Source organism: Sminthopsis crassicaudata, chromosome 1 (assembly GCF_048593235.1).
Source record: "Sminthopsis crassicaudata isolate SCR6 chromosome 1, ASM4859323v1, whole genome shotgun sequence".
NCBI lineage: Eukaryota > Metazoa > Chordata > Mammalia > Dasyuromorphia > Dasyuridae > Sminthopsis > Sminthopsis crassicaudata.
In genome coordinates, this window is record NC_133617.1 from 115,028,362 (window position 1) to 115,316,719 (window position 288,358).

At 35.2% G+C, this 288,358-nt stretch overlaps 1 protein-coding gene, 1 long non-coding RNA gene and 1 pseudogene across 7 annotated transcripts; 1 reads left to right on the forward strand and 2 right to left on the reverse strand.

Annotated features, from left to right (window-relative positions):
- Positions 1 to 14,638: 14,638 nt before the first annotated feature.
- On the reverse strand, positions 14,639 to 37,053 carry LOC141549319 (phosphoglycerate kinase 1-like; annotated as a pseudogene).
- A 9,310-nt stretch (positions 37,054 to 46,363) lies between these two features.
- On the forward strand, positions 46,364 to 220,636 carry ENPP2 (ectonucleotide pyrophosphatase/phosphodiesterase 2). 6 transcript variants are annotated; one of them, XM_074266551.1, is made up of 26 exons: positions 46,364 to 46,674; positions 95,235 to 95,337; positions 106,654 to 106,809; positions 116,429 to 116,554; positions 119,105 to 119,165; positions 122,038 to 122,135; positions 122,502 to 122,581; positions 123,540 to 123,659; positions 142,654 to 142,709; positions 150,521 to 150,586; positions 151,245 to 151,317; positions 158,331 to 158,439; positions 170,047 to 170,172; positions 173,886 to 173,917; positions 175,594 to 175,721; positions 179,665 to 179,752; positions 179,913 to 180,000; positions 181,291 to 181,463; positions 183,354 to 183,405; positions 195,411 to 195,485; positions 201,053 to 201,189; positions 203,026 to 203,161; positions 204,125 to 204,202; positions 208,731 to 208,863; positions 212,956 to 213,112; positions 220,031 to 220,636. In XM_074266551.1, the coding sequence occupies exons 1-26, from the start codon at positions 46,654 to 46,656 to the stop codon at positions 220,199 to 220,201; spliced, it is 2,643 nt and encodes an 880-aa protein (XP_074122652.1). In that variant the 5' UTR covers positions 46,364 to 46,653; the 3' UTR covers positions 220,202 to 220,636. The 6 variants fall into 6 exon arrangements, with proteins under 6 accessions (XP_074122652.1, XP_074122654.1, XP_074122653.1 ...); XM_074266550.1 differs by lacking the exon at positions 46,364 to 46,674 and adding an exon at positions 94,638 to 94,964; XM_074266553.1 differs by lacking the exon at positions 195,411 to 195,485 and having other exon boundaries at positions 46,365 to 46,674.
- LOC141542112 (uncharacterized) lies at positions 207,100 to 210,740 on the reverse strand. The gene is made up of 3 exons (XR_012482118.1): positions 210,655 to 210,740; positions 208,227 to 208,291; positions 207,100 to 207,184 (listed from the first exon to the last, which is right to left on the reverse strand). It is a non-coding gene; the product is annotated as an uncharacterized LOC141542112 (long non-coding RNA).
- Positions 220,637 to 288,358: the final 67,722 nt, after the last annotated feature.

A 288,358-nucleotide genomic window follows, 5' to 3' on the forward strand; every position in this document is an offset into this window, starting at 1 on the left:
ACACTAATACATTGCTGGTGGAGTTGTGAAAGAATCCAGCCATTCTGGAGAGCAATCTGGAATTATGCCCAAAAAGTTATCAAACTGTGCATACCCTTTGACCCAGCAGCGCTACTACTGGGATTATATCCCAAAGAAATACTAAAGAGCGGAAAGAGACATATATGTGCCAAAATGTTTGTGGCAGCTCTTTTTGTTGTAGCTAGAAACTGGAGGATGAATGGATGTCCATCAGTTGGAGAATGGTTGGGTAAATTGTGGTATATGAAGGTTATGGAATATTATTGCTCGGTAAGAAATGACCAGCAGGAGGAATATAGAGAGGCCTGGCGAGACTTAAATCAACTGATGCTGAGTGAAATGAGCAGAACCAGAAGATCACTGTACACTTCAACAACAATGCTGTATGAGGATGTATTCTGATGGAAGTGGAAATCTTCAACATAAAGAAGATCCAACTCACTTCCAGTTGATCAATGATGGACAGAGGTAGCTGCACCCAGAGAAGAAACACTGGGAGGGGAATGAAAATTGTTAGCACTAATATCTGTCTGCCCAGGTTGCATGTACCTTCGGATTCTAATGTTTATTGTGCAACAAGAAAGTGATATTCGCACACATGTATTGTACCTAGACTATATTGTAACACATGTAAAATGTATGGTATTGCCTGTCGTCGGGGGGAGGGAATAGAGGGAAGGGGGGTAAATTGGAAAAATGAATACAAGGGATAATATTATAAAATATATATATATATATATAATAAAAAATAAAAAAAAAAAAAAACTAAAAAAAATAAAAAAAAAAAAAATTGAGTAGGGACACAATGTCTTACTGTTGGGTACAAGAAATCAACCTCAGGAGTACAAGATGAAAGGGCCATAGTTAGATAGCAGTTTTGAAAAAAAAAAAAAAAAAAGAACTGAGAATTTTAGTGGACTACAAGCTCACTTTGAATTGTTGGTAAGTAATGCCATCTTGGGCTTCACTGAGAGAAATAAAGAGATAAATAATTCCATTGTTCTCTGCCTTCATAGAACTCATCTGGAATATTGTGTTCCGTTCATGGCACCACAATTTCAGAAGATTATTAAGTTGGAGAGTGTCCAAGGGAGGGCAAATAGGACGGTGAGGGTGTTAAATTGATAAATAATAAGGATTAGTTAAAAGAACTGGACTTGTTACCCTAGACAAGAGTCAGTGGGTATGACTGCTTGTCTTCAAATAAGTAAAGGGTTGACATGTTCTGTTGTTGCAGGTTTCTGGTAGGAAAACCTTCCTAACCTTTCAAGCCTATTTCAAGGGGTAAAATGTCTCCCAAGGTTCATAAGCAGAGGCTGGATAATCGTTTTTCAGGTCTGTCATGGTGGGGATTCCTAGTGCTGAGCATGGTGCCAGGTATATAGTAGACAATTAATAAATGCTTGTTAACTTGACTTTTGTGTAAGTGTTGGACAAGATGGCAGCTGAAATCCCTTCCAGTTCTCCAATTCTGCAATTCTCTGACTCTGAGATCATCTAATTCAATTTCCTCATTTTGCAAATGAGGAAACTCAGCCATGATAGGTTCTAGATCATTCAATAAATAAGTTGAAGAGGAATACTGTTATACTCTAACTCAGGACTTAGGACTTCCAAATCAGTATTTTCTCCACAACACCAGGGTTTTTGGAGTGCAGGGTCTGTAGAAGTGAAATGGAGAACAGATTGGTTTTGATTGGGTGGGAAAGAGTAATCCCTCCTGAACATGGAGTGCTACCTGGGAGACTAAATTTCACTGTGCACCCAATGTGGGGAGCTATGAGCCAGGAGCTCGTCTTGGGCAAGGGGAAAATTCTAGGCATCACAAAGTGGGAGAGAGGCCCTGAAAGGGAAAACACTACAGACAAACTTCACTTCTAAATGTGCTGCTGCCAGCTCAAGTGAAACATTTCTCTACGGTATGAGAAATGCACACTCCAACTGTCTATGCAGGAGGAGAAATCTGGGGTGGGGGATGGAAGGATGTGTTGAGAGGGAAAAGAGAAAGGGGATAGGAAAAGGGAAGACCCTGCTTCTAATTTTCTTCCTTCTCTCAACACCATCGGTGAAATTCATACATTCTTCTGATTCTGTCTGTATTCAAAACATCCACAATCTGAGCCATCTGACTCATTCTTTTTGGAGGCAGATAGGGTCAAAGGTTATTTAGCAACTTCCTACAAGTGTGAGGCAAAAAGTCATCAATGAGAGAGTTAACATAGTTCCTTTTCACCAAAGAGCTCACGAAATCCCTCTTCAATTTTACAAAACTGCTTTGTGTATGCTCAAGGGTTTGTGGGGATTTGTATTTCTTTGGCATAGCTAAAGGAAAACTACAATGGGGGGTAATTTTCCATAGTTTTACCATAAATTCTTAATTACCAACCAGGAGGGGGAAAATAACCCAGCAGTAAATCCAATGTTCTGCTTGGAAGAAAGACACATGGAGAAAGGAAGGAAACACACAAGGCTTTTAATAATATTTACAAAGAAAGAGCTTAAAACATTATTCACTGGCCAATCTGACCCAGTAGGTGCCTGAAAGTAATAAATTGATTCCTGTTTTTGTATTTGATGGAAAGCTGATAAGAAGTAAGAAATAGCTACTTTTACCTTGACTCCAGGCCCCAGGATTTGGAGACGTAAATACAAGCCTTGGCCTGCTTTCATTGAGTTGAATCCCCTGGTTTTTGCCCCCTATTATTTGGAAGCTTGATGTAATGGAAAAAGCACTGTGTTAGGAGAAAAGAGATGCGGCTTCTGATTCCTTCTCTTTCCCATGTTAGCTGTATGTTTCTGATCTATAGGTTTTAACCTTGGTGGAGCTCAGTTATCTCACTGGTTAAATGAGGATAATACTTCATTATCTAATCATGGATAACATGCTAGATCTGGGGTCAGTAAGATCGCAATTCTGCTTTTGATATTTAATCATGGAACAGTTGTTTACTTTTTTGAACTGTACTTTCCTCATCTGTAAAATGGATCACGATGTCAACAGTACTTACAGAACTTTTTTCAGATTTATTGTTCTTCAAACCTTATGGACCTACATGAAGTTCAACGATCTATCAAAGGCAAGAGGCTGGAGCCAGTTATTCCTTATGGTTCTTTCTAATTCCAAATAGAAGATCAGTGAATCTGGGCATGAAGGAAATCTTTTTTTTTCCTCTTACCCAAAAAAAACCCTAGCCATGTAATAAAGCCAGTTTCAAGGTCTATGAAGATGCATTCATTTTATATATGCTCAAGTTCTTGCCCCAGTGTTCCCAGTGCTAACAATCAACTGTAGACTGAAGAGTTAGGGTTGATCCAACTCAAAATTCTGTGCTTTCCACTTTCTTTATTCACATGGAGGGACTAGACTTATTCTGTTAGGCCACAGTGAACAAAACAGGAAATTTCAGCTAAGAACAAATCAAAAAGTCCCAAGAATTTACAGTACTATAGAATATACTTGTAACCAAGTACTTATGATAAAAACTTTAATAGATTTATTATTTTGTTTACTTAATTATTTATTTATTTAATTCATATGATGTATTTATGGTTCACAAAGCACTTTACAAATGCGATCTCATTTTATCCTCACAACAGCCTTGAAAGGCAGATAGATGCTTGTTCAATCTCCATATTATGAGGAAACTGAGGCAGACAATAATTAAGTGGTTTGTCCAAGATTACACACTTAATAAATGTCTTAGGTCACATTTGATCTCAAGTCTTCTTAACTTCAGGTCCAGTGCATTTATCCATTGCATCACCTTGTTGTCTCTAGTGCTTCAAGCAGTAGCTAAATGACCACTTGTCAAAGTAATAGTAAAGAGTATCTCTACGTAGGTATATAATGTGCCCCTTGGGACCCTTTAAGTTCTGAGAGTCTGGTTTAAAGCTTAGTTTTTACATGTTGCATATAAATTTTCCAAAATCTTTCAAGCTACAAAGAATCAAATGATGATGATGAATAAAATAATAATAACATTCACAAACAATTGAGCACCCCTCTTCTAGGTGCTGTTGATGATATCAGCAATAGGAGTCAAAGATCAATATGGAGCTTTGGAAAGATAAAAAATAACCTTGAAATTTTGATTATCTCATTGACATGGATCTTCCATCCAAGAGTATGGATCCAAGCCATTCATGCATGTGCAGAACTTGTCCATATTCTCCCCTAAATCCACAAGGATCCACTTAATATTCAGGAGCCTTTCTGTAGCACTCTTTCTATTATGTATATACCAGTTGATCTCATAGATTATTCTTTGCTCTCAGCACATGGGCTGCCCTTTACATTTTTCTGTAATGCATTCATTTTAGGCTATTCTTCATGCTACTTTCTCTCCTATGTTGCAACTGACTCATAGCCAATATGCGTGTCTCCATTGCTCTCTGAATGATCATCAGTTTCTTCACTTTGAGATACTATACATTTTGTGACTCCCAATCAAGCAATATTGCTAGAAAACTGTTGATACTAAGAAGATAACATATCATTTAATGAAGAAGATAGTGGCCGTTAAAAGCATAGTGTAGAATATCCCAAGGAATCCTGTTCATATAGTAGAGCGTCCAGTTCCAGAGCCTGTCCAAGTTGTACTAATGTATCTGTTCTGTTGATATTCCTTAAAAATAGGGAAGGAAGGGAGAGAAATTTGGAATACAAGGTTTTGCAAAGGGGAATGTTGAAAATTGTCTTTGCCTGTATTTGGGGGGGGGAAGCTATTATTATAAAAGAAAAAAATTTTAAATTATTTTAATTATGAATTTAACAAACATCAAAAAATGTGAAGACTATAACATATAAAGAATATAGTGAATAAAACAATGAAAGTTTTACATGTATCCATGGGTTTTCTATCCAATTATATAACAATCTGGATAATAGGTTCCTTCATCCATGGTTTTTCCTGCACGAATAGTTAGACTTAAAACCTTTTGAATTATTTTAGAACCAATTACAATTATTTTAGAAGCGTTTGGGAGCATGATACCATCAGTACAATACAATATGCAGCAGAAGTATCTGGAAATCATCAGCTATAGTAAATCACTCTTTGATTGAAATTTACCCCAGAATTTTTCAGCCTTGGTAAACCAACCCCTCCCCATTTTGTCTCAGATATTAACAATTTGAAGACCAAAAATATGACCTCTCATCTTATATTTCTCAATAAATCTTGCATGATTTTGACATGTGAATGTGGGAGACCCTGTTGGAGTAGCTTTCTTGTAGCAGTATTCTTTTGAGTCAAATGCTTTTTTTATAGCTAACAAAAAAGAATGATGGCATCTTGAATTCTCTTAAAAAAACAAAACAAAACAAAACAAAACTCCTACTCTGATCCCCTTCACATTGGTGAAGAGGTGACTGTGGCTTCACAAAGGAAACTTTGACAGCAAAACAGGTTCTACCAAGCTGGAAAGATAAAATCACAACCTATGAAAATTCAAACATAAGATTTATGTAATATCCAAGGCCAAAGAGAAGAAATCTTGAGACTATGAGTGTCTTTCAAATAAATGATAAAGTGTTCTTCTAAAGTTCAAAGGAGGGAGAGGACTTTTCAGGATGAGATGATTGAAGAGAAAAATCACTTGACTAGGAGTCTCAAGGTCTGGGTCTTCATGCTATCTCTGGCTGGTGTCCTTAGACTTAATACACACATAAAAGATTTACCACTGCTATGCAGGATATTCTGCAAAGAGTTCAAGTAGAAAAAAGGATCTTCTATAAAGGGGGAAAATCTCAGAGAATTGGAGGATCATACTTTTAATGCTGGAAGAGACCTTGGAGTCACTGAGTTCAATCTCTTCATTTTATAGAAAAGGAAACTGAGACTGAAGTCCAAGTAAGAATTTTAATTTTCCAAACTTGTGTTTACAAGTAACAATGTGCTGTTTGCATACTTAGTCATTCACTTGGGGTATAAGATATGTTCAGGGAAGATTAATACTTCTGGGGTGAGGTTTGTCAGGCCCTTTTCAGGGCTGCTTTCCACCTTTGGTATTCACTTGCTCTCAGCGGTAGCTCCAAAATGTTATAGTGCCCAATGGCCACATCTCAGTCAACTGGTTCACCAAACAGGCTAAACTAGGTTGAGGGTAACTAAAGGTTTTAAACCGATCTGGTGATTTAGAGAGTTGTCTACTCCAAGCATGTGAAGCCTTTTTCTAGTGGAATAGGTCAATGAAAACAATTTGTTCTAATGTCCATGAAGGCAGCTGAAGCAGGAACTGTGGAACACTTATAGCATGGTTAGATGTCAAAGACACCAAAGTCATCCACTGCATCTTGAGCCATTACCAGTTGTCTTGACTCTATCCTGCCACTGGACAATGATAACTCTGGAATACAGAATGAGGCTGATGATTTGTGTCACTCTACCTCATTTAAATCCAATTGACACACAAATCAAAAGATATCACTACACCATTTTACCATTTGTACCTATTCAAAGCCCTGAGGCAGCAGATGTAGATACAATTGTGCACACAGTTGGGCAGCCCAGGCTATAGTGTCAATCTCAGATAGACAAGAAGCTGGACCCTGAACTGAAAAGAGAAAGAGAAAGACTAGATTACATCTGGGCAATTATTCAAGAATTTTAAGGACCTAAAATTGGCTCCTTTAGGAAAAGTTCATCTTTTTAACACCAACCATCTCCTAATAATGCTATATATGCTTATGAATTGTGTAACTCCATAATATCCTCAACTCTTTACTCTCATACACCTCCATATCCAATCTTGCGAAATGTTGTAATTTTTACCTTCAATTTATCATTTTCTAAGATCCCCTTTTCTCTGTCCATATAACTACTACTCTTCTTCCATTGTGTCCTGTTGCTATTGCATTATTCTCTTGCATTTGGTTTTTCTGCCTCATCTCTTCTTATTCCAATCTGTCCTCCCCACTGCCACCAAAATGACTTTTTCAAAAATCAGAAAGGGACCTGGGGTTCAAAAGTACTGATCTACTCATGGACCTTAGGGGATTGTACTAATATGCTACTGAAATATCTTATTTTTCTAGATCCCCAATTCTGTAACATATTTTATACATCATGTTGTCCCCTCCAGGACAGTGTTTCTATTTGTAAACTCAGTGCCTAGTTTGGTGCTTGATTTGCAATAAGTACTTAAAAATCTGCACTAATTGATTGAGGGATGTCAGAAAAATCACATTTGCAGATGACCCAAAACAGAGGTATACTAAACCAACTTGAACAAACTTGCAAGAGCTGATTGTTAAATGTTCAGTGTGAATATTTATACCTTGAAAATGAGAAAACCACAAAACATGACTTGATTTATTGTTTTGTAAATCATCTTGATATAAGAAAGTATTCATAACTAAGTCTAAACTTAAAAATGTATTTTTTTTCTCCTCTTGGAAACATGGTTGTTAAATATTTTATAGCGTACTTCTGCCTAAAAGGCATAGAGAGCTGCATTAAGTAGGTTCTAACCTATTTCCACCAATGACATGGATACAAAAAAGTGGCCAAAAGACATCTTCCTTGGTATGTGTGGGTATGTAATGAAAAGGATAAAGATGTTGAATAAATGGTTAGCTGAAATCTTTTTCCATCTTGGGCAAAAAGCCTTCTTTAGTCTTTTTAAATTCCTGTTCTTTCCTTTCGTTACTTATATACTACTTATCTTATATATAGTTCCAAGGGCAGGTCTTTTGCCTCTCTTTGTATATGCAACTCTTAGCATAGTGTTTGGCATATAGCAGGTACTAAATAAAAGTTCACTGACTGAAAAAAAGCAGAGGGCTAGTGTAGACAAAATATATATACATATAAGCACATATTGCATCTCCTCAGTAGTTAGTAAGCCCAGTGGGGAGGAATTATTTAATTTGTCCCCAGAGTCTAGAATAGTGCTGTCACAAAATAGGTGCTTAACAAATGTTTGTTGAAATGAATTTGTGGGGGACAGTCAGGATATAGAGTCAGGATTTGAAATCAAATCCCATTTCTTCTATAGTTAACCAGTGTGACCTCTGGTAAATCACATGATCTTCCTAGACTTCAGTTTCATCATGTGTAAAATGAAGGTATTAGATTATTAACATACCTTTAGTCTGAGATGTACTGCTAAATGTTTAACAATTAACTTTATGAGGAAAAAAAGCACTATGGACACATTTTAAAGTTTAATCTACATTGGCACTTGTTTCATCACTTTCAAAAAAATCAAACACTGATTAGTAAAATTGCTGATTTTCAAGGTTTAAATACTCACACTGAAAATGTAATAATCAATTCTCACCAGCCACTACACATTGGCTCCAGAATACTCCTTTTCATTTTACATTTAATTAATTTAATATCTTTTCTTTCCCTTTTACCTTTTTATGCTTCTCTTAAATTCTGTATTTGAAGATCAAATTTTATGTTCAGCTCTGGTCTTTTCATCAGAAATAAATGAAATTTACCTGTTTCATTGAATGTTCATCTTTTCCCCTAAAAGATAATATTTAATTTTGCTGGATAGTTGATTCTTGGCTGAAATCCAAGTTCCTTTGACTTTTGGAATATCAGATTCCAGGCACTTTGATCCTTTAAAGTGGAAGCTGCTACGTCCTGGGTAATTATGATTGAGGTTCCCCTATATATGAATTGTTTCTTTCTGGCTGCTTCCAACATTTTCTCCTTAATCTGATAATTCTGAAATTTAGCTATGATATTTCTTGGAGTTTTCATTTTAAAGTCTCTTTCAGGAAGTAATCAGTGAATTCTTTCACTGGCTACTTTAATGTTCTAGGACATCAGGGCAGTTTTCCTTGATGATTTCCTGAAAGATGATGTCTAGGCTCTTTTTTTCATCATGGTTTTCATGTAGTCCAGTAATTCTTAGATTGTTTCTTCTTGATCCATTTTCCAGGTCAGTTATTTTTCCAACTGTATTTTACATTTTCTTCTATTTTTTTCACTTTTTGGTTTTGTTTGACTGGTTCTTGATGTCTCATCAAGTCATTCATTTCCATTTGTTCAATTCTAATTTTTAGTGACATTTTCTTCAGTTAGCTTTTTAAAAAAATCTCCTTTTGCATTTGGCCAATTGAACTTTTTAAATGAATTATTTTGTTCATTGGATTTTTTTTCCATTTCACAAATTCTGTTTTTTTTAATAAGTTTGTTTCTTTTTCAAATCCATTTTGTAAAGAGTTATATGCTTTTTCCTTTTTGTCAAGTCTATTTTTTAGGGAGTTCAGATAATTCCGTTTTCCTTTTCCAGACTCTCCTGTAAAGTTCTCATTTCCTTTCCCCATTTTTCTGTTAACTCTCTTTTAAAATCCTTTTTGAATTCTTCCTAGAGAGCCTTGTGACATGGGGACCAACTCAAATCACCCTTTAGGGCTTCATCTGGAGATGATTTGCCTTTAGTGTCCTCAGGGTTTAAGGTCTGTTCTTCTCTGTCTCTATAAAAGCTATATATGGTTAGAATTCTTTTTGATTTTTTTTGCTCATTTTTTAAAGATTGAAGTCTGCTCTTAGGGCAAAGAGGAGATTATTCCAAGTTTACTCTACAGGTGACAGCAGGTTTACACTGCCCTGGGACCTTGCTGCTGACTTCTTTCTGGTGCTGGGTGGGTGTGGCTGAGTCCTGCATTATTCTGGGGTTCAGAGGCTCACTATTTGCCTTTTATTTTTGTATTGGATATCTCATAGCTAATCTGCTGATGAACTGGATTCTGAACCAGGTCAGAGTAGTCTATGCTGCTGTATTTTGGCTAAGAGCTCTAATAGATTCCCTGCTATGCAGTCCCTGCCTTGAGCCTGCTCTTGGTCACCTTTCTCTCCCACCCCACCTCACCTGATTGAAATAGACCTTTTCTGAAGTTTTCCCAAAATATTTTCTGCTGGAAATTTGTTATTCCTAAATATTTATGGGTTCTGTTGCTCCAAAACCAGTTCAGATCTAGTGTTGATCTGAGGGATGCCAGGAAGAGGTCACACCTGTCTACTCTCCACTATCTTGGCTCCACCCCCTCCCAATTGAATAACTTTTCAACTCAAACTTCTAAAAATTGTAGAGAATTGAATGAAAATAGGGAACAAATGCTATTTGATATTCTGTAATATTTTCTTTTATTTCCTACTTAACCCTTTGTGGAGAGAATCATTTTATCCCTTACCTCCTTTTATTTTTTAATTTTATTTATTTATTTATTTTTTGAAGCTGGGGTTAAGTGACTTGCACACAGCTAGGTAGTGTTAAGTGTCTGAGACCAGATTTGAACTCTGGTCCTCCTGAATCCAAGGCTGGTGCTCTATCCACTGAGCCACCTAACTGCCCCCCTTACCTCCTTTTAAAAAAAAATCTTCCTAATTACTGATATCTTTGTGGAAATAAAATATCTAAAACTATACATAGGCTCATATAGTTGCCACCAAATTTAGGGAGTTTGAATTGAAAGCACTAGACGGGGATTTGAGAGACCAGGAGTCCAAATAGCTCTGTTAATGTGGCTAAATACTTCCTTATCTGCAAAACAAAAGGATAAGAGTTTATGGTCTCTGAAATCTCTCAACTTTAAATCTTTAAGACACAAAGACTTAATTGGTACATTGTGAGTTATCACACAAAGCAAAGACAACTGGGTTTGTAGTCAGGCTCTGATATTTTACCCTATGCAATCTATGCAATCTCTTTTTCCACCCATAGTTTCTGCATTTGTTGACTGGGGATAAAAATTCATATACTATTTGGCTCACAGAGTTATGAAATGCTCCAGCCATTCTGGAGAGCAAGTTGGAACTATGCCCAAAGGGCAATAAAACTGTGATCCAGCAGTGCTACTACTGGGTCTGTATCCCAAGGAAATCATAAAGGAGAGAAAAGGACCCACATATGCAAAATTGTTTATAGTAGGTCTTTTTGAGTTGGCAAAGAATTGTAAAATAAGTAACTGATGCCCATCAGTTGAGGAATGACTGAATAAATTATGCTATATGAAAGTAATGGAATATTATTGTTCTATAAAAACTGATGAACAAACTGATTTAGGAAAGACGTGAAAAGTTTATACAAACTAATACTGAGAAAAACAATTAGATCCAGGAATACATTGTATACAGTAACAGTAAGATTGTGTGATGATCAACTGTGAAAGACTTCTTTTCAGCATTTCAGTGATCCATGGCAATCGCAATAAACTTTGGATAGAAAATGCATCTGCATCCAGAGAGAGAACTATGGAGAATAAATATAAATCAAAACATGTTATATTCACTTTTTTCCTTTTTATTCTGTTTTTTTTTTTTTTTTTTTTTTTTTTTGTTGTTGTTGTTTTGGTCTGGTTTTTCTCTCCCAACATGATTCATAAAGAAAGAGATTCATAAAGAAGTGTGTATTTAAAAAATTAATGTACATGTGTAACCAGAAAAATAAACAATAAAATTTAAAAAAGGAAATCATGCATAGACTACTACATAATTGATAAACTAAATCCTTTTTGTATTTGAATAGGTATTAGTCTATAAGCTCAACCTCAGTAAGTTCACTGAAAGTATCTTTTGAAAGTTTTTTTTTTTTTTTTTTTTTTTTTCCTGAGGCAAGTGGGGTTAAGTGACTTGCCCAGGTCACACAGTTAGGAAATGTTAAGTGTCTGAGACTGGATTTGAACTGAGATCCTCCTGACTTCAGGGCTGGTGTTCTATCCACTGAGCCACTGCCCCTGAAAGCACCAGTAGTAGATAGGCCAATGAAGACAATATGCAACTTATTGCATTTGAATATGACTTTGATCTCCTCTACTAGATTTCTATATTTTGAAAGCTTTTCATTTCAGACAATTTGGATGTTAAGTATTTTGGATGATGACATTCATTGACATTTTAAAATTTGCATGGATCATGTTATATTCAGGAGATTGTGGGTAACAGTTTGGTTTGTAAAAATTTTCTTGTTCCAAGACTGCATACTGGATAAATTTTCTAGGATATTTAAAAATCTTTATTTATGGTAGATGGATGTATCAAGTGTCATTATAGTAAAGATAGTAAGCTTCTGATGCCTGACTCTAAAAAATCCAAAAGTTTGTTTTACTAGTTATTCAACAGATGTTACCTTTTCACTATCTCCTGTAGCATATAAAGTAGTTTCTATGTTTGCATAAAGCAATAATAATTAGTCATGTTGTTCGTATCTGCATGGTATATTAGACACCCAGAGTGATGGTCTTGGGGTCTGGAAGAATGACGTTCCAATTATACCTTTGGCTTTCAGAATTACCTGTATGACAAAGAAAAATTATGTAGCCTCTCTGAGTCAGATACTCTCCAATACTATAAAATAGAGAGGTGGACTAAGTTCCCATATATATTGGTATAAAGCTTCTAATACCTTCTTCATAGGGGAACTGGAAGGTTCAAATGAGGCATATATCTTTGCAAAAGAGCTACATAAGTATCAATTACTATTCTATAAAAATGTGTGGGTCTTACAATTCAGGTTTGGTTTTAGAAGCAGATAGAGCTGGCTGGATGGCCAAGTTCAAAACATAACTGTGACTGCTTCATTATCAACATCATAGGAGGTCTCCAATGGAGAACCCCAGGTACCTGTGCTGGTTAACATTGTAAGACATAAATTATAATCTCATCAGTTTTGCTCATGACACAAAATAAAGAGGACACCAAATGACTGAGTCAGGATCTCCCAAAAACTTTGAAGGACTGGAGTATTGGAATGAATCTAATTAGATAAAATTCCATAGGAATAAATTTAACATCTTATATTATATGGGTACAAAAAAAATCAACTTAACAAGTACAATATGGGATATATAGTTAGATAGACATTCTGAAAAAGGTCTGGGTGTTTCAGTGTACTGCAAACTCCATGAATCAACAGTGTGATGTGGCAGCCAAAAAAGAAGTGTGATCTGGATCTGAAGCAAGAGAAGTATAAATTAGAAAAATAAAGAGGGGGTAGTCCCATGGCATTCTATCCTCATCAGATCTAATCTCAATTATATTATTGAGTTCAAGGCATCCTGAATTAAGAAGAATGTTGACAAAGGAGAAGGAAAAACAAATATTTATTAGGCACCTACTATGTTCCACATACTGTACTAAGTTCTTTATAAATGTTACAATAACTCTTCTAATTTTTTACTTTGATTTAGAGTAAGGGGCACAGTGTGGGCATAGTTTATTTTATTCTAATCTATTTTTATAACATTTGTGAGCAAAAACTATATCTTGACAATTTGGAAATCAATATTTGTCAGTCAACAAACATTAATTAAGCACTTACTGTGTACCAGACCCTCTATTAAACTCTGGTGACAGAAAGAAAAGTATTTTCCCCTCTGCAAGATTTTTGATCTTTGTTAGAGCCAAAGTCATAGAAAGTTTTCATTGACTCTCCCATTCTGTGAGCTTGATAAAAGAGCGACCTCCAAACCAGATAGTGATTTTTCTCTTCTCTGGCACTATTACTGGGTTAAACAACCCTGAATGTTTTGTTTACTGAGTCCTTAGTTACAGCCGAGAGTTTACGTAGGATGTCTCATTTTGGAAACTGGTACATATTGTACAGGACCTAAAAGAGGAAAAAACATAGCACTCTGTTGGCTGAAGGCTACAGTTTATTATAGAGGGGATTCCAAGGGTGTTAAAGTAGGAAAAAGATGATAACAAACTCCTTTCTTCTAATGGAAATAGATGAGCTGTTTTGACTTTGATAAGAGGAATTTTTTTAAACTTTACTTTGAATCAAGGTTAATAGTTGTGCTTCTCAGCAGGAACCTCTAAGTTTATGGAATCACTCAAAATTCAGTTCCCTCAAGATATGACTTAAATTCTTGCCCTAAGCCTTGGCCTCCAAGATCCTAGTGAAAATGTATATAGCATCACCAGTAATTCACTCCCTGTGCCAACTTTGACCTTTTTGCAATTTAATTTTATTCAGTCCAATAAGCATTTACTAAGTTCTTACTCAGACACTGTGACAAACACTAGAGGCAAAAAGACAAAAATGAGTTTTACTTGGGGGCCACAACATGTACTTAGGTTAAATAAATACATATATCACACCATCACTAGTTTTACACTTTCCCTGTTTGTATTTATAGTCTGTGGCCCCAGAGGATGACTGCTGTTGCTGCTGCTGCTGCTATTACTACTACTGTTACTGCTGCTTCTACTATCACTACTCCTAAGAGTTTTAGTGTTAACTATCATTCTAGTATTGTTGCTATTAAGTCTCTATCAATATGCTCTTCATCAATAAATAGTAGTTAAAAAAACTTCTACATGTGCTTAATTAATATATACCTTAATATAGGTATCTATATATAAAGCTGGTACTTTTATGAAATATTTATTTAACAGTTCAACTCGCTCCCCCCGCCCCCACCCAAACTGGAATTTCTTCAAGTTTTCTTACTGTGTATGGTTAATGACAAAAACAGCTGCTGACAAAGTTGAACAGAACAAACTATTTTGAGAGTATGCTAGCAGTGGCTTTAGATTTTTTCTTTCTAAAGGCAACATATAAAATATATATATATATATATATATATATATATATATATATAATATATATGTATGTATGTATATATTCCAGAAATCACAATAATGGTTTGGATATACTAAATAAATTCAAATGATATCTGACAACAGGCACACTTAGGACACACAAAATTGTATTGAGTCGTCTTGTGGCCAGTGATTGAGTCTTGAGAGAAAAACTTGCCTAGTACCAAGGAAAGGGACAGGAAGCACCACGGTATCATATCTGAAGGGTGATACACAGGAGCCAACAGGACAGAAAACAGCACCCAATAGACATTCCTCAGGGCAGCCACCTCAAGAAGGACTTTACCCTCCAGCAGTTCTAGACTGGCACTATCCCCAGTGTTCACATGGCTGACTTGGTCCTCAGTGTTCCTCTTGGTGTCCTCTACCACATTGTTCAGTAGCTCTTTGGTTCCCCGATCAAAGGCTTCCCATGCAAATACTCCAATAAGTCCATTCCACACAATGTGTTTGGTCTGGGTTGGGGCTACAGTCCAAACTTATCTATCTAGCAGGGATGCCGGAGGCCAATGTGGCTTGGCCAGTCTTGGCATTCTCATCAAACAACCATTGTGATGAAATCAGCAACCAAAGTGATATTGATACCATTCTTCTCAGCCTTGGTTATTAGGTCTTTGATAATCTTAGCCCCCTCTTCATCAAAAAGAGAAGTTCCAATCTCCTTGTTGTTGAAGCACCTTGAGGAAGGTGAAATCCATCCTATCACCAATGATCATGTCATTGACTTTTCTAGCATATTGCTGATCAACTGGATTTCATCAGCAACTTTAGCTTTGCCCAAGATGGCCAAGAAGATCCTCTCTGTACTCTCCAAGGCCTTGGCAAAATAAGTCAGTTTCCTTTTTATGAGGAAACCACATGCCTTCTGGGGCAGATTCATTCTCACCATAGAACTGTGGGCACAGTGAACAATACCAAAAGCATCATTGACAGCATCAAAAGACATCCCCTAGCTCAGAGAGGGATGCTTAGAAGACTTCTATTTTATCTGGATCAGCTTTGATCTAGTTTCCAGAAGCATCCTTGCCTTTTTCCTCTTCTTCAACATGGAAGCAATTCTCCAGCAAAATGATAAAACCATTAGGTGAGGTAGCATAGGCTTTCTCCACTTCTGGACCCACACACTCCTTCAAGAACAAAACTTGCTCAACAAGAATTTGAGTTTTATAGCCATGGGTTCTAAGGAGAATTTATCAGATATGGGGTTGCCATCAGGTTGGCCTAAGTGGTCCATCAGAACAATAGACTTGGCTCCATTATCCAAGTAGTAATTGATGCTAGGAAGAGCATCCTTGATTCTTTGGTTGTTAGTTAACTCCTTGTTCTTCATGGGAACATTAAAATCTGCCCTTGAGTATCCTTGAGCCTTATGATGACCCCTTTCTCCTTCAGTTCCATCTTGTCCAAGGTCACTTTGCTGGAAAGAAATATGCTGGCAGTGAGGACATAATGAGGTGGCTGTGGCTGGAGTTTAGGTGCCTGAGCTAGGGACTGCTCTGAGCAGGTGTAAAAATGTTGTCCTTACAGGAAAATCCCACTAAACAGGAGCACAAGATCTCCTAGCTCAAACCTGGTCCTCTGGAAGAATGGGATAAAAGCTTATAAAGATAACAATGCTAAAGGAAGGAAACAAGCATTTAAATAGATACTATGTACTAGATAACTGTGCTAAGCACTTTGCAAATACTTTATTTGATCCTCACAACAATCCTAAGAGGAAGAAGTTATGACTATCCTGATTTTGCAACTGAGAAAGGGAAGCAGATATTAAGTGATTTGCTCAGAGTCATGTAGCTAATAAATGACTGAGGCCACATTTGAATTCAAGACTTAATGGTTTACACATTGTACCACTAGGTGCTTTACTTAAAATTCTTTAGTTATGATGTATTGTCTCTAGGTAAACTCCTTTGTTTAGTATTTAAAGCTCTCCAAAATATCCAATTTACTTATTTACCTTTCTGATCTCATTTCATATTATTTCCTTTCACACACTTACTCTCTCTCTCTTCTAGTCAAACTGACTTACTATTTCTTATTTTATCCCATTCTATCTTCTTCCAGCACACCTTAGCACAAGCTTGTTCCCATTCCCCCAATATTCTTTCTTGTCATCTCTTCTTCTTAAAATCTAGGATCAGCTAAATGCCCCCTCCTCCATGAGGATTTCTTGATGACAATGTATCGTGCTCTCCCCTTGCCCAAAATATTTTGTATTTACTATATATAGAATGTATACAAATGATGAGTATATGTATATATGCTTACTTCCCTAGAAGAATGAATTAGTTTACATATCTTCTCTAGATGAATGTAAACTCTTTGAGGTCAATAACTATCATTTTATTTTTTTGTGTCTATCATGACTAGCATGTGTTTGATGCATAGTAGGTGTTGGAGAAAATATTCTTATAGTTGAGTTGAACTTAATGGATGTGATATATTTATATAGGAGACCTAGAAAAAGGTACCTGAGGTAACATGAAGGTTGGAGCCCCATATGAATATTAAAAGAGGACCTGAATAAGAGTTGCATAGGTTGAGAAGATGTCACAAACTGCACCATTGGAGAGAGTATCCACATTGATGTCATGCCAAATTGATTAATTTATTGACATATATAACGTCTTGGTGTAATTATTGTGCTTGCCGATCTGGCTCTCCATGCTTCATTTTATATCATTTTGTGTGTATTTCTGTGCTTATTTGTAGCACACAGAAAACATATGCATGGTCATTGTTAGCAGGCTATATTAACAAAGCAAAAAGTGTGGGCAAGGTATTATAAAGTAGAAAGAGAAGATAAACTGGGTCACAGGACAAGAGCAAGAGATGGGAAACCATAGTACTCCATTTGTACTTTTCAGTATTGAGAGAAAACAATGAAGTGGCAAATTTGTATGAGGACCTGGACAAGAATCATTCAGGAAGGGGGGTTAAGAATGGATTATTATCTACATTGGTAAAGGGAACTTCAGAATCCATAAGATGTCAGAGCCATTTGAACATTTGAATACATTTACCATTCTTCATTGCATGATACTTTTTAAAAGAAAAATTACATTGATGTACCATATTTCTTCAAAATTTTGTCACTTAACTACAATTATAAATAATAATAGTATAGACAACTTTTAAATAACAGGGGTAGCTAGATGATACAGTGGATAAGATACTGAAGCTGGATCTTCCTGAGTTCAAATTTGGCCTTAAATACTAGTTGTGTGACCTTGTGCAAATCATTTAGCACTGTACAAGTGCCTCAGTTCTTCATATATAAAATGAACAGGAGAAGGAAATGACAAACCACTTCAGTATGTTTGCCAAGAAAATCCCAAATGGGATAATGAAGAATTGGCTATGACTGAACCATAAATAACTTTGAACAGTTCTTGTTTTCCTCTTTGAAAATGTTCTTAAGGTATATTCCCAATAGTGATACTATTTCCCCCTACAGAATATTGACAAAATAATAGAATGCTGAGACTTTCAAGATCAATTTTTTTTTATTTTTTTAGATGAAGAAATTAGGTCTTGACAAAATAATCAAATGATTTCTCTAAAACCACATGGTAGTTAGTTATAAGTTCAAAGTGACATAAGGCAGAGAAAGATTGTATTCCTGCTAGGAGATTCAGGTTCAAATATGGTCTCTGAGATTTTCTAGTTCTGAGTAAGTAATTTTAACTTTATGAACTTCAGTTTCTGAATCTGTGAAATGGAAAGAATAAGGTTTTCCTGCTTCATTGATTTTTATTGTTGTTGGAGAAATCATTTTATGTACTTTCAAGTCTTGTCTAAATGCATGCTGACAAAAATGATGAAAATAATGATGATAGTTTATCATCTAGGATAAAAACTCCCTGACTCTTAAAATAACTAAACAAATTTAATAAAATAATACTAAATAACTTTCCTAATATATTCTTCAGCAACATACTCAATTTTCTTCTTCTTGGGCCATTTTGAAAGAATTCTTATATTTTCTTTTCTTTTAAAATTTTTTGTTGAAATATCTTGTTTTTATATCAATTTCACTTTTGAATATGTGTCTCCTGCTAGTTCTTCACAGCAATTCATCTTTTGCAATAAAGCTTGAAAAAAAGGGGGAAAAAAAGTTCAGCAAGATTAAAACATCTACTTAATTTTATATCAGTTGAATAAATTTGTCCATGTTTTCTCTGTATTCCTTAGATTCAGATCAAGTTAACAAGCATTTATTAAGTGCTTACTGTATTTTAGACATTGTACTAACTGCTGAGGATATTTAAAAAGGTAAAAAACTGCTCACAAGGAGAGAAAGACAATGAGCTTAGTTTTGGATGTATTGAATATTAATCCATTATTCATTGTTCACTCTGATAATCTATTACATTTGTGTACAATTTGTTTAACCACTCCCCCAACCAATAGATAGTTATTTATTTCCATTTCCAATTGGATTATTTATGGATGCTAATAACTTACAATTCATTTAAGAACTTATTCATAGTTTACCATAGGGCAAAGTTCTAGTTGACTTGCCTTAGTTATAGTTCTTCTCTGACTTCACCAAGCTTGGAGTCTAGTTGAGGAGACCAGATTCAAAACTATTGCATCTTAGAATTCCTAGTTTCATTCAAAATTCAGGTCATATATGTATTTACATGTTTTTCTTGATTGCTTTAGGTCTAATAAATTGTATTTCTTTTTTTAAAATATATTTTGTATAAAATTATATGCATGCACATAGTCTCCATCAATAGAATATAATCTCTTTGAGACCAGGGGCTGTTTCATTTTTGTCTTTGCATTGCCAGCACCTCACACATTTCCTGACACCCAGTTGGCACTTAATACTTGCTTGTCAATTGATTGAAATGGCAATGCAAAAACAATATTCAATGTCCTTCTGAAAGGAGTTTTGATACTTCTGAAATGTATAAATCTCTTGTTCTCACTACTGAGAAAATGCTACTTAAAATGGACCTGGTTAAAAGTATATTATCAATTCAATCATTAAGACACAACATCTCAAAACCACACCTGCAAAAGTGCCAAGTCAAAGAGTTTGTATTTCTGCCCCATTAGGGCTGTTTTGGGAACAGTTGGATCTCCTCTATGGTCTATATTCTGTATCCTAATCCCAGAGCACCCTGTCCAATGCCAGGCTTCTTTGGATGTTCCACGGATATGAAATAAATGGAAATTTCACAGCTTAGGATGCCAGAATCTTGAAATCGATGTGTTTGTACAAACACCTATTTGGCCTACAGATGTAAAGTCAATATTCCCTTTTAGAGGTGAAACTCACAAACACATTTTTATTCTGTACCCAGTAAAAATATAAAGATGCAAAAACTTCGTTCAACTTTTTTCATTACCCAGACTGATAAGTACACATGAAGATTGTCCTCTCATAGCCTTGCTGAACCCCTATGGTTTTCTTCTTTTTCCCCATTGCTGAACCCTCAGAATTTGGCCTGACTTTTCCCTCTATTGGTTTTTTGCTATTGCTACCTCCCAGTCTATGTTCTTCTTCCCAGCTCTCCCTCAGGAAGTAATGCAGATTTCCATATTGTTCTTTGTGTTTCTGTTTTTGAGATCAGCATACAACTCTCCTTCAGACTTTTTATTGTTAACTACTCCAGGGAAATGCACAAAATGTTTAAGAGAAAAAACAATGATAGAATACCTAAAGTTGAATGGTTAAGGAAGTCTTAAAATGAATTTTGGTCTTTCTTTAGATTCAAGGAAGTCAAACTTAAATCTGTCTTCACTTTCACCTTCTTTAAGCCAAAACAGTGAGACTCCAATCTTATCTGAGTCATATACTGGGTTATAAATTTAGATTTAGTTAGCTAAAAGGGCACTTGAGGTCATCTAGTATAATATACACATTTTCCAGGGAAGTGTTTGAGGTGAGATTTGAACTTAGGTCTTCCTGACTCCAGACTGGGCATTCTATTAACTATGCCTCCTACCTGCCCACTGATTCATATAGAGTCCACTAAGATCCTCATAATTTTTTTCAGACAAAATGCTAACTATTTCTTCCCATTTTTAAAATTTATGATTATAAATCATATAAATCATATAAAATTATATGATTAATTTTGGAAGGCAGGTTAGAGGGCATCTAGTTTAATTCAGACATTTTACAGATGAGAATGAGGATTCATGGAGATAAAATTATCCAAGATCACATAGCTAGGCTGGAGTAGAACTCAGTCCTTCTTGATTATAGCCCAGTATACTATCAACTACACCACACTATTATAGAAAAAAATTATTTCTAATCCAAGTGTAAGATCTTAACATTTATCACTATTAAGTTTCATCTTATTAGATTTGGCCCAATGTTCTAGATTATCAAGACTATTTTAAATCCTGACAAATATTTGATAATATTTATAACATCCTTCATCTTTATAATATCTTATAGTTCAATTCAGTTGAAAACCATGTTTTAAATATTTGATATGTCCAAGGAAATGTGCAGCTATTATCTCGCTGAATCCTCATAATTTCCCTATGAGGCTGACAGGGTAACTGGTATTTCCAATTAACAATTAATAAGATGTCAATGCTCAGGGAGACACTCAAGACATTTCAAATCATCTTCTTAAAGTTTAGATCTGACTATTTCATCCTCCTCCCAACTCAGTGACTCCTTATTACCTCCAGAATTAAATGTAAAAACCCTCTGTTTAGCTTCTAAAGCCCTGTCTAATCTGTCTTCTTCCTATCTTTCCAAACTTTTTACACTTGACTCTCCTCTACTTTCTCTACTACTTCTTCTACTTCTCTAGTGATCTACCAGCTGTTACTCTGTATAGGGATTACTCTTTTTGTGTCATGGATTCCTTTGGCACTCTGGGGAGGTCAATAGACACCTTAAGAAAAAATATTTTTAAATGCATAAAATAAAATAAACAGATTACAAAGGAAACAAATTACACTGAAATGAAAGATGTGATTATTTTTCACCCAAATTCACAGACCCCTTGAACTCTATCCACATAGAACCCAAGGTTAAGAATTTCTACTCCATACTCCATATCCCAGCTCCATGTCTTTTCTTTCGCTATACTTCATACCTGGAATGATCTCCCTTCTCATCTCCACATCTTGACTTCCTGCAAGACTAAGTTCAAATCTTACTTATGTGAATGTAAGGCCTTTCCTAGTCCTACCAACTCCCAATGCCCTTACTCTGAAATAAAGTTACATTTATATTGTATATATCATGGACATACAGTTGTTTACATATTGTTTCTTCCTCCAGTGTGAGCTTCTTGAGTTCAGAGACTGCAGTGAATATTATAATATCTGGCATGTAGTAAATGCTTACTAAAAACTTGACTTTAGAGTGGAAGAATAAAATTTGGGATTAATATTCTTTCTATGATGACTCTTAGAATTGGTTTGGATACTAAGGAAGGGAAATATTAGGGTGCTGTCATAATAAGAACCAAGTAATTGTCCTTTAGTATTTTAATCAATAGTAGCTCCAGTGGCTAGTATGATAGCCTTTGGTGACAGAGATTAGTATGACCAGGTAGGTTATGGGAAGAAAAAATATACTCTGCCTTGGTTACACCACAGCTGAAGTATTGTGGTTAATTCTGGGTAGCATATTTTAGGCAAGACTCTTATTAGTTGGAGAGCATTCAGAGAGGGCATTTAGCTGAAGACCTTGAGTTTATGACATGAAAATCCCCTGAAGACCCAGACTTATTTAGCCTGGAAAAGAGAAGACTCAGAAAAAACATGAGAGTCTTCTTCAAGTACTAATTAGTCATTCAATAAGCATTTACCAAGCACTTGGATTTACACAGACAAATTAAAACAGTCACTGCTCTTAATGAGCTTAAAATATACAGCTAAACCTTCATATTGTAGCTTTTCCCATTACAAGTTTCAGTATATGGCAGGTTAGCATAAGAAATTAAATGGGAATTTTTTGGGAGTTTTGCAGAAGCCACAGATGACATACAAAGGCCAGTAGGCAACACAGAGCCTATAACTGAATATTTTAAACCCTCTACAAGAAAAAGAAAAAATGCAGTACAAAGGGAGGGCCAAAAAAATTTTATGCAGATATTTCAGCTAGTGGCTCTGAGCCCCTAATACCTTTGATGTGGAAGGGGTAATTATTTAGAAAAATTTGAAGGCTAGTAATGTAAAAGAATACGAGTAGGCTTGCTATGGCATCAGAACAAGAAGAAACACATAGAAGAATCAGAAGCTCATTTAGATTTGATACAATAACAAACTTCCTAATAATCAGAGTTATTCAGAAGTGGAATGGGGTGGCTTGGTAGGTAGTATGTTCTTCTCACTGGAATTCTCCCATTAGAGAATGAATAATGAATTCCTTGACCAGGATACTACAGAGAAAGTCCCTATTCAGGTATGAGTGGGAATCTGTCGATTGTAACGACAATTTTGGTCTCAAGTGCCAGTGTCTTTTTCCTTTTGGTATTTGCCGCTTCTCTCTCCATGGGAGCTTGGTGGACACACTCCTAACATAGGGCAGGCTGGGTTATTGCATTTCTTAGAATATCATAGGACAGATTATGATTAATACTTGGCAAAACTCAGACTGGGAAATGTGAAACACGTGGCTGATTTGGGGCTCCATTCACATGTTTCTAATCAACCAACCAGATTTCACTTGAATCTTTTATGGCTTCTCTGAAAATTTGTAATGAAATTGGAAGCAAAACATAGCCTGGACCAATTTGTGGTTGTTATAATAACTACTCCTCTCCCCCTTCCTGGCCCCTTCCACCACTTAGGGAAAATTATTTATTATAGCAGTGAAATTTCTTAGTCATACTTTCCAGGGGGGAAATCACGATTTTTAAAAATGTCATATGGATAAACATTATGTTACATTGAAGCAACATGGCTCCATGAGATTTGTATAGACCTTCACAAAGCATACACAATGTTAAGTTGGGGATTTAATAGCTAAACTGCACTGCTCTCAGCTCTCATGCTAAGCTTTCCAACCGTTAGATATTCCATATGACAACCATCTGTCCTGGATTGTTTTGGCATCTACCTGGCTGAATCACCATGCTCTGCTTAGGAAGCACACTGGACAGGAAACTAGAAACATCTAAGAATTATTCCCAATTTTGTTGCTAGCTAGCTATGTGACTTTGGTAATTTGCTCCTTTGCTAGGACTCAGTTTCCTTTTCTAGAAAACAAGGGCTTTGTACTAAATGATCCCCTACAGCTCTTTTCAGCTCTAAAATTCTATGATTTTAATTTTTTCGGATCCCTTTGACCCTATGGTAATACTTTATGCCAGACTAGCAGAGACTGGACAAATATCATATTTGCTGTTACAGCAGTAGTGTCCTGAGCTGGCTCAAGTTGGCTTATGAGAATTGATTGTTAAATTTTCACTGTTAGCATTTACAACTTGGAAAATAACAAATGCTACAAACCAAGATGATTTATTATTTTGTTGATTGTCTAGATTTAGAAAAATGATAGAGGAAATGTTAATAATGAAGATTAAGTTTAAAAGTGCATCGTTAGTACGTTTTATTTTTTCCCAGAGAGCTGGTTGCTAAATATTAGCAGTACATCCCTGAATTGCACCTTAAGGACCATGTCACCTTTCCATCCAACTTGCAACTGAAATCTTCCACTTGTGTAGTCTTCCCTAGAAAAATGAGTCCTCCTTTAGAACCCATTTTCTTCAGCTGTGGCTAGAGAAACAATATAGGGTCTCATAACTGAAGATGGGGGACATGAAATTATGATTTATTATCAGTAACTGTTTGACTTGTATACTTGTTTGATATACCTGTATACTCGGGGACATATAAAAATTTCTCAGGCAAAATGGGGTTGTGAGTAAAAAAAGTTTAAGAAGTCCTGATCTAGAGCAGGGATAATCTTGTATCTCCAGTTATTAGCTTTGCATACTTAATAAACACTTTAATTCTTAATTCATTCCATTTTCTCATTATTCATCTTCTTAATAGTATTTTTTCCACATATATAGTTTTCAACATTAATTTTTTTTAAGGTTTTGAGCTCCAAATTTTTCTTTCTACTTCCCTTTTCCCCCTTTCCTTAAGACAACAAGCAATTTGATGTAGTTTATACATGTACAATCATGTTAAACGTATTTCCACTGTAGTCACGTTGTAAAATAAGACTCAGGACAAAAGGGAAAAAACCACAAGAAAGAAAAGAATTAAAATAGCATGCTTCAATTTGTATTCAAACTCCATAGTTCTTTCTCTGGATATGGATATTTTCTGTGATGAGCCCTTTGTAATTGTCTCAGATGATTGCCTTGCTGAAAATAGCTAAGCCTATCATAGTTGATGATCACACAATGTTGCTGTTACTGTGCACAATGTTCTTCTGATTCTGTTCACTTCACTCAACATTAGTTCATGTTAAGTCTTTCCACATTTTTTCTGAAATCCACCTGTTCATATCATTCATGTCCTTCAGCTAAAATTTTTATAAGTTCTAATTCTGGAAGGTTTGAGAATCATTGAGACAAAAATTGAAAACAAAGAAGAAAGTATTATTCTCTCCTGATTTAGATAACTAATATTGATAAGAGTACTTAAATATTTACAAGTGCTTTTCATATTTTTTCATTTAATCTTATTTAATCCTCATATCATTAGTAGTATTTCATCATTTCCATTTTCATCATCATCATAAGTTGCATTTATATGGTACTTTATAGTTTGTAAGCTTTATAGTGAATTTATTTGATCCTCAGGTGTTATTATTTATACAGATGAATAAACTGAGGCAGACAGAGGATAAGTGACTTGCCCAGCTAGTGAGTGTCCATAACAGGATTTCAGATCTTCCTGACTGCAGGTCCAGTGCTCTTTATACCACCTAGCTGCCTTATATTTCAGAGATGAAGAAAATGAGACGAGAGTTGTTAAATGACTTATCCATGATCACAAGCTAGTAATTAAAGAGATATGATTTGAATTCAATCTCTTTTGAATCTGAATCTAATTTGCTATCCACTATACCACAAATGAGTCTAAATGCAATGTATAACAACATAGTACCCTCTATACAGGTGTGGGCATTCAATTCAAGGAAAAATATATGGGACAGAAAGTGATGTAGAGAGAAATGATCAAGAAGATATTGGAAAGACTTGTTTTTTTCAATTAGAAATGCAGAGAGGGAGATAGAAATAAAGATAGAGTCAGAGAGACAGAGAAAGTCAAAGACAGAGTATTTTAAACTTTTTATTGTGATCCAAGCACTGTGTTAAGAATTAGCTATACAAATTCAAGAAAAAAAATTAAAAATCAAAGAAAAAAAGTCCCTATTTTGGGGAACTTACATTCTAGTACAAAAAGGGGAGTTGTAAAGAGGAGATGGGATATAGTGGGGTACAGTTTAATGTAGTAGTAATGACCAGGAAGCAAAATGGTGACTGGGATCTTGACAAGATAAGCTAAGAAATTTGCCAATTAGAACTTAGCATGTTTTTTCCAGGACTGGAGTCCCAGATTCTAATGGAAGATCTGAATTTAAATACTGAATTTGCTACTCATTATCTGAATTGATTTGGACAAGTTTTTTAATCATTCTGGGCTCTAATTTCTTCATCTGTAAAATGAGCGACTTGGCCACAATGACCTCTAATATGAAGTCTCAAGTCTTGATTCTATTCCTTCTTACCTTTGTGACCATTAGCAAGTCACTCTTTTAAAAGTAGTGGTTTTTAATTTTTTTTTGCATGTCTTGGAAGCCTGTGGACCCTTCCTTAGAACAATGTTTTTAACATATAAAATAAAATATACAGATTAGCAAAGAACATCAATTGTCTTGAAAATTATTTATTAAAGTAGTTATAACACAAATTCATAGGCTGCAGTTTAAGAACCCTTTTATCTTGTAGGGACCTCAGCTTCCTTACCTGTAGAATGAGAAGTTATAAGCCATCTGTAAAAGCAATATGTCCTGTGAGCTTGGGATCACAGTGGGTTACTACGGGAAACATAAAGGAGTATGTCTGAAAGTTTTGAGTATTTTGTAAAGGAAAACCACAATGCTTTCTTGATAAGCTTTCTTGGCTAGTCAGTGCTAGACTGCTGAGTTGATTTAGTGTGGTGATTCTAATCTTCTTAAACTGGATTCTTAAACTCAGATTCTAGAGGATAGATATCATCAAACCCTATCTCTGTCTAAGTTGAATGATTTAGTAGCAGCTTTAGCTTAGCTGTGTGATAAACCAAGAGGGAACCAACTTAGAAAGAATGTCACACTAACGGGTTTCTCTGCTCCATACCTATGTTAATGGATGGTCTGGATCAAATTCAGTCCAGCAGATACTGGCCTCTAAAGAGAGGACTTAGACTTTATTTTTTCACATTCTTTGGCTTCTTAAGCTCCCGCTCCTGTACCTAAAAATTTGCTTATTAAAGGTATTAACTCATGTCTAGGGTCTCTCCTAAGAGGGGAATACAAAAGTATTTAATATACAATGTGAATCAGGTATGGGACAGGTATTTTTTACACATAATAGACATGTTTAACATAAAACACGAAGGTTCATTGACAGAAAGATTTATGGATTTTAATAGTTTAATTTAAATCTACTATTATGCTTTCCTGTCAGAAGATAAGGCCATTTGTAGGACTCTGTCCTGTCCAAACAACTTCTAGTCCATTTCTTTTGATGATGAGGACTAAGGTTGTTGTCATTTTTTCCAATGTAGAAACTTTCTTTCAGGCACAAAGCAGCTCCAAATGTTGAACCCAAATCTTCTACAATATAAGGCTATCTTAAGCCCAGACACATCCATCTTAAAGTCAGTTAGACAGTGAGCAATTAGATTTTTAAAGGGCCTACTTCATATACTGTGAAAATCACTGATAATATAAAGGGAAAAAAATTCTGCTCTCAAGAAGCTCAGAATATTAAAAAAAAGATAGTATGCAATATAACACATATATTATATGTAAGTAATATCAGTCAATCTATCTATCTGTCTTCTGTCTATCTATCTATACAGGAGATAACTAACAGAGGGAAGACACTAACATTAGGGACATCAGGAAAGCTTTCCTAGATTTGAATGAAGTCAAGGAATACAAGGGGTAAAGATGATGGAGAAAAATTGCAAGCATTAAGGACTATCAGAGAAAATGCCTGGAGATAGAATGTCTTATCTGAAGAATAGGAGGGAGATCAGAGTATGTGAGGATAAATAAAATGTAAGATTAGAAAGGGGGCAGTTATGAAGATTTTTGAACTTGAAACAGAGGATCTTATATTTGATCCTGGAGGTTATAGGAAGTCACTGGTGTTTATTGAATTGAAGAGTGAGATGATTAGACCTGTCCTTCAGGAAGATTAATTTGATATTTGAGCAAAAGATTGACTGAAGTTGGGGAAAGACTTGTGGCAGGAAGATCAACCAGAAGGTTATTGCCATAGAATAGGCAGTAGACGATGGAGGCCTGGAACAGAGTGGAGAAGGAGACATATGCATGAGATGCCATGAAAGCTAAAATCAATAGGACTTGGCAATAGGTTGAATATGAGGGAGTGGAAAAAAATAAGGAATCAAGACTGAAACCTAGGTTGTGAGCCTGGGATCTTAGAAAGTGTAGTGTCCTTGATTGTAATAGGAAATTAGAAATAGGGAAAGCTAATGAACTCACTTTGCTATTCAACCATCTACTCAGGAAAGTGAATTCAAAATAGAAAAAGTAGTCAGGAGCCCATGTACAAACTCAATTAATTGAGTTCCTCAATTCAGACTGTCAGATGAGAAGTCATTAGGACTTCTCCCAATTCTCCAGCACTTCATCAAATGAAACAGAAAGCTACTTGCTATAATGGAGTATCAAAAGAAGAGAGTTCCAGATCACTCCTTTAAAGGTCAACCAAGTCATTGACTCTTGCTGTTCAGAGATAATTGTCCATCTTAAAGTATAGGAGTCCTTATGCTGACTCATACATGGACAGAAGCCACCACTTTGTCATCTTCAAAGTACCAAGCAATGAAGATTAGTGAAATGGGCAGATGAGAACAATTTGTTCCTATGGCCATGAAGGCAGCTAAAGCAGGTGAGGTAAAACATTAGAGCTTAGTCAGGCATCAAAAACCCCAAGTTAATCCACTCCATCCTGGACCATTGCCAGTCATCTTGACTTTTGTCCTGCTACTGAACTTTCATAATTCAAGAAGAGAGAGGCTGATGACTTTGTGTGAAAATGCCTTTCTTAAATTAAGTTCTTGCAAAAGTCAAGACAATACCCCAAGATATTAAAAATTATGAACAACAAGCACTGAACTAGTGTATATGATTGGTTGGCATCAGGAAGGGCAACTTTACACATTCCCTGTTCAGCCTCTTATTACACTTGTAAGGTTTTCTGCTTTCCCTCCTGGAAGCATTTCCATCAACTGTAAGAGCCAAAAATGCCCATCTCTTTCTCCAAATAAGCACTTTATTTTTTCAACCTTGTACAGCATCACTCAGTTCAATTAATACAAACCTCTGGTCTTACTAGCTTGCATGAGTTGCATAAATTACTTGTGAGGAGAGGTAGAAGTTGAATGTTTGTATGTGCTGTAATCAGCTCCAAAATGTTGATAATTATTAAAGTTTAATATCTTAGAAAGCAGCAAATGCTACAAATTGGGGCTTAATTTGTAGTTTTGTTGGTTGAAAGTGATGAAGAATATATTAATGAAGATTAGACTTAAAACTATGTTCTATGTTTTCAGAGAGTATGCTATTAAACTTTTATCTGGAATTTGTCAAACTTTTTGAAAGTGGTTTTTTTTTTTGATTGAATGATTGATTTTATGTTCCTCTAATGTCTGCATTTGATCATGTCTCTATTCCTCAAAAACTCTTCAGTGACCTTAGAGATAAAAGCAAACAAACTCTGAAGCCTGACATTAAAGCCCTGTATAGTTTGGCTCCAATTTACTTTTCCATCTTTATTTCACATTATTCTCCCTCATAAATTCTATTTTCCAGCCAAACTATACTTCTAGCTATTACTTGAACTTAACATTGCTGTCTTCTGTCTTCTGCTTCAGTGAATTTGCACAACCTGTACTTTGCCTGAAATTACTCTTTTCATCTTCACAGAATAAACTTTCAAAAACTTTGTCTTCTTTCAAGGTTCAGTTCAGGAGTCACTTCTGATATGAATCTTTCCCCTAAGGCTTTGCCCAGCTGAATTGGGTTGCCCTCTGCCCCCACCCCTTAGATTTTTCCTAGATTGTCTCCCCCCCTTTCTGGACCTTTCTTTTAGCAATAGCAACAGTTACCATTCACATAGTATTTTAAAATTTGTAAAATACTATATAGATATAGGGTATCTCCAAAGTTTAATTCACTTTAAGTTGCCTTAAGTGTAAGCCACTGAAGGTCAAAATTGTACAAAGACTTTTGGGACACCCTGCATATCTTATTCAAGTCTTGCAATGATTTTTTTAAATAGCATTTTATTTTTCAGATACATGCAAAGATAGTTTTCAACATTCATTCTGCAAAATCTTGTGTTCCAAATTTTTCTCCTTCTCTCCCTTTCTTCCCCCTCCCATGCAAAATAAGTTAAACATGTACACTTCTTCTAAACATTTCCACATTTATCATGTTACACAAGAAAAATAAGAGCAAAAAAGGGGGAAAATGAGAATGAAAAAAAAAAAGCCAAGCAAGCAAACAACAAAAAAGTGAAAATATTATGCTTTGATCCACATTCAGTCCCCACAGTCCTCTCTCTCGATGCAGATGACTCTCTTCATCACAAATCTATTGGAATTGGCCTGAATCAACTAATTGTTGAAAAAAGCCAGATTCATCACAACTGATCGTCACATAATCTTGTTGTTACTGTTTACAATCTTCTCTTAGTTCTACTTACTTCACTTAGCAACATTTCATGTAAGTCTCTCCAGGTCTTTCTGAAATCAGGCTGCTCATCATTTCTTATAGAACAATAATATTCCAGTGCATTAATATACCATAACTTATTTAACTATTCCTTGATTGATGGGCATCCACTCAGTTTCCAATTCTTTGACACTACAAAAAAGAGCTGCTAAAGGCATATTTGCACACATAGGTGCTTTTTTATTATTTCTTTGGGATACAGACCTAGGGGAGACACTGCTGGATCAAAGAATATGCACAGTTTGATAATTCTCTGGGTATAATTCCAAATTTCTCTCCAGAATGGTTGGATCAGTTCACAACTCCACCAACAGTGTATTACTGTCCCAGTTTTCCCATATCCCCTCCAAAATTTATCATCATCTTAGTCAATCTGAGAAATGTAAAGTGGTAGCTCAAAGTCATCTTAATTTGCATTTTTCTAATCAATATTGGTTTAGAGCATTTTTTCATATAACTAAAAAAGACTTTAATTTCTTCATCTGGAAATTGTCTACCCATGTCCTTTGACCATTTATCATTTGAGTAATGATTTATATTCTTATAAATTTGAATCAATTCTATATATATTTTAGAAATGAAACCTTTATGAGAAACTCTGGGTGTAAATTCCCCTCCCCCCCAGTTTTCTGCTTCCCTTCTAATCTTGGCTTCATTGGTTTCGTTTGTACAAAACGTTTTCATTTAATATAATCAAAATCATCCATTTTGTATTTCATTTGGCATTTTCTCTAATTCTTATTTGGCTATAAATTGCTTTCTTCTCTCCAGATCTGAGAGATAAGTCTATCTTGTTCTACTAATTTGCTTATAGTATCATCTTTTATCTAAATCATGAACCCATTTTGACCTTATCTTAGTATAGGGAATTAGATGTGAGTCAATGCCTAGTTTCTGGTATACTATTTTTCAATTTTCCCAGAAATTTTTATCAAATAGTGAATTTTTAATACTAGAAGCTAGAGTCTTTGAGTTTATCAAACAGTAGATTATTATAATCATTTTCTATTGTGTCTTGTGAACCTAACATATTCCACTGATCCACCTCTCTTATTTCTTAACCAGTACCAATAATATCAGTACTGGCTTTATAATATAGTTTTAGATCAGGTACAGCTAAGCCACTTTCAATTGCATTTTTCATTAATTCTCTTAAAATTCTTTGCCTTTTGTTCTTGCAGATGAATTTTGTTGTTACTTTTTCTAACTCTATAAGATAATTTCTTGGCAGTTTGATTGATATGGCACTGAATAGATTAATCTAGGTAGAAAAATCCTTTTTCTTATATTAGCTTGGCCTACATATGAGTATTTGATGTTCTTCCAATTGTTTAGATCTAACTTTAGTTATGTGAAAAATGTTTTCTAATTGTGTTCATGTAGTTCCTGGCTTTGTTTTAGCATATAGACTCCAAAATATTTTATAATATCTACAATTATTGTAAATGGGATTTCTCTTTTTGGGAAAGATAAAGGAAGGAAGAAAAAAGAGAGAAAAAAAGGAAAGAAAAAAGGAAGGAAGAAAGAAAAGTAGGAAGGAAGGAAAGAGGTAAGGAGGAAGGGAATAGAGAGGGAGGAGGGAGGACAAGTAAAGGATGGAGGAGGAAGGGAAGGGGAAGGAAAGAAAAAAAGGAAGACGAAGGAAGGAAAGAAGAAAGGAAGGAAGGAGGGAAGAAAGGAGGAACAAACTAGAATTGAGTGGAAGCTAGGCTCAAAGAGTAGTTAATATGGCCAAAGGTACATTAAATTGAAAAAAGATGGAAGGATTTTATTGGAAAAGATGCTCAATATGAGTCAATAGTGTGATATGGCAGACAAAAAAGAAAACAAAATCTTATACTACATTGAGAGATATAGATGCCAGGGAAAAGGAGGTGATGGCTCAGTTGTCTACTACCTCTGGAATGTGGGGTTCAGTTCTGGCTGCCACATTCTATCAAAGTATGTTGTTAATCTGGAAAGTACTCAAAGAAGGGTAGTGAGTATGGGGAAAGGCTTGGATTCATGCCATGGGGATCATTTGAAGAAGCTAGATATTTTTAGCCTAGAGAAGATAAGCATGGAAGTGGGGAGGAGGGACCTGATAACCATCTCCAAATATTTGAAAGGTTATCTATCATAAGGATGACTGAGAGGAAGAACTAGGAACAATGGGTGAAATTTGCAAAAAAACAAATTTCACCTTGAAGTAAGGATAAAGCTTCAGGCTTATCCTGGAATTCCTTCCCTCCTCATTTTCACCTTTTAGGTCCTATCTAAATTTCTACCTTGAATAGGAAGGCTTTTTCAATCCCTTTTCATTTGAGTACTACCCCTCTGATTATCTCCAGTTTATCCCATAGATAGAATATCTTATTTGTACATATTGTTTGAATATCATCTCTCCCATTAGATTGCAAACTCCTTGAGGGCAGGGATTTTGCCTTTCTTTGTATTTCCATCTCTTGGAATAGTGCTTGGCATTTGATAGGAGCTTAATCTGTGTTTATTGATTGATGACTATTGAAGCTATGAGTGTAATGAAAGGAAATTTGCTCCCCCTCATTTGGGACTTTTCAGCAAAGGCTAGATCAGAAAGTAGTGATCCAGTCTTTCTGAAAGGTCCCATAGAGGGGGAATTTATTATCTTTTATTATACTTTTATTTTATTTTTATGTTTTATACATTTTACATTTTATTCATATTATACATTTATTTCTATTATTTTTCAGGAATGAATTACTCTAGCTGATTGCTGAGGTCTCTTACTCTGAAGTTTTGTGATTTTTTAATTGCCTTTACAATAAAGTTAACAGAGCTGCAGCCATTGCTTGAAAAACCTCCATTTTGTTTCCCTCTTTTCTTTAGTTTCTTTCATCAACAAAATAATAATTCAAACATTTGTTTTTATCTGATTTATTAAGCAGTTAATTTCGTAACTTTCTCCCAACAATTCAGTTAAATAAGTATTAAGGGTATTATTACATGGATGAAAAAACAAAAGCTCATAGAGTTTAAGCTGACTATGCTTATATAACTAGCAAGTATTAGAGATGGGATTGAAATCCAGAGTTTGTGGGGAATGAGGATTATATGCAAAACCTATGTTCTTTCTACTATGTCAAATGGAGGGGTTAGAACAAGAATCCCCAGGCCTCTTTCAGCATTAATAATCTCAGATGCTATGAAATGTCTTTATTTTGAGGTAGCCAAGGAGAAGGGTATTTTGAATGCGCTTAACATTTCAGCAAATAATGAATTTTCCTAGCGTTTGAATACTGTTGTAGAGGGTAGAGAAATCAAAGATGGAGATCAAAGAGTCCCCAGTCAATCTGATGAGTTTCTCTAGTCAACCTGATGAAATTAAAGAGTTTGGTTTTTTATTTGGAAGCATCCATGGAGCTGCCTAGACATGGCTACTGAATTCCTGAAAATGGAGACACATCCAAGATGATTTGCTGAATGATGTCCAGAAAATGGATTCTTGTCATAAGAGTTACTCCTTCCATGTTCTATAGAGCTTATAGATTACTCTCTGAATTTCTTTAGGAATCTCTCTTCATCTTTTCTTTTGTCCCTTTCTCTGTAGCATAGCAATGCAGAGGTTTGGATGAATGGAAGGGGATTCTTCCCCTCTAGTACCAAAACAATAATAGTGGTTTGTGGAAGAGGCACTTGGTTTGCTTCAAGTGTTTACTAAAGAGCCTATAAGACCTCAAATTTCTGGCTTCAGTCTTTCTGTCTCCTTTTCAGAGAAGACCAGGAATTGAAGACTGATAAAAATAAATTTCTCAATCTAAGATATGGCAAGAGCCCGAAGAATGAGAGTTTCTATAAAATCAAAGGATAGAAGTGTACACACTTCATCCAAGTTTGAGGGTTTAGCATTGGAACAAAGAGCATCAATTTAGAGAATAAAACTAGGGAGTTATTCTACTAATACAGATCTTATGGGAATACATTGCTTTTTGTCAATACCTCTAAACCACAATGTAGTATTGCTACCCTAATAGCTAACATTTATATAGTGCCTACTATGTGGTAGACACTGTATTAAATGGTTTACAATGATTATCTCATTTGATTTTCACAATAACCATGGAAGGTAGATCCTATTTTCCCTCCATTTTACAGTTGAGGAAACTGAGGCAAATAGCTAAATTGACTTGCTCAATTACACAGCTAGTAAATGTCTGAGGTCAGATTTGAATTTAGGTTTTCCTGATCCCAGGTCCAACACTCTGTCTGACTATACATTGTTTTATCTTACTGCCTAGGGAAATTTTATAAAACCCTCTGGGAAAAGACAAACTCACCAGAATGTCAAAGCATTATCTGCCAAATTTGTTCCCTTTGGGGTAAAGGTGGAGTAGGGGGAAGAATGATGAATTGAATGCTTCATGTTTCTGCAACTCTTTATGGTCTTTTTTTACTTCTTTGCATCATATTAATTTTCTATGAGGTAAAATAAAGGCTGTTCTGTATTCGAGATACACTTGCTACCTTGAGTACTTGTACAGGAACAGGAAATGATTTGATCAACAGTAGGAAAAATCAGACATGAGTTATGTCTGGCATGAATTTACCTTGAATGTAAAAGATTTTTCTGGAGCAACTCCAGGTAGAGAAAATGAACATAATGAGAAACTGACCTTTTTAGGGGCTAGGAACTCACAATATAATCCCAACCATGAGAGCCTAATGTCATAGTAGGGATCCCTTGGCCACAGTTTATACTGTTAAAAAGGTTTTGACTAATTTAAGGAATACTTGAGAAAATTATCAGTGGATTAAATGTTAATAGAACTAGTCAATGTTTGACAGAGAGAAAAAATGGTAATAATCATTAGCTTTGTTAAAATAAGAATCATAGACTACTGTAGGAGTATCTTATTCCTCAGAAAGAACATTATTTACTTATTAAATTCGTTGGATGGATCCTTAAGCCTCTGAGCACATTGAAAAATAAGTAGTCCTATAATTTTGGAAGAAGATCTATTGCTGGTTATCCATAATTAGAAACAGAAAAAATATTAATTCAAACACATACATAACAGAATCCCTATTGAATTGCAGAATTCCAATGTGGGGTGTTTTCCAGAAAAGACTCTTTTTAAAAAAGGCAGAATTTCTATTAGTTAGTTTACATTCTTCAAAAATCCTGAGATCAAGTTTAGAAAGACAAAGGGACATGTACTTTTGACATTAGATCAAGGGTAAACTGGTTTAAGGGAAAGATCAGAGCACTGAATTTGGAAAGATGAAGGATTAGACTTAAAATAAGTTATTTAAGTGCTCCGAATCTTACTTTCCTGATTTACAAAATAGGGCATAACGGCAATTATTCCCCCTGTGCATGAAGTAGCTATGGGGCTGAAATGAGATCATATAGCTGAAAATTATATTAAATTGTAATGACTTGCAATCACATCCAGAGAGAGAACTGTGGAGACTGAATATGGATCAAAACATAGTATTTTCACCTTTTGGTTTCTTTCTTTCTTTGTTTGTTTTCTTTTTTTGTTTCTTTTCTTTTGGTCTGATTTTTCTGGTACATGACAAATATGGAAATGTTTTTAAAAATTGTATTATTTAACCTATATCAGATTGCTTGCTGTCTTTGGGGTAGAGCTAAGGGAGGAAGGGAGAAAAAGTTAGAACACAAAGTTTTGCAAAAATGAATTTTGAAACTATCTTTTAACGTATTTGGAAAAACAAAATACTACTGAAAAATTGTATTGGCTTAAAGCTGCACTAAGACTTTTGGGACATCCTTTATAAGTACATTTAATGAGGAGGGAAAGGAGGATGACCAATTGGAGGAGAAAATAATATTTATATGTTAAGGCATAACAAGAAAAGAAGAAAAAAAAAGATTAAGAAGAAGTAGGGAGAGTAGAAAGGAGGAAAGAAAATTGTTCTTCTATTCATTCCATGAATGTCCAACATTCATTACCCCATTTTAGTTTTTATTGTCAAAGATATTGGAATAGTTTGCCATTTCCTTCTCCAGTTCATTTTACAAATGAGTTAATGAGGTAAACAAGGTTAAGTGACTTATCCAGGGTAACATAGCTAGGAAATATCTGAGGCGGGATTTGAACTAAAGAAGATAGAAGATTTTCCTAACTCCAGGCCTGGTACTCTATTCACTATACTGTATAGTTAATGATTTCCATCGTCAAAATCAGCCAGAATTCTGTTACTGATAGGAGAACCAAAGAGAATTTTGTGGAGAGCTGGCTGACTTCTGTAATTTCAGTTTCAAAAGGATGCCTCTTGAACACCCTGGGTTTATCTAAAAAAGATGTTATGGAGCTTGTACCCATAAATTTAACTAAATCCATCTTAAATGTATTTAATACTTAAGTCTGTACACAGAACAGTAACTAATAAAAATGAATGAAATGCTGGGGTGCTGACATTTTAGGGATATGTATCCTCCCTCAGGAGGGGCTGGATTGCTATTCCAGAACCTTACATCACACTAGTCCACTTACTGGTCTGTATTGTTCTATATAACTGCCCACAGGCCACCAACTCCCTGGGGACCATCATCATGGTAACTCTTTCCCAGGGCCAGCTTTTCACTTTCCCCCAACTTCTGTAAGAACTAGGGACTCTTGGTCATACTATCAAACTATGCTGATGTCATGCCATACTCCCCTCACATCTCAACAAGTTATGTTTCCATCAGAACTTGTGGACCACCTCTGCAAAGCAAATGTTGGAAGAACTGGGTAACGAAAGAAAGGAAAAGATGTAGCTGTTCAGAGTTATTCATAGAAGATTTACTTGCACTAGTAACAAATTGAAAATAGTGTTTATGTCCAGCAGTTGGGAGAGAGGGAAAGGCAAGAAGAGGGAATTAGTAATAAGTGGTTCTTACGTGCAAAATACTGTGCTAAGCATTTTACAAATATCATCTCATTTGATCCTTAAAACAACCTCCTCAGGTAAGTGCTATTATTATTCCCCCCCTCCTCCTTATTTTTTAAACAGATAAGGAAATTGAGCCTGAGAACAATTAATTGATTTGTTTAGGATCACAGACCTACTAAGTTCTGGGGGCAGATTTGAATTCTGGTTTTCCTGAGTGATCTTTTTACTGAGCCACTTAGATTCTGAATAAATGGTTGTATTTTGATATTATTAAATAAAAAATAAAGAACTACAGAAATGATGTAGAGCAAAGAAAGAAGAATGGGGAAAGTTATGAGGGATTAGTGACCTGTGCCTTAAAGGTAGCTTACTGATCTTGATGGAAGTAGACTGAAAAAAAAAAAAAAAAAAAAAAAAGGCAATCAAATTTGAGAAGTATCCAGAGGATATGGAAAGGGAGCATAGAAGATGCTAATACCATTATTTTTTCTTAACTTATGTAGGTGTTTGTAGTCCCTTTTTGCAACCTACAAATTGTTTTGAATTTAAGGAACCATCCAATTTATTGGAGCATTAAGTTAGAGTTGGGAGGGACTGGGTTAGGATTAAGTCACCCAATCCAAAGATTTTACAAAAGATGAAAATGAGGATTTGAGGCAAATGATTTATTCAAACTCAAATGAGATGTGAGGGGCAAGAGACAGAATTTGAACCCAGATCCTCTGTCTCCAGAGCCAAAATATTTCTCCTTTTGTGCTGAGCTACCTCTTTTCTTTATTTTGTTCTATTTTCTTTCTTCTGTATTTTGTTTTCTTGATAATTTATGTTGAGATTGCTTTTGAGTTTATGATAAAATTATTTTTTATAGAAGAGATTCCTTCATTGGTTGAGATATTGAGATAGATGACTTTTCAAATTTATTCTAGAATTCTTTCTTTCGTTCCTTCCTTCCTTCCTTCCTTCCTTCCTTCCTTCCTTCCTTCCTTCCTTCCTTCCTTCCTTCCTTCCTTCCTTCCTTCCTTCCTTCCTTCCTTCCTTCCTTCCTTCCTTCCTTCCTTCCTTCTTTCCTTCTCTCTTAAAATAAATATTATTGGTTTTTATTTTTTCATTGTTGTCATTTCTGAACATACCCCACTCCCATAATTGAACCTCCCTTTGTAGCAAAAAAAATCAGTAAAAATATTATATATGTGTGTGTGTATATATATGTATATATAGGTTATATAAATAACTTATATGCTATCTATATCTCTCTATATATTTACATATAATAGTTTGTCATTTTGCTCTCTTAGTCCTTACCTCCATCTACCCCATCCCACGCCTTTGCAGAGGAAAGGAGACATGTTTCTTTATTTGTTCTCTAGGAACTTTATTGCATTCTCAATTACTCATTTTGGCTGTCTTTTAGCAAACTGTTCATTTATATCTTTGTGGTAGTCATTATGTGTCATTTCATATAAATTTTCTCATATTTCTTTGAATCTGTGATGTTTTATACTTTTTTTTTCTTTTATGTTAACCTTTCATTCCCATTATAGTAAAATTGGTATAGCTATTCCCCAACTGTTACATAAATATTTTGTTTCCAGTTCTTTGCTACTATGAAAAGTCTTGCATTAATGGCCACATTGGTCTTGCTAGGCTCTCCTATGGGCAGATTATAATCACTATTACTTCCAAAAATGAAGGCCCAAATACAAAAAGACATGGGCCCATACTTCTTTTAGTTGATATAGGGTCTCTACAAGCACAGAGAAACTTTATTAGGATCTAAAAGTCTATAAAGCTGATTTGAAGATCTCTTTTGTTGTGAGTTGTAAAAACAAAAATCTGCTAAAATAATTTTTAAAAGACATTATGAAATGAACTCAAGAAATTATATGACTGAAAATTATAGACAGGTTGCTATCCTGCTCTGATAGATAAAATTTCTGTCCTGGGAAAATATGTCCTAACAGAAGGAAGGAGAAAAGAAGGCAGGGAGGGCATGAGGGAGAAAGAAAGAAGGGAAGGAGGAAGAAAGGAACAGAAAGATGAAGAAAGTAAGGAAAGAAAGGAGGGAAACAAGGAGGGAGAAGGAAAGATGGAATTAAGGAAACAAAGGAACAATGGCTAATGAACTTAAGACATGGAAATGTATCAGTAAACTTGGAATTGGGTTCTAATGTTGACTCTATTAGTGAAAATTGGGGGATCTTGGGCAATTTACTTAAACTTTCTGTCTTAATTTCTCATTTATGAAATGAAGGTTCTGGGGTCAGCAAATTGTGATTGTTCTAGGAATAGCATGATTTTCTTTCATGAGCAAATATGGGTCCTTTTAACCTAGAGAAATGGAGAAGTCTATGTGTATCCATGTCTCCTTACTAGCATTAAGAAGGAATGCTGTTGAGCCCTAACTCTTCTTCCCTCATTTCTTGGTCCAAGCATAGGGACCTCATTGATGAGGAGTGGTTTGTGGAGGGAGGGTGAAAGTGAGGTGAGGTGGAGACCTGTCTTTCTTAGAGATAATCTATTTCAGTTATACCTCACTCCCCCGGAAGCTCAGTGATAAACATGTTTTATTCTCTTCTAGTTTAGGCCCTTTTTGCCTTCAAGATGGCAATTAACTAATCTGATAAACTCATTTTTTACCAGTATTCTAGCGTAAGAAGACTGCAAGGGCTCTTTCAAGGGCACTTCCAATTTAATTCAATTAACTGATTCAACAAGTATTCATTAAGAAACCACTAGGTGTTAAACATTGCTAAGTACTTGGGGGTAAAAGACAAAACTGGACAATAGTTTATGATTTTAAAACTTTCAGGATAGGGAATAGGACCCAGAGCATACAAGATAATTAAGTAAATATAATGTGCATCAAAATGAATGTGTGTGTGTGTGTATGTGTGTATGTGTTTAAAGTAATTTCATGAGGAAATGAAAGCTAATAACATGGATGATCTGGGATGGCGTTCTGTGACTCAGGTGGATCTGGAATGGCATTCTGTGGCACTATACCTGTGTTTTGAAAGGAAACTGGATCTAACAAGCCTCTTCTGAAACCACTAAATAATAATCATTAGTTCTTTTTATTGTATAACTCTCCAGCTTCTTACACTGTGGGTCACAGAATCACAACCAAGCAGAGCAGTTGGTTGGAAATGGGAAGTTGGCTGAGCTTCTGGGCCCTCTTTAAAGACAGAGATTGTTATGGCAAGAACTTTTCGTTCTGTCCTACAGCCTTCCAATTAGTGTTACAAATGCAACCTGAAGGTACTAATGAGGTGTGAGCACCAAGGTTGAGGCAATCTCCTGATGAGTTTGCCCAGTGATGAGCTCATGCTGAGGATGGGGTGGGGAGCCGGGATGATGATGATGATGGGGGAAATCAAAACCAAGCAGGGGAACTGGTGGGAACAATAATTTACTCACCAAGAATTATTAAGCACCTTAGTGTGTGCCAGGCACAGTGTTAAGTCCCGAGATAGTTAAAAACCATTTTCTACTCTTAAGAAGCTCACAGTCTAATGAGCAAGACAATTTGCAAACAATTATGTGCAGATAAGATAAATACAGGATGGATTGGAGATAATCACAGCAAGAAGGTAATAGCATTTAGGTGAATCAGGAAAAGCTTCTTGTAGAAGGTGGGATGTAAAGGAATGTAGGAGATAAAGGTTAGATCAGGAATTTTCTAGGAATGGGGGACAGCTAGTGAAAATGGCCAGAATTGGGAAATGAAGTTTGGTATTACAGAATTAGTAAGGAGACCAGTGCCCCGGATTGCAGAGTAATAGAAAGGCATGCTATGTTAAAGTAGGAAGGATCCCTGTTAGGAAGGGCTTTAAAAGAGAAACAGGATTTTGTATTTGATTCCAGAAGAATAGGAAAACCATAGGAATTTTTTAAGTGATGTGGGGAGGAGGTGGTGGTGGTGTGGGTGATACTTTAGGAAGATCACTCTAACAATTGAATGGAGGTCAAAGGGCCATAAGTGTGAGGTGATGAAGATTTGCATCAGGGTGAGAGCAATATCAGAGGGGAAAAGAGAGACATATGAAAAAAAATATTATTAAGCTAGAACTGACAAAACTTGACATCAGATTAGATACAGAAGGTTTGGAAAGAGTGAGATGTCAAAAGATGTTACCTAGGTTGTGAACCCTAATCCTGAAAGAGAGGAGAATATAGCCAGTACAGGGGTGATGGTCTGGAAAGAATGCAGGTGACCAAGCACTAGAGGTGGTAGAGAAGGCGAAGAATAAAGTTAAGGATTCCCAACTTTAATCCTAGGGCAGAACAGGTGGAATGACAACAAATTGTAATCATGTAAGGGAATTTTTGATTTTATAAACACAGAGATCAAAAAATTGTTGGTGATCACAAGATAAAAGTATAGCTATTTTAATAATAGCTAGACTTTGTAGAACGATTTAATGTTTGCAAAGCACTTCACAAATATTAATCTGTTTTATCCTCACATGGATACCACATGGATACCTCACATGTATAACTCACCATGGAAGGCAAGTGCTATTATTATCCCTATTTTACAGATGAGGAAACTTGAATTGAGAATAATTGACAGTAAATTCATAATTTGAACTCCTATCTGACTCCAGATTCAGTGTTCTATTTCCTGCTCTACCTAGCTGCCATCTCTGTGTGTAGTTGAGATAGGCAGAGAAGTAAATCATGGGAAATAATTAAATTGATGAACCGGGATGTAAGTGTATTTGAGGAAACAAAAATATCTTGGTTAAAGTACGCTTCAAGAGTTTGGTGAAGAGAAAGACTGTGAGCTAGGCATTAAACTTATTGAGATATAATATTTTTCATATTTGATCTAAAATAACTTTTTTGTCACTTTAAATCATGCTTCTCCATCCCTGTTCTCTTAGAACTAGAAACTCATATTTGATAAAAATTCACCTTATCTATTCCAAAGTTTAAAAATCGTTGATTTATCTGTATCTATATATTTCTTTTCACTTCTTACCTACATACCACTTGCTTAGTCAGGAATGACTCTGTGACCCTATCAGGACTTGTCTTGGCAGAGACACTGGACTGCTTTGCCATTTCCTTCTCCAGTTTATTTTACAGATAAGAAAACTGAAGTGAACGGGGTTAAATGATTTGCCCAAGATCATATTGCTAGGAAGTGTCTGACACCAGATTTGAAAGCATCAGGCTTGGATTCAGATTCATCTTCCTAAATTAAAATCTGGCTTCAGATATTTACTTGCAGTGTGACCCTGAGCAAGTCACTTATCTCTCTTTCTCTCAGTTTCCTCCTTAGTAAAATGAGCAAGAGAAGGGAATGATAAACCACTCTAGTATGTCTGCAGTCATGAAATGTTGGACAGGACTGAAATGACTGAACAACTAAAAACTTCCCCTTCAGTCCCTCACTCTATCCTAAATGCCCCTATACATACAACTCATTATCATAAAAGCCCCTATACATACATTATACAACAGTCCAAAGACTCTTCTAAAAATAAATTTTCTTCATCTTGATATCACTTTAGCCTCTTGATTTCTTTTCTTTTGAATAATCAGTGGATATATCTTGGGTTTTGAGTCACAGGATCTAGGTTTGAATCCTAGCTCTGTTACTATTGTATGTAGAACCTCAGATATGTTAATTATTGTCTTTGGGCCTTTTTCCTCATTGATAAAATGTGAGAGTTGGACCAGATGACTTCTTAACGGCCCCCTGCTCAGAATCTCTAATCTCTAATCCTAGGAATCTTTCCCCCACCTCTTGCTCTGGGTGGCAACCGGAACTACAAAATCAGGTTGAAATGCAGAATGACTCTGTGGAACAGAGAAGATTGTTTGCCCCTGGCTTCCAGTGACTGTTCCTGATTATGTTTAGCACCTTGTAGATTTCTGAGGATGTAGCAGTATATTCAACTACAGAACTTGTATAATGACTCTTAAATTCTTTACCTGATCCTAATTAATAAACCAACTTATTATTGTGTAAATACAATGAGTATTCCTCACCATTACATTTGCCTATGTTTTAAAAGTTAACTTTGCCAATTTAGAATTCCTTCCTTCCTTTTTCCTCCCTTCCCTTCTCTTCCCTTTTTCCTTTCTTCTTTCCTTCCTCCCTTCCTTCCTTTCTTTCAAATCAACAAGCATTTATTAAGTGCTTACTACATGCTAGGCATTGTACTAAATTCTGGGAATAAAAACACAAGGATTATCCTTGAGGTACCTCTCACTTTGCAAAGGAGAAAGACCACACAAAGCTGAAGGCAGGGGAGGGAAACCACTCTGTCAAGAGAAAGAACATTTATTGGGGAATAGTAGAGCAAGTTTAAAGTAAGGCTTCTTAAATTGTTTTACTGGCAACCTCATCACCAGAGAAATTTTTTTCACGTATATAGATATATATAGGCATATAAAATAGGTATATAAAATAGATATACAAATCAAACATTCACTGATAACAAATCATAATTTCATGACCCCCCCAATTCAGTTATATGAGCCCATTTTGGAGTTATGACCCATAGTTTAGGAACCTTTGGTCTAGAGATTCAGGAGTGGAGCTGGGAAAGGGATAAAGACTCAGTTGGTATTTGGAGGAAGCTGCCAATCATAGAAGGACACTATGGGCAGCATGTTCTTCCATTGGGAGAAAAAGGCAAAGGCAATCCCTGACTTCAAGAAGAAAACTTTTAATGAGGGAGAACACATGTGGTAATAAATAAATTAGTTAATTAAAATGGAGAAATACTATCAATTGTATAGTTGGTGCTTTCTGCTTAGAAAACCTCTGGGGCATACTGACTGGAGCCTACGAAGGAATTCCAACTTTCTATTTTTTAGTGTGATTTGAGGTGAACTATTTACTGGCCTTTAGCCTCAGTTTCTTCCTCCTTGAAAGAAAGAGAGGAGTGGGACTGCATGATCTCTAAAGTCCTTTCCATCTCAATCCTTTGTTGGCAATCAATAGAGGGAAAAGTATAATACACTTGAAAAAATGCTGGTTTGGAGGCAGAAAACCTGAGTTTAAGTCCCAGGTTAGCCACAAAGTATCATGTGAAATTATTTGGTTAAGTTATTTAATATTGGCATCCTACACTACATTAAAGGTTTTTAACCTGGATCCCCGAATTTGTTTTTGTTTTTGTTGAGTAGTTTTTTTTTGGGGGGGTGTAATGTGAAAAATCAGAATTATTGTGATTTATTCTTTTAATAGTAGTGATTTGGAAATTTTTCCATATGACTTTTGATAGTTTTTACTTCATCTCCTGAAAACTGCCTCTTCATAGCCTTTGGCCACATTTAAAAATCTTCTAATAGTATTTTATTTTTCCAAATGCATGTAAGATAGTTTGCAATGAGTAGTTTCAACTGTATCTGACTCTTCATGACCCAATTTGGAGTTTTATTGGCAAAGACACTGGAGTGGTTTGCCATTTCTTTCTTCAATTTATCTTACAGATGAAGAAACTGAGGCAAACAGGCAAACAGTGACTTGGCCAGATTACACAGCTAGAATAGTTCTAAGTCTGGATTTGAACTCAGGTCCTTCTGACTTCAGGACCTACCAGGTTCTATCCATTGAGCCACTAGATGCCCCTAAACTTGTTTTTAAAATATCTTTATAAGAATATTTCAATATAATTGTTTTCCTTTGAAGTCCTATGTTTATTTTATACATGTTTATATTTTACAATGTGCATTACATTATTCTGAGAAAGAACCTACAGATTTCACCAGACTGTCAAAGTGGTCAAAATTAGGTAGATCCCTGCTTTAGATAATTTTCTAAGGCAGTTGAAGATGAATTCTGGGTCTGGAGTCAGGAAAACCTGAAGTGAGACCCTCCCCCTCAGACATTTACTAGATGTGTGACCCTGGGCAAGTAACTTAACCTGTTTGCCTCAGTTTTTTCAGCTAGGGATAATAATAGCACATATTTCCCAGGGTTGTTTCGAGGATCCAATGAGATGATATTTGCAAAAAAAAAAAAATGCTAATCTCAGTGCCTGGTACATAGCAGGTGCTGTATAAATGCTTATTCCCTCTCTCCAGTAAGGTTTCTTCGATATAATTTGTTTTCATTTAAATATTGGCAAAAACTTAAGGAGACAATTACTGAATTTAAATATGATTTCTTTCCAACACTCATTTAGTGTCCACTTGAATTGTCCTCAGCTGCTGTTTCTTTGTATTAGGACATTAAGACAGTGTGTTTGTATATTGTATTCTTTAGTATTACATTCTAAAGAATCTTTGGGCACTTATATAAAGCCTAGGTACACTTAATTCGATAAGCATTTATTGTTGTGTTTTTCAGCCGGGCCTGACTCTGTGAACCCATTTGGGTATTTCTTGGCAAAAATATTAGGGTGGTTTGCTATTTCTTTCCCCAACTCCATTTTACAGATGCAGATGCTGGGATAAACAGGGTTAAATGATTTGCCCAAGCTCACTTAACTTGTGGCTGGGGCCAGATTCGAACTCTGTAAGATATTTTTCTACTTCCAAGCTTACTGCTTTATTAACATAAGCATCTAACTGCCCAGGCATTTATTAGGCACTTACTATATGCCAGGCATCGGGCTGGGGGCTTGGAATACAATGAACAAACTCGAAAAATTGCAGCTTCTTTAGGAGTTTACATTCCACAGGGGAAACAACGTGTACAGAGATTAGCAAATGCAAAATATATACAAAGTAAAAATCTTTGGTGAACCTTTGATTATCACGAATATGAGCTGGTGGAAGGACGGTTTTAACAACACACCAGGTCTATCCTACAAAAATCCTCTGGGAAACAAGGGAAAAATAATCTGAAAGCCGGGAATGAGGGGGGTAGTAGGGGAAATGGCAGAGATCACAGAGATCTTCCTTAAGAGATTATATGGTGAAAAATTAACTTGATCCTGTTTGAGGGTGGTGGTGGTGCAGATGATTTAGACGACAGGCCCGTCTTTGGTGATCTGACACTTTCCTTCCATCCAGCCCTTGTAGTCAAAGGTCATGTGTATGCCTGTAAAACACTATCTGGTAAAAGCAGCTCCTTTGTTCAAAGGCCATCTTCCAATTGAATCATTGTCCCCAAGGACAGCTGCCCCCTGACTTCATCTGCATTGGAGAAATCTCAAAAGCAAACGACATAGTGCAAACAAGACCAGCCGGCTCTTCGCACTTGGGGCACAACTCCATCAGCGTCCTGGGCCCTCAGAGAGAAGATCTCTCCCAGCTGCTCCCACTGATTCTCCCAAATTCTCCGGAAAAAAGGAAGAAAGCATCGGTGGCAACATGAGCTCCAAAGACCAACCGGTACGGTAGGAGACAGCCTCTCCCTCCCCTCCTTCTGTTGTGCAAGCGGCATTTGTGAACTGCTCTTAGGTCAGGAAGGAAAGTTGGAGGGGAAGCAAAGTTACAATTTCCCCCAAATACCCTCTCTATTAAGATCGGGTCTGTGGACAGTAATCTGGGAAACTCAGAGTAGCCCCAAAAGCAGAGCCCAGCTCCTTGCAAGTTATATTTGCCAAACAGCATTTTGGTTTGGAAATTGAGTGTTTCATTTCTTGAAAAGGAGAAGATAATCTATCCACAGATTGTGTAATGTGCAGCTGAGTGGCGTGTTCTTCTTTGGAAGGCTGTTTGCCTTTTGAGTTAGTAGGAAAAGGGAGAGCAGGCTGGTTTCTAGGCATTCACATCCTGAATTTTGTTATTCATTGTGTCATTCAAAGGACAGGCTTCGCTTTACATTTATTAACTGTTGAATCTATGTGCAGATGGTGGGCAGTCTTGGAGCATTCTATTTCAGGGATGAGTTCTTGGAACACAAGTGTGTTAATTTCCTGTGCGTTTCAGACAGTCCTGCTCCCTTTCCTTGCTTCTGAGATTAAAGAGCAATTATCTAATTATCTAATACAGAAGGGGTTCTTAATCCTTCTCTTTTTTTGAAACATGGATCCTTTTGATAGTCCGGATCCCTTCTCAGAATAATATTTTTTAAAAATGCATAAAAGACATAGATTTACAATGAAAACTACTTCTGTGGAAATAAAGATGCTTCCTCCCCTCCCCCTCCCTTATTCAAGTTCATGAATCCCTTGAAATCTCTCTCTGGGTATGGACTTCAGATTAAGAATATTTGATCTATAAATAAGGAGCAAATTTCTAATTCTTTTAGCTCATTTTGTTTATCAATTATATGCCCTTCTCTGCAACACTGCTCCCTTGACTTTTGTATTAAAGTGCCTTGTAGCCCTAGAGAGAAACCTTGCTACTTCACTTGGTCTCTAAACAGATTATCTGTCCTTTTGATCTTTAATTGCTCATTACTACTACAAACAGGCCTATTTGGGGAATACTGCAAGGAAAGATCATTGCCTTTGAGTTGGAAGTTTCCTGCAGTGCTCTCACTGTTTTCCTAATTACCTTGCTTGGAAATGGTGTTCCTTTTAGCAGGAAGTAGAATAGTTTCAATTTTAAGACAATCAGAGGAGGGGAAAATGAAAACCTATGTATTTATGGATTGTCAGCTGAAGAATAGAAGAGCCATCTACTCATGCTCAACGTAGCTGTTTTTGTTTGTTTGCTTGTTTGTTTTTTTGTTTTTGTTTTTGTTTTGTTTTTTTTTTTAAATATGATGAAGCCCAAAAAGATTTCATTTAAAAAAAAAAGAAGTAAGATCTATTAAAAAACTGTGCACCTAGAAGTCACCATTTCTGGGAATCTGAGATGATAAGAAAAACACCTTTTTCAAGTCTGTAGATTTCTTTTGCAGCCCATGCACAGGCTTTGACACTTCAGAAAATTTTGATTACTTCTGTTCTGGGCTTCTGTGAGTTGTGGCATTTCCTTATATGTTGTCTTTGGGAAAGAAAAGAGGTTTTGAGTTTCTTTGCCCTTCAGACTTTGCACATACTCAATACCCATCACTCATGTATGACTCAGACTCTCTAGCTCCCTCTTGCTATGTAAATCCATAGGAGAAGAGGCTTCCTTGAAATCCTTGATCTTCAATGGAGTGAATGTAGAGGAGAAAGATTTTCCTCTCATCTACTCAGAGAGGAAAGATGAAGGATGAAGAAGACAAATAGGAAGAGGTAGAAAGGTAGGCAGTTTGTCATGAATAAATGAGTCAGTTAGTTGGTGAAGATAAATAGAAAACAATGGTATCAAGGGATTTTGAAAGTTGATTTTAGTCTCCTTTGCTTTGTCTTTGGTGACTTGTGGTGTGAGTTAACATTATTGTCATTTTCTTTTTAAAAAGTTAGTGGATATCCAACATTTTAAAAGAGAATAACCATCCAGGTCTTTTATAATGATTGTAATAGAATTTGATTTTTTTTTTGTTATTTGTATTTAGAAGATGAAAGTGAGTAAAGATGTGTCTAAAAAAGACAAATGCATGAAATGTAAAAATAGAGAATATTTGATCCACAAAGAAACTTAGAGATTGTCTTGTCCAATCTAGTTTTCCTTGGCTTCAGAGGGCAGGACTAGGAGCAATAGTTGGCCAGAAGTAAAGAGGTTTGATATAAGGAAAAATTGGCTTCGCTATTGTTGTTTTGTTGAACATATGATTTTGTTAAATTAAGAAACTATTGATGGGAAAATTCCTCCACCACTGTAAATAGATATTTTCTCTGCAATTTAGAGCCTTAAAAAATTGTCAGGAGCTTCTAGTAGTTCTATGACTTGCTCAAGGTCATAGGGTCAGTATTAGGCAAGATATGGGTCTTGAACCTTAATCTTCCTAAATCATCTCTCTATTGTAATTAAGCTTTGCCTGCGAATAAAAGGATCATCATCCTTTGGAGGTTGAGGTTTTCCTTGCATTGGAGATCTTTGAACAGAAGCTAAACAACTATTTATCAAGGATATTGTAGAACAGTTGAATAAAGGGTGGTTAGTCTAAATGACCTCTTAGCTTCTAGCTCTGAAATAATATGAAAACCATTATTTTATGGCTGAACTAAGACCAAAAGATTTTAGTTAACTTGCTCAAACACCCATATAATTATCAAGTTATCAAATCCAAACTAGAACTCAAGTCCAAGAATCCAAGGTTCCTCCACATAACCTTCTTTCCATGTGTATATGCTTTTAATCATTTGTAATACAAATATAACAGTGAAATAATCCCTACCTTTAAGTGTGAGCATGCTAACAGGGAGCGACAACACTTCCAAGAGAATGAATGGTGGACAGGCAAAGGAATTAGGATTTTTGATGGCTAATCATAGGCATGGGAGGTTAAAAAGCATTGGCAAAGAAAGATGATAAGACCAACAAGTTATCTTGGAGAAGATGGCTAGGTAGGATATGAAACATGGTTTGGTCTGGGGCTGGAGATATGTTGTGAGCTGGATTAGTTTTTACATATTTACTAATTAGGACAGTTCAGTCCTAAAGTGTGTTTCAAAGCTGGGAGACTGGAGACATGGTTGAACCTTGGAGACAGATCCAAACTGGAAGATACTGTTCTATATAAAGAAACAGGGCAAGAGTAAAACAGATGGCAAAATGGCCTGGGGTGGGTGGCCACATCTTATGGAAAGTATTCTTGGAAGTCTTCTTCTGCACCTACTTCTGCAAAAGTAATCTCTTCTTCTTCTGAATTCATTCTTTATTAGTAGCAACACCTAAGCTAGACAAAGCTTGTTTTTTTTGTTTGTGGCTTCTCTACCTGTGACTAGAATTTATTTTCCTACATCTTCACCTCTAAAGTTGACTCTACAATGGTCAGAAAAATTCATTGCCTAGTGCTCAATCTTCTATAGATTAACATCACATGGGAAGGGAAAGGTGGAGAGTTGGCTAGCTGTGTGGAAAAATGATTAATTTTTTTGAATTTGATTTCATGTCAGACTAAGGTATTTAACTCTACTAAATAATTGTGGTATCTGAGTTTGGTGACCTCTGCCTGGGTACATCTGAGGGAATAAGGAAGGGCTTAAAGGTGTTCTCAAGAACACAATCATTAATGACCTTGTGAAAAGCTCGCTACTGTTCAGCCATTGATATTTGCAATGGTTTAAGAATTTCATCAGCATGAAGTCCCTGGAAGAGATTTTTTTCCAGGGACATACAGAACACTGGGCAACACTGGGAAGTCTAGCTTACTCCCCCACATACTCTATGATTCAGCAATACCAGCATTTTTTTGCTATTCTGGGCACATGACATTCTGCCTTTCTCCCTTTTCCCTGGTTATCCCCCATTCTTGGGAATGCTCTTTCTTCACCTCCACCACTGGGTTTTGCTGATATTTTTCCAGATGCAGCTCTAATCCCATTTCTGCAAGGGACCTTTTCCATCTTTCTCCTTCCCACACCACTCCTAGTCATTTCTCTCTGAAGATTACCTTCTATTTATCCTGCATATCTCTTCTGTGTACACAGTTATTTGCATGTTGTCTCCCCTATTAGAATGTGAACCCCTTAAGGGCAGTGACTGTATTTGTTGTTCTCTTTGTATCTTTGGTGCTTAGCACTGTGTCTAGCACATAGTTAGAGCTCAATAAAACTTGTTGATTGAATGAAACAACTATCCTCCTACACAGTTGCCCTTCTCTGCTTCTAATCTCTCTTATGTTCCCTACAGCAAATATAGTCAGGAGTCCTGTAGCTCTAGGGCTAATTTAGAGACACTGACTCAAAGACCTATACTACTTCAGCTTTTATAGGCTCAAACTTATAGAAAGCCCGAGAGGGAGAAAATGTGGTAGGTACTCTTATTAAGATTATTGACAACAGTTACTGCTTTATTATTCCACAGAGCAGTTGTTTGTGTTTGAGGGAACCTATTTTTGGAGAAGATTACACATTTTGTATGCAACTGATATAATGCTGTGGTGGACAGCAGCAAATGTAAGGGATGAGAGAATCCAAATGCTATTGGCTATTTTTCATTTTTATAAAATTAAGGATTTGGATTCAGGAATAATTGAAGGAAAGAAGAATGATAGAACATGTATATAGTAGAGGGAACTATGACAATCTTTCTTTTTTATTGCTTTTCAGCATTACTTTTTATCTCATTTTTTACACTCAAACTCCAAGAAGTAAAAGAGATTTTTTTCAATATTATATTTTTATGAAATATTTAGGACTATTTCAGTTCTAGTCAATAAACACGTCTGTTCTTAATAGGCATGGTATTGGTATTACAAAAGATAGGTGATAGGAGTTAGACCCTTGATTTCATTGGAGAACTCTCAGATATGAAAACTTCTCCAATATAGGTTGACACTGTCTGCAACTTATAGTGTTGCAGATTACAGTGCTACCAAAACACTTGAAAGTTAAGTAGCCTGCCCATAGTTATACACCCAGAATGTATCAGAAAGGACTTAAATCTAGGTTTTCCTGGGTTTTGAGAACATCTCAGAGTTGTATACAACTGCTTGACTGAACAACAACAAAGTAACTGCTACACTAGATTGCATCTCAACTCTCTCTGCTTTGAGATGAAATCATAGATTGAGGCAACAGACAATATATATTAGACACTTGTAAATATTCAAACACTATCTAAACCTCACTTTAAAAAAAGTGTTTAAAAATGTTATTTGGGAAATAACCTCAAGCTTTAAAAAAAATTTAGAAAAAATTTTGAGCCATGGAATGTAGTCACTGGGAATTATAACGATCAGAATAATAGTAATAAAGGTTGTTTTGTCCGATGAGCATTGCCAGTATGCTTCTGAGAAGCACTGGGTGAAAGATTTCACTATTTCATAATGAGTCATTCTGAAGATTAACTGAGGCTTGCCAATAGGACTAAGAGGCATGTGGGCAAACAAAGGACATCTCTTCTAAAGAGGCAGGAAATACATTTAGTTATGTAATCTTAGGCAAATCACTGAATCTTTAAATACTGTGGATTTAGTTTAGGTAGATTTTAACCAAGCTTTTGATAAAGTATCTCATTCTATTTTTTGTAAGAATATGGAAGGATGTGAATTAGATGATAACACTATCAGATTGATTCAGGATTGTCTAGCTGGTTGACCTCAAAGAATAATTGTTAATAGTTCCATGTCATTGAAGTACTCCAGACATTTGTTTGATCCTTCGCTATTTAACATTTTTATCAATGGTACCATAGATGGCATTCTTATCAAATTTGTGGACAATAGAAAGATGGGAAAGAAGGCCTTAGATGGTATCCTTATCAAATTTGTGGACAATACCAAGATACGCCATGTCCATGCTTATCACTTTTGTAGATGGAATCATGGTGGAACAGTTTCTACACTACTTCAAGTCTCTCCCTACTTTTTCAACTATATAAATATATAAATGTATGTGTGTATATGTACACACATACACACACACATATATAAACTGTTGCTTCTAGACTCAACTATGAATATCTCTGTTTAGTATTTAAACCTCTTTAGAACTTGACTCTAACCTGTCTTTCTAGTTTTTTATATTCTATAATGCAGTCAAACAGGTATTTTTTCTTCTTTTCACTCAAGGACACCCTATCTCTCATCTTCATATTTTATAGGTGCCATGCCACATGGCTGGAATAAACTCACTCCTCACTTCCACCTAACAAAATCCTCTTCTTTGTTCAAATGTATCTTAAACATCACTTCCTATATGAAATCTTTCCTGATTTCCCACTAAATGTTGGTGCTCTCCCTCTTAAAACCACCTTAATTTAATTACTTTGTATTTATTCTGAGAATATAATGATTATATTGATTTTGTTTCTTCATACATACAAACATAGACTTATAATCAAAAATATATGTATACACATGCTTGTATATGTGTGTGTGTGTGTTCTTAGAATACAATTATTACATTCATTACATTTGTATTGGCATCTACATAATGCTGGGTATGTGTTAGGTGCCTAATAATGCTTGTTGACCAATTGCTTAATTGGATGACAGAATCAAGATTTAAGAACCTCTTGAATAGAGCACTGGGCTAAATCAAATAAGGTGACATTTAGTAAAGATAAATGTAAAAATTTGCTTAGATGCAAAAAAGTCAAGTTTATAAGCATAATAAGATGGAATATAGATGTCTTTTGAAAAAAAATATCTGAATTGTTTGGATTGTAAGGTCAGGGTGAATCAACAATGTGAAGTTAAGTCATCCCTGTGGTATGGGAACAAAACTGGAGTCAGGAAGACCTGAGTTCAAATCTAGATTCAGACTCTTAGTAGCAGTGTGACCTTGAGGAAGACATTTTACTATTGTTTTTCTCATTTTCCTCATTTATAACGTGGGGATAATAAAACTACTGCTTCCCAAAGTTATTGGGAGGACAAAATGGGGTAATATTTGTGAATTGTTTGGAAACCTAAAAGTATTTTTATAAATATTAGCTATTATTAGGGACAGCTAAGTGGTGGTAAAGCAGACAGAGTGGTATACCTGGAATCAGGAAAACCTGAGTTCAAATCTAGACTTAAACATTTACTAGTTTTGTGTCCCTCAGAAAGCCACTTAACTATTGTTTGCCTCAGTTTTCTTTTCTGTAAAATGGGGAGGATAATTCCAGATTTGTCATAAGAATAAAATGAGATTTTTTCCCCAAATCTCTTTGATAACTTTTAAAAGTTATATGTGTTATATATGATATATGTGTTAGTAATTATTCTAAATCAAAGGCTTTTTAGAGAAGCACAGCTTCCAGGAAGGGGGAGGGGAGAAGGTGCTGGCTACACAGTACCCTCCTAAGTAATATCTTAACTTGAGTCTTTTGTTCAATTCTGTTTAAGAAAAATACTGATAAGCTAGAGGGTGTCCAGAGGTAGGTGAGCAGAATGGTGATGGACCTTGAGTGAATGACATACAAATGTTGATCAAAGGAATTAGGAATAGTTAGCTTGGAGAAGAGGTCTTGATAGGACCTAAGAAGTGTCTTGTGGAGAAGAGATTTTTCTTGTTTTGCTTGATTGGAGAAAGCAGTTTCCGAAGCAATGAGTAAAAGTTGCAAAAGGCCAATTTATGCTGAAGGAAATCTTTAAGAAATCATGTGTCAAGTATGTTAGCATGGGGATTCCATTTGTGCAGGGCTTGGACTGGTTGACTGCTGAATTTCCTTCTAGTACTCAAATTCTGTGAAGCTGTGGGACTCAGTTTCCTCATCTGGTAAATAGGGGAGGTGGATTGGATCATCTCTAAGGACTCTTCAGATCTAACATTCTCATATTGTCTGATCTGAGGTCCTGTTGTTTGATACCCCAGGCTTTTTTCTCCTCTGATTAACATGGTGTTACTGCTATTCTTATGTCTGATGGTTTAGGGAATGCTTAATACTAAGCTTAACACCACACAAACAACATTTTGTCCTTTGAAGGAAAACAGGCATTCTTATGGATTTACCCCCTGGTTTCAAAACTAATAACTCCCCTGGGTGAAAGTTCTTATGACATTGTGAAAAGTGCCAGAGCTACTGCATATGGTAGGTGCCAAAAAACAAGCTTAGGAGGGAAATGTAGAATAATCTTGTATTTGTTCCTTTTGGCTAATTCAAGTTAGCAATATGGAAAAAAGGTTATTACCCCCAACCCTCCATGTAACTATGATGCATTAATGTCTGGGAAGTATTAATGATGGAAAAACTCAATTGTGTCCAACATATTCAAAGTTTTGTAGTTGGATTTGTCAACAAGCAGATTGTGTGTTGAGAAAGCCCATTTGGTCAGTAAACAAAGCCTTTCAGTAGAGAAAATAGCCTGCATTTATAAACATAGTGGCCTAGATCAGGGCTTCTCTATAAACATTTGATAGCAATGTGGCTGGGGTAGTTGTTTTCATGTACCAGATAGTTTCGGGGGGCCACTTCCTCTAAGTGTTCCCACAAATGAGCTTCAGGGAAGGCAGAAGAAACAATAAATGGCCTAAAGGAAATTCAGCTGTACTTAGATTCATGTCTTTTCAAACCTGTAAAGGAGAAGATAGGTGATAATGATTTACTACTTAGTAATCACTACTCATGTCATGTCATGGGAGAGACCTCTTAGTCAAATTTATTTTATTGAGGCAGAGACCAAGGACTACAGAATTTCATGGACAAGATCACTGAGGTGACGTATCAAAGTTTGTAATCAATAAATAATTATTTTGGACAAGGGACTGAAGTGATAATCAGAGGCCTGCTGTGTCTTTTTTAAGTATCCATGAAAAAGGATCGAGTCTTTGTTCAAACAGCACAACAGAAGGGGCATTGACAAAATGGGATGGTCTGTGTCACAGACTGAAGACTATTCTTTCATAAGAGAACAAAGGATAGGAACTAAAGTGAATTAATTACTTGTCTTGGAACCTTATTTTACCTCTTTTTATTTTGTGGCCCTCTTTTCAAGGCTGATGAAGCCCCTGAATATTCAGGAGAATATTTTAAATACACAAAATAAGATACCAAGGAAACCAATTATGTTGAAATATAATTATATACAATATATATATTTTATATCCTATATCTATATATCTCACCATGTCTAAGGAACTCAGTTAAAAAATTATTTTAGAGAAAATTAGAAGGTAATTACTTCAGGCAGCCTAAAGAGTAAAACTAAGAAAAAGATGTAGTGGAGAGAGCACTTACTAATTGTGGAGTCAGAGGATCTGAGTTCAAATACTGCCTCTGATGCTTATTACCTATATGATTTTGGGTGAATCACTTGATCACTGGCTTTCAGTTTCACAGAGTAAAATAACAGAGTTCAATTAAATGGCCTCTGAGGACTCTAGATCTTTGACAGTAACCTGAGACTTGTAATTGTTATTCACCTGTGTTTGACTCTTCATGACCCCATTTGGGGTTCTCTTGGCAAAGGTATTTGAGTAGTTTGCCATTTTATTCTCCAGTTCATTTTATAGATGAGAAAACTGAGGCAAACAACATTAAGTGACTTGTCCAGGTGTAAGTATCTGAGGTCACATTTGAACTCAGGAAGATGCCTTCCAACTTCAGGCCCACCCTATGCACTATGGAGCAACCTAGCTGCCTACCTCAATGTACATTATTAGTAAGTTAGTTGACTCTCAGATTCCCTGTGGACAGAGTACTGGACCTGGAGTTCAGAAGATCTGAGTTCAACGTAACCTCAGAGATTTGCTAGTTAGAAAGCCATATAACTTTTTTTATTCCAGTTTCTTGAATTGCAAAATGGGGATCATATGAGCACCTATTTTCTAGGGTTATTATGAGGATAAAAAATAATATTTGTTAAATACTTCAAAAATCTTGAAGTGCCACTATAATTTCTATTCATTAACATTATTATCATGGAACTCTAGAGCTGGAAGGGACCTTCACCATTATCAGTGGAGAACTAAGGTTCAGAAAAGATGAACTTTTCTGAGATTGCTCAATGGAAGCTGGGATTAAAACCCAGACATCCTGGTTGATGAATAGTGAACTTTTATTAGAACATGGCCTCATTACTTCTAAGCACAGGATTAAAACATATTTATATGTGAGCCTATATATGTACATGTATGCATACATATAAACATATACAAATATACTTATTATATATATTATATACCTACATGTGCATATGTGTTTATAGATACCATATATATATATATCTTTTAAAAACTATGTTTATCTTTTAAATAAATTGTTAATTTCTAGGAATGATAAAATGTTGGGATTTTAGATTTTTGTTCTCAATGCAGAAATACAATAGAGACTCAAAACCAACAAATTATACTTTCGTCCTTATATAAATTGAATTTGACATTCCATTTCTTCTTTCCAATTTTGCTTCAATTCAAATTCAATTTGCTTCAATGACTAACCTCTAAGTAGAACAATAATTTTCTTTTGAGTTGGCAATTGATTGGACTTCTACCCCAAGATATCATTGTAATGGTGATATCCCCTTTACTCAGCATGTCAAACCTAGGAAAAGCTATCTCAGATCTGAGACATTTTATGAGTTACTATCTTCTTTTAAGAAAATTCCTGATTTGCAAGCTCCTACTTAGACATTTACTACCAGAGGATGTATTAGTTCCAAATAAAAGATACTTATCAAACAACCTAGCAAAATATATGGGAAAAAATATTCCCTTTCACCCCACTCCCACTCCACTAAATTCAACTCCACTCACATAGGAGTGTATTATTTTATGAGTTACTGTACCATCAGTGGTGCGATATATCCATTCCTTGTGCAATGTACATAGGTAATGCACATGACTAAAGAACATACATGGAGGGGAACAGATATATGGCATATGTGTGAAGGATTATACATGGGATTAGGCTAATTGATACTTTCAAAGTTACCATTGTCCTCTTAAAATTGAATGATTTGGGGAAGCTAGGTGGGGCAGTGGATAGAGCACTGGCCCTGAAGTCAGGATGATTTGAGTTCAAATTTGGCCTCAGACACTTAACACTTTTTATCTGTGTGACTCTGGGTAAGTCACTTAATCCCAATTGCATCAGGAAAAACAAATTGAAAGATCTGATTTCTTCACTGAGCTGGAGCCTTTAGTTAATTTCTTTTTGCTGCTATTCTGCTAAAATTCTCCATAGAGAAGAGGTTTGCCAACTAAGTTAATTGTTTAGAAGCATGAGTTTCCTTCAAATCATCCCAGGGGCTCCATTTACCAGTATTGTAAAGGATTGGGTAGAGATGGGTTGAGAAGATTTTTGACAATTCCTTTAAAGTCCTTGACTGTCTTGTCAATTAACCTGAAGATAGGGGGAATCCAATTGAAAATATTTAATGAGTCTCTACTCTGTACCACAGACTGTTCTAGGTTCTAGGAATACAAAGATCAAATTGTTCCTTTCCTTAAGGACAGTTGTAACTATCATGTACAATTTATATTCTATGGGAAGAAATGGTATGTAGAGAGAAATGTATACAATATTCAGTGTCTATCAATCTATCAATCTATCTAATCTATCTTATGTACATAAAGCAATAATAGCACTCTAACCACTATGCTACCTAACTCCCCTAAAACACTTCTCACCTAAGCAGGTGTTTGTTTGATCCCAAAGGACACACCCAGGAGCAATTGGTGGAAAGTGCAAACAGGCAAATGTGGGCTTTATTTGCAGAAAAACATACTAGCAATTAAAGCTCTTCAGAATGGCAATGGAATGCCTTGGACAAGGATGGATTTTCCTTCTTTGGAGGTCATCAAACAGAGTCTAGGTGGCTACTTGTTGAGTATATTATTGTCAGGATTCATTTTGCTTCTAAGACTAGATGGCCAGGGAGTTCCCTACTCTCTCTCAAATCTTGTGATTTGTCATTCTATGAGCTAATACTTTTAATGTAATTAGTACAGAGCTAGGTACATAGTAGGTAATAAAGAAATACATATTCCTTTCCTCGTCTCCTTCTATGAACCTTTTCCTGATTCCATTCATGTTTAATGTACTGTTTATATAAACCCTTGCTTAGGTTGGAGGCACAATTTGAAGGGGGCTAGGGAGCTAAATGCCATAGTGGATAAATTGCTGATCCTGGGGTCAGAAGAGTTGAGTTCAAATTTGGCCTCTGATATGTATTAGCTGTATGAGCAATTACTTATATTCTGTCTCATTCTCCTCATCTGTAAAATGGAGATAGTAATAGCATCTATGTCTCAACTATTAGGGTTGAGGTGAGGATCAAATGAAATAGCAATTGTTAGGTATTTAACACAGTACCTGGCACATGGTCAGCTCTATAAATATTGTGGTTGGTAGTAGCAGTGGTGGTTGTTGTTATTATTGTTATTATAATTATTTGTTATCATTATTAATATTTCGAGAGGCAGAGGTGAAGAGAAAGAGTATTTTAGACACTGGAGACAGCTTATGCAAGTGCATGGAAGTGAAGAATGGAAAGTTGTAAAGATGAATAAACTGGTTGAATGCAGATTGCATGATAGTAATGTAAAATTAGTTGATATAGTCTGGAGCCATGTTATAAAGGACTTTAAATGCCAAACAGAAGAATTGGCCTTTTATCCTAAAAATAACAGGGATCCGCTGAAGTGTCATCAACAGGGAAGTGTTATAGCTAGACTTATATTTTAAGAATGTCAATTTTGTGACTGTATGGAGGAGGATAGTTTGGGCAGGGAGTAACTGGAGGTAGAAAGAATGATTAAGAAACAGGCAAGGCCAGTGGGGCCTTGATTGTCCTTTAACTGTTTCCCTCTTGTAGCCAAAATGATCATGTTCCCTTTTCTTTCAATTATATAGCATTTTGAAGTTTTGCCAAATGCTTTGTGCAAAACAATCCTAGGGGGCAGGAGTTCAAACAACAGTATTCTGTTTTATAGATAACTAAACTAAGATTCAGAGAAGTTAAATAATCCATTTATGGTTATACAACTAATCCTGACCTGGGCCTTGAACTCAGGTCTTAGTAGACACATCTATCCCTCTGTTCATTATCTATTAGTGCTGCCTCCCATGCTTCTTTGAGTTTGAAAGACTTATTCAGAAGAAATTATAGAATTAATTGCTTTATAGAAGTTGCTATTTAATTCAAAACACTTTCCAAATAATTGAGATTTTTTTTGTGATCCAGTAGCAAACATCTGTCATCTCTAGTGAGCAAGATTGCTATGTCACCAATCTGGTTTGCTCTGGGAAATAATCCAAAGGTAGTAAGCTTGTGTGTGCACATACATATTCTTGCATGTAATAGAGGATCAGAAATAGAGGATCAGATTTGAGATTTGTCTCAACCAGCTATCATTAGCCACTTTCCTGTTGTCTCTCTGACACAGGCCATATGTTTGTCCTGCACACAGAAAGCATTTGACAATTTAAAAAATTCAATTGTATCTTATTTTTCTGATTATGTGTAAAGATGGTTTTCAACATTCATTTTTGTAAGACCTTGTTCCAATTTTTTCACTCTCCCTTCCTTACCTTCGAAGCCCCTCTCCAAGACAGCAAGCAATCTGATATAAGCTATACATGTACAATAATTTTAAACATATTTCCATATTAGTCACATAAATATTTGTTGAATTAACAAATGAATGCAGATTTTTTGTTAGCTCTTCCTAAGCTCCTAAACTTTCCCAAAGTTTAAGCACTAGGTTCTGGGTTTATTTTGCTTTCTCTATACTTAATATTGTATTACTCTCATTTTTTCTGACTTCTATTTGTGTTGATGCTAACTTTTATCTCTGGGTCATTAGTGATCTTAGTCCCCTAGTCCATCCTGAAATGCCTTTTGCTGAAAATGCCATCCTAAATCTCTGCCTTTTATCCTAATCCTATCTATTTTTTTAAATTCAAGGCTCAACTCTCATTTCACATCCTATTCTAATTATAATCTGCTCCTCATCATTTACAGAAACTATACAATCTAGCTATGTAATTGGATGCTAATTGTACATCGCCTTGCACAATTTCTCTGGTTGTTTTAAGTATATCAAGTTTTATTTTCCCAATTATATTATGAACTCCTTGAGGGCATGAACTGAATTTTGTACTGACATCCCCCTCTCCCTTTTTTCTCAATGCCATGGGCTAGGAAGATAGTCAAGTATGTTTGCTTATTATACTCTCCTCAGTGGACCTGTTGAGATTGAGCAGCTCAACTAATCAATGACTGTTCATAAGAACTCTGGAGGATGGTGAGATCTATTCCTCACTCCACTGATTGATTCAACACAAGGAGAGGGCTTAGGTAAGCAGATGGTGCAAACTATTTTTTGCCTTTTTTAGTAAAGCTTTTTATTTTCAAAACATATAAATGGATAATTTTCAACATTCACTTGTAAAACCTTGTGCTCCAAATTTTTTCTCCTCCTTTCCCCCAATCTCTCCCTTAGATTTATCTTTATTTATTTATTTTTTTTAAATACGAGATCCATGGTTCATGCTACACAGGCTTAAAATTTACACACTTTCTCTCTCTTAGCTTTGGTACCTCACAAAATCTCTAGGTTCCCATTGCTCCTCTCTACTCTACTTATGAGTTTAGGCCCTCATTACCTGTCACTCTGATTATTTCAATAGTCTTCTTTTTTTTATTAATTTTATTATTATAACATTTTTTGACAGTACATATGCATAGGTAATTTTTTTTTTACAACATTATCCCTTGTACTCCCTTCTGTTCCGAATTTTTCCCTTCCTTCCCTCCACCCCCTGCCCTAGATGACAGGCATTCCCATACATATTAAATATCTTATAATATATCCTAGGTACAATATATATATATATGCAGAACTGAATTTTGTTGTTGTTGTTGCGAAGGAAGAATTGTATTCGGAAGGTAAAAATAATCTGGGAAGAAAAAAAAATGATCACAGTTTACACTCATTTCCCAGTGTTCCTTTTCTGGGTGTAGCTGATTCTGTCCATCATTGATCAATTGGAATTGGATTAGATCTTCTCTATGTTGAAGATATGCACTTCCATCAGAATATATCCTCATACAGTATCATTGTTGAAGTGTATAATGATCTCCTAGTTCTGCTCGTTTCACTCAGCATCAGTTGATATAAGTCTCTCCAAGCCTCTTTGTATTCCTCCTGTTGGTCATTTCTTACAGAACAATAATATTCCATAACATTCATATACCATAATTTACCCAACCATTCTCAATTGATGGACATCCATTCATCTTCCAGTTTCTAGCTACAACAAAAAGAGCTGCCACAAACATTTTGGCACATACAGGTCCCTTTCCCTTCTTTAATATTTCCTTGGGATATAAGCTCAGTAGTAGCACTGCTGTGTCAAAGGGTATGCACATTTTGATAACTTTTTGGGCATAATTCCAGATTGCTCTCCAGAATGGTTGGATTCTTTCACAACTCCACCAACAATGCATCAGTGTCCCAGTTTTCCCACAGCCCCTCCAACATTCATCATTATTTGTTCCTGTCATCTTAGCCAATCTGACAGGTGTGTAATGATATCTCAGAGTTGTCTTAATTTGCATTTCTCTGATCAATAGTGATTTGGAACACTCTTTCATATGAGTGGAAATAGTTTTAATTTCATCATCTGAAAATTGTCTGTTCATATCCTTTAATCAATAGTCTTCTAATTGATTTCCCTAGTTCCAATCTCTCACTTTTAAAATACATTCTTTATACACATGGCTGACAAAGCAATTTTCTGTAAACAAAGATTCAGCCCCAAGACTCCACTGTCCCATAAACTCCAGGGATTTCCTGTTTCCTCTATAATAGATCAAATACAAACTTCTCTGATTAGCTTTTAAATCTTTTCACAACTTGTACCCAACCTATCTTTCCAGGCTCATTGCACACTGTTTCCCTTCCTATTCTTTATAATCCAGACAAATTTTCCTTCCTTTTCTGTTTGTCCTACAAGACAATCCATTTGTAATTCCTGTGCCTTTGTATTAGTTGTCTCCCATGATGGGAATGAATGCCTTCCTTACTTTTTTCTTATGGAATTGCTCTCTTAAGATGCTGCTCAAGCCACAAAGCCTTTCCTGATAGCCCACTCCCCAACCCATTAGTGCCTTCCTCCTGAACTGTAGTGTGTGTGTTTACACACATTATATTTATTTAGGGAAGCTAGGTGATTGCCAGGCTAGGAGTTAGGAAGAGCTACTTTCAAATATGAAATTTTAAGAGCTACTTTCAAACAGATATGTACTAGCTGAGTGACCCTGGGCAAATCACTTAATCCTATTCGTCTCAGTTCTCTTATCAGTAAAATAATTTGGAGAAGGAATTGGCAAACCATTCTAGCATCTCTGCCAAGAAAACCCCAAAGGGGGTCACAGAGAATTGGATATAACTTAATATTTATTCTTTATATGTTTTAATATGCATTTGTCTCTATTGTTAAATTGAAAGCTCATAGAAAATAAGGATTGTTTAATTCCTTGTACTTATATTCCTGATGTCTGGTACATAGCAGAGTTTAATAAATACTTGTTGATTGATTGATTTATAAAATGAGATAATTGGTTTAGATCAGGGCTTCTTAAACTTTTTCCACTCATAATCCTTTTCTTCTGAGAAATCTTTGTGAGTCTGAGTATATAAGTATATAAAATAGGTTACACAAATCAAACATTTATTGAAAATCATAATTTTATTACCCTCATATTCAGTTATGAGATCCTATATGGGATAGCAAATCACTGTTTAAGAAGCTGGGGAGCTATATGAACTTTGTGGTTTCTTTTTAGCTTGAAATCTACATTTACTTGGTTAAGAAGCATTAAAAAACAAAAACAAAAACACCTACTGTGCTCCAGGTACTATACTTAGCACTAGGTATGTAAAAGTAAAAGATAGTCTTTGCCCCTTAAGAGATCAAAATCCACAGGGAATTATGTTCCTAGTATATTCCTTTTCATTTTACAATAACTTCTGGAGGCAGAGGAAAAGAACTTCCAACTGGAGCTTTGACATCCTTCAAAGCCCCAGGAGCCTCAGAAATCTGAAATGATCAATTAGCAATTTTGAATTACTTTTAAAAAATGATATATTGTTTTTCCAAATACATGCAAAGATAGTTTTTATCATTCATTTTTGTAAAACCTTGTGTTCCAAAGTGTTCTTTCTCTCTTCCTCCCTCTCTCCTCTCCAAGACAGCAAGGAATGGGATATAGATTAAACATATGCAATTGAATTACTTTCTTTAAAAAATCTACATTAAGCATTATTAGAAAACCAAAGTAGCCATCCCTACTCTCATAAATATTTAATCCATTTTAAAAGTCAAAACTTTCTCAGTAAGCAACCTGAGGATAGAGACCAAAGGAAAAACCAATGCACGATAGCCTAGGATGGCCTGAAGCCATAATGCTGAAGAGTGGTTTGAGTAAAAGCAGAATCAGACTGGGGGTGGGTTAGAGCAGAATGAGTAGCCTACTCATCCCCTCCTCTGTACATCATCACAATGGACCCTTTTCTCTGTGGGTTCAGCCTCTTCATTGAAATTCTGTGCATGGGAGTTCCTTTTGTTTGTTCTTACCCTGCCCAGGCAAATACTGACACCAATAAATAAGCAAACCTGCCTAGTGAGGTCGTAAGTCCAGTTCACTGTTATACTTTAGTGAGGTGAGGTTAGGCCCAGCAAGAATCTATTTTTATTAGGAATTCCAAAAATCATGGAGAAATCTGTGCTTATGGATGAAATATCAACTGTAGGGATGATCACTCTAACATGATGGGGTCAAGTTTCTAGGACCTTGAAAAATAATAAATTTGACTGGGGTATTTGCTTCTTTCTACTTGAGGATTGGATCAACTGATCTTTTGTAATAGGTGGAAGTGAAACGGATAGAGTGCCAGGTGTGGAATTAGGAAGCCTCACTCATCTTTGAGAGTTCAAATTCAGCCTCAGATAAATGGGGTCATGAAGAATCAGATGAGATAAGAAACAACTGAATCACAACAACAAAAGGATAGGGAGGGGAAAGAACACTGGTAATAAGAATCACAGAATTTAAGATTTACAAGGGATCTCAAAAGACAATGAGTCCAAAGTGTATTTGAGTCAGTTAGTCAATCAATAAGTACTAGAAATAATAAAACAAGCAAAAGACAATTCTTATTCTCAAGGAGTTCACAGTAGAAAGGGTGAAACAACTTACTTATACAAATTACTTATATGTATATATATATATATATACATACACATATATATACTTATGAATATAGCTATATAAAATTATATTTATATAAAATATAAATGTAAAATATTTTATATACATTTATATATTTATGTAAGTATATAGATATACATACAGATATTTGTAAATATATTTATATATAAATACATCTCTCTATATTTATATATGTATACAAATATATATATAAATAAATGCAAAATTTATTTATATATAAATCTAGTTATATGATTTATACATACATTTATATAAATGTATGCAGATATATATGTAAATAGATTTATATAAAAATATATCTATGTACATATATTTATAAATGTATATATAAGTATCATATAGATTTAATTGGAGCTAATTGGCTGAGGGAAAGCACTAGCATTAAGGGGAAATCAGGAGAGGTTTCATGTAGAAGATGAGATTTTAGCTGAAACTTAAAGGAAACTAGGAAAACCAGGAGGCACACATGAAGAGGGAGAGAATTTCAGGCATGAAGAAAGCTAGCCAGTGAAAATGCCTAGAGTCTAGAGGTGGAGCATCTCCTCTGCTTAAAGACTTTAGTGAGGGGCAATGACTTCACTTTGGGGTTATTTCCATTTTAACTTTGAAGAGAGAAGTCTTGAGGGATAACTGTCTTTTTGAAGAGTTGTCTCCCAGAAGAGTAATTAGCCTTGTTCTCCTTGATCTCCATAGCAGAAATAGGTGCAATCGGTAAAACTTACAGAGTGGGCAAATTTAGGATTGATTTCATGAAAAAAACTTTCTAACAATCAGATTTAAAAAGGAATAAAATTCCTCAGGAAGGGAGTAGGTTCCCCATTAAGAAAAGATCATATGTCAGGTATGTCATAGTGAGGATTATTTTTAGGCATGGGTTATTTGGATTGGATATCTTCTGAGGTCCCAGCACTGAATTTCTGTGTTGCCCTGTTTTTTTTATTTACTATGAAGCCAAATTCATCCCAAATCTCCCTCTTTTGAAACGTTTACACTTTGCTCCTAATTCTGGGTTCTGCAGCCAAGCAAATCTAATCTCTCTTCCATGTGACAGCCTTACAAATACTTGAAGACAGCAGTTATATTCCTCTGCAGTCTTTTCTTCTCTGAGCTAAGCATTCTCAGTTCCTTGAACAGATTCTCAGATGGTCTGATTTCCACTTCAGGCTTAGTCACTTATTGGTTGTGTAACTTTGGGCAAGTTACTTTAAGCCACAGTTTCCTCATCTTTAAAATGAGGATAACATTATTTGCATTATTGTCTTTCAGGGCTGCTGTGTAAAAGCCTTAATAAATGTTAAAACACCATATAAATTGATATCTTATTTGAACAGGTTGAGTTGTGATTACATGTTATGTGATAATATTATTCAAGTATTTCATGCATGTGTCCCATCTCTGATGCAAAGTGGCTTTGTGACCTAGGTCATTTTCCATGCCTGATATTTTCTATGCCAGTCTCTAAGATATTGAGTTGCAGAGAAGGTGCTAATTTGTATCAGCAGAGGGAATTTCATTGCCTGGGAGTTCCCTATAACCGAAAAAATCACAAACCAGTCTAAGTCAGTCACCAATAAACATGTATCAGGCATCTACTATATATCAGATACTGTATTAAGTTCTGGGGATACAAAGAAAGGGATACAAAAGGGGATACAAAAGACAATTTCTGGTCTCAAAGGAGCCCTAAAGCCAAGGACTGTCTTTTGCCTCTTATTTTGCATACCATCAGTCCTTAACACTGTGCCTGGAACACAGCAGACACTTAATAATCATTTATTGATTTATTATGGATTGAAAGAGTTCACAATATAATGGGGGAGATAACATACAAACTATTATATACAAAAATAGAAGGAGTTCTGTGGTTAAGGAATTCTAGTGTTAAGGGGGATCGGGAAAGATTTCTCATAGAGGATGGAATTTTAGTTGGGACTTGGCAGAAAGACAGAAGTAGAGGTGAAAAGAAAAGGAATTCTAGGCATGAGTGACAGCAGTTAAAATGATTAGACTTGTGAGATGGAATTGTCTTAGACTTATATATTATTAGGCTCATATATATATTTTATAATATATTGTAATTATCTTATTATTCCACTCTTTCTAGCACTATGATTCTATGATTTTGTTCTAGGATTAATGTATTATGAATGAGGGACTCAACTGAGCCATTGCCACATGAAATTCTATCTGCTTCAGAGTTTCAAATTATTGTAAATGCTGAAGATGAGTCACAGAATCATAGACAGTTGGAATTGAAGGAAAAACAGCTGTGTAAATGGAAGGAGGCTTATTATCATATAAGATGATTGGGCCGCAAGCCTGTGACTGACTTAAGAACAGACTTGGCCTTCCAAGCCAGTTGCCAATCAGATGGCGTCAGGGGAAGAGTGGAATAACGATTCTATCTACCATAAGTGGTGAAATGAGAAATTGTGCCAAGCCAGAATCTGCCCCCTTTCTGAGGAGTTACAGCTTCTTGTGATAGCTGGAGAAGTGCTCTCAGGGTCCTTCTGAGGTTGGAGCACTTTCTATGAACAATAATTATGAGAACTGTCACTACTACTTTTTCTCTTCTCAAAAGAACAACGAAAACCTAATGAGATTATCTGAGAAATCTGTATTACTTCAGTTGTCAAGTCTTCTAGTTATGTCCTCTAATCCTTCCCCAGAGCCACTGATCTAATTCAGAATTTTATTCCTTTTGCTTGATCTTGTTTATAACCTACTAACAAGACTGGGATTCAATTCTTGAGTCCAGTGATATTTCTGTCTTTCAGTGCAGCTTATATACCTTTTATTTTTTCATAGCTGTTTATCAATATATCACATCCTCATTTCCTACATAATAACCCTTTCCCTTGTAGCTATAATTAAACAAGAAAGAGGGGAAAAGTAGTTCATGAAAACAGCAACCAATATTATATTTTGTAGCAAATCTGACATTCCACCCCTATAGAATTTTCACCTATGCAATGAAGGAAGGGGGAATTGCATTTTCATAACTTTTCTCTGCATTAAAATTTGGTCATTATATATGCATAGCCTTCAACTTTGTTTAATATTGGCTCTATTTATGTTGTTTATTCATGTCTATTGTTTTCCTAGTTCTGCTTATTTTACTCTGGATCAGTTGATATATGTCTTCCCATGCTTATCTTAATTATGTTATTTATCACAATATAGTCATATCATGTCACATTCAGGTATCACAATTTATTTGGCCTCTATTGATGGACATCTTTGTTTCTAGTGCTTTGCTACCACAAACATTTGATTTTTGAACATTAGATCTATTTGAAACCTTTCTTTTTTTATCTTTTGTCTCTAACATATATATGCTCAACATCTAATCCTCTGGATTAAAGAAAATGGAAATCTTAAATCACTTTTAAAATATACATAATCCATTTAAATAATACAAAATATTCTGAAGTTAATAAACATATAAGGAACATTTTCACATATAGCATAAAAGAAAAAAACAATATTATAGCATGAATCTCCATTTAGTATGACTTACTTTTAAAAAGTAATAAATTCAATATGTTACTTTCAAAGCTATCTTGTTTATGTTTCCTTCTGAACTTTTTCTGTTCTTTTCTGTGCATTTTCAAAAGTTTTATTGAATTGTTTTGTTTTTATATTACAAGCATTTACAGACTACTCACATTTCCTGAAAAGTCTCTTGTAGCAAAGAGTAACACATGAGCAAAACTAATAATATGATGATTTCATCTGAAAGTGCATGCAACATTCCACACCTGTAGAACTACCTCTAGTCCTCTATTAAAAAAAAAAAAAAAAAAACTAGACAGAAATTTATTTTTCCCCTTCTCCCTTCCTATCCAATTGGAAAAAAGAAAAGAAAAGAAAAGAAAATTCCTTGTAAGGAATATATGCAACCAAAATCAAATTCCCATTGTATACACAAATATTATATGTCTCATTCTGTACCCCATATCCATCACTTTTATGCCATATTTTTTCATTATTCCACTGGAATCATGAAGGGTTATTATATTGATTATAATTCGTACAGCTTGAGAAGTTATTGGTTTTTTAGGTATTATTATTATTATACAAATTGTTTTCCTGATCCCACCCATTTCATTCTTTATCACTTTATATGAGAAAAGGGGAAAAGATTTTATTTGTAGATCTGTGGTCACAAAGAATTGGAAATTGAGGGGATGCCCATGAATAGTGAAATAGCTGAACACGTTGTGGTGGAGTGTGGTGGAATTTTATTTTGCTATAGGAAATGACAAACAGGATGTTTTTAGAAAAACCTGGAAAGACTTATGTGATGAACTCCTGCAAAGTGAATAAGCAGAACTAGGAGAATGTTATGCACAGTAACAACAACATTATAAGGATAAACAACTGTGAAAAACTTTGGTACTCTAATCAAGACAATGACCCAAGACAATTTTACATGGTCCAGAGAAATAATTAATGAACTTTGGATACAGACTGAAGAATATATATTATATATATATATATATATATATATATATATATATATATATATATATATATGTGTGTGTGTGTGTGTGCAATGTATGCATGTGTATATATACACACATATATAGTATGTACATTTTTCTGTATTTGTATGTTTTCTTTTGCAATATAGCTAATATGGAAATGTGTTTGGCATGATGTCAAATATATTTATTTGTTGTTGTTATTTTTCAATCGTGTCTGACTCTTCAGAACCTAATTTGAGGTTTTATTGACAAAGTTACTAGAACAGTTTTCCATTTCCTTCTCTAGCTCATTTTGCAGATGAGGAATTAAGGCAAACAGGAATAAATGACTAGCCTAGATTCACAGAGGTAGTAATTGTCCAAGGTCAGATTTGAATTCAGGGAGTTTCACCAGATGTTTAATCAATATCAAATCATTTGCTTTTTCAAGGATGGGAGAGGAGTAGGAGAAAGGGAAAGAATTAGGACTCAAAATGATAAAAAAATGAATGTTGAAAAATCTTACATGTAATTGGGAAATATTTGATGAAATAAAAATAATTTTTAAAATAATATATTCATTATCAACGAAGATCTTGGAAAAGATAATAAATAGCCATTGTTAGAGGAAGTTATTAAGGGAATAATTCTTTCATATATGTTTTGCACCTACACTTGTGGCTAAAAAATTCAAAACTATATGCTATGACTCTTGATTCTATGCTATAACCTATTTTTCCTGTTATTCTGAAAACCCCATGAGGACAGGAACTGTGCTATTTTTCTTTGTATCCACAATAGTTCCTGACATCTACTATTCACTAAATATTTGTGGAATTATTTATCTAGAGAATGCAAAAAAGACTAACCTTCCACTCCTCCAGGTGGAAGCCAAAATGCAATGCCATCTGATCATTTAAAGTAGAGAAAACAAATTGGCAGAATAATGGATATACAAATAATAGCACTCTCACATTTTTTTGAAAAGAAGGAGAGCTAGATACCCAACTAAATGATCTGGGGAATGTTTCAAAATTCTCTAGAGCAAATTCAAACAAATTGAATGAAGGTCATCTATGGTAGTGTTATGGTAGTATATAAGGTTATCTGTGACTGAAACAGTAAACAGAAACTAGGAAGAGAAGGAATTCAGGAAATGACTTTCCTGTGTAGTCTATCAATTCAACCACTCCAGGAAAACACCATTCTACAGAACCCAACACTCTCAACTAGATGGAGATGATCAACCTTACTACTTCCTCAGTAATTATCGGTAAGAATGCCTATGTCTATATCAATTGAACAAAACATTCTGAAAAACAACTTTGTAAGACACACAGTAAGAGAAAGCATTATTATTCCAATTTTTATAGATGATGACAAGGCTCTGTGACTAAGTGACCTAAACATGGTTACATAGCTATTCCAATTTACAGAATACTTGACTTGATTTCTTTATCTTTTTTCTAGGGGAAAAATTAATATAAAACAAGTAACTATGGATGAGTTCATACTTATCAGAAGGGTCATTTATTATGTGTTTGTTTTTATTTGGGAAATTAAGTTTAAGTGACTTATACAGGGTAACAAAGTCAGTAAATGTTTGAGATCATATTTGAATTCAGGTTCTCCTGATTCCAAGGCCAGTGCTTTATCCACTGTGCCATTATCTGCCCTAATTTATCATTTATAATTTATCTATAAAGCAAAGGTTCTAAAGTTCCATCCAACTCTAAATCTATGAATTCACATTTAAATAGGTTACTATTTACAAAATGTTTAGTCAAAACAACCTGGTAAGGGAGAATGGAGAAGAAGACATATACCCACTTCTCAGATTAATAAACGGAGACTCATAAAGCATCCCATGGACACAGAGCCATAAAATCTTTAAACCAAGATTGAAACCAAGTTCCCTGATTCTAATTCCAGCACTGTTGTACAGCTTCTACTAAGAAGATTAGTAACAGGTAAAAATAAATAAATAAGATTTTAAAAGGAAATTACATTTTAATATACTTAGGAATATAGATAGGAAATTATATGCTGTTGGTACAAATTAGCAGTATGACTATCTGTCACCAAGCCTAAATATCTTTAGCTCAGACACTATCTTTGGCTACTTTTTGTATCCTAGTGTTTTACTAGGATACATAATGCCCTATACAGAGTAGATATTTAATAAATAATGTATTAATTTTTGTTAGTAATTATATTAACATATCAATAAATATTTGTTAATTATATTAATATGTGAATATAATTAGTTAATGGTATATTAATAATAAATAAATAAAGTTTAATAAATATTTAGTGATTGTTTAAGAAAGTGCTTTCTATGTGCAAGACACTACACTAGCGACAGAATCTCAAAGCTAGGAATTAAATGTCCACTTACTAAAACTTGGACCTTGACAAGCAACACATCCAACAAGTGAAGATATTCTGGGAGGAAGGCTTTTGAGGTAGTCCATTCTCTTTCTATCCCTTCAGATTATATAAATTTTATAATCTATTTAATTGAAAATTTCCAGATTTTCTTTTGTCTGCAACACTAAATCCAAATTCTTCTCCTAGATTTCAAAACTTGTAATGATTGATCTTGTCCTGTGTTACCTGTCTGACCAAATCTCTCCCCCCAACCCAATATCTCCACTAGTTAAGGAAATTCACTCACTGTGCCCCACAGATTGATTCCTAGGACATTCGATTTGGACAGGACTCTGGTCAAGTTTATTCATTTTACAGTTGAGAAACATAAGTCCCCAAAAAACCAAAATGAGTCACTTGAGGTATCCAGTGAGGATGTGGTAGAATTAGGAGTAAAATTCAGGAATCCTGAATCCTTGACTAGTGTTCCTCATTTATGTATTCTTACCTAACTTTAGTGCCTTCTCTCTGTGGATTTTTTCCTTTAATTTATTCTGTTTATAGTTTACCCTATATGTGGATATTTGCATATTATCTTCCCCATTAGATTATAAGCTCCTCAAGAGCATAGCCTCTATTTTGTTTTTTATTCTGTCACCAGCCTTTAACATTTCAGACCACACATAATAGGTACTTATTAAATGCTTATTGACTTTTGTTTTGACAGAGTAGGTACTTAATAAATGTTTCTTGGTTAACGGACTGACTCCTGCCAAGAAAGTGGTCCTTCTTTCCTTATGCTTATACAAATTCTAACCATCCTTTGAGGTGAATCACATAGTATCATGGGATAATAAATTTAGAATTTGAGGGGAATTTAAAATGCCATCTAGTTGAACACCATCATTTTACAAATCATGAAAATGGGATCTAGAGAAGTTAAATGACTTGGTCAATAAAACAAGGTTATTAAGTGTGGGAAGCAGGATTTGAACACTGGGTTTCTGACTACTGAGAGTTTTTTCTAGTATTATACTTATAGTCAGTCCAACAAAGTTTGGTTCTTATATATTTTTGCTATTGTTTAACTTTGTTTTTTTTTTTCTCTCCTACAAAAACTTGAGAATTCTTGCAAAGCAAGAGATACATTTAAACCCCAGTAAGATTGATGTGTGTGTGTGTGTGTGTGTGTGTAAACTTATAGATGTGTAGATATCTATATATAGGGAGAGAGAGAGAAAAAAAAACAGATGGAGACAGAGAAACAGAGAGAGAAAAAGAGAGGAGGAGGAGGAGGGGAGAGAGAAAGAGAGAGAGAGAGAGAGAGAGAGAGAGAGAGAGAGAGAGAGAGAGAAAGAGAGAGAGAGAGAGAGAGACAGAGAGAGAGAGAGAGAGAGACAGAGAGAGAGAGAGAGACAGAGAGACAGAGAGAGACAGAGAGAGACAGAGAGAGAGAGAGACCAGAGAGAGAGAGAGAGAGAGAGAGAGAGAGAGAGAGAGAGAGAGAGAGCTCTTCTGAAAAAATTCTTTAAAACCTTATTCCTAAAAGCTGTTGGAAGGTTGTAGCATATGTTCATGATGGAATGCTATTGTGCTATAAGAAATGACAAACAGGATACTTTCAGAAAAACCTGGAGAGATTTACATGAACTGATGCAAAGTAAAGTGAGCAGAACCAAGAGAACAGTAACAGCAATATTGCACAATGATCAATTATAAATGACTTAGCTATTCTCAGTAATACAGCATACTATTTTTCACTTTTTTTTTCATTTAGCAGGGAGATCTGTCTTCTTTCACAACATGAGTAATATGGAAATATATTTTGCATGATTACATATATATAATCTATATTAATTTGTTTGCCATATCAGGAAGGGGAGATGTTGAGGAAAGGATGAAGAGAAAGAATTCGAACTCAAATTTTAAAAAAAATGAATGTTCAAGATTGTTTTTTCATGTAATTGGAGAGTAATAAACTATTATTCAAAAAAGCTTCAGAATATTTACAATAAAAAAAACCCATCGTTTTGGCCTAATTTTTTTTTTTTAGAAAAAGAGTGATATTAGGAAGAAAAATGCTTCCATGTCAATTCTAGAGCCCAAGAAATAAGGACTTTTTTTAGTTGCCCTTTCTTAATTTCTCAGTTTGCAGATTGACATGATTCTACTTGCTAACTTCCTTCATGGATAGACTTGAAAGTATGACAATTAAGCATTGCTATAAATGTCTATTTAGAGACTTCCATTTCATGCTCATTGAAACAGAACAGAACATTGGTGTATATTCTGCTTATTACTTTTTAAAACTTCTTTTTATTGGAGCTTATTTTTAGGTTGTCTCTTGGTGAAGAGCTTATAGTGAATTCAGTGTAGTATAAAAAGTAGAACATATTCTCTGCAGAAAGGATTTACAATCTGAGTTGAACTAAAATTTGTGATTGCTTAAATTTGAAGAAGTTGGCACCAGGAACACTGTCAAAATGAGTTGTAGAAATGTAACCCCATGCAATTCAGTCCTGCAGCTGTGGCTTTGGAGCGTCAGGGTACTCAAGATTCCAAACTACTAGAGCACATTTACATGAATAATCTCTATGTCAGGGGGTTCTCCAGAGGAAAAATAGCATGAGCCAATACAAACGCAAACATCCTCAGTAATGTTTATTGTAATATCACTAAAGAAAGAAATTGATATCATTATGCTTTTCAGTGACATAATTCCTATTATCCACTACCTACCATGCCTTGTCCACTACACCAGAAAAATGGGAGTAAAAAACAAGACCACAGTTCTGTAGGCTATAGGAATTTCATAAATCTTTGGTGATGTTGATTATTACTTTGGTAAATTCACTGTCTGAATGAAAAACAAAGGCTGCATGTATGATTGTTAAAACACCTTTAATCTACAAGTAAATTATATCAAAGTATTAAAGTTTTGAAAATAAAATCAGAGCAATTGATTTTAAATAATGTTATATTGAACTTGTTTTGGTATGTTGAAAATAAATGTATTCATTATTGAGGTTTTGAAAATCATTCTCAGGAAACCATTGAGAATAATAATTGCTTTGCAATCATCTCTTTACCCTGCCATTTATGTCTGACCAACATCTTCATCTCTCTCTCATTATAATCTTAGATGCCCCTTCTCAGTTATCTGGTTCTAATAAGTGACCTTTCACTTTTTTCTTGACCTAAAAAACCAAACTACCATGCTCCTTTCTTTTCTCTGCTTATACAAATCCCGCTCGTTCTTCATTAAAAAAAAAAAAAAAAGAAAAAAGAAATTATGCTCATTCTTCACAGCCCAGTCCCAAGCTATTCCTCCTTGACCAAGGCTTCATAACTATTTCAGATGACAATGATCTCTCCATTCAGAAAGGAATGTCAGAAGCCTTTCATTTTCCAAATGAAAAAAAAAAAAAAAAAAAACTGAGGCTGTGCATCTCTGCATCACACTGAGCACTTACCCAGTTTGCCTCCACCTTCTCACCTTTCCCCCTCTCTTTGATGTATTTGCCTATCTGAATATCAGCTCTTTGAGAACAGGAACTATCTTAACTAATCATGTTTATACCCAGGTGCATAATACAGAGTCTAGCACACAGTAAGTGTTTAATAAATGTTTTATTTATCTATTATCTACGTATGTATGTATGTGTATATATCATCTATGTATGTGTTTATATATCCTCTCTATCTATTATGTGGGTAAACATCCTATCTATATCTATGTATTTATTTATCTATCCTATTTATCCATTCAAACATCTATCATTTACTTACCCATTTAACAATTTACTCTCAATATTCGTTTACCTCTTAGCTATATGTCATGTAGCATAGGCAAATCATCTAACATCTCATCAGAAAAATTTCCTAACTTACTTCACTATAGTAGCTATTCCAAACTTTTTTCCTCAGTCCTTCCAGATATCCCTCTCCATCTCAGAATTTTGTCTCTTATTTATTTGAATAAAGAGCATTCACCATGAGTTCCCTATTCTCCCATATCCTCATCTCAAAATCCTTGACATCAGCTTCACTCTTCTTTTCCCCCAATCTCAATAAAGAGGATGCTTTATTTCTTCTACAAGGTCAATCAATTCTCTACAAGAGAGGTATCAAACATGCAACTATATTGAGGCCAGTAACAAACCCAAGTGCAGCTGGACTCCAGATTAAAAAAAAATTGGTAAACATTTAAGAAAATGAATAAAAATACAATATGGCATAAATAATATTAATATGTGTTCTTTACTAAGTCAATATACTGCTAAAGAGGCTTCTTATATATGGCTTAGTCACCCTACTTTTATTCAGATTTGATATGTCCCAATCTCTTTTATCTTCTCCTTCAAATTGCAACCTCAATTTTCCTCTCTCACAACTGGATTGGGAGTATAAATACAAGCAAAACAAATACAAGCTCTCAAGAAATTAACACACAAACATATACAATGTCTACTAAAAAAACAACCATAGTTGGGAAAGAGTGTATTAATAGGGGAGTCAGAGAAGAAAAAAAATACTAAATAAGCTAGTATGTTTGGATCACAGAGTGGGAAGAGGGGAGTAATACATAAGACTGAAATAGTAGCAAGGGAACAGTTTGAAATCCAGGAATTTAATTTACTTAGAGGCAATCCAATTTTGAATTATTATAGAGGTAAGTTCATACAAAAATTATATAAAGATTAAAAAAAGGTTTTAGTCCAATATCAAATCAATATGAATCATCAACGTGGTGGGGCAGGCAAAAAAGCTAACAAGACCTCAGGCTTTCTAAAATAAAGGAGATGATAATTCTATCATACTTTCTTTTGGTTAGAGAACACCTGAAATGCTATATTTAGGTTGAAGTGACATCATTTTTGGAAAGACATAGACAAGGTTAAGCGTAAACATGTGCTTGTAATCTTTGAAGCTGGGAAATCTGAGGCTAAAGCAGATCAGGTATCCTTACTAAGTCCCCAATGTGGTGAGCCCTGGGAATTGGAGGGCTACCAAGCAAAATAAGGAAATACAAACAAACCCAGTTTGAAAAAATGGGATAGATAAACATTTACTTCTGATCAGAATTGGCATCAGACCTGGGCAAGGTCAGGGGAGCTAGTTTCAAAAAAATAAAAAGATATTGACAAGCTGATGGGAAAATTGGAAAACATTCAATGCATGGATCAATTGAAGGAAATGAGACTGGTTAATCTGAAAACCTGAAGGGCAAATTTACAGGCAATATAATAGCTATCTTTGATACTGGCAGTATCATCTTATAATTCTATGATTTTACAGATCTATTATAACATATATAATTTATAAAACATTGTTTTGCACTTAAGTATCTGCTAACATTAAGTATTTCATTTCATTTAATATGCTTCCTTATCACAAATTCCTTGATCTCATTAAAGCACTTTTTCATTTTTCCTTAACACAATATTAAGAAAATAGTAAATACTCATTTGAACCATAGAATCTTTGAAGTCCTCTAGACCAAGAACTTCATGTTCATCTTATGCTTCTCTTCTTTCCTGATCTATGTAGGCATCAATGTACTCCATGCTCCTGAATGTTCTGTTCTCTTATCTATATCACATCATGGCTGTTTCATAACAGCACCAATATATGTAGATGGTCAAGCAGTTCCTGAGATTCTCTTCTCCACTCAATTCTTCTATTACCAACTTATGAATTTTTATCAAGGAAGGTTCCTTATTACTACTATCACTGAGAATCTTTTACTTCACAATTTTGGGGATGAAAAATGTACAAATAAGCAAGTTCATAAGGTTTAGTCCATTCTCACACAGAGATATAATTGGGAAAGGAAGGAATATTTTAATAGACAATGTCTTAAAATTATTAGGAAAATAATTTTAACCCTGGAGACCCACTGAAAGAGTACTAAGGACCCCTGGAAAATCTGGAATGACACTTTGAGAACTGCTGCTCTAACTCATCAAGATCTTTTTTTTTTTTTTTTTTTTTTTTTAATTCTATCTCATTTATCCAGTGTGTCATTTGTCCTTTTCTGCCTTGTGTTATCTGTAAACTTGTTAAGCATGCCCTTTATGCTTCCATTTGACAAAACATTGAATCAAATAGGATCAAGGGCAGATGTTCAAATCATTTTTCCCCCCCTGAGGCTGGAGTTAAGTGACTTGCCCAGGGTCACACAGCTAGGAAGTGTTAAGTGTCTGAGACCAGATTTGAACTCAGGTCTTCCTGAATTCAAGGCTGGTGCTCTATCCACTGCACCACCTAGTTGCCCTGCCATTTCCTTTTTCAGATCATTTTACAGATGGGAAAACTGAGTCAAACCTAGCTGCCCCCAAATCATTTAATTAGAGACCTTCTTCCAGGAAGAGTAAGATGGTAGCATCTGGGTTCAAATCCTGCCACTAATACTTATTAACTGTGTGACCATGGATGATAGATTGAGAGTTGGATGGGGCCCTATGGGCCATATAAAGAAATCCATTCATCTTATTTATGAGAAAACTGAGTCCCAGAGAAGTTAAATGACTGTTATTAACAAGGCTGAGATTTAAATCCAGGTCCTTTAACCCTAAATTCATAACTTTCCTCCTACATGAAACTACCTTCAGACATTTAAGCTCCCTGAACCTATTTCATGTTTACAAAATGAGAGTACTGAATTAAATAATTCTCAGATTCCTTCAACTTCTGTTAGATTCTATGAAGTACCTTCCTCACAGAGTTTTTGTGTAGATCAAGTAATATAATATGTGTAAAATACTCTTTAAACTTTAAAGTGTCTATTATTAATGTAGGGTCTGGTCATTTAACCAGTGCTCTAAATCCACCTAACAACACAATCATGTAACCCTGATCCTTCCATCTTGTGTATAAGGATATCACAAGAGACTTTGTCAAATATGAGGCTAAAATATAGGTATAGTGGGTCTATGGCATTTCCTTAAGAGTAATCCTATCATTACGTACATCTTAGAAAGATAATGTGAGAATCTAGTAGATTGAATTTCTCAGTTCTTTTAATGACTTTCAAGCAGGAAAGTTAAGAGACTCTTCCAAAAATCATACAATTGTATGACAGAGCCAGGATTAGAATTCAATTAAATCAGCTCTGAGACTACTACATTCCTCAAATTGAATGATTTTCTTTTTAAAAAGTATCCCTCATTTTTCTAGGCTCCATAAACCAGAGATAATTATTAGAAATGTTATGAGGCATCCCTTACACAGTCTATCTGAACTCAACTATAACCAACAGTTTTTGAATGGGTAAAAGCATCTTTGTCTTTGGAGTGATTTAGCAAACAAAACAAAATTCACTGGTAGCAAAGAGAGTTTCTGTGCATTTGAACCTCACTAATTAAAATCTTTTTTTTTTTCCCCATTATTACGGACAAACTTCAGGAAGTTAGAATTCAACTAAAAGAGCTGAGCAGAGCCTCTAACCGAAAGTGCTTATTATACTTTGCCATGGGAATCTCCCAATTGCCAGAACAATGGGACTCCCACTAGGGAGGAAGCCACAAAGAATATGCATGTGATTCCCCTTGTAACCATGGAAGGATTGTCAAGGATGTGAAGGAGAATGGGATTGTAGAGGATCTGAACTCAACAAAAAGGAAATTTAAGACTCATATGTCTCTGTCTTAAAAGATGTACTGTTTCCTTTATCACTACAGTTTCCCTCTTGGCTTGTAAAGCTGCCAAGATTTCAGAGTACAGGCCACACAGTAAGCTACTCCAGGCAAGTACTAAGAGACAGTTTACTATAAAGTTAAGATGTTTCATATGAAAAAATATAGATTGCAACACTTTTGTTGATCTTTAATCTCATCCATGTGGGTTTTGCCTCTAGCAATGCAGCTCTCAGCTCACCCATGACTTCTCATTTTGTGTGGTTTTGTCAACCTTCATGTAATAGCACCTGGGACAACACACACACACACACACACACACACACACACACACACACACACACACACACACACATTTTTAAGTGCAACCTGCAGAAAGGCTAATCCAAGATCAAGGTACTTTATGGATCACTATGCAGCTAAAAAATCATATTTCATGAGCCCCCACTGATAAGTTTGAACTTTCTGCTTAGCCAGATAATAGGGATACTTAAAATTAAAGGCATTAAATTAAATAGCATATAACATTGTCTCCATAGTCATGGGGCACACTTTCTTGGAAATATATGTACTCCTCAGTGAGAAGAGTGAACATATCAAGGGAACATTTGAGGGAGTATAAACATTAGGAACAATAGAGGGTTAGACATGTGTGAGAATTCAAGAGAGCAATATCTTTTGCTAATAACAGTAATAACAGTACAGTAAATAAATGATTAATATTTTGCATGACTTCACATGTATAATTGCTATCATATTGTTTGCCTTCTCAGTGGGTGGGGTAGAAGAGGAAGGGAGGGTGAGAATTTGGAATGCAACATTTTTAGAATGGATGTTTAAGATAATTTTTTTAAAAAGGTAACAGTGCTATTGCCCAATGGATATATCATATCTATTTCCTATTTCTATTTATTCCTCTCCTCTCTCCCTATGCTTGATCTGGAGTCCTAAATTGAGGTGCGGCCTCTTCCATATAAGTGCCATCTCTCCCTTCAGGTTAATGATCAGACTCCTCTGGCTTCTTATGTCTTAAATGGCAGTTTCACAAGCATCAGTGCTTTTAGAAAGTTAGGGCTTTCATATAGCAATCATCAAAAGAGAAAAGAAAATCTTAGCTCCATTCTTTCCAGAAAGAGAGGGATGTCCTCTCTGAAGGCAGCCACCTAGTTAATAAAGCCTATAAGCACATAAATTATTTTCCTCCTACTAACAGAATGAATGTCTCTATTCTGAGTCTACATCTAATATCTGATTGTATAAAAGGAGGTTGAAAGATGCTAGATCTCCTAAGATAAAGTCACTCATATGAGAGGCTCTGGGAACCTGCTTCTAGGAGAAAAAAAAAAAAAAGATCTAATGCATGTAAGGTTATTCTGTATTGGCATACCATAGGTTGAAAACATCCTCTTTCCATTGGTTATTTAGCTGGAACTATATGTCTTTAAATCTACTTAAAAGACAGTTGTAGGGTCTGATGACCAATTCCCTCTTCCCTTAGGCCATTTGGTCCTAAAAAAAAAAAAATTAAGACTTGAGATTTGAGTTTTTTCCTTCCATTTGTTCTTTTAAATTCTAGGTACAGGGACTTTTTCCAATATAGGGACTTTTTTCTTTTAACATAGCCCCCAGGACCCCAAATGGTTTAATTGGAAGGACTGATCAGAGGACAAAAGGAGGAGGGACACATAAAATGAGGTGACTTATGAACAGTGGATTCCAGCCTGAGGACTCTAAGAGGTTGAGTTTGAGGCCTCCAAGCTTTCATAGGAGTGCTAAGAGCCTGAGGAACAAGGTTTTAGATCCTAGGATTTCCAGGCTGGATGTAGAAGAAAGCCAGGGCTCCTGAATCCTGGAGTATAGATAGTAGAAGTCTTTAAATTTGAACTTGGTAGAATTAATGCTATACAGCAGTGGAGTTAAGCTAGAACCCTAATCCCCCTCTCTCCTTCAGAGACTGAGGTGATAAAAGTATTGGGGAGAAATGCCTGTATGGTTCTATTTCTGTGAACCTTTCCTCCAGTCAGAGGAGAACTTATCTTTCTGAATTCAAATCTGAACTCAGAGACTTCCTGAAGCGGTGTAAAAGTTGGGAAGTCATTAATCTGTTTATCTCAGTGTCCTCATTTGTTAAGTAAGACTAAAGATAGCACCTACCTTCCAGGATTGTTGTGAAGATTAAATGAGATAAAAATTATAAAACCCTTATAAGGCACAGTGCCTGAAGCAGTCGTCCTTTATCCACCTTACCACTAGCAATCTGAGAAAGGTAATTACCAACTGAGAATGTTAGAGTAAGCATTATGGAGAATGTGGTATTGGGGTGGGGAGGGGGAAGAAATTCTAGGTGAAATTCTAGGCAGAATTTCTAAATGTCTTTGTGCCAACAAAAGGCCACAGATTTCAGCAGACTAAAATTGAATATATTTATAGGGTGCCTCAGAGCCTGGGAAGGTTTTATAAAGTAATATTTACTTTGAAGTTAAAGTAAGTACAACCAGGCTCACACAACTAATAAATATCTGAAGATTAGTCTTCCTGATCCAGGATCTTAATGTACTGTGCCACCTATAGTTGCCACTATATATATATATATATATATATATATATATATATATATATATATATATATATATATATATACACACACATGTATATATACATATATACATGCATGTATATGTACACATATATGTATATAAGTGTGTTTATGTGTATGTACATATATACACACACATGAGTATGTATATAGATATCTATATATCTGTGTGTGTGTCATAGGGAAAAAAGAAAGAAGCTAGAATAATGCCTTGGTTTATATATACAGTTGGGAAATATGATATATATATATATATATATATATATATATAAATTAGCAAAATATATTAGAAAGGAACAGTCAATCATATGGGAGTAAAATTAAGAGAATGGTGTCATAAAAACTCAGAGGAGAAAAAATGTGCAGGAGAAAGTCTAGTAAACAGTATCAATTGTCAAATCCAAGTCAAGAAGGAGGAGGAGGAAGTGAAGAATCAGATTTGGCATTTAAGAAATTATTGGTAACTTTAGAAAGGAATTTCATTTGAGTGACAAGAGGGGAAAAAAAGGAAAGTAAACAAGCATTTATTAAGTATGTACGTTGTGTCAGGCACTATGCTAATCACTTTACAAATTTTATCTCATTTATTCCTCACAACAACCTTGGGAGGTAGCCACTACTATTATCCACATTTTTTGATTTAGAAAACAGAAAGAGACAGAGCTTAAGTTATTTGCCCAGAGACACACATCTACAAAGTATCTTAATAAAATACTTCTTAAACTTTTTCCATTCATTATTCCTTTTTTGCCCGAGAAATTTTTACATGAACCTGGGTAATATAAGTACACAAAATAAGTATGCAAATCAAACATTTACTGGTAATAATTCATAATTGTGCAGACCTCATATTCAATTACAAGGTCATGAGCCACAGTTTAAGAAGCTGGATCTTATATCTCATTTGAATTCAGGTCTTTCTGACTCTTCAGAGCTCTATCTACTGCTTTCTGATTACGTCAGAAGTCAAATTGTTAAGGAATAAATAAAAAAAGAATTAGACCAAAGTATATTAATAGGTTTTTTTTTTTTATTTTGCCTAAGAAAATAAGAAAAACTAATGTAGCTAGTGGCGATGGGGATGAAAAATTAGCTTTTGGAGGTACAAGACACAGGGAGTTATGGAATGATTGAAGGTTAAGCCTAGAAAGAAAAATATTAGAGTATTTTTAATCAGTCAAGTCCAGCGTAGAATAACCTAGAAACACCCTTTGTACCAGAGACTGAGCTAGACCAGCACTCAATTGGAAGTGACTCAGACCACAACAAAGGCAAGATCACACGTCAGGCTAACATTTAATCAGAAATTTTGTAGGTGGTGGCAAGATCTAGGGTGGGACCATTATTATGTATGGCTGAAGAACAGTGGAGGAGTAGATTATGGGATCTGAGAAGACAAAGAACTGCAAAATTAAGGTTTTTGAGGAGGTTGAAGTCTGCCAGCATAAGAGCTAAGGAGCAGAGGAAAACAGTAAGCCAGATGCTGAAACCGTTGAGAAAGCAGAAGTAATGGCATAGGAGCCAGTAAATGGGAACCACTATCTAGACTGAGTGATAAACTCTGATAGAGTAAAATTCAAATGAGGGAAATTTGGGGATTATTGGCAGCTTGGGGAGAATCTGGATGTGAGTGTGAGGATCAACAAGGCACAGTGGAATAATAAAAAGAGCATGGAATTGAGTGTCGAAGAATCTGAAAGATCTAGAGGAGCCTATATCTTTCAAAATCCAGTAAGTCTCTAAAAAGGCACCATAAAGATGCTGTAAACTCCTCCATCTCATCTAGGATTACACAAAAAGATTGCTAGAGCCATGTAGGAGTGTAGATCTGAGACAAATTAGGATATAAGAAAAAGTGAAATATGAAGCAGTCCAGTCCCATAGCAGAAAAGAAGGCCAGAATATCTACTCCTGCTGGCCACCCAGGGATCTTGTCCCTTTAGGAGAGAGACTCAGACTGGCGCTAAAGAAGGGCAACCTGGAATTAAAACACAGCAAGAGAGAGCACCCAGGACAAGACAACCTAAAGGTTTAATCCATAGCAAGAGATAGGGTCAGGTCCAGTATGGAGTAACCTAGAAGCACCCTTTGTACTGGAGACTGAGCTAGATCAGCACCCAATTGGAAGTGACTCAGACCACAACAAAGGCAAGATCCCAGGTCAGGCTAGCATCCATGCAACTACACCCAAACTAGGATTTCTTATAAATTAGAGTCAATTCTCTATATATTTTGGAAATGAGTCCTTTTTCAGAATCTTTGACTATAAAAATGTTTTCCCAGTTTATTGCTTCCCTTCTAATCTTATCTGCATTAGTTTTGTTTGTATAAAAACTTTTCAATTTGATATAATCAAAATTTTATATTTTGTGATCAATAATGATCTCTAGTTCTTCTTTGGTCACAAATTCCTTCCTCTTCCACAGGTCTGAGAGGTAAACTATCCTATGTTCCACTAATTTATTTATAATCTCATTCTTTATGCCTAGATCATGAACCCTTTTGACCTTATCTTGGTATATGGTGTTAAGTGTGGGTCAATGCCTAGTTTCTGCCATACTAATTTCCAATTTTCTCAGCAATTTTTGTCAAACATTGAGTTCATATCCCAAAAGCTGGGGTCTTTGGGTTTGGCAAACACTAGATTATTAAAATTATTGACTGAAACCAACTCATTTTTAATAGTTCCACTGACTTCAGATCAGGGAAATGCCACAAACTTAATACATCTGGGTTTCAACATGGCATTTGCCAAATTTTTTGCTGATATCTTCACAAAAAAATATAAAGAAATGAAAGCCAAATAATAATCCATTTGGAAGAGGCACAGTTGGTTAAATAATTTACCCAGGGAGAGAAAGAAGAATGCATGGGGAATGTGAAATGATATAAAAACAAAAAACATAGCAATGAAATTTTATTCTTAAAATAAGAATAATCTACTCAAATGATTCATATTAATGGATAGATTTCAAATTATGTCATTTTTGTAGGGCTCTCTCTGTACTTGATCCTGTGTTAACTATAATTTTCACTAGTTGGTTAGATACAAAAAGGAAGCAATAGATAAAGCACTGGGCTAGAACTAAGAAAGAACTAGATTCAAATCCCCCCTCAGATACATATTGGCTATGCAACCCTGGTCCCTCAGAGTTTCCAGAGTATTCTCTAAAGTTGGAAGTTTTAAAAGAAGGTACTGACCTACATTCATGTAGGGAATTTCTTATCCCCAATACTTCCCTACTTAAGTAAAAGCATACATGTATGACAAAAAAAAAAATACCCATTTTGTCTTAAGGCATAACTTGAGGTCTGATGCTGACCAGAGTTTGCCAGGTCATGCTTCCTGGGTCAGAAATAAAGCAATAGTTAATAAAGGCAGGAGGTCCTGGTAGAGATGAAGGCAAGCTTAGAAAAACAGGCTGATACCAAATAAGCAAAACAGGAAGCCTCATTCAATTAGTCAACAAACATATATTGAGTGATTACTACAAGTCAGGCACTGTGCTAAGCACTGGGGATTACAAAGAAAGGCAAAAGTACAAATGGAAGTCAGCACCACAAATGACTCTAAACAAGCTTGCTGGCTTGATGCCCTCAAGCCTGTGTTCACTGAAAATAGCTTTCATCTTTTTAAATGGGCTGTGGCCTAGCATGGAATTAGGCTGAACTACTAAAAGTACTATGGCTTGATTAAGGACTTTAATACTATTGCTATCTTCTGCACGAGTAAAACCACATCTGGGACAGTGACTTCAGTTTATAGGATCACAGATTTAGTACTAAAAGAGACTTTAAAAATCATCAAACAAAATTGGGTTGATCTAAGTCACCCTAGAGATTTCTTTGAGTGACAGGGTTCTGCAAAATTATTGTTATATGTATGGCAATGGATCTTAGAAATAAGGTGGCTCTAAATTGGTGTATTTGAGATATTTTATTAAGCACTCTTTCTGCCTGATACATCCTACTATTGGGAATTTGGCATAATGTCTAGACCACCTAAAAAGACACCATCTACACTGACCTTCTAGGTGACAGGAGAAATGATGCATATGCAGACATTCTGCATTGACATACCATGAACAATTTTTCTATTTTTTCTATTGGCTATGCTTTTAAAAATCATTGCCTGAAAAGAATTGGAAACAAGTGGTTGCCCATCAACGGGGGAATGACTGAATAAGTTATGACATATGAAAGAGATGAAATATTAGTGTTCTACACAAATGATGAACAAGTGAACTGATGCTGATTAAAACAATAGAACCAGGAATACAGTGTACACAGTAACAGCAAGATTGCATGATGATCAACTATAAAAGATTTGGTTCTTCTTAGCATTTCAATGATCCAAAGCAATCCCAATAAATTTTAAATAGAAAATGCCATCTGCATCCAGAGAAAGAACTGTGGATAATGAATGTAAATCAATACATGCTATGTTCACTTTTTTTTCTTTTTCTTGTTTTCCCTCTAGTGTTTTTTTCCTTATGTTCTGATTTTTATTTCCCAACATTCATAAATAAATGTGTATTTATGTATATATATACATATAACCAGAAAAATAAAGAAAACAATAAAAGGAATATTATGAGTCATGGAGGAGATAGAAAAATAATTGTTACAACAAGGTTATTACTGACATAAAAAAAATCATTGCCTGAGTGATCACAAAATTTGTGTGTCAGAGTGAAAGGCATTCACAGTAGCAGGTAACCACAGGTGGCAAAGGTCATGTGGCCCCCAAACTGGGCAAAGGGTGCTAGTTTTTTTTTTTTTTTTGTTGTTGTTCTTTTCAATTTTAGTTGAGAGAAGTAGAATCTTTGACCTAGGACAGGTTGATCCTCAGGGATTTTGGAAATGAAGAATGCAGGTTGGTCTTATGGGAAGTCAGCAAGAAGCATTGAGGAAAAATGGCCACAAGATGCTAACACAGTAGGACTTTAGACTTGAATTTGGTGGAACTCATGCTATAAAGAAATTGAGTGAAACTGTGAGATGGGAGTAAAATAGAGATCAGAAGAAAATAACAATAAATAATAACAATATTAATAGTGGCAATGGTTGGAATTTACTTCATGCTTTAAAGTTTACAACGTACTTTATATATACTGCTTCAGTCATATAAGAATAAGTATGGCTTCTTCAGATTTGAGATAGCTGTGCAATTTGGCAGATATTTACGTCAACCAAAGGATAATGTGAGAAAATTTAATTAAAAAAAAAAAAGAAAAACAGGATTGTCTATGTATTTTTAAATATCTTCATTAATACTATTGCTGCTAGGTTACAAAAGAGATAAAGAAAGATAGAACAAAGAAAAATGTTTATATCAATTCTTTTTGTGGTGGCCAAAAAAAAATAATAATCTGGAATCCAAGGGGATGACCCTTCAATTGAGGAAAGGATGAATAAATTATGGTTTGTGAATGTGATGGAATACTATTGTGTTGTAAGAAATGAAACAAGAGGTCATTTTAAATAGGTAGAGAAAAACACAGAATGAAAAGGACAGAACCTGAAGAACAATTTACACTATTATTATAAAAATTTACACTATTATTATAAAAATTAACAATTTCTTCCTTCCTTTTTCTTCCTTTCTCTCTCCTTTCTTCTTCCCTCCCTTTCTCTCTCCCTCCCTCCCATCCTTCACTTTCTATCTTCTTCTTCTTCTTCTTCTTCTTCTTCTTCTTCTTCTTCTTCTTCTTCTTCTTCTTCTTCTTCTTCTTCTTCTTCTTCTTCTTCTTTCTTCTTCTCCTTCTCCTTCTCCTTCTCCTTCTCCTCCTTCTCCTTCTCCTTCTCCTTCTCCTCCTTCTCCTTCTCCTTCTCCTTCTCCTCCTTCTTCTTTCTTTTCTTTCCAACATCTCTTTCATCTGGAGAATGAAATGGCAAACTATTCTAGTACCTTTGATAAGAAAACTGGATAAACTATTGGTGTATTATGGCCCACTGGGTCATAAAGAGTTGGACATGACTGATCATGACTCTACTCTTCCTTCTCTCTCTTCGTCCTCCAAATAAATAGAGAGAAAAAGAAAAAGAATGCCTTTACAACAAATATGCAAAATCAAGCAAGATAAATTCTCATGTTGGCTTGTCAGAGAATATACATTTCATTTTGCAATTTGAGTCTATCACCTTTTTGTCAGAGTTGCCAATCCTTTAAAGACAAAGAGACTGAGATTCAGAGAAATGAGGTGATTTGACCTTATCAAGTAGAAAGGACATTGGATTTGTAGGCAGAGGAACTGTGATCAAGTCTGACTTCTATCACTTGATACCTGTGAGACCTTGGGTGAGTTGGTTCTTACTAAATGCTGCTGTTTAGCTGCACTGTTGACCAACAGTTTATCAGTTTGACTTTAGATTTACTTCAAATCTGTTGAGAGATTTCTGGGACTTAGTTTCTCCATTTGTAAAGTGATGAGTTGGATTAGGTAGCTTCATAAGTTGCAGAACTAGTTAGAACCATGATCAGATGCCTTTTAGTTCTCAGGACTATTTTTTTTTCACTCTACTATGGTTCTCCAAACACTAGGATTCTATTAATTTTTAACAGAGTCCTCATCAGGATTCATCAGGATAGACCAAGTTAGGTCTATGTACAAAATCAAACATCAACTAAGGTTAAATGTGAGAAACTATAAAGGAAAGGGGAATCCAGCTTTACATAGGGCTGTACTAGCTGACCTCCAAGCTCTCTTTTTAAGCTGTGAGACCCTAAGGTCAAGACTGTAATATATCCTTGTGAAATGGGGATATGGTACACTCACTGAAGCCATCAAGCTCCTTTATTATTTGCAGCCTTTCTAGATGGAAGATACTAAGGGAGCTTGCTTTTTGGAGAATCATGATGGTGAAACTAGGTGGCACATTGGATAGGATACTTGAACTCAGAAAGATCTGAATTCAAATCTAGCTGCAGATATTTACTAGCTATGTAAACCTGGGCCAGTCACTTAATCAGTCTGCCTCAATTTCCTCATTCTTTATATATTCTTTATATGAGTAATAGCACTGACCTTCCAGGGTTGTTGTGAGGATTAAAGGACATAGTAATTATAAAACCTTTAATACTATGCTGGACACATAGTAAGCACTACATGAATGTGATAATGATTATATGTAAGGGAGGTGCCCTAGACAGACTGTGGGGCATTCATAGATATTCCCCTTTTGGTTCTGGTCCACCAACTGTGTAGTGAAGGGGAGCACATTGATTGACTTACAAAGGCATTCAAAAAGATTAATTACCTCTTCTTTTCCCTCACTTACTCTGAAGAATTTGGTGACTCCTTAATTCTATGGACATAAATGCTCCAATGAGATGCCAGCACATATTGCTTATGGCTTTTCAAATTCATTTAGTCATGAGACACTATTCTCTTCACCAAGGACACAAAAGAACAAATTAGAAGGTCAAGGATTGAGACCTGTTTCTAGGCCAAAAGAGAGGAAGAGATCCTTTCCCTTTATAGCATGGTCTCTTGCTAGACTCTATGTGTAGAGTGACCATATGGTTAGCTGACCAGAATAAGTCACAGAATATCTACACCTGCTGCATAGTCTCTTTGAGGCTCTGTCTTTTTCTGATTTTGTGATTGTCCTAGAAGCAAATTCCCTACTATCTCCTTTCCTCCCCTGTGAGGAGATTGCATCAGTTAAATAAACTGTTGGGTCTGGGCAAGCACTAGACTCCCAAAACACTTAGAAATTCTCTGTAAGTATTGAGAACATGCAGGACAATGAGGCATATATGAAGACAGAAAATGTCCATAAAGCCTTTTGCAAAATGTAAACATTAAACAATTGTCAGCTATTATTATTTTTATTGATATGTCTTTGTAGCCTCCTCAGTTCCCAAGGGATTAACACTGTCATATTAATGAAGACGATTTAGAGATCTTAATAACTAGTCCTAGGCTCTCCTCTGAAGCTTCTTTCAGTCTCTTTTCTTTCAGTCTTATATCACCAATTGTCTATTGGATGCTTCAAACTTGATATCAGGGAGATATCCTAAACTTATATCTAGAATTGGATGTTTCCCCTGAAAGTCTCTATTCTCCCAAACTCTTCTATTTCTGTGGAAGTTACTTTTATCTTTCTAATATTTCAGAGTTTTGGCTTTATCTTGAATCTTCCTTAAAGTGTTATATTAACCTATCAGTAAACAATTTTTAAAAAATTTCTACCTTCATAATGCTCATATTCAAGCCCTCCTTTCTACTTATACAACTACCACCTTGGTTCAGGTATTTATCTTCCACCTAGATTAATTATTGCAGCAGCCTCCAACTGGCCTCCCCTGCATGTCTGGCCCTCTCTCACTTATTCTACAAAATGTAGCCAGAGTAATTTTCCTTAAGTGCAGATCTGACCATGTAACCTTTCTACTGACCCTATCGAGTGCTGAACCATTGCCTTTAGTATACAACATACATTTTCTTTTTAGTTGTTAAAGATCTACCCAATCCAAATTATTCTTCTATCACTCATTTCCATACTTCCATACCATTCCTGGTATATTTTCCTTCCTTGTCTCCATTTCATAGGGACATTCTCTTCCTACGATGCAGTGCCGGTTCTATTATTTTTCTTCCTTTTTTAATAAATGAAAAAGAATGTTTTATTAATGTATAAACCAAAGCTTAACAAAAATAAAAATAGCATAAATAAATATGTTCAGCACAAAATCATATTAATATTAATATGTTGGATGAGCTTGCTTTTGATGTATTTTCTCTTTTACTATTCATCAATTTTTCCAACTACTTAGCTTTTATTTTTTCTTGTATAATAATAGGTCCTTCCCACTGGCCTCCATCCCTCACACTGAGCAAATAAAAAAAAATCGAACCCGCTCTCTCTGTGTACACACACACCCACACTCACCCACACCCACACACGTGTACATACTGGCTGACAAAAATTCTCACATTGGTCATGTTGGAAAATGTATGTCTCTTTCTGCATGATCATTACTCTCTGTTTGCCTCAATTTCCTCATCTGTAAAATGATCTGGAGAAGGAAATGACAAATTATTTCAATATCTTTGTTAAGAAAACCTCAAATGGGTTCACAAAGAGTCTGACATGATTGAAGTGACTCAACAACCAACAATTGTTCATATACCACAATTTGCTTAGCTGTTTCCTGATAGGAGGATACCTCCTTAGTTTAAAATTTTTGTCTACCACAAAAAAACAAATTATACATTTATTTTGTATATGTAGGTCCTTTCTTTCTTCTTTGGTTTCTTTTAGGGTATATAGTGATGCATTTTCTTCTGCTTGAAGCCTCTCCTATTTACTATATTCCAGAGCTAGTATCTTCTTTCCAATGCATTTATTTATCTTGTATTTAATGATTTTACATTTATATTTGTGCTTTAAATATTTTCATGTATACTTGTTGTCTTCCCCATTAGAATATAGACTTTTAGACTGGATTGTTTAATTTTTTTGTACTTATATCTTTAGTACCTAGCACAGTACCTGCTATTTTTTTGTTAACTGTTCAGCTGTGTCTAACTCTTTGTGACTTCATTGTGGGGTTTTCTTGGCAAAGATATTAGAATGCTTTGTTATTTTCTTCTCCAGTGGATAAGAAAAATAGAGGTTAAGTCACTCACTCAGAATCACATACTCTACTGAATATGTGAGGTTGAATTTGAACTCAGTTCTTCCTGATTCCAGGTTCAGGGCTCTATCTACAGAGCTATCTAGCTGCCATCTGACACATAGTAGGCTCCTAATGAATATTTCTTGGTTGCAAAGAAAAGCTCATAAATCTTTATGAGTATAGTAATGAGTTTTACATCATCCTCCATTGTTTTCTGTTAGTATTTTGGATTGTCTGTAATGATAACTTGCCAGATGAGTCCTTGTGTTGTGGATAAGTAGTGGACCTTGAAAATTAAGAAGCCTTAGTAAGTCATTCAACTTCTTTAAACATCAAATACACAGCCTGTGTGTCAGACACACAGGCTTATGGATTAAGAAAAATACATAATTGGGAAATACTTACAAAATAAATAAAAATACAATAAAACACAGATAACATTACACTTTTAAACTAAATCAATATGTGGACTGTAGGAATCCCTATGTTAGATTAGTAGCTCAGGAATTAGGGTCTATTATTACTGCTTTAGGTGACCAGAGCTTTGACTTCAGGTTGTAGATATGATGGTGATCAGTATTGAAAAAAGAGTTTCTGTACCTGGGAATTCCACATACCAATGGAATCATAAGGCCACCCTTTATTTACAATGATAACCTTAGGTTTTAAACACAAATGGTAGAGAATTCCAGCATATTTCATAAGGTTTTCTAAAACCTTAACCAAATCTCCTCAAATTGAAAGTCACACAATGAAATTTTACCAGCTCTATAACCAGGGGCAATTCCCTTAACCATTTTGAACCTCAATTTCCTCAAGTGTAAAATGAAAGTATTAATAGCTAAAGTATCAACTTCATAGGGTTGTTGAATTGATCAATTGATATCATGTTCAGAATTAATTATGAAGGACATCTGAAGTAAGCCACTATCTGTATCCAGAGAAAGAACTGATAAATAGAAATACATATAAAATAATTTTATATGTATGTATATGAAAATATACACACATATATTTTGTTTCTAATGGTAGCCATCTGTAGTGTGGGGGAAAGGTAGAGAAAAATGAGGGGAAAAAAGAAATTTACCTGATAACTTTGTTGTATATTTGATAGAAATAGCAAATTGTGTATGGTAGATTTGTAGTTCATATAAAATTATCTTTTTATTGTACAATGTTATAAAATTGCTTGTTTTATCCCATCAATATTTGTTAATGTAATAAAAAAGGAAAAAAGAAACCACATTCTTAAAGTTCTATACAAATATTAACTTATTATTTTTCTATCAATGCTTGTCCTAAAGTGAACTTTGCGATAGTGTGAATTCTTAAATGCTTGAAAATATATTCTAGTTTCTAATAAGCCACTACCAGATTTTCAAATATTTAATGAAACTATGGTCATCAAGATTGCCATTTTTTGTCAAAAGAGTGGTAGTTCCTTTGGGCTACTCCAATCTGTTTGAACATAATCAGAGCTCAGTGAGTCATTTGTTGAATGGCAGATCTGAGATTTATTTACACATGCACACATACATTTATTCCTTTAGTAATGATTGTTTGAAAGAAGCAATAAAAAAAATTAAGAAGTCCCAATTCTCTGATTTTTTAAGATAATTTTTAGATCTGGAAGGGACTTTATGCATTAAAGCCTTTAGAATTGACTAAGGATTTTAGAGTTCAGCTCTCTCATTCAACAAATAGGGAAACCAAAGTTCATAGATGTAAAATCAGTTGTACCCCTTCATCTGGGACTTTTTCTATCATGTCATGCCTCATTATCTCTCTAGTCTGACTCCCTTGTCTAAAATAGTGGGAGAGGACATTTTAGGAGCCCTTAGAATTCTGAATCTTTTAATTTAAACATTTGAATGTATGCACCTTGAGGGTAGGGACTGTTTCATTTTAGTCTTTATAGCCTCAGCTTCTAGATCAGCTCTCAGCTCATAGTTCTGGTGCTTAATAAAAGTCTCTTGATTGCTCCTCTGATCCTGTTTTAACCACTAATCTGAACCTCTGACAAACATTTCAGTAAATTTTAAGATTAAGTTTAAACACTGTTCCTTTAAATATACTGGTTGGTAAAAAGCTCAGTGAAAGAAACTTCTTTATCCCTGAGGGGCTGGGTTGCTTTGCCTTGAATGATAATTTACCCCCACGAATAACTGGCAAACCAATACTTTGAATCATAATTCTATCCATCTCTAGTTTCCTTCCTAAATGAAACTGCTTATGAAGCTGTTTTTTTTTTTTTTTTTCCAAGCTGGTAGTTTCTTTTGAGAAAGGAGAGAGAGAGAGAGAGAGAGAGAGAGAGAGAGAGAGAGAGAGAGAGAGAGAGAGAGAGAGAGAGAGAGAGAGAGAGAGAGAGAAAGAGAGAGAGAGAGAGAGACAGAGACAGAGACAGAGAGAGACAGAGAGACAGAGACAGAGAGACAGAGACAGAGAGACAGAGAGAGAAACTGTCTTTATGCCCTTTCTGATAGGCAAGGAGGACTTGGTGTAGCTTGGCTGGCATTCTTGGTAATTTGATAAAGCTCCTCCTCTGAACCATAACAACAATATGAGGAAAACTAATGCTATCTCTAAGGCTGGTTACAGTCCCAAGAGATTTCATAGTGAGAAATATTTGGAAAATCATGAGGAACAAAAAAGGGGGGGTTTGCAGTTGAGACTTGGACATTAAAATTGAATTCCTCCAATCAAATAAATGGTAAAATCAGCAAGTTATTAGTCATAAATTATAAAAGCTTCCTTGTTTGTTTGTTTTTTTTAAATAAAGTTGCAAGATTAATGCCATTGAATAACTACATTGTAAATCTCCAAAGCTTGAAACTGGTACCAAACCTCTCTCTCCTTTCTCCAGCCCTGTTTCACTTTTATCGGATAAAATACATTTGGTTTCTTTTTTACTCGTGTTTTTGTGAGGAAAGTAAGATGAACATGAACTGTTATTGGCCACAGCAACATTAGAAAACCTCTTGTTGCCAGAGGAAACCACATAAAAGAGTGTGTGTCTGTGTGTGTGTCTGTGTGTGTATGTGTATGGGGGGGAAGGGCAAGGGGGAGGGGAAAAGAAGGATGATGCTGGAAGCCTCTTGTACTCAGAGCTGGGATTTGTGAGTGAACCATGATGAAATCAGGCCCTTGGCAAATCAAATGAGGCTGTCAACCTCCCCAGGTGGGATTAGTTGTAGCTAATAGACTGGACTCAGAGAGCAAAGAGCCCGGCATTCAGTGTAGAGAAAAAAGAGAACAACATACAGCAAAAAAGGCTTTCCAAGAATTCTCTACCATGGCAAAGAGAAACGTTCTCCAGGCACACCAGGTATGGGGCAAGAAAAGGCATTTCTGTGGGAAGGAGACCCTTCCACTGCCTCCTGAAGGACATGCTATCAAATGAAATGCTTTCTTCTCATTTGCTTAATTAAACAATCCTTGCAGAGTTGTGAATGTGTGAAACAGAGAATGGCATTTGATGATGTGTTTGAAAAAGCTATAGGAATTGAGCTGTGATGTTCTGACCCTTAAATGCTATAAGACTTGACTTCTATCCAGCTATAAGAGTGTTTGACACTTTGGTCTTTTACTTCCCCAGGTAATCTCCTTGTTCATTTTTGCCATCGGAATATATGCCTGTGTAGGATTTGCCACAAACCGAATTAAGAGAGCTGAAGAATGGGAGGAGGGTCCTCTCTCAGGTAAATGACCTATAATAGCAACTCTTCAAATTCTCCATCTCTTTTTGTCAATGATTTTCTTGGTGCAAAGTTATCCTCTTTGAAAGAAAATCTCATGCTGCAAAATACTCAGCTTTGACCTAGATTTCAGCATGAAACAGATGGGAAAAGTGACAGGTTACAGGTATTTAGTTATTGTTGGGTGAAGACTAAAAAGAATAAGCAAAATTATGTCTATAAAATTCCTGGTGATGTGATATTTAAGGCCACAATGTTTTTGAATGTTATGGATGAACCAAAAGACAGCTGGCTGACGGTTCCTCCAAACTACCATAGCCTGTGGATGGTGAGAGCAGGTGATCCTTTAAGATTGGAGGTACCTGGTCTCCATAGGCTATTATGCAGTTCTGTGCTGGCTGATTGATTCCCTCACCCCCTCCAACTTTTCTTCTGTAAGAGTTTTCTGATGTAGGGAGAAGAGACAGTAAATGATTAATATACAAGTGATCTCTTTTTACCAAGTTTGAGATATATGGGGTTTCATGAAATCAAGATTTATTTAGAATAGAAAAAGAACTTAAATACAGAAGGGATTCAAAAGAGTTTCCAGGGATAAACTTGTCTCCATTTTCTTTTCTGTGGCATAAGGAAGGGAGGCTATAAATGTGTCCCTTGACTTAATTACTAGAACTGAAGAGAGGGGAAAAGTTTCCTTTTACAATATGCTGGTCCACAGACAGTTTGAGAGCTGCGATAAAGGAGCTCCTTGTGTATGGTGAGGGGCTTAGCTGACCAGGTCTTAAGTAATGAGTTGGTTAATTTCCTGGAAATTGGAGCTGCTGATGGTTTTATAAATAAAAATTACATTTTAAGTAATGGGTACCCTAGGGGGCAATATTTTCTGGACTTTACCTGACATTTTAGCATGTTTTTCTCTTTTTCTGGTAATTCTATGCATAATGTACCTATGTTTCTTGACAGTTCTAACCTTTAAGACCACCACCTGTCTTGATTTGGCTGGGCTCTAAGTTTGATTATTAATCTGTTTATGGTGAATAGGATAAGGGAATACACAGACTTCTTTTACATCAACTAAGTTTCTTCTGAGTCATGCCAGAGGGTTGAAAGAATAATATTAGGTTGGGAGTGGGGGGTAGGGGTGGAGAGGGTTGAGTAGGAAAGCTGAGATCATAAAAATTGTGTGGCCAGTGAGGCAAATGGACAAAATGAATTGTCTACTGTTAGAGAGAGCAGGGGAGGGGAGAGGAGAAGAAGGTACAATGCTGGGCTAGGGGACCTTGTTTTTATTGGTAACAAATGTTCTGTTTAGACATGTATGACTCCCATTAACACTCACAGTAGCTGTAGAGGAAAGGGAACCTTACCTTCACAAGGTTGAAGGGTTCTACAGAAGCTGCTGCAATAATATTCTAGGGTGGGTTTTTTTGTTTTGTTTTTATTTTTTGCTTTTATTTTCTTCAAAGGACTTTACTTATATAAGTGGTGAGATGAATTTTAAAGGGAATAAATGCAATGCTTTTTTAACTAATGTGCAAAACCAACTAGTTTGGCTCATTTCAACATGACTGACCCTTGAGGAAGTATTATGAGAAGTAGCAGTGGAAAACAAATTGGACTAGGAGTCATAGGCTCACAAATTTAAGGGATCTTAGAAGTCACCAAGTTCAGACCCCCTCATTTTACAAATGAGGAAACTGAGGCTCAGGAAGGTTAAGTGATTTGGCCAGCTAGGAATTATCTGAAACAATATTCAAACCCAAATCTGATTGACTCACAGATCAGTGCTCTGTCCATTACATCATGAGAAGCACTGGGTCTCAATCCCTACTATGTGACTTTAGACAGGCCATTGAACCATTCTAGGCCTTAATTTCCTCATCTTAGGAAGTTGGTTAAACAATATCAAAAGCCTGAAATTTTTACCTTCTTATTCATATTGCTTTATCCTGAGTTTCTGTATATCGTGCCAAAATATCCTCTATTTCCCCCTTCTCCCCCAGTCCCCATTTCTCCTTTTTTTTTGCCATAAATATTAAGGCAGAGCAATATAGGGTACCAGCTTTGGAGTTATAAAGACCTGAGTTCAGGTCCTGCTTCTGACACACTGGTTATAGGATTTAATTTATTAGTGCCTTATGTTAATCTCTAAGACTGTTATAGATGAATTATTGATCCTAGACAAGTTTCCCTGGGGACCCCAGTTTCCCCTCTAGCGGACTCAGAGGAATGGTCTCTGTCTCTTGTATTTTAAAATAGTTATATGAATAGCAATGAGCATTATATTTATAAAAAATGCCTCTGAGGCTAGAAAGATTTTTTTTAAGTACTTCTTAAACCTAACATCCATTGCTTAAAAGTATATACCACAAGGGTTTGAAAAGATTCTATTTCATTTAAGATATAGGCCAGCAGTACTAATCCTTGTAAACATTTAGTTTTCAAGCAACTATTTTCCTATGTGTTACAAAGAAACAGTTAACAGAATTATGGAATTGATATTACTATTGGCCCTGTCATTTCTGGGAAAATCAACATTCAATGAGGAGTTGTTATGGCAGCCTTCAAGGGAGGGGCTGAAACCTATCCAGGAAAACAAAGAAACTAAGATTTCTTTTTTGATTTACCAATTTATTAAATTAAATTAGTTAAATTTGTTATTCTAGAGCAGAAGTCCTCAACCCTATTTATATGATGGACTCTTTACGTAGTTTGGTGAAGCCTAATAACACCTTTTCAGAGTGATGTTATTAAATGCATAAAATAAAATACTTAGGACTACAAACCAATTATTTTGAAATAGTTATGCAAATATACATATATATATGTATATATATATATACATATATATATATATATATATATATATATATATATATATTTTAGAAGTTCTTGGGTCCTAGTTTAAGAACACTCCTCCAGCTCTTATGCTAGACTCTTAAGGAGTTTAAAACATTGCTTAGCTATACACAAGAAGATAAACTAAAGATAGGTTACTTTTGAGTTCCATGCTTTCTTTTTCAGTTTTGCCTACCTTTTTTTTAAGCAGCTTTTTTTCTGCTGCTGCTGTTGCTACTTAAAGACAAGAGTTTATTTCTCTAGGTTTTGCATCACTTTGGTAATTCAGTAAAAGGATAGAGCTTTAGGAGACATGAAGACTCTTAGTGCCACAAGGTCTGGAAAGAACTTTCTATAAATAATCTCTATAAATAATAATATCTGAACCACTAGCCAAGCCTTAGCATCAGAAAACATGACTGTCTGAATATTCACATTAGGCCTAGATTACTTAGGCAGAGAGGTAGATGTCCTTATTTTCCTTGGAAACCAACAGCTTCTAGGACATCACAGCAAATATGAGGATGGAGGACATTTGCCCCTTACCAACTTTAGACTGACTCAAGTAGGATAGTCCATTCAAAACTGTCCAACCTCTTCTTTAGCAAATGGGCAGATCCTTGCAAAAACAAAACAAAACAAAAACAAAAAACAAAATCCCCCCAAAACTTTGCCAGTTGCTAAGAATGTTTGGCATTTGCTATGCTCTGGCTAGTAATACTCTAATTTAAAGACTAGGGCAGTGCAAACAAGCAGTATTTATAATTAATTAACTAGCAAATTTGTAGATTAGACTTATTGTTGCTATACTGTGAACCATTAGAAGTGACAATTGAATAATAATTTTAGAAGAAACAGACTTTGTATGACAAAAAAGATGATAAGCTGAAAATTTAGTAAATTTACAAGAGTGGTCTATTGTAAAGTGAGCAAGTCTTAATGAAAAATCATGTAATCTCAACTAGGGGAGGTGACCTGAAATAGATTCCTGAAATCCTTGTAGGCAGAGACTGTTTTGACAGTGAGAGCAGGAAGATGGGACTCAAGCAGTGAGATTTTTGCCTTTTTTTCCCCCTCACTCAAGAATGAGATTTGGTTCTTTTGTTCTTCAGGCTCAAATTGGTTATGTTGTTTCATAGATAGATTGTTAATTTTGGGTAGTAAATAGTAATTTATCCACCAGTGGGCAGATATTTAAGGGAATCTTGAAAGAGTAGGCTGATCCATTCATCATCTTTAGCAGTCTTATAGGAAGTGTAAATAAATTTATGAGTGAAATTTAGGGATATAATTAAAAATAATGTGCTGCAGAAAGTAATGTGGATGAAAAGGTGGTCTACATCTGAATTCAGAATCAAAGGACATGATTTCAAATCCCAGATCAGAGATCTACCTTTTAGTAGGAGAGGTTATCTAAGGTGTCTAAAGTCACTTTCCAGCTAGAGGTAGCATTTTAGAGGCCATCTAGTCTGACATTTTTTGATAGAAGGGAAAACTGAGGCCTACAGGGGCCATTTAACTTTTTGAAGATCACAAAGATAGTAAACAGAAGAGTTAGGATTCAAATTCAGGTCCCTGACTCCAGTGCATTGATTTTCATGCTTTCTGTCAGTCAGCAAACATTTATTAAGTGCCTCCCATGTGTTAGTAACTATGCTAAGCATTAGGGATACAAAGAAAGGCAAGATCATCCTTGCTCTCAAGGAACTCACAGTCTACTGGGAGAGTTAACATTTGGATAACTTTATGTTTGTATTTTATGATCATTGAGTTTTAGTATGTACAACTCTCTGTGATCCCATTTGTCTTTTGTTTTTTTTTGGAGGGTGGGCAAAGATAGTAGAGTAGTTTCCCATTTCCTTCTCTAGCTCACTTTTACCGATGAGGAACTAAGGCAAACAGGATTAAATGATTTGCCTAGTGTCACCTACTAGTAAACATCTGAGGCTGCATTTGAATTCAGGTATTACTGAATTCTTACAATTTATGCTAGCGTGTTATTTACTACACCAGTTGGTTGTCTCAAATAACTATGTACAAACAAATCATATGCAAGATAGATTTCATATCTTGGAAAAAACATTAGATAATGGAAGGCTTGCAGTAGAGGGGAGGATTTTATCTGGAACTTAAAAGAAAGCAGAGATGGTCTAACCCTCCTGTATATATTCAGATATTTCAGCTATCTAAAGATAAATCTTTAGACCATTTTTGGTATAAATGCTGGATTTCAACCAATCAATCAACAAACATTTATTTTAAAAAAACATTTATTAAATGACTGTTATGACCCAAACACTATGTTAGATGTTGGAAATATAGAATCAATCTGCCTCTCCTCAAAGAACTTGTATTCTATCAGGGGAAATAACATGAACATAATTATATACAGAGAAAATATATATTAAAAAAGCAGATTAGTGTGGGGAGCAATAATAGATGGGGATGAGGATCATAAAAGGTGTATTTGAACTAAGTCTTGAAGAGAATAAGGGATTCTAAGGTGAGAAGGTGAGTTCTAGGTATGGGAAATAGGCAGTACAGACACAGAAATGGCAGATGGACTATAATACAGGATGAATAATTGTAAGAAGACCAGGTTGGCCAGATTATAGAATGGAAAGGGAAGTAATATAGAATAAGACTAGAAGCATAACTGAGGGTCAGCCAAAAAAGAGAAGTTTAGATTTTTACTCTAGGGGTTATAGAGAATCAGCCAGTGGAGCTTATTGATTAGGGGAATTGGACATGACTGAAATGACTCCACAACAGCAACAATAGTGATGTGTTTAACTGGAAAGTTCTTTGAAAAAAGAAGTTTTGTTAAAATTATGGTTTAGGAGAAAGAACATTGTAAGGAGATTCATAGGAACTGGGTTCAAGGCTCATCTGTACCACTCATTTCCTGTATAATCTTGGCCACTCTTTCTCCTCTCTGAGACTTACTTTTCTCATCTATAAATGAGGGAATTTGATTCAATAACCTCACAGGTCTCTTCCAGTCCACCAATTCTGATACTATGATGGACATTTTAATAGAAGAAGATTGGATGTGGGTTTAAATCTTTCTTTCTTTTCTTATTAAGTAAAATAGAGACCATAATATCCATGGTATTAATTTCATAGGGTTGTTGTGATGAGGTTACATGTATATATGTATGTATGGAGTATAATATCCCTGTCCTGCAATCTGGATGGCTGGGAAATAGAATTTAAAATTTTATTTTATGTCTACTATTTAAAATTATAAAATGTAGCTTTATAATTTATGAGGTCATTTCTGCAATGACTATTTTAGATTGATGGAAGATGCGTGTGGAGTCTTTCTAAGAGGTCCCTTCATTGTGGAGTCAGCCGTTTCCAAAATGCTGAATTAAACAAACAAAAAAACCAAAAAGACTTGACATGGACTTATTCTGACTGCTGGTAGGGGGAAAATGATATTGTTGAGAGTTTAGAGAAGATAAAAAAAAATAGTGTCCACGAAGATGATTAGAGACTTGATGCAGACAACTCAATAGCTGGGTTGTATTCATGTTATTTTGCTAAATGTAATGTTGGAAGTAGCAAGAAAAAAGGAGAATTCTTATCTTGTTACAAGAAGGTATGACTGAAATGAAACTATCATTATAATCCCTTAAGGTTGGAGAGGATGTTGAAAGATTATTTATACCTTTCCCTTGTCTTCTCCCCCTCCCCCCCAGATCACATTAAAACCAACCCCAAATCTATCCTGTTCTTAACAGCTCTCTAGGAAGGAGACCATACAACTTCAGTTTATAACCCATTTCAATCCTTATTTCTTAATGTCAGGAAATACTTGGCTTAAAAACCAAGAAGAATGGGAGGCACAGGTTGGGAGCACTATCCCAAACACTGGAAATGGGAATGAACAAAACTGGAAAGAAAGAACATTCCTGCAGTAGGTTGGGCTGGATGGCATGCTGGGTGTTTTTAAGCTTAAATGTTGCCTCCTGGATCTGCCATCACTCAAATCTGAAATTTTACTTTTTTTAAGGATGCCTTTGTTGGATAAGGGCAAAGATAAGAGGGTATTCTAGTTGAATATTGTTTGGATCATCTCTTCCCTCTTGCTTCAGGTTGTCTCATAGCCAGCCTCATTTCTGTGACTCAGGTGTATTAACATCTAATTCCCATAAACAGTAAATGCTCTGAATAAGGTTAATTTAAAGTTTGATCTTTAGTCTTTAGGAGCAACTTGGTAGGTTTTGTGACACTGGGCAAGTCAATTAACTTCTCAGTGACAATCCTCTAGATTTATAAATTGCAGAGGAAAGAATAAACAGAATTAAGGAGGAAGTTTCCTTGTCTGGGAGTTCCCTATATCAATGAAATCACAACAAACAAGAACCATGGTAATGGGATTACTTTAGAATTTCTTTTAACAGATTAGATTTGTGATTGTGATTTCCTTACATAGTTTAGTGTGTGGTCTCTTATGACTACAATGCCCCTAAGTGCTGCTTGAATCAGATTATAATTAGAAAATATTTAGCTAAAATAATAAAAATATTGTTGAACATAGATAATGTTAATATATGGATTTCTAAGTTTGTATGTGCTTACAAGGATTTTTATGTGCATTTAATGGCCCCATTAATGCCGTATCTTGATACTATTGGGACTGGCACCCCTAGTAAAGAAATTTCCCTTTACTGACTCTGATTGGTATTTGTTTTGTAATTTACCATCTAAGGCTGGGGCATTGAAAAGTTAAGATATAATCACAAAGGGCTCTAACTTAAGTCTTTCTGATTTTGAAGCCTGTTTTTATATATTATCCTCTATTGCCTTTTTAGGAATAAAGCTCTATTTAACTATTTTAGAGAGTATTTGTCACCCATATATAAGGTGATATATTTTCTATGAATAGACTGAAAACAAAAATAAGTCTTATAAGTTTTTATCCAGTCTTAGTTTTTGTTTTTTTGTTTTGTTTTGTTTTTTTTAACAGCCAAATTGTGACTCCATGAAAAAATACGGAGTTGTTGTTTCTATTGTTTTCACAAACCTGTGTGGGAGTGAAGATTTGTAGCATTTGTTTTTTTCAATAACACTAAAAATGACTTTCCTCTGATAGATAACAACCTGTCCTTTAAAAAATATGTGAGATCATTAAAATTTGAATGAGTCTATTTGATACAAAGACTTTTGCCAGGTCTTCATGAATAATCCTATTGTTGCATCACTCATTTCTGATCTGTTTTCTAAACATTATCTTTTGCCATATCACTAAGAGGTGATTCTGGGGTTAAATAACAGACTGAAATGATCCCATCAAATATAAACTTGAGATAACATGAAATTCCTAAGCATTCATCATATATCATGTTAGTTTATAGAATTCAGTGTCTACATGAGTCAAAAGCAGGATGACATTTAAAAATTAGAAGATTCAGAATGAAGATAGATTTCCCCAATTGCCCATAAAAGTAGGATATAGGATAAAAATTGGACAGTCATGCTCTGGGTCCAATCTGAGAGTAATTATATGAGGCCAGAAGTAGAACAATCAAGCAATTGCTGAAGATTCCCTGAAGATGTGAGATAGGACAAGAATAGGTATTTGGGAAGTGGAAAAGGTTTGTGGATGCGGCTCCTTTCTGGTATCACTTCTTGATTCTTGAATGGGTAACAACTCAAACTACTTAAATCTGATAGATATAGCATAAAGATGGTAGAAGTACTTGAAAAGAAGCTTACAAAGATACTGGGCAATTATATTCATCTCTTCCCTCCCTTACTCTTCACCTTGGTCAGCTGAATGTGAGCCAGTTTTATAAGGCAAGTTTCAGAATAGCTTCATTATAATAGGAGATAGTATCTTTGACTCTTATCAAGCCTGATCCTAGTTTAATTATTTAATTAATTAATTATTTAATTGCTTATTTCTGTGAGTTGTTGAAATTTAGATTTTTTTTCTTTTTAAATAAAGTTGCAGTAATCATACAAGTTAGAATAGAGGAAAATAGTTGATAAAGTAGCAGTGATCAATCATTTGAAAGTTTCAAAGTTGTTTGGAAGATTATCTTAAGGTAACAATCAAAAGGGAGCGATGGAATTTTGGGACATGGTTAATGTGGAAATTTGTTTTTATTGAATATATATATATATATATATATATATATATATATATATATATATATATATATATATATATATATATATATATATAAAAAATGAAGATTTCTTTTCTGGAGCATGGGAATAGAATTGGGAAAGAGAAAATAAACACTTGTTAATTTTAAAAAAATTAATGAAAGAAAAAAATAAGATGATAGGAATGGGGATTATTTTAGGATACATGTATATTTTAGAATGGACCAAGACCTGTTTTGAAATTTCTTTGAAGCTGGGAACTTCCAATGAGGAAATTCCCTTTATCAGTTCTAATCAGCAACTATTATGCAATTCAAAGTCTTAGAGAGTTGTGAGGGGCACAGTCAGGGTAAGTGATATCTGGAATAAAAGAAAACAAAAAAGGGACAGATGTGCTAATAAAGCTAAGCTCCCATTAGTGTGAACAATGAAGTGAATTTGTACTATTCAAAGTTATAATTATATAAAATATGGTCATTGATTACAGCTCAATAGAAATATGCAGTAAAATTTGAATAAAGTGATCACTTCAGGGATTTTATTATTTGCACTACTCAGCCACCTACTTGTGAAATGGTTTAAGAATGTAAAGTGGTTTAAGAATTTAAAGAAATTTTACATTTTTCTCTCTCTACATTTGTAAAGGAAGAGGACAAATATGCTTCAACAACTTAGGTGAGTCTAGATCCTGTATGATTAGTTATTGAATATATATATTTGTATCTAAGTGTTTTTATGGATTTGGTTCAATAGCCTGGGTAATAAGAAATATTTGTTGAAGGAATATAAGAACAACACTACTTGATATATTCTATCAGAAGTAGATTATTGATGGTTTTCTCTGGGGAAAAAGTAGTTCTTAAAAAATAGTGTTAAATTTCATCTCTTGCTTTGTTCCATTGCGTTATCTTTCTTTTCAATTCATTATTTTCTTCTTTCTTGTGGTTTATTACAATTGAGTCTGTCATATCAATAGATGGCTCAAAGTATAAATAATTGTAGGTCAGATATATTTTTGTTTGTCCTTCCTTCTTGAAGAATACCTTGACTTCAGGAAGGTGATGACATGACTTACAAATGAATTGGATTTAAGTAAGGGAGGGATATGCAAAGCAACCAGCTTCACTTTCTCTTTCAGAGTCAGGTGGGTTCAGGGGCAATTTATAGATCAGAATGACTGGAGATGGTTCTGGATACAGTGGGAAACCTTGGCCTTTCAAAGTTAAGGTCTTTCCCAAGTCTAAGTTTGACTGAAGCAGTAGCCCTTCAATGCTAGCTCATATATATCTTGACACTGGAGATCTGATATTTTCCTCCTTTAATAGGTGCTTTTATACATGTATGTTAGCACTTCACAGCAAATCAGGCATCTGTCTTTTTATTCCTTATCATCCAGTGAATTTCTTTAATCCAATAGAACTGGTTGTGTTTATTAGCAAGAGCCAGAGTGGGTGTCTCCAGGCACAGGATCCAGGGCAGGTAGTAGAACTATTTGATGGAACCTAGAAGATGAAAAACTCCCCTCAGTCTTCTTATCCACAAAAATGTCATTTGTTACATTCATGATTTTTCAAGTTGGTATTTTGTCTAGCTCTATGTATAGCTTTTCACAGAAATTTTTTTCTACTACCAGTGATTAAATTTTTAAAAATTTAATTTAAAAAGTCAATTAAAATTTAAAAAGAATGATTTCTATTCTAGCATTTCTAAGATTTGTTCTTTGCCAAATCAGATCTCTAGTATTTCAATCTTCAGCCACAGCATATCATGATGAAAAATCTTTTACTGTGACTGGTTCCTGCTTCTGTTCTAGATATAGACATAGAATATTTAATATATAAGATCTGGAAGGAGCCTCAGGGGGCTTCTAGTTCAACTCTCTCTTTCCAGATGTTTCCTGTTTTCTGTTTCAACTTTGCCTTCCCTCCCTTTTCCTATTTCCCCCTCCCCCATTAAAAACTTTCCAATGAAATCAGGGACTTAATTGGCTCAGTTTGGCATTTCTCATTTTGATTTGTTTTGTATATATTAGTATATGCTTATCTTGCTCTATTTCACATGTGAAAATAGTGTTATTTACCTCGAACTACTAATTGATGATAATGAAAAGGTACTAGTGGCTTATATTTATTATCTTTTCTGGTCCCTATTTTGTTAACCAGTGCTCATTTAAGACTGCTAGTTGAGATTCTGGATTTTCTCTATGGTAATGGAAAGGAATAAAATAAATTGGTCCATATGGGCATTGGAAGAATGATGTCCATATTATGATCATGGAGCATTAAACAACTACAGGTTCATTATGAATTAGCACTTGCTGGTCAGTGGTAACATGATACCAACCACCTTTATTTTATACAGTACTTTCAGATGCTCCCAGGACCAACACTTCTAATTCCTGCAAGGGCAGATGCTTTGAACTCCAAGAACGTGAGGACATGGACTGTCAGTGTGACAACCTGTGCAAAAGTTATGGTAGTTGCTGCTATGATTTTGATGATCACTGTTTAAAGACAGGTATAGTAGCCATTGTTTTCTTTCTTACTTTTACCAATAATGAATGAGTTATAACTTGCTGTTCTCCCTTCCACTCTCTTGTTTTGGCCTAATTAAACTAGGAATCTGGGTGATTCCATGTATTATTGTCCTTTAAATTATGCTCTGATGATGATTATTATCTGTGTGTTTCAATTTGGCTAAAAAGAAAAACCTCAAAACAAAAACTAGACAATAATTTGTCCTTCCCATATTGTGCAAATGTTGCTTCCTTGGCTAGGTTTTGAGGACACTGGTGACCCACCTTTTAGATTCAATCTCCTTTTATACCTTTGCTTAAAGAGAGGAAAACTGATTTCTGATTGCTGGCATACTTATTTCTTCATCTTCAATCTTAACATACAGCTAAATCAAATTATTTAAGATATTTTATTTTTCTTGTCTCTTTAGCTTGCCTTTGTTCCATTATTTCCATTTAAATATAAGCTTGTTGAGAGTAGATATTCTTTTGTTTCTGTCTTTAAACCCTTAGCACCTAGCACAGACTTTGGTACATAATTAATAATAACAACTACTTAATTAGCGCTTGTTGGCTGACTTATTCCAACTTATCATATATACAGCAATGATATGTTTATCTTATCAACATCTAGTCTGTATAGAGTTGACAGTTACTCCAAAATCTACTATTCATGGGCAGCCTAATCTGGGCTGTAAATGAGTGTTTTCAATTGAATGGGTTGTTTCTCTAGGACAAAAGATAAGAAAGACTTCAGTATTTTTCATTGCTATCATGTTCCAGATTATCATTCCAAAGTATTCCTCTGTAAAATTATTCTTACTTTTTAAAAATAATTTCTCACTTCTGGGAGCTAAGATGACAAAGTAAGCAGTAAATAGTCATAACTGTTCTATATCCACTTCCAAACAACTATAAAACAACACCCTAAAACAAATCCTGAAACTAGCAAAAATATGGACTGAAAAAATTTTTAGTCCAAAAACCTGGAAGATCTGTTAGAAGGGTCTATCTTGCTTGAGTAAAAGGGGGACTTAATACAGAATAGGAAACATTCAGCAAGCCAGCAGAAAGCTTTACCTCAGCAAACCAGTGGGAGATCTTGAGCCTCAGTGTGGTGGAGCAGGCAAACACCAACACTGGGACTCCCCATGTGCCTTAGCATAGCCACATTCTTCTATGTAGCTTTGGGCAAACAGACAACCTCTAGTGGCCAGACCTTCATGTACTTTCAGCATAGTCTGGGGGAAACAAGCAGCCTCCAGTGGCTGGACAGACACTTGTGCTGGGAAAATGCAGAAACATCTCACTGGTCAAAGTCTATGCCAGACACTATCACTAGTGAGGAGCTGTACTAAAGATTACACAAGACTTAGCAGCAACAGCATTAAAGGATTGGAGGTCATGGAGCATGATATGCTAGAAGACAAAGAGTAAGACAAGAATCACCTACCCAGTGAAGTTAAAACATAATATTTTAAGTTAAAAAAAAAAAATTTGGTCATTCAATAAATTTCAAGCTTTCATAAGATTAAACAAAATTTTAAAAAATGATTTCAGTATCAAGACCCCAGGAGAAGCTTAAAAAGGGAAAAAAAATATAAAGAGTTGTCATTTGTAGTGACAAAATATTGGAAACTAAGGGGATGCCCATCAATTAGGGAATGGCTGAACAAGCTATGCTATATAAATGTAATACTATTATGCAATAAGAAATGATGAACCAGCAGATTTCAGAAAATCCTGGAAAGACTAAGGCAAAGTGAAATGAGAAGAAACAGGAAAACATTGAAAACAGTATTAGCAACATTCTGTTACAATCAACTACAAATGACTCACTCTTCTCAGCAACACAATCATCTAAGATAAACACAAAAGACTCATGAAGGAAATGCTGTCCACACCCAGATAAAGATACTGATGGTCTGGTTCCATTAAGGAGCATTAAGGGGTAGTCTCCCTCTCAGATCTGTGGAGAAGGAAGGAATTTATAACCAAAAAAGAACTATGAAATGCAAAGTGGATAATTTTGATTATATTAATTAATAATTAATTAATTAAATAATTAATAATAAATAATAATTCGATTATATTAAATTTAAAAGGTTTTGCACAAGCAAAACCAATGTAGCCAAAATTAGAAGGAAAGTAGAAACTGATGTTTCTGATAAAGGCCTAACTTCTAAATTATATAAAGAATCGATTCAAATTTATAAGAATACAAGCCATTTACTAATTGATAAATGGTCAAAGGATATGAACAGATGATTGTCACATGCATTAAAGCCATTTCTAGTCATAGGAAAATATACTCTAAATCACTATTGATTAAAGAAATTCAAATTAAAACAATCCAGAGGTTCCTCTTAGATTGGCTAACATGACAGTAAAAATAATGATAAATACTGCAGGGTATGTGGGGAAACTGGGACACTAATACATTTTTTAGTGGAGTTGTAAACTGATCCAACAATTTTGGAGAGCAATTTGGAACTATATCCAAAGAGCTTTCAAATTATGCATATCCTTTGATCCAGCAATGCCTCTATAGGGCTTATATCCCAAAGAGATCATAAAAAAGGGGAAAGAACCCACATGTGCAAAAATGTAGTAGTCCTTCTTGTGGCAAGGAACTGGAAATTGAGTGGATGCTTATCAGTTGAGGAATGGTTGAATAAGCTATGGTATATAATGTAATACAATCATATTATTCCATAAAAAATGATCAGTAGATTGATTTCAGCAAAGTCTGGAAAGACTTACAAGAACTAATGCTAAGTGAAGTGAGTAGAACCAAGAGAATGTTGTACACAGCAGCATCAAGATTACATGGTGATCAGCTGTGATGGACTTAGCTCTTTTCAACAATGAAGTGATTCAAAACAATTCCAGTAGACTTGATGGACAGAGCCATCTGCATCCAGAGAGAGGACTATGGAGACTGAATATTGATCACAGCATAGTATTTTTTACTTTTTTCATTGTTATTGATATTGTAAGTTTGCTTGTTTTTTTTCCTCATTTTTTTTCCCCCTTTTGATCTGATTTTTCTTGCACATCATGATAAATGTGGAAATATGTTTAGAAGAATTGCACAAGTTTAACCTATAAGGGATTACTTGCTGTTTGGGGGAAGAGAGAGGTAGGAAGGTAGGAAAGAAAATTTTGGAACACAAGGTTTTGTAAGGGCGAATGTTGAAACTCCTATCTTTGCATGTATTTCGAAAAATAAAAAGCTATTATAAATAAAAATATATTGAAGTGTTTTAAAAGAATTAATATAGATTAATATTCTATTATTATAGAATATTATTATTTATAATAATATTATTAATGTAGAGTAATATATTATTATTATTATTATTATTCATTATATAGCCCTGAATATAGATTGAAGCATACTTTTTCCTTTTATTCTTTCTCATATTTTTTTTTCTTTTACTCTGTTTCTTCTTTCATGATGGATTAATATGGAAATATGTTACATCAAACTGCCTATCATCTTCAAAAAAGAGTAGGGAAGGGAGGGAGGCAGAAAAATTTGGAACACAAAATCTTGTGAAAATAAATGCTAAAGATTGTTTTCATGTGTAATTGGGGGAAACTAAAATGCTATTAATAAAAATTTAAAAATTCTCATGTTTTGAAGCAGCACAAACAAAATTTAGAAGTTTCTGAATGACATCCCTGAGAATGGAAAGACAACACTTTAGTGGATGAAGTCCCTCATATTTTCCCTGGTACAATTCCAACATGTTGATTTATTTTGTGGTTCTTTCTGCTCCTGCCCCCACATTTACTGTCCTATAATCAAGAGCTGGACAAGGACTTTGGAGAGAGCATCTAGTCAATATTCTCTGTCCTTAGGCAAAACTTTTTCTAAGTATTTAAGAAAGGTAGTTCTCTATCCCATTCTAAAAAACACCAGAAAAGGAGATTTCACAGTCTTTGTAACTGGAATGGGGAACAAAACTGTGGAACAAATTAGAAAATTTTCTCATATACTCAACTTCATATTGTTATTATTCCTTCTAGGTCTATTATCACTAGAAACAGAAGACCTGCTTCCCATAGCCAATCCTGTTTTTTTGGATGACTCATTTTCTTCTCTACCACCTCTGCTTTCTTTTCTCTAACCTACAGCAATGTGATTTGGTAGTTTTCTTAGGATTTCCTTACAGGATAGATTTCCCAAACCTATTTAACATAATTATTGTTTTTCTAGGGGGCCTTCTCTGAAATTCCTTAGCTATGATACTACATAATGAATATGCTAAAAATTGAATGTAGCAATGTAGGACATCATTGAATATCTGCCAAGAACCTATGGCTCCTGGGAGTTGTAGTCTACTACTCCTTTGTATTGGGGAACCAGGTAGCATAGTGGATGGAGTGCTGGGGCTGGAGTCAGGAGGAAATGAGTTAAATATGACCACAGACACTTACAAGCTTTGTGACCCTAAGCAAGTCACTTAACTCTATTTGCCTCAGTTTCCTCATCTCTAAAATGAGCTGGAGAAGGGAATGACTACCTACTCCAGTACCTTTTTTCAAGAAAATCCCAAATATGTTCATTAAGAGTTCAATATGACTGAATAGCAACACCCATAACAATTCCTTTATATCTTTAGTCACCTGCTGATACTTGTAAGCTAAAACTTTTCTGTTTTCCTATCTATAGAAATTTTTTCCATGCTTGGAAAAATCCCTAATTTTGTGATTTTGGCTTTTGTCAATAAACATTTATGAATCACCTATTATGTGTTAGGTACCATACTAAGCTCTGGAAACACACACACAAAAAGGCTAAAAACAACTGTCCTCAAGGTACTCAGAATCTGAGAGAGAAAAAGCAAGGAAAATTGTATATTCAAAGAAATTAAGATTAATAGGAAATAATTAACAGAGGGAAGACATTGGAATTAGGAGGATTTTTTTTTTTTTTGAGAAGCTTCCCATAGAAGGTGGAATTTTAGCTGAAATTTGAAGAAAGTCAATGGATAGAAATGAGGAGGGGGAGCAGTCTAGGCATGAAGAATAGCTAGAAACAATATCTGGAGCCAAGATTATAGGATGTCTTGTTAAAAAAAAAACAGCAAGGAGGCCATTATCAATAGGTCAAAGAGTATATGGCAGAAAGTAAGTTATAAAAGAACTGGAAAAGTGGGAGGGGAAACAAGTTGTGAAAAAGCTTTGAATGTCAGAGTATTTTGTATTTGATCATGGAGGTGACAGGGAGCCACTGAATTGTACAGAATATGGGGATGATATAGCAGGACCAATGTTTTAGGAAAATCACTTTTGCTGCTGAATGGAAGATAGACATTGGTGGGAAGAGATTTGTGGCAGGCAGACCAAGTAGAGGGGTATTGTCACATACAACAATATGAGCTTTGAGTTGGAGATATGTGCAAGTGGTTACCATTGTGGATTAGGCTCAGCCTTTGGATTCCAGGTCCTAGAAGAAAAAATTCCATCTGCTAGAAGTGGTTAGGAAGAGACAGGATGAAGAGGAAGGGAAGTTATGAATAAAAAGAATAGTATGGATCTTAGGCCTAGTTAAACTAAAAATGTTGGCCAAGTTTTTCTTATAGACAATGATGAATCTTATAGTCACATGGAAGATAGAGGATGTAGCATTAGGAGGAGGGTACATGTATCTGGAATCATTGCTTCTATCTCTGATGATGCCTGAATAATTGAGAATACAGAAAAATCATTTGCCAGTGACCTAGGAATACTCTTATTGTATAATCTGAGACAACTTTGCATTTATTTTTTCTATTTGGGGAACATAAAATTAAAAGGCTTGAAATTAAATCACACTCTAACATAATTTTATTATATGTATATCTTTTATTACTTGTTTGTTATTTATATTATGTTTATAATATAATTTTCCTAGAATGGAACATTAATTCTTATTTTTGTTTTCTTGAACACAACCTCTAGATAAAGTTGAACTTGGGTACTCAGCCAGCTATTCTTATATGCTTTGGTAGTATTTTTGTCACACTACTAGGAAATATAGATCTGGAATTTTCATCATAAAAATAATAAAATTTCAGTGAAATGAACAGGGATTTAGGTGTTTGCTGCTACTTTTATATTTCTAAGAATGCTATTGTTTGTCCCTCATGTTTGAAGAAGACCAATGACAATTTGGGTGATATCTTAATTTGTTAGTGAATTGGATTTAAGTGAGGCAGATTTGCCCAAAGTTATCATCTTCACTCTTTCTTGAGCCAGGATAGTCTAGAGTCAAGAAAGTCAAGAAGATCCAGGATGCAGTGGTATGACTGCAGTCTTCAATGCTTGATCAAAATTTAAACACTCCACACTGCCTGATTTAGCTGACTCCGTGGTCAACGGAACAAATCATTCCCATCTGCCCATTCAGTCAGAGGAAATCTTTACACGCTTGATGTAAACTTATTTTTAACTCAAGGACAGGCTTTTTGTTGGTTGCCTCAACCTGGTTTAGTCTACCTGAGAGACAGTTTTACTGTGATGTGGCCCAGTGTGCATGCTAGGGCTTCTCAGAACCACAGGTGAGATTTGGGTAAGAGGTGGACACCAAAGGGAGATGAATGAGCAGCTCTGAAAAGGGCTCAGCAAACCCTCATATAAGTGTTAGTCCTCTCTGAGCAATTAGAATTGTAACCACTAGCATTTATATAGTGTTTTTAGAGATGATTAAGTAGCGTTGTAGATAGAATCCTAGGCCTGAAGTTAGGATAACCTGAGTTCAAATGCAAACTGAGACACTTACTAGCTGTGTAGGACAAGACACTTATCTATTGTCTGTCTCCGTTCCCAAGGATCTTAATAGCACCCAATTCATAGGACTGTTGTGAGGAAAAAAATGAAATGATTTTAAAGCAGTTAGAATAGTGCCTGACACATAGTAGGTGCTTAATAAATGCTTCTTCCTTTCTTTCTTCTTTCATCTTGTCTTCTTATCTTCCTTCTTCCATTTTCCTCTCCCTTCTTTCCTTCACTTTCCACTTTCCCTCCCTCCCTCCTGTTACAAAACACTTTCACATATGTCTCTCATTTGAAGCAGTATAGAACAATGGAAAGTACATTGGATTTGAGGTCAGATGGCCTGTTTTCAAAGTTGAGCTCTTCTATTTGTTGCATTGTTTCCTGGGCATTCATTCAACCTTTCTGGCCTTTAATTTCCCTATCTCTAAAATGAGGGGATAGGAGTAGGTGACCACCATTATCCCTTCTAGCTCTGAGTCTATTCCTATTTTATATATGAGGAATCTGAGACTCAGAGAGGTTAATTGATTTATACAGAATTATATCTCGTAAAATGCTGGTAAATGTTTAACAAGTGGCTTCCCCCCTCAAAAAAATGTATTCAGGACAACAATTTCCAATTTAATCTGAATAATTAATTAACATTCTCTCTAACAATTTCTTATGGATAGAGAGTCAATAAAACAATAAATCACACTCCGATTTGTAGAATTTGGTGATTTCTGATGTGTCAGTATTCACACTGAAAATTTAACAATCGGCTTTCCCCCAAGTTGATTGAAGCTGGCTTGTGCTGGCTTTAGTACAGTCCTGATGATACCTTTTAAGTGTGGAGTCTTGACCCATATCTGTTTTTTTTTTTTTTTTTTTTTTTTTTTTCTGATTCCTAATTCTTGTACATTTTCTTTGATATCTTACCTAATCATAGCATTTGAGAGGCTGTCTAAAGTGAACCCAGGCAAGAAAGAATTCCTTCTTCAATCTTCCCCATTAGCAGTCATTCAGCTTTTGCTTAGAAATCTTTAGCTAGGGGCCTCACTCTTTCTAGAGGTATCTCATTCCACTTTTGGCTAGCTCTCGTTGTTTAAAATTTTTCCTCCTATTGAGCCAAGATCTGTGTCTGCAGGCTTTTATCCACTGCTCCTTATTTTGCCTTCTGGGGCAAACTGGAACAAGTCTAGTCTCTCTTTGCCATGACAGCCCTTCAGAGACTTGAAAACAACTATCATTTACTTCCCCTTTTTCTCTTTTCCAGATTAAACATTCTTATTTCATTCAGCTTGTCTTCAATAGTAGCCACTTGTCATTCTGGTCACCTTCTTCTGGATGACATTGGACTATACATAAATTTTAAAATTTAAAGAATATATAGAGTTCAGACAGAATAGAAATTGACCTTGGAATCAGCTGGACCTGAGTTCAAATTTTCCTTCTGACCTGGCTATATGCCCTGGGAAAGTCAAACAAACAAGATTTAAGTACCTACTATGTGCCAGATACTGTACTAAGTTCTGAGGATACAAAACCAAACTAAACCAAACCAAAAAAGCAAACGATAGTTCCTGCTCACTGAGAAGCCCACAATTAAAGGGAGGAAACCTCATGCAAACAACTATAGAAAACAAAATTGAGATAATCATGGATTATGGATAATCAGGAGAGGGAAGTCATTAGTATGAAGGGGAATCAGAAGAGGTTTTCTGTGGAAGGTGAAATTTTGGCTGGGACTTAGAGGAAGCTAGAAAAGCCAGGAGGGAGAGAGATGAAGAGGGAGAGCTTTACTGATGTGGGGAAGAAATGGTGAAAATGCTTAAAGTTTGGTGGTGGAGTCCCTAGGTGAGGGCCAACAACTACTTGTAGAGAAGATCCCAACTTCATTGGTACAAGGAGTTTCCTTATGGGGCCTACACCAATGAAATCACAGAATGAATCCCTGTTGAATTGCTTCAGACAGTAGATGCTAGTAACAAAGAGTCAAAAACACAACTATTTCCAACTTCTAGGAGCTTGTATTTTTTAGAAGTAGTTAGGACAGGGCAGCGGGATGACTTAGTGCATAGAATGCCGGACCTGGAGTCAAGAAGAGTCATCAAATCTGGTCTCAGACACTAATTGTGTGACTCTGAGAAAGTCACTTAACTCCATTTGCCTCGGGTTCCTCATCTGTACAATGAACTGGATGGAATGGCAAACTATTCCAGTAGTTTTGCCGTGAAAAGCCCAAAAGGTGTTATGAAGAATCACATGACTGAAAACAAGAAGGGCATATGTACAGAAAAGTCAATATGAGGCCATTTGAACAGGAAGAGAGGAGCTTGCTAATGAATTTGCTAAAATTTAGGATATTAAAACTTTTTCTGTTCTTTTTAGAGAAGGTCTTAGGAATCACCTCATATTTTGTATGTAAATCAAGCTCATTAAGTTTCAATAGGTATGCACATGAAAATGGATAAATCAAGATAAACATATTATCTATACCATGACACCATGACCTTTTCACTACCAATTATTTTCCATATGTTCACTGCTTTACCTTTCCATTTGCTACTTTAGAGCCACTCAAGAAAGGATAAGATATTTTCACCAATAATTATCTACTTTTTCAAATGAGTCTCACTTCATTCTGATAGATTTTTGTTTTAGAAAAATTATAAATCTGATTAAGAAGTTCTCTTAAAATCACATGGGCAGAAACCCACCCCAAACATCAAGAATGGGCAAAATTATGTGATGTTTTCACTGATTTCTCTAAATGTCTTGAGTTCCTTTGGCTATCTCTGCACACCATTAGTGTTCTCTCTTCACCTGATTCAAAAGAAGTTTTGAAAAAAATCCTTATTTTGTCTCTTTCAGCCCGGGGCTGGGAATGCACTAAGGACAGATGTGGAGAAGTAAGAAATGAAGACAATGCTTGTCATTGCTCAGAGGACTGCTTGGCCAGAGGAGACTGTTGTACCAATTACCAAGTCATTTGTAAAGGTATGCACTTTTCTTTCTCTGGGACATCTTCAGATTGGAGAAAACATAAGCTGGATATAATCCAAAAGTTAATGAATTTTATTGCCTTGGATGCAAGTTTGGGAATTTGAAGAGAAATAACCACTTCTCTCTATTTTGCCAGTATGGAATGAAGGGGATATAAAATAGAATCTAATAATTATGTATCCATAAACACAAGACAGGAGGATTGAGTGGAAAAAAAAATCTAGACTTAAAAGAAACCAAGACCTGGATGAATTACACTTCAAATGCTTAATAGCTGTATGATCAAGGGCAAGTCATTTGAATTTTTGGAGCATTGATCTTCTCATTTGTAAAAGGGGATAATAATAATATTTGTGTTCCATATCTCACAGCTTCTTATAAGGACCATTAATATGTAAAGCACTTTTGTAAATTTGAAGGTGCTAAAGAAATGCCAATTAATATTGTTAAGTGCTCTTTTGGCAACACATTGAAAAACAGCAAGCATCCATCCCTCCCTTCTCTTCCTATTCCAAGTGAACTAATTTTGTAGTTTTCTTGGAGGAGATGACTAGGGTATGTGAGACCCTCTTTCTAAGTCCAGCTCTACTTCTCTGTTACTTCTTTGCCTCTATGAATATTTACTCTCATCCTCCTTCAGAGTTTGAGCTTAGATACTAACTGGGAAGACTTCAAGGATGGGGATGGGAATGCTGTCACCTGAGACCAGTTCAGATAAACTAGAGAGGCCCATCACCAGGATGAGCTGACTGCCATGTGACAATTTCTTTTTTTTTTTTTTTTCCCTTTTGGACATCCAGTTGATGAAAACTGTCTCCTGAAGGGATGTAGGATTTAGCAGAATCTGTATCTGTGGGGACTATACTCTTGCCAACAGTCATGGATATTCTGAATATCACATTGAGTGCCTTCTTTGAGAGCAGGAAGAGTGCTCCATTAATATTAGATGTGTTTTAAAGGTCTACCTTATTTCAAGGTACACAATCTTCAGACCTGTCGTCAATAGCTAAGTTCTCACTGACCCTGGCAGGTTTACAAGGAAACTCTTTACATAGGAACAGTTTTTCTCAAAGGTTGGTCACAAACTTTTCCTTCAGCACTGGACATGTGATTTTGTTTGCCCTTAGAAAAGTGGTATAAGACAGACAGCTTTTGATACATTTTGTTTTCTGCAGAGAAAAATATCTGTTCATCTGAGTCCTTCCCTGGATAGTCAGTGGGGGTGGGATCTAGAGTTAAAGGGAAATTTTTTTTTTTTTTTTTTTTTTTAGATTTCTGCTCCCAGATTTAGGCAACAGGCCTGGTATAGCACAGAGAAGAGAGCACTAGGGTTAGAGTGAGAAGGCTGTGTGACTTTGAAAGAGGCACTTCTCTGTGAAGGGTGCTTAATCCCTCACAGGACTTATGTTGTGAGAATCAGCTGTACCTGTAACAGGTACAAATATAACAATAATAATATTAATTCCATTTTCTGATCCAGACCATGCTTTCATTGGATTATAAAATTTAGTTCAATATCCTCATGTTATAGACAAGGAAACTGAGACTTGGAGGGGGGGGCCTTAGGTGCCTAAGTAATAGGATAGGGCTGGGATTTGAATCTAGGTTTCTGATTCCAAATGAAGACAGTGGCTGTATTGATTTTGTATCTGTGTACCTGGTGCCTAACCTTTATAAAATAACCATAGCATCTTTATAATTAATGCATTTTTGCTATTGTTGTTCAGTCACTTCAATCATTTCTGATTGTTTGCAACCCCATTTGGAGTTTTCTTGGCAGAGCTCATGGAGTGATTTCTATTTCCTTCTCTAGATCATTTTACAAATGAAAAAACTGAGACAGATAGGGTTAAGTGACTTACTCATATTCTTACAACTACTAAGTGTCTGAGGCTGGATTTGAATGAACTTAGGTCTTCCAGACTCCAGGCTTGGGATGCCATGCATCGTCCCACATTCCTGCTTATAACAGCATGCACAGTTGCAGAAAAGAGGGAAATCATGGCAACAACAACAGATTTTTAAAAATCTTTTCTTTTTCTCCTGAGGGAATGGAAAACTATTATCCCTAGATATTAGCAGCTTATTCATCATTGATATAAGTCGCATTATCATAAAAAGAGCTGGGGCCTGAAATCAGAGGCTCTAGAAGTTATGAATTAGGTGCATAATCATGGCCACCTTCTCTTGGTCTCAATTTCCTTATCTATAGCATGAGTGATTTGTACTGGAGCTCCCATGTCTTTTCTAGCTTTAAATCTGTGATCCACCTTTCCTTTGATTCCATAACTTTCTTAAATGCTTATTCATGTATCATTCAGGACTGAGAGGAGCTCTTAGATTCACATCTCCTGGGACATTCTATATCATGTCTATACTCTGACATCCTCAAACTCAGGCACTGGCTAGGTATCATGGACATTTTTAGATGAGTTACACCTGTCTAATAGCAAAATAGATTATAGGTTTTGGAATTGCTCATTTTAGACTCTGGATGGAATGGTTATCTAGGTTCACCATAAAGTACTCCATTTCTCCTTATAGGAGAGTCCCACTGGGTGGATGATGATTGTGAAGAAATAAAGGCACCAGAATGCCCTGCAGGGTAAGTGCAATTTAAGAATATGTTTAGGATATGTTTGAAGTACCTGTTAAAAATATTGATAAAGCAAATAGATGGATTAATAGAGATTGTGAAGCTCAAGGTAAATGGTTAGGGGTATACAAATAAAGAACACACCTCTTTTGGATTCTTGAGATCTGGTTTGGAATTTTGACTCTATATGACTTTGGAGAATTCCCTTTACCACTCTGGGTCTTAATTTTGTCTTTGGTAAAATGAAGAATTTGGACTCAATAACCTGTAATATCCTATTCAACTCTAAAGACTTTGAATTTATGAAATACCCTTGAGTTTGACTACAGGAGAATAATAATGAACTACTCAAAGGTTAAAATCTATGCTCATTTTATGAAATTATTAGTTTTCTTGCTGTCTTCTGAAAATATTAATAACAGTGATAATGTTGATGCTTTTAGGTTTGCAAAGCACTTTACATATATATATATATATATTTTTTTTTTTCTTCACAACTTACATATGCTTGATCTTTACAGCAATTCTTCATTTTACAGATGAGGAAACTGAGGCTGACAGATGCTAGGAAAGTGAGGCTGACAGACTTGTTATCCAAGGTCACCCATTTAGTAAATATTTGCAACAGGATTTTAACTTTGGTTTTCATTAACTTTTAATCCGTCTTTCCACCATATCACCTATATCTACCATGTTCCATGTTAACTAATTTTATAGGAGATCTTTGGGCAACAATACTTCAGTATTTTTTTCTTGGTGGTGATTTTGCAGTGATCCCCTTTGAAGAGTTGAAGCTCTACTTACAAGAGGAGAGTTGCAATTAGGTACATTCAGTTCTCCCTGGACTACTGAGGCATTATTGTCTCTGAACTTCCAGATTTTGATTATCCACTTTGCTTGAATATGATTAGCATAGCACTATTACTGCTTCTCTAAATGAACACCATGGCAATTGTACAGGCACTGTAATAATATCATACCTTAGCATATTGCCTTATATGTTATAAGGTGGTTAATAAATAGAGGCAACATGGAAAAGTTAAAAGGATGTTGGGCATAAAGTTGGGAGACCTGGAATTCAAATTCCAGCTTGAATACCTACTAGCTGTAGGACCAGGGACAAATCATTTAATTCCAGTCTTAATTTCCTCATCTGTAAAATGTGGGATAATAACATGCACATTAGTCACCTCACAGAATAATTATTATGAAAGTCTTTTTGCAGATTTTAAAACTTCTAGATAACCGGGTATTATGATTTTGTTTCCATCTGTGATTTCAGGCATATAGAAAACTCTATGCAAGGAAATGCATACAAGTCAATAATTATCCTGTAGCTCATACTCCTAGATAATGTCATGGATCACTAAGACCCTAAGTGACTTGCACAGGGCCACACAGCTGGTAAAACAGGGCCTGATCACAGGTTTCCCTAACTCCATAAAAGCCTTTTTTGTTTATTCATTATTCTCATTACTATTATCTCATTACTCATTATTATTAATGATAACATTGTTTATTGATGGGCTAACTTTGGAAACTTGTGACAATTTTTCTAAATGTATTTTAGGCCCAGAGCCCACAGTTGAGAAACTTGGTTGCTATGTTTATTTTATGAACATTAGGGAATGATGTGTACTTCGTTGTGGGATTTTGGGGGGAGTTCTTGAAATATGATTGTGACCTTGGGTTCTTGAATGCTAAGCTAGTGAAACAAAAGTTCTGGCTAATACCATGGAGGAATAATGACTTTGTGTACTGGCCTAACAATGTCCTGTGTATGCTTGTTGTCCAAGAACCAATCTAGCTAACTTGGAGAGAGTTAGCACTTGTTTGGCTATCTATGGTAAGGAGGTTTAAAAAAAATTTTTTTTTTTGCTTTGTTTTGTTCAGAATAATTCTTGAAGACCATCTAACAATTAAATGAGCACTTTATAAACCTTAAAGCAAATAGCTATATGACCCTGAGCAAATCACTTAATTCTATTTGCCTCAGTTTCTTCATCTGTTAAATGAGTAGAAAAAAGAAATGGCAAACTACTCCAGTATCTTTATCAAGAAAAACTCAAAAGGAGTTGCAGAGAGTCAGAAATGATTGAAAAACTAAAGAACAATAACTGCAAGATTAGATGACTGGCCCAACATCATACAGTCAGTATGTATGAGAGGCTGGACTTAAATTTAGACCTTCCTGACTCTGAAGCCAGCTTGTTCCTGTAATCTTTTGCATGGCAGTACAAATGTACTTTTTTCTTTTTTGTTTTTGAAGGAGTCTGGGTATTCTTTGGAATTCCCCCATTGGGATGGTTTGCTTTTTTGGCAGTCCTGACCCATCCATGTAAACACCCCAGTTATTTTTAAGGTAGTCTTCAATTCATCTAAAATTTAAAATTATTTAAATATTAGGTTTTCTCTTGGGTCATTGTTATGGTTTCCTGAGATAAAATAGCTTGTTTGTTATTGTCATTATAGTTCTTGTAAAGACATAATTTATGGGCAATTAAGACCCTTTTCCAGTTAGATGTAAGGGAAAGAGCAAAACTCTTAATTTCTTTGAGAATGAATGCTTCATGTGTGAAATATAGGTCATAGATTTGGAAAGGACTTTTGAAGTCCTCTGATCCAAGCCCTTTTGAGGCTCAGAGAAGTCTTGTCCAGCATCCCAGAGACAGTACATAACAGTCCCTGGATTCAAGGCCAGTTCCTCTAAATGCAGCCTTTCTCCTTGTACTGCCTTAAAATAAGGAGTTAGGGTATAAATGATCTCTTGAAGTCCCTTCTTGGTTTTCTATCTCAGCCTCTCTTGTAATGTACATTTCTTGTACGTAATGAAAAAAGATGGAGATCAGTTTACTAACACAAACTGTTTTGTTCTTGAAAGGTTTACTCGCCCTCCGTTAATTATCTTCTCCGTGGATGGCTTCCGTGCATCCTACATGAAGAAAGGGAGCAAGGTCATGCCTAACATTGAAAAACTACGTAAGAAATTTCCCTATATCTTCACACTTGCCACCTGTGGCCTATGTGTTAATTTAATTTCCTACTGACCCTTTAGGTGTATGGATAGAATTCTTCTTGATCTGTATTTGTACAATACAGATATCTTGACTTTGATATCTTGTGATATGAGTAACTATAAAAGAAATGAAAATTCACAAAAATGTGATAAAGTAGAAATAGCACATGCTAATTCTTAGTAGTTCCATAAGACAGTTTGTAAAAAAAAAAAAAAAAAAAAAAAAAAAAAAAAAAAAAAGCCTTTTTAGAGAATATGCAAATGAGAATTGTCCCCATGTTCTTATTGAATGCTTTTTCCATTTTTAACATCTTCACTTGTATTTTCAGGATCTTGTGGCACACATTCTCCTTACATGAGACCTGTCTACCCTACAAAAACTTTCCCAAACTTATATACCTTGGCAACTGTAAGTTTTTTTCAAAGATATATTTAATATATTCAAAGGAAGGAATCACACTGAGATAATTTAAAGAAAAAATGTTTTTAAAGAATTGCTAAATAGTGTCAAAAGAGAAGCTAGTATGTTTTCAAACCTTATTATTCCATCTGATTCACAAGAATGAGGTAGTTTAAAAACTAAAAAAAAGTCTTAACAAAAGACATTTACTTTGACTTTAAATGATAAAATCCTTAAATATATTCCTTACTAAACAAATGTGTTGCTTTGTTAAAAAGAAAAAGGTTGCTAGTGAAAAGTCATTTGAATTAGGATTAATACAATATTCAGTTTTTCAAACTTAGCTCTGTTGCTTGATCTCTGACTTTGAAGTTTAATTATATTTTGTTAGTCAATAGTTAGAGGGGAGAAGATACTATTAAAGGAAGTAAAAGAATAGTTAACTAAGCTCCAAAGTTTAAGAACTAACTAAAAATCAAAATGCTTATGTTCGTCCACTGGTTTCACATTGTTTATAATTAATACCCTCTTCAATAAAGACTATGGATAGTGCATTACCATTGCATTCTTAAATTTATAATATAGTTTAAAATAACTATTCTACAAGTGGGAATGAATATTTTCCCATGTACAATAAGTAGGTAATTTGAGACATTTATATACATATATATATTATATAGATATATCTCCATAAATATGGATATATAAATATATACATATATGTATGGGTGTGTATATATACATATACTAATATGTAAGTATATACAGCTATATACATATACACATGTATATGTGTATAGATGTGTATTATATGTACATATGTATATGAATATATTTGACTGTATAAATATAAACACCCACATACACACAATACAATTTTATAAAATAGTAACCCTTGGACTAGAATTGTTCCTGACTTTTTTGCATATTGATGAAATTGTATTAATAAATTTTCTTTTTTTCATAGGGGCTTTACCCTGAATCACATGGAATTGTTGGCAATTCAATGTATGATCCTGTATTTGATGCTACTTTCCACCTTCGAGGACGAGAGAAATTTAATCACAGATGGTGGGGAGGCCAACCAGTAAGTTTGAGTTTTTTTGTGCTTTAGAAATTTTGATTTTCTTTGGCTCACACCAGTGTTTTTCATAATTTTGAGAAATCCCACTGAAACATCCTCTCGGGATTGGCAACCCATCTGTAATTTATGGTCTTAGAGGTACTAAGTATGAGGTATTGAGTGGCTAATCAACCAACTGATAAGTAATTATTAAGCTCCTACACAGTGGCACTATGTGAAGCATTAGTAAAGTTACTTATTCTTGATTATGCCAAAGTGTAGGTCAGAGATAGAATTTGATTAATCCTAGATCTCCCTCTTCCACTGCTCCATGTTCCTTTGGAGTAATAAACACCCAGATGTTACTCTGTGAGTACTTTTTTCTGTTTGTTTAGGCCTTTGCTTCTTGTAAATCATTGAGTTAATATTTATTTTTTTGTTCAGTTAAATTAGGAAGCATAAAGTAATCACTAAAAGGTTAGATTGACATAATTAAATTCTGATTTAGCCAAGCATTTATTTAACAAACATTTATGGAACAGACCTGTTTGATCAAATTATTATTATTATTATTATTATTATTTTTGAAAACAAAGTCACTTTATTATAAATTTTTTTGACAGTATATATGCATGAGTAATTTTTTTTATAACATTATCCCTTGTAATCATTTTTCCAAATTTTCCCCTCCCTCCCTTTACTCCCTCCCCTAGATGACAGGCAATCCCATACATTTTACATGTGTTACAGTATAATCTAGATACAATATATGTGTGTAAATACAATTTTCTTGTTGCATGTTAAGTATTAGATTCTGAAGGTATAAGTAACCTGGGTAGATAGACAGTAGTGCTAACAATTTACATTCACTTCCCAGTGTTCCTTCTCTGGGTGTAGTTGTTTCTGTCCATCATTTTGATCAAATGATTATGTCTTTATTTAGTTCTATAATATGCAAGAGAGATAGATATTAAAAAATGATATTCTCTACTCTCAAAGGGCTTATATAATAATGGAATAGACAAATTTAGACAGAAATTCTGTGTACCACTGTAATAAATCAGGGTTGAGTTGGGACTGAATTATGGTAATAGCTGTGGAATGATAAGGTTAAGGGAGATAGAAAAAGATTTAATAGACATTTTGAAGAAAATTTCAAAACACTTAGGATCATAGATTTACAACTGGAAAGGATGTTAGAGGTCACCTAATTCAATTATAATTTATAGATGAGGAAAGTGAGACTCAAAGAGGCTAAATAAATTGGCTAGAGTCCTTCAGGTAGCCATTGGCAGGACTGAGATTTAAACCAAGATCCTCCTATTCTAAATTCAGCTGGGTGGTGCAGTGATTAGAGGATTGTGGGCTTAGAGTCAGCAGGCGTTCAAAGTCAGCCTCAGATACTTACTAGCTATATGAATCTAGGCAATTCATTTATCTTTGCCTCAGTTTAGAGAACTGAAAAATGGGGATAATAATAGCACTTATCAAGATTCTTGTGAGCATCAAATGAAATGATATTTGCAAAGCACTTAGTATAGTGCCAGGCACATGTTTTGTTGTTGTTATTGTTGTTGTTTAGTTGTTTTAAGTCATATCCAACTCTTCATGATCCCTTTTGGGAATTTTCTTGGCAAAGATACTAGAATGGTTTGCCACTTCCTTTTCTGGCTCATTTTATAGATGAGAAAATTAAGGTAAATAAAATCAAGTGAATTGCCCAGGGTCACACAACTAGTAAACATCTAAACCTGGCACCTAGTGGGTGTTTGTGTTTATTCTTTTTCCTTCCTCTCTCTCCTACCCATTCCCATTGAATCATACTACCTCAATAGTTGTCTTTATGTATTTAAAAAGATTTAGAATTGCTATACTTGTCTTCAAAGAAAGCAGTAAATATAAGTTGCCAAAGTGGATAACTTGATGCGAGGAAATTTGCCACCAAGTAGAGTTGTTCCAAAGTAGAATAAGTTTCTCCAGAAGGTAGTGGGTTTCCACTCTTTAGAAGTCTTTGAACTATGGCTTAATGATCACTTGTTAGCTATGTTGTGTAGGGGATTCTTGGTTGGGTATATATAAGTTGGAGTAGCTGACTTTTGATTTCCCTTCTAACTCCAATAGATTCTGTGATTCTTCAGTTGATGCCATGCACAGGAATTGGGTGATTGGGAAAATAGTGATATCATTAACAAAAATAAGTGTATCCTACAAAAGGGACATATCCATAGAATATTCTGAGATACATAATTTCAAGGTTTTTCTATTAAAATACCTCTCTTAGAGTGAAAGAGTTCTTCATAAAGTTTAAATGTTATAAAGAGGTCCCTAACTTGATTTTAGATTAGGAAAATATTATTTCTCCCCTGTATCCAGATTTTTTTTTTAATTAACAAAATGGAAAGTAAAAATAGAAGTTGTTGTTACTGCTGCTGCTGCTGTGTCTAACTCTTCATGACTCCATTTGGGTTTTCTTGGTAAAGATACTGGAGTAGTTGTATCATTGTGCTACCTAGCTGCTTGAAATTGAAGTACAGGGTGTCTATTTGGCTTTTGATAAATTCTTTTCTCATTGCTTTGGGATACATGTAACTATTTTAATGAGAAACAATTTATCACACATCTACATGGCATCTATTGAATTTATCCCATTTTCTTCACTCAAACAGCCACCATCCTGCTTCTGGCCTTTTAATATCACATCTAGTCTATTGCAATGCCCTCCTAAATTAGTTCCTATCTTCTATTTTCTGCCTTCTCCAATCAATCTTCCACATAACTGCCAAAGTACTTTTCCTAAAACTAAAGTCATGTGATCTGCTCTCTCATTCATTAAGCACTGATCATCATGGATTCACTCCTGCCTCTGGGATAATCTTAATAATTTGCCTCCAATTTTCCTTTTCAGAATTATTTTATTTCATTCATCTTCACACCCTTTACCTTTTGGCCCAAACTAGTCCATTTAAATATTCCTTGACATTCACTTCTAACATTTACACAGGTTCTACTTCATATCTAGAATGCATTTAAGATTACGGAGTCACAGATTTCAAACTGAAAAGAATTTTCTTGGTCATATAGTCTGGCCCTATCATTTTTCATATGAGAAAATGAAAGCCAGGGAAGTTAAGGGGTTGTTTAAGGTCAGATCAGTCATTTTTCGGTCATGTTTGACTCCTCATGACCCCATCTGGAGTTTTCTTGGCAAAGATAGTGAAATGCTCTGTTTGTTTAAGGTCATAAGGGAGTCTTTGAGAATTGAGATTTAAACTAAGGCTCTCTGACTCCAAATTCAGTGGACAATCTCCTTTATCATTCTATACTCCTTATTCATAGAATCAGTCCTGATCTTCCTTCAAGGTTCAATTTAGGCACCACTTCTCACAGGAAGCATCTTCTGATCCCTCTTTGTTGTAGGTGCTTAACAAATGCTTGTTAGATTATATTAGATTAAGTAGATATTGTATTGCTAATAGAGAGTAGAATTCAAATACTTGACATCAGGGACTAGAAACATGGTTTTCATAAGTGTCACTCTTATAGAGTTACAAGAAGATACATGTGGCCTGATGTCCATAATTGCTTGTCATGTCTTCATAGGTATCTAATAGAGAATAAAGGGCAAATATAACTTTTCCTTTAAAGCAACAGTCTGAAAAATGGGGCAACTAGGCAGAACGGTAAATAAGAGCACTGGGCCTAGAGTTAGGGAGATGAGTTCAAATTTGGCCCCAGACATTAAGTAATTGTGTGGCCCTGTTTGCATCTATTTCCTCATCTATAAAATGAGCTAGAGAAAGAAATGGCAAACCTGCAGTATCTTTGCCAAGAAAGACCCCAAAAGGGGTCATGAAGAATCAGACATGGCTGAAATGACAGCAACCTCTTTGAAAAAAGATCATTTCAACCTGAAATAGTGAGATTTCCAAAAAGAATGTCAGTGGGTAAATGTAAAATCTAGATTTTCCCATTAAAAAAAAGGCAGTAGAAGATCTCCTTGTTCACTCAAATTCAATTGCTTCTTTTCAATGACTTTGTGATTCTGTTGTCTTTCCAAATGCTAGATTCTCATGGGACTTTGATGGCTCCAGACAGAGTCCCAGGGAAATTTTGTATATGGGTTGGAGTTTTATAAACAAGGTTCATGTAAGAGTAACATTTAAAAGTCAATTAAAAACTCAATCTAAATAAATATTCTGTTAAAACAACTACCTAATTTCTTTTCTGATTTCATTGTGGAATCTAGACTTATTTTGGGATAAAACAAAGCTACAGATAAAAGGTAGTTTTATCAAGTTGGGTTTGGTTGCCTTATCATTGATATTGTTTCCTTTGGTTTAGCATGATTCAAAAAGAAGAGAAATCATACTAAAAATTTCTGTAGCTGTGACTATCAGACAGGAGATGTTTTATTAACTGAGAGAACAAAATGAGGTCACTTTCAACTTGACTACTCAATATTTCTTGTTTGTGTGTTTTTGAAATATTTTTCAGAAGACAACAATGGGTTTTAATCAAACATATATTCCTAAAGAAATTAAGATCTACCTAATATCTGATTTGTTATTTTTGTCATCATCTTGAATCAAAATGGCTGCTAAACATGTTTTCAAGTGGATTTATCTTAAAGCACATTGTACATAATACATTTGCAATTTCATGTGGAATCATCTTTTTTATGATACAATGTTATAGAGATACTTGTGTTATTCTATAAATGAAAAATAAAATAAAATTTAAAAAAACTTATTTTTTCATAATAACAAAACAAATATTCATTGAATATTGATAAGTTGCAAGACACATGGCCAGGTGCTGGGGAATACTGAGAGAAAAAAAAAATAACAGCATCCCTTCACTCAAATTGCTTACAGACTAATAGATTTGACATGTATGTAAAAACTCCAAGTGGAGTCACTAAGGTTGGATAAAGCTCCATGGCAACAAAATAAGATAGAATTTGAAAAGGAAAAGAAGAGGTCAAAAAATAATTCAGCAAGGATTTATCAAGCATCTACTATGTCTAAGGTCTATCCTATCAGGTGGAGATACAAAAGCAAAAATGAAAGAGTCCCTGCCCTTAAAAAATTTAGTAGATCACTTTTCACTGGTAGCATCACATGTCAGAGATAAAAAATAATGTCCCCTGCCTGCTATCTCAGCATAAAATGGGCATATTGTCCATAACCATTTCCTATAGACAAATTCTGCTACTTCTGAAGCTGTTGCTTGAGGAAATACTATCTCCACCTTCACTAATTATTTAGCTATGAGTCTTGTCATTAGATAATTTTTCCTAAAATAATTTTAGGTTTTGATTTAGCTCATTAGCTCAACTTCCCTTTTGCCAATTTTGAGAAGTCTTGCTTTTTTCATTTTGCCAATCTACAGATGGTTGACCCCATTCTTCTAGTAGCCAGAAATGGTAAAGCAATGGATTAAAGGATGCTTCCAATTATGGCTCAACAGTTGGGAAAAAAATCCCCAAAGAGGAGAAATATTCAAGAAGGAGACAGAAAAGAAGAGCAGACAAAGGTTAAAGTAGATATTGCTTTAGGGAGAACGGATGTTAAACTGTCTTGGAACAGCAAATTTTCCCCTAGTTAAACCAAAATTATAACCATATGGGATTAAGTGGATGAATTTTAGAGAGAGATCTCACAGGCACGACACTTGAAGGGCTACCAGGAGAAATTGTTTCTTCTGTACTCTTTACTACTGATCTCTGCCTCTTTGCTAAAGAGAATGAATTTCTGATAAATAATCCAAATTTTTAAGAGTTTGAGGATCCTTAGGGATTTTTACTGGCTCTTACAATTCCTTTTCCTTTGTATAGGAAAGTATTTTGAATTGAAAAAGAAAATGAAGATATTTAAAAGCTGTATGCCTTGCTCAAAGTGAAAGCCAAATATCAGAGATGTCAAATTAAAGTTAATCACTTAAAAATCATTTATTTAGAGCCTACTGTGTGCCAGGTGCTATACAAAGCATTGGGAACACACACACAAAAAGGCAAAAGACAGTCACTGACTTCATAGAACCTATGGTCTAATGGGGAAGACAATATGCAGACAAATATATACAAAGCAAGCTATATATATAATAAATATGAGATAATTGACAGAGGAAGGGTATTGGAATTAAGAGAGGAATTCTATAAAGGATGGGGTTTTAGTTGGGACTTAAAGGAAACCAGAGAAACCTATGGTATTAAAATAATGGTATTATATTCAAATCTACTTGGACAAATTGTATTTCATATGTTTGCAGTTAAGTCAACAAGTGCTTATGCTTTGATGTAGTTTTGATGAGATTCAGAGGACTAGAAGTCCAATCCTCCTCTAAAAGCTGATACTTGAGACCTTGTGTGTGTTTACAAATGAATAATTATCTCCTTGAACCTCAGTTTCCTTATCTGTAAAGTAAGGTAATTGCCCTGGGAGAGGTGCCTACCATCTAGAATTCAGTGAGCCTACAATTGTATTTCATAGGGTTATGGAGTACTTGAAGATAAAAGAAATTGTGTGGTCCCTCCCTTTAAGGAGATATACTCTAGCTGGGGGAAGGAGAAGTAATGCCAGAAAAATTAAAACGCCACATGTTGGCAAGTATTGAATAAATAGTCCTTAGGTAATAAAGAAGGGGGAGAGGGAGGGTAAAGTAAAGAGGACTTCCTGGATGATATGACTTATTCATTACAAGATCTCTCTGAGATAGGGCTTTATTAATCCTATTTAAGTTCAGATGTAGATTTTTGAGCAAGGAAAACCCTGACTGTAGGTAGATAAGATAGAGAGGAAAAAGTATTAGGATTAACACTAGAAAACAAAAGTTTGTGCATCCCTAACCTTCAGGTTTCAGTCTACTCTTTCAGATGATCCTATCTTTGCCTGGGCTGTCCTTCAGATCTGAAATGTTCTCTCTTCTCACCTTCAACTTTTACTTTTTTTATTCTGTCAAGATTCAACTCAAATCCCACCATCTGAAAGAGGTTGTTTTAAATCTCTTCAAGGTTTCCAGGGGGTACAAAGATAGGCAAATCATTCCTATCATCATGAATCTTACATCTTAGATAGGAAGATGGGACTGAAGAAACATGTTCGCAAACACACATATATACACACCTGGGGGTGTGTGTGTGTGTGTGTGTGTGTCTCCAAAGCTATTAAAACTTAAAAGTGCATTAACCCTTTTGGTATACTCTGTACATTCTCTCTTTATCTGTCTGTCTGTTTGTCTATGATAGTGCATAGGAATATGTGAAAAGACACAGGCCAGCAGTATTACTTGTGAACAGTGGCTAGGATCAAGGAAAATTTCATTGAGGAGGTAACATTGGCTTGACCTCAAAAGAGAGACAATTATAATATTGTGGGAAAAATGTATACTTTCAAGTCAAAAATCTGGATTTAAATCTCAACTCTTCTGCATGCTATCTATATTCTTGGATCATCTCCAATTTATAGAACTCACTTACTTACTTATGATGAACATAACAGATTAGAAGATTTCCAAGATTCTTTGCTGTTGGAGGCAGCAGAATGTATAGAATATTGGACCTGGAGTTTGGAAGACAAATTGAAATCTAGCCTCAGACACTTTTTAGCTGTGTGACTGAGGGCAAGTGAGTTGAATTTGTCTGTCTTAGTATCTTCATCTATAAAATGAGGATGAAGTCAGCACCTACCTCATAATATTGTTCTAAGGATAAACTGAGATCATATTTATAAAGCACTTTTAAAGCACTATATAGATACTGATTTTTTAAACTTAATTTCAACAGTATTTTATTTTTCCAAATATATGCAAATAGTTTTCAGCATTCACTTTTGCAAAACTTTGTGTTCCAAATTTTTCTTTCTCTCTCTCCCTCCAACTCCTTTCCCAAGAAAGCAAGCAATATGATATAGTTAAACATATGATGCTATTAATATTAATGTTGTGATTGTTCTAGTATTAGATCCTTTGCTCCTGGGATAGCAAGGATTTGAACTGTTATAAAAAATATACGAGCATAAGAAGGAACATGCACTAGAGAATGGAAGGCTGGGTTTGGCATGAAGATAAACCTGAGTTCAAATCCGGCTTCTGATGCATATTGGCTTTATGACCCTGAGGACCCCTTAACTTTTCAATATTCAGTAGAACTCTTCAGGGCTAAAATATGTAGAAAAATTGCCTATCTGTATGGTTAGAAGGAAATTCATTAGGGAGCTTTTTATACCAATGAAATCATTTGTTGTTATTTAGTCATTTTGATTGTATTTGGCTCTTCCAGGCCATATGAATTTCTGTCCCTGGGATTTTCTTGGCAAATTTACTGGAGTGATTTGCCATTTACTTTTTCAGTGGCAAATAGAGCTTAATTGACTCATCCCAACTCATATAGCTAGGAAGTGTCTGAAGCTGGATTTGAACTCAGGTTTTCCTGACTCCACAGACAGCTCCCTACCATTTTCAGCTGCTTTATACTGATTAAGCCTTTAGTGAGCCTATAGATGATCTTTTATACTTTTTTTCAACTACAGAAAATTGTAGTTTTTCCTATTTGTGAAATAGTTCACAGAATATAAAAAAAAACCCTAAATAAGGACATCTCTCCAGTTTCTGTCTGAACTCTTTTGAAGGAAATATAATATATGACACATAATAATACACAATAACAAAATATAATATTATAATAACATAATAGTAACAAATATAACAATATGCCCTGCCCTATAATTATGACAATAGCTAACATTTAAATCATGCTTGAAAGTTTACAAAACTTTTTTTTCAAAACATACTTTTTTTTTTTTTTTTTTTACAAAACACTGTTTTTGTTATAAAAAGAAATGCCCCATTTGACTTTACAACAAAACTGTGAAGTAGGTACTACAAATATTATTTTCTCTATTTTACTGATGGCATAAGTAAGATTCAAAGAAATTAAATAAATGCCAATTATTAGAGGCAGGGCTTGACACATGTGTTTCTGTCTCACTTTCCAGTGCTTTAAATACCAAATTGCCTCTCAGACTCAGGCAATCTTGAAGAAGTAGTAATAGCCTTGAATTTAGATCCTATGTATGACCTACTCTTTCCATATGCCACATCTGCCTCCCTCAGAGTTAATTTATTTTGATTTGACTGGAGCATAGCGTATGTGAAGGGGTGTAGCATGAAATAAAGCTAAGAAATGGATGTTGGAGCTAGCTTGTGAAGAGTCTTGTAAGAAGAATAACCCTTTGGATTGATATTGTCAAAGCCTTAGATGGTTTGCTCTTTGCCTCTGAAGCTTGTCGTGATTTTGCTTTGGTGTAATCTTCTGGAATGAAGCTTTGCATGTCCACTAGAATGTTTGATGTCTGTGATATATGACCTGTGTTTGTGGCCAAGAGGCTAACCAGCATCAAAAGAACGAGGACATTTACTTCTATTGAAGCTGTCATGTGGAATCAATTTAGAGTCTCACTGTTCAGGAGTAGTTGCAACATCATTGAATCCTTGATACTTCTGTAATGATTATGACAATAATAATCAATATATATAATATACAATTTAAATGTTTATGAATAACCACATTATTTTATGCCTGAAATGATTACAATATATAAACCCTAATATAATAATGGTTAATATTAAAAATATGATATAACACGCTATATAATTATATACATTGTAATATGATATGATTATATATAATTTATTATTATTATTATTATTAAGCTTTAAGTTTTGGAAAGTACATTACATATATTGTTTCATTTGATCCTCAGGGCAGTCCTGGAAGATAGGTACTATTATCAGGCTTATTTTACAGCATGGCAAACTGAGTTTGATACAGACAAAGTGTCTGGGGCAGAATTCAAATTCAGATCTTCCTGACTTCAAATCTTGTCACTCTTATTGTCTGGTTTACTTAAAGACATCATGATATAATGTAATAAGCATCAGAATAATGGCTCTAGGAGATCTTAGGTTTAGCTTTAGCCTTTGCCAACTGTCAATATGACAAGTAATTTACTTTCCCCGATTCAGCCTCAGCCTTCTCAGCTGTCAAATGGGTATAATAATGATACACGCCCCATTATATCTTAGGGATCATAGATCTGGAACTGGAAGTGACTGACCTTTAAGGCCTTCTAGTCCTGGAAAAAGGGGGAGAACAAAGACCCATAGAGGATAAATTCACACGGATAGTGCATATAAGAGGTAGGCTTTGAAGCTAGGTTTTCTGAGTTTAGAGCCATTATTCTTTCTACAAAAACAATGGTAGATTATTGCTACAAATACTTTTTTCTTGAGGGCAGATGATAGGAATTAGCTCCTGGAATTGGACTCATAGCTATAGAGATCAAAGGAAATCTTAAGATCTTAGGGATCATTCAGTCCAATCCTCTTATTTTACAAATGGGAAAGGGACTGTTGTAAGAATGTTTTCAGGAGCTGGGGATGAGAATGCACTCCTGAAATCCCTCTACTGTCGTGTCTGAGGCTGGTGGAATTCTTGAGCTTGAAATATCTAACTCTACAGGAGGACTAAAGCTGGCTTAGTCTAGCATCCATAGAGTGAGCTTCCAGATATGAAGACTTGACTCCAGGCTGCCTGAGAAAGGGTGAACTGGTCTATGAAAGAAATGAAGCAAATCAAAGTTCTTGTGCCAATCATGAGTAGTTTTCTAGAACCTAGGTGAGACAGAAAGAGAATCTTTTGAAAAAAAAAAAAAAGGAGATTGCATGTAAAGAATTTGGCAGAGTATTATTGATTGAGTACTTCAGTGAGTGGTGATTTCCCTGTTAAGGCACATTTATAGCTTAGGAAATGATCTTCAAAAGTGGTGGCCAAAACAAGAACAAAAAAATGTTATTCTTTAGCAAAGCTAAAAAAGAAGCTCTATGAGTACAGCTATATTGGTCCTCAGATAGTAATCAATAATAATAATGATAATGATGATGATAGTTATATCACTCAGTCAATTTTATTAAATGCCTGCCTATTGTGTCCCAGGGAGTAGTTAGGTAGTGTAGTGGATAAAGTGCAGGGCCTGAAGTCAAATCCAGCCTTAGATACTGACAAGCTGTGTGACTCAGGGGAAATCACTTAACCCTGTTTTCCTCACTTTCCTCATCTATAAAATTATCTGGAGAAGGAAATGGCAAACCACTCCAGTATCTTTGCCAAGAAAACCCCAAATGGGGTCATGGAAAGTTAGTTGTACATGACTGAAAAATGACTGAACAATAATAACAACATTGTATTCTAGGCCCTATGCTAATCTCTGAGGTTACAAAGAAAGGCAAAAGATAGTACCTGTCTTCAAGAAGCTCCAACTTAAGAGATTTCTTCCCTTATGTACTAACAAGGTAGGCTAGATTAGAAATAATCAATGGAAGAAAGTACTAGAATGAAGGAGAATTGGGAAAACCTTCTACTAAATAATAGGATTCAGCTGGCATTCGAAGGATGTGTTTTAGAGTTTGCAAAGTAATTTGCATATATGTCATTTGAGTCTCATAACAATTCTGTGTTATTTGGTGCCATGATTATCCCTACTTTGAGACCCAGAGAGATTCAGCATCTTGTCCAAGTGTCTGAAGCAGAATTTGAATGTAGTTCTTGCTGACGTTAAGTACAATTATCTATCCACTAGATCATCTTACTGCCACAGATACATTGTCTGTTGGACTTATAGTCAGACTTTTCAGCTGTTAAAGAACTGTCTGAGTTTGTAATCTGTTGGCATTGCCTTTGTGAAGAAGGGTTCTCTACATGGCATGCTAAGTAATGCATGACTCTTAGTGGTGGCTAAGAAAGTATAAAGCACTTATAGTATACATGAAAGTGAGGTGGTCTGATAATGGTAGTTGTAAAATTGCAGAGTTGGATAGTTTCCACCAAACATGCTGGGTAAATTTCCATGATGCCAGGCCACTGGGCATTGCTCCAGGGGGAGTGGCTGCCTGCTTGCCTACTGCTTTTTTTCTCTCCCCCACCCCTCTACAAATGCATGATTGCCTTCTTGGCTCCTTCAAAGCCACGTGATCCTGCCTCACTCCTTCCTATTCCTAGGCATCACGTTTACCTTAATCATGGATAGCCTTCCTCTAATTCTTTCAATGGTTTAGCCATAAAAGGATGGATCAGAGACAAACTTGACCATTGCACCTATTACCTAGAGAAGAGTTTGAAGTTCACTCTCTCCAGCTGTTAACTTTGGGTATCATCCGACTTGTTCGAATGGTTGCATTTTGGGATAGAGGCTTTGGCATGGCACTCATGTAGTTACTTTTTGGTGTGTGTGCACACATGTGCATGTGCTTATGTTCAAGACTCAGGTCCAGTACTATTTTCCACCAGATGTGTTTCCTGGTCTACCCTCCCAACTCCCTTGCCCTCCCCTCTTCTATGACTTTCCATTTACTCTCATCTTGTATGTAACTACTCACTTAATTCTTGTCTCCCTATTGCAATAGATACTGAATATTAGAAATATTAAGATACTAGAATATTAGAAAAAGTGGAATCAGGAAGATCAGAGTTCAATTCTAGCTCAGACTCTCCTTAGTGGAATGACCATGAGCAAGGCACTTACTATTGCCTCAGTTTCTTTATCTGTAAAAATGAGGATAATAATAGCACCCACATAAAAGGGTTGTTGTAAGGATCAAATTAACATATGTAAAGTGTACTGGGGACTGCTAGATGGTACAGTAGATAGAATGCTAGGCTTGGAATCAGGAGGACCTGAGTTCAAATGTGACCTTAGACACTTACTAGCTATGTGACCTTGGGCAAATCACTTAACCCCTATTTGTCTTGATCATTAAGCTGTAAAATGGGGACACTCTGGAGAAGGAAATGACAAATTACTCAAGTATGTTTGCTAAGAAGATTCCATGGACAAATCCATAGGGACTACAAATAAACGACTGAATAACAAAAAATATATTGTATCCTTAAAGCAACATGAATGTTATCATTGTTTTAATAACAGGGTTTGAGGGCAGGAACTTATTTTTCTTTGGGGGGGAGCTACTCCTTTGTATCCTTAATACTCAGTGTAGTCATTGGTGCATTATAAAAATATAATGCATATATTTGCTTACTGACCGTGTGTTTCTATAAATAAAATTCTAGCATTGTATTCATTATTAGAATGGTACTCATTTTCAGCAGAATATACTTCAGTCTTTCTCTAACTTACTAGATGTATTTATGAGTTGCTGTGACTAGGAAGATCACTCTATAGGCAATGTAGTGATAAGCTCTTGTGAATCCAGCATTCTATCACTGTGAAAACAAAAAAAAAATTATTTCTGTACCTATTATATGCATATAAATGTAATACAATAATATAATCATCTACCCTGTGTATTTTATGTGAGTATACATATATACACACTTCTCTATTTCATATTTTATATGTGTGTATCTTAAACATACACATACACAGCACAAGTTATGGATGTATAGGTATGCACATCTAAGTATGTTAAACCTCCAGGCTGAGGAATCTTCTCCTCTGGGTTCTGTGTTTTTTCACTCCAAGTCAGTGCATATAGTATCCTGGCCACTAGCATGAAATTCAGTCTTTGGTCAGTTAACTGGGGGAGTGTTTGCTTAGCCCTCCCACAGGATCCCAAGTCTAGGATGTTTACTGGATGTTGTCCTTGGCCTGAGTTCCTCTCTCTCTGGTTCTCTTTTAGAATGTAACAAATATTGGGGAGGCTTTCTAGAGAGATTGGAATAAACTTTGACTAAGAATCGTGGTGTGTGTATGTGTGTGTATTCTGTAATATATAATATATAATGTAACATATACTATAAAAAATCATGTCCAATAATATTTTTGATTATGATCTACAGAGACATATACATTTAGATTGAGAAAGGACTCTAAATTTTAAAAAAGTCCTCCTCTAACTTTTCCAAAGTGATTGGGAAAAATATATGCATTCACACAAGCATGTATATGTACATGCTTGTGTGCATACATATAAATATATAAAAATACATAAAAATATAAATATATATTTAACACATATGGGCATATAGTTATGCATGCAAATATATACACACATTTTTTATTTGTGCATTGTATGTACAACTATATATATACACACACACATGCACACACACAATCAATATGTTCTGAATGTTTGAATTTGGGATCTTGAGAGGAGTCATTCAAAATCAATTCCCTGTGTAGGCTTGATCTTTTGTAAGGACGAAGAGAAGGTATAATAAGTAGGATAGGAGATAATCAAATAGTAACTGAGGTTTATCCAATATGCATTGTTAGCCCATTAAGCTAGGCATTTTTTTCTACTTTCTTTTTAGAAGATCAATATTCATGAATTGTTTAGCAGTTATTTTTAAGTGGCCACTACATGTTTAGTCAGGGATGATAGAGTAGTCTATTTTGAGCAAGTACAGATTCAGTGTTTTAATTTAATTTGTGTTTAAAATCTAATTTGCAGTTTCATATGCAATCATCTTTTTTCATTGTACTAGTTTATGGAAACACTTGTTTTGTTCTCTGAACTGAAAATAAAATACATTAAAGTGAATAAAGAGGAAAAAAATTAACAAATTGAATTGAGCCTCCAAAATTATAACTTTTCTAGTATCTAGTTATTAACATGTAAACTTGGTTCTCTTTTTTGGAAAATAGAAAACCCAGATGATAGCTATATTTTATCTATGGGAACAATCTACAGATATTGTAGAATATTTAGATGCTCAGAAAGATCCTGGGTATCCTTGGAAATATCAATGCTTATTTGAAATAGGAGATAAATAACATTAGGAAAATTATACAGGCATAGAGATAAAAACATATTTTAGAAGATTAATGATTTTTTTTGATTTAAAAGTATTAGGAAGACTTTCACCATATATAAATCAAAATACTAGTCATCGGTACCTGTGGGGAAGGAAAGATAAGATATAAGCAACATTTACTAATTTTGGAACCTTGGACAAATTAGTAAAATTATATGAATCTCAATCTTTTCATTTGTAAAATGGAACCAAAAAGGGAAGATCCAAATAACTGAATATAAGTATCTAAGCTTATATCATGACTTTCATCCATCATGCTGCTGCCATGCTCAAAAAGTTAGAGTGACTGTGTACTGACTATTTCATTAAGCATATTCTCTTTTCTTTGGCTTTCAAGGTCTCCAATAATCTTGCTTCATGTTAATTCTACATCTATTTCCTACAACTCAAGTCATTCTGGATGTCCTTTAATCCAGCATATATTTCTTAAGCACTTCCTACATGCAACGCACCATGCTGGAGAATAGGGATCCAAAGACAAGACCCTTCAAAATATTAGTTCATGTTTTACATTTTGCCGAGAAATAAGACATGTGAATAATTAGCAAATATAAGATAATTTGAGGAAGGAGAAAGTACTGATAATGATGGGAGTCCAGAAAAGCTTCCTTGAAAGAAGCTGAGGATCCTATGAAATAGAGGTGAAGAGGAAGCACATTCCAAGTGGGAGGGCTCCCAGTTGAGAGATGACAAATTGAATTGAGGAATATCGAGTAAGCCTATGTGACTTGAATGTGCTTCTGGGAATAATTTTGTCAAGGTAGTCTGGAACCAGGTTGTGATGCCATTGATAGGAGCTTATATTTTATCCTAGGGATAGTAATGTCACTGAAGATTCTTAAAGAGGAAAGTAATTTTTATTTTAGAAAGGTTCTTTACTTTAGGAAAATTATTTTGACAGCTCTTTAAAGAAAGAATTGGAGAGGTGAGTAACTATAGGTAGGTATTCTAATTAGGAGGCTAATGAGATAATCTAAGGCAAGAAGAGATAAGCCTAAACTGAGGTGGTAGCTTTATGAGTAGAGAGAAGGAAATAAATGAAGGCATATTGCAGAGATAGAATTGACAAGACTTAGCAGTTGATTAAATATTATACTTAGATTTTAGATTATATTCAGGTCAAATGAAATCATATTTGTAAAAAAAAAAAAAAAAAAAAAAAAAAGCATTTTGCACAGTGCCTAACACACATTAGGTGTTTGTTAATAAATTAGTTATAGACATGTATACATATTTATATACTCAATGTAATTAATATAACTGCACATGCAAATATACATATACTACATGTGTTCTGAATATTTTAAATTGAGTTGGAGGCAAACCAGAGTAAATGTCCATGGGAAATTATGATGTGTGAATGGATCTCAGGATATAAGAGTAGTGTTGAACAAAAAGGTATGTAAATCTGTATAAGAAATACAGTAACTTCTCCAACTTGCTAAGTCATGATGGCTCTAAAGAAATATACAAACAAACAAACAAAATTTTTTGAGTTACACTGTCAGAATAAGACCAGCAGTAATAGCCCAAAGGCTACTCGCTGGAGGGAAATTTGAATATAAACAAGATGCCAATTATCCAGGAGTCTCTCCTCACTCTACCTAGCATGAATCAGCACCATGTCTGTCCCAGATTCATACTCCTAGCTCCCTTATCCCAATGCCTAGTTCTAGTATACACAGATAAGAACCTATAAACCCACTAAACTTTATTAGTTTGGGAAGATGTTCCATTTTCCCTGATGTTCCAATAGCGTGCTTTGAACCATTTTCTCTTACTAACTTTTATATTGTTGGGATGTTCCCTCAATAAATCTGCAAAATTAGTTGGTTGCAAAGGGGCTGATTTAAGATTGATGTCAAGAAAAACTTTCTATTAGAATTGTCCTAAGGTGGAATGGGCTGTCTTCAAGACAGGTAGTGAGATCCTTGTCTTTGGAGGTCTTTAAGCAAAGGCTAGACAACCAATTGTTGGGTATGTTATAGTTGGGATTCTTTCATGTATGAATCAAAAAAGTTGGACTCAGCATTACCTTTCATCTCTCAAATCCTGTCATTCCTAAAGATAAATGACAATTTTTCAAAAGAGTCTGCAAAGGGAGAATCAGAAAGATAGATATAGAATGTAGAACTGAGAAAGAAATGTATCTGATGCAGGAGGCATAGTGGTCAAGTGTTAATAGAGAGATGTGATGAAGGATGGGATGTGAGAAAAACTTAACACAGTGCCTGACATATAGTAAGCACCTTCTCCTTCTCCTCCTTCTTCCTTCCTCCTTCCTCCCTCCTCTTTCCTCCTTCCTCCCTCCTCCTTCCTTCCTCCTCCCTCCTCCCTCCTCCCTCCTCCTTCCTCCTTCTTCCTTCCTCCTTCTTCCTCCCTCCTCCTTCCTTCCTCCTTCTTCCTTCCTCCTTCCTCCCTCCTCCCTCCTCCTTCCTCCCTCCTCCTTCCTCCCTCCTCCCTCCTCCTTCCTTCCTCCTCCCTCCTCCCTCCTTCTTCCTCCCTCCTCCTTCCTTCCTCCTTCTTCCTTCCTCCTTCTTCCTTCCTCCTTCTTCCTCCCTCCTCCTTCCTTCCTCCTTCTTCCTTCCTCCTTCCTCCCTCCTCCCTCCTCCTTCCTCCCTCCTCCTTCCTTCCTCCTTCTTCCTTCCTCCTTCCTCCCTCCTCCCTCCTCCTTCCTCCCTCCTCCTTCCTCCCTCCTCCCTCCTCCTTCCTTCCTCCTCCCTCCTCCTTCCTCCCTCCTCCCTCCTCCCTCCTTCCTTTTTTCCTTTCTTCCTTTCTTCCTTTCTTCCTTCTTCCTCCTTCCTCCTTCCTCCTTCCTTCTTCCTCCTTCTTTCTTCCTCCCTTCTTCCTCCTTCCTTCTTCCTTCTTCTTTCTTCCTCTTCTCTTCCTTTTCCTTCTCTCTTTTTCTTCTTCTTCTTCCTCTTTCTTTTCCTTTTCTTTTTCTTCCCTCTCTCTCTCCATCTCTCTTTCATTCTCTTTTTTTCCCCCCTGAAGCTGGGGTTAAGTGACTTGCCCAAGGTCACACAGCTAGGAAGTATTAAGTGTCTGAGACTACACTTGAACTCGGGTCCTCCTGAATTCAAGGTGGTGCTCTATCATTCTCTTTCTTATTCTCACTATAACTTTGGTCTTATTCTTATCCTCTTTCCCCCACTTAATATTTTCCTACCTTCTTGCTTTCTAAAACCTATTATCTTCAAGGCTCAAATCAAATCTGGCTTCCTCAAAGTGACCCTTATCATTAATTTACGCTCACTATGGAGTTCTCTTCTTTAGCCTACTGTTATACAGCTGTTGCAAAAATCTTAGTACATTTTTAAGGCACTAAGGTCTTTAAAAATCAGCTTTTTTTTTGGGAAAACCTGCACATGATCACTTAGAGTAATTGTTCTGAGACTGTTTCCTTTATATGGGCTTCTGTTTCCTTCTTTAAATTTTGTGATTTTAAGAGCAGTAGATGTTATATTGCATATTTATATTCTTGAATAGACATCTTTTCAACTTGTTACATCTAACACTGTTGGATATACAACCAGTATTTGTAGCCAAATGATTGTGAAGAGTCAGACATGATTGAAATGAAGCCAACAAATGAAAATTGAGGCCCAGAAGGTTAAACTGTAGGAGCTAGATGATGTAGTGGATAGATCACTGGCCCTAGAGTCAAGAGAACTTGAGTTCAAATCAGGCCTCAGACACTTCTTAGCTGTGTGACATTGAGCAAGTCACTTAACACATCTATACTGAACTGGAAAAGGAAATGACAAACCACTCCAGTATCTATGCCAAGAAAATACCAAATAGTCATGAAAGATTAGACATGACTGAAAATGACTGAACAATAAGAACAATAGTAGCAACATATATGTGCTACATACAACATCATATGTGCTAGAAGTTATAGAAACAAAAATAGATATGGCACAGATTTCATTTTCAAGATACTTATATTCTAACAGATAAAAAATAAATCAAGCTCTAAAATAGTAATTATATAAAAGCCTCAACAAAAAATGTTAATAGTATTTATGGAAATGAATATGAAATCTATTTGCAATGGCTGCAAATTAATGGAGGGGAATGTTGTATTGGTGGGGATAAGAGAGATGACATGTTGCATCTTAATGCCTTGGGGGGAACAAAAGTCAGAATGTATTATATTTAAGCCTCTTATGTTTTCCTCATTAGATATGGATTACTGCCACCAAGCAAGGGGTGAAAGCTGGGACATTCTTCTGGTCTGTGTAAGTGACCTTTATTTGTGACTAACTGTAGAATTAAATTTTGAATTCAATTTCTTGGTAATAATAATAATTGTTATTTATGTAGCCTACCATCATAGTATAAAAAGTGCTTTCCCAAAATTAACTTTCTTGATTGTTATGACTTCATTTGGTGATGTTCATTTTGAATAATATAAAAAAGTATCAGGAACTTTTCATTCATATGTTCCAATGAACCACTAAAGAGGATTTAGGGGTTTCTTTTATTTATTCATTTACTCATTCTTTAAAGGTAAAGTAAGTTACAAGCAAGGAGAAGGCTTTCTTTTTCAACATATCATTTTCAAAGCTTTTTTTCTTCTTTTTACTACTTACAGAATTTTAGCAATTTCCCACCTAAGAAATGTATATTTCTCTTCCTCTCTCTTTTTTATTGTGGTTTGCATTATCACTTTCTACAAATATATTACAACATGCTTTATTTATTTTGGTCTGCAACTTCAAAACGTTTGTGTGGTCTTGGGCTGCTAGGAATTTAATGTAGTGGTCTAGTGGTGGTGAAGGCAATACAGGAGACCCGGAAGACCTCTGTTCCAGCCCCATTTTGTCCACTGCACTGAGTTTGGGTTTCCTTAATGAGAAAATGGAGCTAAGTCCCTTCCCCACAGAGGTGTTGGGGGAGGATTAGTAGTTAATGTTTATGAAACGATGCTAAGATGAAACATACCTAATAAAAGTGTCAACATGTTGATTTTTTAAAGAAGGCTCCTCAGTAAGAAAAGGAATCTGTTTCAGCTTTCATTGGGATTTTGTTCCCACTGAGATGTTCTTTCCATTTTTTTTTTTTTTTATAAACCACCTTTGCCGTTTATGCCTTAACAAAAATCTGCCTATTCTGCAATAGTAGTGTGCTGAAAGCAATCACAAATTCAAGTTAATCCAGAGTGGCACCACCTATATTCTCTAACTGCAGAAATAAAAGTTGCTTTTTAAGTTTTGAAGAGTCAAATTGAAATTGGGTTTGGTGATGTGAATCTAAGACAGAAGTTCTCTTTAAAAGTCCTCCTCCCCAAGTGTTTTTGAGTTGAGGAATGAGTGTGGGTATATTAGAAATGACAACGCTTAACTTAACTGGCATGTTGATCTACCAATTTAATCTTATGAACTATATATTTTTTTTAACCCTTGGCTGTAATGGATCCCTATAGGAGCCCCTTCTTCCTCTACCCTGTGCATTTGCCTGGCAAAGTGGAGTGATGCCAGTAACATAATTAATACAGAGAGTTGCCCTCACCCCCACCTCCAGAAAATGTGCAAGGGTGAGTTGAAAAGGCACAGTGTTTGGATTTTGAATCTCAATGTTCTCCACCCACCCTCTTCTGGCACCTTTCAAGAAGGTAGCTGTTGTGCTCCAAAGATACCTATGATTTTGTCTCTTTTGCTTTCCATATTATTTTTCCTTTCCATTCTATGTGCTGGAAATTCTTAGAAATTTTTTTCTAAAGCAAAGGATTATACTTCATTTTAGAGATGGGGTTCTTCTAAGTACAAATAAGAATTTAACAACATCTATTAAGCAGGGTGGTGGTATAGATAATGTGCTGGGACTTAGGCAAGGAAACCTCACTTAGATTCAAATCCTACCTCAGGGACTTATTAACTATATGTCTTTGAAAGAAATATCATTATCTAGACCAGGGATGGGGACTGTCTGGGCCTCAGACTATATATATTGAATTATTTGGTCTGGCCCTGACAAGGCAATCCTAGGCAATAATGAGGTGAAACCTAGGTACAACACCCTCACTGCTTGACTTCTATAAGTTGATGATTTGGTATGGCTGGTGAATGATATTATAAATATTCAAATGGCCCTCAAATAAAAGAAGTTTTCCATCCCTGATGTAGATTGACTTTTACCTCTAGGCAGAATGGTACTAATACCATGTTTAAAGAGTTTTCTGTAGGAAAGGAGGGAAATTTTTTTCTCCCATAGCTTATTTTACTTTCTCATGTCAGGAAGTTATGTCTGCTGTTCATTCATGCATGCATGCATTCATTCATTCAACAAGCTTGAATACACAGGCTAAGAAAAAAAGCTGTTCCTTCAGTACAACTGTAATACAGATGATGATAACTCTCCATAAGTCATAAGCTGTTTAAATTAACATCAGCATCATACCTCTCATTTACATTTGTTATCTTAGTTGTCCCACAAGCTAACAGGGAGCTACAGGTAGGTGATACAATGGATAGAACCCTCATCTTTGTGAGTTCAGATCCAGCCTCAGATAATTAATAGTTGTGTTACCCTGAACCACTCACTTAACCCTATTTGCCTCAGTTTCCTCAGCTGCAAAATGAGCTGGACAAGGAAATAGTAAACCACTCCAGCATCTTTACTAAGAAAATCCCAAATGGGGTCATGAAGAGTCAGACATGACTGAATAACCACCACCACCACCACCACCATCACTACGGGACTGGTTAGAAAGACCTGAGTTTGAATCTTGCCTCAGAATCTTACTATCTATGTGACCTTGAGCAAGTCAATTAACTTCACTCATTCCAGTCTCTTCATCTGAAAAAAAAATGGTATAATAATAGCACATGCCTCACAGGGTTGTTGAGGATCAGTTAAATCACAGTTTAAAATAACATTAGAAATATTATTAATCATTAAATCATATTAATAATAACAGCACAGGTAAGGAAACTAGAGATCAGTTAAGATGAAATACTCATTCAAAATCAGAAAACTACTAAATGGCAGAACTAGTATTTTAATTTAGGTCCTTTCAATTCCAAACCCAATGGTTTCATAATACTCTTCTCCAGGTTGATCAAAATCATGGAGCTTTAGAGCTAGGAAAGGCTTTAGAGAATAATTAAGTCAGCTTCTGCATTTTTACAGATGAGAAACTGATACTACTGGAATTCAAGGAGGACCACCAAATTTTGGAATTCCAGAATGGTGTTGCAGTGTATCTTAAAAGAATTTGCAGGTTTGGAGCCATCTTCAAGTGAAAGGATAGAATTTATTATAATTGTAATGCCAATTAAAGCAAACTAAATTCCAAAAGAAGTTAACAAAGAGCCAGGAGCAGGAAGGTAAATTTATACAAAAAAGTAAAGTGATATGTTAATTTTATGGCTTAGAGGTGGGGTCAAGGGCAGTCTAGTTTTGACTTTGAATTCAGGTGCAGTATCCATTGTTCCCTGGGCAGAGCTCACAAGGAACCTTTTAGAGGTAAGGTTTTAGGCCTGAGATATCACAAAGTCAAGGGGCAGGCACCCAATGTTTTTCTGTCTGCCTTAACTTCAAGCACCTCATTATTGTTGCTCATTAATCTCAGAAACTCTGTTTTTATTGACCTGTAACAGGCTGTTATCTGACAACCAGCAGTCTTTTAAATTTTTAACAATAGATTTTTATTTTCAAAATACATGCGAAGATAGTTTTCAACATTCATCTTTGTAGTGGATAGAGCACCAGCCCTGGAGTCAAGAGGACCTGAGTTCAAATCCTGCTTAGACACTTAACATGTTTTAGCTATGTGACTGTGGGCAAGTTACAACCTCAATGTCTAGTGCACACACACACACACAGAGCGAGCATTCACCTTTGCAAAACCTTGTGTTCCAATTTTTTCTCCCTCTCTTCCCCCAACTCCTTCCCTAGACAGCAAGTAGTCCAGTATAGGTTAAACAAGTGCAGTTCTTCTAAACATATGTCCACACTTATCATGCTGCACAAGAAAAATCAGATAAAAAGGAAAAAAAAATTAGAAAGAAAAAAAGCAAGAAAGAAAGCGACAATAACAAAAATATGAAAATGCTATGTTGTGATCCACATTTAGTCCATGTAGTCCTCCCTCTGGATGCTGATGGTTCTCTCCATCACAAGAACTGCCCTGAATCACCTTATTGTAGAGGAGAGCCAAGTCTATCACAGTTGATCAACACATAATATTGTTGTTGCTGTATGCAATGTTCTCTTGGTTCTACTCACTTCATTTGGCAGCAGTTCATGTAACTGTCTCTGCTGAACATTTCTCATAGAATAATAATATTCCATTATATTCATATACCATAGCTTCTTCGGTCATTCCTCAAGTGATGCGCATCCATTCAATTTCTAGTTCCTTGCTACTACAAAGAGGGCTTCTACAAACATTTTTGCACATGGGATCCTTTCCCCCCTCTTTATGATCTCTTTGGAATACAGATCCAGTAGAGATACTGCTAGATTGAAGGGTATGCACCAACCAGCAATCTTTTGGACTTAGCATCCTGGCCTTATAAAGTAAACTAAGATAAGATAACTTAAGGGAAGAAATGCATCATTCCTAACTACATCATTTCCAAGGCCAGGTGGCCTCTCTCACTCTTTGGGTGAGCCTCAATTTTTTTAACTGTAAAATGACAGAGGTTAGATTAAATATCTTGTGATTTTCCTTGCAGCTATGGATCCCAGTTTAGTTCTCTCTCCTTAGAATTTCTATATAGTTGATATTCATCTATTTGTGACTAAATCACAAGATCACAAGAAAATGTTTTTTCTTGCCTATAAGTACTTACCTTCTACTCTTTTTAAAAATTTCAATAGTATTTTATTTTTTCAAATACACATAAAGATAGTTTTCAATATTCATTTTTGTAAGACTTTGGGTTCCTCATTTTTCTCCCTCCTCCGTTATCGTTTCCCCTCCCCAAGACAGTAAGTAATCTGATACGAGTTAAATGTGTTCAGTTCTTTTCCATATTTCCATATTTGTCATGTTGTGAAAAAAGTCATACCAAAAATGAAAACACCATGAGAAAGACAAAAACAAACAAAAAAGTGAAAATACTATGTTTTGATCCACATTCAATCTCCATAGTTCTTTCTCTGAATGGGGATGGCATTTTCTCCAATTTTATTGGAATGTCCTTGAATCACCACATTATTGAGAAGAGCCAAGTTCATCATAGTTGATCTGCACACAAAACTCTTGGTTCTACTCACTTCACTTAGCATTAGTTTATGTAAGTTTTTTAAAGTTTTTAAAAAATCAACTTGCTCATCCCTTCTTATGGAACAATAGTATTTAATTACATTCATATATCATAACTTATTCAGACATTCCCTAACTGATGGGCATCCACTCAATTCCCAGTTCCTTGCCACTTAAAAAGAGCTGTTATGAACACTTTTGCACATGTTTTACTCTTGTGTGTAGTTCTTGGACAAACAGACCACATACATTTATTGACAGGCAATATGATGTAGTGGAAAGAACATTGGTTCGGGTGGAAGGACCCCTGAGTTGAATCTGTTTTTTGACTTTGATTTTTGTTAGCTATGTTCCCCATGGAAATCCACTGAGCCAAAGTCTAATCATTTGTAATATAATCCTGAAACTACTTATTCACATGTTTGATGGGAGAAAAATAATTTGTAAACTTTAAAGTTATATGAATATGAATTATTTCTATATATTAGCTATTCTTATTTTATATCTCACAAGAATGAGTCATGTCCAAATATCAATGCCCTTCTGCTCATCAAAATAGATTCTTGTCATCATAAAAATGATGACATCTTGATTTCTTTAACATCCAATACTTCTCTACTATAAATTCTAAATTCTTTCATTAAACTGGACATGATACTGTAATAAATGACTGGTCAGCATCATCTTTTCTTGTATTCTCTATGTTATTATTGGGTTCTTCCCTGATATTAATATAATACAATTTAATTTAATTAAACTTTGCCCTTCTATAGTGATTGATATTTTCTAAAACCCCATCATATCCATGATCTTATTTGATTCCCAAAAATCCTGCAACTTCATAAAGTTAACACAGTGCCTGGTATACAGTAGACTTATAAGTACTTATCGATGACTATTGACCATGTAGGTAACTCATTCTCATCTTACATACAGTACCATTTTTTACTATTGGACCTCTGATATCATGAATATAGGAAGCTCCTAGTGATGAGCTTCCCCTACTAATATAGATGAGTACTTTTTCTTCTTTTAGTCTTGAAGAGTTGTTTGTAGGCACTGAGGACTTGATGATGCTTGACCAGATAACTAATATGTATCAGAGGCAAAAGTTGAAATAAGTCTTCTTGAGTCCACTACATCATACTGCCTTAATCTAGTATGATTCTTGCCTTTTAAACAAGTTTTTTTTTTGACTGGGCTAGTGCCTATGTTTCTCATCATGATATTGTATCTTAAAAGATAAGTGCAGATAAGACTGAAGCTTAACTAAAGGAGATGTTTTTGTTCTTCAGTAGTGCTGAATCTAAGGCCATAGGACATGAGCTTGAAAATTAGCTCTTCTATGTTACCTTGTAAAAGTGATTCAGTATCTCTCTTGGTCTCAGTTTCCTCTTTGTGTCATGCGGGGACTAAATTAAATCTGTTCTTGCTCAAAATTTATGAATTTATCTTATTTCCTTATTCTCAACTTCTAAAGTTTTATCCTACTCTTGCCACTCCACCATATGGTGGCCATCACAGGCACCTATGTGGGCATATAGCATAGAATGCCACACTCTATAGAAGAGAATCAGAGTGTATTTGAAGTTGGAGCTAAGTAATCTGCCCACATAGATGCCTGTGATAGTAACAACAAGGAAGAGTTTAAGGAATTAAATAATCAAAAATTCAAGTTTCGAGAGACATTAGAGATTATTTAATTCAATACTGTCACTTAGATAAAAAGGTTGAAATCTAAAAGATTTCAGTTTTCTTTTTAAAGCAAATGCAATTAAACCTTTCTTTGTTTCTTTCCTCCCTCCTTTCTTCCTTCTCCTCCTCTTCTTCCTCTTCTTCCTTCTCCTCCTCCTCTTTCTCTCTGTCTTTCTGTGTGTATATGTGTGTATCTGTCTCTTTTTATCTGTCTCTGTCTATCTCTTTCTTTTTTTCTATCTCTGTCTGTGTCTATCTTTTTCTGTCTGTCTCTTTCTTCCTTAGCTTATATGCCTCTATAGCTGCTTTTCCTCTTGAATGGAACAATCAGAAAGAAATATCAGCTCCTAATACACTGGAATATTTTATGGTATTTCTTTATAGAATAAAGTAATATCATCTTAATGAAGTTCTATTCAACTATTCTATGCCTGTGAGCTTCTTGACAGCAGGGAATGTCTTTTACCTTTGTATCTCCAGAACTTAGAACAGTGCTTGATATATATAAGGCACTTAAATCTTTATTGGTTATATGCATAAACATTAGGGATATATGGACAAGAAATAGATCATTCTTTGCCCTTTAGTTATTTACATTCTTTTTCAGACTCTTAAAGATATGTTTCAATAAAGGATCCCAGTTTGAGCAAGGTAGTTTCCTTATTTATATAGAGAGCATTCCTGAAGGCATCTTCAAAATCTCACTTTGGAGATGAGGAAATTGAGGTCCAGAAAAGCCAAGTGTTTTGTCTAAAGACGCAGAAATAGTTAATGATAGACATGGAGCTATTGCCCAGATCTGCTTACTCCTAAACCATTGCCATCCTTTCTACTATATATTGCTAGTCATCTAGCCTACATGTTGATCAAGAAAGTTTCTCACTTTGACCATGAATCATATTTTCCAACCTTGATGTTCTGTAGCAGAAGTTGAGCAATGTAGAATGTGACAAATGGAAAGATGAATTTAAATACTAATATGAAAGAGGAGTTTTACTGAAGCCAAGTAAAAACAGATTGTGACAAACAAGATCAGCTTGGTCCATTGGCAACATAAAATCTTAACAGATTTCAAGTTTTCCTTTCTCCTTCTGCAATTCAACATTAATTATGTGTATCGTGTATGTCTTTTCACCCTAGTGTCATCCCTCATGAGCGAAGAATTTTAACAATACTGCAGTGGCTTACCCTTCCTGATAATGAAAGGTAATTTTTTCATCCTTTTCCATTTTTCTCTCTTTCTTGTAAATTTCCATTTTAGATGTGAATTACATGGAACACTAGATGGAACATTAAGCCAGGATTCCAGCCAATGTTTGGTATTATTAATGTTGTGTGGCTCTTAGTCTTAACTATGTCACAGGTTCCTTAAGAGGGATAGAATGGGCTTTGATTATCAAAGAACATTTAATTTCATGGATTAAGACCAACTATTTATCCTATTAATTGTAACCCAGCTTAAATAAATCAGGAGCTTTGGGAAATGTACAAACAGCACCCTAAGGGTTGAGATAATGTCAAGATTTAATTGTGACTTTAATAAAGAATTCTTAAATGATACAGCTTCCATAGTCCTTGTGAGTTTTCCTAGGGCCATGTACTCTCTTGGCTGTTGCCTGGTGCCCTTCACCACATGTATTCTGATAACTTAATAAAGTTACGGAGTGACTAATTGCTAAATTGTGTTGTGGGGACAGGGAGGAATGGGAACTGATGAAAGTAAAACTCATGAGTTTTCCATAATAGAAACCATGGTTGGGAGGTTAATTAACTTCATTTGAAGGGATATTTTGCTGGGTCATGAGAGGACATTTGTTATGTTTGGGGTTTGGAGAGATATTCTGACGCCCACTCTTTCTTGTAGGCCTTCTGTCTATGCCTTCTATTCTGAACAGCCAGATGCAGCTGGACACAAATATGGCCCATTTGGCCCTGAGGTTAGTATATTCATAATCTGCCTAACAGGGACAGAGGTATCACTAAACTACACTCTGTTCTTCCTCTGTAATACCCAATTCAGTTTTTAGGCAAAGCAACATGGTAGATTTATAGGAGTAGTGTTATCTATGTTGTTGGTTTATAACCAAAAATGTTTTAAAATCAAGCTCACTTGACTTGATTTTTAAGTTGTATGTCTCTCATGAAGAGGTTTAGGTCAGATTGTGTTTAAAAAAAAAGTCTTAAAATTAGTATTGTAAAAAGTGGGGAATAATCTAGTTCTGATACTTGGAGTGATGTATATAGCTAAATATGTAAAAGCTCCATGATTTCTTTACATTGTGGGGTAATTCCCAGTGTAGGGGCTCCTTGTATCTGCAATTCAGCTATTATAGTTGAACTTACCCAGATGATATAGATAATGTCAGAGACAGAATTGGAACCTATCTTCCTGGTTCTGTGCTCAGACTTTATCTAAAACACTATGTTGCCTCTGTACTATCAAGTATATGATTTGAAAATGAGTGCTTTTAATCCTTAGATTTAAGGTGCAAAGGAATGTGAAGATGAAAAAGACACTTGAAAAATACTTTGTAGGAATTTAAACTTTCAAAGATTGAATCTGATAACAAAAATGTAATAATCACAGTTACATAATTAGAGGAATTTGTAATGTATTGGATAGAGAGCTGGCCTAAGGAGCTAGGAAGGCCTAGCTCAAATTCAACTTTGTTTATGACCTTGGGCAATTTTGTTTAATGTCTCAGTGACCCAGACCACTCTCTAAAACTATAAGTTTCAGAAAAGCTGCTTTACTTGCGTTGGCAAGAGGAAGCTGCTTCACCACAGAGTTCCCTAATCTAGCAAAATCATAGGTTTAGTCCCTATCCCCTTAAAATTAAAAAGTACTTTATATACACAATTTCATTTGATCTTCACAACAGCCCTGTGAGGTAGATAAGTACATATTGGCCTTGTATTATGAATGAAGAAATTGAAGTGTGGAAAAGTTCAATGATTTCTCAATGGCCAAATGGTTCATTTGTGGCAAAGCTGGGATTCCAACCTAGTTCTTCTGATGCGAAGTCTGGTATTTCCACTACATTGTAGCTTTCAATGGGACTCAATAAATATTTGTTAAAATAGTATATACTTCCATACTTATTGAATAGCTGGAATAAACTGATTTGGATCGAAAGTTAGAGGGTAGAGAAGGGAGGCATTGATAAAGAATGGTTATAGTTGGGTAACCAAAACTGTTTTTAAGACGAATAAAATACTCTTAAACTAAAGACAGTTTTAAATTGGAATTAATCTATCTGAGAGCTGTGTCAATCCTCTCTTTTTAGGTACCCAGGAATTTTGATTGTAGACTTTCTCTTTTTTACAAGGCCTATCAATATAACTTATAAGAGGAGGCTGTGAGGTATTTTTGGGTGGCACTTGGGTGTCAAATAATGCTTTACACTGGTATTTCAGTATATACATTTTCTAAAATCTGTGAATTTTTGCAAATTTAACCATTTTGATGTATTTGTGGTTTTCTACTCCTCTACCTTCATTTAGGGTTGTGAGTTTTTTTGTTTGTTTTTCTGAGAATCTAATATTTTATTTACATTGCAGACTCTTTGAAAATGTTTGTTTTTGGAGAATGGTAGATTCTCTGATATTCCACAAAAAATGCTATGAATAAAACCATGCTCACATCATTTAGAATAGGAATGGATTAGCAGTGTATTAATGATGGCAAGAAAATATATTATTATTCTCATTTTACAGATGTGGAAATGTCAGAGTGCTTAATTGAATTGTGCAAGATTACAAACTAAAAGGCATTCAGACTTCATGAATGCAAGATAGGTGGCTGTCTCATTCTTAAGAAGCCTAGATAACAAATGATTAAGATTGTCATCAACATGCATAAAGTTTGTTTGACCTCCCAGTATTTAACTGGGTAAGACTGTTCAAATATTAGTTCTACATTTTAAGAGATAGTTCAATAAGTGAAGGAATTGACAAAGACTTTTATAAGAATTTTACCCATGTGATATGAAAAACTAAAATAATTTAGCAAAATTTGTCTTCTGTTGACTATGTGCTTTGGATTCAAGATAATAGCAAATGAATGTTGTCTTCTCGTAATATACTTTTAAAAGTATTTTGTGGTTCATCTAAGGAATTGATGAAGTGAAGGATCTTTATGAGGTAAAGTATGATTTTGTACTTTCAAATAGAAGAATGATTATGGAAAATGAATTTGAAGTTAGATCTGGCCAAAACCACCCTGGAATGCAATTCTGAAATTCAAGTAGGCACTTTGACTACAAGTTATCAAGGTTTCCATGAAAAAGATAATTACTCTGTCAAACTTTGTACTCTTGCAGTAAGATTTTGTTCCTGGTTTCACAGTGTACTAGTGAATGTTCAAAAATGTGCTTGCTTTTGGAATCCCGCGATCTCTCTTTTATCTTCTGTGCTTCCTCAGTGACACTCTGGTAGGTTGCCCTTCCAGGTCGAGAGGCAGAGCTTTGGCTGACTAGTTACTACTATCTTCCTCAGTGGCCTAGCATACTTTTGAAAGCAGGGTCAATAGCCCTCTTTTGTCTCCATCCTCAATAACCTTAGGCTAATTCTTTTCAAGTCAGGCTAGAGAATGGCTGGTTAATGAGAATTTAGCTTTCTTCTCCCTCTAACTTTGGAAGGAAGAAACTTATGCAACATAATCATTGGACAAAAACTTGTTCCAACTAAAACCTATTCTTGCTGCTCCTCTAACATGCTATCTTGGAATGACTCTTGGGAGTCTTCAGAATGTTTAGGTCTCTTGCAAATGGCCTGGAGTCTGATGGGCAGATTGAGCTCTTGCTGAATGTGTTTGGGAACCATGAAATGAGAAACTCCTATTTTTCCTTCTTGCTACTCTTCTCATTGGGACTTGCCTGAAAGCTTGAAGCATTTTAAAAACCAAAGTCTGTGGGGCTGTGCCTTCCAAAATCTCCAATCATAAGAGGGATGAGTGGCAAACAGAATCTCCTTTTGCAACTGCTTTTCCTGAAAATGATAAATTAGCATGGCAGATTCTCCCTGCCTCCCTAGATACACTAACATAATTCTTCTCCCCTCTTGCATTCAAATGTCTCTGTGACCAGCCCAACCAAGACAAATCAGTCAGTCAGCCCTAAAATAAATGGAATTTTAAATTCACTTTTGTAGCACCAATAAAATAGGAGTCCCACTTTTCTCTAGTGATTAGGAGTCCCTAAAGATCGGTTAACTACTATTATTCTCTCAATTATCAGAAACAAATTTCCATAGCTATTCTCCACTGATGTCTGACTCCTGACCCCCAATTCCCCAAAGAAGATAGTTTTTGGTAGAAAATATTTAAGTAGATTATTTTATCCAGAGATCATCAGAAATTAAAAGTGTTTAATGATTTTTGTCTTATAATGCCCCCAATTTGAAAACAGACGTTTTGATATATTAAAAATGTTTTATTAATTCCCTCTGACCTTCTAAGGATAAGATACAGAGGCTATAATAACAGCCACATATGCTTTATTCTGTAGTTCTTATATACTATATTTAGCTTACCTCAATACTTCTTTAAGACTAAAAATAAGTTTTTTGCCTCTATGGCTAATTTCACCCTTTGGATGTTTTTTGTTGATATTTGTCAATAAGGGTGACTATTATCATAAAAGGTACCTACTAGATTTTAGATTGGGTCCCACCCTATGTGAATCTTAGATTATGTATAGATTATAGATTTAGTTAGAATGGACCCTAAAGGTCATTTAGTCCCACCCTCTTAATTATATGAGTTGAGATTTGAAGGGAGATCCTCCATCTCCAAATCCAGTATTCTTTCCATTTTGCCATAATGCTTTCCACATAGCAATGACCATTGACTTCTTTAAAGAAGATGGTTCTTGGTAATTGAGCTGATATCTAGGAGATATCAGAAGTCAAAAGGGGTTAATGAATAATTTCTCTGATAATTTTCCTAATTTCAAAAGAAAAAATTTGGAACTTAAAAAACCCAGCATTCAGATGAACCAGTTATCCAGAGATGGGACTTTTTTTTTTTTTTTTTTTTTTTAATAACTTAGGGAATCCTTCACAGACTCTGAAAATATTAGCTAATTGATATGACCAGTTGAGGATTTTTTTTTTTCTCTAACTTCCCCTATAATTTCCTCTGTAAAGTTGGCATCCTTTGCTAACATAAACCCATATGGGTATTCATAAAATGGGCTCCTGAAGTTCATTTCAATTACAGATTCCCTTTATACTCATGCTCTTAGTGCAAAAGCTGCTACCCTGCCAGCAAGAACAATTTAGGGTTCCTCTCTGCAAGAGATCCTTAAATTGTCCCTTGTACCAATTTCCTTATCATCTATGAAGCCTTTCTTTCTTCCACCAAATGGCAAAGGGTTGTACGCTCTGCCCCTGGGGGATGACAGGCTTCTTCTGAGTCCAGACATCTCTCTCCGCCAGTACAGGAGAGTAGTTTTGGCTCCCCTCTTACTCCGGCTAAGAGACCTAAGAGGAAGCTAACTCCTAAGAGGAGACAGGAAAGACCAGTTGCTTCTCCAAAGAAACGAAGAGGAAAATTACATAGGATGACCCATTATGCTGCGGAAGCCCGTCGGGATAAAGTAAGTTGATCTGTTGTTCCAAAGCTTTATGTCAGGAAGACCAGAGTTAAAGCTCTCCTTGTTACCTTAGAATTTTAGAATGGTAGTACTACTTCCTGGTTGGGGAGTAAGCCCAAAAGTTTTATTTATTTTCAGGGTCCATTTGGCTTTCAGAGTCCAAAGAATCTGGTACATAAAGCTGTCTTCCTGCTTTTGAGAGTTACCATGAAAAGCTTACTTGAAGGACCTTTTTGAATTCCAATCAAGTTAGAAAAGCACGTTTCTCACCTTGCTTCTACCAAAAAAAAAGAATCAGCATCTGACTTCGAAAAACATATTCAGAAAACCATTGCTTTGAGTTGAAGCATTTCACAATTGCTCCAATTTAAAGCCTCTGACAAAAGGGACTTTCCAAGTTTTCTTCCCAGAGGAAATTATTACTTGCTCAATCTTAAATAATGACATCCTTCTAACAGGGAGGGAAGGAGGAAGACACCAAGAATAGTTTGATTTCAAAAGGGAAAAACTCCTTAAAACAGTTGACTTAAATAATTTGGCAACTTTTTAACTCAACAGACTTTCAGGTTAGAATCTGAAGGATAGAGACAATAATAAAGGATAAAGACAATAATAAAGGATAAATAAGAGAGAGTATTTTTGGTATAATCTTGCATTGATGGGTAATATCTACATTGCAGGACATCTGAAGTAGCCCAAAGATTTAGATTTTTTTGTTTGTCCATGAAACCTCAAACTTTTTTGAGTTAATGCATCATAAACAGCAAAGTCCAAACTTAATTTTATTTATCTATATCTGTATTCTTGGCACTCTTTGGAGGGAAGAAGAATTCTTTACTGCCACTGATGGCAGCAACAATGACTTGGCAAACTCTCCATATTTAGTTCCTTTTTCTTTAGATAACTGTTTCAGGCAGGGTTTTCTCAGAAGGACATTATCAGTCAGCACATCTGGGAGTATCTGGAGTTCTTTCCTCAGGTTTCAGGGTGAAACATTCAGTGACATGTGTTTTGGAACAGAATTTCAGATACCGAATCCCATCTTGAAAAACTAAATCTTGTCAGTACAGCTGGTTTAGGAAAAGTCTTACTTAATCTAAGGAGATACTACTAGAATATAGTTTTTAGATAGTATGAAATAAGTATATTATTTGAATGAAAATGATATCCATATAATATCTTGTGATATTTCAAAAGTTGTATAAGTTTATCTAAGTAATAAAATTGGTAAAACATATTATCATGTATATGTTTGAGAACTTGTCTGAAAAACATAATGTTAAATAATTGAAGTTGAAAGAAGCCAGACCCACATGCAAATAGATTAAAAGTTTGAAAGGAAGAATAGGGTAAGAGATCAAATTGGGATCCTTTCCCTTAGAAAACATCCTTTGGAGAAGTAGGCATTGAATCTCCTTTTAAATAGGATAAGCAAAAACCCATATAAAAATTCCAAACATTTACTTTTATTTAAAACTACTGATAAGGTCATGGTTTAAAGCTGAAAGATACTTTTTAAAGTCATTTAGTCTAATACCTTCATTTTATAGTCATCTAAATGGTAACCCAGAAAGCCAAAAAAGAAACCCTGAAACCCAATTCAGAGTTGGCTTTTCTTGACTCCTACGTCCAATCAGCATCATGGCTCTTAAGGAATACATTATATTTTGAAAATAAAGCAGAAAGAATTTTCATGTCAAAATGATTATACTACATATTTTTAGAAAATCTTCCACTGTTAGCATTCCCTTCTTTTCATGAAAATCATATTGAAGCTCTTTGGAAAGTTGTATGGATATCATTGTTAATAATGTCCTGGTTCCTATGTCATGATAACTTAGATGCTGTAGTAAACACCTGCCATTCTTAGAATACCTTCACTTCAATAAGCATTAAGTACCTACCATACACCATATTCTTTCTTTGGTGCTGAGATTTTTTTAAAAAATAACTTTGCTCTACTCTTTTGTTGATCTTATTCCTGGTTTCTATCTCTCATGGTCCCTTGGGAGCTTTAAATGTTTAGCTATTTCTGTTCATCTCTAAAAGAATATATTTTAAAAAACTCTTCTTTGAAAAATAAGAATCAGTTTATCTTTAAAAACAAAAATTGCTTCCTTATAATTAATTCATGTGTATGTATTTTTATGCACACAGTATATATGTGTATGAAGTAATGAAGTAAATTAATCCTAATTTCTCTAAAAATTATTGGGAAAATTTTCCTAGCCAAAGCTCTGCCTCTTGATAATGAAGGTTACCCTCCAGAATTTTCTAAGGAAGGAGATCAGTGAGAAAAAAGGAAAGCAGAGAAACAAGATTTGACTTGGTTGTTCTTCAAAATTTCTTTACAGATGACAAATCCTCTGAGGGAAATTGACAAAACTGTGGGACAGTTAATGGATGGACTGAAACAACTGAAACTGCATCGTTGTGTTAATGTCATCTTTGTTGGAGATCATGGTAAAGTCTTTCCTCCCATATGTTATATTTTTAAAGAGGACATCTTAGTTAATTAGTCAAACCCAGAAAATATGTGATAATTATTTCTATATGCTGCTCTTAAATATGGACTATAATTCTAATATGAGAGAAGGATCTTTAAAGGGAATCCTCCCCACAAAACCTTCCAGTATTTAAATGTATTCTTCATGTAATTATAATTGACATTTTTTCCCATCTTCTCATCTTTTTGTGTTTTCCCATCACATATAGTTTTTGCCCATTAAAAAATCTGTCATAGAGGCATAACCAATTATATTCAAGGAATTTTCTTTGCTTCTTTTAATTTTTCATGGATACCACTGCAGAACTTGGTCTATCTGTTATTTTATACTCTGTTTACATAACTGTTCCCCCCACCTTCTCTGGTTATACAGGTCCACACAATAAAATCTTCTAGGATATTTCTTATAGATTCTAAATAATTATGCAAAATCACCACATGTATACCATTTTACTATATGAAAGAGTTTTTATATTTCTTCCAGCTCAAAGATGTTTCATTTATTTTTATTCCTAATCTTCAGCTTCATCATGTTTGTTGTTATTCTTTTACTGACAGAAGATTTAGACTATATTTAGTTTTTGCATGAACCATTTTTGGGGAAATGATGCATTATCTTTCCTTTTATCATGTACTAAGTAGGTACTATATTCATTTTAATCTAAAACATAGTCTTGTTTTTATTTTTATAACATGTTAAGTACTATTCTAAAAATCTCAATTCATCTCTGAAAATGTGCTATATATGTGTGTGTGTATTATGTATATATATGTATATATATATGTATAAATATACATATAATATATATGTATAAATATATATATATTGAGAGAGAGAGAGAGAGAGAGAGAGAGAGAGAGAGAGAGAGAGAGAGAGAGAGAGAGCGAGAGCGCGTGTGCATGCAATAGGATGGTGAGAAAGTGCTTTCCCATTATAGGCAAGTATGTCAATAATAACCTCATGTAGAAAAGGGATTTGACTAGTATTATTTGGTCCAAAAAGGAGGACTGGGTAAAAATTGTATGTATAAATTTAAGCTTGCTGTCAGGAAAAACTATCTAAAAATTAATTCTATGCAAAAGTCTGGGGAGGTTATCTCTTACTTTTAAATAGAGTCTACACTACCATTTGTTGGGGATGTTGTAGAAAGAATTCATGTTCAGAGCCAGATCGAATTAAATGACATCTGAGGCTTCTTCCAATTCTGATATTCTATGATTCTATAAAGATCCTGGTACAATAAAGATGACTATAGAAGTAAGAAGACAAAATGGCTATTCTCACTCAGTCCTTGAGGGAGGTAGTATAAATGGAAATAGAAATGAAAAATTCTGTACCTTACCAACCTATGATCTCTAATAGACTTTCTATGAAATCTATGATGGCCTGAATAATAGTATAATGCAGAGTTGTATTATTTAAAATTTTAATCAACAATTTGGATAAAGACATAGTATATTTATCAAAACTACAAATAACAGTAACTCTTCTTCTTGCTGTGTACAATGTTCTCTTGGTTCTACTCACTTCACTCAGCATCAGTTCATGTAGGTCTCTCCAGGCCTGAAATCATCCTGCTGATCATTTCTTATAGAATCATAATATTCCATCACTTTCATATATCATGAAACTTATTCAGCCATTCCCCAACTGAGGGACCTCCACTCAATTCCCAGTTCCTTGCCACTACAAAAAGAGCTGTTATGAGTATTTTTGCATATGTGAGTCCTCTTCTCCTTTTTATGATCTCTTTGGGACACAGGCCCAGTAGAGACATAGCTATATCAAAGAGTATATACACAGTTTGATAGTCCTTTGGGCATAGTTCCAAATTGCTCTACACAATGGTTGGATCAGTTCACAACTTCACTACCAACGTATAGTATCCCAGTTTTCCCACATCCCCTTCAGCATTTATCATGATCTTTTCCTGTCATCTTAGCCAATCTGAGAGATATAAAGTAGTACCTCAGAGTTATCTTAATTTACATGAGTTATCTTAATTTACATTTCTCTAATCAATAGAAATTTAGAGCATTTTTGCATATAACTAGAAATGACTTTAATTTTTTCATCTGGAAATTGTTCATATCTTTTGACCATTTATTAATTGAGGAATGGATTGTTTATAAATCTGTTAATTATTTCATTTAGTTTTTTTTAAAGTTAACTTTTTAGGATCTTCTAGATAAAGCATCATGTCATCTGCAAACGCTGATAATTTTATTTTCTCATTCCCAATGCTTATTTCAATTTTTTTTCTTGTGATATTGCTATAGCAAGCATTTCTAATAAAACATTAGTGTTGATGATAATGCACAACCTTGTTTCACCACTCATTTTCAATAATAGTTTCTCTTGATTTTAGATAATACTATTTATCATTTTTAAGGAAAAATCTATTATTTCTCTGCTTTGTAGTACTTATTTATTTTTATAAGAATGGGTATTATATTTTGTCAAAAGTATTTCCTGGATTTATTGAAAGAATAATTTGATTTTTGTTATTGATATAGCCATTTTTTATCTTTACAATTTTCTTTGTATTGAACCGGACCTACAATCCTAATATAAACTCAGACTGGTCATAGTGTATAATTTTTTGTGATATATTGCTGTATATCTCTGCTAATATTTTGTTTAAATTATTTGCATCTATATTCATTAGAGAAATTAGACTATAGTTTTCTTTCTCTGATTTGACTCTCCCTGAGTTATGTATCAAGACCATTTTTGCCTTATAGAAGGATTTTGGAAAGACTTCTTTACCCTTCCTCTCAATATTTTATTGGTAATAATCTTAATTAAATGTTTTATAGAATTTACTTGTAAATCATTTGCTCCTAGTTTTTCTAAGGAAAAGAAAATAAGAGAGCAAATGATTTACAAGTAAATTCTATAAAACATTTAATTTTTCCTTAAATTTATTGTTGTAAATTGATTCTTCAACATAGGTATGCTATTTCCTTTTCTTTCTTTCTTTCTTTCTTCTTTCTTTCTTTCTTTCTTTCTTTCTTTCTTTCTTTCTTTCTTTCTTTCTTTCTTTCTTTCTTTCTTCCTTTCTTTCTTTCTTTCTTTCTCCTTTCTTTCTTCCTTTCTTTCTTTCTTTCTTTCCTTCTTTCTTTCTTTCTTTCCTTCTTTCTTTCCTTCTTTCTTTCTTTCTTTCTTTCCTTCTTTCTTTCTTTCTTTCCTTCTTTCTTTCCTTCTTTCTTTCCTTCTTTCTTTCTTTCTTTTCCTTCTTTTTCTTTCTTTCTTTCTTTCTTTCTTTCTTTCTTTCTTTCTTTCTTTCTTTCTTTCTTTCTTTCTTTCTTTCTCTCTTTCTTTCTTTCTTTCTCTCTTTCTTTCTCTCTTTCTTTCTTTCTCTCTCTCTCTCTTTCTTTCTTTCTTTCTCTCTCTCTCTTTCTTTGTTTCTCTCTTTCTTTCTCTCTTTCTCTCTCTCTTTTTTCTTTCCTTCCTTCCTTCCTTCCTTCCTTCCTTCCTTCCTTCCTTCCTTCCTTCCTTCCTTCCTTCCTTCCTTCCTTCCTTCCTTCCTTCCTTCCTTCCTTCCTTCCTTCCTTCCTTCCTTCCTTCCTTCCTTCCTTCCTTCCTTCCTTCCTTTCTTTTTCTCCATCTCTTGTTGAAGAGTCCATTTTTCTTCTGATTACTGCTTCCTTTAATCTATTCTTTCTTTTATTCCCTCTTCATTTTCTCTTATCCCTTTTCCCTCCTATTTCTCTCTTGGGTAAGATGAATTCCTGTACCCATGCATTGTGAATATATATTGAACCATATATTCTTCTTTGAATCAGTTCAGGTGACCATGAGGTTCAAGCAATTCTCATACTCTGCCCCCACACTATCCTCTCTTATTATATAAATTCTTCCTTGTATGCCCATTTATTTGAGCCAATTTTCCCCAATCTTCCTCTCGCTACTCTCTTTCCCAGTTCATTTATTTCCTTTACCAGTCAATTTTCCTTTTAAGATCATCTTAGATTAGTAGAATCATATCCAGGGCCTCTGTCCAATTACACACCCCTCTGAGAGCCCCAGTAATGTTAAAGTTCTGAGAAGTTACATGTCCTTTCCTTGTACAAAAAATGTAAACAGTTTAACCTTAATTAGTCCACTTATGGTTTCTTATTCATGTTTACCTTTTTTATGCTTCTTTTGAACTCCATGTTTGGTGTACAATTTCAGACCTGATCTTCAATCTCAGCACTCTTCATTGTACCATCCCTGGACACTACCACTCTTTACCACTGCTTCTTCTGTTTTGGCCAGCCCCAAACCCAGTGTTGGCATATTTATCTATCTATCTTTCTAAGCTTCTCTGAGCTGGAAGAATGATTCACTATGACCTTTTCTTGGTTTTCCAGATCAGAATTCAGTTTGGCATATTTTCTGGATGGTAGAGAAAGTATGTTGGGTGAACTAAGCAAAAATGCTGACTCATTCTACCATCTTCACTCCAAAGAGATTCTCACACACATAGACACACACATTATCCACCCCCCCACTCCAAGCAAGCTACAGTTAAAAAAAGATATATTTATATATACATATGAAGATATATACATACACACACACACACACACACACACAAACCCCACATATACATGTCTTTCCTATCCCTGCTGACTCTTTCATTAAATTCTGCTACATAATTTAATCCCCCCCACACTTGTCTCCTTCCCTCATCCTTTGCTTCCTCATCCACCTATCCCTCTCCTCCTTATTTCTTTATAGATTTTCAAGGGTGCTAAATTCTTCATGGTATATATGTAGTGTAGCCTGTTAAACTCATGCCTGATGTGAATAGGTTTTCAGAACTATGAGCCTTCCTCTCCTCTCTAATGCTTCTGTATAAGATGATTACAATTTTTACCTTTACTCTGCCAATCTTTCTTTTGAGCTTATCCTATTGTTGATGTAAATCTTAAACATAAAGTATACATTTCCCATATAAAAAAATTTGTCCATGTTTACACAGTTTGTTCATGTTTAATTCCCTAGAATTCCTCTTTGCTATTGATTCTTATATGTTAAAATTTCTGTTAATTTTGGGTTTGGTTGACAGAAAGTCCTGAAAATCTGCAAATTTTTAAAATTAATTTTATAATTATACATTTTTGACAGTATATATGCATGAGTAATTTTTTTTTATAACATTATTCCTTGTATTCATTTTTCCAGATTTTCCCCTCCCTCTCTCTACTCCCTACCCTAGATGACAGGCAATCTCATACATTTTACATGTGTTACAGTATAACCTAGATATAATATATGTGTGTAAATCCAATTTTCTTGTTGCACGTTAAGTATTGGATACCAAAGGTATAAGTAACCTGGGTAGATAGACAGTAGTGCTAATATTTTACATTCAATTCCCAGTGTTTCTTCTCTGGGTATAGTTGTTTCTGTCCATCATTGATCAACTGCTAGTGAGTTGGATCTTCTTTATATTGAAGATATCCACTTCCATCAGAATACATCTTCATACAATATTGTTGTTGAAGTGTACAGTGATCTTCAGGTACTGCTCATTTCACTCAGCATCAGTTCATGCAAGTCTCTCCAAGCCTTTCTGAATTCATCCTACTGGTCATTTCTTACAGAGCAATATTATTCCATAGCCTTCATATACCATAATTTACCCAACCATTCTCCAATTGATGGACATCCATTCATCTTCCAGTTTCTAGCCACTACGAAAAGAGCTGCTACAAACATTTTGGCACACACAGGTCCCTTTCCCCTCTTTAGTATTTCTTTGGGATATAAGCCCAGTAAGTAGTAGCGCTGCTGGATCAAAGGGTATGCACAGTTTGATAACTTTTTGGGCATAATTCCAGATTGCTCTCCAGAATGGCTGGATTCTTTCGCAACTCCACCAGCAATGTATTAGTGTCCCAGTTTTCCCACATCCCCTCCAACATTTATCATTATTTGTTCCTGTCATCTTAGCCAATCTGACAGGTGTGTAGTGATATCTCAGAGTTGTCTTAATTTGCATTTCTCTGATCAATAGTGATTTGGAACACTTTCATAGGAGTGGATATAGTTTCAATTTCATTATCTGAGAATTATCTGTTCATATCCTTTGACCATTTATCAATTGGAGAATGGTTTGATTTCTTATAAATTAGGATCAATTCTTTATATACTTTGGAAATGAGACCTTTATCAGAACCTTTAACTGTAAAAATATTTTCCCAATTTGTTACTTCCCTTCTAATCTTGTTTGAATTAGTATCGTTTGTACAGAAACTTTTTAGTTTGATGTAATCAAAATCTTCTATTTTGTGATCAATAATGATCTCTAGTTCTTCTCTAGTTATAAATTCCTTCCTCCTCCACAGGTCTGAGAGGTAGACTATCCTCTGTTCCTCTAATCTATTTATGATCTCATTTTTTATGCCTAAATCATGGACCCATTTTGATCTTATTTTGGTATATGGTGTTAAGTGTAGATCCATATCTAATTTCTGGCATACTAATTTCCAGTTTTCCCAACAGTTTTTTTCAAATAATGAATTTTTTTATCCTTAATGTTGGTATCTTTGGGTTTATCAAACACTAGATTGCTATAGTTGTACCCTTTTTTGTCCTTTGTACCTAATCTGTTCCACTGATCAACGGGTTTATTTCTTAGCCAATACCAAATGGTTTTGGTGACTGCTGCTATATAATATAGCTTTAGATCAGGTATACCTAGACCACCTTCATCTGACCTTTTTTTTAATTAATTCTCTTGAAATTCTTGACCTTTTATTCTTCCATATGAACTTTGTTGTTATTTTTTCTAGGTCACTAAAATAGTTTCTTGGGAGTCTGATTGGTATAGCACTAAATAGATTAGTTTGGGGAGTATTGTTATCTTTATTATATTCGCTTGGCCTATCCCTGAGCACTGGATGTCTTTCCAATTATTTAAATCTGACTTTATTTTTGTGGCAAGTGTTTTGTAATTTTGCTCATATAATTCCTGACTTTTCTTTGGTAGATGGATTCCCAAATATTTTATAGTCTCCACATTTGTTTGGAATGGAATTTCTCTTTGTATCTCTTGCTGTTGCATTTTGTTTGTGATATATAAAAATGCTGAGGATTTATGTGGATTTAGAAAATCTGCAAATTTGATTGAATTGTCTGTGTTTTCTCATTCAAAATTATAGATAATTTTGCTGGGTATGATGTTTTTGGCCACAGGCATAGTTCTTTTGCTTGTCTGTAGATATGATCCCAAGATCTGCAGTCTTTTATTGAAGCTGCTGTATTTGAATTGCTTTTTCTTGTTTCTTGCAAAATTTTCTCTTATTTTGGGGGTTTCAAAAGTTGGCAGTGATATTCCTATGTGTTTTCTACAAAGGATTTTTTTGAAATGGTAATTGGTGGATTTTTTTCTATTTCTACTTTCCCCTCATGTTCAATCATTCTAGGACAATTTTCTAGGATTATTTCCTGAATTATTGTGTTAAGGTTCTCTTTTTGGTCACAACTTTCTGTCAGTCCAATTATTCTTATATTTTCTCTTCTTGATCTGTTCTCTAGATCTATTGTTTTCTTATGAAATGTTTCACATTCCATTTTATTTTCTCATTCTTTATAATGTTTTGTTATTTTTTAATCTCTCATAGTTCCACTGGCTTCCCCTTGCCCAATTCTAATTTTCAAAGAGTTATTTTCATCTTTGAAATTCAACTTTCTTTTTAAATTGATTAACTTTTAAAAAATTATAATCTTCTTGTTTTTCTTGGATGATTCTGATTTCTTTCTTTAGTTTTTCCTCAAAGTTTCTCATTTAATTTTTGAATTCTTTTTTGAGTTCTATAAATTCTCTCTGGGCAGGGAGCCATTTCACATTACTCTTTGGAGTAGAAGCTTTTTTTTTTTTTTTTTTTTTTAACTAAAATGTCCTCCTCTGAAGATGAATCCAGATCTTTCCCCGTTCCCATATTATGTTTCAAAGGTGGGTTCTTTCTTCCTAGCTGGTTTGTGTTTTTTTAAACAGAGTATTAATGCAAGCACCTCTAATCATGGAGTGGGAGGATGGTGCCTGAAGTTTCTCTTCAGATCTCCCTTCTAACCAGAAATTGCAAACCAGGAGCTCCACCCTTTTGCAAGTGCGCATAGCCGCCAATGCCCCTACTTTCACTAGGTGCTGTTCCCTTCTTGCCCTGGGCTGTGTCTCAGCAGCACAGCTGGGCCTACTTCCCACATCAGCCAAGGTTTGCTCAATCTTCCTAGAGACTCAAACCCCCACAGGACAAACAGTCCAGGAGGTGAAAGTCTCTGGGATTCCCGCTGAGGCTCCAGCCACAGCCAAATAGCTCGAGGGATCCCCACTTGATGTTTATAAGGCGTTAGCCTAGGGATGTTTGCATTGCAGACAGCTTCATCCCAGTTTTGTGTCTTTCTTCAGATGTTGTAGGTTTGTATCAGAAGGATCCCTGTCCTGCCCAAAATCTTGGTTTTTCACGAGACCTGTTTGCCCCGAAGTATAATTTTTTGGGGGAGAAATTGAGAGAGCTTGAAATTTACCAACCTACTCTGAAATTTTCCCAGTATCTTCTCCCCAGAGCAATTCTCTTAATCGTAAATGGTATAAGATTACAATAAAGCTAGTGATTTGAATAGATCTTGGGGAATAGGAAAGGGCTGAAGGACTGGAGAAGAACAAATGTTTCAGTTTTCAAAAAGGGAAGAGATTGGTTTCTATAAACTATAAGCTAATAATCTTGAGTTTGATTCTTGGCCAAATTCTTATTTTTAAAAGGAATGGTTTGTGAACATCTAGAAAAGGAAGCAGTAATCACAAAGATAACTTCATCAAAACATAGTGTTAGATTAATCTTAATTCGTCTGTAAAGTAACTGATTTAGACTGATATTTCATGAGATTATAGAGATAGTTTATCTAGACTTTACTGAGGCATCTAAATAAGTCTTTCATGCTATCTTTATGTAAAATACTAAAATGTAAGCTAAGCAGTTGTACAGCTAGGTTAGTTTGGAATTATTTAAATGTTGGATCATAAAAAATGGTCAATATTGACTATGTCAGTTTGGAAGGAAATCTCCAGTGAAGCACAATAAGGGAATATGCTAGATCCTGGGTTATTATTATTATTATTATTTTTTAAACCAGTGACTTACTTGAAGTGTAATATACTTGTCAAATCTGCAAATTATAAAAGACGTGGAGTTACAGCTATCATATTTGAATGTGTGGCCAAATATAAAATACAATTATATAAATTATAAAATATAACATCTTACATAAATTATATTATATAACATATTGCACAAATTATATTAAATTAAATTAAATGGGAACCTATGTAGGACAATGGATAGAATTCCAGGCCTCAAGTCAAGAGGACCCAAATTTAAATTTGACCTCAGACTATAGTTGTCTGTCTCTGGACAAGTGACCTAATGCTGTTTGCCTCAGTTTCCTCATATGTAAAATGAGCTGGAGAAGTAAATGACAAACCATACCAATGTCTTTGCCAATAAAACCCAAATGGGATCATGAAGAGTCAGACAAAATTAAATAATTAAACAGGAATAGCAAAACTAAATAAGAATTATACTTGGGTTCATCAAATGACCTGGTTCCTTAGTTATAGTTATCTATTTTTTCAGTTCCTTGAATGAAGTTTTGTTCAATCATGAATTTAATTCATCAAAGTAAACTACACGTCCTTTTATTATGTCCTTTATATCAATTTCATGTTTATGGCTTATGGAAGATAATTATGGAGTCAGACTAAAAATGAAGCTTAGAAATAATCTAGTCCAGTCCTTACCTGAACAAGAATTCCCTCAACCAACAACCATGGAAATAGTTTTTCTCTTTCTGCTTGATCTCAAATGATGGGGAAACTATTACCTCCTGAGTCTGCACATTTCAGTTTTAGACAGCTCTAATCAGGGGAAACAATTCTTTATTTGATTAGGGAAGAAAACAAGCATCTATATAGTCTTCACTATGTGCCAGATACTTTGCTAAACACTTTTTCCAAGTCTTATCTCATTCTAACTCTGCTATCCAGCTCTTTCCAAACCTACTTCTTGGTCTTTCCTCTAATCAATTGCAACAAAGTGAATCCCTCTTCCATATGATTGTTCTTCAGATACTTAAATAGTTCAGAGTTGTGTAATGTTTTTATGTTTGCAAATTGCCTTACATATATTATTTCATTTAACCATCACTGGGAAATAGGTGCTGTTATTAATTTCAGTTTAAGATGCAGAAACTGAGGCAGACAGAGACTAAATTACTTGTCCCAAGGTCAACCAACTTGTGATTGTCTTAGGCTGGATTTGAACTAAGGTCTTCTTGACCCTATATTCAGTGCTCTATCCATTATAATTTTCTTAAGTTATCATTTCTTAGGATAAGCATGCATAGTTTTTTTCCAACTATGGCACACTTTCTAGTTCTTCTACTAGCCTACTTACAGGTTGTCTTCTTCTGGCCACATTTAAGTTTATATCTCAATGTTATGATCTATGTCTGTCTGTCTGTCTGTCTGTCTCTCTCTCTCTCTATATATATATATATAACTATATCTATATCTAGATATCTACATATCTACATATGAATATGTGCATCAATTTCCTGTTCTTCCTCTGGGGAGAATTCACTTGACTGTTATCAGTATGTACACATATACATATGTACCATTACATATGTGTATACCTGTGTATGATGACAACAGTTAAGAGTTCCGCCCATGAAGGGCAGAACATGAAATAAGTATTATAAGTTTTGTCTCCTCTCCTATCAGTAAATTTACCTTCTCTCTTAACTACAATTGCCAGTTCTCTGTTCTTATTACAGTGTTTACAACCTTGCTGGAACAGTTACTCTGTTCTACAATTAGAGAAGCAGCTCTCAGCTCATTTGGTCTGGAGTAGGCATTTTTTTTTCTGTTTTGTTCTGTCAACATTATTCTGTCAGTAATATCCAAGGCCACCTACTGAGACACTTAGTTGTTTGGTGATTATATATACTCAAAGCAGGAGTTATGTTTGAGAGATAATTTAAAAGGGACATTTTGTAAAAGACACACAGAACTATGTCTTCTAGTTATTTCTCTCCCTGCCCCTCTTTTCTGATTCCTCCCCCATTCCCCTTGCTGCCTCAATATCAGGAAATCTTTATGGTAATTTGGATTAAAAAATAGGTCTTTCTTAGACAACAGAAGTAGCATCAGTGTCAGCTGGTTTTTATCATGGGATTGGAATACTTATTTCTTTCTGTCTCTCTCCCCCCCTTCACTTGGTTTTTTGACCTGTAATGATGATTGTAATGATGATTCTTTTTAAACATTCAAATATGAGTAAAGAGATTGTTTCTTAAGAAAATCTGATTCTATGGAACAGAAATCAGTATTTTTAAATTAAGGAACTATTTTGTCAAATACCCTCTGCTTCCCTTTCCCCTCCTTCCCAATAAGTGGTTTGGAAAGAACTCTTAAGATTCTTGAATAAGCTTTGCTTATAAGTTCATAGTACAATTTAAATTTGCATCTTACTTGTCTCCCTGACATTTTTTTCCTTTCTTTCTGCAGGAATGGAGGATGTCACATGTGAAAGGACAGAGTTTTTGAGCTCCTATCTGACTAATGTAGATGATATTATATTGGTGCCTGGAGCCCTGGGAAGGATTCGTCCTAAGTCTACTAATAATGCAAAATGTGAGTTGGCATTTAAGACATGGTTATCTTGTAGCTAATATTCTGGAGAACCCTTGTCTTCTGAGCAACTATAATTAATTACATTTCAAATTTTATAAATTGCTATCTTGTATTTTTACAACATCATTATTTCCAAATACATTGTATCTTTCTCCTTTAGGTGGGTAGTGGATAGAATGCTAGGCTAGGAATTAGGAAACCCTAGCTTTTTTCAATCATATTTTAATTTTTCAGCTATATTTAAAGATAATTTTCAGCATTCATTTTTTGCAAAATTTTGAGTTCCGAATTTTTTCTCCTTCTTTCCCTTACCTCCTCTCTCCCCAAGACAGCAAGCAATCAGATAATAGGTTATATATTCAATCATTTTAAACAGATTTCCATATTTGTCTTAAGACCTGAGTTCTAATCCTTCTTTAAACACTTATAACTATATCATGCTGAGCATGTCAATTAACTGCCTTGTTTTCCTTATCTTTAAAATTAGAGGATTCGATTCAGTTACTTCTAAGTTTCTTTCCAGCTTTCAGGTTTTAATTCGTTATCCCTCTCTCATGTCCTCACCAGATAACCATTCTCTGTAGCAAAAGAATTAATTACTTATTGATAAAGCTTGCTCCTCCCTGACTTTCCCACCAAAGTGAGTCCAAAGCACTTTATAGACTTAATAGACCCTTCTGCTGAAATTTTAGATCCCTCCAGTCTGGTCAGAAATCAGCTTCTGACCTATGTAAAACTGGTTGGCAAAGGCCAGAAGGAAAACCCATTAATGCCTGGGGAAGTGGTGGCTGTTTTGAAGATGAGGAGTAACGGGAAAATGATCATGACTCACCATGCCACTTAAGTTACAGCTTTCAGGATGGGAAATGCTACAGTCAGACAAAACTTTTAAACTTGTAGGCTCCAGGGGATTTTGGATGATTCCTCCCTAACTGAAGACTTTTAAAGTTGGCATTTTGTTTATTTGTAGAAATGGTCCTTTTAGAAAAGATATACATTTAAAAAATAATAAGAAGTTAGAAAGGGGCAGCTAAATGATGCAGTGGATAGAGCACTAGCTGTGGAGTCAGGAGGATCTGAATTCAAATCCATCCTCAGACACTTAACACTTACTAGCTGTGTGACTCTAAGCAAGTAACTTAATCCCAACTGCCTCACAAAAAAAAGAACCTATAAAAGGTAAACATTGAGATCTTTGTAGACTTTAGAGAAGATTCTCTCCCAACAACAACAAAACACACATCTATCAAGAAACAGCAAATGAATGGAGTAGGAATAGATTCTGGGAAGGAGGAGGAGGAAGTGATATGAAGTGGAAAGAACTTTTGATTGGGAGTCATAAGGCCTGGGTTCAAATATCGATTCTAGTACTTAACTACCTGTGCCATATTGGGCTAGTCAGGTACCCTCTTTGGGTCTTTCTGTTAATTTTTCTTATCTGTAAGATAAGGGAGTCAGATAAGGTGACCTCCAAAGTCTTTTTAAATTCTAGTTCCATGATTCTGAAAAGGGAGTTAGTTCATCATGTAACAGGGAACAGGGACTAAGACTGAGCACTAAAAAAGTTGTCGATCTTCTGCCTCCACTTTTTGTCCCTCTTCCTAGCTTCCTTAAAAACATTTCAGGTATTCAGTGTGCTCCTCTCTCTCATTTTTCTGAAAGAATAGTTTGAAACTAAATTTTTGTCTAATGTCTCCCAGAGAGAAGAACATACATGGGTAATCTTTTCTGTCATAGGTATTCTTATCTTATTTTAGCATGAAAGATTTTCCTCTAAGGTTGAATAGCTGGGGAGATGTGTTTTATAAGAATGAACTTTTATAAATTGGTGTCCCAGAGATCACATATGGTAGCTTATTTCATTCATATATAGATCAGCCATTCTAAAGGAGTCCTTGGTCTTTTGTTTCATAGAATTTCAGGAGTTTTAATTCTGAACAATTGCATTACTTTTGGTTTTTAGTCTCCTTTAGCCATTAGAAGATAGAATCTGGTATATTGAGGTCACACAAATTAACACTATTAAGGCTTTAAATTTTCCCTTTAAAAAAAGAAGACAGGAGTATCTCAGAAGAACAATTGAAAGTTAAAGGAAACTTTTTTTTTCATAATCTAGTGTCAATTAAAAGTGGCATGAATATTATCCTGTGAAATTTGTACTTTAGCATCTCATAATGGGGCTCAAGGCTTACAGAGTAATCCTGAGTATATAGAAATTGACAAATGGAGGACATTTTTTGCCCCAAATATCTCAGTTTTCTGTACTTGTTTCTTGTACTGAGAATGTAATTTAGTGGGTTAAGCACTGGATTTAGACTCTGGAAGATGACTTCAGATCTTGCTTGAGACTTAATATTTGTGCTGTTCTGGGCAAATCATTTAGCCAAAATGATGCCTTAGTTTTCTTATCTGTAAAATAAGAAGGTTGGACTTTATGACCTCCAAAGTACCTTCTAGTTTTTATGTGTATTATCCTAAGACCCTAAGTCATTTTAAAGGGGGGGGAAAGCCAAAGTACAAGGAGAATTCTAAAACCCCAAACTCTTTGTTCACTTTATAAACAACCTTTATTACATCATTGAGTGTTTTCCAGGATAAGTTTATGGTCTTGGCTAGCATCATCCTTTGTTTAATGATAGTGAAAATAAAAGAGGATGGTGTATGTGTATGAAATCTATAATTAGATCTAGTGTTATTGAAAAAACAAACAAACTTTGTTTTCAACATTAACTTTAATGGATTAAAGAACCCTCACCTTTGAGATGAACAAAGTGTATCTGTTATAAAAAAATACAAATCATTATGAAATCATATTTTAAAAGTTCTTTCAGATTTACTTTATAATATGAAATGAGTTGTGTATGACTCCTTAAGCATATAGAAGAGCTCCCATTTAGAAGATATTGTATATTCTGCAAAGTCCTTTCTTCTCTTTAAGGTGGATAATTCAAAGTATCATTTCCCCCAGTTGCCAAAAAAATGAAACTAAGATTCAGATATGTGATTTCTCCAGAGTATCAGAGTTTGTAAGATTTCCTTCTCAGTTCCAGTTTGGGGGAAGTGAGTTTGTTGTTGTGTATCAGCATTGAGAAGGTGTTAATTTGTGTACCAACAATGAGATACTTGCCTCTAGGGAATTTTTTTTTTTTTTAATTTCTTACTTTAGAATTTGCCTTATTTCTTCACCTTAACTTCCTTTTGATTTACTATATTTATCCCTTCCACATTGAGACTTTCCACATCCCCACTGTGATATATTGTGGGTCAGTGTAAGAAATTAAATGGTAATTCTGGGGGAGTTTTGTAGAATCCTAGATGACACGTGAAGGACAGCAGATGGCACAGAAAAAGCTTAGGAACTCAGAAATGCATAAAATATATGTAGAATATTGTAGAATATCAATACAATAATAATTCAGGCTTCTTCTCTGATATGAAGAGAAGGCCAAACATTTTCACATGGATTTTCCAGATCAGGGAGGGTGGAGTTGATGCTCCTCCCCTAACTCTGAAAATGTAAAAGGGATAACATTATAAACAGAGGAAGTTGTTTTCTTGAAGAGATTAATGAATGCGTGTACATATATATACACATAATATTTTATTTCTGCTTCACTATAGCATCAAAGGGAAAAAAAATTTTCTGGAGAGAAGAGGAGAGTAGTAATTATGTGATATTTTAAAGATATTTCTTTCTTTTTCCTCTTAAACAGATGATCCCCGAACTATTATCGCCAATCTCACTGTGAGTATCTATGATTTGTAGACTTCTGTTCTCTAGGTGGATTTCTTATGTTCATTTCATGTGCTGGGGCAGACATTTCTCATAGCTTTCCATGCCATTCAGTGTTTGTTGATCTGAAAGGTTTTATGACCTTCTGGACCATGGGCAGCTGGAGGCTCTACAAGAGTCTTGGCAACAGCCTGAACCAAGTAAATTTATTTGCTTCATCCATTAGAAATATAAAGTAATCATTCACAATAAAACAAATATTTGCTTCTACTCCAAAATATGCCCTTTTCCATCTTTTCTTAATCCAGTAAATGAATAAAAAAAATGAACATACATACATATATCTACATATATACATGTAATAATAAGTATTTACTCCAAAGCAGAGGTTTCAAACATGAAGCCATGACCCATCACTCTCCCAAGTATAGTCAAAATCAGATTAGAAAGTAATTGGGAAATATTTAGCAAAAAAAAAAAAACCCCACAGAGAATATTATATTTTAAGACTAAATCAAGGAAAATCCATAGATTGTTGCCCTTCTATTTCTACTTGAGTTTGACTTGAAAAAAAGTTTATTATTTCTTTTCTTGTGAAACAACTTTTAAAATTAAGACTTTTTTTTCCTTTGGGAAATATTCTTTAGTCTAAATATTGAAGGTTTTTTATTTTCCTGAAATCATGTCATCTTTGCATATGAGCCAGACAGATTGTAATAGCAAATGAATAAAAATGAAATTGGCCATTTTTTATCTTTCTATGACAACTAATTATTTTAGTAAAGATCTGAATAATTTTCCCCTAATAGCATTATATTAAGCTAATGGTCAAAGAAATTTCAAATGTAGCTTTAATGTAGATTTCAGTGGCACCCTCCAGCTGCCCATGGTCCAGAAGGTCATAAAACCTTTCAGATAAACAAACACTGAATGGCATGGAAAGCTATGAGAAATATCTGTCCCAACATGGAATTTATAATTGAGTTTTTTAATGCCAATATTATCTGGCTTATAATAGAAAGGTATAAGCTAAGGGAGATGCATTTGTTGCACAGTGGGCACAAAGCTGGGTCTTGAAAACAAAAAGCTATACTGGATGCATGATTCTGAATGAGTGTCCACCTCACCAGCCTCGTATCTACCACTCATACTAGCTCTGTAAGAGTTGATGCTTTCAAGAGAAGATAGTTTGAGTCTTAGAGAATTGCCTAAATTATTGAAATTATTAAATATGAAGTGGGTTAGATTATTTTTTTCAGTCACATAGACGATATATAGCAGAAGTCACACTTGAATCCAGATCTTTCTGCTTGTGAAGGTGGCTTTTTAGATATCATGCCAAAGTTGCCTTCAGGTTTGCTCAAGAAATAATTGTTGGAAGGAGATGGTTGTCATCAAACCTTCCTCATCCTCCTGTCAAATTGTAAGAGATATTTTATCTGCCATTTGTATCAATGGGTGCTTCTGATGCTTTTTAACCCCCAAGTGTTCCAGTGCCAAAATTATTTGAGAAACACTCAGAATACTTTTTGAACTTGTTTGTTTTGGGGTGGTTTAAAATCTGATTGGGGTAAATGAGTCCATAGATTTCTTACTCATCCATGGCATGCTCTAAGTAAAGTTTCAGTTCAACTAAGGTTCCTGTAACTTATACCATGAAATCCACATCTCCCTCACTTGCATTTCAGTGTAAAAAGCAAGACCAGCATTTTAAACCTTACTTGAAACAGAACCTTCCCAAACGTCTGCACTATGCTAATAACAGAAGAATTGAGGACATCCACCTGCTGGTGGATAGAAGATGGCATGTTGCAAGGTAACCTAGTTATTATTCCCCCTTCTTCCTTTCTTATTGACTTTTGGGCAATTGAAGCTCTTGAAAGTTACTAACTAGAGAAAGGAGCTAGATTAGGAAAACAAAATTTTACTTAGAAGGAATTCTATTCCAAATATGCTAGATTGGCAGTTGAAATGCTCTCCTTTTCCTCATTTTCATTCCCTTTTTTTCTGCCTTCTCTGTCTTTTCTATTCCTTTCCCTTACTTTTTTCTTTCCCACTTTTCCTCTCCCTTTATACCCTCTCTTCTCCTCGCCCTCTCTTTCTTTACCTCATCTCCTTTCCGCATTTTCTCTCCTTTCTGTTCTCTTCCTCTCTCCATCTTCATCCTTCCATCTCTTTCTTACCCTCTCTCCATCTCTTCTCTCAATCTCCCATCTCTCTTTATCATATTCTCCTTATCTTCATTGACTTTTTAGACTTTACATCTTTCTGAGATTTTTTCTAATCAAAAGAAGTGCCAGAAACTTGCCCTAAGAAATTGGGTTGATTCAGTCTGAGTTGAAAGCAAGACAAAACTTTGATCTATGGTAGTATTTATAGAGGACTTTGGCACTTTTTGTTAATGCTTTGCATCTCTCTTTTTGGTCACCATTTAAAAAAATGGGTCTGAGATATTTTACCCATAGAACTTCTTTGGCAAAAGAAAATATTTTTACACAATAGAAAAAAAAGGAATCTGAATTTTTTTTTTTATTTTGGGGGGATTTGTTAATAGTTGGCCACTGTTGGTATTTGATATCAAATAAATTATCTATTGATTTTGGCTCAAACAGCCTCCAAAGAGTTAATCATTTGAGAGAGTTATCCATCTACACACAAACCTGCCAGCAGCATCTTCTGCTGAGACAGATATGGATTTTTCCACTCCTCCCAGTTCCAACTTTCTATGGTATTTTAAAACATCTGTTGCTGTTTTTGCAGAGCTTTGGCCTCCTTAAAAAAAAGAAACACACACACACACACACACACACACACACACACACACACACACACACACACAATGCTTCAATGAATAAGTCAACATTTATTGAACACCCATTGTGTATGTAGAGCCCTCTGCCATTGATAGCAACAAAGGAAGGAGATAAATTTCCTGCCTTTGAGAAGCTTACAATCTCATGGGTGAGAGTGGGATTACAAATGGCAGAATCGTATTAACATATAATTATAACTGTGCAGAGATGTACATGAATGTTAAGTGTGTAGAGGTTGTTAGTGGGGGATGGATGACGGCCAGGCACTATGGGAGGGATAGAGGCTCAGTAAGAATACTCTAGGGAATTTTTATGGACGAGTTACCAAAGAAATGAGGAACAAGTGTTGGCTGAGAGGATCTGGGAGACTGTTCTTGGGGAGGGTGGGGAGAGGAAATATTATGTTGTAAATGAAAGCTTGGAGGGGAGAGAAATTACCAGATGTTTGAGGCAAGTAAATTTGCCTGAATGCAAGCATAAGAAAAGAAGTGAAGAGGGTTACTGGAACAGGCAGGAAAGATGGTGAACAACCTGCCAATTATAATCAAAAGTTTTAATTTGATGGTGAAATTTTTTACTTTTTATCTCCTCAACTAAAACGAAGTTCCCTGAAGGATAAAACTATATATTCATTGTCATTTTTGAAGCATCTAGTTCATCGCTATACCTGTAGGAACAGACCTTGAAATTTCATTGGTATAGGAAGCTCCCTGGTGAGGAAAACACATTACTACTATAGTTCAGCACCTTATAGTCTTAGTGAGTTGCCTATATTATTGAAATTGTTAAATATTAGATGGACTGTTATTTTTTTTCATTCATATAGATTATGTGTAGCAGAAGTCAGACTTGAATCCAGATCTTTCTGGCTGTGAAATTGGTTTTCTGGGATTACTCATGAAATAATTATTGGGTAGATAAAGAAAAATGTTTGAGCAAAGTGATTCTTATTGCCACAGGAAAGGTAGATTGAGGGATATTACTGCATGTAGCACTTCCTATTTCTTATGTGGAATTAGGGATTTTGCTTTCTTGACAATGAAGCCTTTGTTTCATTCAGTATGTTATCATTTTATCTCTTTGGTCCCTTGTGAAGGTGTCATAAGAGACTAGATGATACCCCTCCTCCCCCTCCAACTCCCAGCTCTGGCCCCAGCATATCTCATGAAGTATGCTAGAAGGTGGCATGGAATTTTAAATTGTATATATTTCCTGATCAATAGATGTCATATTTATAGTTCTGAAATGGCAGGTTAAACACATATACCTGGAAATGGTGTTGAATATCACCCAAAGGTGACCTGATGATTTTACTTAGTTTTTTCTTTTTTTCCCTCTCTTGCTCTCTTTCCTCTTCTACCCATTTCTTCTCCAAATAATATATACTTATTCTGGAGCTCTATAGATAGCAGCAGTCTATGGCTTAAAAGCAAGCTTCTGTGGAACCATTCCTACTTTATATCTTTCCTCCTAAAGCCTAGCGCATCCACATTGTACCACTTATATTGGCTCTAGGCTTTGACATTTTCTCATTCTTATTTAAGAAAGAGCCAAGTAGATATGTGACAATGGTGGATGTGGAATCTTAGGTGATGGCATCAGTTCTACCACAGGGCACAGGGCTCGTGCTAGAAGTTTTAATGTTATCTTCTTGGTACCTCTTAAAATACTTAGACATCTATAATAGGAGGCAAGCCACAACTGAGTAAGCATTTTAAGAACCTACTATGTGTACATCTGGGCCAGATGTTGAGGTAATAAAAGTAGACCAAAACAAACAAACAACAGCCCCTATTCTCTAAGAACATAGGTTCTACCAGGAGATACAAAATATAAACATATAAGCAAATGCAATACAAAATAATGTGAGGAGGAAGAATACATCAAGGGGAATAAGAAGACTTTCCTTAAAAAGAGTTACATGTGTTGACTTTTGAACAAACTTAGATAATCTGAAAAGGATGAGGTAAAGAGGGAAGCATAAGACAACTTGCACAAAGATTTGGAAGTAGGGAACTACTAGTTTCATTTACTAGGTTGATCCTAGGTGAGGAATTCTTAACCTTAAATCACAGACCCCAGATAGTCCATATACTTGCATGAGAAAATTACATTTGGTTTTTTAGTTCATTTATAATATTATGTGTTTTTAAAGTAAAATAATTGCCCTTTGAATGGGTGCAAGTTTCACCAGACTGCAAAATGGGTATATGACATAAAAAAGGTTTTATTAACCTCTGTCTAGAGTCTAGGCAGAATGGTCTCTTGAATGAAACCCTGGATAGGAAGAAAAAAAGTCTTAGATTTAATTTTATTTCCTGAGATATGATATAATAAAGTCAGCACTATATTTCTTCATCTAAAATGGGATAAAATTTGATGCTTTGAAATCACAACTGAAAGTTTTTTGGAAAACTTGATATCTTGGAAAAATACCAGTGGTTGCATAATTTAGGATATAGCAAAACACTAAAAATCCAATGTAAACTAAAAAAGCATTTATTACATGTCTAAACATAAGAAGCAAAACACAATTCCTACCCTCATGGTGTTTATGCTCTGATAGAGATGTAGAGAGGTGGAAATAACATGTAAACAGATGTAATCTGTGGTCCCAAAAGAACAATTGGTTCAAAGATTTTTTTTTCTCTAATTTTCCTAGTTCTTCTATTCTTATCCTAAGTGAATGAGTTTGTGTTTCCTTTCAATATCTTTTTAGACAGTTGCTGTGCCATATTTTAGAGGTAGGTATGGGTATTTAGCAATGCTTTATGGGATTCACAGTGGTTGACAGCAGTATATAAGTAGAAAATGATTTATTTTCCCTCGAAAAAAATTCATTTCCCCTTCTTCCCCCCATATCCCTTCGTATACTAAACTTGCATTTTGAATAATAATCTCATAATTCCATGAGAATTCCTGACTGATAAGATTGTTTTAATGTAGGAAATCCGTGGATGTCTATAAGAAACAAACAGGAAAATGCTTTTTCCAGGGAGATCATGGATTTGACAACAAGGTCAATAGCATGCAGGTATGAGCCAGAACCAACATTATCACACCATGCTTTACTTGTTTTCTGGGTGGAAGTGAAATTTCTAGGTCATGGTGAGAATGGTAGGAAAAGCTTTAGCTCATTCATTTCCAAATAGCAATTATTCTTAATTGTTTTTCTTCTCCTTTTCTTCTGGAAGACTGTTTTTGTAGGTTACGGTCCAACATTTAAGTACAAGACCAAAGTGCCTCCATTTGAAAACATTGAACTTTACAATGTCATGTGTGGTAAGTTGTTACTAAAGTTCTTCCTTTGATAATTTGCCTCCCCTACCATCAGTGCCATTTCTTCCCTCTCTCCCATGCCACGAATGCCACAGGCTTTCTCCTTGGCTTGAGGTACAAAATACTCATCTTCCTCTAAGACTTCTTTGTTTTTTCCCAGCAGTTGACTAATGGTGACCATTCATAGTGTTACTCTTGGCAGCCTCCTGGGGATGAAACATAGCATTACAGTTTGACACACCCAGTCTCTCTGACCTTGTGAAGTAAGGGTCCACATAGAGATGCGCCCCCTACCCCCCAGTGCCACCCTGACAGCTCAGTTATAATTGTGCCAACTCCCTGAGCCAGTCCAGCTATTTATGTGTTCCGTTTTTACCCCCATCAAGCTTTTAGTTACTGCTTGAGGACAACTTTTCTTTCCTGAGGGGGAGAGGGCAATGAGGAATTGCCAGTCTGGTGGTTAGAGGAGGAGCCCACAAGTCGGGACTCCTAGGTACTCTTCCCAACTCTGTCTCTCACCTTAGGGGAGTCACTGTGTGCCACTTGGCAAAGATTCTCTCACGATGAAATTGGGCTTGTTTATCATGCTAGTGGGCATGAAGCCAGCACCCCTGCAGAGTCGATCAGAGCAGAGGACTCCCAAGGACTTTACAGTTATTTATTAATCATGGATCTCTTTTAAGAACTTTGGATGAAAGGCCCCATACATGTGCAAAATGTTTGCAAACTGACAGTTCCATTTAGCTTCTTGAATTTTCACTTTGATAGCCACAGGCAGGAACTGAATTGAGCTCAGGTTAACACCAGGCATAGTCCTTTATGCAGTACCATCTTTTATAACTATGCTACTAAGTTTGGCTATTCCAAACTACTCATGCTAGGTATTTTCATAGCTTGTGATGATGGAGAAGAAACAATTGTATTTCTTGTTTTATTAAATTCAGAAGAATCAGAGCCAAGTAAGGAGCATCTTGTTTCTTGTATTTTTATTTCTTCATTTGGCACAATTTTTGACTTTCGGTAAGGACTTAATACATGTTTATCCATTCAACAAAATTCCATCCTGCAAGGGTGGAGATGAACCCACTTTCTACTGAATTTCTCTTCCCAGCAAAAGATGCTCAGAGTTAATTATTTCCTTTAAATGGAGTTAAAAATATGCATATGTATAGGTATACATATACACACATATATTTGTATGTATATGTGTGTGTCTGCCTTTCAGTGCAGATTAAAATGAATATCATTTTGATGCATTTGTTAAACAACTGATCCTATTCTCCTTTTCATCAGATCTCCTGGGACTAAGACCAGCTCCTAATAATGGGACACATGGAAGTTTGAATCATCTCCTGCGCACTAATACATACAGGCCAACCATGCCTGATGAAGTTACAAGACCCCTCTATCCTGGGGCTCTGTATCTTCACTCTGATTTTGACTTGGGATGTACATGTGATGATAAGGTATTGTCAAAGAGAGAATGAATAGTTATGCTAATAATGAATGAATGGAAAAGTGTTTATTAAGTATGTGCAAACCCCATGGAAAAATAAAGTTCTTGCTTTCAAGAAGCTCACATTCCTTTTTAAAAATTTTTATTAATTTTATAATTATAATTTTTTTTGACAGTATACATATGCATGGGCAATTTTTTTACATTATCCCTTGTACTCACTTCTTTTACGAATTTTCCCTTCCCTCCCTCTACCCCTTTCCCTAGATGACAGGCAATACCAAACATGTCAAATGTGTTACAGTATATCCTAGATACAATATATGTGTGTAAAACTGAATTTCTTGTTGCACAGTAAGAATTGGATTCAGAAGGTAAAATTAACTTGGGTAGAAAGACAATAGTGCAAACAGTTTACACTCAATTCCCAGTGTTCCTTCTCTGGGTGTAGTTATTTCTGTCCATCATTGATCAACTAGAACTGAATTAGATCTTCTCTATGTTGAAGATATCCACTTCAATCAGACTACATCTTCATACAGTATCGTTGTTGAAGTGTATAATGATCTCCTGGTTCTGCTCATTTCACTCAGCATCAGTTCATGTAAGTCTCGCCAAGCCTCTCTGTATTCATCCTGCTGGTCATTTCTTACAGAGCAATAATATTCCATAACATTCATATACCATAATTTACCCAACCATTCTCCAATTGATGGACATCCGTTCATTTTCCAGTTTCTAGCCACTACAAAAAGGGCTGCCACAAACATTTTGGCACATACAGGTCCCTTTCCCTTCTTTAGTATTTCTTTGGGATATAAGCCCAGTAGTGAAGCTCATATTTCTAAAAGGGAGAGGCAACACATATAGAAGTTTATTAGACAGAGTTTTGCTTAAAACAAAGGATGGTGGGAAATCTTAATTCTCATTATAGAATCTTTTGCTGATTTCAATAGAAAGTAGGTTCATTTCAGAACCTGCCCTGAGAGATGGAACTTTATTGAATGGATTTATTAAGGGCTAACTGTAGGCCACAGATTGTGCTAAGTGAAAGAATACAAGAAAATAAGATGTTCCTTACTTTCAAAGGGCTTACAGTCTAATGGGGAAGACCAAATACATAGAGGAGATAGAAAGTAGAGTAGTTGGAGGAAGTTAACTAATTTTTGAAATGCAAAACATGATCCATTATAAGGCCATTTCCTGATATCACCCCTCTCATCCCTCCTGTTCCTCTTTCCCTAAAAAAGCATTTAGAGGTTTCACTTATTGAAAATTGTTTTGGTTCTCTGAATTAACTCTTGGTCCCTTCAAGGGAACAGAGAAGTCTTTTCTACTTCTTAGCCAAAACTATTGGTTAAATGTATTCATGTGCTTGCATTACTCCAAGAGACACTATTATTATTATCACTGTTATTGATTATCAAAAACGTAACCCTTTTCCACTCATTCCTATGACAATCAGTTACGTCAGTTAGGTTGAAAGTGGACATTGAATTTAACATGTATGAAACTGCCTACCCTCTAGGGGAGGAGGTGGAGGGAAGGAAGGGAAAAGTTGCAAGGGTCAATGTTGAAAAATTACCCATGCATATTAAAATGGTATAATAAAAAATAGACATTGAAATGTAGTACATATTTTTAAGGGGGAAGAAAAAATCTATGTATTCTCTTAGGTTTTTTGGTGGATTTTTTTTTTTTTTTACAATTTAATGCAGTTTTTGAATTTAGTCTCTAAAGTATAGCTTTACAAAAGTGGGAAATTAGTGGTGTTTTTCCACCTTATTCCATCTTTTCTTGTTACTAAGATCTTAATGTGGGGGTGGGGTACAAATAAGAGGGCTTCTGACTTTGTGATTTTTTTTTGTTTTTGTTTTTTTCTCTGGTTTTTGCTCTGAAGAACAAACTAGAAGAACTCAATAAACGTCTTCACCCCAAAGGAACAACAGAAGGTAAGAGTTATGGTGAGAAAACTGATAAAAGATATATATATATATATATATATATATATATATATGTGTGTGTGTGTGTGTGTGTGTGTGTGTGTATGTATGTGTATGTATGTATGTATGTTCTTGCCAAAAAGAAAGAGAAGAGAGAGAATGAGAGAGAATGTGTGTGTGTGTGTGTATGTATGTGTATGTATGTATGTATGTTCTTGCCAAAAAGAAAGAGAAGAGAGAGAATGAGAGAGAATGTGTGTGTGTGTGTGTGTATGTATGTGTATGTATGTATGTATGTTCTTGCCAAAAAGAAAGAGAAGAGAGAGAATGAGAGAGAATGTGTGTGTGTGTGTGTGTGTGTGTGTGTGTGTGTGTGTGTGTGTGTGTGAGAGAGAGAGAGAGAGAGAGAGAGAGAGAGAGAGAGAGAGAGAGAGAGAGAGAGAGAAGAGAGAAGAGAAGAGAGTAGAGATTGAGAGAGATTGAGAGAGATTGAAAGAGAGATTGAGAGAAGGTGGGGCAGTGGAGATTTTCATCCATCTGGCAAATGGCAGTTTTCTTACGTGTACAAGATGCATTTATGTTATATTTGGTCAACAAAATACCACTCACTGTTAATCTTCCTGAAGAACAGTCAGTCCATTCTCTACATAACAGGTCATAGATTGAAACAAAGAGAGTTCTTCAGTAAGGAGGTTTAGTGACACACTTACTTTTACAGTGACACCCCTCCAAAATAGGAAGCCAATTCTTCAGAGAAAGCTGAGGCTATGTAAGTAAGGAAAAAAGACCCCATCCATAGCTAAAACAGACGTTGCAAAGTCCATGCATTAAAGTTCACGTTCTTCACTCCAAAGAGAGACCCTCGGACCCTGACTTAGAGATTGTTTCTTTTCCTTTATACCTAGTTCTAAAAAGTCTGGTTATTTGGTTCCTAATTCCATCAAAGATTAAATGTAGGCAAACATAGAAAGTGATGGTAAGAGATTTTAAAAATACCATTCAAAATAGACATGAATTAAAAATTCAATTTAAGGCTACCTTGGTCTGGCCTAGGGAAAGAGTGCGGTAGCATACTTCATTTAGCTGTAGATATCATTTAGTTACAGAACAGTAGAATAATTGCTATTCATGTCATAGATTTAGGTTTGGGAGAAATGTCAGAGGTCATCCTAATCCAGTTTAGAAAATCCACTTTTATACTTGACAAATGATCAATTAACCTTGGTTTGAAAACTTTCAGTGAAGGGAAACTCATTACTTCTGGAAGAAGCCCAATTCACTTTTGGATAACTATAATTGTTAGGTGTTTAAAAAAATTAAATCAACATACTTTATTTTTGTTACTATTTTGCCTCTCTTTAAGCATTCTATATTACCTCTCTCTACATCCTCTAATTTGATGATTTTGCCTCACACTTCACTGAACAAATTGAGGCCATTTGCTTAGAATTCCCTCTTCCCCCCCTCATCCCTATCTTATGTCATTCAGTCATCTTCCCCTCCCCCCATATTCTTCTTCTCTTTCCTGTAGCAGACATCTTTACTTGTACCATGATCCCATCCCATCCCATCTTGTTTCTCTAGGAGATTGTCTCCCTTATCACCTTCACTCTCTCATCTTCAATATTTCCACATCTTCTGACTCTTCCCTGTTATTGCCAATGTGTCCATAATCTATTCTCTCATTAAAAAATTCCTTATTTGATTCAAACATTCCTACTAGTTGTCATTCCATATTTTTCTTTTCCTTCTCAACTCAAAGTATTAAAAAATCTGACTACACTCTTCTCATTTCTTCTCGTCTTAATTTTTTTATCCTGACTTCCAACCATCATCACCCACTCTTCAAAGTTAATAATGAACTAAATTGTCAAATATAATTGTTTTTTTCTCAATCCCCATCTTTTTATCCTTTCTTCTGCTGGGTGCTCTCTTTCTCTAGGGTTTCATGACATTGCTTTCAACTATTTTTCTTCCTACTTGCCTAATTAATACTTAGTATCCTTAGTTGTATCTTTAATTGAGTCATGTCCAATAACTGTAGCTGCTCCAAAGGTTCAGTCCTGGGGCTACTACCCTTTTGTAGGCTCTCATCATCTAGACTATGGCAATAGTCTTCTGGTTGTTCTCTGCTTCAAGTCTCTCTCCACTCCAATGTATTCTCCACTTAACAACCAAAGCAATTTTCCTAAAGTATTGGCCTTAATATATTACCCCCTTACTCATAAACTTCAGTGGTTACCTGTTACCTCCAGGATTAAATATAAAGTTCTCTGTTTGCTATTTAAAGCTCTTTACCACTTGGTCCCCTCATACATTTCCAGGCTTCTTATATTTTACTCCCTGCTATATACTCTATAATCCAGCACTACTGTTGTTGTTTATTTTATTTTTTTTTGTACCTAATACTCAATATTCAAACTCCTTGCCTTTGAATGGACTGTTGACCATACCCAGAATGTACTCTTCTGTTATCTCTGCCTCTTAGTTTACCTAAGTTCCTTTAAGATGAAATCTTACCTTTTGAAGGAAGCCTATCTTGGTTCTCTTTCTTGTCCTTTTACCTTCCATTTATCCTATATAATTTTTTTATGTACCCAATTATTGACATGTTGTTGTGTCATCAGACTGTAAGAGTCTTGAAGGCGGGGACTTGCCTTTCTTTGTATTCCTAACACTTACCAAAGTCCCACATAGTAAATGCTAAATAAATCCTCATGGACTGACTCACTGACTCTTTGAGACTTGTAAATTGCCCCTGATTCTATATTTTAAGGCCAAGTAGAATAAACCCATTCCCTCTGTTATATGACAACCTTCTGATAATGAAGATAGCTCTTATTTCTCAGTCTTCTCTTCTCCATGTTAAATAATCTTCATTTCCTTCTATTGATCCCTTTATGATATGAATGTGAGGACCTTCACCATCCTGATTTACCCTTTCTGGATATTCTTATTAATTATTAATTGATTATTTCCATTAATTATTAACATAAAACAAGGTACCCAGAACTGAATAAAATGCTATGGAAGTGCTGAAAAGATTAAACTATGCTTAATATCCTCTGTTTAAAAGAGTAGGGAAAAGTGTGATTCATTTTCAAAAGATTTCTGTCCAAAATTATTAACCAAAAAAAAACTTGATTTGGTGCTAAAAGAGGCTAAATTCTGAGCTAATGGAAAACTGAATGTTACTTTCTGAAAGTATCAGATAGCTAAGGTATTATTCTACTTGATTTATTTATGCCTCATTTCTATGAGGATTATAGTTTTCTTTTTATTTGGCTTCAGGACTGTCACTACTCCTCCCCCTCAGTTTCACAAACCAATAATAGGGTGTGTTGTGTGTGTGTTTTTCGTTTTTACTGTTCCGTTGCTAAATCTATTAGCTTGCATATGATTCCTATTAGTCTGTGCATGGCTTCCCATCTGATTAGGGGAAGCTGAAGAAATTAGTTCAAGGATTTTGTTTTTCTTTGACCTCTTTGATTTTCTCCTTTTTATAAGATCTTCATCTCTCCCACCCCATTTTTCTTAGCTCCCCTTTGATCATGGGATATGCAGGATATTTGGGAGCTTCTTAGATGAAGACAGCTTGGATAGTAGTCTAAAGATAGTGGACAGCTAAATAAAATGTTGCCAAACTATACTGGGGACATAGAGTGCTTTAGTCTGACTCTTCATTGGGGATCCAGTGAGCATCTTCATCATGAGAAGATTTGGATCCTTCCTTGGAAAAAAATTGGATGGTTTGAGTTCCCCAGATATGGAATCATCAGGACACAAAGAAAAGCTTGAGCTTGTTTTCCCTCAGTAGATAGCTATGAAACAGTTAATGGTATTGCTGTTAATGCCATAGTGTCTTTTCTGTAGCCGTAGGCCAGTCTCAGTGATGCCAGGAAACCACTTTGGCTGAGAATAAATAAGTGCCTTTGGTAGTCAGTGGTAATGCATTCATGTGATGGTACCTATTCTCACCCTCCCCTCCCCTCCTCTCCTCCTCAACTCTCTCTCCACCCCTCCCATTCAGTAGAAACTGTAGACTCAACTTAGGGAGAACAGGATTTAAGGTACTCTTGCTTTGAGTGAATCACCCCAGTGGGTTGATTCAAAAGGAATCAGCAGCAGAAGGCTTGGGTTTTTCTCAAGAGACCCTTCGAATAACATTTCAGCCCTAACCTCCCTCATTTTCTTGTGATGGAACCTGGTAAAAAGTCACTGTTCAGAAGGGTGCTATCCTTAAAGACTACAACACTTATAATCCTCTGAATTAGACCCTCAAAAGAGGATCTCCTCAAAAACTATTTACCAGAAGTTCTCAGATCCTTATATAATCTTCTTTCTTGTCCTTCTTTGTATTAAAATGGTTATTGATTAAGTTTACAATTTAAAAACAAGGAACAAAAAAAGCAAACAATGAAGAATAACTAAAACAAAATCTCAAGGTTAGCCCATTCCAGTTTTTTTGATCTTCTAAAAGAGTATAGGAGAAAGAGGACAGAAATTGCAGTAATATATTTTGGCCAAAAGAGAGACTAAGACTGATTAAGCTTCAGCCCTATGGACATATCTTTAGTTATGTAAAGGACAGAGAATTCTTAAAATAATAAAAATTTTTTATGACTCTGGTCAAGTCATTTAATATCACAGTACCTCAAGAAACTCTCTAATAATAATAACTTATGGGGAAGGTGGCAATCTGAATTGGTAGAGGGAGTTTTCCTTATCTGGGAATTTTTTATAGCTCAGCTTCTTAAACTGTTGTTTGTAACCCCATATGGGGTCTTATAATTGAATGTAGGGGTTGCAAAATTTTGTTTTATTATAAGTAAATGTTTGATTTTTATGCCTATTTTATATATTGGAGTCATGTAAAAATTTCTCTGGAGAAAAAGGGGTATGAGTAGAAAAAAATATTAATATCCATGTCTACAGATGCATGGTTTCTGAAAAAAAGTGGAGAGACAAGAAGGAAGTGGTGATTACTTTCTCATATCTCTTCTTCAGAGGCAAACTTGGTCATTGTAATTTCATAAGTAATCATTTTGATTATTTTGTTATTGTTCTTATTTACATTATTGTAGTTTTTGTGTATGTTGCTTTCCTAGTTCTGCTTCCTTTAATTTGCCCCATTTCTCAGAAAACTTTCAAAGCTTCTTCAGAGGAGCACTTTAAAAACTATTAGAATGTAAGAGTTGAAAGGGACTTTAGGACTCATTGAGTCCAACTCACATGTGAAAAAGGAGTTCTTTTATCTGGGACAATATTACAAGTGGGTTGTCCAACTTTTACTTGGAGGACTTTAGTGAAAGAGAACTTCCTATTTCCTAAGACATACTGATCCACTTTTAGACAATTGTGAGATTTCTTTTTTTTTGTTTGTTTTTTGTTTTGTTTTGTTTTGTTTTGCTCTTACATCAAACAAATCACTCACTTCTGAATTTCCACCTATCACTTTTAGTACCAGCGTATGGAGCAAAAAAGAACTTCATTAAAAGAAAATAATAATCTTATTTATGAGGGTCCCAAGAGCTTCCCATCTCCCAAATATTTAATATTTCTACTAGGATGGAAGTGGACTGATACTATGTGTGTGTGTGTGTGTATGTGTGTGTGTATGTGTGTGTGCACATGCGTGTGTGCATGCAAGCATTTGCACATGGTGATTTATTCAGAGAAATCTTTTTTTTTTCTCTTCAAGGACATCTTACACTTTGATTGCTCTTCTTTTTATGGATAACTTTCTAACAAAACCTTTAATTTTCTGGAATAATCAATATAAGATAGATAAAGCTGTAAGAAACAGCTTTTTATCATCATTTAATGTAGTTAAACTGTCCTGACATGTTTTGGTAGAAAAGAATCAGCCATATGTAAAAATACAACTCAGTGGATCTTTCATTATATGTTTTAATTTGTAATTCAGTTTTTTCATCAAAAGTAATGGAAAATACAAGAAGATGAAATATGACAGTTATTTCACTCAAAAAGCTTATGATAAATGGGGGCAGGGTATGTGCAGTGATAAATTGTATCTACAAATAAGAATGATTCAGATTAAAAAGTGATAAGTGTAGAGAAATGACACAGCAAAGTTACTCTAGGAAAAATTGTTGTAAAGGAAATTCCTGTTAAATTACTCAATGACTTCTGGGGTCCCTTATAATGATGATATTCTGTGAATCTTGGTAGGTATAAAGCAAGAGGATGAAGTTGGGGTTGATACATGGCCTAAGATGGCTCCCCCCACTTTCTAAAATTTGTCATCATTTTGTGTTCCACTGTAAGTGGTATTGGATGTATTAATGAAAGAAGTAGAGATCCATATGTAAATTTCAGGAAAGAAAGACACTTGCATAAGTGACATAAGAATCTAATTTTTGGAAAAAGTCCTCTAATTGAAATTCTCTACAATATACTCCCAAAGTAGTTGCTTGATTTCCGGTGAAGGGAAACTTCCTTTTAGCATATCACCTCTAGTCAATCTAGTTCATTTACAGTTTTAATTACTAAGTAACATCTCACTCACAAAATGTAACTTTTTTTCTCTCTACTGGAATAGAAAGCAAAAGGAGTTGGGCAATATCTCTCGTCTTATCAGGAAGAATAAATTACTCCTTAAAATAATGGAAAATTTTCCTTCTAAAGAAAATGTAAAGGAGAAAAAAATTCAAAGAAAACCAAAATCTTAACTTGTTATGATGAACAAGATAAAAGAATATACATTTTCTCTCATCCTTGGGCTCTTTCAAACCTTTCCAAAATAAGAATTATGTGTAAGAGATAAAGAAATTTCAGCTGTCTCTATGGTCTAGGACACCAAAATCGCAATAAGGTAAAAAACAACAACAGCAAAGAACTAAAAACATAGAAAAATACTTACCCTTAGGGTGGCCATTTAACAGCCTTTTCTCTTGTGACAACTTGGCTCCAAACCTTTGGTTCTTGTAGAACTTGAATCTATCCTCTGATTGTAGGTCTTCCTTTCTTATAGTGCCTTAGAGATCTAAATGGCAGAAATTTTCTTAGACTGTATTAGCAGCTCAGCAGCACTCTGAACCACAATATAATTGGGCTAAAGAAGAATGTAGGAATGGAAGGAGAGGGGACAAGGCATTGTGTGTGTGTGTGTGTGTGTGTGTGTGTGTGTGTGTGTGTGAGAGAGAGAGAGAGAGAGAGAGAGAGAGAGAGAGAGAGAGAGAGAGAGAGAGAGAGAAAGAGAGAAGCAGAGAGAGAGACAGAGAGAGACAGAGAGAGACAGAGACAGAGACAGAGACAGAGACAGAGACAGAAACAGACACACAAAGAGACAGGGAGACACACAGACACACAGAACAGGGAGAAAAAGAGTTTGTGGCTGTGAGGTACTCAACTAAACCTGAAAAAAGAGTTCACTATCTAAGTAGGTCAGTTCTATTCTTTTGGAATTTATTTGGAATAGGAATTAAAGCTGTTAAAATATGAATTGATCAGTGTAGGAAGAAGCAAGTCCCCAAGTAAAGCATCATCAAGGAAAGGGAGTCAGAAAATGAGCAATAGGAGAAGATAATAAACAAAAGACTAAAGCTACCAAATATTTTAGGAGTAATAAACTCATTTAAATACTTTGAGTTTAAGAAGATAAACTAAAATAAAAGATATTAATAGTTTCCAGAACAGTTGAGTTTAGCAATTTCTGAATAAATATTGTAAGATGAAAGAAGAAAAAATCAACATCTGATGAGACAAAGCACACTATATTCCCAATAGATCATGGAACCACAACAGTATGTTCTTGAATGATTTAAAAGAGAGATACAATTTGTTAAAGCAGAATGTGCAGCCTATATGCTAGAGATACTTGGCTGTAGAAAAAGATTCATCACCAAAGGAAAATCTTAACTTAAATCCTTGTATCATAAATGAAGAAGAACATGATACAAAAGAGGAGGGGATAGGAAGGATCACTAAATATTTGAAATTATGTTTATTATAGAGACATATGTCTCTATACATGACATATGTGACATAGTGTGACATATATGTAGAAAGCATGCCTGGGACTCAAGATCTGAATTCAAACCCTGCTTCTGACATATATTGTCTTATGTGACTCTGGGAAAGTGATTTAACTTCTCAGTGTCACAAGAAATTCTCCAAAACTATGTTTCAGAGAAAGTACCAATCTACATCAATGAAAGGGGATATTAGATATTATATATACATACATATATATATATATATATATACATATATATCACTATGACTCATATTGTAACATTTCTATAGAGATGAATCCCTTATTTCAAAGGAACAGGCTAACTAAAAATGATGGAAGAGAAGCACCAAATCAAGAAAATCAACTCATGCAAGGAAATTCATGAACTGAATGGGGAAGCATGGTGTTGAACATTTGGGGAGGGAGATACACAAATAATAATGTAAATAAAATATCCTAGAGATGAGGAGGACAGAAGGAGGAAGTAGATGATAAATTCAATAAACAGATTACAAATCTAGTAGAGGTCATGATAAAGTGGACTGACTCTGCATTTTCCACCTCTTTTTTCCTTTCTTCTGCTTTCCCTAACCAGTTCTTATTTGAGAATCTTTCCTATAATATTCCCAATAAGTAATTATAGCATAGATACTTGTCCACTTACACCTATATACCACAAAACCCCTTATAAGATGAAATTTAGTAGTAACAAAAAGTGTTACTTTTTGTAGCCAGTCTTTTTAAGTGTTGTGGTCCAATTCTTTTTTAAAGACTTCCAAAGTCTGGTCATCCAAATTTGAATTCTATTTCTTGTAGATAGATTTCTTAAAAAAAAATCCAATTCTTTTAAGTACAGGATATGAGGAAGCATGGCTAACACAGTAGTTTTAATGACAAAGACCTGGGGGTTTTAGTGGTGTATGAGTTCAATAGATCAACACTGACATAGTAACCAAAACAATTGTCATTTTAGACTGTATTAATATAATCATTGCATCTAGTTTGAAGAAAATGCAGCCATTGTACATTGTACATATTCAGATCATATCTGGAACATAATGGTAAGTATTGAGTAGCACATTTTAGGGGAGTTATTGATAAACTGTGGCTTATGCAGAAAGGACCATCAGAATGGTTAGAGACATGGAAACTATGCCATAAAGGAATCAGTTGATATACATGGGGATGCTTAGGCTTGGAGAAGAGAAACAACTAGGTATAGATATCTTCACTATGTTAGGGTTAATTTTCTTTCAGTACTTAAAGGAGTCTCCTGCAGAAATAAGATTAGATGATTTTCTTTCCAACAGCTACAAGCAATGAGTGAAAGTTGGAGAGAAGCAAATTAGATTTGATTTAAGGAAAAAATATCCCAACCATTAAAACTGCCCCAAAGTGGAATAGATTGTTTTCAAAGGTAGTAAGTTCTCTGTTCCTTGAGGTCTGCAAACAAAGGCTGTATTACTACTTGTGTAGCATCTTGTAAAGGGAATTCTTGTTTACATATGGGTGGAACTAGATTGCCTCCAAGTCTGAAATTTTGTGAAGGGTACTCTTACAAATAGAAAGTATTAAAAAAAAAGTTTTTTTTTTTTTCTAGATAAAAGTTTGATTTGTCTGAAAGAAACTGGACAGAAAGAATCAGTGTGCAAATGGGAATACATGAGGGAAAGCAAGAGAAATTTAGTTTATAATACAGTGGGTTCTCCAGTTAAGATTCTATTAAGAGTTTTCAAGGACATCTTATTGTGAGAGCAAAGACTTAAGGAAAAGGGAAAGAGGAAAGATTTTCTTGTGGTTGAAAAGTCGGCCAGCTAATCCGTGGGAATCTGAATCAGGAAACTGAGGAGGGAAAAGAAATAGAATTCAAATTTGGATGACCAGACTTTGGAAGTCTTTAAAAAAGAATTGGACCACAACACTTAAAAAGACTGGCTACAAATGTCCTGCCAAGTGTGGCATATGGAGGAGAACCCTGGCTTACATCAGAGAGTCCAAAAAGCCACTGTAAACACTGACCTGGGAAGTGGAGGAAAGCCTCTGTCTGGTATTCTAATGGGTGGTAACAGACTGGGAAGAGAAGAAAAGGATAATTTGAAGAAGAAATAAGGCCATAGCACACTGAAAAAGTAGTGACACCATCATCTCTAGCTTTAACCATTGTGAAACAAAAGCTTCTATGCCAAAATACTGTGATCTATAATACAGAGGCTTATATGACTTCTTTAGGACAGAAGGCAGTGTTTCCTACACAGAAATAAAATTGTGTGGCTTTCACATAGTTTTGTAAGGAAGTTAGGCTGAGTTTCTGAGACCTTGCTATGCTTTCAATCCAGATCTTTCTATCTCAGCAAAGACTTCAGGTGAATGTTTTTACAAGGAAAAAATGAACAATTGAAATTTATGAGCCAAACCATCATGATTCAGGCAGATCTACCTTGTACTGTGGATCTGTGTCTATTTAGGTAGGGAAATTGCTTTCAAAAGTTGGATATCCCTGATGCTTTGAGAATCTGTTGGAGACTATGCTCCTTGTTGATTGGATTCCACTTGACACTGTGAAGTGTGAGACACTGTGTTTAGGGATAAAAAGACAAAAATGGAAGAAATGTCTGTATATAGCTTCTATGAGGGGAGGGGAAAAGAGAGGGGGGGGAGAGGGAGAGAGGGAGAGGGAGAGGTGTGGGAGAGAAGAGGGGAGAAGAGGGATGGGGAGGAAGAGAGGAAGGAAGGGAGGAAAAAACACAGAGACACACAGAGAGAAACAGAAACACGCAGAGAGAACATCAATAGTGTACAGTGGAATAAGGATTGGGTTTAGAGACAGAAAGCCTATGTTTAAATCCAGCATCTCATTTGCTACCAATATGACCTTTACAAAATCACAGCCCCCCTTCCCTAATCTGAAAAAAGGAAGGATTAAGTTAGATGGGCCTTTACAATTCCAAGTCTATGATCCCATTAACCTTAGAAGTTAAGGGAAAAATTTGTGAATTGGGAAATACTTGATTTGAGCCTTGATGGAAGATGAGGATTTTGAGAGGTAGAGAAAAAGAATTCTATTTCAAACCTAGTGATGGATTGTGTAAATGCAGACAGGTGGAAAATGAAATTTAGATTAAATGGGAAATGTAGATAAGACTTATCCCAATAAATGTCTGTACCCCCTCTCTTCCCTTCCCCCATTGGCCCCATTTCTTGAATAATCTCTGGATAGATATAAAACACAATGAAATAGGATTTGGGTCTTTCTGAAGAGTTTAAAATCTAGTTAGGGAGACTACATATGCAATCTACTAGATTGTAAACTCCTAGAAAGCAGGGACTAGTTCTTGTGTATTACCCCACAGGCTAGCATAATGCCTTGCAAATATTTATTGTTCAAACAAATACTAGTTAAATAAATGTTATTTGAAACAGAACAAAATTTAAGACATTAAGACTAAGAGAAATGAGCAGAGAAAGTGGCTTTAATCTGTGAAGGCTGTCTAGAGGAGGAAAATGTTGAATAAGATTTTGAAAGAGGGCAGTTGGGGGGGGGGGGAGAGAGAGAGAGAGAGAGAGTGAGTGTGAGTGTGAGTGTGAGTGTGAGTGTGTGTGTGTGTGTGTGTGTGTGTGTGTGTGTGTGTGTGTGTGTGTGTGTGGGGATGTGTGTGTTAAAGGTTGGAACAAACCAGTAATGAATTTGGGGCAGCCATCAAATTTCCCTGCCTTGGAGTGAAAGAAAGAAGGTTCCTATTTAGGAATAGTCAGAACTGAGATGGAGATGGGGGTAGGGGGGAGTAGAGGGGGAAAGGAAATATTCCAACTGTATAATCAATAAACACTCTAAATTGATAGTTAAATGTTTGCTGTAATGAGTGCAGGATTAGGATTTACAATGAGAAACAGCTGCTAATCCTTTGCTTCCCCAGTGGAATAGATTCGGAATAATGGGTTTGTATTCAAATTTCTGAGGAATGTGTTTGGTAAGCACTTAAAGTTGAACAAATAATGAGAATAGCCTCTCATAGAATTTTGATGCTTCTGCTTCCAGCTGAAACCAGAAAATTCAGAGGCAGCAAAAATGAAAACAAGGAAAACGTTAATGGAATTTTTGAGCCTAGAAAAGGTTTGGTTTGAGTTTTGAAGGAAGGTCTGGGTTGGCTCGCCTGTTCCCCAAGTATGACGGCTCTGATTTGGTGGCTTCTTCTCCCCCTCCCCCCAATGATATCTCCCTTGGCTACAAATCCTTCTTTGATCTCCCAAGTGTAATGCATGAAATGAGGCTTATGCCTCTTATTATGACTTAGAGAGCCCCAAAATATCCATGGGAAATTTGTGACAGCAGGGTGGGTCCTTTTGCCTCAAATCATGGTTCTACTTGGGGGGATCTTCCAAAGTATATTCCAAAGGGTCTTCTTGGTTATTTGCATAGAATGGTAACACTCCAATTAAAACAACATGTATAAAGAATTGAATAAGTGGTTGCCAATATTTTTTTTTCCTTAACAAAATAAAGATAATTTGATTATCATTTGGGTGACCTTTAATTATCCAAGCTTCAGGCGCAAAATATTTTGCCTTCAGGTTACCAAGTGCCATTTTTCTAGAAGACAGCTCAGTCTTTGGATTTTCCAAAATAAGTCTATAAAGTTCCTGCCACTTCTGATAACTGCCTGAGAAAGTTTTAAGAACTGAAGTTCTCTTCTTTTTATTTAATGTGAAAGATCTTGAGCTTCTTCCCCAGGAAAATGGTACTCCCTATATTTGTCTTGAGGCAACATTTGGGAACCTTGATATAAATTCTTAAAAATTGAAATTCAAAATGTCATCCTTCCCTCCTTCCCCCATCACTGGAAGGAATGACCCTTTAAAGTTTCACTTATTTTATTTATACATGTTTGTTTAATGTCTTACCTGAGGAGATTTCTTTTCTTCATGTGATAAAGCTGCTTACTTTAAATTCTCATCACTACTTTCTTTAATGCTCAAATAATGCATATTGGAATTGCAATTTGCAAATAATGATCAACAGAGAGCCTTCCACTTGATTAAATCATTGGTTCATTTGATCACTTCATTTGATTAATTTCATATGGGGCCCAATTTAAATAAGTAAATTCAAATCAACAAGCATCTATGAAGCACCTACTAGGTCTAAGGCATTATAATAGGTGCCTCACATACAAACATGAAAAATGACAATACCTGCCTTGATGAGCTTATAGTTTAATAGAGGGAGATATGATACAATAATAACAATAACAAAGCTGGCATCCATACGGCTTTTTAAGATCTACAAAGTGCTTTTCATATATTATCTTATTTGATTGTTAAGTAATATAAAAATTAAATAGCTCATATTTACATTTGCATAACATTTTAAGGTTTGCAAAGTCTGTTCCAAATATTTTCTATTTTAAATTCATAGGATACAAGGTAGAATGAAATGTTTTGAAGGTAAGATCTAAGTAAAGTATACAAAAGAAATTTGAGAAAGGATAGATCACTTATAGCAAAGGGAATTAGAGAAATCTTTGAGGAGTTGGAATCTTATCTAAGTCTTAAAGGATGAGAGGGCTTTCAAGAATCAGAAATATGGAGGAGAATGTGTTGTCGTGAAGAGAAGGTGAATGAACAAAGGACAGTCTGTGTAAGACTCAAGGATCAGCTAATTATTGAATGGAATATAGAATGGGAGGAAGGAATGGGAAATTAGGTTGGAAAGGTAGGTTACTGGGAATTGTTCTACTGCTGTGGGAGGACCTTGACTACAAGGTAAGGAATTTAGTTTTTCTTACACTTACTAGGGAGCCAGTAAAGATTTGGAGCAGGGACTAACATAATTAGACCTTTGCTTTGATGCATTATTTTATTAATGGTATGAAGTATGAATTAGAAAAGGTAAGTTAAGACCTATCAATTAATACTGCAATGATTTAAGTGAATAGTGATGAGTTGATAGGCTTATAAATATAGAGGAGGAGGAATATTTGAGAAAAATTGTTCAGGTAGCCTGAGCAGGATTTATCCACTGGTTATATGTGGAGCTTGAAGAAGATGGAAGAGGAAGAATGACTCTTTTGTTTAGAGTCTGGTTGACTACGAAGATATTCATACTAGCAAAAGAAAGGAGGAAAGCATAAGTTTTTTGAGGTTGGGGATGTGTGGGTGGGGAATGAATTCAGTTTTTAACATATTAAGACAAATACTAGTGGAACATTAAGGGGAAGTGCCCAAAGGTAGTTGAAGAAGTAAAATTTGAGTTTTGGGGAAAAGTCAGACATGGAAATAAAAAATTTGCAATTATTTTCAGACAGATAATATTTTAAACTTTAGGAATAGATGAGGTCTTTAGAGAGAGTAATAAAAGGACCTTGGGGAGATGTAGGTCCAAAGAGGAAGAAGCTGTATTGAAGAATATCCAGAAGGAACAATAAAAAAATAAGGAGAACTAGGAGAGCACAGTGCCATAGAAGAGCCCATCTAGAAAGTACAGGTGATCAGAACCATCAAATTGCTGTAAAAAAGGTTAAGGACTTGACCTTAGATTTAACATTTTAGAGACATAGCTAGTTTGAAAACAGTGTCAGTGGAATGTTAGTTACAGAACCCATATTAAAGGTGCTTAAGAATTAAAAGGCTAGAGGAGGTAGGGGTAGGTAGTATAGACTACTTATCCTAAAAATTTAGAAATGGAGAGGCCCTTTAAACCAGTCATTTAACAGGAATGTATTGATCACTTAATAATATTTTGTTTCTGTTGTTTTGCTGTGCCCAATTTTTTATGATCCATTTGGGCTCTGCTTGGCAAAGATATTGGAGTAGTTTGCCATTTCCTTCTCCAGCTTGTTTTACAGATAAGGAAATTTAGGCAAATGGGGTTAAGTGACTTGCCTACAGTCACACAGTTAATATTGAAGACTAATTTGAATTCATTTGTAGTCTTCCTGATTCCAAGCCTAGTATTCTATCCACTGTACCACATAGTGTCTAATATGTGCTATATACATAATGATATGTATATAATACATACATACATAAAATGAATTAGTTTGAGGAAAGAGGGTGCTAGCTATTCATGTAGAATAAAGTTGTCAACACAGGAAGGCTGCATTATAATTCTACTCCTCAGTATAGCTCAAACCAAAACAAAACCAATATTTAACAAAATAAAAAATACAAGATAATATAGAAAATGTTAATATGTGATTTTATGAATGACTTAGTGGCCTTGATTTCTATTTGAGTTCACTGTCACTAATGTAGAAAATTGTATTTGAGCCTATTCTTGAAGGAAAGAGAGAGAATTTGGAGAAATGGAGGTTAAGATGACAAAGGAAAAGGCACTTTTTGAGAGGGCCATGAGGGAAAAAAAAGGAAAATGAATGAATGATAAAGCAAGGTTCATGGAAGGGAATGGAGTAGCCTTGATAAGAAAGAGGCTTATTTCATCTTTTTCAGGAGAGAGATTTTTGAAGGTAGATAGTGCTATTAATAGAGCATTGTGACTACCTTAGTTAAAATCTGACTTTAGAAACTTAGTAACTGTATGACCCTGGTCAATTAATATCTACCTTCTTTCAGGGTTATTATGAAGATCAAATGAATTAATAATTGCACTTAGTAAGTACTATATAAATGTTAGTTATTATTAGAGAGATGAAGAGTAGACCTAAGGAGGCTTTGAAGTTGGAGGAGGGGAGCTGAAAAGAAATCCTAGTGGATATTTTAAAATACACAATATGTGTATAAAATATATTCTGATAGATATGGGGATTAGTTTTAGGGCTTAAGGACAAGATAAAGTTTAGAACTGCTATAGGACAGGAAGACTATCAGAGATGATTAAAGAACTGATATTTAAGAATGAAAACCTGGTTGAATTTTTATTGGAATAAATCATCCTGGTGGTTTTCTCCAGAATTGCTGAGTCTGTTAGGAATAGGAATGGAATTGTTCTATAAGAAATGACCAACAGGAGAAATATAGAGAGGCTTGGAGAGACTTACATCAACTGATGCTGAGTGAAACGAGCAGAACCAGAAGATCATTATACACTTCAACAATGATACTGTACGAGGATGTATGCTGATGGAAGTGGATTTCTTCAACATAGAGAAGAGCTAATCCAATTCCAATTGATTAATGATGGAAAGAACCAGCTACATCCAGAAAAGGAACAATGGGAAATGAATGTAAACTGTTATTTTTACCTTCTGAATCCAATTCTTCCTGTGCAACAAAAAATTCGGTTCTACACACATATATTGTATCTAAATTATACTGTAATATATTTAACATATATAAGACTGCTTGCCATCTGGGGGAGGGGCTTGGGGGAGGAAGGGAAAAAATCTGAATAGAAGTAAGTGCAAGGGATAATGTTGTAAAAAATTACCCATGCATATGTACTGTCAAAAAATGTTATAATTATAAAATAAAATAAAAATAAATAAATAAATAAATTTAAAAAAAAAAAAAAAAAAAAAAGGAATAGGAATGGAAAAGCAATATGTTAGATATAAGCTATTTGTTAGAGGGTTAGGAGTAGCATTATGAGGAGATAAACTATGTGTATTGTTGCCTCACCCATTCTAAAGGAAGCTTCTTGAGAATAGCCGATGTTTTATTATTGTCTTTAACCCTTATCTTTTGGCACAGTATTTGGCATATAGGAAGCACTTAATAAGGTAAATGGATTGCTTAAAAAAGAAAAAAAAAAAACCCAAACCTTTCCTTTTCTCTATTATCCCTTTCAAGATAAGGGGCAAAGAGATTTGAGGGTTTAGTGTTGTGACTTAGAGTGCATACAAAGGAAGTTTGAATAGAGAAAACTGTGATCAAACTACAGGTTATAAATTGGGTGAATTGGATTGTACCAAGAATTCATTGAGTTGGCTGAGGAGGAGGGAAGAAACAGGAAAAGTAGAAAAATAGAAGACTGTGACCCAGAGAGAGGAGAGTTCAGAGCTCATAATCTTGGAGATAAAATAGTTTCATGTGTTGATAAAGTCTTAGTATGATAACTCTTATGGAATGGAGACAACCCTTGAGAGTTAAAGTGGTCCAGGGTGTGTGAAAAATAATTATTGTGAATATTGCAGGGGTTTAGAATGAGAGCATGGGTTTGGATAGATGGAAGAATATGGCCTTTGTACTATAATTACTGAGGAAGTGGTTAGAAAGTTTTAGAGGACATTAGATGGCAGTAATAAAGGTTTGGATAAAGTGACATCAAAATAGGACTATTATTTATCTCTTGTCTAGTCATCATTCCAGAAATGGCTACAGGGCTTTTTCACCCTTGATATCAGCTTTAAAATTTAAGATTAAAAGATCCAAAATTAAAATAACAACATAAAGAAATTATTAAAATTGTAAAAACACTTATTTTGATTTTTGGAGAAGACTTGAATCAAATAAGACAATGTATGTGAAAAAGCTTTGCACATAAAAAAGCTCAATGTTAATATAACTTTTTGTTGAAAAATAAAAAACACTATTCTTCCAAGGTGATCAGATAAACCACAAAGAGGATTAGATACTAACTTGATTAAATTAAGGGGAAGGCGCTATATTATTACTAAAGTGAGAAAATTTTGGACAACTTGGCCCTCTTCCAATATCTTTTCCAAATCACCTATACAATCTAAACTGTCTTTAATGAAGTTCATTCTTTTTTTCCTTTCCTAGAGAGACATCTCCTTTATGGTCGACCTGCAGTACTTTATCGGACTAGATATAATATCTTGTATCACCATGATTTCGAAAGCGGCTATAGTGAAACACTCCTAATGCCTTTGTGGACATCCTACACTGTTTCCAAACAGGTCATTAAGAGAAATTGGGTTCTCCAGTATTTATTATTATATCATATTCTTTGTATTAATAGAAAGATAAATACTGTGGCTTACTTAAATTGTGTTTAGATAAGACTTTAACTTTTCTCAATGAGAAAAATCCCACTCCTGGAAGTTAACTAGGTATAAAGTGATGAGGACCATGAATAGGAAATTTGTTATTCATAGGATCTTTGTCATCACAAAAGATAGCAGAAGCTTGCTAGAGTAGAAGATGAGTGCCCCAAGAAATAGGGGTAAGGAACTTTTTTTTGTGCCAAGTGTTATTTGAATATTTATAACATCATTCAGAAGCTATACAAAATAATCAGTTTATAGAACTCAAGCAATGGGAAGATTGTTGTACCTAGCTTTCAGATCATCATCATCTATGGTTACCTTAGCAAATGGTTTCATGGACCTCATGTGACCCACAGGCTGGACATTTTCCACCCCTAAATTACACAGGGCAACTCTCTTTGTCTTCAGTGTCTGGAGAAGGGACCTGAGGAACAGAGAGAGGGAATAGTAATATTACATGTAAAGCTGGAAAGACCTCAGATATCATCAGGTCTAACCTTCTAATTTTACAATTAAGGAAACTGAAGACCAGGAAGAAGAAGTAATATAGGGACTATATATAAATATCAAAGGTGAGATTTAAAAACAGTTTCCCTAGCTTTAAAGCCGGTTCTTTTTCTATTATAGTATATTGCCTATAGTCATGAGATTTAGAACTGGGTGAACACCAACTATGAAATCAAAGGTGTGGATTCAAATTTTACTTCTGATGCTTAATTGCTTAATCTTCCTGGGTCTCAGGTTCCTTACTTGTAAAATGAGTCTTCTACCAGATGACTCTGAAGTCCCTTCCATCTCTAGACTTATAATATTAATGATATTAGTAATAGCTAATATTTATGTGATGTTTTACTTTTTTTTTGCAAATTGCTTTATACTTTATCCCATTTGATTCTTATGACAACTCTATGAGGCAGGTATTATTATTACTCCTATTTAAAGGTAAGGAAATGAAGACTTAGAGAGTCAAAGTGCCAGGATTATACAGGTAAGTATCTGAGGAAGTCCTTGAAACCAAGTATTCCTTGCTACCTTGCTTAACCCATTGTTTTTACATATCAGAAAACTAAGGAAGGCCCCAAAATGCTTACAGATCTTCTAGTTAGGATTACCTGTATATTCTTGTAATGACTCAAAAAGCAATTTTTCCCCACTGCTAGAAACTCAATTTTTAAGTTCACCTATAATGCATGTTCATGTACAAAATATTTGCTACCATTGCTAGAATCATGTCCCTTTTAGGAAACCGGTGAGGTAAGGTAAGAGCCTTTCTTCCTATTTTCTTTTCTTTGATTATGAACAAAGACAATCATAGCATCTTTTTTCTTTTTTATTATTAAAGCTTTTTATTTTCAAAACATATGCATAGATAATTTTCAGTATTCACCCTTGCAAAATTTTGTGTTCCAAATTTTTTTGCCTTTCTTCCCTCCATCCCTCCCCTAGACAACAAGTAATCCAATATATGTTAAATATGTATAATTCTTCTATATATATTTCCATAATTATCATGCTGAACAGGAAAAATCAGATCAAAATGGAAAAAAATGATAAAGAAAATAAAATGCAAGCAAACAACAACAAAAAGATTGAAAATACTATGTTATGATCCACATTCAGTCCCTACAGTCCTCTCTCTAGGTTCAGAAGGTTCAGATGGCATAGCCTCTTTTTCATGCTAATGTCAATGTCTTTTTTTTTTTTTTTTTACTTTGAATCATGGTGTTCATTTATCTTTTGCTGCAGGCTGAAGTCTCTAGCATTCCTGAGCACTTGACCAATTGTGTACGACCAGATGTTCGCATTTCTCCAAGTTACAGTCAGAACTGCTTGGCTTACAAAAATGATAAACAGATCTCCTATGGATTTCTCTTCCCTCCCTGTAAGTTGTTTGGTCATCAGATGGCTGGATAATGTTGGGTCCTAGATTTTTGATGTGTCAAAGCTAGCAGTTCTTGATTAACTGTAGATTCAACTAGAAGGGCCCTTAGAGGTTACCTAGTCCAACCTCCTCACAGGATAGGTGAGGAAACTGAGGCTTCGAGTGGGCCAGTGACTCACCAGCTTTCACAGATAACCTGTAAGAAGCTGAGGCAATATTTGAATTTAGTTCTTCAGACTCCAAAAGTAGGAATGACATAGGCATGTTGTAATTACATTTCAGCAAAGCTCTTGACAGAGTATCTTGTGATATTTCCATGAAAGAAATAGAGAAACATGATTAGAGAAAGGGAATCTGGAGGTAGATGAACAGATAGTATGACTCAGATTTTTCTAGCAATCAAGGACTTGAACATGGAGAAGCCTCTAGTGAAAGGAAATGAATAATATTAGCAAGAACTCTCATATACTGTATCTATATCTATGTCTATCTGTCTGTCTGCCTAAGTATCTATCTACCTACCTACCTACCTACTTACCTATTTATGTATTGACTTATCTATCTATCTATCATCTATCTATCTATCTATCTATCTATCTATCTATCTATCTATCTGTTTGTCTGTCTGTCTGTCTATCTATCTTTATTTCTCTTTAGACTATTTACTATTTTCCATAAAACATGAAGGGAGAGAAGAAGGAAGAAGGGGGATATATATGTGTATGTCTATGCCTGTACATGTGAATGTTTATAGACACATTCATGTACTTGTAGTTGAGGGAGTAAGAGAAAGGAGGAATATGAATATGAGAGGAAGAGGTAATGGGAAGAGGGGAAAAATGGATTTGCTCAAGTAATCTTTAGGAGTAGTCATTTACAAGACCTGTCAGAGAATCTGACACAATTGACAATTGATAAGGTCTAAGTAATTAACACTACATTGTTTTCATTTATAATTTTTAGATCTGAGCTCTTCTACAGAATCTAAATATGATGCCTTCCTCGTAACTAACATGATCCCAATGTATCCTGCCTTCCAGAGTAAGTATATATAGCCTAAGCAGTTGTGAAGATAAACTTATGCATTTACTATTTGCTTTTTTAACATTCTTATTTAATTTTGATGACATTGACAATGCTTTATAGATTTCAAATTATTTGAAGTAATCTCCTTGTCTCAATCTTTATAACAATCTACCAGAGTAGGTAGGCAGCCATAATGATTTTTATTTTATTGATGAAGAAACTGAAGTTTAGAGCAGTTAAGTACCTTACCTTAGGCTGCCTAACTGCCAAGTGACAGAGTAGGGACAAATCTCCTTTTAAAATAAAATGTTTTAATGTCTTCTTCCCTTTTTCCACTCCATTAATTTCCATTGTGAACTTCAAAAACCCTTCCTTGTAACAAAGAAGTACAGTTAAACAAAACATATGGACACATTGACCATGTCAAATAAGTATGTTTTATTTTGCACATGTAGTCCATTGCCTTTCTACCAAGAGAAAGTATATTTCATCAGTCTTGTAGAAAGAACATTGATCATGACATTGATCCAAGTTCTGACATCTCATGTTTTCCTTAACTTAGAGTCATTGTGGATGTTATTCTCTTGGTTCTGCTTGATACACTACATCCATTCATACAAATCTTCCCATGCTCTATTGTTTTTCTCATTTATTATTTCTTAGGATGCAATAATGGTCTGCTTATATTTATATGCAACAACTTATGCAGTCTTTCCTGTACTGATGAGCTCCCATTTTGTTTCTTGGGTTTTGTTTGTTTTTAGTTTAGTTTGGTTTAGTTTTGCTACAAAAAGCCCTGTAGCTGTATATAACCAGTAGTAGTTTTGCTGAGTTGAAGTATATGAACAGTTTAGTTACTTTTTCTAGAATTGTTTTAAATTCTCTTGCACAGCAATTGGAGCCATTTATAGCTCTTTAAACAGTCTATTAGTATGTCTATCTTTCCAACATTGGCTATTAATATCTTTTATGCTCTTTCCTCATTTGCCAAGTGTGAGATGAAACTTCAGAATTGTTTTATTTTTCTTGTCTCTTATGTTTAGTCATTTGTGTCATCTTCATATAGCTGTTTGTTTGCATTATTTCTTTTAATGACCACTTGTTCATATATTTTGACCTCTTATCTGTAAGAAAAGGCAGCATGACAAAATATAGATCTGACTTCAGAGTCAGGAACAAGTTCTGTGCTGACACATAATAACTGTGTGATCTAGACCAAGTCATTTAATTTCCTAATTCTTAGGCAACTCCCTAAGAAAGTTATAAATTTGCATTGAGAGAGGGAATTTTCTTAGAGCTCCAGTGTCAATGGAATCTTAGGTCTAGATTCCCTGCCCCTCTCTTATATTCCTTACTCTCAAAAAGCTTTTGTTCTGGACCTCTTTCTATAAGCCTTCATATTTATCAATGTCTTTTATATACAATAGGAAAATAGATATATAGTAATATATATATATGTATAGATATAGTATACACATCTATGTATACACAAATACATATAAATCTCTCTATATTTAATGCTTGCCTTTTTTCTGTTTGGACATATTGCCAAGAGTGGTTGTCCAGGGTTCTGATAATCAGCACTTTTGTGCTTTACCAGTCCAATGATAAATGGTATTCAACAACAAAATATAATTCATCAATAATTTACTAAGAACCTCTTATGTGTTATTTTTAGCATGTTGTTTGTCTTCCAAACCACTAAAAGATGATTAATTTATTTTCAGTACAGTTTTAGTAGCATATATCTGATTGTTTATTGATAATTTAAAAATTAGTAATCCATGTATGTTATGGTTCCATGATCAACTAGAACACTCTTTTCCATAATTATGCTAAATTTATTTGTAAATCAATTCATTTAATAAATATCTATTGAGTCCAAATGATATTCAAAGCATTGTTACTGTTCTGAGGTGAGATCAGAGGTGAATAGAATGTAGTATCAGAGTTCAATGACTGTACAATTTGATGATTGGGTTTAAGGAAGTGAGCAAATCAACTTCTGCTATAATTAAGTGCCCCAAGAGAGGCATGAACAAAGCCTTTATGGAGTTTGAATGAGGGACAATTTTATAATCTGTTTTGGATCTTTGCAAAAACTTTTTAAGGGCAAATAGCATCTGAGCCAGGCACTGGAAAATGGAGAGATTTTTAAAACACAGTGACGATTATGAGAGCATTTTTAACTAGAGGGAATGTTGTGAATAAAGCCCTGGAAGCAGGGAGGCTCAGTGTGTATTTCCAGAATAGTATAGCTAAATTGGAACATAATTGTATAGGAAGGAGAAATATTTGGAAAGGGTAACATATCTGGAAAGGATATTAGATAATCCCTTTTTTTTTTTTTTTTTTAGAAATGAGAAATGGAAGGTCATCTCAATATAAGAAAAGTGTCTTATTCACTTTGGCACTGGGAGAATGATATATAAAAGTTCAAAGAGATCTTTATACATGCATATGAGAAGTTCATATATACATATATATACATGTATATACAAATTCACATGTGTATGATGAATTAGCATTTGTATTATACATATACATATACATATGTATATACATACATACAAAAAAACTAGGTTCCTGGGTCATTCTCAGCTACAATTTGAGCATTCCAGGAGGCCATATCAATATAGTCTTTGCAAATTTTATTTTATTGTGTGACTTTATTTGATTTCCTTATATCAGGGTTTGCTAGAGATCTTTGTTCTTTATTGACACATTTTTGTCTAAGCAGTAATAAAGGAAACACACAGTACCATCCTGATGTTGGCATTGCAACAGACCTCGGACAGAGGTCTCACTGTTCCTCCCCCAGAAGTGGAATGGTCTGTTCACATGCCACATTGCTGTGGTCTTTGGCCTTTTGAGTGTTCTCATTGTGTTGGTTTTCCTTGTTCCTCTCCACCCCGCCACACTCACTGCCTTCTGCTTAGATTAGCATTTGGTCTTCCTCTTCCCATCTTCTTTTTCTTTATATGAGGATTGCATTCTCTTAAATGATAGAAAGTATATGGTAAATATAACCTTAGGCTGATTTCTCCTGGTTCTCTGGTTACTGCTCTTATAACTTAGAGAATGTTTTCTCTTTTGGAGGACTATTATGTCTATTCCATTTGCAGTGGAGCCTTTGAAGGTATAAAGAGCAGATAGAGAGCTCTGACTAATGGTTAACCAACTAATTAGTTTTTCAAAGGAATATAAATGAGACAAATGAGAAATGAAACCCATTTCTTCATTGAATGGGAAAGTAGAAACTAGTTTTTTGCCTAAAACTTCAGAATCTATTGACACCTCCCTTTCTTTACACCTGCCTCTCTTTTTCTTTCCTTCTGCCTCTTTCTTTTCTTTTTTTTCTCACCTCTTCTCTTGACTGAAGAATGAGTACATTGTATTAAATAATTTTCTCTTTCCTGCTCTTAATTTTTAAAACAATGATTTTAACCTCTTTATTTGTATCTGTCTCTCTTCCAAAAGAGAAATTAAAAATGTTTATCTTCCTTCCCATCACAGTTTTTGTTGGTCCTTTGATAGGAAAAAGAGATTCATGAGTTGTTGTTAAAGTATACAACAATCTCCTGGATGGACTCCTTTCTACTTTCATTCATTCCTCTCTCCCTTCTTTTAATCCAAGAGCAAATTTACCTTATAAGGATGTATATATAATGGCCCACTTATATAAAATGAGAACTATCTATGTATACAGATAAGGAAATACAAAATATTTATAACTTGGGGCTCAGTAACCCAGGCACACATGAGTTAGTCATTCTTGGCAGCTCCTTAAATCCTATTTCTTTGATTATTTTGCACTCATCCCTCCAGTTTTTTCTAAAATTTTTAAATTATGATTCAGGTGGCTCATGTGTAGGTCTCCACATATGTGAGTAAAAGTGTTCTAAGATCCTGTACAAGAACTCAGATTCACCTTATGTGTTGGATCCAGGACAATATTTTCTCCTTTCACCAATGAAAATGTATATATAAAACATATAAAACCAAAGGAATTATAGTAGTTCATAAACAAATGATATACCTCTTTTCCTCTTATACATGCTATTCGTCCTCTGTTCTCAAAGCTCCATCCTGTGGTTTAGATTTCTGTTGAAAGCAAATAAATAAAGTTGGGAAGGAGTAAAACCTCTTTCCAGTGAACCTGCATCATCTAAATAGTTCATAAGGATAGTGGAAGATAGTCATGTCTTCTCCTTCATAATATAGCTCAATGTCTTATTTCTCCTCTTGTCCCAAATGATCTCCTCTGGGGTCCTAAAGAAAGAGACTATGAACAACTGGAGTACAGGGAGGAAGTCAGGAAAAACATCATGCAGAAATTACATGGGCTCTTATTTAAAGAAAGCAATTCTAACAAGTAGAATTAAAGAGATAGTGAGTTTCAGATATGGTAAATTCTGAGCTATTGAAAGAAAATGAATTTGAGCTAGAATTTTAAGTCAGTGATCTTGAGCTCAGAGAAATATATTTTCAGCATTCAGTTAAAGTAGAAGTTTTGCTTATTCAAGATTGTTTCTTTGTACAGGAATCTGGAATTATTTCCAAAGGGTTTTGGTGAAAAGATATGCAACTGAAAGGAATGGAGTCAATGTCATCAGTGGACCCATTTTTGACTATGACTATGATGGTTTACATGATACACAAGATAAAATCAAACAGTAAGTCAAATTTTAGCATTAAATTTATGTTAATTCATTATTAAACTTATTAACAAGTTTTATTGTAATTATTTGGCTAATTTTAATACTCACTTTTAATTTTTAAATTTTATTTACATTATACTTAATTATTCAAATTAATTTACATTAACATTTGACTCAAAACATTTTAAAATTAAATTTCCATAGAGTTATTAAAGGTTATCTCTCAAATATTTGGGTAATAAGAAGAGAAGTGTTCTTAAAATCCTTCCCTCTGGGATCTTTTGCTTATTAGTTTACAGCTTTTAATTTCCTTTGATTCAAATATTGGTTCAACAAACATATAAAGACATGCTTGTTCAACAAGCATATAAAGACATATAATATAGTAGGCTAATGTGTTAGGAAAGACATAACGATGGACAAAATAAGATCCTGCTTTCAAGAAGTTTATGATCTAGTAAAAGAAATGAGAAGTAGATATGCTACAAATTGAAACATAAATGCATAGTTATTAATAAACATATATTACTTATAGGTTATGTTAATTATAAATAATAAGTGATAATGGAACAGATGGGATAGACTACTATTTACAGAGGTGTAGAAAGGAAGGCTGTATGGAAAAGGTAGCAGGTGAGTGGGTCTTTAAAGAATAAGTGTTAATTAAGCTGAGACAACACCAACAGGCAGAGATGGATAGAAAAAGTGTTCTAAGTTCTAGAGTATAATATGACAGAAGTTCATGATGTATTCTATCAGTAATACAACCTGATCATGTAAAGAGAGTCAAGGGTGGACGGCCTGAGTGCTACCCAAATAGATATGAAATACTAAAGGCCTGAAGAAAAAAAGGCTTTCAGTTTTGACTAGGCTTTTATGAAGGACCTTATGTAAAACAGAAACAAGAATTTTATAGTATGAGAAAGCAGGCCTGGGTTACAGTTTGTGCATTGTCCACAGCTCTGAGAGTAACTCCACTGAAGTATTGGCTTGGTCCAAAGAGTAGGACTTGAGTAATAAATTGAATTTATACAAAGGAAGTCTTATAAAAGACAATATAAGAAAAAAAAATTTCCTGACATATGTATCTAAAAGTAAAATAGAAAGTACTGGGAAAAGTAGTAGATTCTCACTCAATAGAAATCTTATGCAAAGAATTAGATGACCACTTGCCTTTCAGTATAGTTTGGACTAGAAGTCCTTTCTAACTTAGAGATTCCTAAGTTCTACCAACATTAAGTTCTGAACTATAATTAAGGTAATGAGAGGGTGGTATTGTGGAAAGAACACTGGATTTGGAGTCAGAGGACATTAGATACAAGTTCTCACACAGCTTTTTGCTACTTGTGTGACTTTGGGTGAATTATTCAGACTCTCCCGGCCTCAGTTTCCTCATGTGTCAGATAAGAGGACTGATTTAGTTGATCTCCATAATCTCTTTCAACTCCCAATCATTATCACTGATTTAATTTAAAGTCAATCATTTATCTCATAAAAAAGACTTGTGAAATTTGAAAAGCTGTTCTTTTTTTTCTTTGACCTTATTGCTATCCTTTTTGTATTAGTTATTTTTTAAATAGCAAAATTGGGGAAATTGACAATTTGGGAAGACGGGTCCCTATCCTACCTGAATTTCAAGTTCAGCAGCCCCTGAACCTGATCCTTTTATTGATTGACATGAGAGCTCTAACCTGCTTTGTGGCTGACCTAGTTTGGTTTGGCCCTCTTTAGGCAGCCTGGCGTCTGCCTATCCCCAGATGCTTCCATATAGATGTCAGACTTGGTATGAATATCCAATCTACTTACCCTGTTGCATGAATGAAGATTAGTACTCCTCAGCTCAAGCAATCTATCAATCAGAGCCTCTCCAGTAGCAAGGACTATTTATGGATGTGCACCATTATGCCTAGTAGAATAGACAGTTTTATAAAGATTTATATACCATCATAGTATAGTTTAGTATACTAGTTACTTTGTAGCAAGTAAGGAAGTATGGAGCAAGAAAAAAAAGAAAAAAATGGGGTAAGGCATGGGGCCCAGGCTTTATATGAGTTATGTGAACCTTTTTAACTAGAGATTTAGTGCCCAGTTTCTTATATTAGTTAAATCCCTGGACCACAGTTAAGATAATAAGATAACTGATAAGGAATTGTTAATTTATGCAAGTGTTTCTCTTACAAGATTTTAATCAAACAATTAATAAATATAATATAATAATATAGTATAAATATACTATAATAATAAAGATAATATATCTACTATATGATAGACACTGTGCTAAGCATTGGGGATACAAAAAGATGCAAAAGAGCTTACAACTAATCTAATGGGAATAAGGAGGGAAGGTGACAGCATATCCAAATATAAACAAAGCAAAACAAATAAAATATAAATAGAAAATAATTACAGGAGAAAGGCATTAGAATTAAGATGATTCAGAAAAGGATTCAAGTGAAAGATGATATTTTGATTAGGATTTAAAGGAAACTGGGGACTTTTATCATAGGATGCTCAGGTCTAGAGCAGAAAGGAACTTCAGAAGCTATTTAATTCAACCCCCTTTTGTAATAGTTGAGAAAACTGAGGTTCATAGAGATCGAGACTTATCCAAATCCACATAGGTAGTCAGTGGTGGAGGAAGGAGTTGAACACAGATCTTCTTGATTCCAGAGTCTGTGTTCTTTCCACAGAAAACCACATGCTGTCCTTTATTTCTTGATTTGAGAACCAATGAATTGCTCAAACCAGAAGCCAGTAGTAACCCAGGTCCTGAGAATCTATATTTAATGTTTTCACTATTATAGAACATTGTAGTGCAAATCAATTAGATCCAGTTTTGAGGACATTTGGATTGTTTTAGGACTTTCAAAGAGAACACATGAATCCATGTATCACAGGTTCTGCCAATGCAATATGTTTGTCCATTTCTTTTGAAAGGAAGGGGGTGAACATATGTTTTCTCCAGTAAGTCAGTAAATACACAGTAGACCATAAAGGAAATCATGCAAATGAGTAAGCTAACTAACTAATAAAAATACCTACCTCATTGGGCTATCAAATGAAAATATTTGTAAAGTACTTAGCACAATGATTGACCCATTTTGAAAGCTATATAAATGCTTATCACCTTCCCCTCCCTCCCTAACTACCATAGGTTTCAGCTAGCATCAACCTAAGGGATTTGTTCTTTCCTTCCCTCTCTATTTAACATACCTCTTGTCCCTTTTCTCTTCCATTCTCTGGATAATTTAATTAATCAAACATTTTTTAAAGGACTAGACAATAACAAATCGACTCTCAAGGAAGGCAATTCTGCTTTGGGGGAATTTGATATGAGTACAGGGAATTATGTATAAGATAATTTGAGGAGAGAGAGAGAATAGCTGGAAGATCAAAGAGGTGATTCCTGAGTTGAACCTTCAAAGCTGATCAAGATTCTGAGAGGTGGAGATGAGGACCCTTCTAATGTGTTTTAATCGTGGGACACAACTTAGACAAGTGTGCAGAGTAAGGAAATGGAACAGGGAGTTTGGAGAAAAGCGAGTTGTTTAGTTTCCCTAGAATGTAGAGTAGGGGATGGGGGTGTGTGTGATGAGAAATAAGGCAAGAGAGAGACGTTAGTGCAAGCTACCAGAGAGTTTTAAAGCAATCATTTAGACAACTAACATTTTTTAAATACCTACAATATGCAGACATGGTTCCAAGTGCTGGAGATAGAAAGGCAAATGATTCTTTTTTTTTTTTTTTTTTTTTTTTTTTAAGGAATTAACAGTCTAATAGGGACTTCATATTCAAGCAATTATGTACAAATAAATTATAGACAATACAAATTGGCCATAATAAACAGAGGCAAGGTATTAGCATTAAGTAGAATTAAGAAAAGCTTTTTGTAAAAGGTAGGATTATTAGCTGAAACTTGAATCTAGGAGGCAGAAGAGGAGGAACAGAGCCCTAGGCTTGTGGGACAACCAGATGAGTATATTTTAACCAGCTCTCTTGTCAGCAAATGAGAAATTATTTTGCCATGTATGGGAGTCAATCTTAATGTCTAGGCTGTTGTTAAAGAAGGAAGACTACATGTCATTAATTTTTTTCTTCTTCTACCAGACATGTTGAAGGAAGCTCCATTCCAATTCCCACTCATTACTACAGCATCATTACAAGCTGCCTTGATTTCACTCAACCTGCTGACAAGTGTGATGGCCCCCTGTCAGTGTTCTCCTTCATTCTTCCTCACCGGTCTGACAATGAGGAGAGCTGCAATGTGAGTACAAAAGCATGTTGGGGCAGTGGGTGTGGATCTTTGACTAACATAAATGCCACCTCATAACTCTGCAAAAGACAACTTGCCATCCATGAAAGATTCTTTAGGTTTTATATAGCTTTTAATTATTTTCAGATGTCTTTTGCCTAAGCTACCTCATTGAATCAACTCTGAATATTACCTGCATTGTACAGGAGAGGAAATGGAGGCTCTGAGAGGTTGAGAGATGTATTTCATCTATTCTGTGCAGATCTTTTATGTACCTAGTTACATATATGTCTCTTCCATTAGATTGGGAACCCTTCTGGGGTTGAAATTGTTTTGGCCTCTCCTTCCCCTTTTTATACCCAACACTTAGCCCAGTGTCTGGCTCTGGAAAACACTTAATAAGTGGTTACTAACTAACCCAATATTATATATCTAGTAAGTGGAAAGTAGGACTTCAATCTATATCCTTTGCTATCTTTTAACAAATTTTTTTATATCTTTTTGATTTTGACTCAAGTCCAGTCTTTTAGGATTGTCTCTCAGAATGATGGTAATGATTTTCATGGTGATGGTGATGGTGGGAAAAGCGTCATTTTTATACTGCTTTGTAGTTTGTGAGTCATTTAATATACTTTATCCCATTTGATCTTGCATCACACAATGCAATCTCTTAACACATGATTGCAATATCAGCCCTCTGAATTGGTTCTTTGTTATCCTTTGTTTTCAAAGAGGACCAAAATGACATCACTATGTTAAAGTGAAATTACTATATCTGATTGGCTGATCAGGAGCTCCGAATGTTCTGCCACAGATCAGTCACAAATAGTTCCTATTAATATTTGGGGTGGATTCTCTAACTTGGCACATCTCATGTTTCTTCTGAGCTAATTCATTTCTCCTTTGCTCCTAGTCCACATCACCTTCTCTGATGAAGGCATGCCATGTGTGAAGTCTTGTGCCAGTATTCCCCATGTCATACAATTAATTCTAAAATTTTTAAGAGAGACTTTGATAGTGATATTATTATCCCTACTTTGCAGATGAAATAACTAAGTCTCAGAGAAATTAAGTCATAATGCCTAGAATCTTATCAGAATTACTCAATGTAGTATCAGAATCTCAGTCTTCCTAACTCCAAGTCCAGCATTCTACTTACTGTGACAAATTGCTTCTCTAAACATTAGGAAAGAATGACTGAATTATAGCAAATGTCCACAACATAAAAAGCTTGGTTTGTGCTTCCATTTGTACTCCCCAAATGAATTATTCAAGAACTGTATTTAAACAAACAAACTCCGCCATTAATAAATGGAGCTATATATTTTAAGTTTCCGAAGTTTTGCATTTTGTACACCCAAAGGATCAGGCTCGGTAAACACTCTCATGAGCTCATAGCCCTAATCAGCATAGGTTAGTTTTCATTTGTGAGGTTTCCAGCACTAGCTGAATTGCTAGTCTGAACCCAAAAATTACAGTATGAGAACCCAAAGGAAAACCATTGAAATGAAGCTGACCTGACATCTCAGCTCTCCTAAAGAGAGAAAAAAAAAATGAAACCAGAAAAACAGCTTGAGAAAATGAATTGGATTTGTCCTGAACTGCCGTGATCACAAATGGCAGTCTTATGAGAAAGGAAATGCCTTTTTACCTTGTGGCTACCCATTCAAATGTTTGCATTTACAAAAATTAAACCCAATGAAAATGAAACTCTAAGAACTGGATTGAGAACCCTCTCCCTACCCCAATGAGGGGGTCTATTCTATGGGCATGTCTATTCTAAGGGAAATCTCAGTTAACTTGACATTCTTTTTTTGAAAATGGCATGATTCCCTGAGCATCAGATGTAACCTTCTTGGGAGAACTATATTTAGCTTTGTCCTTCCCCATGAACCTCAATACTCTACAAGGAAGATAGTAGGGGGAGAAGAGAGAGCCCTTAATTTCCCCAGACTGCAAAAATATTCTGCATTTTTATGCTTTTTGGCGTGGCGCTACCCAGTGCCAGTTTCCTGAATCAACACCCTCATACTACATATTTAGCACTGGCACCAGTGAGCCCTCATTCCCAATCCAGGTTTGTGTGGGCTGAATCTTTCCGAGAAATTCAAGTTCCCAGGCTTCAGTTCAGAGTTCAATAAAGCCACTGAGGGGGAAAAAAGTGTGAACATTTGAAGTTTTAAGCCCTGGAACATGTAGGACTTCATCTCTTTTGAGCCATCTTTTAAGAAGCTTTTGTGGGTTTTCTTCTATAATAATCCAGGATCCTTATAGTGTTCTTCTTTCCCATTATATGAGAGGAAAAGAGGAGAGGAAAAGAGAGGGGAGGAGAATACAGGAAAGGAGAGGAGGAGAGGGGAGAGGAGAGAAAGACTGAAGGGAGGAGAGAGACAGTGAAGGGGGAAAGAGAGAGAGAGAGAGACAGACAGAGACACAAAGAGGGGGAGAGAGTGAGTGAAGGAGGAAGAGAGAGAATGCTATTGTTTTCTATTTTCTAATTAGTCATGATGCTGATTGTTCCTTTTGGGACATTTGAATCTCTTCTGATAGCAAAACTTGTGCCAAACCCCAATTACTGTGAAGCAGCTGGTACAGAAGAGAATTCATGTCTTTCCTTGACTGTTTCTGACCAAATATCTACTCCATCAGTGGATTGGGGGCCAAGTTCTCCATAAGCCTCTGAGAATCTGCTTTAAATGGGAGCCATGCAAATAAGCACAATCCTTCAAGTTGAGGTCAAGGAAGAAACAGATGGGGAGTGGTGGTGCAAGAAAATTCACTTTGACTGCCAGCAATGATGAATTATTAATAAAAAATTATGAATTAAATAAACCTAACCAGGTCATTATACACTTATTCATATTGAGAGGTTTTCTTAAAAACCAACTTCCTGATTCTTCCTGACTTTTAATATTTGAACTCTTTGGTCATAGGGAAGCATTCAATAAGCATTTATTAAACACCTACTATGTGCCAGGCTTGGTGTTAAGCTCTAGGTATAATATAATGAAGAACAACAGATAGTCTCTGTTTTAAAGGAGCTCAAAGTCTAATGGAAGAGACAACATGTAAACAACTATATACAAACTGTCTACCAAATAAATAGGAAATAACCAACAGAAAAGTAATGATAATTACAATGATGATGATGAAATGCAATTTATAGACTCACCTTGTAGTTAGAACAGGGTTCTATTCCTTTTGTGATACATACTGACTGAGTGCTCAAGGCATCAAAGACTAGAGATTATAAAGCAATTGCCAAGTGATGTGTATTGGTAAGGAGGTGGTAATGAGGGGTGGGATGGGATTCCTCTCTGGCACTTCCATAATTTAGTCTGATCAGGGATGTGACCAAAGATAATAGTGATAAATAGTTACAATAATATATCATTCAGTTAGTCCATAAGCATTATTAAGCCTAAGGTCCTAAACTAAATGCAGTGTTCAGCATCATCAAGGGAGAGATTTAGGTGAGTTGAGGAGCTCACAGTCTTGTGAGATATAGCCTTACCAATCTTAGTAACTATTAGAGGACTTACTGCAATTAATCTAGAAATATAGCCCATTTCACTTCGGTAATCATAATCTTGACATTTTATGATTTGCACCACAGTAATAATTTAGGAACACCAGTCCCTTTTTGCCTTTATAGAAAATTGAATGTATATGTGTATGTATGTGTATGAAGGGGGTGGGAAATAAGAATTCTGTGAAAGATTCCATCTAATTTGTAATAAGCCATGAGCATGCCCCAAAGCAGAAAGCCACAAGACACATACTATGTTTAAGATAAATATAAACAGTGTTTAGTGTTTTCTTCAGATAAAATTTACAAGGTTAATTTGAATCATATCTTCTGATACCTATAAGAGTTATTATGTTGCTGGATCTTCTTCTAAGTCATACACACTAACCTTGGATATCTCCCAAGCATTTGTCCTAGGCCCTCTTCTTTTTCCCTTTCATTTCTTGGTGATTTTTATCAGCTTCCATAGGTTCTGTTATCATCTCTATGTAGATTATTCTTAGATCTACCAAACCAGCCCTAGCCTTAATCCTGAATTTTGTATCATCAATTAGCATTGTACAACTAGAAGAGACATCTTAAATTCAACATGTTTGAAACAGAACTCATTATCTTTTCTACAAAGCCTTCCTTCTCTATTATTGTAAAGGATACCATCTCTCCAAACTCACAAATTCAATTTCTTCATGTTCCACATTGCCAAATCATGTTGTTTCTATCTTCACAAGATCTCTTATATAAGCCCCCTTCTCTCTGCTCACACAGCAATTCTCTTAATGCAAGCCCTTATCACCTCACATTTCAACTATTGCAATTGCCTTCTGGGTTGATCTCCCAGACTCTAGTCTCTTCCTGCTCTAATATTTTCTCTATTCAATTGCTAAAGTGAATTCCATAAAGTAGAAGTGTGACCATGCTTCCATGCTTTTTTCCTTTTTGTTTCCAGAATTAAATATAAAGTTCTCTGACATTAAAATTCCTTTGTTGCATGATCCTTTCTTACTTTTCTAGTTTTTTTCCTTGTTGTTCAGTCAAGTGTGATTTTTTTGTGATCCAAGATATTAGAATGATTTGCTATTTCCTTCTCCAGTGGGTTAACTGACTTGCCCAGCTAGTAAGTGTCTGAGGCCAAATTTGAGCTCAAATCTTTTTTTAATGGCAACTTCAAATGGTAAGTTTTAAAAGACAGTTTTCATATTTCATTTTTGTAAAGCTTTGTGCTCCAAATTTTCCCTCTCCCTCCTTATCTCCCTCATTTCCAAGACAGCATGTAATCTGATGTAGGTTAAATATGTGCTATTGTTTTAAAGGAGCTCAAAGTCTAATGGAAGAGACAACATGTAAACAACTACATACAAACTGTCTACCAAATAAATAGGAAATAATCAACAAAAAAGTAATGATAATTACAATGATGATGAAATGCAATCAGACCAAAGGAAAACAAATATGAAAAAGAAAGGAAAAAAAAATCCAATGAACCAAAAAAAAAAAAAAAAGGTGGAAATACTATGCTTCAATTTACAATCTCCATAGTTCTCTTTCTGGATGTAATTGCCATTTTTTAATTCCATGCCTTGAATCACTGCATTGTTGAGAAGAACCAAGTCTATCACAAGTGATTATCATAAAATCTTGCTGTTATTGTGTATAATGTTTTCTTGGTTCTGCTCACGTCACTCAACATCAGTTCATGTAAGCCTCTCCAGCTCTTTCTGAATCATCCTGCTGATCCTGTCTTATAGAACAATAATGTACCATTACATTCATATGCCATAACTTATTCAGCCATTCCCCAACTGATAGGCATCCACTCAATTTCCAGTTAGGACTCAGTTTTTAGAAATCAAATCCTTAGTCATAAGTTTAAGGTCAACCCCAAAGGAAATACCCAGAGGAGTATCCTGCAGTTCTGTGTTTGCACTGTGCTGTTTGACAATTTTATCAATTCAGAATAAAGGCAGAGATAGCACAAATCCTATTTGCAAATGAGCCAAAACTGAAAAGTACAGCAAATGTACCAGATGAAAAAGTCAGGATTTAAATGACCTTGACAAAGTAGAACACTGGTAACAAATCTGGTAAAAGTTAATAGTGACAGATGCAAATTCTTATACCTAAGTCCAGAAAAATCATCATGTGAGTATGAGGTGGGGGAGGTGTTGCTGTATAATAGTTCATCTGAAAAAGAACTAGGAATTGATTTATTAGGGACTTGTTAGGAATCCAAAGTAATCCAAGGCAATGTGGACTCTCAGACTACAATGAGAGAAGTATAGTATTAAGACTAGGAAAATGATAGACCTGTTGGCCCACTAAGAGTACTCCATTAAGTTCTGGGTGACATATTTTAGGAAGAACATTGTTAAGCTATCAGGGTCCAGAAGAGAACAATTATGACAGTCAAGGGCCTTAAGACCATACCCAAGTAGGCCAGCTCCAATGTTTGGGAGATGCTTAGTCTAGATGAGAGAAGATAGGAAAGGACATAATTAATATTTGAAGAACTGTCACTTGGAAGGTAGACTAGATTTGTTCTATTGTAGCAGTTAAATTTGGAGGAATGGATAAAAGGACCAAAGAATCAGATTTTTATGTGGAGGAAACTTCCTAAAATTAGTTTATGAAAAATTGGAATGTGATACCTATGATACAATTCTTAAGATGTAGTTAAGATGATTGTCCCTCATCAGAAGTACTTCATTCATGGGTCAAGTGACTATTTCTTGGGTACATTTTAGAAAGAGTGCTTATTCAAATATATATTGGATCAGATGGTTTCTGATACCATTGCGCAAATGGCTTCCTCTGTCTCTTCCAATTCTGTGATTCTTGTGATGAATTAATATACATATTAGTTCATTCTGTTCATTTTCTTATGAAAAGGATGATGCTTAATCAATTCTTCTGAAAGATATACAATATACATTTGATTTTCCATGTGTTGGTCGAGTCTCCTTAATTCTCTCTATGAAATAGAAGAACTTTTCAGATTACTTATGTATGTGCTGAACTATTCTAATCTGACAGTGTCTAAGGATGAAAAATGTGGGATACTTTAGGGGCATTTGGGTTTTCTAATTTTGATTTATGTCCTGAGCATTCATTAAGTTGAATACCCACACACACCACATGTCTCATTTATATGGTACAACTAATTGCTGTTGAAAATGTTTACAGTTGAGGGTAGGTATTTGTGGGGCCTTTCTGACAGGACTGTGGTAGAGAGAGGGAATGTGTGTGTGTGTGTGTGTGTGTGCTACAAAAGAAATGGAGGGAATTTGTTGGTTGTGATCCTAGAAGTGTGTGAAGGTCATTTGTGGAGAACCATAAAGGAATATTTGCTTTGGAAAATTTAGAATTCAGAACGTGGCTCAAAAAAAATTGCATTTCTTTTATAGAGCTCAGAAGATGAATCCCGGTGGGTTGAAGATCTTTTGAAGATGCATACAGCTCGAGTGAGAGACATTGAGCAGCTCACCAGTCTGGACTTCTTCCGAAAGACCAGCCGGAGCTACCCTGAAATCTTGTCTCTAAAGACATATCTGCATACATTTGAAAGCGAGATTTAACTTTCTTCATCTTTCTCAGTGTAGCCCTTTATCAACTGGTGTATATTTTTATATTGTTTGTATTTATTAATTTGAAACCAGGACATTAAAAATGTTAGTTATTTTGATCCTGTACCAAATCTGACATATTAAGCCCAAGTTGTCACCACTGTTTTTCTCTAATACTTAATTTAGATAGACTTATGTTTTGAGTAGAGTTTGTGATACTGCAGTTTGAGTTTTTAGTGGAAGCTTCTGAATGGTCCTGCAGATTGATATTTGCATCGAGGAAATATTAATTTTCTAGTGCACAGTTGCCGCATTTATAGTTCTGTACTGTATCGAAATACTGAACTTGTAAAGTTACATTCATTTACTGTTAATGACAGACATATTTAAGCCTTATAGACCAATCTTAAATATAATAAATCACACATTCAGTTTTTTAATGCTTTACATGGCTTTGATTTCATTCTTGAATTGAGTTATAAATTAGAGGGTTCTTTAAATGGCCATATATATATAACTTGCTTCTAGTTCTTGGGCCTTGTCCTTATTGAGTGCAATCCACATGGTTAATATTTCTTCCATTCAAACACAGTTGTCATCATGGAATAATTTAAATATAAATTGCCCAGGAAGCAATTTATTGAATTAGAGGATCTCTAAAGATTAAACAAAGTCCAGGACTTTACTACCATTAGTGAATTAGACACCTTAGCTCAATTATACAATCAAACAATAACCAAAAACAAACAAACAAACAAACAAAAAAACAACAGCCTGATGGGGAAGACCGAAAAGCCCAAATTTATATTAATTTTGCTTTTTAGAGTTTATTTATAAAAAACATATGAATGGCTCATGATTATGCTTTTGTTAGAGAAAAAGATTCTCTAACAATAGGTGACAAGAGGGTGGTAATGGGATTGGGGATCCCAGCACTGTACTAGGAAAAAAATCACTTCTCTCTCCATGTTTGCCCTAGAGTTGCTTCTGCCCTTGAATTTTCTCACTGTAAATCAATGAATGTAAGAAAATACACGTCTAGATCAACCATAGATATTTATGAGATGCCAGATTAAGTCAGTAAATTTGTATTTTAGCAGAGTGAATGAATTATCTCAAATTAGCTGAAATAGGCAAAGGGGAAGGTCAATAAAGACCATAAATTACCTCCACATTTGTTACAACATCTCTCTCTCTCTCTCTCTCTCTCTCTCTCTCTCTCTCTCTCTCTCTCTCTCTCTCTCTCTCTCTCTCTCTCTCTCTCTCTCTCTTCTTTTTCAACTGAGTTATCCCAATAAAAAGTAATCTATACTTTTCTGATTGCCCTTTAGCTCATAGTTTTCCCTTTTGGATTTGAGTTATGAAATAGTAGTAGACTTCTGAGGGAAGGCTTCCTTTTGCTTCCATTAGATGTTTTTTCCCTACCTTTTCCATTCCATCCCCAACCCATTTATTGGGAGATGAGCAAAACTTCAAAATTTCAGTGATCTAAATGGGTATCAACCACTTCTTGGAGAGGAAGCATTACATTTTCCCCCAGGGTTTGAAATTTTGCAGTCTCTTAAAAAATTAGCTTCAGTAGATGGCATCCACAATTATATAAATTAAGATCAAATATACATCACTCTATAATCGAACAGTTAATTAAACTAGTATCTGAGAAAAGTCACTTTAGGTTATCAAGAACAGCACATAAATAGCAGTAATTGGATCAGATGGTTTCTGATATCTTAGCACAAATGGCTTCCTCTGTCTCTTCCAACTCTGTGATTAGACATAGATACAATAGACATAGCACCATACAGGGGGCATCATTTGATAAATTACTTCCAAGATTGTGTGAAATTCCCAATAGTACATACATATCCAAAAACAAAAGCAAATTAATATAATAATAAGCTCACTGAATTACAAAATGGGGTAAATAACAAAAGTATAAATAGTTAACAATGAACCAAGCAAGTTTAACAAATGATGTTACAAAACAGGCATGATAATACAAATTAATAAGAATAATGTGCAAAGGATAATAATGTAGAAATATTCTTCAGAAACTTATGCATCTATGAATATATGTAATCACATTCAAGACATAGTACACAAATAAACATCAGAATTACCATCAATCCACATGAACAAACAATTCCATTCCATCAAGGACATCATACATTAGTCTGGTCATGGATTAGATAGTACTTCTGTGACCTCCATACCTATCTTCTTTTATGCATATGCATATCAATGATATGGGATAATCATACTCATCATCAGTTTTGTCTATCCTAAATCTGATCCTATATAATGTGCTCAATCTGCTTAGCAGGATTACTCTGTTTTGAGGAATGTGTCTGTAACTTAAAAGTCCTTATGGCTGTGGTCCTAGACAGAAGAGGATTTAGCACATTCCTATCATTTAAATTTATCAGATTATAGAACATTTCTGAATTCTAAATTCCTATCATTGTCTGAATAGGATGATTACATCACTTTTCAGTAATCTCATTTGCTTACAATTTACTATGTTCAATTATTATCAGTTATTATTTGTCTACTACCAATGTGTTATAAGTAAGTGATTGTGATGAGGTGTCCTTATGGGACCTTTATAGGTCTCAGAGGCTATTTTTAAAAATTTTATTTTAATAGTTTTCATTTACCAGATATATGCATGGGTAAATTTTACAACAGTGACAATTGCCAAACCTTTTGTTCTAATTTTTCCCCTCCTTCCCCCCCCCCCCTCCAGATGGCTGGTTGACCAATACATGTTAAATATGATAAGAGTATAAATTAAATACAATATATGTATACTTGACCAAACAGTTGTTTTGCTGTACAAAAAGAATCGGACTCCGAAATAGTGTGCAATTAGCCTATGAAGGAAATCCAAAATTCAGGCGGACAAAATCAGAGGGACTGGAAATTCTATGTAGTGGTTCATAATCATCTCCCAGAGTTCTTTCGCTGGGTGTAGCCGGTTCAGTTCATTACTGTTAGAGACTATTTTATAAGCAGTGAAGTTGCTCAGGCTTTCCACAATTAGGCATGTTATAATCTGTTAATTTATGAATCTCATGAACTCTAAGATTATTCAAAAGGATTGCTACTTTTTTGAATGTCTGAATAGTGAAGACAGACATATCATCATTTCTTTCTTTGTTTCAGCTTTCTTCTGCATTGAAGATATAGCTAGGTGGTCAACTTCGTTTGGGTTCTCTCTCAACCCAGAGGTACACTAGTTATTAGAATCTGCAGTCACTGCATCTTCAGGGACTTCTAAACATGAGTTATTAGGTAGACGTGGCTTTTGTTCAAACATCAGCATGTAGGATGTAAATGACATCATCCCAACAGAATTGTCTGAATGTACAAAAAATCCACATGCTGTATTCAATAAGATTCTTATTGCAATCTCAGCATCTTTAACATGTTCATCAAAATTTGGTTGTAGCATTCAGGTTGTGGGTTCCCCTGGGGATAGCAAATTATTATCCTAGATTTCTTGATGTCTGCCAAAGATAACATCCCTTTGATCAATGTATTTTCTAATTGTCTTCCTTATGTCTCTATGTATTCTGGAAGGAAATCCATCTGCTGAGAAATATATTTCCAACTATGTAGGCTTTCTAGTTTCTGTTTTGTAATACATCTACCTAGTGAAATGGTCTATGACTATTAGATAACATGTTCTTGCTATGTCTTTCTAAATACAGGATGTTAATGCAAACAGTACCATTTTTTTTTTTTTTTTAGTATGTATGTTCTTTAAATATACAACATAAATTGGTTGTATTTTCTTTGCAAATAAATAGGCATAAACAAATCTCACACTTCTTAGTGTCATCTGCAGCCATATTGGGCCAGTATAATCTTTTATAAGTTCTAGGGTTCTCTTTTGATCTCACATAACCTCATGTGTGAGTTCATAGCCACAATACAATATGCCTTGGGTAATAGCAAATGCTTCCAGGTACCATGTCTGGGATTGGTGTGTGTTACAGTATTCTGTTGCACAATTCTAACTTTTACCATTGCCTTAATGGTAAAGTACTTTCAGAAAACTAGTAATTGAGTCCTTAAACATTTTCTCCTCCTCATTGGTTTATGTCACCTCATACAGACCTTCATCAGCTATCCGTTCTCTTTGCCAAAACATTCAGCTGCACTGCCATTGGCTTGTCACACAGTGAGTTTATTTTTTTTAAGTATTACCAGAGTTTTTGTGCCATATGATTTTCTAGACAGTGCATCAGAATATACATTAATCTTACTGGTGAGAAGTAAATGTTGAATTCATAGTTATCTAGTGTTGATCCCCATTTCTAGAAAACATTTGTCCCTTGGTATAAGACTTCTCTCAAGACCTCAAAGCTGGAAGCTATTATTCCATACTTAGTTGTGGAGAGACTGAGCAGCTTATCTGTGTTGGTATAAAACAATGACTGCTTGGGATAGCATAAGCTGACACTACTAGCTCATGTGTGAGAGTTGGCCAAGTCTTTGAAAGATTGTTCACATCTGTCTGTCTAATGATCCACAAAAGGCTTTGTTGTTTGCAAAACAACTTTGTGTTTTTTATTTTTGTACTTTTTTCATTCAAACATGTCTGATTCTTTGCAACCCCATTTGTTTTTGTTTTTTCTTTTTGTTTTTGGCAGAAATTCTGGTATGGTTTGCAATTTCCTTCTCCAGCTAATTTTACAGATGAGGAAACTGAGGTTTTTAGATTCAAGTTGAACTCCTGATTGCTATTCCTTACCAGGAAGGAAAAGTCTAAACTAAGTCTGAGACTTGAATTCCTTCCCCAAACCCCATGCCAGTTTCCTGATGAACAAAAATAATAAACAGCAAATAAGTCCATTTATCCAAGCCAATATCAAGTAGAAATCAAAGAAGGTATAAAGATAAGAATGTATACTAAACAATACACAGAGTAATTGAACTCTTCCATTGAGACCAAGAAATCTCAGTTAAATCAAGTGAGAGGGTCTCAGATTTCACCAAAAGAGAAATTCACCAAAGTGTCTAAAGAGAGAAAGACAGGGCAAGAAGGAGAGGGAGAGGCAGAGGGAAAGGGAGAGGGAGAGGCAGAGGGAAAGGGAGAGGGAGAGGCAGAGGGAAAGGGAGAGGGAGAGGGAGACACACAGAGAGAAACAGAGAGATAGAGACAGAGCAGAGACAGAGACAGACAGACACACACACACACATACACAGAAAGAGAGAGAGACAGAGAGCGAGAGAGATACACACAGACAGAGGCAGACAGAGACACAGAAAAACAGAGGCAGAGAGACAGGGAAAGATAGAGAAACAGTAAGATAGGGACAGAGAAACTGGAAAAGAGCGAGACAGAGAGAAAGAGAGATACAGATAGAGACAGATTCAATTTGACTCTGGGTGTGAATGGTCAGGGAAGGAGTTGTAGAAGGGATAGAACTTAAGGTTCGAGTTTTATTTTGAAGGATGTAGATTTACAACATAGATTCGGAGCTGGAAGCACTTTTAGAGGCCAAATAGTCTGACCTCATTTTCTAGATGAGAAAACTGAGACCCAGAGAGGTTAAGTGACTAACCGAAAATTACACAGGTAGTGATTGTCAAAGGCTGGGTTTAAACTTAAGTTCTCTAACTCTAGAACCAGTGCTCTAATGTTATATAATTTTTAAAAGTGTGGATTCCCATTATAGTATAACATGTTAAAAATTGGCCCAAATATTGCACAGGACAAACCATATACCAAAATATATCCCACAGGGCTGCTCTCTCAAGGGTCATATCCTATAATACAAAAGGTATGTTATTTCTATTTCTATCTAGCAGAATTCTAAAGGGGGTTCATTCTTCTTCTACCCTTTGTTTATAGAAGTGACTCCCAGCCCACTGCTAACTTTAACTTCTCAAACCCCTCAGACTGGACCCCTAGACAGGCTATAATTAGGGCCATAGGTAAGGGGAGGATAAATTTAGTTGAAGAATATTGGTTTATGTTTATCCTTGGCTTCACTTACTCTTTCATATATTACCCCAGTTGAAGATATTTGTTTATAACAAAGACACTCACCCTTGAGATACCCTGAGAACAGAGTTTATATTGAATTTGCAATGACTCCATTAACAATGATGTCTTGCATTCTATTTTTATTATTTTTTTTAAATGGAGAAGTTGGTCCATTTATTGAGCAAGTTGCAAACCACTTGTTAGGTTGGTGGTCCTTTGCCAGTGGATGAATTTACTGACTCTGTAAAACAGGCTTAGTATGATGGGGTAAACCAGAGATGTGACCACATTGGTTAATAAGGGCCATAGCATTCCAAACCTTTTTTTTAAGAGGTTGACCTCATTTCTTCCTGAACAAAAATAGCAATTCATGCCAAAACCTTTTTCATAAGTCACCACTGGACCCATAGCACCAATTTTTTTTAACCCTCATGGTATGTGTTCCCACCCTTCCACTCTCTGTTATTTGTCTTGGTGGTTACAAGTGGAAGGGAACAACTCAGAGGCAACCCAAAGGCCTCTCCTCTTTCCTTTTCCTACTTCAACTTTCCCTTTTCATTATCCTTGTAGAAGCAGGCCCATGCCCTTGCTGGGTGATGGGAACAATGGGCTGTGGGGTGTAATTGGCTATAGGATCAATGGGACTGAATTAGAATACCACCTGTTTAATTTTGAGGAAGACATTTAATATCCCTGGCCCTCACTTACTTCATCTGTAATATTGAAGGGGATAAGGAGGTGTGCTAGATTGCCCTTGAGATATTACAATATATGGTCCCATGATCTGATTTTTCTACCCCTGCTCTGCCACTAATTTTCTTTGTAGACTGACACTGTCTATATCCTAAATCTGCTTATTTTTGGAAGCTAAGCAGGATTCAATTAGATTAAGGGAAGTCAAGTCAATAAGTATTTTCTTAGCCCTTACTATGTAACAGGTACTGTAGATTATTATTGTAAAGGGACATCATCTGAAACTACCAGGTGCTTTAGGATTTTTCTTCAGAAGGCAACATTAAGTGGATAGAGGGCTACATTTGGAATCAGAGGGGCTGGATTCAAATTTTGGCTTTGCTACTTAATGTATGACCTCACAGGAAAGTCATTTAAATTTCCTAGGCAGCAGTTATTCATCAGTAAAATATGGGGCTTAAACTAGATGACCTTTGAGGATACTCCCAATTATAAATCTACGATCCTATGACCTAAAATTTTTTTTTAGCCTTCAAATCTGTGATTTTATGATCCTAAGACCAATGGACAAAAAAAGACAACGAAGATCGTAAAGCATTGTGGGGAAGAGAGCAAGAAAGATAAAACTTTGAAATGTTTGCTTATTGGAGAGGATGGATGAAATGAATACATTTATGGGGAATAAGAGGATGACAATCATCTCTGGTCAGATTATATTCTAAGTCTTCCTCACCACTCACTACTTTTTGTACTGTGAAACATGCTTTCACCCCAAATTTTTATTTTTAGAATTTTTGGAACACTAAATAACAGAATGCCCATTAATTTGAAAAGAAAGTATAAATACCTGCACATGTTGCCCCCTGGAATGATCCAAAGCTAACTAGAAAATTATTTATAGCACATTATTAATTTACTTATCTTATCAAAATGCAATGAAACTTAACAGTTTAAGATCTCAGTGAATAACCTATACACACATTAAACCCTTATCCCCTGTATTCATTTCCTACTCTTAGAGATAAAGACATGATCCAATAGTCTGGCTGTGAAGGCGCAGTGGGATAAATGAAAACAATCTGATGGAGGAAGAAGGGGGAGGAATTTTCATTGGACTGAAATATGAAAACTCAACAGTAGGAAGAAATTAAATGGCTGAAGTTCCTTTAGTGGAAGTGTAGGTCAGCCAGTCATTAAATCAAATTATGAACTTCTACTATATACAGGTCACTGTGCCAAGGACTGTATTTTAGTACTTCTGATACTGTAATAATGTGGGTACTAGGGACAGTGGATAGATGTAACAGTGGATAGAGCACTAGTGCTGGAGCCAGGAGGACCTGAGTTCAAATATGGTTTTAGACACTTACTAATTGTGACCCTGGGCAAATCACAACAAGAGTTCACACACACACACACACACACACACACACACACACACACACACACACACACCCACACGGATACTGCTTTCAATAGTGCAGATCCAAATCCATTTATATATATTTTTTATCATGTGAAGTTTAGTTCTCTTGTTAGCAATGGATAGAGAATTAGGTTTGGAGTCAGGAATATCTGAGTTCAAAGCCTGCCTCAGAAAATTTTCTAGTGGATGCTGATCCAAGGACAAGGGACACCTTCAAGAACAATATATTTTTATTTTTTAAAATTTTTTCAATAGTCTTCTATTTTTCCAAATACATATAAAGATAGTTTTAAACATTCATTTTTACATGACTGAGCATTCCAATTTTTTCTCTCCCTCCCTTCTCTCCCCTTTCCCCACCATAACACCTAATCTAATAGAAGTTAAAACTTTGTGATTCTTTTAAACATATTTTGACATTTGTAATGTTGTGTAAGGAAAATCAGACCAAAAGGGGAAAAATATGAGAAAGAAAAACAAATAAAGAGATGAAAATACTATGATTTAATCCATATTCAGTCTTAATAATTCTCTCTCAGGATGAAGATGGCATTTTCCCAAGTTTGATGGAATTGCCTTGAATTACTGCATTGTTAAGAATAACTAAGTTATTTTTTTTTTAACAATAACCAAGTTCATCATAATTGATTGTCGTATAATCTTGTTGTACTGTGTGCAATTTTCTTTTGGTTCTGTTCACTTCACTCAGCATCACTTCCAGACTTTTCTGAAATCAGACTGCTCATCATTTCTTACAGAACAATGATACTCCATGACATTTATGTATCATAACATTCCCCAGCTGATGACCATCCACCCAGTTTCTGGTTACTTGCCACTACAAAGAGGGCTGCTACAAACATTTTGGCACATGTGGGTCCTTTTTCTTTTTTTGTGATCTCTTTGGGATATAGGACCAGTAGTGACACTAGTGGATAAAGGGGCATGCATAATTTTATAGCCTTTTTAATGAACACATTTCCAAATACATTTAACTGAAAGAATTCCAACAAGGGAAAAAAGAGTTTCTAAAGTTACCAGTATGAGAATTTAAGAATATTGTTGGCTAACTTAGAGTTTATTTTATTTATTTAATTTTATTTTTGCTGAGGCAATTGAGGTTAAGTGACTTGCTCAGGGTCACACAGCTAGGAAATGTTAAGTGTCTGAGGTCAGATTTGAACCCAGATCTTCCTGACTTCAGGGCTGGTGCTCTATCTACTGCACCACCTAGCTGCCCTGGCTAACTTAGATTTTAGAAAAGTTCTGGATGAAAGTTGAGGGCAATTACAAATAAATATAGTAGCATGGTATAGCTCTGGGAATAAATACAGTATCTTGAATGTCATAGCTCAGAAAGACCCTGAGACTAGCAGTATATGATTTCCTCAAGGCATTTATACTATTATGAAATATTTATATATACACAAACATGCACATATATGTATATACATAAGTGTATTGTATATATATATATGTAATATATAAATATATGCAAATAGAAAAATATATCTTTAAAAACATACACATAAAATGCCATATTTGCATCTAAATATTACATATGTATTACATATGATACTTATTCATATAATAGTTCAGCATACAAATATATATTTCTATATAACTTATAGATGTATAATAGATGTATGCATATATATAAGCATATAAAAATTTAAATATATAAAATAGAATGTTTGGATTTTTATGCATATATTATTTATTATATATGATGTATATTTATAGATATAGATATGTTTGACAATGTATAAATATATAAGTATACATATATAAACATATATAAATAGTATAAATGTGTAATTTTGTAGAAGTGTGTATTTGTAGGTTGTTTAGTCATTTTTCAGTCATCTCTCATTCTTCATAACCCATTTGGGGTTTTCTTGGCAAAGATACTGGAGTAGCTTGCTATTTCCTTCTCCAGCTCATTTGACAGATGAGAAAACTGAGGCAAACAAGGTTAAATAACTTGTGTAGGGTCACATAGCTAGTAAGTATCTGAGGCCAGATTCAAAATTAGGAAGATGAGATTTCTTGACTCTAAGCCTAGCACTCTATGGACTATGTCACCTAGCTGCATACTGGTGACATAGCAAACATTAATTAGAATATAGTTCTAGGATTTGAAAGGACAATAGAGCTTATCTTATTCAGCCCTCTCATAGTAGGTGTCTCCTCTACTATTTCATTTCAGTGCTACAAACTTTGATGCTTCTATTTAGTTACTTTAAATTAATCTGTCATTTGGAGGCTCACTGAAATCAGATCTTAGAGCTGTAAATTTAAGCAGTTGATGACCCAAAATAGAATATCAAAATTGGGAAGAATTATTATGTAGGGATCCATACCACATATGTAAAATTAAAGCAGTCCGTTAGACCACAAGTATTTATTAAGCACTGGTTAGGTACATTGCTGAAAATATTTTTAAAAAAGGAAAAAAATAAACAGTCCCTACCCTCAAAGAGTTATATTTTAAGAGGAGATATGGAAATAACTGGGGATATGTAAGTACACTGGATCAAGCTTACTAATCCATTCTGGAAGAATTGAACTGGGTGATGGCAATTCAGCACTAGGCCATTACTACCATAAAGTACAGAAGGATTTTTTTGAAGGAGCCTAGACTTGTTAATAAATGCAGATAATGCAAGGAGATGATAGCAATCAAGCAAAATCTTCACAGGATATAAAAGTAGCTACAATTATACTTCAGAAGCTTGCTATCTTTCAAGGACTAATGGATGATAAATCCCAATTCTACAAATATTAATCTCAAAATAACCCAGAGAAATTCAACCAGTTAACTGTAATGGATTGAGGATATGGTCCTAAAAAAGAGATTATTGTCTTAAACTTAAATATTGCCCATAATTACCCACAAAACTTAGGCATACATATACTACTGTATATTCCTAATGTACAATTACATTGATTCAAAGGCTTCTTAAATATAAAGACCTAAGCAGATGAGAAGAGAATGAGATTTATACCATCCCTATCATTCATATTATTAGATTTGTACCAAGGAAGTGTTCAGTAAATTTCCATGGGATGAAATTACATTTTGACATTTTTATTCAACTATAAAAAGCCATATTTACTTGTGCATTATTTTGTCCATTAGTCCATTAATCTACAAAACATCAAATGTAAGATAATTAGAGCAGGATAATCACTTAGGTAGCTTGATGGCATAGTGATCAGAATCTCAAAATTAGAGTCATAAAAACAAGTTTAAATCCTGTTTCAATTTTTCACTGATAGTATTATCTCAGCAAGTCACTCTAACCTCTTTTGGCCTCAGTTTTCTCAGTCATAAATGTTTAATTTTTAATTTTACATTTAATCTGTCAAATATTACTATTTTAATATATAAGCTATTAAGTTTTAATATCTTACAACTATACTAAGACCAAAGGTATGGAAATACCTTTTATCTGTAAAGTACTTTGCAAATCTAAAATACCATACAAATATTAGCTATTATTAGTAGTATTGTTATTAATTTCAAAAATCATTTCTATCTGGATTCCACAGAACAAGAAAATAATTATTATTTTTCTATAGCAATAATATTTCAATATGAATGCCAGCACAATGATGAGAAAGATGAGATCATGATAATAATCATTATTACATTTGTCTAAGGGTTGCTTTTCAAGAGTATTTCAGTAGTTTTATTGAATTATACAAAAAGCTATTGTCCTTAATGTTCATCAGATGATGAAATATTAAAGAATAAAGGAAAATGACGTGGTTTCTATCTCAACATCAAAAAAGATCATAGATATGAGATTTTAGATGTTATTCAATTAGTATTTATTAAATTACTCTTAAATGCCAGCCACTATACTAAATTATGAGATACAAAGAAAGGCAAAAGATAGCTTTCTATTCTCAGGGAGCTTCACAACCTAATGGGAGAAACGGTAATACATATAATTATGTACAGTCAATATATAAGCAGGATAAATTGGAGTGTAATTTGAGAAGGAAGATGCTAAGATAAAAGAAGACTATTGAAGAAGGTGGCTATTTAGCTGAGACTTGGAGGAAATCAGAAAACTTAAGAAGAAGGCATGAGAAAAAATAATATTCCAGCCATGAGGGACAGTAAGTGAAGGTTGTTGGAGTTAGGAGAGGGAATATTTTAAAGGAACAATAAGGCCAGAGTCATCAAATTGGAGTGCATGCAAGTGAATAATCATTATGAAGGGCTTTGAAAGTCAAAAAGATGCTTTTATATAGCATGCTAATATTATTATTTTTACTATCCAGAGAAGAAAATTAAGGGCAAAAGAGAGGGAAGACTAGTTCTTCTAACTCTAAACCCAAAGTTTTCTCCCTGAAGCCACACTAAGAAACTAATATTTATATATTTTGTGATGCTCATTTTTAGACTGGATTCCAAAGGGTTTACCTCACAACAGCCCTGGAAGGTTATTTAATAAGTATTTTTAAGTACTTACTATGTGCCAAGGAAAGGAGGAAGTACAAATATTATCAAAAGAAGAAAGAAAAAGTGATTTGTTTGGGGCTATTTTTACTAGTTCTTAAGTCTACCTTCTTTCATTCAGTGGTCAACAATCATTACTGGAGTGTTTGCAGAGTCCTGTTTTAAGTGACGGGGATACACTAAAAGAAATAAATAGAAGATATAAGAAGTTTCTGAAAGCTCTCAATTCTGCTTTCCTATATCTCACTGACCAGGGCAGGTTTCTTCAGCTCAAAGGAAGGACAACATTGGTTAGGAGAAGGCTTACCTAATTAAAAGTCCTTTGAGGTATTAGGAAGAAGGGAGGAAGCATGATTTAGGAGAGAGAACCTTGGACTACAAGATTAAAGGAATGTTTAACACTTGGGCAAGAACAGACAGTGGGAACATGATACCTATCTTTGAATATTTGAAGGAGTGTTGCACAGAATAGATATGAAGCAATCTGTTTGGCCATGTAAATATCTGTATAATAATGAATTCATAATTTAGCTCTCCTCTGGAAAAAAAAAAGTTAATACCTATAGTTCCTCTCTTAGGAGGATAGCCTCCTGGTTATCCTTGCCTCAAGTATCTTCCCAATTCCAATTTATTTTCCATTCAGTTGTCAAGGATATTTTCCTAGGGAATAGGTCACACATTCCTCCCTCCCCCTCCTCTTCAGATTTCGGTGGCTCCCTATTACCTCGAGGATCAAAGTCCTTTCTAACCTGCCCCCTTCCTATCTTTACAGTCTTCTTACAATCTCCTATCATTTAAGTACTTTATCGAATATTTACATTTTTTTGCATGTTGCCTCCCCTATTAGAGGTCAGGGACTTATTTCCTCAGTGCTCACCATAATATCTGGCACATAGTGAGTACTTAATGAATTCTTGTTGACTTACTGGCTGACTGCAAGTCTGGCTTTCTATCCACTAAAGCCATATTCTTATCTCCATTTTATAAAGGAGGAAGCTGAGGCCCAGAGAAGTTAAATGTCTTGTCCAGGGAAATACATCTAGTAATGATCAAAACTTTATTTCAAATCCAGATCTGTTGGCACTGAATCAAATGATCTTTCAACTATGAATGCTTTTTAATCCAATGCAATACATGACTCAGCTCTTAAACTTTAATCTCACACACAGATAAGGTCCAATTTGAAGATTTCATTCTAATAAATCTCTTCAGTTCATTCACCATACACATTTTTTGGAAATACTAAAATTTGGCTCAATTTTCCCTTGATGAAGGATCGTCCTGAAAATATCAGAATTTGACTCAGGCTTTTAAGGACCAGCAGGGACATGCCTGAGCGTGATATTACAGAAATATTATATTATAAAATACCTATCTATTACCAGAGCACTTTATTAGGTACTGGATGAGAAACAAATTTAGAAAATATATAATCCCTACCTTCATGGAAGTTAGAGCATGTAATTAATAGGGTGGGAGGGTAGGTTAACATGTACTGATCAGATCAGATATGGACTATGAAGTTCATTTCTGGGCACCACTTTAAAGGAAGGAGATAGATAAGCAAGAGAGCATTGAGATGAGAACTCTAAGATAATGAAGGCTCTCAACGTTACACTATATGAAAATCTTTCATGGGGATTAGGGATGTTTAGTTTAGCCCGGGGAACAGAAGACTCACTGGGGACTTCATGGCTATGTTTAATTATTTTAAAGGCTGCCAACTGAAAAAGAGATTGGATTTTTTTTTGATCCCAGAGTCAGAACCAGTAGCAGTGAGTAGAAAATTGTAATCAAACATAAGACTTAAGACCGAAGAGGATATTTATATATTTAAAATTTTATATGCTTATATATATGCATACATCTATTATACATCTATAAGTTATATAGAAATATATATTTGAATGCTGAACTATTATATGAATAAGTATCATATGTAATGCATATATAATATTTAGATACAAATATGGCATTTTATGTGTATGTATTTAAAGATATATTTTTCTATTTACATATATTTACATATTACATATGTATATACATAATACACTTATGTATATACATATATGTGTGTGTTTGTGTATATATAAATATTTCATAATAGTATAAATGCCTTGAGCAAAATTTTATAATGTGTCTCTACTGAACCCCTGGAAGATTAGCTCTTCCCATTTTCTAAAGAATAAAGAATAGAACTCTTTCTTTAGCCTCAATAAAAGCAAGAATGTCAGAAGACCTTGTAAGTTCTAAGAGAAGACATTAATTCATGTCCTTCTATAACTTTAGACTCACCTATTCTAAGAAATCTACTTTGACTCCTTCCATTCTACCTTCATTGGAATCCTTAAGTACTTTTGTACATCCACTTATGCTTTTTTCATCTCATGCTCCTTGACATCTTTCTAGTATTTGATACTTGCCTTCCCCTTCTTTCTATATATACACTCTGTCTCCTCTTGGTTTCAGGAATAAGTCTTTTTTTCCCTCTTCCTACACCTCTAGCCTCTCTTTCAACATCTCCTTTTCTATTTCTTTATCCTTCTAGCAAACCCATTAGTTACCTGTTGTCCAAGGTCTTATCTTGACCCATATAATCTCTCCAACTTTTATGTCAGTCAACTTTCTGTGATCCTATTTTGAATTTTCTCAGTGGAGTGGTTTGCCTTTTCCTTCTCCAGCTCATTTTATATATGAAAAAATCTGAGGCAAACAATTAAGTGACTTGGCCAGGATCACACAACTGTGAAATGTCAGAGGGCTCATGAATATACAATATCTCATTGTTGAAAGGGTCTTTGGCAGCCAATTGGCCAGTCTGTAACTAAAACTGAATTTTTTCTATTATATACCCAAGAAGCAGATATCCAGTTTTTGTCCAAAAACTTTCAATCAGGAAGAATACATTACTTTCCAATGCAACCCATTCCAGATTTCAATAATCTTAATTATTAGGAAGTCTCTTGTTGGGGCTTTTTTTTCTTTTCTTTTCTTTTTTTTTTTTTTTTTTTTTCTTTTTTTATCTCTTAAAGAAAGAGATCACGTTAACTTTTTTTTTTTTTCCCTGAGGCAAATGGGGTTAAGTGACTTGCCCAGGTTCACACAACTAGGAAGTAAGTGTTAAGTGTCTGAGAGCAGATTTGAACTCAGGTCCTCCTGATTTCAGGCCTGGTGCTCTTATCTACTGTGCCGATCGCATTAACTTTTATGTCTTTTATATCATACTTTTGACTCATATTAAGCTTTCAGTTCATTAAAACTTCCAGTTTTTTTCCCAGCCAAATGGCTATCACCCCCATTTTTTGTACTCATAAAATTTACTTCGTGACTGTTTCAGATTTTGTGTTCATTTCCATTAAATTTAATTTATTCAAATCTGTCTGATGTTCTGGTTTATCATGACCTTTTGGGATTCTGTCATTCTGCGATTTGGTTATCACTCTCAGCTGTGTCATTGGCAAATGGCTTTTATTCAAGTGAGGGGTAAAAATGTTAAAGGAGTCTAAGTTAGGTCACAGATCCATGTGACATTTCATTGATGATCTTTCAAGATAATGTGAACTCAGGTATTCAACATTCTCAGTCCACCTACCTGTACTGTTTTCTGGCTAGAATCTCTCTGCCTTTTACACAATTATCCAATAAATGTTTTGCTAAAATTACATTTATGACATTTTCCTAACCTACCAGTTTAGCAAAACCATCAAAAGAAAAAAGAACATTGGTCTGTCAAATTGTGATCTTGCCACAGTTATGAAGATTCTTTGTATTCATCATTTCCTTTTCTAGAAACTCCTCACCCATCTCTTTAATTATACATTCTTATATTTTGCCAGGAATCAAGTTGAGCTCCATATCCCATAATTTGCTGAAACTATTCTCTTCCCTTTTTGGTAAAGTCTAACATTTGTCCTATGGTCCTGTTGCACCTCTCATTTTGTCCACATTCTTTCAATTATCCCTGATAGTGACTCAGCAATCATACTTTAATGTTCTTCAATACCCCATTAAGTAATTCATCTGAGCCATGCGACTGGAATTCATCAAGGAAAGTTAAGTGCTCCACTATCTATTTTTATTGTTAACAACTCTCCCTCCTATCCATTTTTCTTCTTTCCATTCTAATCCAAAGGTCAGGGTTTTTTTTGTTTTTGTTTTTTTTTTGCAAAAGAAAACAAAAGCAAAAAGATTTGAGCAGCTTTATCTTTTCTCTGTTATCATTTATTCTTGCTTGTCTCATTTATCCTTACTCTTCTTTTCTTTGATCTTTCTTTTCCCCTTAACATAACTATAAACCTTCTTTTGTGTTTTCCTTTGCTTCTTTATTAGATTTACCTTATCCTGAGGTTTAGCATTCTTGCAGGATTTTTCTTACAAAACTGTTATGTATTTGTCTTTTTCCTTTGTTACCTACTCATCTTTCTATTTTTTGTACTCAAAGAAAAAAAGAGAAAAGAACTGAAAAAGAAGAAAATCGTTTCCGTTTCTCTTTCCACTGATTTTTGCCCAAATGTTCTCCACCAAACATTTCCCCTTAATCTTCTGAAATTCTTCCCATGTGATTACCTTCAAACATATGGTGCTATTCTTCTTTTCTCTCTCTTTTTAATAAGGTAAGTAAGCTTGTCCAGAGTCATATTGCAATCATGAGTCTCATCCCATCAGTTTTTGGTGCTATTTACAATGTCAAATTTACCTCCTAATTTTAGGTCTTGCAATTCATCTTTGTGCATTTGTGCACATAGCATATATATATATATATATATATATATATATATATATATATATATATATATATATATATGTATATATGTATTCAGGCTATGGGTCTATTAACACCTTTCTTGGATTTTGTCTCCAGGAAGATTGTGTCTCAAATGATAGTCTTCTTTCACTGTGACTAATTATACATCTTTCTCATCTCCCTTCTTTTCTTCTCACCATTTATATAGCAACTTAAGGTTTACAAAGCATTTTATATATTTTACCTCATTTGATCCATATAACCCTGTGAAGTAGGTACTGTTATTATTCTAATTTTACAGGTGAGAAAACAGGTTGAGAGAGATTAAATAACTAATTCAGGGTAACATAGTTAGTAAGTGAACCAGGCAAGATTTGAATTTGGATCTTCCTGTCTCTAAGTCTGACATGTCAGACACTATGCCGCGTAATTGCTTGAAAGTTAACTTGGGAGATAGTTAAAGGCACTGTTTCCCCAACTTAATGATTGACGAGAAGTGGAATAATTATTATACTGGTAAGATGTTTGAAGCTGGGGATACAGTTGGGGATAAATTCCAGAAGAGTTGGGACCATATTGGACTAGGCCCTTGGGATCTATTGCCAATGGTAGCAAAGTTCCTAGGTCAGATTAATGTGAACAAAACCCACAAAGCTTCCCTGGAATTCAAACAATCAACCAATAAGCCTCAGAAACTTGGCTCCATCACCCTACCATTTAGAAAATGAGACCTGCTCTTCTGTCCTAGCTTGAGTGCCTCATGTCCCAGCAACGAATGGCTTAAGCTGTTTCAGGGGTGCAGTTTGTACTGAGAAGTAAAACCACCAGGATCATGTGTAGGATCATTACTAATCTGGCCACAATCATTGGATATGTGTTTAGGACAGGTATCTCTGGGGTCTTTTAATGTGTTTGGGTTGATTTGCCATCTTTGCTCAATTAAGCAAAATCAAACAAAAACACTGACGTTATAAAGCACTCAAGGTTCCATAATATATTACAATGTATTGGAAAGAACAAAGGATTTGGACTACTGATCAGAGAAATGCAAATTAAGACAACTCTGAGATACCACTACACACCTGTCAGATTGGCTAAGATGACAGGAACAAATAATGATGAATGTTGAAGGGGATGTGGGAAAACTGGGACACTGATGCATTGTTGGTGGAGTTGTGAAAGAATTCGACCATTCTGGAGAGCAATCTGGAATTATGCCCAAAAAGTTATCAAACTGTGCATACCCTTTGATCCAGCAGTGCTATTACTGGGCTTATATCCCAAAGAAATACTAAAGAGGGGAAAGGGACCTGTGTGTGCCAAAATGTTTGTAGCAGCTCTTTTCGTAGTGGCTAGAAACTGGAAGATGAATGGATGCCCATCAATTGGAGAATGGTTGGGTAAATTATGGTATATGAAGGTTATGGAATATTATTGCTCTGTAAGAAATGACCAGCAGGATGAATTCAGAGAGGCTTGGAGAGACTTACATGAACTGATGCTGAGTGAAATGAGCAGAACCAGAAGATCACTATACACTTCAACAACAATGCTGTATGAGGATGTATTCTGATGGAAGTGGATATCTTCAAAATAAAGAAGATCCAACTCACTTCCAGTTGATCAATGATGGACAGAAATAACTACACCCAGAGAAGGAACACTGGGAAGTGAATGTAAATTGTTAGCACTACTATCTTTCTACCCAGGTTACTTATACCTTCGGAAGCTAATACTTAATGTGCAACAAGAAAATTGGATTTACACACATATATTGTATCTAGATTATACTGTAACACATGTAAAATGTATGGGATTGCCTGTCATCTAGGGGAGGGAGTAGAGGGAGAGAGGGGAAAATCTGGAAAAATGAATACAAGGGATAATGTTATAAAAAAATTACTCATGCATATATACTGTCAAAAAATTTATAATTATAAAATTAATTTTAAAAAAGAGAAAAAAAAAAAAGAACAAAGGATTTGGGTTTGAATTTTGTTGCTTCTGCTTGCTATTAGCCTGATCTTCATTAAGAATATTATTTCGAACTTCCGGCCAAGATGGCGGCGTAGAGGCAGACAGCTGCTTGAGCTCCTCGTTTTCTCTCAGAACTTACTTCATGACAAGCCTCTGAGTTAATGCTTGACCCAGAAAGAAATCCACAAATTATCACCAAGAGAAGACATCCTTGAAAGTCGCCAGAAAAGGTCTGTGTTTGCTCGGGGGAGGGTCAATCAGACTGGGCGCAGACTGAGGGCAGACAGCCAGAGCAAGACAGGCAGCTCACACAGCTCAGACCTGAGGGGGAGGGGTGTGATCTCTGCCGTTTCTGTGAAAGGGCTTTTGCCCCAGTGTGGATGCTCCGTCTTGGCAGCAAGCCAGGAGCGGTGGAGAGGGTATAAACACCGGAGGTGAAGATTAAAACCCCAGAAAGCCAGCGTCTCTCAGAGCCCGGCCACCCCCAACCCCCACCTGGACTGACTCGGTGCGTTCTCAGAGCCTCAGAGCGCAGACTCAGTACAGTCATCGCTGTTCTGTTAGTGCCTCTCTGCTGCCCTACCCGCAGTCTGTAGAGGAAGCCCATTAATACCATCCAGCCCCATCCCCCGCAAAACAGACCAATTGTTTCTCTTGTCAGTTTGTTTTCTTTGATTCCTGCTCTGACAAAATGAACAAAAAATTCAAAAGGGCTCTAACCATTGACAGCTTCTGTGTGGAGAGGGAGCAGACTTCAAATGCTGAGGAGACTAGGAACAGACTGTCCCCAGATGTATCCCCTGGGAGGGATATAAGCTGCTCCTCAATACAAAAGAACCTCATAGAGGAAATCAAAAAGGCTCTCACAAGAGAGCTGGAAGAGAAATGGGAAAAGGAAAGGGAAGCTTGGCAAGAGAGCCTGGAGAAGTCATCCCATGCATTCAAAGACAGAGTAGATAAAGAAATCAAATCATTGAGAAACAAGATTAGTGAGCTGGAAAAGGTAAACAACTCTAAGGAAAACAGGATTAGTGAGCTGGAAAAAGAAATCAGCTCTCTAAAAAATAAAATGGATAAAATGGAAAAAAATTCCATAGAAGATAAAAACTCAATTGGACAATTACAAAGAGATATAAAAAAAGTGAGTGAAGAAAATACATCATTGAAAATTAGACTGGAACAAGTGGAAATGAATGACTCAAGGAGAAACCAAGAGGGAGTCAAGCAAAACCAGAGAAATGAAACAATTGAAAAGACTGTCAAGTACCTTATCAGAAAGACAACAGACCTGGAAAACAGATCCAGGAGAGACAATTTGAGAATAATCGGACTCCCTGAAAAATGGGAGGAAAAAAAGAGCTTGGACACCATTTTCGAGGAAATTATCAAAGAGAACTGCCCAGACGTTTTGGAAACAGAGGGTAAAATAGACATTGAAAAAATTCATCGATCACCTACTGAAAGGGACCCTAAAATCAAAACGCCAAGAAATATAGTGGCCAAGTTCAAGAACCATCAGACAAAGGAAAAGATATTGGAAGCTGCTAGAAAAAAACAATTCAGATATGGAGGATCCACAATAAGGATAACCCAGGATCTAGCAGCGTCCACATTAAAAGAACGCAAGGCCTGGAACATGATATTCCGAAAGGCTAAGGAACTTGGTATGCAGCCAAGAATAACTTACCCAGCAAGAATGAGCATCGTTTTCCAGGGAAGAAGATGGACATTTAACGAAATAAATGAATTCCATCTATTTTTGATGAAAAAACCAGACCTACATAAAAGGTTTGATCTTCAAATACAGAACTCAAGAGATTTCTAAAAAGGTAAAAAGAAATCTTGAGAACTATACTTCTGTCAAAAAAATATGTAAAGAACATATGTACAATTTGTCTTAGAAACTAGTGGTGGAAAGGAGATTATATCATAAAAAAGTGTAAAGTGGTGGCACTACATCTCATGAAGAGGCAAAGGTAACCTATTATATCTGAGAGAAAGGAAGGAGGGAGATGAACATAGTGTGTATCAATAGACATATTCGATTTATGGTGAAACTTCTTCCACTTCATTGAAAAGTGAAAGGGAAGGAGTAAGCTAAGGGGAAGGGAATACAGTAATTTCGAGGAAAAGGGGTAAAATAAGGGGCAAACTGCCTCATAAAGAGGAAGCAGTTAGCAGACTGGATTAAAAGTCAGAATCCTACTATATGTTGTTTACATGAAACACACCTGAAACAGGATGAGACATTCAAACTAAAAGTAAAAGGGTGGAGCAGAATCTATTATGCTTCAGGCAAAACCAAAAAAGCAGGAGTAGCCATCCTCATCTCAGATCAAGCAAAAACAAAAATTGATCTAATTAAAAGAGATAAGGAAGGGCATTATATCCTGCTAAAGGGAAGCATCAATAGTAAAGCAGTATCAATATTAACCAAGTGGTGCAGCATCTAAATTCTTAAAAGAGAAATTAAGAGAGCTGCAAGAGGAAATAGATAGCAAAACTATAATAGCGGGAGATCTCAACCTTGCACTCTCAGAATTAGATAAATCAAACCACAAAATAAATAAGAAAGAAGTCAAAGAGGTAAATAGAATACTAGAAAAGTTTGATATGATAGATCTTTGGTGAAAGCTAAATGGAGACAGAAAGGAATATACTTTCTTCTCAGCAGTTCATGGAACCTATACAAAAATTGATCATATACTAGGGCATAAAAACCTCAAAATCAAATGCAGTAAGGCAGAAATAGTAAATGCATCCTTTTCAGACCATAATGCAATCAAAATAACATTTAATAAAAAGCCAGGGGAAAATAGACCAAAAAATAATTTGAAACTAAATAATCTTATACTAAAGAATGATTGGGTAAAACAGCAAATCATAGACATAATTAATAACTTCACCCAAGAAAATGACAATAATGAGACATCATACCAAAATGTGTGGGATACAGCCAAAGCAGTAATAAGGGGAAGTTTTATATCTCTACAGGCCTACTTGCATAAAATAGAGAAAGAGAGGGCCAACGAATTGGGCTTACAACTAAAATTGCTAGAAAAGGAACAAATTAAAAACCCCCAGACAAACACAAAACTTGAAATTCAAAAAATAAAAGGTGAGATTAATAAAATTGAAAGTAAAAAAAACTATTGAATTAATTAAAAAAACTAAGAGTTGGTTTTATGAAAAAACCAACAAAATAGACAAACCCTTAGTAAACCTGATTAAAAAAAGGAAAGAGAAAAAGCAAATTGATAGTCTTGAAAATGAAAAGGGTGAACTCACCACTAATGAAGAGGAAATTAGAACAATAGTTAGGAGCTACTTTGCTCAACTTTATGCCGATAAATTCGATAACTTAAATGAAATGGAAGAATACCTTCAAAAATATAGCTTGCCCAGATTAACAGAGGAAGAAGTAAGTAGTCTAAATAGTCCCATCTCAGAAAAAGAAATAGACCAAGCTATTAACCAACTTCCTAAGAAAAAGTCCCCAGGACCAGATGGATTTACAGGTGAATTCTACCAAACATTTAAAGAACAACTAATTCCAATGCTATGTAAACTATTTGAAAAAATAGGGATTGAAGGAGTCCTACCAAATTCCTTCTATGACACAGACATGGTACTGATACCTAAACCAGGTAGATCGAAAACTGAGAAAGAAAACTATAGACCAATTTCCTTAATGAATATTGATGCTAGAATCTTAAATAAGATATTAGCAAATAGACTTCAGAAAATCATCCCCAGGATAATACACTATGACCAAGTGGGATTTATACCAGGAATGCAGGGCTGGTTTAATATTAGGAAAACTATTAGTATAATTGACCATATTAATAATCAAATTAATAAAAACCATATGATCATCTCAATAGATGCAGAAAAGGCATTTGATAAAATCCAACATCCATTCCTACTAAAAACGCTTGAGAGTATAGGAATAAATGGACTATTCCTTAAAATAATAAGGAGCATATATTTAAAACCTTCAGTAAACATCATATGTAATGGTGATAAACTAGAACCTTTCCCTGTAAGATCAGGAGTGAAACAAGGTTGCCCACTAACACCATTACTATTCAATATAGTACTAGAAACTCTAGCCTTGCAATAAGAGCCGAGAAAGAGATCCAAGGAATTAGAGTAGGAAATGAAGAAATCAAATTGTCACTTTTCACAGATGACATGATGGTATACTTAGAGAACCCCAAAGACTCTGCTAAAAAGCTATTAGAAATAATTCAGAATTTTAGCAAAGTCGCAGGATACAAAATAAATCCACATAAATCCTCAGGATTTTTATACATTACCAACACAATCCAACAGCAAGAGATACAAAGAGAAATTCCATTCAAAATAACAGTCGATAGTATAAAATATTTGGGAATATATCTACCAAAGGAGAGTCAGGAATTATATGAGCAAAATTACAAAACACTTGCCACAAAAATAAAGTCAGATTTAAATAATTGGAAAGACATTCAGTGTTCTTGGATAGGCCGAGCGAATATAATAAAGATGACAATACTCCCCAAACTAATCTATTTATTTAATGCTATACCAATCATACTCCCAAGAAACTATTTTAATGACCTAGAAAAAATAACAACAAAATTCATATGGAAGAATAAAAGGTCGAGAATTGCAAGGGAACTAATGAAAAAAAAGTCAGAGGAAGGTGGTCTAAGTGTACCTGATTTAAAGCTATATTATAAAGCAACAGTCACCAAAACCATTTGGTATTGGCTAAGAAATAGACTAGTTGATCAGTGGCATAGGTTAGGTTCACAGGACAAGATAGTGAATAAAAATAGCAATCTAATCTTTGACAAACCCAAAGATCCCAAATTTTGGGATAAGAATTCATTGTTTGACAAAAACTGCTGGGAAAACTGGAAATTAGTATGGCAGAAACTAGGCATGGACCCACATTTAACACCACATACTAAGATTAGATCAAAATGGGTCCAAGATTTAGGCATAAAGAACGAAATCATAAATAAATTGGAGGAACATGGGATGGTTTACCTCTCAGACTTGTGGAGGAGGAAGGAATTTGTGTCCAAGGGAGAACTAGAGACCATTATTGATCACAAAATAGAACATTTTGATTACACCAAATTAAAAAGTTTCTGCACAAACAAAACTAATGCAAACAAGATTAGAAGGAAAGTAACAAATTGGGAAAAAATTTTTACAGTTAAAGGTTCTGATAAAGGCCTCATCTCCAAAATATACAGAGAATTGACTTTAATTTATAAGAAATCAAGCCATTCTCCAATTGATAAATGGTCAAAGGATATGAACAGACAATTTTCAGATGATGAAATTAAAACTATTTCCACTCATATGAAAGAGTGTTCCAAATCACTATTGATCAGAGAAATGCAAATTAAGACAACTCTGTGGTATCATTACACACCTGTCAGATTGGCTAAGATGACAGGAACAAATAACGATGAATGTTGGAGGGGCTGTGGGAAAACTGGGACACTGATGCATTGTTGGTGGAGTTGTGAAAGAATCCAACCATTCTGGAGAGCAATTTGGAATTATGCCCCAGAAGTTATCAAAATGTGCATACCCTTTGACCCAGCCATACTACTACTGGGCTTATACCCCAAGGAACTACTAAAGAAGGGAAAGGGTCCTGTATGTGCCAAAATGTTTGTGGCAGCCCTTTTCATAGTGGCTAGAAGCTGGAAGATGAATGGATGTCCATCAATTGGAGAATGGTTGGGTAAACTATGGTATATGAATGTTATGGAATATTATTGTTCTATAAGAAATGACCAACAGGAGAAATACAGAGAGGCTTGGAGAGACTTACATCAACTGATGCTGAGTGAAACGAGCAGAACCAGAAGATCATTATACACTTCAACAATGATACTGTACGAGGATGTATGCTGATGGAAGTGGATTTCTTCAACATAGAGAAGAGCTAATCCAATTCCAATTGATTAATGATGGACAGAACCAGCTACATCCAGAAAAGGAACACTGGGAAATGAGCGTAAACTGTTATTTTTACCTTCTGAATCCAATTCTTCCTGTGCAACAAAAAATTCGGTTCTACACACATATATTGTATCTAGAATATACTGTAATATATTTAACATATATAAGACTGCTTGCCATCTGGGGGAGGGGGTTGGGGGAGGAAGGGAATAAATCTGGATAGAAGTAAGTGCAAGGGATAATGTTTCTAAAAAATTACCCATGCATATGTACTGTCAAAAAAATGTTATAATTATAAAATAAAATAAAAATTAAAAAAAAATTACTCATGCATATGTACTGTCAAAAAATTATAGTTATAAAATTAACTTTAAAAATTAAAAAAAAAAGAGCTGTGTTCATGAAAAAAAAAAAAGAATATTATTTCTCTGGGTGGTTAAAATGAAGATTGGAATAGACAATCTTTTTTTTTTTTTTTTTTTTTGTTTGTTTGTTTTTTCCTAAGGCTGGGATTAAGTGACTTGCCCAGGGTCACACAGCTAGGAAATGTTAAGTGTCTGAGACCAGATTTGAACTGGGGTCCTCCTGAATTCAAGGCTGGTGCTCTATCCACTGCGCCACTTAGCTGCCACCTAGCTGCCCCCTGAATAGACAATCTTTAAGACACTTTTTGGTTCTAAATCCTATAATAAAAATGTCAGGGTGGTTCTTGTCAATGATGAGGTGATTCAGGACTAATTCAAATAGATTTGTGATGGAGAGCCATTTGCATTCAGACAGAGGATTATGGGGAATGTGTTTCACAACATAATGATTTCACCTTTTGGTTATTGTTTGCTTGCTATTTTCCTCATTTATTTCCTTTTTGATCTGATTTGTCTTGTGAAGCATGATAAATATGGAAATATGTATAGAAAAGTGTACATGTTTAACACATAATGCATAACTTACTGGCTAGGGGAGGGGATGGGGGGAAGGGAGGAAGAAAAATTTGAAACACAAAGTTTTACGAGAGTGAATGTTGAAAACTATCTTTGCATGTATCTTGAAAATAAAAATTTATCATCAAATAAGAAAATTTTTAAAAATGTCAGGGATGGAGGATGATATTTAAAAAGATATTTAAAATTTTTGGCTCCAATTTACCATTCCAACCTTAGTCATATTATATTCACATATTCTCATCATTTCAAGCTGGCCTTTTCACTCTTCTATTTACAGAGTACCCATTTCCTACTTCTATTCCTTTTCACCAGCTTTGTCCCATCTCAGGAACGTTTCCTCATTTGGCTTCTTTATAATCTTTAGTTTCTTTTAAGTTTCAGATCAAGCACCACTTTTTTGCACAGACCTAATTTTACTTCTCCCTTCTCCCCTGCTCCTTCCCACAAAAAAATATTCTCTATCTCCTTGTACCTATTTTGAATTTATTTTGCATAAACATAAATATGCCTGTATAAACTTATATGTGCACATGTTGTTTCTTCCAATAGAATGGAAACTACTTAAGGGTAGGGAAGGTTCCATTTTTGCCTTTGTATCTTCAGCACCTAGTACAGATATTGGCACATCATTTTTGTTGTTCAATTGTCTGATACCATATGACCCCATGGAACATTCCACAGGATTTTCTTGGCAAAGGTACTATAATGATTTGCTATCTCCTACTCCAGTGCATTCCCATTTTACAGGTGAGAAACTGAGGCAAATATGGGGTAAGTGACTTGCCCAGGGTCAAATACCTACTAATTGTCTGAGGCCAAATTTGAACTCAGATCTTCCTGATTCTATCCAAAATACAATAGTTCTCTATTCCTCTCCATAGTGTGTAACAGTTCCTTTCTCACAAGGGATACTTGATGCAGTAATTCATTTAATAGGATTGATTAGGAACTAAAATTAAATGATATGAAAAAGTAATGTGGTATTTTAGAGAAGGGAAGACAGCCTTTGTGACCTGGGAAGACTCCAGAGAGGAGATGGTATTTGAGTTGGGTGCTATCAATGAGTAGAATTTGATTAGGATGATGGGAGGTGGGTGGCTATTTTAGGTAGGAAATGAACAAAAGCTCTTATCAGAAAGTGGCTGTATGCTGTAACTGCAGGGTGGAGAATAGACAAATGAACATTTAACAAGATTCAGAGTATGCAGTGGGGGTTTGAGGATGTGGAGCTTTACACAAATAATTTTTGTAAAGTTCATTAATTTATTCAACAAGTATTGATTAGGTGCTTCCTATATACTAGGCATTGAGGCATAGTGGACAAGGTCTCAGACTCGGGACAATTTGCATTTCAGTCCTGTCTCTGATATATATTAAATTAACCCCTCAGTGGCTCTCTATGACTACATTATGGAATAAATGTGAATCTTCATTAAAGAGAAGGGGTTTCCTTACTTGAGAGTTGCCTGCATTGATGAAATCATAGGTCTACAATCAGAGGTCTAGACCTCTTTTCTTCCAAAATTTATTAGACATTGCTAGCCTCTGGAAGTATAAAGACCAAAACAAAACAAAGCCCACTTATTATAATATTCTACTGGGTTCAACTAAATAAGCTCTAAGATCCCTTATAGTAATAAAATTCTACAGAATATTCTGTTTAGGATTACTGGCAGATGAGATGGAAAAAGTAGGCATCTTAGAAGACAGAGAATGTCTGGCAGTGTTACAAGTTTTATCTTATAGGGGAGTGCCTTGATAAGTGCAGAAGACTGAGTTGGGAGCATACAAGAGGGATTAGAGAAGAGACCCCTGTGTTAGCGTGTAGCCTGATCCCCATGAATGCTGTTAAGACATATAGAGAGAAGCTAGGGGTCACTCATAGAGATCATGGTACACTTGATTGTGTAGGTGTGGCAAAAATAGCAGCCTAGATCCTTGAGGAGAGGGGCAATTGTGGTTTTGTTGTTGGATGCCCAATATTTGGTACACAGTAGGCACTTGATAAATGCTAATTTAATGAAACTGAGTAGAGTCTGCCATAACCAGCTGTTCCCAACTTTGCCATCCCCAATGGGCATAAGCATGAATCCCCTTTTCCTAATGCAGAAATTGACTTGGCAAGAATATTCCCAGTTCCCCACTGCCTCCCTGTCATGATGGCATGGTCAGAATGCACAGCTCTGAGTGGACTGCTTCTCATAGTCCCTTCTGAATAATTACCTCTATTTCTTTGACATCTAGCTGGAAGGGAAATCCCTTAGTAAGAGTTCAAGGTTCCCCACAGGCCCTCACAATCTTCTTCCAGAAGGTCTTGGACTCCTGCCATTTTGTTGCTCTAAAGGAGGCTGGAAGAAATCTATACCCACTTCAAGTGCAAAGGAACTGTGGGTGCCCAGTATAAAAATGGCTTGGTTTTGCTGGGATGTTTAAAGTTCATCCTTTATTTAAGACAGGAAGAAAAGTATTTTAAACATTGGAAAGAAAACTAGAATCTCTTTTCTTTTTTGCACTTCTTATATAAATACAAGATAAGCCCTGAGGACTCAAGGTTACTGTAAACAACTCATCTGCTGCTCAGTACAAATTCACATTCTATAAATCTGTTGACATAAAAAGTTCTGTTGCCCTGAATCTGAGTAAATAAAGCTACCCTTTTCTCTGCTTTTATAAGTCAAAAGGTTTATCCAGTGAGATGTAAACTGTTTAAACATTCTACTAGATCTGAATATAAAGGAACAGGTTTCTCTTTGAGGACCTTACTACACATCCTTGCACCCACAGAAACAGGAGGCTGAGTCTTCCGAACCCCCAGATTAACTTTCTAGCCAATCCAGCATTTTGCCTCCTGGTTCCTGAGCAAGTCTGTGAAAAGGTCGCATTCATAGTCAGATGAATAGAGCTCTCCATGGATGGGTAATTTTGTGGGATACCCACATGGAAATCTGGCTTTCAGTTGTGTTTTGGGCCAGAGACAGCCCTGTGGCTGGGCACAAACAAATGTGACCTGTTCTTTCCTTTGGTGGCCATCTCTGAAAGCCCACAACATTCTGAGGAGGAGCCTGCAAGAATTTGGTACCTTTCTCTCATTTCCTCATTGGTCCCTCCACGACCCAGGGTCAGTTTAATTTGCTAAAGGATTTGGCTTCTGTGAACCACAGACCACTATGAATAGCACTCCTTCTTCTCCCCCCCAGCCTTCTGCCTGGTCCCTGCCACTGACATCATTCATTCATCTGTTAAACAAATCTTTATCTCGATTACCAACTAATAGCTACTCAGTAAGCAAGCATTTATTAAGATATACATTTCAGTGCCAGACATTTTGATAAGCTCTGAAAATACAAAGGAAGGTAAACAACAAAATCCAGTTTCTGCTCTCATGAAGCTTACAATCTAATGGACTTTGCAGCATGTAAATAAACAGCTACATAAAACATACATACATGGTAGGTAGAAGTCACTGATAGAATACAATGCTTTTCTTCTTTAATTGCTATGGTCTTGTGGAAAGCAAGGGATAACAGATAGACATGTGGGAATCCATGAAATATTAAAAACAACAGCAGAAAACCTCCAGAATTTTGGATGGTTCTTTCTATATAGAGAAAGACATGGACAAAAATGGTACTGAATGAAAATTTGGGAAGTAGTTACCCACTGAAGAAAATGTCATGCCAGTGGGATGGTGGATCCATAGTAAGTCAGAAAGTAAGAATCATTATGTTTTCCAGAGATATAAGATACTCCATAGCAGACTTAGAAAAACATAATCTTCCACTTTAAGACACTTCAATTCAGAGGGATAGAGAGTAGTCTTGTGATTTCACTGATGTAAAGAATTCTCAGGTGAGGAAACCCCTCCACTGATGCAGGTCTCTAGCTAGGACTGAAAGGTTATCATGATTTGCCCAGAGGCAGTCAATATGTGTTTGAAGCAAGGTCTCTAAAGAACTGCTTTGAAGTCAAGTCTCTATCCATTTTATCAAAAGTGTTAGGCTTATAGCTGGCACCATGACTGTAAGCTGCCAATTCTTGTTGCCCCAACAAATGGCCTTTGGGATTCAGCCCAGAAGTTGCTGAGATATAGCAAAGTCTAGGTTGTGAATTTGGTAGGCCAAAAAATTAGGTATAAACTGAATTCTATCTATGATGCTTTACCCTAAGGACCAATGTTGTATAAGGGAGAATGTATCCCCCAGGTGTTGGAAGGGGAATATTTGAATGTCTAATTTGCTGTCCCTTCAAAGTATTACAAAACACTTTCTAAGAGTTAATTGACGTCAGTTGGTTAGATAGAAGAGGAAGTTAATCATTGGCAATTAAAAGTGGGGGAACACAACAGAAAGGGGTTTGGAGTCTTAGTAGTAGAGAAAGACACCTTGACCCCCTAAGGTTATCCTATGATCCTGAAGAGATCTAGCCAGCTTAAGGCTAGAAGAATGAGGCCCAGGGTAATAGCTACATTCCTTAAATAGTACTTCTGTTCACACTCCTTATGTTCCAGCCATTCTCAACGCTTCCCATCTCTGAGCCTTTACATTGCAAGACATGGGGTGTCCTCCATTCATTGAATGCTTGATCACCTTACTCTTCTTAAAATCTCTGGTTTCCTTAAAAGACTAGGCTCAAGCTCCACCTACTGCATTCGTTTTTTCCTAGTCTTTGCAGATATACCTTCTCAAAATTACCTTGTGTTATATCTGAATGCGAATCACCTCTAAATGCCCATAATGCAAACTTCATGAAGGTAGAAGCTTTGTTTTTCATATTCTCAGCACTTAGCGCAGCGACAGAGATATTAGCATGCACTTCATAAATGTTTGTTGATTGATTGAATAAGTGCTTGTTAATTCATATGCCAAACATTATGGTACAAAGGCAGAGACAAAAAAGAGAGAGAGAGACAATTTTTGTTTTCAAGTTTATCTCCCACGGCATGGGATAGGATAGGCAAACAACATGAACAGATAAGTGAAAACATGAATCTTTCTGGATCTATATTATATCTACTGGAACGCCTGAAACTATGCTATATCTGCAGACATGATGGGGTCACATTCCTTTTTCACCAGTGGAAAAAGATCTAGGATTTTAGCCAAAGGATCTTTGGATTTGTAATCCAGCACTTAAAGAATTGTCTCCTAGCCCAGTCATTATGTGTGAGGTTGTTGTGACCTTTGAAAAACTTTTGAATTATAATTTTGTTGTTGTTGAATCTTTTTCCAATCATATTCCACTCTACATGACTCTATGTGGATTTGCTTTGCAAAGATACTAGAGTATCTTTTGTCATTTCCTTCATCATTCCATTTTACAGATGAAAAAACTGAAGAAAATAGGGTTAAGTGACTTGCTTAGAGTGAACCAACTACTAAATGTCAGGTGTTAGATTTGAATTCAGATCTTTTGACTCAAACTAGGAGATAAAGTAGAGTATAAAGGTATTTAAGCCCATTAAATCCTTTAAGAAGCTTTCAAGTGGAGGGCAGCTAGGTGGCACAGTGCATAGAGCACCAGCCCTGAAGTCAGGAGGATCTGAGTTCAAATTTGACCTCAGACACTTCACACTTCCTATTTGTGTGACCCTGGCCAAGTCACGTAACCCCAATTGCCTTAGCAAAAATAAAAATGAATAAATAAAATCAAATCTAAGTTAGCCAATGATGTCCTTAAATTCTCATATTGGTCACTTTGGAAATTTGTTAAAAAGTGTCTCTTTCCAACTTCTCCCTCAACATGAATATGACTGAAGACCATTTTCAATTTGTTTTGTAACTATGCTTAAAATTGTTTCTTTAATCTGCTTTTACTTTCGTTTCAAATATAAATTTATGGTTGGCTATGAAAGTTGTGTATTGAATATTTATACACTGGTGGAGTGCAGAAAGGGATAATAATAATTCATCAGTGACTAACTGAAATTTACAAAGGATTTTAGAGCAGAAATTTCAGTCTCTGGCTAATAATCATGGATTTTTTCTAACTTGAACATTCAGTAGTTATATTATTTAAAAAAAAAACTATTCAAAATAAAACTTCCCAAAGAAGATTGTGAATAGAACCTAGCCCCTTGGGGGCTGAGTTATAGCAAATTTATTCCTAGAGGAGTTAATTTTGAACTTTATTATCTACCTTCTCATCTCTTCAGAAAGATAAAAGGACCAAGAGAAAAATGTTCAAAGTTACCCAAAGTCAAGCCTCATTGGCAGAGACCGTCATGGTTTAGAGGGATTCTGCTCTAGTCTTACCAGAAGGGAGGGGGATCCAGAAATGACTGAACACCAGCCAACCTACATTCTCTGTGGAGCCACTTGATAGTTTTAGAAATATTAAGAAATGTACCTGAGAATTCTAGCCAATGGGAAAATCAGAATAGGTCTTATATAAGAGGTAACACTTGAGTTGAATCTTGAAGGAAGCTATGGATTCTAATCCATCAATCAATCAATATTTATTTATTATCTAATTATGTGCCAAGCACTGTGCTAGGTGCTCATCAGTACAAAAAATAGAATAATCACTATTTACAAGGACCTTACATTCCAATGGGGAAGAAAATTAGCATAAATATAAAGTGAATAAATACAAATATATGCAAAGTCCTTAAAATGAGGTAAATTTATATTCAGGACACTAAAATTTAGAGGTATCAGGAAAGACTTCATGCAGAAGGTAGTTCTTGAGCTTTGTCTTAAAGAAAAGTACTCTAGGAAATAGAAAAGGAAGTATATAGTCCAGGACTTGTTGGGGTTGTTTGGTTGTTCCCATTCTTCATGTTCTATGGACCATAGCATGATATTCCTTGGGGTTTTCTTGGCAGAGAAACTCAAATGGTCTGCCATTTCCTTTTGCAATAGATTGAAACAAAGTTTGATTGAGTTGCTCAGGATTATACAACTAGTAAATATCAGATGCTAGATTTGAACTTGAGTATTCCTGACTCCAGGCCTTAGTGTTCTATCCTCAGAGCAACCTAATTGTCTTCAGACATTAAGAACAACTATACAAAGATTTGGGAGATAGAAGGTAACCACAGGAAATGTCATACAATATTGTTTGACTAGAATATAGAAAATGTGAAGAAGAATGATTTATAATTGGTTTGGAAACAGTAGGCTCTATACTTATTTATATAGGATTATCAGTGTCAAACCGAAGAATCTGAATTTTACCTTAAAATCTTTGGGACTTGTCATGCAAGAGAATATAATAGTTAGATTTGTATTTAGAAATATCATTTTGCAGGTATGTAGAGAGGAGAGAAACAGTATTCCAAGAGACTATTTGGACACTAAAATTTAGAGGTATCAGAAAAGACTTCATGCAGAAGGTAGTTCTTGAGCTTTGTCTTAAAGAAAAGTACTCTAGGAAATAGAAAAGGAAGTATATAGTCCAGGACTTGTTGGGGTTGTTTGGTTGTTCCCATTCTTCATGTTCTACTGACCATAGCAATAGGCCAGGCAAGAAGGGGATGCTTATAAGAGATGGTGTTGAGGAAATATTGATAGTATTTTGCAAATTACTGGATGTGGGGAAGGGATGAGAGAGAGAAAAGAATAGAAGATGACTCTGAGATTTTAAACCCAAGTCGTTAGAAAGATGGTGATATTGTCAGCAGAAACAAAGAAACTGGAAAGAAAGTAGAGTTTTGGGCAGGAAGTGAATTCTACTCTAGATAATCTGATTTTTAAAAACCTAAGTGATATCAAGTTAAAAAAATGTTCATTGTGTGATTGGTGATGTCAGAACAACTCAGGGGAAAGGCACTATGGTTGGATATGTACATCTGGGAACCATTTAAATAGTGGGCATAGTGGGATTCATCACAGCTGATAATATCAAAAACAGTGCCTTAAGAAAGCCTTGAGGCATACTCTCACACCTAATGCATAGGAAACTGATATATGATCCAGAAAAGGAGAGCTAGAGAGAGTGAGCAGATAGCAAGAGAACTAGGAAGAGAAATGTTTGGCATGGACATCTGGAAAGGAGAAGATATCTGGGTAAAGAGAGGGGATCAGCAGTGCCAAATTACTGCCAAGAAGTCAAGAAAGGAAAGAATTGAGAAGAAAAATTTTATGAACCTATGCTCTGGCAATGATATGTAATGTTCTCATTCTGTTTTTCCTTCCTCCATTATGTTGTGCAGATCAACTGGGATTTGGCTAGAGATGGCAACAGGAAGTGAAGAAAGACACAGCTGCAGCAGAGAGGAATTATGCTTCAAGTTTTATTCAAACTATACATTTTCTAGAACTTCTGGCTCCAAACTGATCCTATTTCTTGGAGGATTTCCAGAGTTTAGGAGAGCAAAATGCTCATGTGGGGGCCATTTTGTTATCATGTTATGTACAGAATACATAACATGATTCTAGTTATAATGTGCTGTCTCTGTGCTTATTAATTCCATGCTAAGAGTAGGTGTTGTATCAATTGTCCAAGTTTGAGTGTGTGATTGTGTGGAGATCCAAGTCCATTAAGTCAAAGGCATGGATTAGGGCTCCCTGAAATGTGTGGCAAGATTGGAGAATGAGTTAGGTGCTCAGTGAAAAGTACTAAATAGGTAGATCTACAAAGCTACTGACCCCTTAGTAATGGGTTTACTCTATCCTTTATAGAGATACAGAACTGAGCAAATTAAAGGTCACTGACATCAATAGTATTTATTCAAAGCTTCGTATGGGACAAGCCTTGATCCAGGTAGCAGCCATCAATGCCACCTGGTGGTTAAATTGGGGGCTTCACCTAGGTCTTAACTTTTTTATGTGGATTTTTTTTTTTTTCCTTTTTAAATGTGTTTAAGCAAAATATATAACTCTGTAATTCTATAGATAATCTTAAATTTTGTTTTTGAGGAAAATTTTGATATTTTTAAAAAGCACTTTCCCTTTACTTCATGTGTTTTTCTTAGTGGGAAACCTTTTATGAACTGAACTGTTTATATTTCACTCTTCCTAATTTCTTACTATTAAATTATACATATGTCAAATTACCTATTTGCATTTCTACAGGGAGCCATTCACAACATCTCTTCATTTTAATGCCTTCCTGCTTTTGATGATTTCCTATTTAACTTACATGTACCTTGTTCACAGTTTGTCTTCCCCAATTTGATTGTGAATCTTTGAAGGATGAACTATCTTTTGCTTTTCTTTATATTCCCAGTGCTTAGTAAAGTACAGAGCCTGCCACAAAGTACATGCTTAAAATATGCTAATTAATTGACTATTTTTAAATAAGAGATTGGGTCTGTAGTCAATCAATCAATCAATCAATATTTATTATCTACTATGTGCCAGACATTGTGTTAAACACTGGTCATACAAAAGAGGCAAAAGACAGTTTCTATCCTGAAGAAATTTATAATCTAATGGCAGATTCAATATGCAAACAAATTTGGATAAAGCAACCTATTTACAGGATAAATGGGAAATAATTAACAGAAAAATTTGGTAGAGGTTGAAGAATGTTTACAGTAAAAGAAGTAAAAGTAAAACCCAAGGAAGTTAATGGTCAGAACAGAGGAGGGAGAATGTTCTAGACATGTTGAATAGTCAAAGAAAATTCCATGACATTAGTTAAAATCTGACCTTAAATATTTATTAGTTCTGTGATCTTAGACTAGTCACTTAACTTTTACCTGACTCACGTTTTTCAGTAAAATGAGAATTACAATGGCACTTATCTTTCAGGTGAGGAGTATAATATTTATAAAGTACATACTACAGTGCCTGGAACATAGTAGGTGCTTAATGAATTCTTGTTAACTGCCCCCCTCTCCCCAATCTTATGCTATATAAGATATATCAATTTACTCAGTTACATTTAAAACATTTTTTGCATTTATTTTTTTTAACTTTTGAGCTTCAGATCCTTTCTCTTATCCCCAATCACAGACTCCAATAATAAATCACATGTGAAGTTATGCAAAACATTTCCATAAAAGTCATGTTGTGAAAGAAAACATAGGTCACTCACCCTAAAAATACAGCCCCCAAAAGAGAGAGTATGCTTCAATCTATATTCAGACACAATCAGTAGATACGGATAGGATTCCTTCAGAATAGTCATGGGTCATTGTACTGCTTAGAATAACAAAATCATTTGCAGCTGATCATCCCAGAACATTGTTTTTACTTTGTACACAGTTCATTTCACTTTGTCTGAGTTCATAGAGGACTTTCCAGGTTTTTCTGAGAACATCCTGCTTATCATTTCCCATAGAACAATAACATTCCATCATAATCACAATTTATTCAGCCAATTGATGGGCATCCCCTCAATTTCCTTTTTTTTTTTTTTTTTTTTTTTTTTGCTCTAAGAAGAGAGCTGCTATAAATATTTTTTATACATATAGATCCTTTTCCTTTTAAAAAAAATCTCTTTTGGGATTCATACCTAATAGCGGTATTGTTAAGTCAAAAGATATGCATAAATTTATAGCCCTTTGGCTATACATCATATCTTTTGGTCATTTATCAATTGGGGTATACATAACTCTTATATATATATATATTTTTTTTCATATATATATATATTTATTTATTTATAAATTTTATTTAGCTCCCTTTATGTCTGAAAAATGTGGCCTTATCAGAAAAACATGCTTCAAAAATCTTTTGTACAATTACTATTGCTAACTGCATTTCCCTTATTTAGTCTAATCAATCTCTACTTTCATCCTGTCCCCCCTTTTGCTATTAACAATTCCTTTCCTCAATATGCCCTCTCTTTTATCACCCTCCCCCATTTCTTTATCCCACTTCTCTCCCACTTTCCTGCAGGTTAAGATAAATTTCTATACCCATTTTGAGTGTGTATGAGATTTCCTCTTTGAGCCAATTCTGATGACAGTAAGGTTCAGTCACTCCCTTTCTCTTTCCCCTCTTCCCCTTTCCCATGAAAGTTTTTTTTCTTGTCTCTTTTTATGGCAGATAATTTATGCCATTCAACTTCTCCCTTCCTCTTTTCCCCAGTACATTCCTTCCTCACTCCTTAATTTCATCATTTTTTTAAAAGATAGCATACCTACATATTCAATTCATACCCATTCCCTCTGTCTATATATACTCCTTCTAACTGCCATAATAATGAAAAAATTCTAATGAGTTACAAGTACCATCCTCCCATGTAGGAATATAAACAGATAAACCTTGTTAAGAACCTTATATCACTTTTCTGATAACCTCTTTTTACTTCTCCAGAGTCTTGTGTTTGAAAATAAAATTTTCTACTTAGTTCTACTCTTTTCATCATGAATGCTTGTATTTCATTGACTTTCCACTTTTTCTCTTGACAGATTATACTCAGTTTTGCTGGGTAGGTGATTCTTGCTTGTGATCCTAGCTTCATTGCTTTTTGAAATATCATTCTCCGAGCCCTCTGGTTCTTCAATGTAGAAGTTGCTAAATCTTGTGTTATCTTGTGGCTCCACTATACTTAAATTGTTTCTTTCTGGATACTTGCAATATTTTCTCTTTGACCTGAGAGTTCTAAAATTTGGCTATAATATTCCTGGGAGTTTTCATTTGGGGATCTCTTTCAGAAAGTGATGGATGAATTTGTTCAATTTATCTTTTACCCTCCAGTTCTAGAATATCTGACAATTGTTATTGAGAATTTCTTGAATGATGATGTTCAGACTCTTTTTATATATCATAATTTTCAAGTGTACCAATAATTTAAAAATTATCTATTTTTCCAGGTCAGTTATTTTTTCCAATGAAATATTTAACATCTTTTCTATTTTTCATTATTTTTGGTTTTGCGCTCTGGTAACTTGATTTCTCATACAGTCATACTCTTCCATTTGTTCATTCTTAATTTTTAAAGAACTTCAGTGAGCTTTTGTGCCTCCTTTCCCACCTAGCCAATTTTGCTTTTTAAGGCATTCTTCTCATTAGCCTGTTGTATTTCTTTATATACCACTTCTAGTTCTCTTCCTAATTTTTCTCTATCACTGTTACTTGATTTTCAAAATTCCTTTTGAGTTGTTCCATAGCCTGAGCCTAATTCTTATTTTTTTGGAGGCTTCAAACGTAGGAGCTTTGACTTTTTTTATCTTCTAATTGTGTGTGTTTTGATCTCCCTTATAGCATAGTATCTGTTTATAGTAAAAAAAAAAACATTTCTGTTGTCTGATCATTTTCCTAGTCTACTTACTCAGTTTTAAACTCTTTGTTAAAAGGAGGGCTCCATTAAAAGGTTGGAGGGTGCACTGTTCTAAGCCTCAAGAGTTTTGTGGCTCTTTTCTCTCTCTCTCTCTCTCCTCTCTCTCTCTCTCTCTCTCTCTCTCTCTCTCTCTCTCTCTCTCTCTCTCTCTCTCTCTCTCTCTCTCTCTCTCTCTCTCTCTCTTCTCTCTCTCTCTCTCTCTCTCTCTCTCTCTCTCTCTCTTCTCTCTCTCTCTCTCTGTCTCTATCTCTTTTCCTATCTATATTTCTCTGTCATGTCTTTATCTATCTATCTATCTATCTATCTATCTATCTATCTATCTATCTATCTGTCTGTCTGTCTATCTATTTCTATGTAATCTACCCACTCAGTAGTGTAGGAAAAATAATTTTTTAGTTCAAACCACTTTTGCTGGTCACTATGTCCTAATGGGGAAAGTTTGCTCCAATTATATCCAAAGGCTTGATTCTCTTCTCACTAAGTTACATAAAAACCTTCACAAATATTGAAAATGGAATAAATTAATTTATTCAAGTAGACAGTAAATAGAAATCAAAGAAATTATACAGAAGAGAATACTAGAGTAGTAAATCACTTATTTTTTTCTTCCTTCCCTCCCCAGTGGGATATCTCAGCTCAACTAAGAAATAAGAGAGAGAATCTTAAATCTTAGTCAAGAGAAAAATTATTCAAAGTTACTAGTATAGCTTGCTAGAAACAGACACATACTCAAGGTAGAGATACTTCAAGGCTCTTTTCAAGGAATCTTTTTGTCCCTCTGGGGCTTTTCCCTGAAAAGATCCTTGAAGTTTCTCTACCCTCATTTGAAGTCAGAAGAGCCACCCTTCTTTCCTAAACTTTTGCCAACTTTGCTCCTCACCAAGGCAAAGAGAATAGTCTTTGAAATAGACAAGATAGAACAAAATTGCTTAACAGGAAATTAAGTGCCTACTATGGAGCAGGCCCTATGCCTTTTAATAAAACTTCTGACCACAGATGTTCATACACAAATCCCTTACTTAGGCAACACATAAATGATTCTAGAGGTCCTAACAGAAAAATACAAATATTTTCCTTATAAATATTACTTGGTAAAACAACATTTGTGACTACACAATAGTTTTGATTGAGTTTACATTATTTAGTAAAAACAGAATAAATAAAATGAAGACAAGAAGACCTATATATTAAAAAGGATATATTCATTTGTGAAAATCCAGGTACTGAAATGGGGAACCAAAGTATATTGATAGGTTCTAAGTAGGTTCTTTAATGCATGGATAGTTTTGTCATTCATGAAATATATCAATATCACCCAAAAGGCTAATGGTCAATGGAAGGAAAAATAGAAATGATTTGTCATTGAATTATACTATAGAAAACCTGGAGGGAAAGAGGAAATAGGTGAAGAAATTTGGGAACAAAATTACATTTTATGTAATGTAGTACCCATTATAATGTTTTAAAGCAATAAATATGTTTTTATTTAATAATAATAATAATAATAGGTGAATTGATATAATACTTTAAGGATTAAAAATATTTTGCATACTATCTCATTTGATCTTTCCAACAATTTTGTGAAATAGGTGTTTATTAACCCAGTCTTTCAGATGAGTAAATAGACTCAGAGAGCTAAAATGACCTGCCTTGTGCCTTACAGGCAATAAATGACTGGAACCCAGGACTTTTTGATTCTAGGTTCAGCAGTCTTTCCATTATGTCCCTGCTACTTCCTTTGAGAATTGGGTTTAGGTCTTCTAGAAGTTTATGTGAGATAATAATGTTATGAAATGAAATTGCCATAGCAATGGTTTTGCAGCCCTTTTAAAAAAAAGGTTTTGCAGCCCTTTTAAAAAAGTAATTGCAAGTTTGATGACTTATATATTTAGATTAAAAGGGACCAAATGGATTATCTAGAAGGGTTTTGATCCTGGGGTTTATGAACTTGTTTATTAAATATTCTGATAACTCTATATCAAAACATTATTCTAGAAAGGGTCTATAGATTTCCTCACACTTCTAAAAGACCCATGGCATAAAAATGATTAAGAATCAATGAATTCAGTCAAACCATTCTATTGTACTTATGAGAAAACTATGCTCATCTATAACATATTTCAAACCCAGTTTTATTACAACACCCAAGTTACAAGATAGAGCTTTCTGTACTATTTTGTACTACCTCTAGAGCCTCATATGTCTCCTTGTCTGTGTTGGTTTTGTGTCAATGCCTAAATACCTGGGGAAATGAGGAGTCCAGCAGTTTCAGCTCAAGTTACTGCACAAAGTAGAAAACCCTACCAGAGCCATATAGCAAAAATTTCCCTGTGGGAATATTTGTCTATTGGTTTCCCAAAGTCTCTTGGCCCAGACTTTAATGCAAATTGTTCCAAGCAGGTGCTTTCATTCATGGATGGTTTACCCATCCATGCAATATGTCGATATTTAGCAGTGACATACAGTTCATTAGTAGCAAGGAATGAGTTGTCAAAGTAAATGGCAAAAAGAGAAGTCACTGCTTTCATTGCATTATAATTTTTCTTACCTTTCAAAGCATTTCCTTTTCTTTCTCTAGACTGCAATGATTTATCTATTTTTTGTGTGTTGGTTTTGGAAAAAGATGAGGAAGTCACTCCTTGAACAGCTATGGATTTGTATTAAGGAAGTCAATTTCTGATTATAATAATATCCAGGAAGCCACAGGATGATACACATCCTGTAGGAATTCATTTGGCAGCCATGAATATAAAGCCAAAATGGATTTTGTACTATAAATATGCATTTTTTTCCAGCTATCCATAGAATTTTCCCAATTAATATCCACAAAGGAGAAATGCCTAGAATATTGTGTCTGACTAATTCCATAATGAACACATTCTATCTCACCATCTGCATAGTAGCATACTGTCCAAGATGGCTTCCTGGCCCAATACTTTTATTTCCTTTTAGCTAGTTAAGGGATATATATATATAGATATAGATATAGATATAGATATAGATAGATATAGATATATACACACATATATCTATATCTATATCTATCTATATCTATTTCTATATCTACATCTATATATCTATATCTATATCTATATCTATATCTATATCTATATCTATATCTATATCTATAAGTTTTGCAAAGTGGTTTACAAATATGTTATTTTATCCTGAAAATAACATTGGAAGGTAAGTGCTATTATTATTATTATTGTTACTCCCTTTTTACAGATGAAAAAACTGAGACCACAAGTTAAGTGATTTGCCCTGAGTCACACAATTAGAAAGCACCTGAGGTGGATTTGAAATCAAGATTTCCTGACTCCAACATCAGGACGTGGCTTGCTTCCCTTTTTGCCTTTCTTAAGGCAATTTAACAGATATTTTTGAATTGTCTACTATGTTCATATATATGTACATAAAGAAATATAGCCTTTAAGACTATGCCTTTTTGGAGTTTATAGATGTAGTAGGGAAAGGAGACATATAACTTTTTAGTCCTTTGATTTTTTTGAGGAAATGTTGACTTTATCAACTTCATTTATTGGTGTAGATAGTCACTCCTCTATGGCTTGGTAGAAGGTTCTTGAGATTTTATGACACTATTTCTATTATCACTCTAAGCCTTTTTGATTTTGTCTAGAATGTCCTTGGACAGGAGACATATAATTGTTTACTGGGGCTGTGTGGCTGAACCTATTGGAACTTGAGCTCTGCTTTGGAGGCTTCATAGTCCCCATGCCAGGGTGAAACTTTAGTTAAAGAAGATATGACTAAATACATGAAAATACAAAGTTCCATATAATGTCTGAGAAGGAAAAGGCTTCTATTGATGGGGTAAGATTAAAAGCTACTTTTGTTGTGCAACAAGAAAAAGGTATTTACACACATACATTGTATCTAGGTTATATTGTAACACATGTAAAATGTATGGGATTACCTGCCATCGGGGGGAGGGAGTGGGAGGGAGGGAGGGGATAATTTGGAAAAATGAATAAAAAAAAATAAAAGCTACTTTTGTTCTACTTTTGTCCTGTCATTCCTACTTTCTCATATACATTCCCTTTTTGGACCCCGTTACTTGACTATATAGACTGATGACATGGTATAGTGTAAAAGACATTAAATATTGAGTTATTCTATCTCTTGATTTTTGGGTAACTTTTTGTAGGTTATTTTACTTAACCTACTTTGAAGGTTACTTTATAGAACTCTCAGTTCTGATCTATAAAATGAAGTGGTCAGATTCAGTTGGGGTGGGAAAAGGGACATTCCTTAGACCCATGAGGGAGGCATTCTTTTTGACTTGTATTCAGAAAAGATTTAACTTCAGGCTTCACACATTGACAAGCCAAGGTAGTATAATGATTAGTGAGCTGGTTTTGAAATCAGGAGACCTAGCCACATTCAAGTCCTGTTTCTGACACAGGCTGGGTCACTTGGCTGGGTAACTTTGAGTAAAACACTTAACCTCTCAACTCTATAAGACTATGAATTGCAGAGAATGTATTGACCCTCATTGGTAGAATTTGCTCACCTCTACATCACTGAAATGACAAGATCAGTTCTTAGCTTGAGCTTCTCAGAGGCCACAGAACAGTGATTAATTGCCTGAAACCTGTCATTCGACGTAATGTCAGAGGAGGAGAGGTACTATGTCCAATATTGGGGTGGGATGAGAGTGTGGGGATGGAGGTAGAGAGCATAAGGTTAGTTACAGTCAACACATATTGGTTACAGAATAGAAGCTGCCTTGAGATAAACACTTGCCAGATTCTTCTACAGCAATTTCTTATCTCTGTTCTTCTGCCTAAGATTGAGCAATAAAGAAATTGGAGCATTTAGCTGGACAAGAAGAAGAAGACAATGTGAAACAACATCAGAGAATAGTGATTAATTAAACAGTGATACCAAATGCTCAGACAACTCTGATTTAAACACTGTTGATTCTCCTGGGTAACAGACATTTCCAACATATGCAAAGAGAATGCCTTGAATCTCAAATCCAAGGTGATTTCAAATGGCAATGAAATAATATACTTAGGTGCCAATTTTAATTTCTTTTTATTCCCAGAAGCCAAAAGTAATAGACTTTTACTTTTAAGTGCTTTGACAAATTTTCAGAATTAAGACAGATCTGCAAGAATACATTTAAGAGATTTAAGATTAAATTCTGTAATACTGTTATAATAATTAACTTAGGGCACTATATTTGTTTCTGTGTTCCATGTGGTTCCTTACTCTGTGGCTTTAAGGAATTTATATGTACAATCACAACTGTTTAAAGCTGTCCATTATGAAAATTCCTAACATTTAGACAGAGATTTAACTCCCTTCCTTAATTTACATTTATATCCGACTCTAGTTAACCCTTGGCCTCTTTGTGGTTGAGGGGAAATTCAAGTTATCCAGAAACATTTGGGTATTGAAGCAGCAGATAAAGTGTGTGTGGATAGGTAGATAGGGGAAGGAAAATTCAGGAAAGAATATGCTTTTGTATTATATTGCCTATAGGGCTGATGACTCTCTTTAGTGTCTCCTTTCTCTTCCATATTTCAAACCTACCTTTTCTACTTTAACCCTTTTGCAAAGTCTCCCTGGACTGCCAATTCTTTCTAACTCAAGACTCTAACCTAACTCCTTCTGTTCAAATTCCTTAGGATATAGTCAAATATCTCATACATAGTTGCTTGATTAAAGGAGGTGTCCAGGATTTTTTCAATTTTGAGTGAGTGAATCAGTCAAAAATGTTCTTAACTAATAAAGTTAGTTACTTTTAAGTGGAATATAATAATCCTTACAGTCTCATTTGACCTCTTGTTCATCTCTGTAAATGAAAAGAAAGTAGATTGTACCATAACAGTCACAAGGGTGTATGGTAGATGGAAAAGGAGTCTCTCTTTTTGTAATTGTCAGCAAGATTCTTGCCAGAGTACTCCTATTAAGGCTGATCTTTCAAATGGAAGACAGTCATCTATACCTGAGAGCAGTGTGGTTTCAGAAAGGGCTGAGACATGATCTATATGGGCTTTGCTGCCAGATAACTCCAGGAGAAATGCCAGCAAAACAAAGATCCATATACAACACATGTTGATATGATCAAGGCCTTTGATGCTGTTAGAACATGAGAACATGGAAAATCATAGAGAAATTGGTTGTCTGGAGAGTTGATCATTATCATATGCCAATTTCATGAGAGCATCCTTTTACCAAGTTCTGGATATGAACAATGCTTTTCCAGTCACCAATGGAGCAAAAGTGTAACTGGGTGCTTGTTCCCATCCTTTTTAGCATGATGTTTTCAGTAATGTTATTAAGGCTCTCAACAAAGATGAAAACTGCATTAATGTCCACTGATGTATTGGTAGTAAGCTATTTAACTTGAAAATATCCAAGGCTAACATGGAAGGATAGGTGGTGCATGACTTTTGATTGCATACTCAATGCAACTTCTGAAGCTGAGATGCAACAAAATATGGATCAGTTCTCTGCCACTTTTGCTAATTTTGGTCTGACAACACCAAAAACTCAGAAATTCTCCATCAGCCAGTACTACACCATCCATATAGTTCTCCAACAAATGGAGAAGTTTTGAATGCTATGCATAAGTTCATTTATCTTGGCAGTATACTTTCTAGGGATGTATACATAGATGTCAAAGTTGACAAAAGCTTTGACAGAGCTAGCTCAGTGTTTGGGAAGCTCTGAAGGAAAGTGTGGGAGAGAAAATGCTTTCTAAACTGAAGATTTATAGAGTCATTGTACTGACTTCATTGTTGCATATCTGTGAAACTTGGATATTATAGCAGCACCATGTCAGGAAATTGAATTGCTTCCCTTTGAACTGTTTTAGGAAGATTTTGGAAATCACCTGGCAGGATATGATATCAGACATTGAGATCTTTTGTCAAACTAAATTGTCAAGAAATCAAGCTTTACTTCAGAAAGCACAACTCTAATGGGTTGGATATATTGTTCTAATGCCAAATGTTCATTTGCCTAAAAGAATACTTTATGAAGATACCAAACAAGAAAAGTGCTCACATGGAGGTCAGAAAAAGTGATACAAAGATTCTCAAGGTCTTTTTGAAGAACTTTGGAATAGATTATGAGACATGGGAATACCCAGCATGTTGTACCCACATCAAAAAAGTGCTATAGTCCATGAACAAAGCAGAATTACATTAGCTCAAAAGAAATGAGAGATATGCAAATTTAGAGACATCTCTATTCCATACCTAATCCGACCTGTGGTAAAACTTTCTGAGTTTAGCCAATCAGACATACTTTACCTTGACTTATAGAATGCAACTGTATTAGCTTTAATATCTTTGTCATTATTTATTGTAACTTTATAGATTAAAAATGGATACACAGTAATAAGTGACTCACATAAGTAAAACGATAGAACTTGGAATCGAACTAGGTCATTTCATTACTTCTGTTTGATAAATATGCCCTCAGTTCAAATGGATTTATTCAGCTTCCAAAGACTCCTAATGTACATATAGGAAAATTCTAGGCATTGAGAAGATAACTCATAGTATCAATTTAGATCTGGTCAAAGCACTAGAGACCAACCTTTTCATTTATATCTAGATAATAATGACCAAAACCAGGATGTAAAACATTGTCTGGCTTTAAGTCCAGCATTCCTTCTCCTATACCATGGTGTCTCAATATTTCTTTTAGTCTTGATCTATAATTTCACTGGTTATGAAAAATTGAGTAAGATAAGGAAATTCCTTTTACCAGTTAAGATTGACAACAGTTTTGAAACTTGTAGTTTTTAAGAATTTTATCAAGCAGTTCATGAATAATCATGGTCATACAACTAGCAGAGGGCACACTTGAAGTCTTCCTACCTCTGAAGCTTGTTCTCTATCCATTAGAACATATGATCTTTCATCTAAATAGATATGATTGTAGAATCCTATATTCATTACATTCTGGAAGCTTTTATTTAGCTATGTTTTGATCCAAGAGATAGTCCACAGATTTAAGGAAGATAGAAGTCTGATTTTTCTGAGAACTTTTTTGCTCATTTATGTGTTTTTCTCCTCAAAGAAAGGTCATTTACTTTAAAACTTAATTTGTGGGTCAACCCAGCTATGTGTCTCTGTGTCACATACTCTGATTCTACCTTGGCAGATTGGTTTGGTTAAGAATGAATCCACAGGATGGTCATGTTCCCATAAGATTTCTTCCAAGCTAATGACATTTTGATGAAAGATTTGGATGCCTTTACTGAGTTGCTATTCCATCTGCAGATGCTTTGCTGGCATTTGCTGAGAGCCATTCAGACACAGGAGATGACAGCTAAATAGACTGTTTGAATTCAGGATATGGCACAGGGGCTTAACCTTGTGACTGACTCTGTAAAAGCCACTAAGAGGGAAGGATCTGAAGTCCCCAATTTCCAGTTTGAAATTTTATCCCAAACAGGTCTTAATTGAGTCCAACTTCATGAGTTAAAACTTGAAGTTGAATATCATACTTGGGTCATTTTCCTCCAAAAATAATTCCTTTGGGCATGGTCGTGACAACTTAAATGGTAAAAAAAAAAATCACCAGATGCTATCCACATCACTGAATCAGGTGAGCAGATAGAGCAGAGCTAGTGGAGAATTTGAGGAAAGTAACAAAAATGATCCAAGTGACAGGGGGACTGGTACACAGAAACAGATTGAAAAGATTAGAAAGATGGGATGAAGGGCTCTCATCCAAGTCTATAAAATTCACAAGGGAAATGAATAGGGAGAAGTTATAGACATCTGACATGTGGTAAAAGGTAAATACATATGAGGCAGCATGGTTTAATGAATGGGAAGCATGGGACCAAAAAAGCTCTTTGATACACAGCTGAATTTACTTTTTTTTTTTTTTTTCTTAAATGGGTTTATAACTTTGGGTTGGCCCTTTAGCCATATAAATCCCAATGCAGTGATCATACTTTTTATTATCCTGTGTGACATCTTGTATATATTTCTGTAAACCATCCATATTTTTACTGATTCAATTAATGGAACAAGGGGAAAAGGAGAATCCTTTGAGGAAATGGTGAAAGTGTCTAAGAAAATTCTTTAGGATGTGCAATATTTAAAGTTAATACTATTCTAAGCTTGTTATAAAAGCTCTGAATCTTTGTTTAATATTGAGTGTGAAGGGATATTTGCAAAATCTAGAAAATCAACAAAAAACCTACTTGAAATGATGAACAAATTCAAAAAACTTGAAGGATATAAAATAGATCCACATGAATCACCAGCATTTTTATCAACAAAGATCAGTAGGAAGTGATAAAAAGATTAATTCCATTTAAAATAGTCATAGACAATATAAACCTAGGAGCTATATGAACACAATTACAAAACAATTTTCACACAAATAAAGTAAGTTCTAAACTAATAATTGCTCATGAGTAGACCAAGACAATATAATTAAAAATGGCAATTTTACCCACATTGATTTACTTATTCAGTGTCATACCAATCAAACTACCAAATTATTTTATAAAGCTAGGAAAAAATAATAACAAAATTCATCCAGAATAACAGAATGTCAAGATTGTGAAGGGAATCAATGAAAAAAAATGTGAAGGAAAATGGCCTTGCCGTATCAAATCTTAAATTGTATTACAAAGTGGTAATAATGAGCAGGATACTCTCAGAAAAACTTGAAAAGTCCTCCTTGAACTCAAGCAAAATGAAATGTACTGTGTACAAAGTAATATTAATGTTGTGGGATGATCATCTTGAATGACTTTGCTATTCTCAGCAATACAATGACCAAAGATTACTCTGAAGGACTTATGAAAAAAGCTATCCATATTCAGAGAAAGAATTGATTGTATCTAAATACTGATACTTTAAAAAACTTTCTTGAGGGTTTTTTATGTATGTGGGGGTAAGATCTATGTTTTCTTTTACAACATTATTTTTATGGAAATGTTTTGTATAACTTCATATATGCTTTTTCAATGGAGAGGTGTAGGGAGGGAGAACATCCGGAATTCAAAAGTCTTAAAACCAAATGTGAAAAATTGCTTTACATGTTATTGGGGAAAATAAAAACATTAAAGCTCAAAAACCCCCAAGTAATAATTATTAACAAAAATCTGGTTTTGACTAAGAAAGAATGGTAGATCAATGGAATAGATTAGGTACACAACATACATGGCCATAGTAATCTAGTGTTTGATAAACTCAAAGATATAATTTTTGGGGACAATCACTCACTATTTGACAAAAATTGCTAGGAAATTTGGAAACCAGTTTGGCAGAAAATAGATAGAAACCAACATCACACACTTTAAACCAGGATAAAGTCAAAATAGGTACAAGGTTTAGACATAAAGGTGACACCATAAGCAAATTGGGGAGGATGGAGGTTTACCTGCCAGATCTATGGGTAAGGAAAAAACACTTAGGACCAAACATGAGATATAAAATGGATTATTTCGATTATATTAAATTAAAAAGGTTTGAATGAAGAAATCCATAATAGGCGAGATTAGAAAGAAAGCAGAAAACTGGGAGAAAAAATTTTATAGCAACTTTGATAAAATCCTCATTTCTCAAATATATAGAAAACTAAGTCAAATCTGTAACAATACAAGTTATTTTCATGATCAAAGGTCAAAGGACATGAACAGGAAGTTTTCAGATAAAGAGCTATTTATGAACAATCAAATGAAAAAATGTTCTAAATCATTATTAAATAGAAAAATGCAAATAAAAACAACCTCACATCTGTCAGATTGGCTAATATGATAAAAAAAAAAGGAAAATGACAAATATTGGAGGGATATGGAAAAATTTAGATACTCATGGAGTTCTGACTTGATCAGTCATTCTGGAGAGTAAGGTAGAACTATGCCTAAAGGTTGATAAAATTGTACATACTTTTTAACCTAGAAAAACTGAGATGAAAGAGAATGTTCTAGGCATGAAAGTAAGCTAGAGAAAATGATAAATAGAATATCTTGTTCATGAAACAGGAATAGGACTAATGTCATTAGATGGAAGAGTATATTAGAGGTTATAACAAGACTAGAAAGGTAGGAAGGCATGATGTTTTATTATGAAGTACTTCTGAAATTCAAACAGAGGATTTTGTGTTTGATCTTGGAGGTAACAGGGATCCACTGAATTTATAGAGTACTAGGATGACATGATCAAACTTTCACTTTAGGAAAACCACTTTAATGTATGAATGAGGGATTCATTCACTGGTATGGGAAGAGAGGTGAGACAGACAGACTTATCAGCAGGCTATCATGATAGTCCCAGCTGATGTAATGAGAGTGTCTATTAGAATGATAACAATGTCAGGGAAGAGAAGAAGACATAGACATCTCTAAATATTGTGCAGATGAAATCAACAGGCTAAATACATGCCTGGCAGAAACAATTTTATTAACTCTGAGGGGAGCAGTTTCAGTGGGATTATTAGATCAGAAGACAAATTGTAAAGGATTAAGAAGAGAGTGAGAGAAGAGAAAGGGGAAGCATTTGTTGAAGAATAATTTTGGGAGTTCAAAAAATTGAGCTAGTTAGCTTTGAGAAGACAAGGAGAATGAGAACTGAGAAAAGGTTACTGGACTTGAGAAGTTTTGGTGAAATGATGAAATCAGAAGCCAGATTATAAGGCTTGAAGAAGAAAGACAAAAGAAAATAAAAGTAGGAGGAAACTTCGTTTACTTTTAGGTCCCTTTGTCTCTAAAGAAAGAAAATACTTAGAACTGGTAATTAAATTAAATTAAATAAATAAAATTGTTTCTTCCCACAACATGTGCCCACATGTGGAGTATACAATTTTCTTCTATAGAAATGATCTCTACTATACACTTCTACACTATGCACTATCACTATTTGTCACTGTCAAAGAGAATTATTTTGGCAGTTTTAAAAACCAAGCTATCAAATAAAAAATGGGAGTGAAATGATTATCTCAGTTTATTCATCTAGAAACTCCCAAGGCTATTTCTCAATCCTCTTTTTTCCTGTCTTGATATTGTTGGCCACTCTCTTTTCCCTTCTCTTTGGTTCTTACCCTCTTCTCACTGAGCTTTCAGGAAAACACTCTTTTGGTTCTCCTCCTATCTGACTGCTTGTTCTTGGTCATTTATGCTGCTAACTGGGTGTTCCACAGGGTTCTGTGTTGAATCCTTTTCTCCCTTTATGCTATTTCACTTGGCGATCACATCAGCTCCCATACATTCAATTATCATCTTTATGAAATGATTTTCAAATCCACTTATCCAAATCTCTGCTGATTTCCCTTCTCACATCTTCAGCCAACTATTGGAAATCTCAAATTAGATGCCTTATAGATATTTTTAATTCAAAATGTCTAAAACTGACCTCATACTCCAGTCTCTGCCAGAAAAAAAAATACTTGCTCCTTCAAAAATTCCCTATTACTTTTAAGAATACCTTTCTAGTATTCCAGACTCTCAATTTAGGTGTTATCCTTAATTCCTCACTATCTCTCATTTCCTGTATTTAATCTGATCCCACACTCTGTTGATTTCATCTTTGCAATATCTTTCAATGATGCCCACTTCTTTCCTTTGATATTGCCAATACCCTGGTATTGGCCTTTGTCAACTCACCCTAGGACTATGGTAATAGTATTTTGTCTTCCAGAACTCTCTCAGCATTCCCATAGTCCTCCATTCAACTGCCAAGGTGAATATTTTCCTAAAGCATAGGTCCAACCCTGCCCACCCCCATCTTACTCAACAAACTTGAGAGGCTCCTTATTACCTCCAGATAAATGTAAATTTAAAATGTAAAAATCTCTATTTGGCATTTTACTAAGATACTCCATCTCTGGACTCTGCACAATTATAATTTGCTGTCCTTTAGTCCTTAAATGCTCTTCCTCCTCATCTCTGTCAACTGACTTCCCTGGATTCCTTTGAATTCCTGCTTCCTATTTCTTTCAATCAGTCAATCAGGACTGACCAAATGGGACCTACTGGGAGCCAATCAATGAGAATCAGAATGTTTTTGGTTTAAGGCATGATCCTTAAGAAAGAAATCTAACCAGTAAACCCCAAGGTATCTTGGAGGGTTCAGAGATTTAAAAAAAAAAAAAGCTTTGTAATAGTGCAGTGATAAGAGAACTAGTTTTGAAGAATGAGGACCTGGGTTCAAACTCTGGCTATATTATTTAAAAATGTGAACTTTTTCAACTCACTTGATTTTCCAGATCTCAGTTTCTTTATCTATAAAACAAAAGATCCTGATTTTTTTTTTGGTTAAACCAACTTTAAATCCTATTTTTGTATCCTTGTAGATGCTTAATAAAAGCTTGTACTGGAAATAGTGAACATATGGTCAAATACATAGCACTATAAGTCAAATAACAGCATAACAATTTATGTAAAGATAAATAAGATTATTACAGAAATAAACTCCCTAGTCATATTAAAACAAAATGAATTCCTTCCAATTATTATCCTTTCAATTAGGCATTGAGAATGATAAACTAATTATGGAAAATTACACTATATTTAAAACCAATGTTTTATTCTATCCTTCAGAATGTATGTTCCAGCATAACTTTTTCCTAATACACATACACACAAAGACATATAGACACACATATCACCTATATATAAACATATACATTTATATAGCCTTTCTCTCTCCATATGTATACGTAAATGTTTAAAACCAATTTTAACTTTGTCCTTCAGAATATATATGTATGTATATATGTGTGCATATACACATATACATTTACTCACATACAATCATTTCTGCTTTGTCCAAGAGGAAGAGGAGGAAAATGAGGAAGAGAAGGGGCAAGAGAAGGAGAAGGAGGAGAAGAAGGAGGAGGAGGAGGAAAAGAAGAAGGAGGAGGGGAGGAGGAGAAGAAAAAGATCTGGAGAACATATAAGAACAAAGAAGAGTCTCAATGCCATAAGAAGATTGGTGGAAGGGACCATGGTGATGTCTAGCTTGAAATACATAATAATTAAGGATAACACAAAAAATGCCTCCAAGTGTTTGAAGTGTTCTCTCATGAAAGTGAGATTAAACTTGTTCTCTATGGCTCAGGGAGGAAAAAAGGGAGAAATTAGAAGCACAGATGCAAAGAGTCAGAATTGGACTTGATGTCAATAAAAATGTTAAAGAAGAGATTCTATTTCAATTACGGAGTGGATTAGATAGACATTTCAGTCCTTCTCAATTCCCAAATATGTGATTCTAGGTCAACATTTATAACCTAACACCCTGAATTGGCTGGGCATTTAATTTGACTCTTTTTTGGTGTGTCTTGTTTCCTTTCTTGTGTCTCTCAAATGACAAAGAAAGTATAAGTATTGAACTACCTCACCATTCCCAAAATATGCTTGTCTTGCATGAAGGGTTTGGTTAGCTGGGGAATGACTATCACATAATGCTCTGAAAGAACCCAAATAAGCAAACCACCAAAATCAAGAGAGGATTTGAAGATACAGACATATGGTTTGAATCATTTGTATTCCATAGACTAAGAGATATGTCTGAAAGAGATGAAAATGAATGACCAGCTTGTTCATCTTGTACTTCCTCCTACAGTGTAAGATTGCTCCCCATAACATATGGAGTGCTAATCCTGTCTAGTTTAAGGAGCTAAGTGACAGGGGAGTTCACATTTCCCTTGATAGACTAATTTTTGGTCTAACAGCATTCACTGTTTGGAAATTTTCCTGATTAGGAGCCAGAATTTTTCTTTGCTCAATTTCATCCCATTACTTGTACTTATGTGTTCTTGGGCTTTCACATCATCATTTTTCTCTAAGTTGTTTCCACTATTCTGAATGTTGAGACAGTCTAGGAGAATAATCTAAACATTACTACATCCTTTAAGTTCTTTGAGTCTTATAGATAACTTTCTTTCATATCCAAAAGTGACCACTTTCTCAGAATGCCCTCTATCACACAGTTTATTTATAGGTCCAAGAACTAGGTTGAGAGTTCCTAGGTTTGATAAATTTGTGCTCTTGGATAACATTAAGGGAGAAATAGTGTGGTAGGTAAAGATGTATTCTAGCAATCAAGAAGCCTGAATTGGTTTTGGCCATGTGGACCCTAAGTGATTTATTTAACTTCTTAGTAACTTAGATAATTTTCTAATACTTTAAGTTGCAGAAAAGTTGATAAACATTTTTGGTAGAGGGATTTTACTTACTGGAACAGAGGTAACTTGGAATAAGAAGGTGTTAATCTGTTGTACTCTTGTCTGATCAGTGAGAATCTGAAGTACTATTCTGGGTGATACAATTCAGGAAGGACATTGATAAGTAGGAAAATTTATGATCAAGACAACCAGGTTTATGGAAGGTCTCAAATTCATGTCTTCTGAAAATAAGTTCAAGGAACTAGAGATATATAGACTAGAGAAGAAAATACTGGGACTGGGACTTGGTGCCCTGCAGTTTGGCAAGTATTTGATTAGACATGATCTGTTTGACCTCAAAAGAGAGAACCAGGAACAATGCAGAGTTATGGGTTATTCTGGTACAATTTAGCCTCTAGTTCTCTGATACTTGACTTAGTAAACATTTTCTTCATCATTTTCTTAAATTTAGAAATCAATAGAATGATTAATCAAGCTTAGAATTATAGCTGGTTTCTGAGGTGTTAATATTCTAATTGAAAATGTGTGATTTGCTAAGAGCAGAATCCACTCTTCCTTACTCCCACTTCCACCAACATAGAAGTTACAGAGATGGGCTTAAAGTCAGCAAATCACTTCCCAGCAATCAGAACTGTTCAAAACTGGAGTGAATTATCTCAAAAGCTGTCAGATTCTCTCTTCTTGAAGGTCTTCACACTTGATGGGCATTTAATGGGGAATGAATTGGTCTACATCTTCCTTCCAATACCGAAGATCTAACCAGTGCTTATGTGGATGCAAAGAGCTAAAAAGTGAATGTACCTAATTTATTTCCTTTAAAGAGTACAAGCAAAATAATTCCTATAGTAAGGCAAGAAAAGAGGATGCCAATTTTTCTGCTGAGGGGGAAGGTTTAGCAGGAGTCTGAAAATGGAGGAAAGAGAAAATGACTTTCAAGTTTCTTCCTGATTCTTCCTATATTTCATTTTTTTGACATTGAAGATTGGTTTAACTACAAGGGAGTCAGCTGTGACATAGAGATGGAAAAACTCAACTCCTAGCTATTTAGGTCTTGGTTTCCTACTCTGTATAAAGTGAAGAGAATGGAAAAGATGACTTCTATGGTTCTTTAGCTAGGGCAGCTAGGTGGAGTAGTGGATAAAGTGACTCATCTTTCCAGGTTCAAATCTGGCCTCAAACACTTACTAACTGTGTGACCCTAAGCAAGATACTTCACCCAATTTGCTTTAGTTGCTTCATCTGCAAAATGAACTAGAAAAGGAAATGGTAAAATCACTTCACTAGCTTTGTCAAAAAAACAAAAAAACAACCAAACAAACAAACAAAAAAAACAACCAAACAAACAAAACAAAACAATCAGTTCCTAAATAGAGTGGACTGAAAGACAGAACTGAAGCAATCAAACTAAAGTAGTCCTTTATAACTCTTCACATACTATACTTCTCTGATGTATATTGTTTTATGTTTCTGCAAGAGCAATTTTATGTATCATTGGATTTTCTTTAGATGGTCTTTTTTTTTTTATTTTTTAAACTTCACTGCTACTTCTCAAAGATTCTCAGCCTTCCTTATAACAAATAGAACTCTTTCTTATAACAAAAAAGTACAGCCAAGGAAAACAAATCTACATGTCCATGTTTGAAAACATATGCTTCTTTCTCCATCTGCAGTCTGTTAAGTTCTTACTAGGTGCTAAGTTAGTACTTAACAGTTCTCTAGCTCAGGGTTCACACCTTTAGTTCACACCTTTAAAAGGAGTTCTGAAAAGGAGTTTACACACCTTTAAAAGGAGATAGTCCATTGGCTGTAGGAGTTCCCACAAGCCCCTGGGAGTACCCACAAGCCCATTCTCTGGGAGGATAAAAAAAAAGGAGGCAACATTGAGTCTGGAGAGCAGTCTGGATTGGGTTAAGGACAAGACTTCCCAGGAGAACTTCAGGGAAGCTGGAGGAGATTCAGAGCCAGGATTCAGGAAGAAGAGGATTCGAGATTCTACCTTGCACTCTGGCTGGAGTGCAGAAGCCTCCCAAGAAACCTCCTCCCAGAGAAGGATTATAATTTGAGAGACGACAGGACACTACAATTTGGCGCCCAACGTGGGACGAGGACTTTTGCTTATCCTGACTCTGTCTGATTCTGAACTCTTCAGAGGGAGCTAGGACCTTGACAGCAGTCCACCACACCCACACCCACACCCACCCCCCCACCCCCCCCACAAAGATATGAAATGTTTATATTGTGTACATGCTATATCTACCTAATAATAATGTGAACTCCTTGAGGGCACCCATTATTTTGTTTTAGCATTTTCAAGATACTAAACATGTGCAAGAGACTGGCACATAGTGAGTAATTAAAAGATGATAATACATAAAATATTAGATTTAGATTTGGGAAGGAAGGAAGGAAACAGGTTTCTTATTAAGTACCTAATGTGCTATGCACCATGCCTAGTATTTCTTTACAAATAGTATGTCATTTGATCCTTACAAAAACCACTGAAAAGTACATGCTATTATTTTCTCCTTTTTACTCTTGGGAAACAGGTTCACAGAGCTAGTAAATTCACACAGCACCACCTACCTACCTCATCAAGGAGCTCAGTGACCATCTAATTCAACTCCTTAATCTTACAGATGAGGGGAGCTTGTTCAAGGTCATACAGGCAGCAAATGGCAGAGTAAGATCTAAACCCAATTAATCTGACTCCTAATCCAACTATGCTAAATTCCTTTCTTATTTGTCTTCCTTCTAACCTCAAATCAGGTACCATCTCCTCTATGTTAGATTGCTTGATTCATCTTTCTAAATTATACTGCCAGTTTTGGACATGTTGAGGTTCAGGAATTGGCAGAACTGTTCGGTGGAGATGACTCAAATTCACGGGGATACCAGATTTGTGTAGATAGATAAAACCTATGTTCTATTCATAAGGTTCTAGGCTGCAAGGACAGGGTCAAATCTTGATTGTTGTTCAATTCTTTCAGTTTGACTCTTCATGATCCCATTTGGGAATTTCTTGGCAAAAATCTTTGAACAGTTTTCCCTTTCCTTCTCTAGTTCATTTTATAGATGAGGAAATTGAAGTAAATAGGGTAAAATAATTTGTCCAGAGTCATACAGTTAGTAATTATCTGAGGCTGAATTTGTACTCAGATCTTCCTGACTCCAGACCCAGCACTCTATCTACTTCACCACCTAGTTGCCCAGAGGTCAAATTAAATAGCTCTTTGGCTTATGCTCCATCTATATTTTCTTTGGTAACATTAGAATTTGAATCCTACCTCTTTTCTACAGAAAACCAAGGCCTGGGTTCTCACACAAACTCTTAGGCAAACAAATTAATACAGGATAGCTTTTGTTTAATGTGAAAAAAAGACTGGAACACATAGTCTATACATGACTTCCCTTTTTTGGAGGGACTCTCTACGCCCCTATACAATTTTTCAGAGTTAATGTTTCACAAGTGTTTCATTAGTGGAGTCTTCTCATAAAAGAAAAATACTCAAGATTGTTAGATAGTCAAGTAACTCTCCTTTATGAGTCCCACCAACTTCAGGGACTTAAAATGGTTCTCCAAATTTATATTACCTTGGGTGGGGTTCCCTGGAAGGAGAAAGAATTGATAGACAACCAAGAAATCCTCTCCTCTGTCTTCTCCCAAACTCTCCAGGCTCTGGAGCAATTTTGTTATCCCCATTTGAAGTCATTAATCAGAATCAATCATCATCACTATACTGTTGGCAGGGCAATGAGTTCTTAGAACCCAAATTCATACCTTATTAAAAAGATATTGTTATTGGAGCAAAAACCTCATTGGTGGATAATAAGAACTCAGAAAAAAGGGAAATTTCTATTTTGACAAGGAATTAATCTTTTCAAGAAAATTTCACATCTTTTTTTTTTAAATGGCTATCAATGCTAGAGAAAAGGGCCATATCAGTAAGGCAACAAAGACTCTGAACAATATTTGAGTATATTTACTTCTTAGATTTGAAGTCATTGGTAGAGAAGTGACTATCGAACTAATAAGAGCTGATAACTATAATAGGAAAAGAACTCAGTCCTATGACTGAAACTTGGAGGTAAGATTGGAAGAGAATCACCTAAGATTACTGAAAAGGAGCAGAGATATTAAAGGGGATGTAAAAAAAGATTACTTCCACAGAAACCAAAGGAAAAAAAAATCCACTACAAGGGGGTTATCAACAGTGTCAAAAACTACAAGAGGTGAAGAATGTGGACCAAGGAAAAACTATCATAGCTAGTCATATAGAAATCATTGGCAATCTCAGAGGTTGCTTTCAGCATTCATAGGTTAAAACTACATTACAAAGAGTTAAGAAATATGGAACTAGTATAGAAGTAGGTTAGTAGGCCATTCTTTTGAACCAATGAAGAGGTATAGAATGAAATGTTTAGAAAATGGAGGGGTTGGAGGGTTTTTTATTGGAAAGTGAGAATGTATAAATATAGTTGTAGGCAATTTGCAAAGCACCAGTAGATAAACTGAGATGGAATAAGGGGATGCTGTATAGGAACTCTGAGAAGTAGGGAAAAATGGAGAAAGGAAGAATGGAATCAAGGGGGTGATAAAACTTAGCCAGTACCTGATACCTTGAGACTGAAGCTGGAGAGAAGATGATTAATAACACAGAAAGTCTTTAGGATATGGATGGGGAGAAGAGGATTACTTGCAGATGACCTTAATTTTCTTGATCAAGCAAGAGGAAACATGCTAAGACAGAATGGGTGTCATGGTAGAGATGAGTGCTTGAGAAGAAACGAGGGTATTGTATCTATCAGATGTATAAAAAGATTGCCAGGCAGCAAGCAACAAGGCACCAGTTAATATGGTTTTGTAGTGGATCCAACTAACATGCTATCATGATTTTCTTCACTGGGTTTTTGAAACTTGAGAGTTGAATTGAAGAAGGCATATGACAGATCTTACCTGAGATATAATGAAGATGGAGGCCATAAGAGCCCAGAGATTGAACTGAGTGCCAGGGTATTCAGAGAATAGACCTTATGTTATATTAATAAGGATCATTATCTTAAGGGGATAATCAGAATAATTTGGTAACTTTAATTCTTCAGAAGCTCAAATTTTCCTCTAAACCTAATTTGATTGTTTGTTGCCAAAAAGCAAAGACCAATATAGCACAGTATTTCTCCAAAGTAATGAGAGAAACATCTTTAGGGAAGATTTGCCCACATTCATTTCACGAATTTATCCCTCCCCCTCCTCATTCTTCACCTCCAGCTACCTTGAAATATTTTAGAGAAGTATTCCTCCATTACATGATTACATCCATTACATATTAAGTTTGAAAAGTGTCTGAAGGCTTGGGCCCCAGAAAGACATTCCAATAATATGTACCAAAACTTTGATTTCATGTTACCATGACCAAAGCAGTTACATCGTGAGAAGTGCTGATGGAGTGTTATAGGTATGAGTAATATCTCAGGCCCCTTTAGAATATATTGTATAAGATTTTGGGTCCATCAGAGCCTACCCTTGAAATTATATTCCTTAAACACTTATTTGTTTTGTAATCATTTAAAACTAGCCCTGTTTGTGGGTTTTTACATCAAATTCTTCCTTACCATCTGTCTGAGAAGAAAGGAAATCTAAGTCCTCTTAGCTGGAAGCTTATGCCCTTGGAGTCCTTTCCAGCAGAATTATTGGGTCAAATAGAAGCATGTCTCATTTTAGAATGTATTGTTTTTTAGAAAAAGCCTCCAACTTGGGATTTGCACATACCCACATGCACATATATGCAGAGTATCTTTATTTTCTGTGGATCATTAAGATTTAAAAAATTGTTTTATTTGCCTTAACTGCCTCAGGTTAGAGACACACTATAAGCCATTTCTGACAAATTGAGGCTTTCAGTGGACTCTGATAAAAACTTGGCTCCAAGTTAAGAAGTGTTTCATTTTTCTCCAAAGCCTAGTGTATTCACACAGCCTTTTATGCTGGGATGCCAGCTGTGAGGAAGCTATGCTTCTCATTTGGAAAGAAGCTGTGCTTTCCAGCTCTCGAAGTCTGTGTCTGACCATGCTCTTGGCAAATCATTTGATCATAGCCCTGAGTTTTTAACCTGCCCTAAAAATAATGTCAATGGATTTTCCAGAAGTGCTAATACAGAGTAGAAAACAATGTTTTTCCCCTCCTTTCTTGTCATTTACAAAATATATTTCAAGAAGCTGCCTTTTGTGCTCCTTTCTGGGGTGTCTGTGAGTTGGAAAAACACTTTCAGTGTTTTTTTTTCTGGGGTGGTGGTACTGAGCCCTAGACTGGAAAGTTTTCCATTTGTTTAATTTTTCCACAGGTGTGATGGGCAAGCTCTTTATTTATTGATAACCTAAAGAAATGGGGAAGGTGGGGTAAGAAAATGAGATGATAATTATACAGAGGATTGTCATCTGGGAAATAATGGCAAGACAGTGAGAAATGCCTCTCAAAGGCCTGTCTGCATGTCTCTGTTCATTGGTCCAGGGAATTTTTTGGTATTTTTTAGTACATTCTTTTTCTTCATTAGGTAGAGCTGAGTTTGGTTACAAGTAGGTAAAGAATTGCATTTCACTAGTCCACTTCACATAGATTCATTTTGCCTTTCTATATTCAAATATAGACCAAGTCCATAGGCAAGTGGTGAAATTGTGAGGAGCCAAGAAAAAGATACACCAAGGTAAACTAGTAGCCTAGGCAAGAAAGAGGGGCAGAGGCAAATGAGAGAGAGACAGAGGAGGACGGAGAGAGACAGAGAGAGAGACAGAGACAGAGACAGAAAAAGAGAGACAGAGAGAGACAGAAAGAGAGAGAGAGAGAGAGAGAGAGAGAGAGAGAGAGAGAGAGAGAGAGAGAGAGAGAGAGAGAGAGAGGAGAAGGAAGATTGTAACCAAGTACTTGATCTTTCTGACACAGAGGCCAGCTGCACCATTACATGAAACAATTCACCAATGTACTGGCGATTTACAAAAGTCCTATTGAAAGCTGGCATCTGACATCTGCTATCTCTACTCATACCTTTGCTGGTAGTGGGTAGGTGTTTCAAAAGGGAATGCTATGCATGTGATTTCTTAATGGGGGCTGGGAGTGGGAATAAGGAAGAAAATCTGGAACTTGAAAGCTTTTTTAAAAATGTAAAAAAAATTGTTTTAAATGTAATTGGGAAAATATTAAATAAATAAAATTTTAAAAGAGTGCTATGAATGACAAATCATTAAAAAAAAAGCTTTCAAAAACTGATGAAATCCTTAAAATAAAATTTAATTTGAAAAGAAAATTAATGAAATACTTCAATATTTTTTGCAACAATACTATAATTTTGTTATAAAAGCCAAATATGAGGTGAAATATCATATCATTACACAATTTGTAGGGAAAATTATTCCTCCAATCTACACTTGATCTATTCTTTGTTCTAAGACTCAATAGACAAGTGTCATTATATATAAAATTTTAAAAAATATAAGATAAAATAAATTTCCCTTCATGAATTTTAAAGTTTTAAAATAATGCAGTTAATTGATTGCCATTTGATTGATTTTGTTCATGTTTCAAGGGATTCATTTTACATTGAGTTTTTCTGGTACAGAAAATTATCCATAGATCCTGAGGACTTTCTGTATTCCTTTTAAATTCATTTTGAATATCATGATTAATGAGCTGTATGTAGTTGTATCATTGTGAATGATCTCAGATGGAGTGCCACAAGGATAAGATGGAAGGTATTTTCTTGGAATAGGGTGGGAGTTGGGTCTTAAGCTTACTGGATAAATCTACATCAAGCTCTTAAACTACAGAAAATATCTGCGCCGGTGTCCACCCCTTAATCTTTCATGGAAGGCAGAGTCAAAGGGGTGGGTCAAAACAGCTGCCCCAGAGCATCTCAAGAGATGAGTTAATGCTCCATAGCATAGATGTTGGGTAACAGTGACATGTGCCAGAATGGGTGAGCACTTAATTGACTTCACATATACTTTCTTTTTCCTTTCCTCCCTCCCTCTCCCTTTCCTTCTTCCCTCCCTCTTTCCCTCCCTCTTTCCCTCCCTCTTTCCCTCCCTCCCTCCCTTCCTTCCTTCCTTCCTTCCTTCCTTCCTTCCTTCCTTCCTTCCTTCCTTCCTTCCTTCCTTCCTTCAGTACTATTGGTACTATTCACAGCCCTTTCACTCCATTCCTCTATCAGATCCAAGTAGATAAAAATAGAATAATTTGAGGAAAAATAGAGCTTTTAACAACTGAGTCAATAATAACAAGATCAAAATATTTTTCCATATGTAATGAAACCTAAGATTTACCTTTAAAAAGGAAAGATAAATTAATTTGTCAGTTTCTTTTTCTCAAGGTTTACAAAAGAAAAACTGCTTATAGGAAAGAGTAGTACATATTTAGATCTGGAAGAATCTTGAAGGATCGTGTAGTTGAATCATCTCATTTATGGATGAAGAAACTGAGCTCAAGTCATGGATGGTTTTGCCCTTGAGTTTCAGTTCTCTATCCTTGGGGATTCACCTTTCTGGAAATCTGTGGTCTGTGCCATGCCTGCTTTTCAGCCTCAAGTTGAGGGAATATTTGGGGAATGAGGAAGCCAAATTGTAGATGAGTTTAACAAACCCAGACATTTCCCTTCCTCAGAATGGTGTTGTTGGCCAGAGGTCTTCAGGTTTATTAGAATTGGAGACAAGGACCTGCTTTGCTGAAAAGAGTTTTATGGCATAAATTGAATTGTGTCTCCAACTTTTCCACCTTCAGAAAAAAAACGAATCAAAAGCTTAATGACACGAGTGACTCTCCCATAAAACTTTTGTTGAGCTCTCTTCAGATATTCTAGTATTTTCTATGGGCAATGGCACTATGAAAATGGAGAGGAGACATTTTAAGCATTTTAGCTCCTTCTCATTTTTTTTCAGGTCATCTTTGTTTTCTTGGGGTTGGACTAGAAAGTTGCCAATATCTCTTCCAACTTTTAGATTCTGTTCTCCCCTAAAGTGCCATTTTCTATGGGTGGCCTCTGCAAAGGCAGTTTATTTACATCAACAAGTAGAAGAAAAGAAGTCTTTAAAATTTCAGTGAAGTTTAAGACTGTTCATAGAGACTGCTTAGAAAATGGAATCACTCAGCTCCTGTTTCTTCACTTATATCCAAGAAGAAATCAAAGTGAATGCCCATGCATGCATACATGCATGCATCAATCCCTATTAAATTTGATCTTACTACGAAGGCCCCAGGCAAAATGGCAAAACTGTTTTCCTTCTCACTCTTTCCTCTTGGCTTTCCATGTTCTAATTACTCGGTGCCTTTATCCTTAGCCCTAGTTAGACTGGTCCTCAAAGGTAGTATTCCATGTCATATTCCTTTTTTTTTCTCCTTTTCTCTCCATCAGAATAGATATATTTGGGATTTATCTACTTGGGGTTTTATGTTAGGTGACTGGTCACTAATTTGTCAGAGAGACAGCATGATCAAGATCAGACTCAAAAATGTTTCTTTTGTACCAGGTTCTTCTGGCTTGGGGTTCACATGGATGACATGTGATCTTGGAGATTGACTTCAAAGCTCATTTTCTTTTTGATTTCTTGGGGCCCCTCCAATAATACTCTGAGAAAATCTCCAAATATAGTTTATGTTTAAATCACATTAAATATGTGATTTAAATATGTGAAATATGACCCTAAATATGACCTCAGACATCTTACATCTGTGTAGTTCTCCCTTCTCCTGATTAATCTATGTTTACGTCAGTTCCATAATCTGTAAAATGAGGATCATAACAATACCTATCTTAAAGGATTGTCAAGGGGATCAAAATAGATATTTGTAAAGTGCTTAGCACAGTGCCTTTCATGTAATAAGAGCTTAATAATTGCTTGTTCCCTTTCCTTCATCTCATGAAAGTTTACATAAATCCAGGCAACAGGGTCTCCTGTTTCTGTATAACTCAAGGCAACAATACATAGTGAATAGGGACAGCCTTTATTTCATCCCATAGTAAAAGACACAAGTATTCATAGTAGCCACAGATAATTAGCACAGTATTCCTCCTTTTCTGGTAAGAACTACTTTCCTACCAGAAAACTAAAGTCTTTCTAGTGAGTCTTAGCCCATTATATAAATGCCCTTCAAAAGGGAAATGACCCTGATATTTTGGGTGAATCTCTACCTTCCACAGAATCCTGATAGTTAAGTGAATAATTACTCAAAAATATATTTTGGATCTTTTGGCTGGGCAACTTTCTTCCTGTGAAATATCGCCTTTTTAAGGGACTGCCCATTTATATGAAACATTATAAGAAGTGAGAAATACATTTTTACATATTGTTGTTCAGCCATTTTAAGTCATGTCCAACTCTTTGTGACCCCATTTAAGGTTTTCTTAACAAAGATATTAGGAGTGGTGTACCATTTCCTTCTCTAGATCATTTTCCAGATGAGAAAAAGTATAGCAAACAGGGTTAAGTGACTTGACCAGCATTACACAACTAGTAAATGTCTGAGGTCAGATTTGAACTCAGGAACATGAGTCTTCCTAATTTCTGGCCCAACACTCTATCCTGAAATAATATTTAATTTCCATTTACATATAAAAATGATTTAAATTAACTGGTAACTGATATTACATACTGCCATTGTTACAGATAAATATTTTGAGAGTGCTCAGAGAATTGGGGAAAACATTGCTATAATAAAAACTGAAAACATATGAAGAAAGTTTTCAGAAGGGATTTGAGCAATTCTGGATGGTAAATAAAGCTTAAAAGAGAGGAAGGTTTTCATTAGGACCTGGTACTATCCCTTTCAGATTTGAAAGAGAAAAGTAGAAAGTAAAGTTATGAAATTAATTGACTAAAACTGAGATTAAATTAAATGATGCAGAGTATTTGGTAAGTAAAGATCTAGCTAAGCTAGTTTGCCTTACTCAGAGTGTCAACTTGAGTTGTTTTGTTGTGAGCTATTGGCTACATTTGATTGCGTGTATTGAGTAGCTGGCTGGTCTGATCTGGTCTGTAATGCTCAGAGATTGTGAGCCTAATGAACTTTGCTTGTATTCTGCTTTAAAGATAACTATTATTAAAATTAATAGTATAATGCTTTTCCAAAGCCCCCTTAAGGAAGTGTTAATTGAAAGGGTCCATAAATAATACATTGGTTTAAGTGTCAAAAAGAGGCATATTTGTCCAGCTAAAAAGTGGTATGGATCCCCAGATAAGCAGTTAGATGAGAAGTAGCCTTGTATTGTTGCAATGCCTGCTATCAGAATTCTTGACTTTTTCTGAGCTCATGGTCTTGCATCTCCCATGTATCAATTTGCAAAAGATGAAGTGGGAAATAAGACAAAACTGTTGACTAAGTTATATAGATATCCCAAAAGAATATTTTCTCCTTTATTATCAACCAAGCAAATGATCAAATAATAGCATTCAATAAGCATTTACTTTGTATTAAGCTCTGTGCTGGATGTTAGGGATACAGAAACAAAAAGGAAGTAATCTCTGCTCTTGAGGAGCTTACACTCTATTTGCAGAGATCATGTACATATATGAGCATAAACAAAATATATACACTATGAATATAATATAATTAATTTTATGATAATATGATTACATCTCAAGTTTCCCACTTCTGGATTTTTGAGGGGTATTATTTTATAGATGAGGAAACGGAGTCCAACAAATTAAATGACTTGCTCAGCGTCACACAGGATCTGAACTCCAGTCTTCCTGATCCAGCACTTTATCTACTACACTAACTACTTATAGACCTCTCCTGTGGACTTTTGTGTGTCTCTACCATTATTATTTTTCATCTCTTGTACCTGGTACTTTGGGCATATAGACCTACAATTGGAAAGACTCATCTTGCTGAGTTCAAATCCAGCTTCAGACACTTACTAGCTATGTGACCCTGTTTGCCTCCATTTCCTCATATGTAAAATGAATTAGAGAAGTAAATGGCAGACCACTCCAGTATCTTTGTTAAGAAAATCCCAAATAGGGTCATGAAGAGATACATATGACTGAAATGACTAATGACTAAACAACAAAAACTGATTCTTTCTAAGCTGTCTCATCCGTTTGACTGCTTATTTAATCATGCCTCAGTCTGTATTCAAACAATGTCAGTTCTTTTTCTGGAGGCAGATAGTATGCTTCATCATTAGTACTTTGGGATTGTCTTGGATCATTGTTATTAGTTATTTTAGAATATGATTTAGTTATTCTGTCATGTATAATTCTACATTGAACAATATTGCTGAACATTTGGAGGGGGTTTTCTGATCTTGCAGTTCCCCATAGCAATGAGATCATAGGTCTTGTACCTTTACCTAATTGTATCCCTACCCTTTCAATATACCTATATCTGCCTGGGAAGAGGCAACCACTAACTCAATCACCTAGATTCAGACAATATTGAGTCCTGCCTTTTGTTGGGGCTGAAGCTATGACAAACCCAGAAGTCACCTCATCCACCTGCCATGACTTCTACAAATTCTGAGAATACCAGGTCCAGGCCATCCTGCTGCTTTGGCTTGAAGCTTCATTCAAGCACAGATTATTCTTGGTTTGAGGGAGGTAAATGATGAGGTGACACAGGCAGTATTAAAGGTAGGATTTGAACTCTTTTGGATTCTCAGTTTCTTCATTGTAAAAATAAAGAGTTGGACTTGTTTTCCTTTCAGGTCCTTTGTAGCCCTGAATCAATAGTAATATGGTCCTATAATAATAAGTATCTAAGAAATTGGGTGGTAAAGAAGATCCAACTCACTTCCAGTTGATCAATGAGGGACAGAAACAGCTACACCCAGAGAAGGAACACTAAGAATTGAGTGTAAAATGTTTGCACTATTGCCTTTCTACCCAGGTTACTTATACCTTCGAAATCCAATACTTAACATGTAATAAGAACATTGGATTTACACACATCTATTGTATCTAGGCTATACTGTAACACATGTAAAATGTATGGGATTGCCTGCCATCTGGGGAGGGAGTATAGGGAGGGAGGGGAAAATTTGGAAAAAATGAATACAAGCGATAATGTTATAAATAAATAAATTAATTAAAAGAAAGAAAGAAAGAAAGAAAGAAAGAAAGAAAGAAAGAAAGAAAGAAAGAAAGAAAGAAAGAAAGAAAGAAAGAAAGAAAGAAAGAAAGAAAGAAAGAAAGAAAGAAAGAAAGAAAGAAATTGGGTGGTGTGCCAGTCTTGAAAAAGACTGTTCATTGCCTTGAGAAGATGACATATTGTAATCATCTGCTACCTAAGAGGATTTAGTTCCATTCCTAGATGATAAATTAACCTATGAGTAGAGATTATAAAAGGGTAGAACATATATACGTGTGTGTGTGTGTGTGTGTGTGTGTGTGTGTGTGTGTATGAGAGAGAGAGAGAGAAAGTTTAACACACGCTTACATGATTCTTTTTGGTAATAATGATGAGATTATAAAGAAGCGTCTTTACCACTTAAAAACTCTCTTTACCACGTACCTATTGCTAGAACATGGTGTGATGTTCCTGTGACCACTCCTTTCCAGTTCCAATTATGATACTCTTCTATTCAAAATATTTCTGGAATAAAATTCTAACTCTTTTGCCTGGGATTCATGGTCATTCACAATTTAGTTCTGTTTCTTTTAACCAGCTTTATTTCATAGATTCCCTCCATCCTCCTTCTGTTCTATGTCCAAGAACATTACTATTTGCTTACCTTTTCCTGTACACTTCTTGTACTTTCCCATCTCTAATTTTCTCCTCAAGCTGTCTTTTATTCCTCAAATGTTTTTCCCCTGCTCTTTCCCTGCCCAATTCCTACTCACTTTAAAAAACCCAGCTCAAATGCCACCTCTTTCATGAAACCTTCAGTCCTACAAAGAGGTTTTTTTTAAAAAAGCAGATTATATATATATATATATATATATATGTATATATATACATATCAATAATCAGTCCATTAGAAATAGAGTCAAGTTAGTGTGTTTGACTATGGCTGATGCCATTTTGGCCTTCTTTGAAAATGAAGGATAGTAACCATCAACCACATTAGAAATAAAAACTGATAAAATTTTAAACTAGGTATTATTATAAATTTGTAGTTTTGTTGGGGAACTAGAAGAGTTTCGATTAAGTGTTACTCTTGGAAAGGTAGGGAAAGAAAAAGAAAAGGAGGAAAGGGGAAAGAAGAGAAGAACAGGAGAGTGGAAGGGAAAAGGAGAAAAAAGGGAAGATAAGGGATAGGGAAGAGAGGGAAAAGGAAACAAAAGTCCAGGAAAGAAGGAAAGGAAAATAAAAGGAGAAAGAGGAAGAACAGGGAAGGAAGGAAAAAAAGGAGCCTCTTTGAGAATATGGAAATTGATCTAAGCTTTGAAGGGAAGTTAGATCAAAGAAACAGAAATGAGAGACAAAATTCTAGGTGTGGGGACAGCCTGTGCAAATTTGGGAATTGGAATGTTAGGTATAAGAAAGAGCAACTGAACAGTTTAATTAAATGTCTAGTGTGTGAGGGGGAGTAATGTATAATGAGTGTGGAAAGAGGCTGGGACCTGACATGAAGGACATTAGGGATCAAAGAAACAAATTTCTATTTTTACTGTAGAAGCAATGGGGAGTTACTGGAGCTTCATGAATAA

Coding starts and splice junctions, on each gene's coding strand:
- ENPP2 (XM_074266550.1), top strand. CDS start 94,932: ATGGCAAAGAGAAACGTTCTCCAGGCACACCAG. Junction 181,464..183,353: donor GATGTACATGTGATGATAAG/GTATTGTCAAAG, acceptor TTTGCTCTGAAG/AACAAACTAGAAGAACTCAA. Junction 204,203..208,730: donor AATGTATCCTGCCTTCCAGA/GTAAGTATATAT, acceptor TTCTTTGTACAG/GAATCTGGAATTATTTCCAA.